Source organism: Sciurus vulgaris (assembly GCF_902686455.1).
Source record: "Sciurus vulgaris genome assembly, chromosome: 9".
Classification (NCBI taxonomy): Eukaryota; Metazoa; Chordata; class Mammalia; order Rodentia; family Sciuridae; genus Sciurus; species Sciurus vulgaris.
The window spans coordinates 145157200-145434478 of record NC_136469.1 but is presented as its reverse complement, the minus strand read 5'-3'; the positions used below and the strand labels follow the sequence as shown (position 1 = coordinate 145434478).

Genomic DNA, 277279 nt, shown 5'->3' with positions numbered 1-277279 from the left:
TCTCACCATTATGTACAACTATAAGGCACCAATTTAAAAAATGAGCAAAATTTGTGGGGCTGGGGTTGTGGCTCAGTTGTTATAGCACTAGCCTGGCATGTGCAAAGCCCTGGGTTCAATAGTCAGCATCACAGGTAAATAAGTAAAATAAAAAAATCCATTGACAACTAAAAAAAGGGCAATTTTTTTTTTAACATTTTAAAAATCTGAAAATAAAAAAGGGGCTTGGGACGACGTTCACTGGTAAAGCACTTGCCTAGTATGTGTGAGGCCTCAGGTTCAACAACCAACACCACAAAAAAAATTTAAAAAGCACACAGGTGAGCAAGAGGAGGATGGGAAGAGCAGTCCTGGGCTAAGTCCACAGGGTCCAGTTTTGTAGAAGCAGCAAAAAGACATCACCTTCCTCCTTGGGACTCAGTCCCTGGTGAACTGGGCTTACATCCTATTGGTGCAAAGAGAAAAGCTGCTCTTCACACTAAGAACAACAGCCAGGTCACACGGGGCACGTCCACAGCACAGGAAGCAGATCTGAACTGTGTGGCCCGTCCCTGGAGAGGAACAGACCCTGAGGCCCAGCTGCCGCATTTCATTAAGAAAGTAACTGAAGAAAACACAGCAATACACTCATCTTGAGGTGAGGACACAAAAGTCCATTTTTTGTATATTTTTGATAATCTGAGGTGCCTATTTTTTATTGTAATTGTGAAAGACGATAGGCAGGTCAGAGAGTAGAAGCCGACCATCATGCACTGTAGAGAAAGGACCTCCTGCGCCCCCCCTCGCCGTCCACACTGCCCTCTGCGTCTGCACTGGCTGAGAAAGTGCATTTGAACTCTGTCACGCACAAGGCTTGGGGACACATACCGGATGAGCACAGATGTGGAGCTTCCATGCCTATATTTTATCATAAGCAACTGCCACAGACGCCAGGGTCACCCTAAAACATCAGAACCTCCCAGCCTTCCACAACGAAAGCCCCGAGAGGTGTGCCAAGCACAGCCCACAAAGCCCGCACTGCCCCACCCTCCCCGCAAGCAGGGCAGCCCTGGGGCACCGCCACACGGCAGGCTCACCACAGTTCCAGTGCCCGCTGGGAAAGACGGAGACACCTGAAGAGGCCCGAGACAAGACCAGGAGCCACGTGAAGGGACAGAGCAGGCACTCAGCATCAGGGAGCCCTGGGGGCCCCAGCGTGGCCGAAGCTTGAAACCAGCCCCGTGGGGTCTCCCGCGGGGCCCACGGAAAGGCAGGTGCCAGGACCTGGCTCACTTGGGAGCAGAGGACTGATCGGCAAGCACTTGTTTCGGGTCAGAACTTCACAGCTGGGGGCTGAATGGAGGCTGCCCATGCCCGGCCGCCAAGCCAAGGAGGACAGGGCCTCAGGGAGAGAGGCTCCCGAGCAGAGGCAGAAGCTGCCATGGGGGAAAAGGGGTGGGCCAGAGGTCACAAGGGGACCCTCTGCCTGGGGCTCAGTGATGGGCAGGAGTGAGGCGGAGACCACAGGCCTCCAGGTGGGACCACATGGACACAAAGGTACCCATGGCCCCAATGCTCCCACTTACCCCAGGGGGTCACAGCACCAGCCCCACACAGCCCCTAGGTCCCCCAGAGAGAAACAGCCACACGCAGGGGACACTGAGAGCTGCCGAGCCCCCACAGGGTTCACATGCTCAACACAGCTCTGCCCCTCCCAGACCTCGCCTCCCCATACCCTCATACCTGGGCACCTGGCCAGTGAGCCTTTGGCTTTGGCCATGCCTTGCCCTGTGGGGGATTCCCGTGCCACAGTGAGCCCACCTCTGCCAGCACCCTGACCCAGCACTACCCCGGCCACGCCCACCTTCTCTGTCCCAAGGGGTCCAGAATGTCTGAAGTGTCTCCAGAGCATGACTGTCCCCAGGCCATCGACATGCCCGGCACGAGCGACTTCCAGCGCTGGAAGGCACCAGCCAACAGCTCCCCACTGCAGCCCCACTCCACTCCTGCCCTCCTGGTACCCACAGGCCATGCACACGGGCATCCCTGGCTTCGTGCCAGCTGTCCAGCAGGCACCATCACCCCTGCTCTCTGCAGAAGGAGGCACGACCTGTGAGTCTGGGCTTTTGGCCCCCCATAGCAAGCAGGAAGAATCTTCCAGAGAACCTGCCAGTCAGGAGAGGCAAAGCTGATGGTCACATGGCAGAGTCCAGAGCAGGCACACAGCAGGACCCCAAGGCTTCTCACACAGGCCCACCAGCCACCTGGTGGAGAGCCTGAGGCCACTGTCCTGTCTGTGCTCAGGACTCTGCACACTACACTACAGCAACTGCTTCCAGGACAGCCTGGGCACTGCTCACCATGTGCAGGCCCAGATTACACCCACAGCAACACCCTGCGGTGGAAGGGAGCAGTAGGCCTGAGGCCCTAGGATGGGGCAGGGCCTCCGGTCACTTAGTGAAAAGGCAGACACACCTGCCACCCCCCACTCTGGCCTCACCAGAGCAGCAGAAGGAAGCAGCAGGAGGCCACTACTGCCCATGTGCCCCAGGTTCCCCAACGCAGCCAACCGAGGCGTAAGCAGAGTCTGCACGGCTCCACCCAGGTCCACCCGAGGCACTGAGATGGCCGTGCCTCCCGGCACACACCAAGAGCCCACTCTCATCCTCCTCCTCTTCGCGACTACGCCACAGACAATGGCTGTGGGCATCGCCCAGGGCAGGTGTGCGGGCACCCGCTGTGAGGAGCTCCGGGCTGCTCCAGGTTTTCTTCCAGATCCTGACACAAAAAAGTCCCCCTCAAAACAGGCTTTCCCAAGAGGCACCGTGGATTTCCCGGGCACGCATGGGCACTACCCACCAGCTGCTGCTGCACTGAGTCACCTGCAGCCAAACCAGTGGCTCCAATGCCCACTGCCTCCCGCGGGCTGAGGGGCCCAGGGCTTGGAGCAGCTCCCGAGTGGTGGCTTCTCACCTCCCGGGCAACTGCTGCCCTGGAAGACGCAGCAGGGTCCCCAGCAGAGAGCCCACTGGGCTGGAGATCCTCCTGTGCTCCTCCCAGCTCCCTCTGCCCCCAGGGCCAGTGTGCAGGCTCTGCCCCGGAGTGACCACAGGTGCTCTGGAGCTGGGTACAGGGCCACCATCACTCACAGCTGGACTCCAATCCATGGGGCGGTGCTCCCGACCAGGCTCGCCCTGCGCAGCGCGACTCAGAAGGAGGCAGTGCGACCAGCCTGCACAGGCACCCTGCACCCTGCCCACCGGGGCTGGGCTCGCTGAGCACCGAGCTGACGGCGAGGCTCACCCGTGTCATTTTCAGTAAGTCCAAAGACGGGCGCGTCCACCTGGCATCTTCCTCACGCCTCCGCTTGCGCCGGCTCCTCCTCCCACTGAGCACACACGGCTGTGAGCGGCACCGCAGCAGGCCGTGGCGCCGGCCCAGCTCAGGCGTGGACGTGGGGGTGCTGCTGGCCGAGGGGAGGCGGGTGCCCACATCCGCAAGGTGCTCCTGCGAGAGGGACAGGCGGCGCCTTGAGGAGAGGGAGCAGGGCCCTGCCGGACACCATGGCAGGCCTGAACTGGAGCTGCCTTCGCTGCTGTCCACGAAGCCGCTGCTGGCCGAAGCTGGCCGGGGTGCCAGGGGCGAGGTGGGGTCGGCGGGCGACACGGGGCTCCTGGGCAGGCCTGCGCCCGGGCTTCGTGGCAGGGCGGAGCTCCCGGGGCCGCAGCGCTGCAGCGTGGCACTCCCACCACTGTTGCATCGCCTCTTGGAGACTGGCGTCCAGACCCGGGAGCCGCTGGGGCGCCATGGGGACCGGCAGCGCACCAGCTCCTCTGGCTCGGACAGGGACCGGCAGTGTCGCTTGGTCGGTGGTGCTGCGGGTGGCCCTGTGTTCTCAGAGAGGTCCAGAGCACTGCCCACACCCAGGCCTGCGCAGGGGCCTGGGGACTCCGGCCGCCACTGAAGACCCTCGGTGTGAGCCCCGCCTGGCAGGAAGGGGCAAACAGGCCCCACGGCCACCTGGCTCCCAACAGGCCGTCCTGCGTGGAAAGCTTTCCAGGGGCTCCTGTCCACTGAGGAGACACGAAGGGCAGGAGAGAAGGTAAGCAGGCAGGGTCCAAGCAACCCTAACACAAGCCAAGACCTGCCCTGCTGCCTGCCTGCCCCAGCTCTACCCTGAGGGATGCAGCCACAGCAGAGGGACAGGAGGTGGCACAAGGAGAGCACATGGTGGAGCAGATGCCACCAGCCATGCCGTCAGCACTGGCCCCACCTGTGCTAACCACAGGCTCCTGGACAGTCTCCGTCCCTGAAGGCCAGCTGTGGGGCTAACTCCACTTTAAGCGGGTAACCTGGTCTTAAGGAGGTGAGTTCACATTCCCCACAGAGCACCCTGAAAGGAAGCCCAGCTCTGTGCTCACTCTTGTTTCACTGAGACACCTGTGCCAGCAAAATGTTCTCCCTCTGTCCCCTGCCAGCCTCTCAGGCTGGGACTCCCCAGAGCCACTTCTCAGAAACAGACCCCCAGGCTTGGGCGTTGGCTCCCGTGGTTGAAAGGTACATGCGGGCAGCAAGGGCGAGCCCAAGGAAGACCCAGGCACTCCACAGCATGGCCGTCCCCAAGCACACGACCAAACAGAGTGCACCATGGCCGACAGCGGTGAAGGCCATGGGCAATGCCCACCCTTCCTCTAGGGGCCACAAGATGCCATGAGGGCCTGGTACCTCCCAGAAAGGGCCAGGCAGCCCCTTGACTCCCACCCACACTGCTGCCAGCAGAGAAGGCAGAGGCCTTGCTGAGCCCTGACCCTGGCCCATGCTCACAGACCACTTGGATCACTGGCCCAACAGCGACCTTCCCGCCCGTGCAGAGGACGTGAAGGCTCCCCTGGGCCTTGCTCCGAAACAGTCTCAGCTCCCAAGACCCCTCCTGGTCCCACCCTGCTCCCTGTCAGGGCTTCTACGACACTTACCACTGACCTCCAAAGGGAACAAATGGCCACTTTTGCTCAGTTTCTCGGCAGAATACTAAAAGTGATAAGAGAGAAGTTTCAGTGCTGAGACTTACATATGAAAATTCAGAAGAAAGAAACACTCCCAGCTGAGGCAGGAGGATCGCAAGTTCAAAAGTCAGCCTCAGTAACTCAGTGAGGCGCTAAGCAACTCCGTGAGACCGTCTAACTAAAATACACACGGTACTGGGGATGGAACCAGGGCCCCACGTATGTTAGGTAAGTGCTCTACCACTGAGATGCGCCCCAACACTTTTTTTTTTTATTTTGAGACAGGGTCTTGCTCAGTTGCTGAAGCTAGCCTCAAACTTTCTATCCTCCTAACCTCAGCCTCTGAGTAGCTGGAATTACAGGCGTATGCCACCACATCCAGCATTAATAGAGGTTTTTTCTAAGCCAGGCAAGGTGGCACATGCCTGAAGTCCTAGCAGCTTAGGAGGCTGAGGCAGGAGGATCACAGGTTCAAGGTGAGATTCAGCAACTTAGTGAGGCCTTCTCTCAAAAAGAGATATAAAAGGTTGGGATGTAGCTCAGTGACAGGGCACTCAGGGCTCAATCCCCAGTACCCAACCCTGCCAACCTGAGCTGCGTAAATGGATGACTTTTCTTCAAGCCAAGACACTTCCCGTCACTGCTCCTGAAGCCCTGGCCACCCTTCCTGTGCCAGCTTGAGCTGTGCCTGTCTTTCCAACCATACCAGCTTTCTCTCCAGCAAGAAGCACGAGTCAGGACCTCAGGAACCCTTGCCTGCCTGCCCCTTTCAGCACCGGGCCCAAGCCCCAGAGCCAGGCTGCAGAGGGTGCCTGGCCTTGGGCTGTCCAGGAAGCGGGGCCTCACACTCCCTCCACAGGGAGGCAGCGTGGGGGCTGGCAGGAAGGTGCCATGGCCAACGCCATGTGACCTTTCCCCTGACTGTCACTGCACCCGGGAGTATCAGGGACACAGGCATTATACACAAAGGGCTTAAGAGACTGGGTCTGAGACCCAGAAAAAGATGCCCATCCACAGCAGCCTGCCCACATGCCCCACTCCCACCAGCACAGCTGCGGGGGGCTGGCACAGGCACAGGCACTGGTGACCTGCAGGTTCAGATGCAGAGAAGCAGCAGCTCTGGCAGCACTAGCTGAAGGCTCCCAGGCCCTGGAGCAAGCCAGGAGAGCTGTGGCACCTCCCTCTGGCTACAGGGGCTCCCGGCCCCAGGGTAAGCTCCCCGGCCCCTTCACGAGGCTGCAACCTCTCCAGCAGCGGGCAGCACCTCAAGGCCAGTGGCCCTTCTCCCTGGCCCAGCACTCCCCTAGAACGTGCCCCAGGACTGTCCCCAGTGTGTGAGGAAGTGGCCTCCACCCCAGTGATGCAATCATCTAGCAGGACAGGGCTCCCTCAGCCAGCTAGGATGGCTCAGAGGGGCTCAGAGGACGGCAGGCCTGCTCCCCAAGGTGACCAGCACTCGTGCAGGGCAGCACATGCTTCCAGCAGGTCCTTCACACGTGCAGCTGCATGGGAGGTGGGCTGAGCTGGTGGCCACCACATCCACCCAGGCCAGGGGCACAATGGACCTCAGAGAGCCCATGTCATATCCCAGCACCAACCACACCCACCCACAGTCACTCCACGGCAGCCCCAGAGGTGGTCCAGGCCAGCAGCACTCTCCACTCCCATCTGGCCTCCCAGCCCTCCCCCGCCCAGGGCAGCTACCCTGACCTGAGTCCTGGTCACTCTCTGCCCTGAGCATCTGGCCCGAGAGTCAAATCCCAGGGCCCAGTCACACGGCCTCCTACTACCTCCAGTCATCAGCCAGCAAGGCTCTCCCCAGACCTCCCCGCAGCTCACCACCCACCACCTCCAGTCCCACCCAGAGGCCAGCGCCCTTGCCACCCTCCTGGGTGCCAACATTTCTCCAAACACACTGCGCAACTCCTTCTTGCCCCTGCCGCGGGTGAGCACCTACACCCAGCCCGGCATTGGAACAGGTCCAGGCACAGACAGGCCTGCTGAAGGACTTTAACATGTGGAGTTCAGCACCTGCTGCTGTCTCCAGCTCTCTGGACACCCACTCCCAGCACTATCCACTATTTCTCCTTCCCTGATGGAGGGCCCTGATGGCCCCTTCCTGCCACAGCAACAGAAGGACCCCTCCCACCTTCCAGTGCTCAGCCCCCACCACGTCCCCAGCACTGCTCCACAGTGCAAGTCAAGGCCCTGCCACAACTCTCCCGTGTTACCAGTTGTCACACCTGTGGTCACTGGCCACCTGTGGGCTTTGAGGTGGGTAGTGAGTGCCCCCTCTGGCCTGAAGCCATAGGCAAGCAAAGCAATTGGAACCCAAAGCTCCCTGGAGAGCAAGGAGAGGGGAGCATCCAGCCCAGACACGCTCCCACCATGACACTACCCCACTGCACAGAGCAGCAAACCAGAGGGGCGGCAGCAGACAGGCAGCTCTCAGAGAGCTGTGCAGACAAAAGCCAAGCCAAGAGGCCACACACTTGTGGCACTATTCATGAATCGCTGCTGACATGAAAACAGGCCGAGATGATGGAGGACCAGGGAAGGGGACACACCAAGGGGGTGGTGTGGCCTGCAGGGGCCACCTGAAAACCACCCTCAGCAGGACCAGAGCTCATGCTCGTCAGCACTGTTTGCCAAGGAAATGGCAGGAGAAGAGACACAAGTGACCCTCAAGCCACTTCCTATCCTCTACCAGGTCAAACGAAGGGTACCAGGGAGGCTGGAGTGGCCCATCCTCTCCCTAGATCACCATGCACAGCAGGACTAGCCTCCATCCCCAAGGTCAGAGGCAGAGCAGAACTGGGTGTGCCCGAGTCCTGGCTTTGTACACAGAGGCCTTGGGGACCAGGGGTGCAGGTCAGCCCCAGGAGACCCAACTAGAGGAGCGACGGGAGGAGCCCACCTCACTGTGTCCAGGTAGGACGGGGAGGACTAGGGCTGACGGGATGGACCAGAAGGTGCAGGCCAGCCTGGCAGGCCCCTGTCACAACAGACACAGTTGCCCTCTCTGCCAGAGCCTCCTGGGACTCGGTGAGGCCTCCCACTCCAACATGGCCAAGGCCAGGGCTGAGGGGCCTGGGCATCCCACACACACAGGTGCTCAGGCCTCACTGGACAAAGAGCCGCACCAACACCAAGGCCACAGCATGAGGCACTGCATGTTCATGACTTCTAATTGCATTTGAATCATTTCAGATTTCAGTTCTGAAACTCACTTCCACTTCACTTACTAGGAAACTTCTGTTCTGTTCTGTTCTGTTCTGCAGTACAGGGACTGAACGCAGGGCACCTACCAACTGGGCTACTTTAGCAGGGAGGGGTACTGAGGATTAAACCCAAGGCACTCTAAGCTACCTCCTAGCCACTCTGATTTTGAGAGAGGTTTTTCTAAGTTGCTGAGGCTGAGCTTGAACCTGCAATCATCCATCCGCAACCTCCCAGGTTGTGGGATGACAGGCATGCACCACCACACCCAGCTCTAAGTATATTTAAGGCAACCTGGGTACATGAATCTACTTTTTCAAGTGCAAGTTTTATGAAATCTAAATACACATCAAATATTTCTGTAACAAATATTTGTTTCTGGGTTTTTATTTTAATTTTTTTTTTTTTACAATGGGAATTTCAGTGTCTAAGTTGAGATCTGCTGTAGTATAAAATATACACCACATTTCAAAAGATTTGGCTTTAAAAAAATGTAGATTTTTGGCAGGTGTGGTGGCACATACCTGTCATCCCAGCACCTCAGGAAGCTGAGGCAGGAGGATGACAGGTGCAAGGCCAGCCTCAGCAACTCTGTGAGGCCCCGTGTCCAAATAAAAAGGGTTGAAGTCTAGCTCATGGGGAGAGCACCCATGTTCAACCCCAAGAACCAAACGAACAAAACAAAATAATTTCTGTGTCTTCAGAGATGCCATCAGGCAAGTGCAAAGCCAGCACCTGGATGAGAGGAAGTTCCGCGCCTGTCTGATAAGGGCCGGTACCGGGAGCCCAGGAGGAAGCGTAGGAAGGACAGCCAAGAAAGGAACAGCCAACCGCAAAGGGGACACGGCTCTAGGAGTGCTTCTCCAGAAGTCGCTCAAAGAGGAGCACAGGGCGGGACACTCGCCACGGTCAGCCCCACGGCCAGCCCCACGGCCAGGCGCCACCTTGCGTCCACGAGGGTGGCTGCGCTCTCCTGGGACAGGGCCAGGTGCTCCTGGAAGGGACAAGCGACTGCTGGGCGACGCCTGGCAGGCCCCCTGACGACCTCCTGAGCACACCCCACCACAAGGACAGCACTCACGAAGCCTGCAGGCCCAGCCCACATAGCACCAGCCGGCCAGCCACAGTGGACCAGCCCACGTCCACCGTAGAGGAACGACACATGGGGCCTGCCGAGCACGGGCCCAGTCACACTCCAGCAGGGCTGGAGTAACGGGAGGGAGACCCTCCGGGCAGGGCCACCTGCGCCATGCCACCCCCAGCTGGACGCTCAGTCTAACCAGGGCAGGGGTGTCCTGAGGGTGATATACAATGTCCACTTGCCACAGAAGGGCAAAAATTACTCTGCCTAAGCCAGGTTCAAGCCAGACAAAACTAGTCCACAGTGATAAATTGAGGCTCCGTCAGAGCACCTGACGTGCGCTGGTCACTGGGACGTGGGCAAGAGTGCACAGGCCTCAGGGACTCCCGACACACCGATGGGCCTGGGGCTGCCCAGCCCACCAGGCCCCTCAGCTCTCAGCCTGGGAGCCTCCCCCTCCAGTGCTACCGCCTCCCGTGACACCACGTGTGGACAGCACCCTGCCTCTGGTGCTGGAGCCAACTCACCGGGCCAGCCTCACAGGCCTTGCAGGTAAGGTCGTCCAGACTCTGGTTCTGCAGCTTCTCGGTGATAAGCGTGACCATGGTCAGTGCCCTCCTCTGCCCACCGCAGAGCACTGGAGTTCTGGGACATCAGACCTCAGGAAGCCCAGGCCATCACTGGGTCTGCACTAAACCTTGGGGTTATGTCTCTGCTTCACAGATGGAACGACCATTTCCCTGGGCTCTTCAGAGCTGTGTCTCTGTGAAGACAAATCACCACGTGACTGGAATGGAGCCATTCTGTCAAGGTTTCTGCTCCGGGTCGAGTCTCTCATGCACTCCTGACATCCCTGCCTGACACCTCCCCCCTCACTTTCTCAAAATCACTAGTCACGTGCTCCCTGCAGCCTCTAAGAACAGGGTCTTCTGGAAAAAGGACAAAGGGTCAGGCACACACAGCACCAGCCCCTCTGAAACCCTCTCTAAAGCAATAGGAAAGGCCGCCCCATCCTGCTCCAAGAAAGGAGAAGAGGATGGCAGCAACAGGGGAGCCAGGCCTCCGGTGGCTCACACGTTCCACACCAGGTGTGCCTCCCCAGCCCCGGCCCCTGAAGCTGGAGCCCCTCTGGGGAGAACAGGGAGGCACACCAGACCTACAAGAAGGGGATCCACAAGCCCTGAGCTCTCCGGCCCTGGGGTAGCCAGCTCAGACCATCTCACCCACAAGGAGAGATGTCCCCATCCAGCAAGAGGTCCAGTGTGCCCTCAGGACACCAGGTGCACATGGCCCCAGCCCACTCTGGGCCCAGTGGTGAGGGTGAGCTCCCACCAGGGGCCACCAGCCGAGGAAGCGAGAGGCCAACGCAGATGGAGAGAAGCAGGCGGCAAGCCTGCATGTGTGCTCAAGTGTACCCGGCATGAGGCGCCCTCTGAAAGGACAGTCAGAGGGAGGGAAAGAAGCCTTGGAAGCTCGAAGAGCAGCAGTGGAACCCCACAGGCCTCCAGAGCATGCGTCCCCAAGTGCCACAGGATAGGGCAGGGCAGTTGGACCCTGGAGCACCTGGGAGTGAGGGCTCCACCTCCCGCCAGCAAGCTGCCTGAGGGGTAAGCAGCTGGCCACACCATGGTGCGACTGCCACATCAAGTGGGGCCACACTGGAAAGTAGGAGCAAGCGACCTCAGGAATGCGAGGGCAAGACCAGCGAACAGCCAGGAAAAAGCACACCAGCACCTCCAAAGACGCTGCCAAGATCTCAACAAGGTCAACACCCACTTTTCACTCTTAGGAAACGGTGTCTAAATGGACTCCACCCACACTTCCTCTGCATCACTTTGAAAATGAGGCCCAAAGCTGGCACCTGCCTGGATGGGGCAGTCAGGGCACCTGGCAAGCACAGGAGCAGGGCCAAGCACCACCACCAACACTGCACCTGAGCACCCAGCAGATGCCACCTGCCTGGCCTGGAGACCAGGGGGCCTGGCCCAGGCAGGACTGAGTCCTCACCACAGGAAGGGGCTACTCCAGGTGGGGGTACCCAAAGAGTGGGAAGACTGCTCCCACTTAGCTCATCTGCTTTGGGATCACACCCCTGCTCCTTCAGCACCTGGTGTGCCTGACACCCACAGCCCTGGGCGGGGGGCTCTGGCCTACAGCAGGGGTCTGCACCAAGGCAGGTCTGTTTTTCACAGACAAGGTGCCGGAATCAGGGCCAGTCTTGCTGTGGGACCAGCACTGGTCTGACACCAGCTGGCCAGGGCCAGCAGGGACAGAGAAAGTCATGAGCAGCATGGCTGGCTGCTCACCTCCATCCCAGCTTCCAAGCCACACCCTTGCAGGACAGGGCTTCACAGGGTCCGCCCTCAGCACACCTTAATCCTACCAACCCCAATATGAACCAGTTCTCCTCTCCCTCAGCCCGGGTGCCAACCATCTGATCTCTGCTAAAACCTCCCGGGTGGACAAAACACACGTGCCCACCCTACAGGCCACAGCAGCAAAATTTGACTTGAAAAAAAAAAAAAAGAAAGAAATCATAAAATAACCAGTAGTTTATTTTAAAAATGGGCCAAAGCCAGGTGCGGTGGCTATATCTGTCATCTCAAAGACTCAGAGACTGAGACAAGAGGATCCCAAGTTCAAGGCCAACCTAGGCAACTCAGTGAGACCCTGTTTCAAAATAAAAATAAGTAGTGCTAGAAATGTAGCTCAGTGGTAGAGCACCTGCCTATCATGTGTAAGGCCCTGGGTTCCCAATACAAAGAGAGAGGAGCAACAGACCCCATGGTCCTGGTGCACTGGAGGAGGTGAGACTAGGCAGAAGGAAGGGTTTAGGTGGCAGCTGGCAGATGTGACAGCAGTGGGTCTACTCCAGAGTGGTGGGAATCCCCAAGCCCCAGTGACACCAGTAACTGTGAAAATCAAGAGCAAGAACTGTTCCTTACAGCAGACCACCAACTACAATCACAGGCAGAGAGCGTTTGAAATCCTGAAAACCCACCCTCTGACAAACACACCAACCAGTTTCAGGCAAGAACTATCCGTGGAGGGCCGGGGTGCAGCTCAGTGGTGGCATGCCTGCCCAACACGTGCAGGGCCCTGGGTTCAATCCCCAGCCCTGCAAAACATACAAAAAGGAAGGAATCATCACCAGCAAATGCCAAACTCCACAGGTGAGGCAAGATGAGGATCTGAACCTCACACATCTGCAACCATCTCCCCACAAGACACTCGTTAGTTACAAAGGAAAATAACCAGCAGAGGAACTCCCGAGCCACAGGACACACAGACACAGTGCCTCCTGAGGGGACACGGGAGGACACATTCCACAGCGGGGCTCCTGCTAAAGATGCAGAACCTGTTCAGTCAAACACAGCAAGCGAACTCGACAAAACTGGCCAGTGCCGTTCAGAAGCGTCCAGGTTGTTCAGAGCAAGGCCCGTGCAGCCTGGAGGGCACCCGAGGCAACGCCGTCCTGGCTCGGAAGAGGGGGTTGGGGGACAACTCCCAAAGTCTGAGTCAGCCCCGCTGGACCGCAGACTGCAACCGTCACCACCACTTTCCTGATGGACGTCATGCCCTCTGCCTTGTAGTGGTGGGAGACATGGACCAGCAGAAGGGCTCCATGCCCCTCCACAGGGGTGGCTAAACAGTTGTGCAACTGCATCCTGTCACCACACTGCCAGCTCAGGAAGGGGCCTGGACCACACCATGCTCTGCAGGCAGCGTCAAAGCAGAGCTGGTGGGAGGCCCTGTGGTGCAACTCCTGCCCTCACGGCAAAGCCACAGTCCCCCCGCACTGAAGAGAAAGCTACTCCTACACAGTAAGGGGGGACCAGCAGGTGCTACCCACCCTTCCCACCTGGAAGCCAGACAGGGGCTATGAGTGCCGGGACCCCAGTGCAGCATGTGGACTCCAATCAAGGAGGAGGAAGGCACATTACCCAGGCAGTTACCACCCAGGGGGGTTTCCAGAGCTGCCACCACAAACCATCATGATAAGAGGCTTCCACAACTGAGCTTTATTCTCTCACAGTTCTGGAGGCCACAAGTCCAAAGTCAGAGAGTCCTCCTTTGGAAGCACACAAGGAAAGCTAGTCCCTGCAGGCTGGGTCCTAGTGGCTCCCAGGAAGTCTTGAGCTTCTTGGCTGGTATCAGCATCTCTGTCTCTCCAGGGTCCTAACCTGCTTCTCCCAGGGCTCTGCATCTTCCTAGGACTTAGGAGACTGGATGATCCTACTTCATTGTGGCCTCCTCTTAGTCTACATCTTAGTTACATCTGCAAAGACCCTACTTCCAGAGGTACTGGGGGGAGGGGTTAGGAACTGAGTACAGCTGGGGGCATGATTCCACCCACAGTGCCAAGCCAGTCTCCCCGTCCCCCAACATGACGACAGAGCACACAGACACAAGGCTACAGCATGCCCTCCTCCAGGCGGCTCCACCCCTCTGCACAGAGGCCCTGGGTGGGGTCCTGGGATGAAGCTAGTCAGGATCAGAGGAAGTGCCAGAGCCAGGCAGGCAAGGCCAGAGAAGCATAGAATGATGAGATGGTAGTAAGGGGGAAGCAGGCAGCCTGACATCAAAGAAGAGAGGGCAGCGAGGAGAGCCACTGGCCTCCATCAGGGAAGAGAGGGCAGCGAGGAGAGCCACTGGCCTCCATCAGAGAAGAGAGGGCAGCGAGGACAGCCACTGGCCTCCATCAGAAGCAAGCAGCAGTCTTTAGGGGCAACCAGAGAAGCCCCTCAGAGAATGACATGAAGCGGAGACTATAAGCCAAGCCAGGGGTCCTGAGAGGGAGACAAAGGCTGGCCCTGGCAGTGAGATACCGTAGGTGCAGAGGTGGATGGAAAGCAGCTATGGCCAAGCAGGATACCTGGCTCAGGTGACACAACTGACCAGTCCTGCCCTGGTGGGGGCGGGACACTCTGAGGACATGCTTTAGCAGGAACTGAGAAAGGACATGTGCCAGACAAACACCTCAGGAGGTAAAGTCGGTCCTGTGGTCTGCCCCCTCCCAGGTGCCAAGGCCCACGTAGAGTGGACACAACTCAGAGGTTATGTGCTGCCTTCAAGGCCTGGCAAATGCTGGGCTATGCTGGTCCTCAGGTTCTCTCACCAGACCTTGACCGAAGGGGAGTCCCACACTCTGCCCCCAGAGCCACCCTCCCAGGCCTCTAGGACAGAGGACAATCTCCTGCCCTGGTCCTAAGCCCAGGCCCTTCCGACCCTCCTTCCCTCACCCTACATTGTGGCCACACAGCCCCCACCTTCTGCTTGGAGTGTCACAGGCAAGGCAGGCGCCCCATGAGAACAGCCCCCACCAGGCACCAACTCAGTCGCCCCTACCACACAATGACAGAGGCCCCAGCTAGGGCTCCGGCTCCCACTGCCTGGGACCTGCCCTCCACATCAGCACCCAAGTAGGCTCTTTTTTTTTTTTCTGAATTCCAGTCTACTAGCTGGAGTCAGAGCATTAGCCAAGCATGAGTCTGTGTCCTCATCAAGTCCCCAAGCACACCGCTCCAAAGGCTCCGGTGGCCCTGGGGCACGCTCGAGGCTAAGGCAGCACTGCTCCCACCCACAAGCGCCCCATCTGTGTCCTCCAGTCCTTTGAGATCAGGGCCACACCACTCCAGCACAACCTCACTGCTTCCACGTAGGGCCATGTGCCGAGAGCTCAGGGACGAGCCCTTGTCCTGTCCTGCAGCAGCCCCCATGCGTGCTCTCAGCTCCTCCCAGGGGCACATGCCTTCCCGCCACACTTCCTCCACCTCCCTGGGACAGCCACCAACTGACCGTGGGCACAGCTCTACACCAGCCCCTTGGCCACACCTCCCGGGGGGCTGTTCGAGTCATCCTCGACGCTCCCTCCCATAAAGAGCATCCCAGTCAGCCTTGCAGCAGGCTGTCCCCAAGTTAAAAATCCCCTCCCTTTTCTCATATGCAAAGTTTCTGTCTAGTACAATTTCCCCAAACTCCCCAACAGAATCATAAAGCTCCTAGGAACAAGTTCCGTTGGATCAAAGACATCAGGAAGGCTGTGGTGGTGGCTCAGTAGTAGAGCATGCCTAGCATGTGAGGCAATGGGTTCGATCCCGAGCATCACATTAAAAATAAATTAATAAATAAAGGTATCGTGTCCATCTACAACTAAAAAAATAAAAAATTAAAGAAAGACATAAAGACCCTGCAGCCTTGGGCTCAGACCGCAGGGCAGTGTTTGACCCACCTCTAACCTGGCCCCCACTTATCTTGCAGCTTCCTGGGAAAAAAGGCCGGTGAAGCCCATGATTCTTCTCTCCTCCCACTGGTGTGGGCAGCACACAGCTCCAACACCTGCCCAGCTCTCAGGGTCTTCTCTACCTAGTGTTGGAAAACAGACCACCTCCCGCAGGTCTCAGACTTGCTGGCTGCCAACCACGCCCCTCCCTCTCCAGTGCTCTATGGCTGCTCCTGGACATCCTTTCCAGACCTCTGGCCTCTCCTCCCAACCTCGCCCAATTTGCTGTTGCTGCTGATCTGCCTGCGAGGCCCGTCCTCAGCTCCGACTCCCAGCCCTCTGCCAGGCTGGCTCGCCCTCCGAGGCTCCTCCGAACAGTCCACTTTGCAGTCTGCCTTTGTTTCTGGTTCTGCACTGCCCACCTCGGTCCTCTGTTTTCAGGCTGGACTCCCACCGACATGTCACCCTGCTCTCCACTCATGCCACGGGGAGCCCTCACAGCTGCCTCACAGCACAGGGGCTCACAGGCACGACTCCCAGCACTCGGAGAGCTCAAGAGCTGCAACCAAACAGACTGACGTGGGCAACCAACTCCGGGGCGGACGAGCCCCAGAGGCGCGATGCCAGGAGAAACAGGCTGGCTCCCACAGGGACTGCAGACACGGCACACGGATGCTGCCAGCGAGGCGCCACCTGCCCCGCCAGCATGCCACTCCAGGGGCTGCCCAGAGGCGCTGCTCCAGAACCTCAGATCCCAGAAGCCACAGCCAGAGCGAGCGACTAGAAGTCTTGCAAGTCACCAGTTTTGGAGGTAATTCATGATGCTGCCATGGTAACCACAACAGGGACGCTTACTCCAGAGAAGGGCTGAATGCCACCCTCGCTGCTGGACCAGTCAGTCACCACACTGGCACCAGAACTGGGGAGAAGACGGCACTGGTGTCCCACTCTCAGCACAGCCAAGCAAGTGAAATTCCTGCGGACCACTGAAATCACTGACAATTGCTGTTTGATAGCCACTGACCAGCTCGGGGCTGCCTCTTCTTTAAAAGGGCATACAGATGCCACGCCCTGGGTCCCTAGAATCCTGGGACACATCCTTGTTCTGATGCCATACAGCTGGTGCTCCTAATAAACTGCACAAGAACTTGGAAGTCTTTCTGAGAAGCCCTTTCGAAACAGGACAGAACAAAATGAGAAAAGGGAATAAAATGCACCTGTCCTGACCAATCAATATCTTTTTGTTGCCACCAGAGATTAAACTGGAGCATTTAACCACTGAGCCACATCCCCAGCCCTTTTTATATTTTATTTTGAGACAGGGTCTCACTAAATTGCTTAGGGCCTCACTAAGTTGCCCAGGCTGGCTTTGAACTCACAATCCTGCCTCAGCCTCCCCAGGCCCTGGGATTACAGGTGTGCATCACCGCACCCAGTTCTTTCAACATCGTGCTAATAGTAAAACCCACAACTATTTGTTTTGGAAGCAGGTTCTTAGTTTAAAAGTACCTGGGAAGGGCTGGGCATGTGGCTCAGTGGTAGAGCACTTGGCTAGCATGTGCAAGGCCCTGGGTTCCATCCACAGTACCACAAAATAATAGTACCGTTAATATGGAGCAAAAGTGCATGAGAATGAAAGTCAATCACTGTAACCCATTAAATCAACTGGCTAACAAAGAAAATTCATACCATCACATCAGTAGATAATGGAAAAAACATTTGACAAAATCCACCAACACCCATTCGTGATAAAAACTTGGCAAATAGGAAGAAAGGGTACAATCTGAACGTGTCCCCTCCAAAACTCAGGTCTTGTCCAGGTAGCAGTTCTAAGAGTGGGGCCCATGGGAAGCGACCAGCCATGAGGGTCCCTCTCTCCCACCACATGGGCGCACCTCCCTCCTGGAGGGCACGGCCAGAGACTCGGAGCCTGCCAGCACCTTAGCCTTGGACTTCCCAGCCTCAAGAATTGAGAAAATAAACCTCTGTCCTTGCAAATCACCTAGTGTGACATCATTCCACCCAGGTTCCCAGGTCCAGCTCTGACTGGGCTAACACTGGGTACCACTGGCCTCAGGAGCAGGCTCGGTCTGTTCCTGAACTTCTCCCGACTTCTCTTCCCCTGCTAATTTCTTTTCCCCAGGCAAGTCACAGAAATCTCATCTTAAATCTCATCAAATGTCACCTGTCTGACACGACCCCCACTAAGAAGCCGTCCTGCCCCTGCCCTCGAGGAAGGCATGCCCAAGGACCTCGTCAGAGGCAGTCTGTCAGCCTCTGTGTCCAATCGCATCTCCACTCGGTCACACCATGTAATGACTCCGTAACCACCCTAAAGGCGGGGCTCAGGAAGCTTCTGGACAGTGGACCCAGGGAGGTTCCACAGGAGGGTGGACAGAAGTCACCCCTGCACTGGGAAGGTAGCAACCTCAGCTTCCCAGAGACCTACATCACACGTACACTCCTGTGCTCAGGGCCCCTCCAGGCTCCACACTCTGCGTCCTTCATCGAGCCACTCATCTTTGTTCTTTACAACATCCTCTACATGTAGGCACAGTGGTGCATACCTGTATCCCATCGACTCGGGAGGCTGAGGCAGGAGGGTCTCAAGTTCCAGGCAAGCCTCAGCAACTTAGTGAGGCCCTGTCTCAAAACAAAAAATAAAAGGCTGGGGATGTGGCTCAGTGGTTAAGCAATCCCCAGAACCCAAAACATACACACACACACACACACACACACACACACACACACACACACATACGTACATCTCTCCTCTACGTTAAACTTGCAAATGTAAGTATGGTGCTCCTGAGTTCTGGTTCTGTGAGCAGGTTAATCAAACCTAAGGAGGGGGCTGTGGGAGTGTCAATTTATAGCTGGTCGTCAGCAGTTCCAGAGGCCCAGAGCTGCAACTGGGGCTGAAGTGGTGTCTCCATGCAGATGGTGTCAGGACTGAACTGACCCCACTGCACCCTCTGCAGACTGATGGCTTGCCTGCCCATGAGCAGTAAGTTCACACCTCCTGAGGCCAAAAAAGCTTCAATGCTGGCTGTCGTGGTAAGAGAGCACAGAAGTTTGTTTCTCTAAAACACACCCAGCATCAAGTATCCTGTTCTACCAGCAAAAATGAAAAAAGAAAACTTTCTCAACTCGATAAAGAGTATCTACAAAAACCTAGAGCTAGCATCACATGTACTAGCAAGAAATGTGAAGCTCCCCACTACACGCAGGAATGAGGCAAGGATGCCCCTCACCACGGCTTGTCAACACGCAGCAAAGCCCAGCTGATGCAATGAGAAAGGAAAGGAAAGAAGGGTCCACAGCCCAGGACGAAAGCAGTAGAACTGCCTTTGTTCTCAGATGACATGGTCACCTCTGCAGAAGATGTAGAAGAACTGACTGACTCTGGAATAATGAGCCATTATGATGAGATTGTAGGACTGAACACACACAAGTCACCACTTTCCTCTACACCAGCAACGAACAAGTGGAATTCGAAATTAAAAACACAATACCATTTACATTAACACCCAAAAAAATGACTAAGGAATAAATCTAACAAAATATGTACAAGATCTATACAAAGAAAATTACAAGGCTCTGAAAGAAATCAAACCCTAAATAACGAGACAGAGTCCCCACCCGTGCAAAGGAAGGCTCAGTGTTGCCAAGAGCCATTTCCTCCCAACTTGGCATACACAGTCAGGACAATCTCAAACCTCTGAGCCCACTGAAGACACTATAACAAAATGCCACAGACCAGGTGGCTTGTGACCAGCAGAAATAGATTACTCACCGTTCCAGCTGGTGTGGTAACTAGTGAGGGCCTGCTTTCTGGTTCACAGATGACCATGTGTCCTCACATGGTACCCAGGGCAAGGAGGAACCATGGTGTTTTCTAAGGAACACTAATCCCACTCCAGGGACATCTGCCCTCACGCTCTAAGAACCTCCCAAAGGCTCCACCTCCAAATTCCACTGCATGTGGAGTAGCTGTCAGCACGATACTTCTGAGAGGACATAAACAGGCTATTTTTCCTCATCTGTGGAAGCTGGAACAAAATAGGGAAAGGAGATGGGGACTCAACTATCATGAAGATACAGGGAAGATCACAGGAGTAGGCAATGGAGGAAGGGAGGAGAGACCAGCAAGGTGAGGAAACACGGAGCGAATTTAACAAAATCATGTCATGTGCATGTGCATATACCCCACAAGAAATTCCACCGATTTGTATACATAGAAAGTACCAATCAAAAATACATAAATAGCCAGGCACAGTGACGCACACCTGTAATCCCAGCATCTTGAGAGGCTGAGGCAGGAGGGTGGCAAGTTCAAAGCAAGCCTCTGCAACTTAGCAAGGCCCTGAGCAATGTAGCCAAGCCCTGTCTCAAAATGAAAAACAGAAAGGGCTGGGGTGTAACTCAGAGGTAGAGCAGCCCGATTCAATCCCCAGCACAAAAGGAAAAAAAAGAAATGCCACACAACCCTGAGGTACCCCTGTACTCCCATTACATGGCCAAAATTCAGAACCCAGACGCCAAACGCTGAGGAGGACAGAGAGCAACTCCTGCTCACTGCTGGGGGATGAGAAATGGTGCAGCCACTCTGTGAAGCAGTCTGGCTCTTTCAAACACTCACCATGTGATCAGCTGTCATGTTCCTTGGCATATAACCAAAGTGAAAACTTCTGTCCACAGAAAACTTGCCCAGATGTCTACAGCAGCTTTATTCATATCGCCAAAACTTGGACACATCCCATGTGCCCTTCAGCACGTGAGTGGACAGATAAACTGTGCATCTGTACAAGGGGGTGCTATTCAGGGCTAAGAAGAAATGAGCTACCAAGAGACACATGAGCAGACACGGAAGAAACTTAACTGCATTAAGTGAAAGCAACCAATCTGAAAAGGTCACACGCTGCGTGACTCCAGCCACGAGGGTGCTGCCCAGGTGGGCAGGGGGATGAACAGGTTGGGAAGAGGGGGTCTTCAGGCAGTGACACCACCCGTGACACACTTGTCAAGTCCACAAAACAGTAACACCAAGCGTGAACCCCAGGTCAGCTCTGGACTTGGGTGACTAGGTGTTACGGTAGATTCTCAAGGGGAACCATGGTGCCACCCTGGTGGGACGCTGATAGTGAGGGAAGCTGCGCAGGAGCAGGCAAGGGGAAGATGGGGACTCCCTGTACCCTCTGCTCCATTTTGCTGTGAACCTAAAGTTGCTCTAAGAAATATAGCAAATTTTTTTAAATGTACAGAAACCAAGCTTCACATGGTACCTCTGAGAACCAACAAAGGAAAAGGAACTTGAGTCTTAAAGTACAAGTCCTCACTGTTATCTCTCTACCGGTCAGTGCACTCTGCACATCATATGGGAGAAAATAAATGCTTCCCAGTTATTCAATCTGAGAAAAGGGCACAAGGCCAGCTCTGGTCAGCTGGGTGGAAAAGCATGCATAGACCCCAGTGGGCCTGCACACTCCTGGGCTCCCTGAGCAGTGACTTCTCCTTTCTGGCCCTAAGTTTCCTGGAACTAAAATTAAGAAGGAACCACCCAGCGCACACCTGGAATCCCAGTGGCTTGGGAGGCAAAGGCATGAGGATCCCAATTCCAAGGCCATCCTCAGCAACTAAGCAAGACCCTGTCCCAAAATAAAAAATAAAAAGGGGATGTGGCTCAGCAGGTAAGTGTCCCTGGATTCAATCCCCAGGGCCATAAAAAATGGACCCCCATTTCATGAGACCTCAAGGAATCAAATTAACTACCATGGAAAGCACCCAAGTGCCTGAGACAAGGTTTAAATTATGACCTATGCTTACAGCAAATGCTTAGAAGATTTGTATCCAATTTCCCTTGGGTAAAATATCATTGCAGAAAATACTAAAAGGGTTTATATAAAAATTTTTAATTTGTTTTTTTAAAAAAATGTTTTTAGTAATTCCAGCACACCAGTAAAAAGTATCTAAGGGTTTTCTTGGTTCTTCTCTCTACCAGTAAAATCATATTCTCTCAGAAAGGAGGTTCCTCATATTTCTGTTCCCTATGCATACGAGTGACATGAGCCAATGTCTCACCACTAAAAAGCTCCCAGTGCATCTGCTTTAAAAACAATGACTGCTTTGGCATTCCATCTTACATACTTGAACAGAAACAAAAACTGCTCTTTCTGTGGCCCCCAAATCCAACCTAAGTCAAAAAAGAAGGATTCATACAAAGTCACAGAACAGTTACCAGGGCAGCTTTTGCTTTTTGGTTTGTTCTTTGCAGTGCGTGAATGAACCCTGCACCTTGGGCATCAAGGCAGCCCCTCACACCGCCACCCGCTGTGATATTCCGATGGAATCACAACTGTGCTAGAAAGCTCCAGAAACAAACTCCAAGTTCACAGGACAAGAAGGGGAACCATTTATCAAGCCACAGAAAGGGATGCAGCGCACCACGCCCAGCACACACTGAGGATTCAGGAGGGGGACAACAGCTCTAAAGGTAGGGAAGGAGAACTGTCTGAAAGAATGACCACCAGAACTTCTGCACTGGCTGACTCAGTTTCAGGAAAGGTCACTATTTCTAAACAATTTCCATTCGGATTTTGAAGTAATAGTTTCAGAACAAAACAAAACTGTTCCCCAGCCTTCTACCTTCAGAGCAAGAGGCCGGACTTTCCCTCTTGAACTGGCTTTCATGAGGGACAGAGTGACTGTGAGATGACAGCACAGCAATCTGCACCAGTGATGCTCTGTGAATGGCGTGCCACAGAAGCAGATTCCTGAAGCCAGATCAACCCTGGCGCACGACGTCCTCAGAGCTGAGAGGTCACCATCAACTCAATTAAGTCACAAAACTAGCTTGAGTTAGATAAATAAATACAGATGTTGGGGGTGAGGCTCATGGTAGAGCACTTGCCTAGCAAGTGTAATGCCCTGGGTGCAATGCCCTGGGTTTCATCCCAGAAAGGCCAAGAAAATAAAAGAGAGAGAGGGAGAGAAGAAAATAAAATTAACTTAAAGTTACGAGGGAAGCTTAGAATCAAAGAGGTACCCAAAGATGGACTACAAAGTCAAGAGTCAATGGAGGGGCTGGGGTTGTGGCTCAATAGTAGAACACTGGCACATGTGAGACACTAGGTTCATCCTCAGCGTCACAAATAAATAAATAAATAAATAAATAAATAAAGGGTACTGTGTCCATCTACAACTAAAAAAAATTTTAAAATAAAAAAAAATAAAAAATAAAAAGTGTCAATTGAGCACAGGCCTGAGGCTGAGGCAGAAGGATCACAAGTTCAAGGCCATCCTCAGCAACTGGGTGAGACCCTGTCTCAAAAAAAATAATAAAAAGGGCTGGGGTGTAGCTCAGTGGTGAAGCACCCCTGGGTTCAATCCCCAGTACAGACAAGAGCCAATGTCACACAGATGGAGTGATGAAACCTCAGATTCGTGATTGTACTTCAGATCAGACAAAATGAAATGCAAGCTCCACAGTAAGACAGGAGCCGCCATCTACACCTAGTGCTCCCTTCTCTGCTCAGCAAAGTCCTAAAGCCACTTACTGGGGCCTCGCCAGCCTACACAGGAAAAGCGGCTCCAGATTCCATTTGAGTCACCTTGTGCAGGTCGCTGGGGATGGTCCCCGTCTCGTCTGGGTCCACCTTTGGGGCTTCCTTAACGTGCCGCTGTTACCTCCTCAAATGTCCTCCTTCTCCTGGTCTACGATGGGAACGACAAACACGTGAGCCCCAGAAAAGGCTGTGGCCACCCAGCTCTGCAAGGCGACAGCAAAGTTGATTCAACAAGTCAAGCGCGTCCCTTGCAGTGCGTATAGGGGCTTGGATCGGCAAGATGGATCCGAAGGGCCCCGAAGTATCGGGGTCTTGGGCTGCGCCGGGGCCTGGGATGGTCAGAAGGGGTCGCCGGGTGCGGGGTAGTGTTGAGGTATTGGGGGGGTCCCAGGGCGCGCGAAGGTCCGAGGGTGCACCAGGGTCCCGGGGCTAACGCAGCGTGCGCCGGCAGGGGAGGGGGTCCAGGAGCGCGGGGCCAGGGCAGGTGGGACGGGGTCGCCGGGTGTGCGGTGAGTTTTGGGGTGCTGGGGGTCCCGGGGTGCGCGGGGCTCCGAGGGCGCGCCAAGGACCCAGGCGCGCGGGGCCCTGGGCTGGCGGGAGGGAGTCCAGGGCGCGCGCAGTGCTGGGGTGCCGGCTGCAGGGGGTCCCGGTGTGCGGCGGCGAGGGCGCGGGGCCGGCGCCGACAGCGGCGGAGCGCGGCACGGGCTGCCGGCCGAGCCGCTGGGTACCTGCGCGGCGAGCGGCGGGCGGCGGCCGAGGTGGGGCGGCGGGGGCCGGCCGCGCAGGCCGCGCTCCTCGCATGGGCTCGACGCGCCCCAGCCGCGGCGGAACAAAACCGCGGCGACGCCCCGCCCCCTCCGGCCGCCCTCATTGGCCGCCGCCGCCGCCGCCGCCGGAGCCGTCAGCCGTCGCCCGCCGCGCGCCGCCGCCGCTCCGTCCCCCCGGCCTCGCCGCCGGGCGGAGCGACGCCGACGCCGGCGCCGCGTGGGCGGAGCCCCAGCGCCCCGCCCCGGGCCCGCCCACCGCCCCCGGGAGCGCGGCGCGCGCAGGCATCGGCCACGCCCCAGGCCCGCCCCCGCCCCGGCTGCGGCCCCGCCCCGTGCGCCGGCGAGCGCGGGGGCCACGTCCTCCTTGCCGGCCGGGCGAAGGTAACCGCAGCGACCCGCGGCGGCGGGCGAGGGCGCTGGGCCGGGAGGGCCGGCGCATCCCAGCCTGAGGCCTCCCCGCCCGGGGTCCTCGGGACGTCGCTGGCCCTCTCGCGATCTGCAGCGTCAGCTGCTCTGCGAACTAGGCACTCGGGTGGTGCCAGGGCGGACAAAGCGCAGACGAGAGACGATCGGGCCGGTGCCGCCTGCGCCTAGTAGGCCCAGGGTGCCCGGACTTGCCCGGCCTGCCCAGGTGAAGCGCGCCACCCGCGGGTCCCGGGCTCCACGTCCAGCCTCCCAGCCCGGCCGGGTCCACTTTTCTCACTGTTAAGAAGTTCTAAGGACTGGGAAGGAAGCACTCAACTGCCTGTGTTTATAGTTAGAATGATTTTTCACATACAAACACCAAAAAAAAAAAAACAGAGATCAGTGTTTTAAAAGTCTAATATGCAGCCAGGGTGCAGGACACAAGACCAACACACGTCACAGACAACGACATGGAATTTTTTAGAAAGTCTCACTTTCAACTATCAGGTCCCCGTGAGTGAAATGATAAGGTTGAACCTTTCTGGGAAGGCTACAAAACACAGAGGGCTATTAAAGAACCTGAATGACAGTCATGCATGTTCATGGATAGCTGTGATTTGGATCTTAATGTCCCCCAAAGGCCCATGTGCTGAAGACGTGGTCCCCAGCTTGGGGCCCAGCTGGGAGCTGGTGGAACCTTCAGGAGTGGGGCCCAGCTGGAGGAGGTAGGACACTGGGGCATGCCCTCGAAGAGGGCATCGGACTGCTAGCTTCCACCATCATGTACCACAGGCCCAAAGCAACAGGGCCAAACCACCATGGGCTGAAACCTCTGAAACCATGGGCCAGGATGAACCTCTCTGTTAAGCTGACTTATCTTTATACATTTTGTCACAGGAATGCAGATAACACAGAGATGGCGGTTTTTCTCTAAATCACCTGTAAACACAAAGCTTTTGGTGATGCTTGCCAAGCTGATGCCAGCATTCATTAGGAAGAACAAATGGCCAAAAGTAATTCCACTCTAAAAACAGCAGGGCAGGAGGTTGCTTGCCTCCCAACTCAGAAGCCACAGTGAGCAGGCAGTGTGGCTCAGCACAGGGAAAGCCTTGAACCAAGCAAGGCGGAGTCCAGAAACAAGCTGCTTCTCTGTACTGCCAGGGAGGGTGTGGGCTGCGGCTGGTCCAGAGTACCATTGATTCTCTTTGTTTTTGTTTTGGTGATGGTGCTGGGGATTGGACTGAGGTCCAGGCATGCTATGTCAGCACTACACCACTGATTATCCACAGGGAAAGAGCATCAGATCACTACCTCTTGCCTTCTACAAAACCAATCCCAAAGCAATCAAAGCAAAACCTGGAAGAATATCCTTATCTAACTGGAAGCAGGAAGGAAGGAGAGGGAGAGAGTAAGCGTATGTGAGTGCGAGTGTGTGAGTGTGTGTGTGCGCGTGCGCACACATGGTACTAGGGGATAGAACCCAGGATCCCTTTACCACTGAGCTACATCCCCAGTCCTTTATATTCCTTTTTGGTTTTTGTTGTTTGGGGTTTTTGTTTTGTTTTGTTTTAGCTTAATAGGGCAGGATTTATTCAAGTGAGAAGAGGCAGAGTTCCCACAGGGCAAGAGGGGATCTGATAGGTTGCCCAGGATTTTAAAATAAGTCACAAAGAAGTGCAAACCAAACAGGAAGATTGATGTGTTTGACCAAATCACACCTGTTTTTCTTTGGTACTGAGGATCTGCTGCAGTAAGTCTAAGCACTCTGACACCAAACACTGCAGGCAACACACAGCCAGCGGGCGGGGTAACGGGAAGAGGATCGCCTGCTCAGAGGGCAGAGCACCAGGGTCTTGCTGCCAGATGAGGGAGAGGCCACTGTGGCCTCTCCAGCCACAGTGGTGGCAGCACTTAGAGGGTCATTTGGGCCCAGGAGTCTGAGCAGCCTGGATGACAAAACAAGACCCCACCTCAAAACAACAGTGCCTCTCAGAAGCACGTAAGGTGCTGGCAGGACACCACTAGAGGTGATGTGCCTTCTCTTCAGGATGAGTACAGGCAGCCACCTCCCCCTTCTTTTGACTATTTGTAATAGACAGTTTTTAATAAGAAAAGCACATACTTCCAGTAATGACAGCGCCCTGGGACAGGAGGAGATACTCAATGTGTGCCAACGTGCCTGTCCCACAGGGAAAGATGGAGGCCTGCTGGACAGCCAGGAAGGGCCCAAGTGAGTTGGATGTGAGACTGAGGGTGGACACCAACCCTGGAGACGGTGGCACAGGTAACCAGGAAACCCAGGGATCCACCCCTTAGCACTGGCCAGCAAAGCAGAGGTGTGTCTGTGCCCCAACGACCAGGTTCCACTGAATTCCCTGAAGAAGCTAGACCCACGAGCAGGACATGGCTGAGAGCATTTATGTCCCGGGGCACAGGGTGCAGCAGCCACCCACTGGCTCCCTTGCCCAGGAGGACACTGGGCAGCAAGGGCTCACCGTGGGGGCAGGGCAGGTGCCAGAAGGCAGAAGGGCCCTAGAAGCCTGAACTCTGCCAAAACAGCTTTTAATTACTGCTTTTAGAAAAGGGGAGAACACGCTGGGTGCAATGGCATACCACACCTGTAATGCCGGCAGCTCAGGAGGCTGAGGCAGGAGGATCACAAGCTCAAGGCTAGCCTCAGCAACTCAGTGAGACCCTAAGCAACTTAGCAAGGCCCTGTCTCAAAAAGAAAAATAAAACAGGTTGTGGATGTGGCTGAGTGGTAACATGCCCCTAGGTTTAATCTCCAGTACCCAAAAAAGAAGAAAATGATAATAACCACTCGTGGTTCATGAATCAAATAAAAACCCAGGATTCTGAGCCAATAAGAAGTTGAAAAATAGGTGAGGAGAGACCCAGTATGAGTACCCAGCCAGAAACCAAGTCCCCAGACAGGACGCCTGGCTCCATCCTCCTCCTCCTCCTGGGTCCCCCTCTGCAGGGGTTCCAGCTCAGGCACTCAAGCATGTCTGATGGGTTCGCCTTCTTCCTACTGAAGATCAAGCTGTGCCATCTCTGGCCATGACCCCCACAGCTTCCCCACAACGGGCAGAGACTGCTGCAACGTTGCCTGGCTGGCCCATGCCCTGGAGCAGGCCATTCTCCACACCAGCAGGAAACGGAACTTCCCAAGAGCACAAGCAAGAAACAGCCATCGTGACCACAGGGGCCACTGATTCCGCACTTCTCAACTGAGGCAGAGGGATACACACACAACCCAGCAACTGCTGTCTATTCTCCATCTCTGCAGTTTTGTCTTTTCAACAATGTTTAGAAAAGAAGTCACACAGAGCCAGGTGCATTGGCACCCACCTGTAATCCCAGTGACTTGGGAAGCTGAGAGCAAGAACTCCCACCTGGCCCCACCCTCTGAGGTCCCATGGCCCCCCCACAGTGCCACCTGGGGGGCACAGTTAGCCACGTCCACCCACGGCAGTGATGCGGATGCACCCCTCTGCCCACTCAGCCTGCCTGCCTGCGGCCTCGAGGCCTGCTAGGCTCCCCTGCAAGCCTGGCATGCCTGCTCTCCCCTGGCCTCCATCTCTCAGGGTGCTGTGCAGCAGCAAGTGTTGGATCCCACAGGTGCTTTGTGGGATGTGCACTGAGGACTCCGGCATGGAAAGCACACGCAGGTGGCGAAAGCTTTCAGAAGTTAACTTGCTTCCACATGCACAGGTTCCTGATGGTCAGCTGTAGGGCTGTTTGGGTGGCTTCTGTAGAACTGTACATGTGGACACGAGCTCTTTCTAGTCTGCAAGCTTCTGATTTCCAACCCTGCCCGTTTTTTCTTTTTTTTTTTCTTTTCTTTTCTTTTCTTTTCTTTTTTTTTTTTTTTTTTTGTGGTACTGGGCAGGAACCTGGGCCATGCACTTGCTGGGCAGGTGCTGCACCAGGGAGTCGCATGCCCAGCTCACTCCTGACTTGCACTGCAGCAGCTGACCACGTCCTGCTGCCTCCTCTGAGTTGCTCTCTGCTGTCTGCTGCTCTGCCATGGCTGCTATCCTTCTAATGGCTGGGCTCTCAAGTTCTGCCCTTTGGGGTTAGGGGTGGACACACTCACATAGCCTATATGCACAGGACCCTACTCCTTAAATCTGAGTGGGATTTGACTTTTTTTTTTTTTTTTTTTTTTTGGTACTGGGCACTGAACCCAGGGCTGCTCTACCACTGAGCTACAATTTTTTCTTTGGAACCAGAGATTGAACCCAGGGACACTTAACCACTGAGTTGCATTCCCAGCCCATTTTTATATTTTATTTAGAGGTAATCTCACTGAGTTGCTTAGGGCCTCACTTAGTTACTGAGGCTGGCTTTAAACCCATGATCCTCCAGCCTTAGCCTCTAGAGCTGCTGGGATATCAGGTGTGCACCATCACACCAAGTTTCAAGATTCTTAAACATAAAGATATGTTTATATGCCAAGTCAGGTTCAAAGCCAACAGGCCAATGCACCAGTCTGCACAGCGCTTGATGCAACTTGCCCATGCAGGGGAATGAAAGATCCTAAAACCCATCAGCTCATCAGAAGAGATGCCCACCAGGGTCCAGAAAGCCCCAGGTGGCTAATCAGTTCAGGCAAGTGACTCACCTGGGAGACTCAGTGGACATCTTCCTACCAAAGGGAGGGAGGAGTCAGCAACCTGGTGGCAGAATTGCTGAGACAGGATCCTGACAGCAGCCAGAAACAAAGAGCTGCACGATACATAAGGAGAAAGCAAGTCAAGGGACATGGGATGACAACCCTGATAAGCTGACCCCATCTACACATGGAGACAGGAAAATGACTCACCAATGGGATGAGATAGCAATCAGCCTGGGACTGTGAAGAATTAATCATGCTGGACTAACTTAATTTAGTTCTGACACTTCTTGGTTCAATGTACAAGAGTCAAGAATAAAGACGACTTGATCCTAGCCTATTGGTTATTTGTAACACTCATAGAGGAAATACTAGATTATGTTCACACAGTAAGAGGCTAGAGCTGAAGGCTGAAGATTGATTTCCTTGGCGCTCAAGAGCCTTCCAAGAATTTAAATGTGCAGCAAAAGCCAGGAGCTGGGAACTCTTCCTATTCCATGTCCCTGTCATGCACCAGGCTTCCTCAGCTGCCCAACCAACTCAGGAAAGCCCAAGTCACCCTGCAGCCCCACCCACAGCCCGGCCTCATCATTACCCAGCTGCCTTGCCCTGGTCTGAGACCACCCCTGCCAAAATGGAGGATATACACACCCACCAAACCGAGGCCTCCGAGTTCCATTTTGATCACAGCAACAGCAGTGCAGGGAATGGCAGCAGTCGCTACTCAGCATGGCGAGGCTTCCACCTACAGCACACCAGGCCGAGCTCCTTTTCTGCCCCACTGACACATGCTCTTGGGTCCCTGGTCCACAGCAACTATGCAATCCAGCCAGCAGGGGATGTGGGCGGTCGCCAGCTAGCTAGGCTTGGCACAGCGCATGAATACCCTCCAGGTTTCTGGCTCTGCCCTCTAGGTCCTGGCCCACCAAGGTCTGTGTGCAGCTGGGGTTTTCTCAGTCTGCTTCCTGCCAGGGGATCTTGAAGGTCAGAGGTCTTCTTTCATTCTCACTGCCACAGGAGTCCAGGGCTCCTGCCACACTACCTCCTCCAGGAATTTCTGAGACCTGACTCTTACTGGCGTTCCCTAGAGCCACATCCATCTCTCTTCCAGATGAGCCCTCTGGATCCTAGGCTTCCATAGGACAAGCTCATAAGCTTAGCAGACCGAGTTTGTGGGACTCTAAAGGATTTAACAGCCATGCCCTCAGCTTCAGCCTGGACCATCCTCTGGCTGATGTTTGCCACTCATTTAATTTCACCTTCTTTGTCATCAGGAGAGGCTGAAGACTACACTGAGTATATTCAACAGACCTTCAATTTATTAATGCCCACATTCTCGTCCGGGCAGCAGAAGTCAGGAGGTGGTCAGCAAGCAGCCTAGAGCTGTGATCAGGAGCAAGTGGAGCTCAGTGCCTCCAACCCTACCACTATCTGAGGTGGCAGTCTGCTGCTCCCAAGCCTCTCAGCTTCACCATCTTAGAATTTCACTGCAGTCTGCACACTACACTCCCATCTCAGAGCTCGGCACTTGCTGCTTTCTGAGGGGTGACAAGTTCCTCACAAACAACCCCCTGTGCTTTTATCCCAATCTGACCTGAATGCAGCCTCACTCCCATCAGGGCAGCCTCCCATGCCAGAACCAGGACTGCCAAGGTCCCCTCACCAGGTGGCACAGGCAGGTCAGCACTCACATAGCACTGGGTTGTTCTCTCAATACCACGCTGCCCTCCCTGTGCACCACAGCAGAATCTCAGGGACGAAGTCATCAGGGCAGTAAGCCCATCCAGCAGCATCTTAGATTGGTTACGAGGTTTTTTTCCTTTTTATTTTTGCAACATCATTCCATACAAAAGCAATGAAAACACAAGTTTTAACAAGTTTACAATTGAATATCATCTGTACACATTATCATTTACAGCAATTTTACACGGTCGATTAACTGATTGTAAAAAACACTCTTTCTAAATCTCTGTTGCCTTAACTGTTTCATCAGTTAAGACCCTACACCTAGTGCTATTTACAAGTACCAAATTAAGACTTTAACTTACATAAAACCCTTTTATTAATTTAACATCTTTGTTCAGAGCTCTGTATGGTAGGGAAGAAAAACTTATTGATAAAAGACCTGAAAATACATTTCCACAAAAATTATCGGCTGTCTCACCCTGAAAATACTTTGTCAGGTACCTTCAAAGAAAAAACACCCTAAATTGGTCCTGTGAACACATGGTTAAGCCCACAACCAGCCCACCTGACGAGCATGACTGAGAGTCTGAGGATGCTGGGGAAAACCAGTTCATCAGCACTGGTCCTTCTACTGGGGAGTGGTACCATCACGCACCCGAGTTTGCTCAAGACTGCTTCACCACCAATATTTCTTGGATTCAGTGCCATTTACAATTTAAAACATGCAAAACACTCACTATACACAAAATTAATGTTTCTAAGAAAGTAAGGCAAGAACAACAACTCATTCTAAGACCGTGAACTGCTGACAGACACCACCCAGCTACCAGTGCACATTGCAGGTCTGTTTGGCAGACCTCCAGCTGGCCAGGAGGTGGCACCTGCTTCTCCTGGTGGCCACCAGGTGGCAGTCAGCTCATAGCCGAGAAGTCTTTCAAGGGTTCAGTTAAGCAAGCTTCCAAATCAAATTCGTCTTCCACTTGGCAGTCCACGTGCCTGACTTTGGTGGGTGTGCCAGCATACATGTCCTAGAAGACACAAGCACACAAATCGTATCTGTCCATCAGAGAGGCAGGCTTGCTGGATTCCAGTGCACATCAGACCTTATTTTAGCCAGAAGCTTCAAATTCCTGCCCACCAACTATCCACCCACCCCTGGCCCAAGGAACACCTCTGAGCATGGCTGCCTCAGCTAACAGGAGTTGCTATGACCCAAGACATCACCCAACTGTGACCCGTGAGGGTATGACTCTTCAATTAAAATTTTTCTTCAAAAGTTTAACCAAAAAGGGAAAAATTTAAGCCAGCATAGTGGCACATGCCTGTGGTCCCAGCAACTTGGGAGGCTGAGACAGAAGGATTGCCAAGTTCAAGGTCAGCCTCAGCAATTCAGTGAGACCCTGTCTCAAAAATAATGAGTGGAGATGTGGTTCAGAGTGGTAAGGCATCCCGGGTTCAATCTTCAGTATTTAAAAAAAAAAACACCACCATGATTTGAGATGGGATGGTTCAGGTCTGAAATGTCCCCCAAAGGCTCACAGGTTGAAGGTGTGTTCCCCAGTGCAGCCATGTTCAAAGGCGGGATGAGGAGGCTCTCATCTCACAAACCCATCAATCCCCTGAAGACTTTTAACTTGATGGTATTATGGGAGGTGGATCCTGAATGGAGGAAGGTGACTTGGGGCATGCCCTGGAAGAGAGTATCTGGTTCTAGGGCCCTTCCTCTTCCCCCATTTTCTGCTTTCCTGATGCTATGAGCTAAGCAGTTTTCCTCCACCAAGTCTTTCCACCATGTTCTGCCTTTCCTCAGGCCCAAAGCAATGAAGCCAGCTGAACATGGACTGATACCTGTGAAATTATAAGTCAAATGAAATCTCAATTTCCTTCAGGATTTTGTCACGAGGACAAAGTCTAACAAGGTGTACTTCTTCAGAAGTAATCAGGGCTGGGGAGATAGCTCAGTCGGTAGTCACAAGGCCCTGGGGCTGGGGATGTAGCTCAGTAGCTCAGTAGTAGAGCACGTGCCTGACACATGTGAGGCCCTGGGCTCGATCCTCAGCACTGCATAAAAATAAATAAAATCAAGGTACCGTGTCCATCTACAACTAAAATAAATAAGGCCCATAGACAACTAAAAAATATTAAACATCATTTTGCTGTTCCTCTACTGGACATCTGTGTCACCTACTTATCACAACCAGATTGTGTGGTGTACAAAAGGTTATCTCACCAGGGAACAGGCAGGACAAGGCAACTCTGGGCTTGGTTTATATGTTCAAATATGGAACAGGGACTTATATAAAGCACAAACTGCTCAAGTGTTTATGTTTGAGCCTTTCACCTGTTTTTTACTTGCAACTCTGAATATTTCCATATGATAATATTGGGTAGTCTCCATTATAAAAAAAAATCTTTTTGGACTGGAGTTGTGGCTCAGTGGTAGAGAGTTTGCCTAGCATGTATGAGGACCTGGATTCGATTCTCAGCACCACATATAAATAAATAAAATCAAAGATCCATTGACAACTAAAAAAAATTTTTTTAAATAATTTCTTCATTATAAATTGCATTCATGCAGCAAAGTCTGAAAAAAAAAAAAAAGTTTCCAATCATTAACCACAGAACTGGAGACGAAGCAATCTGTGCACTACCTTTAAACAATTTCTCCCTTGAAAATTTAACTTTAAAAACCCCAGACAGCCAGGCGCAGTGGTGCACACCTGTATTCACAGTGGATCGGGAGGCTGAAGCAGGAAGATCTCAAGTTCAAAGCCAGCCTCAGCAACCTAGCAAGGCCCTAAGCAACTTAGCAAGACCCTGTCTCTAAAACACAAAAAAGGGCTGGGGATGTGGCTCAGTGGTTAAGTGCCCGAGTTCAATACCTGGTACACAGAACAAACAAAACAAAAACAAAGCCCCAGAGAACCATTTCCTTGTCTAGTAACATTCAGATGATTTCTATGCTACCAGTTCCCTAACATAAGAGAGACACTACCTGCAGCTCAATACTTGTGACAATGCTCACATAGATGCTGGATTCAGAAGGCAAAGGCCTTTTACTACAAATGGAAATGGCAGGACTCTTCAGCTGGATGATCCAAAAGCCTAACTTAAGGTTACTCTCTCAGAACTTAATCTTATGATCAATCTCACATTTCAACAAAGGGATCTACAGTAAAGAGTTCCTTGCTCTTATGCATTAGAACCAAACTTCAGCTCTAAATTCAGTTTATAAAGTGGTTATATCACCAACAATTCATCTGAAACATCCAGGCAAAAAGACGTAACTAAAGAAAGTACTTACAAAGTTATCCTGTGAGCTCGTCTGGGACTCAGAGCTGCTTTCAGTGGATTCAGTCTCCATTTCCCCAAGGTCTACAGGGTGTCTGTGAAATGAAATCCAACAAGGCTTGAAAGCCAGGACAGGACGGGGACAGTGGCACGTACCTATGATCCCAGCTATTTGGGAGGCCGATTATTAGGTTAGCCTCAGTAAGTGAGCAAGATCATGCCTGGAAATTTAAAAAGGAAGGAAGGAAAGAAAGAAAAGGGGGTGGGGCCTGAGGATGAAGCTCAGTGGTAGAGTGCTCCTGGGTTCAATTCCTAGTACCAAAACAGCAACAACAAAAAAACACCCCAATGGGGAAGATAACTAAACTAAACTTAAGAACTCTTCATAAGTGATTGACTTTTTTTTTTTGTTGGTACTATGGATTAAAGCCAGGGCCATGCATGTTAGGTCAGTGCTCAATTGCCAAACCATATCCCCAGCTCTCACTCAAATACTTCTGAGAATGTTATCTTTTAAGGCAATAGACAAAACCATCACACAGTCTTAAGACTTACTGAACACTATCTCTCCTAACTCCAGAAGGTAAATCCAATCCAATAGGCAAACTCCTCCCCACAATTTTCCCCACAGTCCCATGACTGGGGGATACCCAGCTAAGCCCTGAGAGTCAATCACTCTGCTCTGAGAACTTCCAGGAAAACCTGTCACCAGTGACACACAGCTCTCAGTCACTATGCCAATCAGAGAAACAGAACTAGCACGCAACGAAGACATACATTTCTTGCAAATCACACCCTTCTTCAGGTGGAGGATCCCAGAAGTGCAGAGCCACCTTCCAGAGCTTGATCTGCTGGTCCCATGACCGCCGGCTATACTTCTTAAATTTGTTGGGGGTCTTGGGATGAATGCCAGGTTGTCGAAGGTGTCTGTAGGAGAGCAAGGTCACCTCAGCACAGGCCTCTCACATTTCACATTAACTAGGTTAACCAGACTTTGAGACTAGCACTATTTGACAAAGTACAGATCAACTGAGTCTACAATGAGCCATGTATAAAGAAGCATGATTTCTTTAAATTTTACTACTCAAAATTTGCAATCTATTCCAGAAAAGTAAATGTTAATCTTGATGCTACAAAAAATTTCATGAAAATTCAGATGTTTCTGTATCCATCTGTATCTGTGCTTGGTAGAGGAGAGGCAAGGGCATGCTGCCTGAGAGAAAGGAGGATAAGACAATTTTTCTCTAGTTAGATCTTTACAATCTTTAGCAAACTCCCTTTCCCCACTGTATATTTTAATAACTACCTGTAAGACTGGTAGAATTGGTGAGAACGAATACTACCTGACATTTAAAAACACAAAAGTGACTACTATTATCATTTTGGGTACTTTTCAGATACCAATCTATTCACTTTGATTTGCACACAAGTTCCTATGAGTCACTGACGGGCAGTTCTCAGCAATGCCCAGGTCTGATTCAGGAAGTGCCAAGAAGACAAGACTACCTAGGGACCTCTTTAATATAGCGATCATAAGCAATAGTGTTCTTTCCGTAGTTGATCTGCTTCTGTCTTCGCATCAGGACACTTTCATCTGTCTCCACATCAGTTGGCACTGTAGACATTGACTCTTTTGAATCAGAACTGGGGGAAAAAAAAAAAAAAAGAAAAAAAAACAGAAGATTGAGAGAACAGCCTGGCATATAAGATCACCATGTAAGCTGTGCCAAGAAAGTGCTGGAATAGCAACCTCTGAGTTCCAAACCATATTAATCCCAGAACCTTTGTACATTTGGGGATTTAGTACATAATACACACTATTTCAAATCAGTGAGGAACAGACTAATCAATAAGTGCTATCAGGACAATCTGAAATTTAGTTATTATTTTCATTAACAAATTACAAAGAAATGTTTACACAACATGTACCTTCCTGATGATGATTTCCGCTCTCTTCCAAAGTCATTTATAAGGAGTTTTCTTTTATATCTGAGAGCAAAAAAAACAATGTTGTTTCTTTAAAGGTCTAAAATATAGCAATGCTTCTAGAGTTGAGAGCCACCAGGAATGAAGCCTCCTTCCTGGACAGTGAGAACACTGTTTTTTACACAAAACCAACCTCAGTTATGTCATCTTATAAAATAAAGGTAATCTGCCAAGATGGTGATTTAGAGCAACCAGGTGTTAAGAAAACCACCCTACAACACACGAAGGCTCTAGAGGCCAGAAGGAAAAACCTTGACAGCATCATCAGCCAGATCCCACTCTCGGCCAGACAGCCAATCCCACTCTTCCCTTGCAACCTCATCAGAGGTGGCTAACATATCTGTTCCCATCTACTTGTCACTTGTCAACTAAAACCCACTTGATTCAACATACTTCAACAAATCGAGTCACTCAGTCGTTTGGGTTTGGGTTGGATGGTATGTAGCAAAGGAGAGGAGGAACTAGAAACGCTGATAATATAATCAAGGGGATTTAAACAATGGTCCTATTATCTGAATGTAATCAGTCAAGGAAGGGGACAATCTTGTGCCTAACAGGCTGAAGACCAAGCCAAGGAAGGCATCCATCAAGAGCATAGTTCCTCACCTGGGCCTATCACGATGATGATAGTAAATGGCTATGGAGCTGGGACTGAGGGTGCAGCTCAGTGGCACCATATTCCCTACCCAGCATCACACAATGTGGGTCACCACTAAGGCACTGGAAAACAGTCCCAGGAGATGCTGATGCTGTCGTCTGGAAAACAGATTTTTGAGAACCACTGCTCTAAGGCACACCCTGAATTGAGTGCAGGATTCAAAATCCATAAAAACACATTAAAGTGGTCTAAAATGCATACCGTGCAATTTCTTTGTTAACTCTGGTCCTCATTTCATCTTCTTCAACTGCATTGGCCCAGTCTGAACACCGAGAACGGGGCTTAGGGCCTTCAGGAGTGGTAAAGCTGCAATGAAATAGAAATCTGCATTTGACCTCAAAGTACTTTCAGTTTCCTTTCACACTGTCAGGAAACATTCAGAGGCCATGCAGCAGAATGCCAACAAAACATGCTTCTGGAGTTGAATTAGATGCAAAAGAACCTCTACTCTGTAACTGACCAGTTCACTATTTGGACAATTCTCTAAAAGCCTTTCTGGGCTCCATTAGATGATTTCTGCCCACCAACCTTGTGCGAACACTGGTTAAACAATGGGGACACATCCACTGAGCGAAGAGGAAAAGTCAACAAGGCACTGTCTTGTTGTCTCACAGTAGTGAGAAGGACACCTACTATAGTTTATTCTTAAAACTGCAAAATGAGAAACCATTTTCTCATGGCTTTATAAAAAAAGATCTCAGATAACATGCTTAGTGCTATCCATGCAGTGACCAGCACACAGTAAGAATCAAGTGGAGTGGCTACTGTTTTCCTTTCAAGCACACGATTCAGAACCCATTACACACACAATTAAATCATGGATGTAAGCACAGTGGTCAGAGCCCTTGCTGCACTAGGGCCAACCACAGTTAAGTGCACACCTACAGTTGAGTCAAACTTAACCCAAGAGCTCAGTTCTATCAAAGTTTTGTGCCAAAAATCCTGGCAGTCAAAGCTTTTGACATGTCTTATTTATAGATTAGATGTAAACTTGTGTCTTTACTTTTCCTTCCCAACTTTTTATTTTTATTTTTTAAAGGAACCGGGGATTGAACTCAGGGGCACTCAAATCACTGAGCCACATTCCCAGCCCTATTCTGTATTTAATTAGAGACAGGGTCTCACTGAGTTGCTTAGCACCTCACTTTTGCTGAGGCCAGCTGGCTTCGAACTCCAATCCTTCTGACTCATCATCCAGAACCGCTGGGATTATAGGTGTACACCACTGTGCCCAGCTCCCCACCAACTTTCTAATAGCCCCTGTTGGTCTATCAAAACTGGACACTAAAAATTTCAACAACAAATAATGTCATGTGTTATAGTGGCAAACCAACTGGCATGCTTTGAAAAATATAACTGCAATAATAACTCGTTCATGTAACTATCTGCCCTCCTAAGTCACCCCTGAGAACCTTAAGGTGGATTTTAAAAATGGTTGGGAAAGTCTGAAAACAAATAGGTAATAAAGTGCAATTTAAACTGGCTCAATAGCTGTATTTATATAGAGTACAGCAAAGGGAGGCTTGTATACGGTTAGACAGCAAAGCCCCCAAATGGTGTAGCAAGAAGTCCAGGTCTGGGTCTCCAGACCCCCCAACAAGGACAGCTTAAAGGGTATGCACAAATGACCTTATGCAACCTCTCATATTTTGGTACCTTTTTTGATGCCAAAGCCCATTTCTTAGAAGAGGCAAATCATATGCCCAATCTACCCCATCGGGAAGGAAAGCCCACTGTGAACTACTTCTTCCCAAAGGGACTGCTTCTTGCCCTACCCCAACAAGACTAGCGTGGAGATGCAGCTAATTCTACGTGTCAGGTATCTCCAGGTATTCCCACATAGCACAAACATCAAGTGCAACGGCCCAGAGACAGAAGCTTTCCTTTTAAATTGGCAGAATAAGGCTGCACATCTGACCTATCTGCTAGACAGTTGCGGTTCATAACAGGCCATCTAGACATTGTAAGGATTAAAGAGGAAGGGTTTAGAGCTTGATCTCAGTAAGGTTTAGTTGCCTCCCGTGTCTACCTAGTCTAGGACTAGGTAGGATTCCTACTCACACCCTTCTCCCAAGTCTTTGAAGGTCATAAACATCAACTGTACGTACTACGCACCCTCTAGCCTAGTCCCTGATTCCCTCCCCACAGGAGGTCTGCGCACCCCCACCCTCTCTATCTGGGCAAATGACTCTACAATCAACACGGGAGCCTAGAGGCTCAAGCCACCGTGACTCCTCTTTCCTCTAGCCCCCAGGCCATCAACAAGTCCTCCGGGTCTGCCTTCCAAGGCCCACCCTATTCCAAGGGCTCCCCACCACCTTTGCCGCCCCATCTGGCCAAGGCACCCTGTCCTTCCATAGAGCTCAGTGGCATCCTTTCCTTGTCCTCTGGTCGGCTCTCAGGCCACACATCCCCACCTGAAAGCCTGGAATAAAATGTGGTACAGGGATCACCTCCCGTTTCATCCCAGGGTCCCTCGAGAAATCCTCCCCGAGCGACCCATCACCAGCTCCTCTTCTGAGACTCCTGGTCCCTCTGGGTTTCCCAGTTCCCCGGCCGTCCCACCCCAGGAGACACTGCCAGCGCACGTCTGGGCCACGTGGACACTCGGACCCCGCTCACCAAGTGGCAAGACCCCCGGCTGGGGTCGTGGCCGCGGCGTGACGCACCCTACCGAAGCCGCCGCGCGAGGCTCGGCCGAGCTGCCACCACGCCGCTTCCCCGCGGGGCCGCAGCACGAGGCCCCCGCGGCGCCGGCTCGGGCCGGAACCCGCTCCGCCGCCACCCCCGCACGCGCGCCCGGCCGGAAGTCCGCCGCCCCCCGCGCCGCCCGCCGGGGCGCAGGGCCCAGCCGCGGCGCCCACCTCTCGGGTCTGCGGTCTTCGGCCGGGCGCTGGTCCTCCTCCGCGTCCGCGGGCTTCCTGCGCCGCCCGTCCGCTCTGCGCTTCCGCCCGAGGCTCCATCTCGTAGGGGACGGCGGGCTATGGAGACAGAACGACGCCCGGGTCAGCGGCGAGACCCCGCCCCGCACGCGGGCAGGCCCCGGACACGCCGCCCCGCACACCCCGCCGTCGCACCGACCGCCCCGGACCCCGCCGCGGGTCGGCTCACCTGACGCCTCGGTCGCGGCGGCTCCCGTAGGCAGGCGGGCTTCGCGGCCGGCAGGCCATGGCGGCAGGGAGGGCAGCGGCGTGCTCGGCGCCGGCGCGACGGGCTGTGCGCGCGCCCCGCCCCCAACCGCCCTTTTGTGCGCCCCGCCCCGCCCCGCCCTCGGCGCTCCCGCGCGCGCGGGCCCGGAGAGACCACCAGGTCCGCGGAGGCGGGGGAGCCCGGCCCCGCTGCTTGGGCCTTGCGGGTAGACAAGGCTCGGGCCCAGGCCTAAAGGCCGGGCGGAGACGCGGGACCTCGCCCCCGGAGGCTGCCGCCCGGAAAGGTGAGCGACGCGGCCTACCTGGCTGAGGATAAGCGGAGGAACGGATTGCCCCCCTCTGGCCTCGAGACGGCCAGCTCTGCGGTAGCTCGGGCGCTGATTGGTCGCGCCTTCGCGGGCGGAAGGGTCTTGGCGGGAGATTCGACGCGCGCGCCGCGACCACACGGAATGGGCGGAGCGATCTGCACTTGGTTTGCCCGGAGGGCGCTTTAATGATTGGCTCGGACCAAGGGAGGAGCCTCTGATTGGCTTGGTGCAGGCGGGGCGCGCCTCCGCGCTCGCCGGAGCCCGGAAGCCGGCCCCGCTTCGGTCTGCATTCTGTTGACTTAAGCCACTGAAAGTTTGGAGGCTGAGGCAGGGAAGATGCCAAGCTCGAAGCCAAACTCAGCAACTTAGCGAGACCCTGTCGCAAAGTAAACAAGAACTGGGGATGTAGCTCAGTGGTCGCGCAGCCCTGGATTCTACCCCTGGTACTAGAGGGAAAAAAATAACAGCGTTAGCGTAGGCTCCGGCGCAGCGATGGGCGAGCCGTACTACGCGTCCTCAGGCGCACGCCTGCCACCGCCTGCCCGGCTTGCTTCACCGAGGCTTTGGGCTCCTGTTCTAGCGCCCACGGGCGTGGTGCTGGCGGCTTTCAGAATCCCGCCCACCCTGTGCCCAGCCCGCGGCCCCAGCAGACCGCACCCTGCTGCCCTCGCGCCCAGCCCCGAGGTGGAGCCGACCTCCGCAGATCGCGAGCGGGTTCCGCCCGGGGGCAGGGGGAGCAGAGGTCAAAGAGCCTGAGCCCAGGGCTGGGGTTGTGGCTCGGTGGTAGGTGCTTGCCTAGGATGTGTGAGGCACTGGTTCGATCCTCAGCGCCACATATAAACGAAATAAAGGTATTGTGTCCATCTACAAATTTAAAAATATATATACTAAAAAAATATATCTAAAGAGGCTGAGCCCAGTTCCAGAGCCCTTTCGCCACACTCTGGAAGAGCTAGGCTTTGGCATCTGCGGTCCAGGGACAGCCTTGGTGCCCCATGCCTGGGCCTTCCATTTCCAACTCAACAAGGTCATCCCCAGCCGAGGGCAGGTGAATCTCACCACCTGCCTCCCCTCAAGGTCCTAACCAGGAACACGTTTATTCCTTCTTGTTCTGAACAAAACATTGCACAAGGGATCAGTTTGAGGTGGTTTCCCAATATTCTCCAGCCACCTCTCCATCTGTGACAAAAGCTTGGTCTTTTTTGGCACTGAGGATTGAACTTGGGAGCACTTTACCACTGAGCTACATACTCATCCCTTTTTTTTTTTTCATTTTAAGATAGACCTTGCTAAATTGCTGAGTCTGGCCTGAAAGTTGTGATCCTCCTGCCTCCGCCTCCAGGATCACTGGGATTAGAGGGCATGGGCCACAGCACCTATATCGGAAGTTTGGCTTTAATATCAGGTAAAGCAAAATAAAGCACAGCAGTTCAAACTAATATTTTATTAAATACAGTATCATTTAGCTACACATCTTTATAAAACTAACTTCCTTTTTTGGTAAAAAATAACCCCAAACTGCTGGCCCTTCCTAGGCAGTCCTTGAAATTGTGGCTGGCTCTTGGCCTTGCCATCACCCCCATCCCCCAAAGCTAAACTGTTCTGCTGGAAAACCTCCTGGGATTAGGTGAAGCCTTGGATGAGTAGGGCTGGCTGGATCCGTCATGCCTGCTTGAAAACAGCAAGGTGCAGGGCAACAGATGGGAGGGCCTCCCTCCAGCAAGGAGGGGGGCGACTTCTTCCCCTCCCACCTGCACTATGAGGTCATCAGTTGGGCAGCATGTCCATCAGAAATTTGGCCACTGGGAGTGGCCTCTTCAGAACCAAGCCAACTTGGAATCAGTGACAGGCCCTGTCCTTTGTCCTTGGTGGGTTTGACTTCTGGATGTCCCTGTGCCACATCCTCCTCCCCATTGCCCTGGGGCCAGGAGTCTGAGGCCTCAGTTTTCTCTGGACCATTGGAGCCAAAGACACCAGGGCACAGTGAAGACCCTCCAGGTGCTAGGTGACCCCCACAAGTGGGTGGGGGCATCCTGGCCTGACCCCAGCTTGCTACTCCTGCCTCCTCATTCAGGAACAGCCTCTCCACAGGCAACCACCAAGAAGCCCCAGCTTGGCCTTCACACTAGAGTGGCACCCCAAATATCCCCTTCCACAATCAGGCTCCACCCCAGGTATCCCAAGCAGCATCCATGGCTGGAGAGGGCGTCAGAACACCAGAGCCAGCAGCCAGCTCCAGGACACCGGCCGGAGAATGGGCCTGGGTGAACAGATACGGGTCTGGCTCATAACTGAGGGGTAGGTGTGCTTGGTAAAGTTAAGGCAAAGTCGCCAGGTAAAGGTCATCAAGGCAGTCTTGGGTTCTGGGAATCTCCAAATGCTCTGAGTACTTGCCTTCACCTGGAGGAAGGTGGCCAGGAAGAGAAAGTGCTGAAGTCTCCAGAGACAGAGTATCTCTCATCAAAGTTTCTTTTAGACAAATATCCTCAACATATAGTAGGCTCAAGGCAGAGTGGCTTCAAGTCATGTGCTTTGAATAAAGCCTTTTGCCAAGGCTGGAGAGGTCTGGCCACTCCCTGGTAGGGGCACAGCGTCAGTTCCAGACCCCCAAGGTCCTACCCACACCCTCTGGGATGCTCAGCGCACAGTACACACGTCCAGGATGCAGAAGCGTGCTCGGCAGGTGGGGCAAGGCACACGGCTGGCCAGCCAGGTGTCGGGGCGCTGGGGGTCCTGACGGCTGGCAAACCACTTGCCCATGCAGGTGAGACACCACATGGGGCGGCAGTAGCACTGCTGGCACTCCCCTACGGCAGGCTCCTGGCACGTCTTCACCAGCTTCACACTGGCACGCGTCTGCATGCAGCCAATGCAGGCCTCCAGCTCCTGCAGGGGTTGTAGAGGGAGCTGCAGGAGCCTGGCAACATGGTTCTATGAGTCCACCCACTCCACCCCCTCGAGCTAGCACCTACCTGGCTGCTAGGCACAGAGTAGGCTGGGTTGACCTCCACCAGGGAGGCAAAGGTCTCCAAGAATAGGTCACCCAGACTCTGGTGGATGACCACATTGGCTGCGCTCCGGATGGGTGCCCGGAGCTTCTCACACAGCTCACCATATTCTGTTGAGTTCAGCCTGCAGGAGATGCAGCCTGCTGGGTTGGGCTCCTCTGCCTGAGAGGCCTCAACCTGGAGCCAGCCAGGACCCAGAGGCAGGCAGGGTCCAGGGACACCAGCTGCCTTGAGGGGTGCCCTGGGCAGCAGTCAACAATGATGGTCCTAAGGCCAGAGCCTATACTGCGATCACCCACCCCCAGGGCCGGGAAGGGAAGAGTTGAGAACCAAGGTGCCACCAACCCATGGGCCTGCGCTGTCCCACATGTGTTGCAAGAAACTGCAGAGGCTGAGAGAGAGAGCAGAAGGGGCAGCAGGGGCCCTAAAGGAGGGTGCTGCTGGAGGGTAGCTGACTGGTACCACACAGGCCCCAGGAGTGCTGCAGCAATCACCAGCAAACCATTGCCTCCTGAGGGGCTTGAAGGCCACACCCTGCAGCAGGCTACAGCCACCACATACTTACCGGATATCAAAGGGGCGCACAGCAGGGCTGGCACTGGCCACACAGATGGTGAGGAGCTGCACAGGCAGGTTTGAGTCTGGCGAGAGCTCATGCTGCCGAGACTCTGTCACTGTCAGGTGCACATCCTGCTGCTGGGCCACGTGCACACGGTATGTGGTCACCTTCATCACCCACGTGTCTGTCACAATCACACGGGCGCCTGGTGCACCTGTAGCAAATTTATCAATCCGCCGGAACTCGGTGTTGATGGAGGCGGCTACGGCCTGCCAGCCAGACTGTGGGAGGGCATAGAGGGCCAGGGTGCGGGCCAGTGGGTGGCAGGTCCACTGGTCCTGGGACCAGTAGTAAATCACGATGCTAGCAACAGAGGGGAGGGTCACAGCCACCAGGAGGAAGAGCTGCCAGGCCTCTGGGGCCTGGCTGGGGGAGTAGAGTCGCTTTTCTGAAGCCGCACAGCACATGCCCACATAGTAGCCTGCAAAGGAGAGGGTGCCTCAGGGAAACTGGAGTTGTCAGGTGCCATCCTCCTACTGCAGTGGCCATCTGAAGATCACAATGCTACCTTGTGCTGGCAGAAGGGAGTGACTATGTCCTCTCTTGACACTAGCTCTGGGCCTGACCAGCTCCCAGGTTAGGTGGGCCTTACCATACCCATAGCTCCACACCACACGTTATGGGGAAAGGTTTTCAATTTACTACTTTAGTTTTTACACGAGTATTAAAAAAAAGAGCACGACCTAGAAAACCAAAATAAACACAAAGACCTTGTCACAGGGCTGATCCCTGGACTACTAGGGGCAGCTATGAGGGTCAGATCTGGGCCTCTCAATTCCACCCTCTCTGAGAAAGTAGATCTGACTAGAGGCACTGTGTGCAAAAATGTAAACAAGCCAGGCAGAGTGTGCACACCTGTAATCCCAGCAACTCAGGAGGCTGAGGCAGGAGGGTCTCAAGTTCCAGGCCAGCTTCAGCAACTCAGCAGGGCCCTAAACAACCTAGAGAGACCCTGTCTCAAAATAAATAAAAAGGACTGGGTGGCGCAAGGACTGGGGATGTGGCTCACTGGTAAAGCACTGCTGAGTTCAATCCCCAGTACCAAAAACAAAAAGGTGAGCAAGTACAGAAACAATAAGGAAGTATGTTGCAAGGACACAGGAACTAGCTCCAGGGCCCTACTGGCCAGGTCAGCACAATGCAAACATCAGAATTAAAAAAGTAGATAGTAAGGGACTACACAATCAGGTTCCAGTTTGCAAAAAAAAAAAAACAAATAAAACAGTAAATATTCGTTCTGGCCAAATCTCTACATGTTAAGATAACTTGTTATGTAGCAGTAGATACTAACATCTGTGAAACTTGGAAGTTTTTTAAAAGTTGCAAACACAAGTTGGTGAGACAGCAGGCTGTAAGGCCAGCTCCACCGTCAACTGTAGGTATGTTCTCTCAGAATGACTTGTGTGCCTGGCTTTCCTTTGGTGCAAATGGGGTGCCCGTGGGGAGGGTGCAGATAGAAGGTCTCCAGAAACCCACCCCACAAGCCCTCAAGGAAGCAACCTGGTCAGGAAGACCTACCCCACTTTCCTCCTCTGCCTCACAGGACACAGGGCCCTCAGGGCAAGAGACAAGCTGGTTACAGCAGCCCCATTTCCTTCTCTCTAGCAGACTCCCCTCAGCCCACCTTCCCTTAGAGGCAGGCCTGGGTGCCTCCAGCTCTCCAGTACCCAACCTTACTGGTGTCCACAGGGCAGTAGACGTGGAACCCGCCATCTGTCCTCCCAGGCTCTTTCAGCCAGTGCCATCCAGAGGGCTTCGGCCTGTTTCCTAACGCGTCCCAACGCTGCCCCCAATTCATCCTCTAACCAACTGCCAGACCCACCTCCCAGAGGCCCCACGAGCACGTGGGTCACTGCTCAGCACTGTCCTGGACAGCTCCTGTGTCCCAGCGTGGCAGAGGGCTCTGCATCTACATAGCCCCAAACCTCGAACTGCCCATCCGCGCGGGCTCTCCCCACACCCACTTCCAGGGCACCTTACCCAGGCGCCCTCCCGCACGACGGGCACTGTGGCGTGATCCTGCACCCCAGCCACCAAGACGGTTCAGGTTTCCAGTCCGGCTGCGCCGGCCCCTTTCCCACCCGCACTGACGGTTTGCAGGGCCCGACCCGAGAGGGGCAGCTGGCCACCGCGCCCCGCCCACGCGCAGGGGGCTCACCGAGCGGCAGCAACGAGTGGCACAGCAGCGTGGCGGCCGTGCGGCGCAAATGGTAGGACACGAAGGCGGCGTCCTCGCTGCCCAGCCAGCTGGACAGCAGGTTCTGCACCGTGAGCCCGGCCGAGTGGAACTCGTTGGGCGTGAACACAAAGCACACGGCGAAGACCAGGTAGGCCAGCGTGAAAGTCATCTCGGGACTGTCCATCGCGCCGCCGCCCCCAGAGCGGGGAAGAGGCCCGAGCGTCGGGTCTTGGGTAGTGGTAGGGTGGCGACCCCCGTGGCCAGGCCGCCCGCGGGGCACTCTGGGAGACCGAGGCGCCGACGGGCCGCCCGCGGGGCACTCTGGGAGACCGAGGCGCCGACGGGCCGCCCGCGGGGCACTCTGGGAGGTTGTGTTCTTTGCCCGCAGCAGGGCGCCGGGTCGGAAGTAGCGAGCCGCCTGGGCGGTCCCCGCAAGGGTGTGGCCCCCTCACGAACAACCCTGGAGGAGGGCTGGAACTGGTCCCACTTCACAGGCGGGGAAACACACAAGCGAGCAGCTCTCTGACCCGGCAATGCCGCGCTGCACGCTCGCGTCCGCCGCAGAGCCCGAGACAACCAGCAATGCCTCACTGGCGAGCGCGAACCCCCAGCTTCGGGGTTCCTCGGTCCCGGAAGCGGAACTGCGGGCGCTCGAGGGTGGGGGTGGGGCCAGAATGCCCTCCCATTGGTTCCCGGCACCCTGTGAGCCCGCCCCGGGCTGCGATCAGCAGGCTGATTGGCCGAGAGGCGCCAACCGTCGCTATTTGAATCCGCGGACGCGGCGGGCTGCGATCGCGGGCTGGGAGGCGACTGCAACTAGGTTCTTTCGACGCGGCTTCTTGGCTCAACTGCGGGCGCGGAGCCGGCGCGGCGCTCTTTCTTCCGCGCGGCGGGCGCGGCGGCGGACAGGTAGGCGGCGACTGTGGGGCGCAGTCCCGGCCGCGAGGACCCCCGCCCCAACCTGCGCCGGCTCGGGTCCGCCTCCCGGCCCCGTCCCTGCGCGTGCCAGGCTCCTCCTGGGTGCCGCCCGCGGTCTTCCAGCTCGGCGACCTCTCTCGGCCCCCGCACGAGCTCTCTCCGCCCTCCGGACACTCGCCCCGCGCGGTCCCGTCCGGTCTGCGCAGCCTCGGATCTGGTGGTCGCTCCGGAAACGCTTTTGCCCGCCTCCCGAAGTGGCGGGCGGCCGTTCCTGTAGGGCGTCCTCCGGGAGCTGCCCGGGCACTCTTCTCCCTCAGCTCCAGCCCCCAGGTGACCTCATCTTGCCCGAGTGTCACCTGGAGGCCGACTCATGAATGCGTGCGGAATTCCAGCCTTGAGTACTTGATCTCCAACAGCTGCGGGATCGCGGGTCCTCTTCCCCACCCCAACCGCCCAGCTACTGCTGCCCTCCAGCAGTAGGAGCTGTTTTGCCATCTTCCAGGGTCAGCTTTCATGCTTTCTCCTGTTCCCCACCTGAGGGCCTTCACCAACTCCAGGTGTCCACCTGCCATGAACACCTGAATCCGGACCTGCCCTCCCCACAATGCTGATTCTTGCTAGGACTGGCGTAGCATCAAGACCCCAGTGTGCCTCATACCCCGTCCCCTGCCTAGCAGTTACTTCTGCACCACAGAGGGCATCAAAACACACTCATGGCTTGCCTCTCCTTTGCTCTAGAGCTCTTCTGTCCTCCATAGTCCCACCTGAGAAGGATGAGCCCACTGTTTATCCACTTTTCTCTTGAAAAGGTTTCCTCTAGGTCCACGTGTCCCAGAGTCCAGGCTTGCGTGTGCCGCAGCCATCCAGTGTCTCCTGTACTTGCCAACGAGTAACCCAGTTTTCAGATCAAAAACCTATTGCCCTTGACTTCTTTTTCCCATTTGCACCTGCTTTCGTGGTCTGCGGGAGATTCTGGTTTCAGCACTTTTCCTCTTGTCCTTCCCTGTCTACCCACTCACAGTACCACAGTGGACTTTTCAAGTTGAGACAGCAGGGACCCCTGGTACTGGTTGTGCTGACCTCCTTCTCTGCCTCCCTCCTTGCTCTTCAACCTAAACTTCCAGGGCTCCTAACAGAACCATGGGTAGGTGCCCCTTTGCACAGGTCGATACTTGGTTCTCTAGTGACACCTAGACTGGGAATGCAGTAAATGAAAAGGGTGATGAAATCTGTTTTGTGAGTGACCAACATGAGGACCTGGGAAATAGAAATGGAGCCATTTTAGAATCTTCTGGCCTGCCTGGAGGCCCTGATGTAGACCCTTCTCGGCACCTACTGAATAACTTTCTCCTAATGGCTTGCCTTCTCTTGGTTTACACCTTGCAAACATCTTGGTCCAGCCCTCCTCTCCTGCCTGGTAGAAGGGGTGCAGACCAATGCTGCTGTCCTGTTTTTTTCTGGACTTGGCTGCAGCTGCCATTTTTGCTTTATACCATATGCAGAGACCTATGCGTAACCTGAGGCTTCCTCAGGCTCTTTGATTTTTCTTAGACTAGGACTTTCTGTTCCCCAGCTTTTGCCCAACAGCGTGATGCAGCTAGGGCTATCTCTGAGCACTGGTTCTGTCAGCCTGAGCCCTGTCAGCTCCTGGCCCAGAAGGTGGCAGTGCTACTGAAGCAGGATGGGAAATCTAAGCCTCTCCTCCCCACCTCTGTGGGAGGGAGTACTTCATGTGGCACTATGGGGCAACTCTGTCCCTAGGATGTGTCTGTAAGGTGACATAGTGTCATTACCCTCACATTGACACAAAAACGTTTTCTTTTCCAGAATGAGTCTGCAGGTCTTAAGTGACGAAAATGCCATCAGTGAAAAAAGTGCAGAAAACTGTGACTTCCTGTTTTCACCACCAGGACTTACCGGAAGATCGTCTGTCCTTCGTCCATCACAGAAGGAAAATGTGCCACCTAGGAACCAGGCCAAAGCTGCAAAGGTAAGTGTGAACTCTAACCTGAGTGGGGACCCCTGAGCTGCATGGTACTGCCAGCGTGGTTGTGAAAAATTGAACATGGAACAGGAACTCTCTCCTCTTCGCCCTCCAACAGGTGACTTTTCAGACACCTCTGCGAGATCCACAGACACACAGGATCTTAAGTCCTAGTATGACTAGCACACTTGAGATTCCTTTTGCTCTGGATAATAGCACTGGATTAGGAAACTCCCACTACACCTGGCTGCAGAAAGAGAAGTAAGTGTTGGTGTTCTTGAACATCTACAACTCTGAGGGATGTGTTGTTGTTTTTAATTATTTTTACATATACTTTTCATTGTCGATGGACCTTTATTTTCATTTATTTATTTACATGTGGTGATGAGGATTGAACCCAGTGCCTCACATATAGCTAGACAAGCGCTCTACCACGGAGCCACAACCCCAGCCTCTCTGAGAGATGTCACAGGAGTGCTCTGTTCTGTCACATCTAGGCTGGCTTTCTCTTCATCTCTGCTCCAAATAGATACAGGGTGTGGCCTATTAGTAGAAAGTTAATTCTTAGATACATAGAATAAGTTTTAACTTCACTTCTTTGCTGTGCCCTTGCCAATCAGTTTTTGTTTCTGTGACTTGGTGAAATATCCTGACTTCATCTCCAGGGAAGATAATCAGCTGTTTATTTCCTCTTATATTTTGCTTATTCCCTTGTGCTTGAGAGTCAGCACTTCTAGAGAGCAGATGAGGCTTGTAGGCAGAGAAACTGTCCTATGATGCACTAGGCAGAGCACATGTGTAGCCAAAGCAATCAGGATAAAACACTTAACCACAACCAGAAGTGGCGCTAGGTACTAGGTATGGCAGACAGGCCCCCAACCTGTCATAATGACAGGTTGTCATTCTGGCACCAGGAATGAGTCTGTCCAGAGCAGGAAGGGACCTCACTGGCATAATTTTCTGCAGGTTTTTGCTGATTTAACGGTTCAAAACTTTTAAACAGATTTCAGATATATAGAGAAAAGTCTTAGAAACAAATATCACTTGTGCTTGTCACCTGATTTAAATAAAATGTGACTGATAAATGCAGATATTTCTCTGGGCCATGTGCTATCTCCACCCTGTGGAGGCACCTCCCAGCCTGAATCTACTGCTTTCCCATATGCCCTTGCTACTTTTCAGTTTGTTGTTTTTACACTTTTTGAAATTTGATCAGTAAGATCAATGTAAATCACATGATCTTTAACAATTTCGAGAAGGAATATAGAGCTGGCAGTTTCCACTTGGCTGCCATGAGTCTGGCCTGCTTTGAAGCCAGAGGTTCTTGCCCCCGCCCTGTGTTTCTGGAGCTGCCTAGCAGTTGGCCATAGAGCAGGAGGTGGAAAGGAGCTGGAGAGCAGCTGAAAGGCAAGAGCGACGAGCTTCATCTGCAAGCTTGTCCTCCAGGGCCCAGGCGTGGCGTTCCTGTCATATTTCCATTCATCTTCTTCCTGGTACTTTGCTGAGCTACATGCTAGGGACAGGAGGATGCTCAGGTGGTATCTCATGGACCTTGTATTTGTTGGGGAGACCAGGGAGTGGCTGACCAGGCATTGTCCTAGTGTGACTGACGTGGCAACTGGGAGGGAGGGGTGCAGCTGTAAGCATTCTGACTAGGTGAGAAGTTCCTTATCCCAATTTCTTAATTTTAATGCTTTCAAATATGTAGAAAAGTTATAAGAGTAGGGCTACAGGGCAGAGTCCCTTCTCCTGAGTTGCTGAAATGCTGAGGCTGGCCTCCTCTGAGTGATCCAAGGTCAAGTAACACTTATTCCACAATGGCCCTGTGCCTTCCAGTTCAGTCCGCAGCCCTACCCTCCATCCTTCCATTATCCCAACAGACCTTCCTGCCTATCAGCTGCTCTGGTTCCACCACCCTCCTCTCTGCCACTCCAGCACCTTAGGTGTGAGACACACAGGGACTACAGACTCCTCAGAAGATGCCCTCTGCACCCTTGTGCTTTCCACAGCAGGCCAACTGTCTGGAAGCAGCATCACTGACCTCAGTTCCCTTCCCTGTGCAGAGCTAGAACCACGAGTGCCTTGACCATCCTGGCCAAGTAGTTCTGGTCCCCAAGTTAGAGGGAGAGTAGGTCGGTGAGAAGGCTTTCCCTGGGACTCCTGGTTCATCCTTCTCTACTGTCAGAGCCAGCATGTCCCCTGGTGCACTGTCCTCTGAACATGAGGAAAAAGTTGACCAAACGTTCTTGTTCTGTCTTTGAGTAATGCTTTTCGTGTGGACTGAAATCTTGTCGAAAAGCTCCCAACCCTTGGTGTTAACCGGTCTGTTTCCGTGAAGCCAACAGGTTACCAAGGAAGTGGACACCAAAGCTGTCAATGGATTTCTCCAGACAGAAGCAGTGACGAATAGTGACCTTCCTCCAGCAGACATAGACTTTGAAGCCTTCGAAAATGATAGCTCCAGCAAGCCCAGCTTGGCTACACTGGCTGGCCCAAGCTCCCTAAGCTCTTCCCAGGGCCTAGAAAGTCCTAAGAAACAGATGTTATCTCTAAGTCAAGAGTCTGGCAATCCAGGTCAAGCCTTGAAGGAAAGTGTTAGCTCTCATTTCTTAGATGAAAGAATGCCATCCACCTCTAAGACCCTAGAAAACCCTCTGGGGACAGCACCCCAACCCAAGGTGGAGATCCCTCCCACAGCTCCTGCAGAAAGCTCACACAGCACTGCCCCAGCCATGGCTACTTCACCTGATACCAGCCCTGAGAGCCCGTGTGGAGGGGGCCCCCCCACAGACCTGATTGGTGAGACCCCAGGTTCCCCTGAGCCAGCAGCCAGCGCCCACCTCCCTCCCCACATGTGTTCATCTGGTCCTGAGAACTCAGTCCCAGCTGGCCCTCTGCAGACTGATGAAGCCACAAACCCAAGTCCTCTGAAGGAAGAGGCCATTGGCCAAATAACTGTCCTGCCAAAGTGTGAGCCCATAAGACTAGAATTTGACTTCTCTAATGAAACCACCAGCAAAAGGTTGGTTCCACCTGGAAGACGGGGAAAGAAACCTGCGGGCAGGCATGAGCAGGCCCCGCAGGAGGCAGCAGAGGGAGACCAGTGCCCCGAGCCTCTTCCCCAGGACTCCCACCGTGGCTGGAACAAGCTGGGTGATCCAAACTTCAGCCTGCTAGGAGATGGCTCCAAGCCTGATGGCAAAGAGGCATGGCCCCCAGAAAGCCCAGCAATCAGTACAACACTGCCTGTGTCTGAGCAGCCGAGTGCTGGGCCCGCGGCCCAAGAGAACTCGCCTTCGAGCCAGTGAGTATGGGGGAGGCATGTCAGGCAGCTGACCTATATGTGATCAAGGACCCAAGTCCAGAGGTGCCACTTGTCCCTTTGCAGCACCTTAAAAGAAAGGATCTCAGGGCTCAGGTAGACCCAAACTGAGGGAGCACAGCTGCTAGAGCCCCAGAAGTGCTTGGAAACGACCTCAGCTGATGTGCGATAGCATGTGTCCAGGTTAAAGAAGAATAAGATGAACACAGGCTACCATCAGGTGAAAACCATGTACCGGCACCATAGCACAGCACTGTCCCTGTGCATGTCCCTTCCGGGGGGCAGCTGTGACCTGAATTGAGTTCCATTATCCCAACACCCAGACACAGCCTGTTTCCTCTAGGGTAACTTCCTCAAGTCACTTTGATCCACCTCTAGCATGACTATCTTCTCAGGTGAACTAGCACAACAGTGCAGGAGACAGGCAGGTGGCAGCTCAGTGCCGGAGCAGGGAACATGGGGCACACCGGCCTCTGCTGACTCTCTCTCTCCAGGCAGCTGTGTTCAGTCCCAGCAAGTGATGTACCTGTGGTGCAGATGGCAGCTGAGACCTCGAGAGCAGAGGGCAAGGTACAGATGTGTGTGTATGCAGGTGCATGCCTATACTATGTGGCCATTTACGTATCCTGTAGAGAAGAGGGAGAAGAGACCAGTGAAGTCTGGCATCCGGCTGGATACACTGCTCCCTGCCCCCTGTCCTAAAGCCTCCTTTCCCTCTGATGTGTTTTGAGACCTGGTGAGGCAGAGTCCCACACAGGGTCCTCAGCTGTGTGAGATGACAGCGACCTTCCTTGTAGGAAGGAAACTTGGCTCCCAAGAGCTGTCTGGAAAGTGAGCTGGCAGCCCCTTCTGCTCAACTGACGTCTGCCCCTCCTCAGGGACTGGAGCCTACCTTGGAGCTGGAGGAGGAGTGCTTCAGGGACCCCGCTGAGGGTAGGCAGCCCTGGATATTGTTCTCAGCTTGCCCAAAAGATGTCCTGTGGACATTTGTGTTGTTATTTGGTTTAGCTATATCATTTACAAATATTCTGTTTCCTGACTTTGATTATCGCAGAAACTTCTGGTCCATCAAAAGATAGGCATTTTCAGTAGAACAAGGCAATACTTTTATTGTAGTGGACTCTAGACATGTAAATTGTGGATTCTTAAAGTAGGCAAAAGATGTGAATGAGGTAACGCACAGGTGAGACACAAACGAGTGATAAGCAGGTGGGCACCCACTGACAATCAGAAACAGCATTCGAGTGCAACCAGGGGGACTTGTAACTGAGTCAGCTTAAAGGATAGCAAGCAGTTGGTGAGATCTCCCTGTTGGCTACTGTGGTCTTGTGGAGAAGCCTGGGACCCTGGAGTCAGTCATGTGTGTCACGGTCTTTGTGTCTGGTGTCTTCACCAAGTGCGAGTGTTTGGGACTCATCTGTGCTATGGCAGATATGAGTGCTTCACGTTTGTTCATTCATTGATGAGCACTTAGCTGATTTCTACTATTTAGCTCTTATCAAAGTAACACTACTAGCGGGCACAGTGGCTGTACATCCATCTACTCAGAGTGCTGAAGCAGGAGGGTCACAAGTTTGAGGCCAGCCTGTGTGATTTAATGAGACCCTATCTCAAAATGTAAGAAGGTCTGGGGATATAGCTCAGTGGTACAGCGTCCTGGGGTTCAATCCCCAGCACTAGGAGAGGAAAGATGAGTAATGCTACTGTGCATGCTCATATACATGGGCACGTTAGGCAGGGTGTGTGTCATTTCTCCTGGGTGCGTACCTGGATGGAATTGCTGGATCATGGCAGCCGTACTTGGTTTTTTGAGGTGCTGCCAGATCGCTTTCCAACGTGGCTGCATCGTTTCACGCTCGTGCCTGTGACTGAGGAGGGCCTCGTTGCTCCACAGCCCTGCCAGTGCTTGTCATCTCTTATTGATTCTAGCCATCGTGGCAGCTGTGAAACAGGTTTTCATGATGGTTTCGGCTAGTGTTTCCTTGACAGCTAGCAAACGTCTTTTGAGCATCTTCCCATGTGCTTATTGTCACTTGTGTATCCATGGTCAGAATGTCTTTGCACGTCCTTTGCCCATTTTTTAGATTGAGTCACCATCTCTTACCACATAATTGTTGCCACCACATAATCTTCAATCCTATTTTTTCATCTGAACATTAGTTTATAGCCTTTCATTGAAAAATACACAATAACAGACAGGCTAGTTAAAAGGTAAACATGCTGGGGATGTGGTTCAGTATTGGTGCTTACCTCACACGAGTGAGCCATGCAGCGCGTACTCACCAGTGGCATGTGGGTGCGCACTGCAAGCCTGCGTCCCCGGCACCTGTGCGTCCTCCGGAGCTGTGCTGGCTTGTTCAGAGGCTGCTGCACCAATGGCATCTCGCAGGATGGTACTAGAGACGGAGCTGTAACAACCAAGTCCATGCTTTGCAACACTAGTAAATCTTCTCAAGTATGATATTTTGATTACAGTGCACACATTGGTAACGACTAATGTACTAATATTTTTTTTCCCCAGACCAGAAAAGTGTTTACTAAACTGTCAGGAAGAAATGATGGGCATTGATTTGGACTATTCAGTTTTATAATTTTACATTCACAAGCATTCCGTGTATCTTAACCTCGCACCAAAAACAGTTTGGTAATGAATGATTTTTCTTTTTTTTTTTCTGGACTGGGATTGAACCTAGGGGTGCTGTACCACATCCCCAGTTCGTTCTTTTTTGAGACAGGGTCTTGCTAAGTTGCTGAGGTTAAGCTCAAAGTTGTGCTCTTCCTGCCTCACCTCCTAAGGCACTGGGATTGCAGGTGTGCATCACTGTGCCTAGTTACTAGTAATGTTTTTTAGGGGGGTTTTTTGGGTTTTTCTGTTGGTGTGTGTGTGTTGAGGAAAAAGTAAAAAGATATTGCTTTGGTAGCAGAGGAGAAGCATAGGGGACTCCTGTCCCAGAGGCTGATTCCTAGTAATAAATGATTTTTAAATAATACCGGCATGATTTTTTTAGCTTCACAAAATGGTAGCACCCCTCTTTTGGCATAAAATCTGAGAAGAGTGCCTGGTGAAATATGGTATCTTTTTGTTGCTGAGGGGTCATTCTCTTGTTAAATATGACTTGAAGACACAGTTGGCCCTCTGTCCATGGGTTCCACATCCTTGGATTCAATCAGTGTTGAATAGGAAATTCTAAAATAAAAAGTACGTCAGCACTGGATATGTGGAGTGGAGCGGAAGGGTTGCTTACCATGCATGCAGATGGGTTCTTGTGGGGGTGCCTTCCATGACAGTGGAGAAGCCTCCCTGCATTTATTACCAAAGAACGGTGGTCCCTCCCTGGCAAGCACTTCAGGAAGCACTGTTGTGCAGCTGTCAGGGCCCCAGGTCTAGGGGAGGTGACAGCCACCGTGACTTCCTCAGTTCTAGGCACAGGTGCTGAGGTGGATTATCTGGAGCAGTTTGGAGCTTCCTCGGTAGGTGCCAGCCTCTGGCCGCCTCACAGGTCTGTATCCCAAGACCCACCCCTGCTGCTGTTACTGCTGAGCGATGGTGGTGCTCAGCCCTTGGGACGTTCCACAGCACCAGCATTGTGACTGGTTGTGTCTGAGTCTCTGCGGGGCCCCGTTCTACTGCTTCTTGTCTCAGTAGCATCCTGTGGCCCTGGCACCCGCACTGAGACCAGCTAAACACACCACAGTGCTGGGAAGGTGGGCCTCAGGCAGTGGTGTGGTCCTCTCCCTGGCCCTCTTTGTCAGTGAGTAGATGCCAAACTCCTGGGGCTGCATCTCTGGGACAGCAAGGGACCCTGCTGCCTTACCCTGTCCCTCCAGTTCAAGGAGTCAGCCTGGAGGAAACAGTCCTTGTACCTGAAATTCGACCCTCTACTGAAAGACAGCCCTCTGCGACCAGTGCCCATGGTCCCAGTGACAACAAGGTATGTCCCCCTCATCTGTGGCGCTTTTAGCATGGGCCAGGGAGGCAAGTGACTGTCACCGGGTACACTAATTGATCAGAGATCTCTAGACTAAGGGAGCTGATCTGAACTGGAAATAAGGCATGGTCACAGGTAAGTGGGCCGTGACCCTGAGGCCAGCCTCATGTGGTGGGGTCACTGAACCTGCAGGAGGAGCCCTTCTTCACCATACATACCACTGTCGGTTTTCGAAGACCCTGAATGTTAAAATTAAGAAAAGTATATCCTAGGCAGACATAGTGGCACATGCCTGTAATCTCAGCAGCTGGGGTGGCTAAGGCAGGAGGATCACTAGTTCAAAGCCAGCCTCAGCACTTAGTGAGGCACTAAGCAACTCAGTGAGAGCCCATCTCTAAATAAATTACAAAATAGGACTGGGGATGTGGCTCAGTGGTTGAGGACCCTGAGTTCAATCCCTGATACCAAAAAACTAAAAGTAGATCCTATAGAACAGAGGACAGCAAACTGGACCTCTGGGTACTATTTTATTTATTCATTCATTTGCACTGGGGACCAAACCCAGAGTTGCTCTACCACTGAACCACATTCCCAGCCCTTTTATTTTTTGAGAAGGGTTTCACTAAGTTGCCCAGTCTGATCTTGCCCTTCATGCTACAGGGGCAGAACTCGGTAGCTGTGACAGGCTGTGTGGCCTTCAAGTTCAGAAAGCATTTACTATCTGGCATTTGTGGAAAACCTAGGCTGACCCCTACTCTGGAAGAAAGTCATATTTATGTAAATTCAAGGAGAATGACTTACTCTGCATTACATGGAAACTTGAAGCCAGGGAAGAAAAAGGGCTATTGCCCCGAGCTGTAAGAATTTACCTGTGAGGACCCACAGACAAGGCCCTCCCAACTGGGCACATCTGCTGTGGACAATGTAGTCTTGGGCCTCGTACACCAGGAAGGAGAGCAGCTGCCGGTGATGGGCAGGCAAGAGAGGAAGGGGGCTCCAGTCAGATGTCCAGCCTGCCAGGTGCAATTCTGCATCCTCTACTATCAACCTGAACACCAAAAGACTGGTGGTTAAGACTGAACATGGCAAGGTGCAGTGGCATGCCTTTGGGCCCAACTGCTTGGGAGGCCAAGGCAGGAGGTTGGTGGATTCAAGGCCAGCCTGGGCAACTTGGTAAGATTCTGGCTCAGCAGAGCACTTGCCTAGCATGTCAAGGCCCTGTGTTCCATCCTTAACACTGCAAAAAAAAAAAAAAGAGATATCACCCCTCATGTTCTGCTCAGTGGAGAGGGTGTTGGTGACCCTGCTGCCTGTTTGGTCTCAGCACACAGGATGCAGATGAGCTTTCCTTGGGAAATCCGCTGGAAGCCAAGCTTGTGGAATTGGATTTCTTGGGCACGCTGGATGTTCCTGTAAGCATTGTGGTCTTTTGAGAGTAATCTTTTTGTGGTCTAAAGATATGTGGGTGGCTTGCAGGCCTGTGTTTTAGTTCCTAGGGTCCAAAGACTTTGCGTCTGATGGTGGACAAGGGCCTGCTGGCCTCCATAACAAACAAGGTTTCTGCTATGGGCCCCTCACTGAGCATCTCTGCCTGGTTGTGGCCCTGGTTTCTGGTCAGGCCAGATGGACTTTGCTCTTGAGGTGATATGTTAGAGGTAGTAAGTAGCAAGACAGCTCACATCAGCTTATCTGTTGCCCTCACAGGTACCAGGCCCACCCCCATGCCTCCTTGAGCCTGGAGGTCCCCTGCCCATTGGGCCTATTGTGGATGTTCTGCAGTACAGCCAGAGGGACCTGGATGCAGCGGTAAGGACCCAGGCCAGCAGTGCCTCTAAAGCTCACTGCCATCCTAGGGATTAGCCAAGAACTGGGCATAGACAGCTTTGAAAACAGGGCCTGGTTCCTGTGCTGGTCCAGTGACCTTAACCAGCTATCCTACCCTTGCTGCTTGAGGTGGAGCTATCTCTGCTGCAGAAAAGCTGTGCCTGGTTTGGCCCTGGCTGGTGTCAGTCACTCTGGCGCCTCAGCCTTCACTGCTGCCCAGATAGCTGAGGATTCCAAGTGTCCCTCTAGGTCCAAGCAGGCAGCTATCCCTATGCAGAGCTATCAGCTGGCTTGGATCAAATGAAACCTTAGTCACCTTAGCCTCCCAGGAGGGGTTCAGTCACGGGGGCAGTCTTGCTGCAGTTGTGCTGTGGCAAATGAACACCAATGTCTCAGAACTGAGGGTGTTTACTTTCTGCTGCAAACCTGGGTTACCCCTTTCCACTTTCCCCTGACCCCCATAGACATGGCTCTGGGTAGGTTAAAAGGCTTGTCTTCACTTTCTTGGTGTCTGAGGCCCCCGGCCCTACACTTCCCACATTTTCAGCCATCTCTCCTTGCTCTTCAGATATGCAGAAACCTCAGCCTGTGTTAACTCTGATTCTGGGTAGCCCAAGAGAACCCGTGTGCACGTTTAGGGTCCAGGTGCCTCCAGGCCCCACTTGAGCTGCCCATATGCTCGGTAGTCTACACAGAGAAGGGACCGGGTATCCCAGGAAGGATGGCTGACAGATTGGGCTCAGATGATACATTTGTTCCAGTGTGTCTTTTAGTGACCCCCCCACCACCAGGGCAGTGTCCTCTCAAGGGCCCATGATATGCACGTGAACCAGATAGGCCCAGGCTTCCTGTGGGGTGGGCATCCCCCATGGCCCCCTGCCTATCTCAGACAATACAAGTAACCCCAGAGCAGACTGTGGCATCAGATCTGGTTTTCACTGCCAGCCCCACCTTGTGGGCCTGGGGCTCCTACCTAACTTTGGCTCCTGGTACCCACCTGACCCACAGCCAGGTGGAATGAAGTCGGAGGAGCCCGCTGGGGCTCAGGCAGACAACCTGCTGCACGTGTTCACTGGGCGAGTACAGGTCCACCACAGCAGAGGGTCCACAGGAGCAGCCACGTGGAGCAGGTGGCCCACCCTGGCCAGGCTCCCAAGATGCTGGGCGCAGGGAAGCCCCTGTGGGGACACCTGTGGAGCTGTAAGGTGTGTCCACCTGCCAACTGTGTGTGGCTTGTGCAGGTGAATGCGACACAGGAAGAGAACCTGGAGCTGAAGAGCAGGTGTGAGGAGCTGCGCCTGAAGAACTTGGAGATGGGGTAAGGCTGTAGCCACATTCAGCTCCCACCCACCTCTGCCCACCGTGGCTGGCCACAGATGATCACATGCTCCCCCCACAGGAAGGTCATGGATGGGTTTGAAGGGCTCGTGTGCCAGGCAATGGGTGAGTGCCAGCTGCTTCCCCAACACTTCCCCGTGTGCCTCTCCATCTTGTCCCCTGAGCTTGCAGCCAGGGCCATGACTGCCAGGGTAGGGGACAGATGCTGCCCTGCCCTGCCCTGCCCTGCCCTCACTAGGGGGCTGAGGCAGGCTGTTTCCTCAGTCTGGCCTCTGGCGTGGGCCTCAAGCTGAGCACACCAGCACCAGCCTCCAGGTCTTCCCTGGGGGCATTCAAGCCCCGCCCTCACCTCCCTGCCAGGTGCTGGCGTGGCAGAAGCAGCTGTGTTTGGCCTGTGGCACCCAGTGCAGGGGTTGCCCCTGAGTCCTAGTGTTTGATTTTCTCAAGAGGAGGCTCAGAAACAGAAGGAGCTTGCCAAAGCCGAAATCCAGAAGGTTCTGAAAGAAAGAGACCAACTCACTGTGGACCTGAACTCCATGGAAAAGTCCTTCTCTGACCTCTTCAAACGGTTTGAGAAGCAGAAGGAGGTGATCGAAGGTTACCGTAAGGTGGGTGGCTCACGGTCCATGCCGATAGTGCCGTGAATGGGTTGTCTGCCTGGTCTTCTGCCCAACTCTCCCTGGCACCAGGGAGTGTGGCGTCCTGGGAACAGGACAGACTGCGTCTAGTAGATGCTGGTGGGAGTGGGAACAAGAGGTACACATGGCGCCATCTGTAGGCACAGGCTCAAGACGCAGCAGGGCCCTCAACGGAAGCCCTGGGTGGAGGAGCAGGGCAAGGGGCAGACCTCAGGACGGCTGCGGGGCTCCACTCTCAGCAGAGGGGCCTGTGAGCGGGGGGCACTCTGAAGGAGCGGGTGCTGGTGGTTGGGCCCTTCCCAAGTGGCAGGGATGCACTCAGATGCCACTGCAGGGGCTGGGAGCACGGGGTGCTAGGGTCATTGCTCCTGGCTGTGTCCGGGGAGCACCATGGAGAGCACAGTGCACGTCATATCTGCCTGCCAAGTGGGGTTGGGGCCTGCTTTCTTCATTAGGGCCTGGCAGCTGTGAGGACTTGAAGGCCAGACCTAGGTCCCAGAGGAGAAGATACTGGGCTGTCTGGCACCACACACAAGCTGGGAATGTGCCCAGAAGGAACCTCTGTTGCTAATGTCCCCAGAGCTCTAAGGGTCTCTAGTTCACACCTGACCCTGAGGGTTGCTGCACGCTTAGCCTGACAGATCAGATAAAATGACACGCTTTTAAGAGTTCTCATCCGCTTGGGCTGGGGTCGTGGCTCAGTGGTGGAGCACTTGCCTAACGTGTGAGGCACTGGGTTTGATTCTCAGCACCACATATAAACAAATGAATTAAATAAAGGTTCATCAATATCTGAAAAATACATTAAAAAAAAAAGTTCTCACCTGCTCATTCCTAAGAACGAAGAGTCGCTGAAGAAGTGCGTAGAGGATTACATAGTGAGGATCGAAAAGGAGGGCCAGAGGTACCAGACGCTGAAGGCCCACGCAGAGGAGAAGCTCAAGCTGTGAGAGCCGGGTGAGAACCAGGGGGGCGGGGGAGCTGGTTCTGGGCTGGACTCCAGCTCAGCCTCTGCCTCCCCTGCTCCAGGGCAAACGAGGAGATCACCCAGGTCCGGAGCAAGGCCCAAGCAGAGGCCTTGGCCTTCCAGGCGAGCCTGAGGAAGGCACAAATGCAGATCCACTCGCTGGAGAAGACTGTAGAGCAGAAGGTGGGGTGTCGAGAGGCCCAGACCCTGCTTAACGGTGCCTTCCAGGCGGCCACAGCCTGCCTCTCCCTTCCCAGCCTTGAGTGTCCTGTAAAAGCCGTTTTACAGGACACTCATTTTTACTCATTTTTCCCTTCAGACTAAAGAAAACGAGGAGCTGACCAGGATCTGTGATGACCTCATCTCCAAGATGGAAAAGATCTGACAAGGCCACGGCCACCCTGCCTTCTCCTGTCTGTCCGTCTGATTTGTCTTGTGTTTTTCTCTCTTAACCTCAACTTGTTTTCAAACTAGATTGATTGCTTTTAAAAAAGAAGACTAAATAAAGTTTCCCTTGAGCTCAAATTCTGAAGTCGCACTGGTCTCCACTAAAATGAGGGTGCCTGGGGTCTGGCCTGAGGCTGCCTGTCCGTTACTCTGGGGTGAGCCTGCACGAGCCCTGCCTCGAGCCTGGCATCTGGTCAGCCACTGGTCCTGTGCAGGAGGGACACTGCCTCTCCCCCCTCAGGACCACAGAGAGGAAGCACGTGAACCTGAGCATTCATGTAAGGTGGGCGAGGCCTGGGAGACTTGTGACCTTGGGGGCCCAGGCGGTGGGAGTCATGGGTTAACGCTGACATTCTGGTGCGGTGGGAGCACGGAGACCAAATAGGTTTTCCTAAGAAGAAATTCTGTCCTTCCTCCACCCTGACAGCCACACTGAAAATCCTGAACTCTCCCAGCCACAGAGGCAGAGCTGGGAAGAGGCTGCCAAGCACTGCTCTGGAGAGGCGGTCGTGAACGGCAGTCACTGGGACAGAGGCTGTGACTTTCCTTGTGTGATTTCCCTTCATTACTCAGGACTTACAAGATGTGGCCATTCATAATATTTCAATTGTCTGATATCCATCCTTACCCAGAGGTAGTCAATACAATGTCAAGAGTCTTAGGAAAATGCTTCAAAGCAAAAATCTTGTAATATCAAAAGGAAAAACTAAAATTCATGGCATACAGGTGAAACATGTACATACACCGATCTTTAAACACAAAAGGTTTTAAGAGGCAGTGATTGCCACTTAGCTACTTACATACTGTAGAGGGTAAAGGAATTCACAGTTTAAATAGTATTTTAAATATAAAAGGATACAAAAACAAGTAGAAAATCCCATTTGTTTCATTCAATTTATGATAATTCTTTAGTGCAGATTTCCAGAGCACATTAACTGGAACTTATTTGGTAAGTGCCAGGTCGCATATGCTCGTAGTTCCCACTACTCGGAGGGCTGAGGCAGGAGAATCCCTTGAGCTCAGGGTTTTGAGGCCAAACCAGGCAAGATAGCAAGACCCCCATCTTTTCGTTTATTTTCAAAGCTAATTCCAGAGGACCGTTAATGAGCACACGTATCTCTTCATGGGTGCCAGTCGTATTTACTTAAGCCCTGTAAATACCACAGCCACCAATTCCTGCTAGTTGAGAAAGGCTTTATAATAGTGCTCCTCAAGTTCACGAGATAATTGAAGGAGGAGAGAGAACGTCGAAATTCTTTCAATAAGCTAATGTGTTCCAACTCGAAACAAGCAACTAGACTCATGGGGTGCAGCTGGAATCACAGGCGTGCACCCAGCTACTCGGCGTCTTTAACGTGTCCCCTGCTCCTAGTGCCTGAAGCCCTTTCCTTCCCAACCACAGCAGGGCTCAGTCACAGACTGCCGGCCCATTGTAAGTCTTGACCAAAGCCCACTGTCCAAACATATGGGTAAGAATGTCTCTGGGTCAACAGACCCCACGGGTGCCAGGGTGCATCCTTAGGGCCCCAGAGCTGGCTCTGGTAAGGCTGGTTCCACAGAAGGGCCCATGCATGGTACAGGGGCTAAAGGGTGCAGGGAACCCCAGGGACAAGCTGAATGGAGCTCCACAGTCCCTAAAGCCCTTCTGAACAGGCCTGGAAACACTGGACACTGGACTGGAATTGTGACCCACCTTGGCCTCCGGAACCAGTCAGAACGCCCAGGGAATCTGGGCAGGGCTGAGAATCAGCACTGTGCTGCAGAGAGCTGGTACTGCAAGGCCTGGGCCACAGCCCTTGGAACTGGGCCATGGGAACCTGGAGCAGCAAATGAAAATCTAGGAGCCCACAGGAACAGACTCTGAAGTCTGAGGACAAACCCAAGCCAAAGCGGGCGTTCTCTCAATAAAGAGCAGGATCCTGGAGGGACCCGGGCCAAGTCTCTAGGATGTCACATGGCCCTGGCACGATCCCAGCCCCTCCAGTAATCCTGAACATACCTTAGCCAGAGCCATGGTCCCAGGACCTGCTGTGGAGACTCCCTTATGGCCTGGTCTGGGCCCTGGGGGCTGATAGCTCTTTAGGGGAGCCATGTGCCTGGCTGCCACCAGGGGTCGCTGCCGGCCATGGACCACAGTGCAGGGATGGGACCACAGAGGCTGGGCTGGGATGCCAGAAGCCCAGGGGACCTCCTAAGAGGTGCAAGAATGGAAGGAGGGCTTCGAAGGACAGTCTCAGGAGCCCCGCAGCCTGGGCAGACCCCTGGGGCTCTGGGAAGTGAGCGGTGCTTGTGTTCAGCCCATCTGGAGAAAAGTACCTGCTTGGCAACAAGCCTGTAGGACGTGCAGGCATTACTAGGTAGGAATCCCAGTCAGCTGCAAAAGGGGACTGGGGGACCACCATGCCCCAAGCCTCAGGCCTCTGTCCTCCCCAAGAGTCCCCCAGACCCCACCACCTTATTCCATCCCAGCTCCTCCCGATCCCAAGTTTCTCTGGCCTCCAGACCCTCCCACCCTCTTCCACAAATGTATCATCCCAGTTCTGCCTGGACAGACAGTGGGTGCTCCACCTCCGAGGGGCCTCCAAGAGCCTTCCCACTGCACAGAACAGGTGCCAAGGCCCGCAGGGGTCGGCGCCACTGGCAAGGGGCAGCTAGCCAAAAGGACACAGGGTATGGACAGCACCTCTCCTGCCTGAGTTGGGGTTGTGGGTGAGGGTCTGGGTGAGGCCTGAAGCCCTTGGAGCTCATCACCTGCTGGAAGGGTAGTGGGCTGGGCAGGGTTCACCCCTCTTTACAGGTCAGGGATGTTCTGAAGAGGCCTCTAGAGGCAGATGGGTGCAGCCAGGCCCCCTCCTCACCAGCCCTGCCTACCTGGCCACTCCTGTCCCTCTGCAAGCTGCTCAGAGTCCTGTCCCCCACTGGGGCCTCTCTGAGCCAAGCCCAGAGTCTGCCCAGAGAAGGCCCCCTGGGGCAACTAGACGTGTTGGGGCAGCCGGCCTGGCCTGGGGCCGCGCCGAGGACAGCGGCCACTGGGCAGTGTCCTGGGCCAGAGCCTCTCTCCAGGACAAAGGGGCCTTGTGTGTCTGAATGGATATTTATCCTGGAGCCTGAGTTAACTTGGGGCCACGAGGCCGGGTGGGGGCTCTGGAACTGGTCTTTGGTGGGTAAACATGACCCCAGCTGGGCACACAGCGGCGGGTCTGGACTTCCGCAGCCTGGTGTCCCTAACATCTACACAGTTGGTGCCCCAGAGGCCTCATGACAGGACAGGGAAACAGGGCTGCCCCAGCACACCTCCATGCCACGGTAGAGCAGGAGGGGAGGAAGTCTCAGGGCAGTGCATCCACAGCCGCCCTGCCCAGTCACAGACCCCTCCCTGCAGGTGCTGGGATTCACCATGGGACACAGAAAGCGGGAGTCCCCCTCAATTCATGTGCTGAAGTCCACACCCCCAGCGGGATGCATGTGGAGATTGGGCCTTTGGGAGGAAATTGGGGTCATATTAGGTAATGGGGTGGGGCCCTCTGATGGGATTAGTGTCCTAACAAGGAGAGGAGGAGACCAGAGCTCTTCTTGCCATGTTAGGACACAGCAAGAAGGTGGTGTCCACAGGCCAGGAAGCCCGCCCAGACCCTGGAGTGCTGCACCCTGGTCTCAGACTTCCAGCCTCCAGCAGGGAGATAATGCCTGCTGTGGAAGCCCCCAGTCAGTGGGAATTTGTCTTGGCAGCTCCACCATGTAAGAGCTCACCCTGGGAAGATGGACTGCCTGGCCCCTGGCCCACCACGGTGTGATCAGCCTCCTGTGGCTACCGCCATCCACAGCCTAGCTGGTGACCCATGAGAGCTTTAGTCCCACACGGAGAAGCTCAGGTCCACTCCAAGAGGCCATCAGCAACCATTTTGAAGGGGGTCCAAGCTGCCTTCCTGACTGGTTGGACTGAGCACAGGACCCTCATCCCTGCTGAGGAGGGTCCAGTAGGGCAGGGCCTGGCAGGTGGCCACCTAGCAAATGGGGACATGCTGAGGAGTTTAAAGTCCCGTCCACACAGCTGCTGGGCTGGGTAAAGCCAGAAGAGGAACTCTGAGCCCTTCCCTAAGGTGAGCTAGAGGGCAGGTTCCTCTGGGGCGCGCATGGGGTGAGGACATGCTGGAGGGAGTGCTGCACGTGGGGGTCCCGGCCTGCCCCGCCCCATGTGGGCCAGGCAGGCACAGCTGGCTAGGTAGCTGGGCCAGGCAGTCAGCAGGGGGCGCCGTTGGGCCAGGCTGAGCCTCTCCTGCCCATGTCAGTCATCCTGTCACTCGGCCCCTTCACCTGGGTCTCCAGAGACCTGCCTCCCATGGTGTTAAGAAGCTGCCTGACCACCAGGCCCTCCCATAAGACCCTGACCAACTAGCCGTGGCTTGGGTCCCAAAGTGCCCTTGCCCCCTGACACCTCCCCTCAGTCCTGAAGACCCGTGTACTCACCAGGCTCCCAGAAAGCTTGTGAGAGCAAGGTCAGGTGACAATGGGGACAGCTCAAGACCCACAAGGGTGGGTACTATGGAGCAGGGGTCCCAGGTAAGGCCCAGGAGACCACCCTGGTGGGTGGAGGGGAGTGCTATCTCTTGCACCCTGAACCACTAGGCTGCAGTACTTTGTCCCCCCTGCGGGGCGTGGGGGCTCAGCCCCTCATCTCCATGATTCTGCAGAATTGGGCCAGACTCCTTCAGGAACACCTCCAACCTGGCACCAAGGTGCACAGGTGTTTGTGGAAAGAATGCTCCAAGAGTGCCCACTCCCACAGTCTCACCTCCTCTCCCACTCAGGACCCCCTCCAGGCCACTAGGAGTGATAGCTTCATGTCCCTGCAGGCAGTGTAGGCTGAAATCCACCGTCCTGCAGGAGGCCCCCGGGGGCTCATACCTCCATGCTGCATCTGCTCTAGGGCCCTCCTGTCTTTGCACCCTGCATACTCCTGTACTGACAGCCCATCCGGGCTCACAGGGACTCCGGAGCGCCCCCTACAGGGAGACATTGGGGGGGTGGCGGGCACAACTGGGAATGACGGGGAGAGGACTCACTCATGCTTATTTCTGAGGGGAGAGAAAGCATGGAGACACAGGGGCTTCCAACCTATAAAGGAAGGGCTCCAGGACCGGGCATGGTGGTGTATGCCTATGATCTCTGCAACTCGAGAGGCCTGGGAAGGAGGATTACAAGTTTGAGGCCAGCCTCAGCAATTTAGGAAGGAAGGAAAGAAGGAAGGCAGAAAGGAAAGAACGGGCTTCTATGTGGGTGAATCAGACCAACTGTGGCTGCTGGTGGCCCTGCCTCCCAGACAGGCCAAGCATGAGGCCAATGGGTCTGCAAAGTTCCAAGCATGTCCACTCCCAAAGAACCAGGGGATTTGGGGGGAGGATCCTGTCTGGGGGGCTGTTGTCAGGGGTCACAGAGGGCCTGCAGGACTGGGGGGCCCTCCACACAGTGAGTCCAGGACTTCCTGGGGCCCTTCAGGAGAGCAGGAGGACTGGGCAGAGCTGGGGTGTGGTGAGCCTGTGGGGCCCGAGAGGGTGTTCTTCTTGACCCTCTCTGGTGTTTCCATCTGGCAGGGTGATTCCAGACTGCCTGTGAGGCCAGCAGCAGACAGTTCCTCAGGATGGACCAAGAGTGTCCCAAGAGCCTGCCAGCAGAGGTGCTTCAGGGAGCTGACAGGGCCCAGAGCTTTTGCCTGGGGTGTTTGGTAGCCTCAGAGCCACTGCCACTGTCCAGAACCCCCTAACCTCTGGCCCAGGCCCAGCTTCTAAGGCCCCTTCAAGACCCCACAGGTTGACTCCAAAAGGTAGAGGCCAGGGCTGGGGTGGGGCAGAGGCCAGGCCTAAGCTGTGCCTAGACTCCCACCTGGGGCCCCATGTCCCGATCAGTCAACAAGGGCAGGACCCTGAGACTCTAAGGCCGCTGCCCACATGGTCTTTCTCTGCGCCTCCTCTGTTCCAGGTCTGTTCCAGTCAGCGGGACTGAAGCTGCAGGTGAGATGGAATAAGGAAGCAGGTGCTGAATCTGCCCTCCGTGCCAGCCCATGGGGGACCCAGGGCCAGTTCTAGGTGTCCTCATGCCCACCAACGTCCTGCTGCTCTTCACAGTGCCCCTATTCTCAGCCCACATGCGCTCGTCTGGACTCACCTGCCTGCCCCCTGCTGGGGCGCAGGCTGCCCCCCCCCCCCCCCCCCCCCGTGCCAGCCTTTACAGGCTCCAGGTCCTGACAGGTCAAGGCCAGAGCAGCAGCAGGGTGTGAAAGGCCTCGCCCCACACAGACCAAGTGGCCTGGGCCTGTGGTAAGACCGAGCACTGCACAGCTGCAGGAGCCCTCACCCCAACTGGCCCAGCAGCTCAGCTGTCGAGCAGGTGGATGGGGGTGGGCCAGTGTGCACCTGGGAGGCCAGCACGGTTGGGCTGGGTCTGGCTCTGCACCCTGCCCTTGCACCCCAGGCTGGCCCTCATCTTTTCTGTCCTGTAGGAATGTCCTGGGTCCTGTGACCCTTAGGTTCCTTGGGACTTGGAAGGTAGCCACCCACTGAGACCCACTAGCAACCCCTACCCCAGATCAGCTGAGGCCATCAATGTCGTGTACAGGCCAGCCAACAAAGCACTCAGGCCTTGTGTGGCAGCGGGCAGGGCGTCTTGCACACGGACCTCGCTGGGGAGGCCTGAAGGAATCAGAAACACATGGTGACCCACTGTGCCCACACCCAGCCCTTAGGCAGCTCACCCACAGAGCTATGCTGGGGCAGGAGCTGATGGAGGGACTTGCCATCCAGTCTCAACTCCTCCACCATCCAGATAGTCTCCCTGGCCAGGAGGTTTGACCTCTCCCCTCAGCCTCCACTAGCCGGCCCTCCTGAGGCCCTCCCAGTCCCTGACCCAGCCACCCACATCTGGGGCATAGATGGTGGGGACACGGTCCTGCCCTTCACCCCCCATGGGATACTGCTGTGGGCCAGCCCACATGAGGAGCTGGGAGTCCCTGCACCACCACATGAAGGACTTGCGGGCAGAGGGCTCCTCAGAAGGCCCAGGAGAGTAGTAGCCCTGCCAGACTAGGACTCCACCCCCAGGGAGGGTCTCAGTGCCCCTTAGTGTCTAACCTGCCCAAGGAGTCAGAGGGGCTGCCAAGGGCTCCACCGTGTCCCTAGGAGGCCCCGCCTGGTCCTAGGGCCACCCCAAGCCAGGCGGGCTGGGGCCAGATCTGCGCCGCCCTGACGTGCCCAAGGTGCTGCTGCCCTCCTCCCCACCCCCCAGGGCTCCCCGCGCCAGGAGCTGGTTCCTCTGCCAGGAACATGAGCTCACTTCACCTCCTCGGGCAGGCGGGCTGAGGCAGTCCCCACCCCACGGGCTACGTGACTTGCCCGAGGTCACGAAGCCTTTCTGCAGTTCCCCACCCTGCCTCCTCCCTACCCCCATGGCTTCCCAGAACATCCCTGGGAGTCCTGAACCTGCTGGGTCCTCACATGGACGGAGACACCCCTGGCCAGCTCTGATCCCAGGAGCTGTGGACATCAGGGAGGGTCCTGCAGGACAGCCAGGTGGGCACCGTGAGAAGAGGCCAGGCACAGGCACAAGGCACCAAAGGATGTAGGGACAGGACTCTGCTGCCCAGACAGGGGATGCCAGGGGCTGTATCAGGATCTGAAGGATGGGCACCTCCTCAGCCAGCCCAGGCCCAGCATGGCCACCCTGGCCAGGGCAGAGAGCTCCAGCAGAGCTGGCCATGGGGCCTGTTGTTGCAGACGTGTTTTTGCTGAGTTCTGCCAGCCAAGCAGGAAGTGCCAGGGGCTCCCCGCGAGCCTCTGGCAACCCTCCTCCGTGTTCTGGGAATCCCCCTCCCCACAAGCCCAGAAAGTAGGAATGTGCCCTTGCCCCCAGCCCAGGCTTGTCTGGTCCCAGGTGCCAGGCCCAGGTGACATCCCCTCCTCTGGCTAGGGACAACTGGGTAGGGCCACAGCAGCAAGGCAGTATCAGAAAGTGCTTTCAACAGGAGGTGTCCGGACCTGGCAGGACCGGGGACCCAGGGGCAAGGGGCTGGAGGGGGAGGCCTCAGGGCAGGGCTCACCCAGGCGAAGGTGAGGAGGCATAGGAGCTGGGCCACGGGGCAGTGGCCCTGGCCGGCCTGGGTGCTCACCTCTCCAGCGGTACTCTCCTGGTGGCCAGGTTCCAGGCACCCTCTTCCTACCGAAGTCCCAAATCCGAGCCTCAGAACCTGGGCCCCGGAGGAGGTTCAGCTGCTGTAGGCCAGGGCCACTGCAGTGACCACTGTCCTGGAGCCAGCGCCCTGCAGCACAGTGAGAGCCCATGTCGCTGCCTGGTGAGCCCTGCGAGGACCCAGAGCCCGTGCCTGAACTGCAGAGTTGGGGAGAGGGGTGAGCATCCAGTTACAGCCCCTGGCACTGGGACCCAGCGGGGCACCCCAAGGACACACGTTCAGGGAGGTCCAGGTGTGGGGTGAGGGTGCTGGGCTGACCATGAACAGCAGTGCTAGCGTGGGGTCACTGTGCAGGATTAGGGCGACCCAGGTGCCAGAACCCCAGGCGTGATCACTGTCCCCGGAACCTGCAGACACTGGACTGAGCTCAGCTCCGGCCGCACTGAGCCGACATCTTGGCCTCTCAGGCTGGGCAGGCTAAGCCAAGCCTGCCTCCACGTGGAGGTGGGCATCTGGGGTCCTACTGGGTCCGTGCTGGGAGACCCAGCACTGTGCCACCCCAGGGTGTCTTCCTGCCAGGAAGATAGGACCAGGAGTCCTCCTGCTGCTGGGGGCAGGGAAGGGCAACCAGCAAGGGTCAGACACCAGTTTTGAGGCTGGACAGACAGCTGGGGAGGGGTGAGTTACTCATGCTGGGGGCCTTGCTGAAGGTCCCCAAGCCAGGCTGCTGGGGAAGAGGGCTGGGGCGGCAGTGCTCAGCAGGAGGCTGCCACAGTGCAAGGGAGCTGCGGGGTGGGGACATCTGTTATCCCAGACCAAAGGGAGGCCAACAGAACCAGAACAGGGGCTGGGGACAGCCTCTGCTCAAAGTTAGGAGGGGACGGGGCACCCCGGAATCCGAACTTAGTGTGTAATGGGCCGTGGGCTAAGGGAGAGATGGCGGGCTCCTGGAGGAGGCAGCCCTCCCCAGACAGGCCCTCAGGGCAGGTGTGGGCACCTATAGGCAGGGGAGGCCAGCAAGGCACCACCCGGGGGGAGAGATGGCTGCTGTGATGGTTCCCCGTTCTAGCCCAGTTCCCCCAAGGTACTGCCCTTGGGCTCCACCAGCGGGAGCCCCTAGTTCCCAAGGCTCCATGCATGAGTCCTCTCAGACCCTGGGAAAGAAGCAGGAAAGGAAACCGCCCGGGCCCAGGGGAAGGCAGGTCCAACCTCCAGGTCTCCCCGCCTGATGGTCAGGGGTGTCCTGGCTGGCCCAAAGACCCTCCACGTGGAGGGCAACCACAGCTACCTCTGTTACCACTCAGCAGGAATCCTTGGCCCCTTGCCCCTGCCCACATGCACAGGATCACTCGTAGGCAGGGGGCCTTGGGCATGGGAAAGCCCTGGGCTCAGTCCCCTCTCCTCCTCCCAGAGAGCTCAGGGGCCTCCTTGCTGTGAGCTCTAATGGAAGCCATCAAGGCAGTCTGCGTCCCATCGAGGCTTTCCAAATCTGCTCCCCTGCTCCCTGCTATGCCCTGCGTCAGCGTGACCTGATTTCATGGCCATCCTGGATTCTGCTTCAGCTGAGAAAGGAGCATACAACCCAGTATATTTTAATTATATCTTCGAGGACCACAAGTACAATTGTTTCCAGATGGGGGCCCTGGACAGGCGTCCTGCCAACCAGGACAGGGGTGGGGGAAGGGAGCAGACCACACGCCACTGCCCAGCTTCTCCAAGGACAGGAGAGGCTGCTGTTCAGTCATGCTTTCCATTTGACAGATGGGGAAACTGAGGCACAGGGAAACATACTTGAAGCATTCAACCTGTCTGGGCATCACAGGGGGATGCAGAGGTTGGTGCCTGACCCCAGCCCTTCCATGCTGCAGATCTCTTGGGGGAAGTGGGCAGGACTCCAGGGCAGGGGCCAACTGGAACCCAGGGCGTCAAGGACTTGGGTCACACATCAGAGGGAGTGAGGTCTGGCTATATTGCCCGGGAAATGCTGTATTCACAGGGAAGCCCAAGCCTGGGCCCTGGCAGTGCCCCTGGGACAGCCCTAGACACAGAGACCTTTGCCTATGGGAAACGCTCCATCATGGCTTCAGGCAAGTGGGGTCAGGCTCCGAAGCCTCCAGCTAGGCCACAGCGTGGGTAGGCGTCCCACAGTCCCAGGGCTCCCTTCAAGCAGGGACAGTACCCCAAGACCCAGGAGCCTTCTCAGTCAGGTAAGGGCCACCAGCTGAGGGCTCAGAAGTGGCAAGTGCCCTGAGGTACCCTGGCCCTCGGGGGTCCAGCCCTGCTGGACGGTGGGGAGGAAGGTCGCAGGCTCACAGGCAGTCTGCGTGGAGGACCTTGAATATCTGCTGGCTGATAAGATCTACCCACTCTGCTACCAGGTGCTGGTAGGGGCCACCTGGCCTCTGCCCAGAGCCCTGCCGTCCTTGATCTGGCTGCACCCCACCCCAGCTGGGAAGGCCTCAGATTGCTCGTAGATCCCGGGGAGGCAGGAGGGTGGCGGGCCCCAGCTCCCTGCATGGAAATCAAAAGTGGGTGGGCAGAAAGGGTCCAGAGGGGTTGAGACTTTCCCCCACCTCCATGTCAGCCTGGGGACCCCATCCTTACCATGCCTGATTGAGGTCAGCAGGCTCCAGAGGACCAGATGGCGTCAAGGAGGACAGAGGAAGAGCAGGGACGAGGCTTCAGAGGAGGGACTGGCTAGGATCCCAGGATACAGCCACAGTGGGCCAGGAACTGCACCTCTGGCCCTGACCTGGCCCCTGCTAGACGCCAACCTTGTTGGAGGGTGCCAACCTGCTGGCCAGTGCCACAGGTGGCCCCAGCCCTACTGCTGCCTGGCCTCGGTGCCCCTGTGAAGTGGTCCGGGGAAGGTGTAGGCAATCCCATGGTGGTGCCAGGCAGCAGCTAGGATCACTGCACTGGCATCCCGCAGTGGCTCTGTAGCCCGAAGCCCTTTTATTTTTGGTACCAGTGATTGAACCCAGGGGCACTTGACCACTGAGCCACATCCCAGCCCTTTTTCATGCTATTTAGAGACAGTCTCACTGAGTTGCTCAGGGTCTCACTAAGTTGCTGAGGCTGGCTTTGAACTTGCGATCCTCCTGCCTCAGCCTCCCGAATGGCTGGGATTACAAGCCGGAGCCACCATGCCTGGCTGCATGCCTTGAGGTGGCTCTCCCCACCCGTGCACCTTCAGCAAAGGCCAGCAACCCAAGGTGAGCACAGCCCCAGCCTGACTCCATGCAGGCCCCCACCAGGGGACCAAAGGGAAGATCTACTTGGCCCCAACAGTCCAGTGGCCTGCATGAACAGTACTGGTCTGCCTGGAGACCAGGCCAGAGTGTACACAAAGGGGCCTCTGACTGGGCTGGTGGACATCTGGGTGGACACCATTCTATCCCCTCATGGGGCCCTGTCTGCCTGATGACCCCAAGATGACCTGAGAGAGTGGGGGCTACGGGTGAGCTGGGAGCCTGAGGTGCCCTGGCTCTCTGCCCATGTGCCAGGCCTGGGGCACCCCCAGCAGACATGAGCTCATCCTCAGCCTGCTGGGAGCAGGAGGGGAGAGCTCGCTCCCTGGGCCCACCGAGGCAGGCGTGGGCGCTGGTTCACAGGGCTCCCCAAGGCAGGTGACTCACCTCTTCCCACACACTGATGGCCTCCAGCTCTCCCTTCCAGGCAAGGGGAAGCCCAGGCCAGACCCCCATGAACCTGCCCCTGGGTCTTCCCTGGGGCCCACCCCTTGATGCCAGTAGCACCAGATCCTTCTCGGGAGGATTGGCTGGGCCACTTTCCCCAGTGGGAGGCTCTGACGGCCGCACCCCATAGAACACCCACTCTCCTCCACCCTCCATCCTCCATGACTGCAGCCTCCCAGGCACCCACCACCCTCCACGCCTCCTCCCCCGCTCCTCCCCTCCCAGGGATAGGATCCCCCTTATCTGGTCTTCCCTTTACCCAGCAGTGCAGACCACACAGCCACAGAGACTTCAGCCCCTGGCCATCACAGCACCTCGCAGCCTGCAGCCCACCGTGACGCTCTCCACCCTTCCCACCGCGGTCACCTGGCCAGCCATGCCAACAGCACCTTCCCTCCACTGCTGGCTGCCGTCCACACCCGCCTGCTATTGTCCCCACTCATCCACCTCCCATACCCCACCCCCTCCTCCCACTTACCAACAAACGCTTGCTGGCCACGCATGTTGCCCAGCACTGCTGGGGACGAGCTGACCTCTTGGAGACTATCGATGCTGACGGCTAGTGGAGTGGCCCCAGCTGATGGTGACCAGTGTCCTGGAGACCATGCTTGAGAGTGGTGGGGGAGCCATGGAGACAGCAGGGGTCAGAGTGAGGACCCATGAGGGCAACACTGGGAAAGTCCCAAGGCAGACCTCACGAGTGCCTGCTGTATACAGACAGCCTAGAACTTGGGAAGGGAGCTGAGGGCATCTCTTCAGCTGCTGGGCCTGAGGGGCAGGAATAAGCCCAGGCAGCCCGGGGACCTACGCCAGGCCGGCAGGATCTGCTCAGCCAGGCCACACAGGCAAGGAAAGGCTGTGTTGGGCATTAGGGTCTCCAGACCATGGGTGAGTGCACCCCGCAGGCCACCCCCTGCCCTTGACTGAAGGTCTGGGTGGAGGGAGGGCACACAGCTCCGGGGCGTGGATGTGGATCCCTGACAGGCCACGTCCTGGTGCGGGGTCTTCTCACCCAGCTGTAGCATCCACCCAGTTCACGCTGAGAACACACCTTGCCCCCTTGTAATCTTGGGGAGCCAATGGCTCTGGCCCTCATCCACAGTCAGCTGCCGGGACGTGGAAAGGTCCCCAGAGTCAGTGTCCCGACCTGGGCTTGAAGGATGGGTAAGAGCTAGGACAGAGCTGCGGGGAGGTAACAGGGCACACCACCTGGCCTGGGGACGGGGCTGCAGTAGGGGAGTAGGCAGGGAGCTGGACACAGGGCACTGAGGGGACACTGGCTGAAGTGTGAGGTGGAGGTGGAGTGAGGGGGCTCTTCTTGGTCTTCTGTAACTCAAGGGTCTCCGGGTTCGGCTGAATGGAGCTGGGGAAAGAAGTTTAACCCAGTGTCCACTCAAGGGTGCCCCTCATCTTAGTCTCAGTAAGAACCAGGGTGGGAAGTGGGGTCCAGCTTCACCCCACGTCCTTCCCTCACCTGTGAGCAGGAGGGGTGGGAGCAGGAGGGCCCTCACCTGCACCCTCCCAGGTACTTCAGTCATGTCCGCCTGTCCCCTGGGCAACTGGGGACAGGCCAAGGGGGAGCCAGGTTCCACCCCACACCCTGGACTCCTGGGGACTGACCATGGGCTGGACCTCCAGGGCCTGCTGCCAGCGGGTTACTGCTGGGAGGGCCAAGGCCAAGGGAGGAAGGGCTGGCTCAGTCTCACACAGAGGCCCTGGAGACCCACTCATGCCCCTGTCCCAGCCAGGACGTCACGCCTGCCTGTCCCCCACTCCCAGAATGTTGGCCAGAGGACGAGCTGAGTGAGATAAGGTCTGAAGGAGAGAAAGAAAGAGAGGGAAGCCTTGGCCCGCCCCGTCCTGATTAGCAGCAAATCCCAGGAAGTTCCCGCCCCATCCTGAAACCCCATCTCCTCAGCACGTCCTCATAATGCACAGTCACCCTTCAGACCAGGCGGTGGTGGCCCCTGTGCCCAGCCTTCCCCACCAGGCGGCCATGCTCCCACTGCAGGAAAGGAGCAGATGTGCCCCTGTGTCCGCCGCCCAGCTGCTGGGGAGCCTGGGTGCCCAGCGAGGTGCTCGTGGGGTGGATGTGTCTCTCAAGAACCTGAGGGTCAGGACTCTTCCAAGTGGTATGGGGCCTGCAGGGGAAGTACCACAGGCTCTGCTGGGGAGACTGGAGAACGCCCAGTTCCTGGGAGGTGGAGAGGCAAGGACCAGCCCAGCCAGGAGGCCCTATGGGTGGGGAGTAACAGCTTGGGGACACCAGAAAGGCAGCGGGGCGGGGGGCAGAGACCGCCCTGCCCCTCCCATGATCAGGGTGGCCCACCAGGGATTCCTGCCCTGCTGCAGCCTCCAACACAGGAAAGGCAACAGGTCTGGGGCTGGTGCTGAAAGGGCTGTGGGACAGTCAGGTGCTCCCCAGTCCAGAGTCCCTGGGAGGAGTGGGTGCCCTGAGGCAGGGGTCCTTGCCAAAGGTCACTCGACTGCCAGGGGCAGAGCTAGGAGGAGCAGAGGACAACAGAGCCTGGGAGGGGTCATGGGTATCAGGGTAGTTGAGGTCACCTGAGTGAAGGGAAGCAGATGCCCTGACAAGGCTGGGGGACAGGGCAGGGGGTCTGGCCTGGGCAGGAGGCCACACTGGCTGTGAGGTGTGGGCAGGCTAGCCCTCAGCTAGCCAGGCAGTGTGCATGGCGCCGTCGGGCAGATGACTTAATCACAGGCGGGCTTTGTCCCTGGGCACCGCCCCCCTGCAGGATTCTCCGCCTGGCCGGCCCCTGGCCGCACGCCCCCACCCCCCAGCTCCTAGCAACCTGCAGTGGAGCATGGGCAAATGAGAGCAGGGCTGGGGGCTCCCACCCCGGGCATGGGAACAGCGCGGGGGTGGCCACGGGGTGCGGCCAGGGCGGATCCACCCCGTGCCGGGCTTAAGGGACGCCCGCCCAGCCTGGCCCGTGCCAGCCCCCAAGGAGGGCATCCTGGGAGTGGCTCCCGGCTGGCATCCTGGCAGAGGAGGCGCCAGGGCCACAGTTGAGGGGGGTGGGGGCTTTGTATACTGTTGCCCCCCCTCTTCCTGAGGCCCCCACCCGCCTGATCCTGTCAGAGCCTTAGAAAGAGAGACAAAGGCCCCAGGAGGCCCTGGGAGGGCTGGGACACAGGCAGGAGATGGGGTTTTAATGACCAAGCTACAGTGTGGGAGCAGAGGCAGCTCATTAACCCTGTCGGGCCCTCACGCTGGGCCCACCCAGCACTGGTCAGGCCCTCTCCCAGGCCTCCTGCCACCCTATCCCACAAGACCTGGGAAGAAAGTAGTCTTATCACCAAAGACACAGGGCCAAGTGTCCCAAAGCTTGCTCCCTGCTCCTTGCAGAGGTTCTGGGCAGGCTGGGGACTGGGTGAGGTGGCAGCTGGACACCAGCCTGGAACATCCTATCCACCCATCCACCATCACTTCCCTGTGGACCTGGTGACCTCCCCCCCAAGTTCTTCACAGATATCTGCCTCCAAAAAGCAGAGGGGACTTGAAGCCCTGTGGAGACATGAGGAGAGCTACATGCTGGCCACCACCTCATTCCCCAAGGGGTCACCCTGCTGCCTCAGTTTCTCCACCTTAAGAGGGGCATCTGGGTGAGGAGGAGGCTGGGCATGGGCAGGTGTCTCTGAGGACTCCTCCCATACTGGGATCAAATCTAGTGGTGTTCTACTACTGAGCTACACCACCATCCCTTAAAAAACAAATTTAGGGTAGGGTCTCTCTAAGTTGCTGAGCCAGGCCTTGAATTTGTGATCCTCCTGCCTCAGCCTCTAGATTGCTGGGATTATAGGCATGGCCACCACACCTGGCTTCTCTGTGGCTTCTTGACATAAGTGAGGAGAGTGGTTCACCCTAGATCCCAGGGTCGGAGGCACAGCATGCAGGGTGGAGGGTCTGGAGAGGACAGAACCCTGAGGGCAGCCCTGACGGTGCCTACTCAAGGCCCCAGCAGCCTACCTGAGGTTCTTACAGAAAGGGGTGCAGACAGAGGGTTGCTATCAGAGCCACACTGGGAACCCTCCAGACAGCACTCAAGGTTCAGGGCCAGAAACGAGCAGCCCCCTGCAAACAGGGCTCCCGGCAGGGCTGCTGGGGAGTGGGAGAGAAGGAGCCCTTCGAAGCGTCCAGCCCCATCTCAGCAGAGCCCCCAGCAGCCCCCAGGTGCTGGATCTCCGTTCAGGAAGGCCACGGCCTCTGCCTGTACGCCCTTTGCTGGGCAGGGGACAGACTCCAGGAAATGGGCAGTGCTGGTTCCTGCTCCTGTCGGAGGCCACAGTCTCTCCACATAGCTCAGGTTGGGAGGCCCAGCTTGACAGAGTTACCCTGGAGAGCCACTTCTCCCCTGGGGACCCCATCCCTGGCAGACAAGAGGTGCTGGGCAGGGGAAGGTGCACCCTATTAGGTCTGGTGGGAGACCAGACTGTGGGGAACCAGGGTGGACACAGGGACCAGTGAGGGTTCCTGTGATGGTCCCAGAGAGGAGAAGGTAGGCCAGAGAGGAGTCACAGCCTAGAGGGTGCCCCGGCAGGGTGGGCAGGCACAGAGGACTCCAGGAGGTCAGGCCTGGCCCACTGGAAGGACAGAGGAGGTACCGGCGGAGCTGGATGGAGAGGGGCTGGGAGACTCGCGCCTGCTCTGCGGGGTCAAGTCCCGTCGGCCGGACCCTGCACATGTGTCTGCACAGATGGGCAGGAGGCAGTGTGCATGTGGACCTGTGTGAAGACAGGGCCAGGCCTGTGCAGCAGTGCCGGCGGGTCATGGTGGTGGGTACCCATGTCAGGCCAGTGCTGCATGCTCCCGTGTCATGAGCAACAGCCACTCCAGAGCCTCGGTCACAGGCTCTCTAGAGACCACTGATCTCTGCCCACTCAAGGTCCTGAGTGTCAGCCCCCCTCCAGGACCCCCGTCCTCTTAGCTGTGCTCTCCCCCTCTAGAAAGAGGTCTGGCCCTAGGATGGGCACCTCACCCTTCCCCCTGGGTTGGTGGTCCTGGAATGGGGCACAGGCCCCTCCTGGACCCTGCCTGCATGGGCCACTCCAAGAGTATGTGACAAATCAGGAAAACTCTGGGCTTTGGCAGAGGCCTGAGCCTGGGAGCTTCCGGGGACCGCAATGCCGCTGGGCCTGACTGGAGTCCTCCCTACCCCTGGAGGGAACAGGCTGGCTGGGTCTCCTCACCTGCGGAACGGGGGTCAGGGGCCTCGAGGTCCTGGGGGCTGGGCCGGGGAGGGACAGCGGGCCTGGTGGGTTGGGGGCACGGCTGCCAGCAGCCCGGGCACAAACAGCCGGTTTGTTTTCACCCACGGGGTTCCGCGGGTTTCCAAACGCCTGGACAAGGAACGTGGCCGGGAGGCAGCGTGTGGCTGCCGTGAATGGGGCCTGTGAGCCGACCTCCAGGCCGGCGGGGGGCCGGGATAAAGGGCCCCAGTCATGCGCTGGGCTGGCCCAGCGCGAGTGTGCTAAGTTGAAGCTATAAATTACCCACAGCCATGGCCAGCGCCACCACAGGGCGGGCGGGGCGGCCGGGAGGGGGCGCGGGCTCTGTAAATCGGCCCTTTCACCACTGGAGGCCGGGCACGAAAGAAAAACTTTGTTTTATTAAAGCAACATCAGGGTTGTGGCTGCCCGGCCGCGAGGCGCCGGCAGAGGGGCTGGGCACCAGGCAGGCGGGGGCTCCTGCCACGCCCAGAGCCTCACAGAAAGGTCCCTTCAGGAATGGCTGGCTCCAGGCACAAGAGCCAGGTGGGGGGCTTGCTGCGCACCCCAAGCCTGCAGGCTCGTGGCCTCCGCCTGGCCCCGCAGCTGAGACTCAACTGGGCCCCCCTGAGCCCCAGCTAGCCTGCGCCCAGGCAGCAGGTCAGGGCCCAGAGCCCGGTGCCTGGGCAGCCACCTCACCCCTTTTGCCCAGTGCTCCCTCAGACAGGGCTGGGGGCCTAGGTGGCTGGGCAGAGGAGGAAGGGGCCAGGCGACGCAGGCCCTGCCTGGGGAAGTGGCTGTGGTGGCACAAACCCAGGACAGCCCCCACTGGGACAAAAAACTGTTCCTACAGCGAGAACCCTCCCCAGGGCCTGGGGGACCAGGGAGCTGGCAGGAGGAAAGAGGAGGGGGCTTTGGGAGCCTGTGGTAACAAATGATTTAGTGGGAAAGATGAAAATGGGGGTGGCCTGCAGACCTGATGGGCAGGCGGAAGGGACCAGGGCCTGAGTGTGGAGTCTTGCTCCTGCCGCACCTTGTCCTCCTGGGTGTCCCCCGTACCTAGTGCCTATGTCTCATTCCTGCATCAGCTCCCTTGAGTGGAGCCCCCTGCCACTGTGCTTATGCCCCATCCTCCTCAGAGCCTCCTCAGAGCCCCCTGGCCCCACAGTCACAGTGGGGGCTGCACCCAGGTTGGGCTCGCTGTGTGGTATTAGCCACACCATATCCCTTCTGTCTGCCCCACTGGAGGGCAGGCCTAGGCCCCTTTGCGACACACCAAGGGACTCGCTGTGTGGTATTAGCCACACCATATCCCTTCTGTCTGCCCCACTGGAGGGCAGGCCTAGGCCCCTTTGCGACACACCAAGGGACACAGCAGATTGGTACCTGGAACAAGCAGGACTCGAGTCCAGTGGAGGGGCTCAGCCTCTGAGATGGGCAGGGAAGACCTGTCTGGGGCCAGGGTCTCCTGATTCCTGCAGATGCAGGAGACTGTGCCTGTGCCCTCTGGGCTTCCAAGACCCTCGAGCTGAAGACAGGGCTGGTGCCAGAGCTGGCGTCCACGGGGCCTCACTGAGCTGAAGCCCATCTGCCCTGGGAGGCCCCCGCTTGCTTCCACCAGGCTATGTGCTCCTGCTTCCACCAGTGCCCACACACCAGGACCCAGGCCTGGCCTAGGATAGCCCTGTCCCTGGTCACCCCTGGCTTCTGGTCCCTGTGTTTTAGGGAGGGTCCTCCTGTGTGCCAGGCCTCACTCTCAGATGAGTGGAGGGACAAGGCTGGGCTTGGTGGAAGGAGGAGCCTGCCAGGAATTGAAATATGATATTCCCAGGCAGATTTCTATCCCCAGCGTCCCCGGGCTCGGCAAAACTCCTGAGACAACCTGGAGTCCTAGAGCCCAGGACTGGCTTCAGCTTGGTTCTATCCCACCCCTCTGGCCCTCTGTCCTTGTCTGTCTGTGTTCTATCTCTTCTTCCACCCTCCTGAGCGCCACTTATCCCTCGAGACCCAGCCCAGAGGAAGCTGCCAGATCTGACCCGGCCAGAACAGGGCACCATGGTTCATGCTGACCAGAGCTCTCCTCTGGGCTTAACCTGGGCTCTTTGCTCCTGGGAGGCGGCAGAGTGAGGTGCTCTGTAGGCAAGCCTCACAGGGTGACCCATGAAGCCCACCTCCTTACTGGAGCTACTGCTCACACCTCAGGTGGTGCTGAGCATTTATCAACAGCACATCTTTGTATCTCCTGGGATCCCCTGACCTGGTGCCTGCTGTGGGTGCCCTGTAGGGGTGTAGAGACAGGCCCAGAGGAGTGAAGAAAGGGGCACAGAGACAGGCCACACAGTCAGGGGGAGATGGCAACCCAGGAGGACACCAAGTCTCATCATCCTCCCGCTGGGTGGGGGGTCCTAGAACTGAGACACCCACAGTGTGTGAAGAAGGGCTGGTACCACATCCCGAGAGCAATGTCAGCGCAGAAGAGTCAGGAAGTGTGTGGCGTCCAGTGGGCTCCCAAGAGGAGCAGACTCCCTGACAAGACTGGGATGATAAGAAGCCAGACCTGAGTGGCCCATAGGTGCAAGGCTCCAGGGAGCACAGCCCCAGCAGGAGACAGGAGTGAAGATGTGGTGCTTAGCCTTAGCCCCTGGGGGCTAGGATTCTGACTCGTGGCCCAGAGTCCCTGCAGTAGGGTGATTTGGGGATGAAAGTGACCTTCTTCACACTGAGGCTATGCACAGTGAGGCCGAGGGTCAGGCACGGGAGGGGTAGAACTCCAGACTCTTGCAGGCCAGCCCTGGGCCAGGATGCCAGGCTCAGCACCCTGTTCCCACCCTGCAACCCCGCACTAGGGCCCCTCCCTCATGTGGAGGGCAGAACTCAGGCTGCCTTGGGGGGCTGGGTACAACCAGGGCACTGGGAGGGGGCAGGGCCTGGGAGGTACCCATGCCCCCAGGGATCATCCAGCCACCCAGGAGATGAAAAGCCCTGCCCCTCTTGGGCCCCGCGGTACCCTTTGAAGGCTGTGGGAATGCCCGCAGGGCAGGCGGGTGCCAGGCCCCAGGAGGGGGCTGCTGGTGCCAGGCCCTGTGTGAAATGCAGCAGGCAGTGGGGGCAGGAGGTACCACCCTCCCTTGACCCAGTCACTGAAAGCAAACCCTGTAACCCATGCCTCTGTCTTCCCAACTGGACAGTCACGGGTGCAGAAGGTACCCCTGCAAGTCTTGGGCTCTAATGAATTGGGGCAGTGCTTAGTCAAAAGCCTCAAGGCCCAGAAGATCAGCCCCAGAAGCCTCCACTCACAGATTCAAGTGCATGTACTCAATGGTCAGCAGAGAAGCTCTGGTCAGAAGTTGGGTGCCCAGTCTGGTCCCTGCTTCTTCAGGCCAGGCACTGTGTATGGGGGAATGCCCTGTCCCTCACTCTGCCCCTACCCTGGGCCCCCTGATGGCCTGACCTCTGGCTGCCACCAGAGATGGGGGGTGGGGGCAGGTTGCTCTCAAGGACCTGGGACAGGGGCAGGGCCTGCTGCTCCCCAGGACGTGGCAGGGCTGGGGCTGGAATGTTTGCGCTCACTATTTGCCCAGGGAGGTGCGTGGGGCCCCCCGAGTGCCCTCCCGCGCGCTGGGTCTACAACTTGGTGGACTGTGGAGGCGGAGGGACCCTCTGGTCCGGATGGGGAATTCCAAGGCTGGCCTAAACACGAAAGGGACCTTCCTGCCTCCTCCAGGCCATTTCTGGGCTCAGGCGGGGAGACCCGCGCCCACATGGACGTGCCCAGCCCGCGCCTCCCGCCCCCTCCCGGGGCTTCCCAGCCGGGCGCGGAGATTATGCAAATCCCGGGCGGCTTCTTAATTAAATCCCTAACGAGGCGCTGGGGCCGGGCCAGGGGCGGCGCTGAAAGCCGGGGTCACGCTCCGAAGGGGCCGTGCGTCTGCGCTGCAAGGGCCCCGCGCCCGCCCGGGCCTGGGAGCTGCGCGCGGAGGGGCGTCCCGGCCTCCCCGGCCTCCCGATCTGGTGGCCCCGCGCCCCGGGCCCCGCGTCGGAGTCCCCGGGACCGCGCGGAGGCCGGGTCGTGGCGGGGAGGCGGCGGGCGGGGCGGGCCGTCGGGGCAGAGCCCCCGCGCCCCGCGCTCCGCTTTCAGCCGCCTGTTGTTGGGCCAACAGCTCGGGCCGCGGCCGCCTGAAAGGCCGGGATTAGCGAACATTAGCGGCCTTTGAGCGGCTCCCGGGGCGCCCCTTCCCGGCCACGCCCCGCGGCCGAGCCCCGCGCCCTGCGCTGGCGCGCACTCCCGGCTCACTCTGCTGGGGTGGCAGGCGGCCTGGGCCAGCGGGGACCTGGACGTCCGGCCTCCCGGCGGCTGCGTGGGGCAAGCCCATGCCCACTTATCTTCGTGCCCCACGGCTGCAGGGGAGGTCTCCAGCCCCCTAGTCCAAAGTGGTCTCCAGGTCGGGGATCTGGGTACTGCCCATTAGGCCGCCCTCCCGCCCCCTTCCCACCCCCACCTCCAGGCCCTGTCCTCCACCCTTCCCGCAGCCACTGCTGCCTTGTCCTAGTGACCTGCCTCGATCTTCCCAAGCTCAGCTCTGGGCACTGTCCCTGAGCCCCTCTTCTCCTGGAACCCCTGTCCCAGGGGTACATGTGTAGGTTAGTACCCCTCCCTCAATTCCAATTCTGGCCCACCCTTTCTTTAAAATAAGTTCTGTGTCAAGGCCAGAGGGACACTCCACCACACACACACACACACACACACACAGGAGCCAGAGGAGAAACTGCTGACCAAAGGACACTGTCTCCAGAACTTGGAGGACTCACTCAGAATAAGCCACAGAAAGCAGTGTTATTACTCCCAGTTTACAGATGGGGAAATGGAGGTCCAGGGTGTGGAGCAACCTGGGATCATGCTTCAGGCAGGTGTGAAGCAGGGCCTGGATCTCCACTCCCATCCTCACCTGGCTCAGTAAACTCCAGCTGCCTGCTTGCTCAGGGGACTGCTGGCCCTGGAGCCTTAACCTCTGCCCAGCTTGACCCGGGACTAGGGTTGGGGTCTTGACTGAACCTCACTCATCATTGGTCTTGCTGCCTCCTGGCTGTGGCCTGGGCTTGGCCTCCCCTCCCTGAATTCTCATTCTGTTTCTGCTTAGTGCTGATCAGCAGTGCCAGAGGCCACCTGGGACCTGCCTTTGGTCACCCAGCCACATGGACGCATGTACGCATGCACACGCATGTCCTCACATGCACATGCTCCTCCGCAAGCGCCCCTGCCCCAGGAGAGTAAACATCTTAATCAGAAGAAGCAACAGACTCCAAGAAAAAATGTGGCCAAACCTGACCCAGGCGGGCGTGTGTTGAGCTGACCGCCCCAGGAGGCCCCTATTCTTGCTAACACCCCAGAGTCACGATGGCCTCTCAAGGGTGGTGGTAAAATATTGACAGGACCCTGCCTCCCGCCCATGACCCAGACACCACATGGAAGGTAGGGCTGGGCAGGAGGCACCCCAAGGTAGGGCCAGGCATTGGCACTTGTGTGTCCATGCTGTTGGGCACCTATGTGTCTTTGAGGGATGGCCCTCAGAGCCCAGATGGCCCCAGGTGTCTCCTTGACCTGCCTCATCAACCCTGCCATCCTGCCTGAGAGAAGACAGAGCTGTCCCTCATCCCCATATGCCACTGATACACATTGCAACCTGTTTTCTCAGACCTCCCACCCTGTGCCCCTGTGGGTCAGGATCAGCTGGGGGCAGGGGAGCTATCTGTGGGGCTTGAGGGGCACCCCAGCTATGGAGGCACATACAAAGCCTGCCCAAGCCCAAGGCAGAGGCTCCTGGGTCCTGCTGAGCCCCACTGGGATGCCTTGAGTCCAGGAGTCCTGCCTTTCCTGACCAGAGGCATCTTTGGCCAGCCCTTCTGCCTCTGGGAAGCTAGGAGAAAAGCAGCGTTGTGCCCTCTACAGGCCCCCACTCTCCTGACCAGGACAAGGACAGGCCCAGCTGGATCTCATGACTCTGGAGAAACCACAAGGAGCCTGGGGTTTGCCTTGGGAAACCCAATCGAGTAATGACTGGGTTGGTGTGGAGGCAACCCGCCAAGAGGAGTGGCCCCGCTGGCCCATCTCCAATCGAGGACCCCCAGGTGCCCCACTTCCCACTGAGAGGATGTCAGGACCAGGCCCCAGGTCTTCCTCCAGCCTCTCACCACAGCCTGGCCACCCTCCCTTCTTGGCCAGTCCAGCTTACCTCCAGAACTTTCTGGAGCTTCTGGGTCAGCTGGGACTGCTCTTCTGTCCAGCCTAAGGGAAGCTGGTGCCCCATGCACCATTAGCCTGGCCCTGCTGGGTCAATCTGGCCCCTTAGTCTTGGCCCAGGTGGGGACCAGGGAAGGTAGGTCAGGTGAAGGAAAGAGGAACAAGGGGCCCAAGGGTCCTTGCAGCTGTTGCCCAGCAGGGCTCAGTCAGGCCTCATGAAATTGCCCCCTGCTCACTTAAAGCTCCAGGATCTGGACCGAACCCTTCTGGGCCTAGTATCTACCACCCAGCCAGGCCTCCAGGCCATCCCAGGGAGCCCCAGTGCAGAGGCAGCCTGCAGGGGTGCCCAGAAGACCCTGGAGGGGCTGGCCACACCCTGGCACCCACAACAAGCCAGGATCTGTTTCTGTTCCTCATTTTACCACAGCCTTTGAACACCCTGCCTCAGGCAGGACCTGGTGGACCTAACGTCCAGCAAGGGAGACTGAGGAAGGCACCATTGTGCAGCAGCTAGCCTGGTCCCCTGGCAGGGGAGCTGGAGGGCTGTGGGGAGGGGCAGGTGTGGCCTCCAGGACTCGTGGGCGAAGGGCACATGCCACGCAGTTTGGCCAAGCAGGCTCTCGGGTGGGACTGGGGCCAGGGCCACAGCCTCCCTTGGCTGCCTCAGCCCAGGCGGGCAGTTTTAATTACCGCTTGCTGGGCCCATTGAGCCTCTCACTAATCTGGGGCCGCCGCCGCAGGCAGCTCAGGCGGGCGCCCCCTCCCCCTGCGGCCCGGGCACGGGGTCCCTGGGTTCTCACGTCCCGCCGGCCCCAATTAAAGTGAGCTCGGCGGGGCTGCTGCTGTGCTAATGAGCTCTGTGAGCTGCTGGGCTCAGCGCCAGGGGGCAGGGTGGGGGTGGGGGCGGAGTCAACTCAGGAAGGGTGACTTGGGTCCATTCCCAGGGAGAGGCCCAAGGAACCCCCCTTTGCCCACCTGCCAGGCTGAGCTCTGTGGCTGCCCCGAGGAGGAGTGCTGGACTCAGCGAAGAGCCCAGCTCAGGGCACAGCCTCTGTCAGGCTGTAGAATTCACGCTCGAAGTCCAGATGCCCACAGAAAGGGCAAGGGCCAGGCCCCCAAAGGCCATGCTGTGGAGTCAGGATCAGGTGCCTGAGGTTGTGGAGCTAGGCCACGGCCACAGCCCCAGATGGACTTCCTCTCACTTGGTCATTGTTCATTGGGCTGCCTGGTGGCAGTGGGATAGAAGCCAATGGGGGGCATGTTCTGGCTCCTTTTGGGGCTTAGATTTGGGGTGCCTCTTTGCACTCCACCCAGGCTGGGCTGGGGAGTAAAGGGCAGGCAAAGAGCTGAGTGTCCCAAGGCCCTGGTATTCCTGGCTGTGCAGACTCTGGGCAGCCATAGGGATGGGGGCAGGACCAAGAAAATTTGCCAGAGACTCTTCCTGGGTATACAGTCTAAGACTGGAAGGTTCCTGGGGCTCATGGGCTTTGAAAACCTCCCTCTAAGAGTCTTCAGGTCACTGGGTGGCTATGCAAGGTGCCCTGGTACAGCTCTCATGCATCACAATACTGGCAAGAGTGGACATTCCCTGGGAGGGTCCCTGGCCAGATCATCATGGACAGCTGTTGGGAGGGCCTGTGTGCATGGGGTTGGGGAGCTCTGCAAGGAGCACCCCCGTCTGCTTCCCAAGCCTGCTGTGCTGTGTGACTTGAAGGATTCACCCTATCTGGGCTTATCTGGCCTGGGTGTGGTGGTGTCCATGAGGGTCCAGCATTGTGGCCAGGGGCCTTTCCCTCCCTCCCGCAGCCTGCCCAGCTCTAGGGCCTCGTAGTTTTGCTGGGGTCTTCAGGTCTGGCTTACTGTACAGCCCCTATTCCCTCCAGTTATACACTGTGGCCTCAGGGGCCTGACTCTGAAAGGGGGTGAACAGGAGCTCTGGCAGGCAGATGCCCAGAGAGGAGAAACAGGCATGCCTTTGGGGGCTCTGGGCAGGCATGGGGGGCTGGGTGCAACCAATGGGTGCACCATGACCCGGACCCTGCTGGCTGACTGCATACATCTGATCTGCAGGGGCATTGCCAACGCCTCTGCCCTGGACCCCCCCATATCCCAGAAGTGCGGGCGCATATACAGTGGATGTGGGAACACACTCACCCACATGTGGCCCCTGGGTAAGCATAGGCCCTAGGGGTAAGGGGTTAAGTGCGGCCCCCTAGCAGGGTCAGAGCTCAGTAAATATTTGTGGTGTGCGGCAGTGCAGACCAAGTTTGTGTGTGCAGAGGGATCTGGAGGCCACAAGTTGACCCAGTTTACTGGGAGAATGAGCTGCAAAGGCCAAGGTGGAAAACTGACATGCCAGCTCTTGGCCACACAAAGCCATGGGCGCTGGACATGCACACCTAAAGACCCAGAGATGACTGGACCCCAGGGCCGGCCACTGAGCCACTCATTCCCTCCCAAACCCTCAAAGGGCAGACACCAAGACTAAGTGTGTCTCCGCTACCTAAAGATCCAATGGTCCCCCTCCCTGGGATGAAGACATCCCAGTCCAGCCTGGGAGTTGGCCTAGGACTCATCTCCCTCTGGTGACTTTGCTTGACAGGTTGAGAGGCCGGTGTGTCCAAGTGTGGCCAGGAGCACAGGGGAGGTGTGTGGGACCCTCTGTGGGACAAGAGCAACCTGAGCCCTGAGAGAAGCCGAAGGGAGGCCGGAGGGGCTTCTGGACTTCAGCCGCGCCTCCCGGAGTGGCCTCGTGCTTGTCTCTGCCCGGCAGGAGCTGCTGCCAGCGCTTGTTCCCTGGACAGCCGGTGAGCGTAGAGGTGTTATCTGTGATAGCAGCAGAATGGCCACGTCGCACCCAAAGCAGGTGTCGGCGCCTGGGAAGGGGCCAGCTGGAAACCTGAGCTGCCCACCACCCTCTGCCCGCTGTACACCAGGAGGGCCATCCCTGGAGACGCAGAGATTAGCACAACCCTTGTCCTGGCCCCTCCCCGGCTGATCTGCCCCAGATACGGGCAGGGGCCAGGCACTGGGACCTGGAGCTGCTTCCAGAGGGAGCTAGGACCTGGAGTGAGGAGGAAGGGTGGGGAGGGCTGGGGGCTCCCAGGTTGGGCGTCAGTGGGCCCACACCACAGCAACCCCGCCTGGGGGCCTTCCTGCTCAGATGGCAGCAGATCTGGGACAGGACTGGGACCGGGTGGCTCCGGTGTTGGCTTACCTGGCTATTCTCACACCACCTTCCTCTGGGCATCCTGGGCCCCGACTGTCCCCAGGGGGTGTCCAACAGCAGGCCCACTTACAGATGGGCTCCAGGTGCCCATGACTGGGACCCTCCAGCTGCACAGGTCAGCTCCTGCCCATGGGTGATGCTTTTTGCTGGCTGCGTGCCTCTCCTTTTTCAGACCCAACTCAGCCATAGCCTGGTCCAGAACACCCACTCTGAGCCCCCTCCTCAAGCCTTGTGCCTCCTTGCCCAGCATCCTAGTCCTCATCCCCTGGGATCCCCATCCCCAGAGAGGGCGGTCCAGTCTCAGATCTGTGTGTGGGAGTGTGGGCAGCTGTCTAGGTGGAGTGTCTATCTGCTCTGATCCCCATGGCTGATGCAGCGGTGGGATAGTGAGCCTGGGGACAGGGAAAGTGGACACGGGGCCTCTGCCTATGGCAGCTCAGCTTCCCAGCACCACAATATCCAACTGATTTTCATCTGAGGCGTGCAGAGTGGAGCCAGGTGCTACGGGATCTGGAGCTCTCCACTGGAACTTATTGTCCGTGCCTGGGTAGGCAGTCCCTGGTCCTTTGCTTGTCCCCTGGAATGTCCATCAGCTCACCCCTGAATCCACACCCTGCCACAGGTCCCAAGTCCTTTCCAGTCTTTAGAAGGCCACTCTGCCTTGCCTCAGCCTGCCACCTTCCTCTTCTTCTCCACCTGGCTGGCCCCTGACCCCACGGCTGATGATGACCAGTTTTTCTCTGGGTTCGTGTCCTGGCCTCTTCAGTGCGGTCTGTGTCCCAGCCCTGTGCTCTCCTCCCCCTCTTCAATCCTCCTGGGAACTCAGGGGAGCCCCCAAGCCACAGGCATGATGGGGGCTCCCCAAGTGCTGACTCAGTCATGGTGTCCCGCCCTGGGCCCAGTCCCACGTTGGTCTTTTCCATTTCCAGGGGAAACCTGGACCCCAGAATGAGGCCAGAGAAGGAGCAGGTGGGCCAGCATGCTGGGACCCCCACCCCAACTGGGCCTTCTCCAAATGCTGAAGCCACAGGGTTCTCCAAGGTGTCGGTGTGGCTCAGTGGTAGCATACTCGCACTGCATGCGCGAGGCCCTGGGTTGGGTCCCTAGCGCTGCAGAGGCAAAAGCAGACACACAGCAACCACTCACAGCTTTGGTTGTATGAAGGAGCCTCTTGGGCCAGGGAGTGGAGGCTACTGCTGACGGGCTGTGGGGCTGTGGTTGGGGCCTGTGGTGTCACCGTCGCCACGGACTGTGGGCCTTTGGGGTCTAGCTTGGCGGGGAGCTGTCAGAGCAGACCTCTGGCTGAGCAGTAGTGGATGCTGGGCATGGCCCAGCTGTGGGGCCATGAGGGTTGGATGTCCTGACAGCTGGGGTTGCCTGGGACCCCACACAGTTCACCCAAGTGCCCACCTCAGAGCCCCAGGCCTGCTGTGGGGGCTCTTTGGCAGTGCCGTGGTGAGCACCCCAAGGGCTGACTTGGACAGCAGTTACTGATCACAGAAATGCCACCAAGCAACTAACTATCGGTGGGAAGCAGAGCACCAACACCCCAGCTGAGAGGACACTGCTAGATAGGGTCGAGGAGCCCACACCCGGGGCTCACCCTCCCGAAGAGCTGGGTAGGCTGTCCTCCAGAGCCCTTAGTGTTAAGGGCAAGGTCTAGAGGGATCTGCCCTCGAGGCTTATTTGGGAGTATTTGGGCACCCACAGGCCAGTCCCTGGGGCCCCCATGTCTTGAGCTTCACCATGTGGAGTTCTGGGGTCCTCTGTTCTCTGCACCCATATCCTAGAAGGTGGGCTCTGACCCTGTCCTAGAACCTGTTCCATATGTGTGTCCAAGGCTTCTGGGCAGCTCATCCTGGCTTTGGAGACCAAGGTCAGTGCTGGCAGCTCTGGGCCACTGGTGTCTGGGCAAGCAGCAGAGTGCCTGGGGCAGGGCTGGGGATGGTGTGGCCAGCACTGTGTCAGCGGCTCTCCGCTTGGGTGGCAGGAGGCTTCTGCACCCCATCGCTGGGCCCAGGGTTAAACAGGATGCTGGCCTCACTGCTGCCTGCACTGCCAGCTCTTGGGCCTCTTCATCCACCCACACTCGCACACTTCCCTCCAGGAAGGAGTTGGCCTCTGAACCCAGCTCTGCTCAGCCAGACCCAGGGCTCCAGTGGGCCTAGGGCCCACTGCAGGGGGTCCTGTTGTGAGGGATTGCACTCTACAGGGTGGGAGGTCAGCTGGACTGACCCCACATACTTCTTCTTGAGAGCATGCCCCCACTTTCATCTGTTAGCAAATTCACCTGGCTCTACCTTCAGGACATACCTAGTTGGATTTAATCCCCAGCATTGCAAAAATATATATGAATAAATGAGAAAAGATGTATCTACAATCCAATCCACCAGCCCTCCCTGGCCACAATCTGGGTCAAGTTCCCTGCTCCTCTTGCTGGGACCCTGTGCTCACCCCCTCACTGGTCTTGAAGCCCCTACCCTCACCATGACTTTTTGAAAATCTTAGGCTATATTGCCCCTTGACCAACCCATCGGGGCCCCCACCTCACCCCAACCAAAGCCTAAATTGCAACTTATGGGGGGGCCTCCTCTCTTACCCCTCTATGTCCTTCAAATTTGCCTCAGGGTCTTTGCAGGGGCTGATCCCTGGACCTGGAGTTCTGTTTCCTGAACATCAGTGTGGTATGATCAGGGACCTAGCCACAGTACCTGTGTACTGGGTGTACCTTGACCCACCCTCCTCGTTGCGGTGAAGATGGAGTCTGCAAGCCTGGGGACCTCTGTGCTAGGGTTTCCCTCTCCAGAACAGGGACCCAGGAGGCAGGGGTTTGGGCCTCTGTCCCCACTCAAGGGTGCTGGTCACGCTCAGAGGCCTCACAGCTTGGGCTTGGGGTGACCTGGGCTGGGGTGGGTGAGTATGCTCAAGGACCCCCTTAGTGGGCTGCTCCCTGGCTCTGTGCCCCACCTCCGGCCTGGACCACTCTCCATCCCTCGAAAACACCAGACTTTTCCTCGAACTGGGCTCTATTTCAATTTGTGCCATTGTCTGCTCAGACAAAGCCCCTTTCAGGGCCTCAGAGGTTCAGCAAATAAATGAATGAATGAAGTTGTGGAGGAAGAGATGGGCGGGGCTGGGGAGAGGAAAATGTGGGTGGGACTGGAGGAGGAGGTGGGAGGGCTGGGGGGGAGGAGGGGATGGGCAGGTCTGGGTGGAGGAGGTGGGCGGGGCTACGATGGAGGAGGTGGGCGGGGTGGGGGGGGTAGGAAGAGGTGGGTGGGGCTGGGTGGAGGAGGAGGTGGGAGGGGCTGGGATGGAGGAGTAGGTGGATGTGGCTGCTGGGAGGAAGAGGTGGGGACAAAGGAGGAGGTGGGCGGGGTTAGGGTTAGGGTTAGGGGTGGGGCTGAGGTGGAGGTGGGCGGGGCTGGATGGAGTAGGAGGTGGATGGGGCTGGAAAGGAGGTAACCGGAACTGGGCAAGGAAGAGGTGGATGGGGCTGTGGGGAGAAAGAGGTGGGGCAGAGGAGGAGGTGGGCGGGACTGGGGAAGTGGTGAGCGTGGCTGGGTGGAGGTAGGCAGGACTGTGGAGGTGGGCGGGGCTGGGTGAGGTGGGCGGGGCGGGGTGTGCCAGCATCTCCATGAGCTGACCTGGCCCTCAGTGCCTTGGGTACCAGGTGATGTACCACCAGTCCTGGAAACTCAAGGTGTGCTCCGGATGGCTTGGGATGTGAGGCAAGGGAGTCAGGGGTCTCCCCCGCAAAGCTGACGGTTCCCTCAGGCTCAGATGCAGTGAGAGACAGGGCTGCATATGACTCCCTGTGTGCCCTTACAAACCAGGGGCACCCTTGGCGTGCAGCTTTCCCTGGCCCCTGTTTGGACCTGGAGACAGCCACTGGCCCAGGAGAGTCAACCTTCTGCTGGACCTGGGTTTCATGATGGGCCAGCAGGGGGACATGTGGCTCAGTATGAGAGGCCTGCCTGTTGGAACTTGGGCCCAGCCCAGTTCCACCTGGGTCAGGCCTCCTGTGAGCCCTGCCCTGCTGGGCCTCAGCACCAGGACACCTTGAGGTTGGGTTCTGTTTCTCCCAGCCTCTCCTGCCTTTGTGCAGAAGCTCCTGTGTGACTTTGAGCCCCTTCTCTCCGGCTGGCCTCCTGGTGCCCCAGCAATGGTAATTCAGGAAGGGTGAGGGCCTGGCCCAGCTGGCCTGCAGCACAGCAAGGGAAAGGGAAAGGGACTCCACCTTCGGCTGCCTGCCCTGGCAGGGACCTGTGGGGGCCCATATCCTGCCCTCGAGGACAGATAGAATCAGGGCTGGATCAGTCTAGGAGGGCTACCTGGAGGAGGGGGCAGGGCAAGTCCTGCAGGAGGGAAGTGAGTGGGCTTGCTGGATGCAAGCTGGCTAGCCACCCCAGTCCAGGCTCTGGCCAAGCCCCTAGGGCAGCACTGACTCCCGGCCATCCTGGGGACAACAATGGCCAGCATTTAAATTCCAATTGAGTCGGCCAGCGGAGTGGCCATGGGCGTGAGAACGGGAGCCCCCACCCCCAGCCCCAGCCCCGCCCGCTGCATTCCTGCCTCCCCGGAGATGGCCGTGGCCGGGCCGTCGCCAGGGGGCCCGGAATGCAGTGCTCAATGGAAGGGGACAAGGGCCCATTGAGCAGTGACGGGTTGGATTGAGCCGTCAGTGCCCCCCAACTCGGGACCCCTCCTCTGTCCCACCCCCTTCCCCAGCATTACCCATGTCAGCTGCTCATGGGCCCCTACTCCTGCCTTCCTGAGCTGGGCCCCCAGCAGGCTTGAGCATTGGTCCTGGCAGACTGGTCACTGGGCCTCTGTCCTCGCCCCTCCCCTGCCTGCAGCCAGAGGGCCTCTCAGAGCCTTGATCTTATCATGTCATGGTCTGGGCGGGGGCCATTAGGGGCTGCCCAGCATCTACAGGAATAGAAGGCCATGCTCTTGGGCCACAGGCCCAGCTGATCACCACCTCCTCTGCCTTGCCTGGTCTCCCACCTCACCCTGTCACCCCACAAAAGTGGAGACTCTCCCACTGCTCTCCAGTAGCTGTCCCAGGTCTGGCACTTGGGGGCCCCAGGTAACTGGTATTTGAGGAATCAAGGTTTGAATACAGCTTGACTGGGACCTGTTGCCCATTTCCCCCGCCCAAGGCAGGGCAAGATGCCCTCTAAGCAACCTGTTGGGGGAAAGACTAAGGTGGCAGGGCAGTAGCCCTCGTCCTGCCCACTGGAGCCCAGGGACAGAGGCCCAGGCTGCAAGCCAGCTGGAGGGGCTGTCTGCCTGCGTCTCACCTGGGCAAGCCCATGTGATCCTGACCCCACCTCTTGGTTGTACCTGCCCTCTGTCCTGTGCCCCACTGGGGCCTGCTGCAGACCCTGGCCCCAGTATCTCCTGACAGCACCCACCTCCCACCCAGGTAGGGCCTGCTGTCAGACCCGGGCCCAGCCAGCTGGTGGCTTGTCTGACATATCTGACGTGATCCCTTCCTTCCCCTGACCAGGGCCCAAGAGTACTGAAGGATGCTTGAGGACCTTATCCCTGGCTGGACAGTCCTAGGGACAGGTAGGACCAGGAGGCATAGGGCCTGCCTGGCTGCTGGGGCCTCTGCTAGGAGCTGGAGGGAGATTGGCACCACCCTGGGGGTAGGGCATTCAAGGAACCCTAGGGATGCCTCCCCCTGCCCTGCTGGAGAAGATGAGTCCACCCTGTCTCCTGAGGTCCTCAGCAAGGCGACCAGCCTGCTCATCTTGCATGGGCTTGGTGACCATCCCCCTGTGCGCCTCAGGTTGCCCCAGAATATGAGGGGGCAATGGGCCAAGTGCGGGGCCTGTGAACCAGGGGGTGCAGCTGAAGAGGAGATGGAAACCGCTGAGGAGCATGAGCTGGTCAGGAATCCAGCCCCGGCCACACACTGTGGTCCAGCCCCCAGGTCCAGGAGCAGCCCCAGGGCCCAGGAGGAGCTGAGGGTGGAGGAGCTGTGGATGAATCCATGGAGGAGTGAAGGGTCAAACCACCAGTCCTGCTTCACAAGAGGGAGCTCAGGGTCCAGGGTCCGGCCGGGCTGCAGGCCCACGGCGCAGCTGTCAGGGCACGCTCACTGTTGGCAGGTGAGGACTGTTACCTGTCGTGGCCTGCAGGGACCTGTTCCCAGAGTAGGCCTGAGTCCCTGGAGCCAGCCCGGCTCCCTGCTGGGAGCCCCTATGGGCCTGACCTCTGGGTCTCTCGCATGATGGCCACGTGTGGTCCACTTCACAGGACACCTCACCAGCTCCATTTCCGAGGAAAAGCCCTGAGCCAACTGGACCAGCAAATGGGGCGTGGAGCCTTGGGAGGCTGGGCCCCCAGGACCACCCGCCAGGCTCTTTGCTGGCTCTGCTGGTTTCTCTCCTCCACGCCTTGTCAGGCTGGTCTGCACCGGGCAGGAACAGGGCCTGTGGCCAGGCCTGACTATCCAGAATGTGCTGCAGGCAGCTGCTTTGGAAACCGCCTCCCCAAGAGTGCCCAGCCTTGCCTGGGGCTCCTGCGCCCTGGGCAGTCCATTCTCTTGGCTGAGCCAAACTCCTCAGGGCTGAACCCCAAGCCTTCCTCTCCAAACCCACCAGGTCATTTCATACCTCTGGGCCTTAGTACAGGCTGTGTGCTCTAGGTGGGACCAAGTCTGGGGGAAGGCAGTCACAAGGGGCCTTGAGCCCAAGGCCAAGAGTGAACAGGGTGCACAACCAAGGAAGGGCACTGGGAGGTGCAGGATGGAGCCCTGGGAGGGAGAAGCAGTCGTGCAAAGGCCCCGAGGTGGGGGCACACTTGGTGTTGTGGGGTGATGGGGAGTGAGGTGGTCCAAGAGCTTGTTCTGAAAGCTCTGGCCATGCCGAGGAGCTAGGAGCAACAGGGCCCTGAGCAGAGAGGAACGCAACCCCACAGGTTTAAAATGGACTGCCTGGAGAAGGGACGGAGGTATGTAGATGTCCCAACCTTGGATGGCAAGACCAGAATCCAGGGGGACTTTGGGAAGACACACAGCAAGCAGTGCTGGAGCTGGGTCCTAACCTGCCCAGGGCCTCCCCTGAAGTCCCAGATGTCCTGGGTCAGTGCCCCTCAGGCAGTCCTTTGGCTAGGGTGTCTTGCCAGCCTGGAATTGCTGTGACTGTACTGTGACTCTGTTCCCACTGTTGCCAGGTCACAGATGGTGCTCCACATTCTTCCAGGGCACAGCTTCAGGGCGGAGGCCTTTGTCCCAGTCTCACAAGACCCAGGTGGGCACAGAGTGCCAAGGGTGGTGTGGTGCCTCCAGCTGCAGCTGGGCCCTGCCGCTCTTCTCTTCAGGGAGTGTGGAGCATCCTCATGCTCTCTTTGCTGAGGCTGCCAGGGAGCTCAGGACAAAACCAAGGGCCCAAGGGCAGTAATTCCCCTACCTAAGTTCTGGAAAGTTTGTTTTTATTTTCTCGATCTGATGTGTAAAACTATGTATTTCATTTTATCTTTATTCTTTGTAGTACTGGGTATTGAACCCGGGCCCACACATCATGTGCTGGGCAACTGCTCTGCCACCAGCCCTTTTTATTTTAGTTGTCGAGGGACCTTTCTTCTGCTGCTGCTTTTAAATATACTTTTTAGTTGTAGGTGGATTCAATACCTTTATTTTATTTTTATGTGGTGCTGAGGACCAAACCCAGGGCTTCAAGCATGCTAGGTGAGCACACTACCACTGAGCCACAATCCAGCCCAATAGACCTTTGTTCTATTTATTTATTTACATGCAGTGCTGAGCCTCGAACCCAGGCCTCACTCGTGCCAGGCAAACCTCACCATTGTGCCCTGGTCCCAGCCCTTATTTACTTTAAGACAGGGTCTTGCTAGGGTGCCCAGGTGCAGCTGACCAGCCACCTCTGCCAGAGTGCAGGAGGAGCTTGCAACCCCCTGCCTCAGCCTGAGCTGCTGACCTGGGCTGCCCAGCTGTGCCCACAGCAGCTGTATTTTCTAAAGAAATAGAACTCACCCTCCCAGCACATTCCACCCTCCCAGGCCACAGCACAACTAAGCCTCACCCTGGCCACCTCTGCACAGCAGGCCAGGCCCTGGGCAGGGTTGGGGACAGTGCTAGCCTGCCTGTGCTGCTGCTGGAGAGCTCTCGCCCATGGTGTGTCCCCATGCACCAGCACACACCGTGGTCAGCCCCTTCACAGGTGCCCCTTCTCCAGGGGCCAGGCTTCCCTGAAACCAGGCTGCTCCCCAGGACAGGGTAGTGTCCACCTAAGTGCCCAAGGTGCCTTGCCTGCTGGCAGGTGGGAGGTGGGGGGCCCGGGCCTGGGCCTGGTACACATCCTGGGCCTTCCTGCAGCAGAGTGGGCCCTGTGCTCTGCTGTCCCTCTGCCTGGCCAGCTGTCCTCGAGGCACACTCACTGCTGGAGGGAGGGTAGTCTTGACTCTTGGGGGCTGGAGTCTTTCCCTCTCGGTTTGAAACCCCTCCCCAGAAATGGAGGCATCTCTGAGCTAATGGCCTCCCCTTGACTGGAGGCCCAGCAGTCAGGGCTGAGAGCAGAGTCCTGGGGAACTGCCCTAGAGGAGGCAGGGGCCGCTGAGACCCAACAGCACACCCTCTTCCTGGCTGACCATGGCGCCCTGAGGACAGACCACGTCAGGCACAGATGTGAGTCCCTGGGTGGGGCAGTCATGGAGAAGGATTCGGAGGCCAGGAAGGCAGCTGTGGCAGGGGCGCTGCTGTGTTGACAGGCCCTGTCTGCCAGAGTGCAGACTGGTATGCCACGGCACCTGCCACCCTGGATGGGTCCCGACACCCCAACCTTATCCCTTTGGGGTCACAAGTACATAGCACTCCTGAGACCTCCGAGGCCTCCCCAGGGACCCTGCCCGGGCCTCGTCCTATAGTTTCTAAGCCCAGCCCCTGGCACACCTGCCCTCTTCCGGGAGCTAGCCCAGGACTCAGGCAGCCCCCTCCAGTACAGGAGGCTCCGGTGGAGGAGGGACAGGGCTGACCTCCAGTGTGGGAGAGAATGAGGCTGAAGAAAGGTGGGTGCTGAGCCGTCCGAGGGACCCCTCTCCTGCATGTCCTGGGTGCAGACACCAACACAGGCCTTTGGTCAGGGGCCAGGCCTCCACCTAGCACAAAGCCCCGCCTTCCTGGCCATGACCACAGTGTCCCCAGGTGTTATCCTGAGCCTCCCATGTCTCCACCCACTACCGCTTCTCCTCCTCCCTGGGCCACGTCTTTGTGGTCTGCATTTCACAAATGACCCCACAGAGCAGGCACACCCAAGACCAATCACAAGTGAGGTCAGAGCCCGGACCCCAGGCCCAGTGCCTTCTGGGCTGTGACCACCCTCAAGATGGGAAGAGTGATCAGGAGGACAGCACTGGCTGGAGGGGTGAGGAGCTTGGAGAGGTCCTGGTGGGGTCAGAGCTGGCCTAGATGGGGCCTGGGCATGGAGAAGGGTAGGTGATGGCAGTGAGGCCCAGTGTAGAGCCCGTGGCTGCCACTGCAGAGGTTCAGGACAGAGGCCAGGAGGAGCAGAGGCAGAGTCCACAGCAGCGCAACAGGAGGCCAGTGACTCCCATAAAGCAGCCGTGAGGGGCGGGGTCATCAGCATGTTGGGGGAGCACAGCACAGCCTGGGAGAGAGGCTCTGGGGAGCCGCCGGCCTCCTCGAGTCTCCACCTGCCCAACCAGCTAGTTTCTGGCACTACCAGTTCTGTGAGCTCAACAGTAGCAAGCGGAGGAACACTTGACGCCATCCAGAAGCAGGACCAGGCGTCTGCACTCATGTGCAAGCATGAGTGTGCACACATGGGGCTTGGGACTGCTGGGGGTGCCACTCTAGGCCCCCAGGTCCTTCCAGGCAGGGAGTCAGGGACTGCAAAAGCACCAGAACTGGTGGTCTCCGGGGACTGCCTGAGGGTCTTCTAGCAGTGAGGGTGGATGGATGGGGTAGGAATGGTAGGGATCTCTCTGGAGTCCACCAGCTTACGATCTGGAGATCTGCTTCCCCACTGTGGGATGGATCCAATAAAGGGGACCATGTGGCCGCATACAGTGGGGTGTGCAGATGGGCAGGCCAGGCTTGCCCGCTCACTGTGGGAACAGAAAGTGGTCCATGGATGGCTTCAATGAGCAGAGAAGGAGGCGCATGGTGGGCCTCCTTGAAACCACGACGGATGGGGTGACTGCCATCCTTCCTCTGCACCGCCACCTGTGAGCCAGGGCCCACGTGCCAGGTGATGCACCTGAGGGTCTTGTATAACCAGGAGGATAAGGTTTGAACCAGAGGGGCTGGGGCTGGGGCTCAGTGGCAGAGTGCTTGCCCAGCATTTGTGAAGCACTGGGTTCGATCCTTTGCACCATAAAAATAAATAAATAAATAAATAAAATAAAATAAAGGCATGCTGTCCATATACAGTTGCGGCGAGATGGCAGTAGAGTGTGTGCCTAGGTCAGGAGGACATGCTTAACCCAAGGGAGGCCACTTAAGTGGACATTTCTGGGGTGTTCCAAGGAAAAGTGACTCTTTTTTGTTACTGTGTGCCCTGGGATAGGTTGCTGCTTTCTCTGAAACTCAGATTCTGCGTCATCTACCTGGTAGCATTCATCTCTCTGAGTCCCAAAGGTGTAAGAGTCTCAGGCAGGGAACCCTTTCCTGAGCTGACCAGAGTTGACCAGGGTACTTGGATTGCCCAGCTTTTGTGTCCTAGCCTGGGAACTGGGCTAGCCTGGGCATTGCATTGGCCACCGGTTGTCCTGAGCCAGGTTGGGGCACCTGGGCTGGAGGGCGGAGACCTGAGCCTTGAGCTGAGTGGTTGTGCCCCCAGGGTGGTGACCTGTAAGTGCACCCGTGGCCAGAGGGCACCCAGACAGGGTGTCCAGCCCCAGGCTATGGTGCTGCTGAAGACCCTGCCCTGTCCTCAGGCCTGGGCTCAGCTGGGTGTGGGCTCAGCAGGGTTGATGCAGGGAGCCTGCCCAGCCTTGCTCTGACCCAGTTTTCCAGGCCTGGCCCAGCCTCTGTGCCCAGGCAGAAGGCAGTGCTGGCAGCAGGAGCTTGTGCTGCTTCTCATGGGCAACACCAACGTCCGGGGCCCACACAGCTTGCTGAGGACTCCTGCTGTCTTTTTTTTTTTAATTTTATTTATTTTTATGTGGTGCTGAGGATCGAACCCAGTGCCTTATGCACACTAGGCAAGCGTTCCACCACTGAACGCAATCACAACCCTCTGACTTGATGTGCCAGGACTTGTCCCCTGCATGTGTACATCCTCTCCTAGGACTTAGGCTGCCCCAGGCCCCCACCAGCATCCTGCCCTTTGGACATTACTGCTATGCTGGAGGCTTCCAGATAATGGTGTGTTGTTCAGAGACCAAGCCCTGTGACTCTCCATTGCAGAGGGGGGCAGATGCTCCCCTGCCCTCTCCCCTGGAGGTCAGTCAAGGATCCTTGAGTAGCTAGTGGATTTGTTGATAAGCCACAGAACCCCAGGGGCTGGGAGGGCCAAGGAAAGCATCCCAGAGGAGGGAGGGCAGGAGGGTCCAGTGGGCAGAGGCTAAGGGAGCAAAGTTTGCTGGGAGGAGGGAAATGAGTGGGGGAGGGCAGTGGGGTGGCTGCAGGAAGCCAGCCCTGGGCTGGCCAGCCTGATGAGTCCCTCTCATCCTCACTGAGACCCTCATCCTGAGATAACCTGGGCCTGGGAATACTGGGCTCCGGCCTCAGCTGGCCTCGCCAGGACACCTGACCCCTGCCCACCCTGGGAAGGCAGCGGTTGATCTTTGGGCAGGTTTTGCCAGGAGCCTGAGATGGGGGGCCGCACAAAGACCTGGCAGGCTTCAGGGAGGGGAGGCCAGTGTGCCCACCCCAGGAAATGCCTTTCCTCACACAGCCTAGCCTCTCTATATCCAGCTCTCTGTCCCCTCTGGTTGGGAAGGACACCTCCCCTTCCTCCCCCTTTTACCCAAGCTGCAAGGTCCCTGGGTCTGTCACCCCTGGTTGGGGCCTATGAGAGCAGTTGCCATGTAGGCAGCCCTGTCTGGCTTGGGTCGGGACCATTGTGCACACGTGGGCAGTTACATGCCAGGCGGGTGCACACTGCCCAAGACCCTTTCCTAACACTCACCCTCTGCCCGGGTGGTGGTCAGCATCATCCACACCCCAGGGGGCTGCCTCTGCCACACCCTCGGTCCCTTGCCTTCCCAGGCTGGGGAAAAATAAAGTTGTCAGTAGTCAGAACCCCAGGGCGGCAGGTGTGGCAGGAGGAGGACTCATTGGTGATATCTCTATTAAGGCTGCGGACCCTGCCCTATCCATCCTCTCCAGCCCTGGGGTCTCCTGGAGCTGGGAGTATCCCTCGGGCACAGGACAGGCAGGGGCTCACTGCTTACCAGGTCTTCTATGCCCTGGGAACACAGGCCTGTGGGCAGAGGAGTCACCTGAGGCGCGAGTGTGGGGCAGGCCAGGGGTCGTGAGGGTGTGTGTGGTGGGAGCCGTGGGGATGGGCATCAGGGATGCTGCACCCCAGCCCTGCAGGTCTCCTAGGTGCCCAGGCCCACATCTCTCTGCAGGATGGGAGCTCCATTTTGCCCAGCCCCAGAGCAGAGCCCTCTGGAGATGCTTCAGGCACATTCCCCAGCTTCCTGGGACCTCCACAGACACCCCTCCCCAGTGTCTCCATGTGCCTACCTGGGGCTGCAGATGTCCCACTCTGCCCCAGGAGCAGGGCTGTGTCCTCTGGGAGTCTGGGCTGGAGCAGGCTTTCCAGAGGACCCGGCCATCCCACCTTACTGGGCCTCATGAACTGCAGCGAGGGCCTTCTCCCTGGCAAGAGGTGGCTTCCGTTTGGGGTGCTGTTGGGCCCTGGGTTGGCAGAGGCCAGCTGAGCCTTACCTCGCAAATTCCTGATGGCTGAAACCCCCAGAGCCCTTTCTCAGGGGTCCAGGTGCCTCCTCCCTGTGCCCCTCTGAGCACTGTGTCAGTCCCCCTCAGCAGCTTCCAGCAGGGCCCCACGTAGACGGAGACAGGCCTTGCGCCCCGGGACTGGCAGGTGGTGGGGGCAGGACTCTGCCTTAGACACCTAGCCTGCCCTCTGACTACCAAACCTCCCTGCACCCCAGTCCCAGGCCCAGTGCTGCTGGCTGCAGTCCCGAGATGCGGTGTCAGCAAGGGTGTGGGCCAAGTTCCCCGCCACCCGGGCTGACTGCTGGGCGGGCTGCGCCCTCGTTGAACTTGGCTGGCTGTGGCCGCAGAGTTGGGGGGCCTCTGCAGAACCAGCTCTTGGAGGGGTCACTGCCCTGTCTCAGAGAGTTCTCTGCAAATGGCTGCCTTCTCCAATCAGCTCCAGGTGACCTTGAGTGCCAGCTTGCAGAGGCTGCATCTGGGTGGGAGGACTCCTTGTGCTGCCAGGTGTGGGGCCTAGGGCTAGGACCTCACCTGTCCCCAGTGCTCTCTGAATGCTGCAAGCTCAGCCGAAACCTCCCAGCAGCATGGCAATCATGTGGTCACTGGGCTCCTCTGCAGGCCATGCCACAGGACGCTTCATGCCTCAGTTTCCCCATTTGCCAAATGGGGCTCACGTAAGGGCCTCCATCAGGAATCAGCAGCGGTGCTGACTTCACCCTCCTCCTTACCAGGCAAGACACAGGTTGCCCAACCCACATCATCCTGGGGACAGCTGGGGTCCCTCTGGCTGACCTGGAGAGCCGTCTGCAGCCTCAGTGGCCTAGACTGAGCCCTCCACTGCCCACAGAGTCAGCTGGCCAAACAGCTCTCGGGCTCTGGCTGGACACTGTGCTGAGACTTGTATGTGGTGGCTAGGCGCAGGGACAGCAGGGCCAAGGGTGGCTCTGAACAAGGGCGCTGGCTACGCTGGCACAAGGGATGCCCAGGAGGGCCAGCAGGGCCAAGAGGAAGGGGCATTCTGAGGGTGGAGGCTGGCTGGGCTGGAGGGAGGCTGGGAGCCAGGGTTGGTCGGGTGGCCTGAGGCTTGGAGGCCCAACTCCCTTGGAGCCTGCGAGTTGGGCTTGTTTATTTTTGGCAGGAATGCTGGTGCTGGGGGTGGGGGTGGGGAGGGCAGTGAGGCCTTTTCAAAAAATAATAATAATAAAAACGTTCATTTAGAAGGCTCCCAAGGCGTGCTAAACTCCAAAAGGGTCCTGGAAAAAGTGCTGAGCGGGTTTAAGTGTAAATGGACCCAAAACACCATAATTAAATTTCCCTTAAATTTACCAGAGTTTGGGGTCAAAGAAAAAATAAAACTTAGGGAAAATACACTTGAGGTTTCAGGCAAATGCCAAGTGCTTAGGAAAATAGATTCTGAGCTGCTCAGCGGCTACTGGCCTGGCCCTGAAGCTGTCTGTCGAGGCCTTAGCCCCTCCTGCTGGACTCCACTGCCCTCCCCTGCAGCTGCCTCCTGTCCTTCTACCTCAGCTGAGCAGCTCATCTGTGCCAGGCTTTGGGAGGGGAGTGGGGAGCCCCCAGCTTCAGATGACTGGAACCCAGGGGAGTCTGGGCTTCACCCGTCACTGCATCTCTCTCCTCTGCCTGCAGACAGCCCTGTCTCCCTTCTTTGCTCATCTGGGAGCAACCACATTTTCCAAACCAAAAGTCAAGACCTGAGGACTAGTAATATAAGTGAATGAAGGGGCGGAAGACCAGAAGGTTTGAACCGGACCATTGTGGCCCATCCAGACTCCCAATAGCACATGAGTCATGGTGTTGCCCTTTTTGCTCAGCCTGCCAGGAAGCTCAGAGCTAAAATTAAAGATCTCATATAGTAGCTAGTGTTCTTTGAGGGATTTTGGAGTATTTTCTCTTCTTATCCGTGTTCTTTAAAATTACATTTCTATAATGTGCTTTTACAATCTTTATCTTCCTCATTCTCTCAGAATGAATTAAAAAGGCAGAAATTGCCCATAAACTCCTGCAGCTCCAGTCCCACTCAAGCCTGCTCTCTCCTCTCTGGGGGAAGGGGATCAGCCATGCCCAGCTTAGGGGTCTACTGAGGTGCCCTTTTCCTCCCCCCATGGTGCCCACCCTGCTACTTGGGCTCCTGTCAGCATGCAAAGGTAGTAGCAGTTTCTAGAAAAGGTGGAGGTAAGGAGCTCCTGGGCAGGGGGTCAAGCAGACCCCTTGGGGTTCAAAAGCCTCCCAGAGGAGGAAGACTGGGTCGAAGGGATGTAGAGCCATTTGAGGCCTCAGTTTCACTGAGTCTCATGGCAGGGTGGAGAAAAGCCCCCACCAGCAGGTCTGTCCTGGGCCAGGCATCCACAGAGGGCTGGCTGGGCAGGGTGCTCCCTGGGAGTCCTCTGCCCTGGGTCCAGGCTGGCTCTGGCCTGCAGCATCCCCACCTACCAAGAGCCCTGGAGGCAGTAGGTGGGCTGTGGGTCCAGGTCCTCGCCAGAGCATCCCCCTTTGCCAGTGGCACCTTGTGACACCCCATTAGCCCAGGTCCAGCAGGGGCAGCCCAGGAGGGCAGATGCAAAGGCAGACACTGCCGGCCTCCTGGGGGTCCTGCAGCCGGGGCACAGGCTCTGACGTTCCTCTGTGGCACCCCTCTTTGCTGCTCACTGACACAGGCCCCAGCAAGCCAGGGCCACCTGGTTCTGAGTCACCGCCAGGGCTGGGCCAGGCTGGGCCAGGCTGGGCCCATCAACCTTCTGTGTGCCCTGGCCTCCACTCCCACACTGCTCTTCACCCTGGATCCTGAGGGTGTGGGCCTTGGGGTGGGAGGACCTGGGCAGGGAGGTGTGAGCACTAGAGGGGACACCGGCAGTCCCCCTGCCATCAAGGCCAGCCAGCCTGGACTCGTGCATCACTGACGGGCCCACAGGAGGCTCTCCAAGGAGGGATCCAGCAAGATGGTCGGGTAGTGCTGACAGGGCCAAGAAATTCAGTCAGGGGCGCTACGAGAAGGGCTGGTTCAGGGACACGGAATCCAGGCAGTGAGGCGCCAGGCCTGAGGGCAGCACCCGCCCCATCCCGAGTCCAGGGGACGCCCCACGCTGCGCTCTTCGGCAGAAGCTGCTGACTCGAAGTGCTCAAGTTGAACAACAAAGTCACGCTGACAATACCAGCCTGCCTTCTGGGAGACCGCCATGGAGCCAGTGGGGCTGCATTGCTTCTGGAGGCACCAGGCCACCCTGGAGGCAATGTTGCTGCTCTTTGCCCTGATGGCCATCAGACAATGGCCACAGTGCCTGGAGAGTCCCCACTGAAGGGGCGATGCCACAGGAACCAGGCATCCTTGGGTGTGTGCAGTGGGCAGAATGGTGTCCTGGCCCTGGGGCTGCAAATGGACTCACTGTGGAGAAGGGTCTTTATAGGGTCGTCAGGTTTGGAGCTTGAGATGAAATCACTGGATCGCCTGAGGGGCCCTACCTCCAGCAGGCGTCCTTACAGAAGACGGAGGAGGACACAAAGATGCGGAAAAGGGCCTAGGAAGAGGCAGGGGAGCTGGAAGAGGGGCTGGTGGGGCCAGGTTTGATGCACACCTGGGAGGAATAGGTCAGGGGCATGGGAGCATTATGCTAAGGAAAAAATCCTAGAAACAAGGTGAGACCGTGCCCAGGATGGAAAGGCAGATGCAGGGTGCCAAGGAAAGCCCTCTCCAGGGTGGAGCAGGCTGCTGGCACTATCCTGGGAGGGAGGCCTGGAGCTCCACTGAGCCCTCCCACTTGCAGGGGCCTTTGGAGGGTCTCACAGGAGACCCAGGTGCCCCTCCAGCAGCAGGCACCTCCCCATCTCACCTGCCATCTTCTTCCCACAAAGGAACCAGGAGGGTAAACACAATCCCAGTCACCAGATGAAGAGGGTCAAGGACACAAGGGCCCACACCCATTTTGGCACAGTAACGGACTCCATTAGGACTGGTGCAGGGCATCTGCCCCTGGGATGGCATCCTGGGAGGGGACCTGGGTGGCAGCTGCCTGGGGAGTGCACTGGAGGAATGCTGGACAGTTCTTTGGGGATTCAGTGGGCTTGGGCGCCCAGCCAGTCTGGAGGGACATATGCTTGGCCACACCAGGCAGCGCAGTGGCATAGGCAGAGGTGCTGAACTGCCAGGTGGGTACAGGGCACGAGGACTCCCTGAGGTCAGCCCAGAGACATCCCAGCCTCTGGAAGCACAGGCTGTGCCTGGAGCTCAGGGTGGGCACTGTGTGCTGGGTAGGGGGTGAGTAACCAGTGGATGAGGGGCTGAGCAAAACAGACCCCAAAGCCACAGGAAGGTGGGCCGAGCCCTGGTCCAGGGGCTCGCCTTGTCCCTTGCTGGCTCCCATTAGCTCCATCCTCTGAGGCCTAACCTGAAAGTGGGAGAAGATGCTTGTGAGTGGACACAGCAGCCAGGTACGTGGCATGAGAGGACCCAGAGCATCTGCAGGGCAGTACTGTCTGCTTGCTGGTCTGATGGGGAGGCCAGGCTGGGTCCTCCTAGGCTCTGATACCAGCAGCCTGGACCTTTACCAGCTGGAGCGTGTCCCCACCCTGAGGTGTCCCAGACTTCGGGCCAGTTAGGACTCTGCCCCCAACTCCCCTCATCGTCCTTTCTCAGAGCCCTGGGGGGTGGGGGGGGGCTCCCCACTCCTAGGGGTCCCAGCCTCAGCTTTCCACTTTGAGGCCTGGTGGGTACACAGCCTCCAAAACTGCCTCCTCCCTGGAAGGGAGGTCCTGTAGTAAGGCTCGGACTGGGCTACACTTGTGCTGTGGGGGCTTGCTTCCTAAATGCAGAGGCGTGTCCCCTGCATCTCGCCAGTCCTCACTGCTAGGCCTCTGCACACATCTGTCTCTGCCTGGAATGTGGTCCTGCTTCCTCCACCTGAGGAATTCCTGCTCACACCGCAGGGTTGGGCTCAGCGGCCGCTTCTCAATGAGGCCGCCCAGACATCCCGTTCCCCACCGAGGCCTCCTCTCTGAGTGGATGAGCACAGTTCCAGCGCGCCCTGACTGCGCTGCGCTAATAGAGGCCTGTGCTGGGCCTCGCGCGCCCCCGCGACTGGAAGCCCTCTGGGCCCCGCCCCGGCTCCCACGCCCTCCAGGACCGCCCGGCGCCCCCGCCCGGACCCGCCCCCGGGCCGCCCCCGAGGAGGGGCGTGTCTCTGCGCCCCAGCGAGCCGGCGCGGGCGTGTCTGGGGGCGTGTCCAGGGGCGTGACGGGCGCGGGCCGTCCCCCACTGGCTGCCGCGCGCCGGGCAGCCCCAGCTCAGTGCACGGTGGCGGCGGCGGCGGCGCGGGCAGCTGGCGCCGTTCGGTCCGGCTCCAGCGCACGGACGTACGGACGGGCGGACAGCCCGAGGGACCCGACGAGCGCCGTCCCGCAGGCTGCAGTCCGAAACGGAAGCCTCGGGCAGTGAGTTGGGCTCCTGTGGCCGCCAGGTCGGAGCGAGGGACCAGGCACGCTCTCGGAGGGGCCGGGCGGGCGCTTGGAGGGGCCCGGGCGAGCGGCGGGCTCGGATCTGGAGCGGTCCCTGCGACGGGGCCGGGCCAGGCGCGCGGGCTTCCCGCTCTGGAAAGTTTGCCGCCGCCGCCGCCCTGGGAGGGCTCTGCGGCAGCCAGGGAGAGGAGGAGGAGGAGGGAGGACCGCGGCGGGGAGGAGGCGGCCGGCGCCAGGCGGCCCGTGAGCCCTGGGCGGCGGCGGCGGCGGGAGGGGCGGTCGAGGGTCGGAGGGGTCGGGGCGCTGGACCCGTCCCCGGTAGCGAGTGTTTTCCTCCTCTTGCAGACGCCGGAGCGGCGCCCACCTCCTGCCGGGGCCCGAGCCGGGCCGTGGGGGCCAGCATGTCCGCGCGCGCCTCCTGAGGACTCCAGGGCCTCCGCCCCCGCCATGGGCGCCCTGGCCTGCGCCCTCGCACTGTGCGTGGCCGTGGCGGTTGTGGCCGGCGTCGCCTCGGAGCCCCCGGGCACAGAGCAGCGCGTTGTGCCGAGAGCGGCAGGTAAGGAAGCAAGCAGCGTGCACCAGGAGGGGATGGGCCGTGGCAGGCAGAGGCGTCGGGGACAGGGACAGGCGCCTGGATGGAGAGGAAGTCCGTGGTTGAGTGTCACCGTGGGACCAGTGCCGGGTTCTGCTGTCCCCTGAGCCGACGCAGCGGTTTATGGGGCTACTGGAGCCGCAGGGCCACCACCCAAGTGCGAGGCGCCGCGGCTTGCGTCTCCCGCGATTCCCCAGCCGAGGCGCGGTCAAGTGGGCGCGGTGGGGGGACAGCTGAGTTTCCAGGATTCCCATTGTTGCTCCTCCGGTGCTGCGCAGACGGAAAGTTCCTATTGTTGGAGCCCCCCGCTCCCGGGCCGCAGTGCATGGCCAGCTTCTGCCAAAGGGAGAGGTTGGACTTTGGAGGTGGTAGGAGTGCGTAAGCCGAAGCTCGGCTCCTGCCCTCCGGTGGCCCGCGTGATGAGGTGACAAGCCTCCGGGCCACCACTGCCCCCACCCTGCTCTTTTGCCCGGTGATCCAAAGCGTTTGACCCTGGGGGTGCGCACCCAACACAGGCAGGGCTGTGAGAGGTGAGGGCGCGGATCTCCCAAGAGTTGTGAGGCTGGCAACCAAGGTCCAGCGGGACGTCGGGGGTCAGCAAAGAGGGCTGGCAGAGTGACGGACCGGAGAGCAGGGTGCGCCAGGCCCGCCCAACACACGCATGGCGAACCCTAGGTGCGGCGCGCGCGGGAGAGCAAGGAGGTGCCGCCCGCGGCTGGGCAGAGGGTTGGCCTGGCGGGCGACCGCGCGGAGGGAGGCCTTCGCCCGGTGAGCCCTGCCCCACCCGGGCCGAGGCTCGAACAGCCGCTCCTTTGTACCCGGGCGGCCACAGACCGCGCATTGATGGCGGCGGCCTCGCGGGGAGGTGCGAGCTGCGCGGCGGGCGCGGCGGGACGAGGCAGATGGCGGCGCGCCCCTCCCCGCGCCCCCGCGTCCCCTTCTCCGGCGGCGGCTGCAGCCTCCCGGAACAATGTCATTTTTTTTTTTTTTTTTTTTTTTTTTTTATGAATGAAAGTGGGCCCGGCGCTTGAATGTGCGTGTCATTCAGCGGCGTGACAGAGGCCGTCGGGAGGTCAGCGCGCGCTTTTAGCGCCTGCTCCGACGGCCCAGCGTCCAGGGCGCCGAATGGGCGGCGGTGGGGGGCCGCATTAGCATGCGCATTCAGATGAAGATATTACTCCCTGCGCCCGAATGTCAGCGAGCCGCGGAGGGCAGCGAGGGGCGCCGGGCCCGCTGCCGGGCCCGCGGCTCGGACAGTGGCCTCCCCGCAGGCCCCCCCACCGGCTGCTGGAGCTGGGAGCGTCCGGGAGGCGGGCCTTGGGCGCCGGCAGTGTGCGCACGGATCCCCTGCTCCTTGCGCCCGCGCGCGGCCCTACCCCCGCCCTCGCACTAGAGCTGGTGAAACAGGTAGGGAGTTGATAGGTCAATAAAGTTAATCCGGTTCCTTAACGAGATGGGCCAGCAGTAAAAATACAAAGACCTCGTGAAATTTACAGACCCGTCCCGGCTGGCGCTTTCTCCGAGAACGTAAATTATGGAGAGGGAGCCAGGTGGGGTCAAGGGCGGTGGGGAGAGCTTTGGCCATTGGACTGCTCAGGCCACCCCAGGCCCAGCAAGGGCAACCTCCGTCCTGCTTCCTTGCTGGGCCACGTTCTCTGGGGAGGCCCTTAGGGAGCCGGGAGGTTGACCCCACCCCAGCTAGGAGGGGCCTCTAGGGAATGCAGGCCTTGCCTCAGAGGCTAGGTTACTGGCTCCAGCCTCCCCCTCCCTCCCGGGCAGGTCTGGACTTTGAGCTTTGTAGGCCTCTCGGTGGTTCATTAACCCAGCCTGATCCTCTGCCCTCGGAGCCCTTGTTTTGCGCCTCGGAGCCCCCTTGTCACCTTTATCCCCCTTCCCAGGCTTCAGGTCCCTCTTGGGCCTGGAACTGGGATTGTGGGTACTTCTTTTTATAGTTGAGCCTAGAAGGGAACCCAGGGGCTTGAGGTTTGTGGAAGAGGTGACCCAGGGTCTGTCCAAGGGTTAGGGGCTGTGCTGGGGTTTAGGGGAGAGCGTGGGTCCAGCAGGCCTGAATAATTTACAAGAAGGAGCTGTGAGCCAGCCACCTTTGGTTTGGGGGGTGTCTGCCTAGACCTCCAGGCTGCCAGCTGTGGGGCCAGGCTCAGGGTACCCTCCTGGAACCTCAGGCTTCTCACCTGTCCAAGAGGACAGCGATAATAGCAGGATTGTTTTGAGGATTAGGCTAGATAATCCCTATAAGCCCTCATTAGCCCACCCAGCCTCCGGATCCCCCCCACCCCCCCATTACGAAACTTTGTGGAATGTCTCGGGGTGGGATGGGAGACCTTTGCTTTCCCTTCAGGGTCTCTTGGGGCACTGCCCTTCTTTCAGGCTACTTTAGCCTCCTGCCTGGCCATGCCATGTCCCCGGGCTGCAGACAGTGTCCTGTGCAAACCAGAATGCTTAGCTCCCCGCTCAGTTTGGGGCTGCCAGCTTTAGAAGCGAGTATGTATTTGATGCTAGTTCTGCAGGGTGCACCGGGGGCCTCAGCTGTAGGGATTCAGCACTGGGAGCATGGTCTCTCTGGCAGGAGTCTTGGCCCTCCTCAGCAGGCTGGCTTGTCTGTGGCCTGGGGCAAGAGAAAGAGTCCCAGACAGAAGCTTCCCTTGCCACCACCTCTCTTCACCTGCTCCAGCATGTAAGCAGGTGAGGCGGCCTCTCCGGGCCCCCAGCCTATAGGGTGGTATTTCTACACTGTGTCACAGTGGTGGGAACTGAGGCTCAGAGACAGGAAAACCCCAGGTCCAGCATACCCCTCACCGGGACATGGCTGTCCTCTGGCTTCACCAGTGGGCTCTTCTTGGCCTGAGCCGCTCTGACTGGGCTCAGATTCATGGGACATGGGACACTAGGTACTGTGAAGCCCACATGGGGGACATCACCCCCACAGGCACAGCAGAAGCGCCAGGGATCAGGGCCAGGGTATAGGTGGCCCTTCATTGATGAAGAAAGGACCTTTCCTGTCTCCTGGGGGGAACGGGGGCCAGGGTGGGACATTGGGGCTCTGCTGCTGCCTCTCCAGGGGAGGCAGACCCCGGCCCTTGTAGTGTCCACTCAGGCCAGTCACACACTGTCTTTTCCTTGGCATCCCCCTGCCAGACTCTCCTAACCCAGCCCCTGCGTGTCAGGCTCAGGCCCCTGTGGGCCGTGGGATGGGATGGGATGGCAGGAGGTGGAGACTGCTGCCTGAGGCTGCTCTGCTGTCCCTGGACTCTCTTGGCACCTGACGGCAGGGTGGATGGGCAGGTCAAGGGTCGGAAGGCCGAGTGTGGGGCCCTTTTCCTTCCTGTCCCACACCAGCATCCATCTGCATGGCCAGCCTGGGGCTGTTCTGTGTCTCCTCCCAGTTCTTCACTGGACCAGGTTGAAGCAAATACTTGTGTGGATGGCTTGACCTGCTGTCCTTGCCCAGACCAAACCGGAATCAACTGGCTGTTGCCTTTGGCCAAGGCCTGAGGCTGAGGCTACTGACCAACCTGTCCTTGGCCTTCTGGGGGGCCTCAGCAACTGCAACGCTGGGTGGTCCCCACAGGACATGGCAGCCAGGGCTGCTAGAAGCCCCCTGACTGTGGGGCCCACCAGGGCTGGCCTTGAGCTGTGGGTCCCTGTGGGATGCAGGTTCCTATATTTCAGGGGCTGAGCAGGTCCTTTTGGCTGGCTGGATCCTGTGGGCCCTGGGATCAGGCAGAGTTGTGCCTTTCTGGGGAGTTGGGGACTGGTGTGGCCAGAGTGGGCAGCTGGACCTCGAATCTAGGCCACGCGTCAGCAGAATGACAAGTAATGGTGCAGTGGGTCCAGCTGGTCTGAGAAGGTCTGCCCAGCGGGACCACCCACCCGTCCTGGGCCCCAAGCCCAACAGCCCCCATGCCAGCATTGTACAGCCCTGGCAGGGAGGCCTGGTGGAGATGGTCAGCCCTGCTGGTGGTATGTCCCTGTCTCAGGCCTTGGGGCCCATCAGCAGCTGGGCAGTCCCTGGGCAGAAGGCCAGAGGCCATCTGCTCATACCTGCCTCGGACTCCACTCCCACCCTAGCCTTTTGCCTCTCAGGGTGGTCTGAGAGCCTCACCTGCCCTAGGCTTTAGCTCTGACCACTTACCTGGTGACTGTGACCGCTGCATCACTTCCAATGCAGGTGTCTAGACAGGTGTCCAGGCCCCATGCGGCAAGAGACCAAGGCCAGTCACTCTCAAGGGCCTGCTGGGGCTCCCTTGTACCTCAGGGGCTGCTCTCAGGGAGTCTTCAAGGCTGCGAGGAGCTTTGTGGAGCTGTGAGCCTGTGAGCGGCAGGCACTAGCCAGATCCACTGCAGAAACCCCGCCTGGCCACGCCTGGCCACCGGGGCAGGGCTTGCAAACACCCTGCTGTGTGCTCCACAGAGTAGGACCCGTCCACCTGACCTGCACTTGTTGCTGGGGCAAGAGCTGCTGCCTGGCTCTCCATCTGAACTGCTTTGGGTTTTTTTTGGGTGGGGGTAGGGAGGAGTACCAGGGATTGAACCCAGGGGCATTCGACCACTGAGCCACATCCCCAGCCCTATTTTGTATTTTATTTAGAGACAGGGTCTCACTGAGTTGCTTAGGGCCTCACTAAGTTGCTGGGGCTGGCTTTAAACTCCGAGCCTCCTGCCTCAGCCTCCTGAGCTGCAGGATTGCAGGCGTGGCCACTGCACCTGCCTGAACTGCTCTTGAGGCTTAGAGGAGGCTGAGGGTGAGGAGAGGGTCTCACTGGGGGTTGGCCCGTCCCGTCCTCTGAGCTTTATTTTAGCCAGAGGTTGGTGTCGTGTTGCTTGTCCTGCCTGCTTCTGTGCTGGTGAGCAGAGGATGGACTTTGCATTTCCAAATGGTAGAAAAACCAAAAGAATGACACTTAGCGACACTTCCTTTTCCCCTGGCTTTGGAATCAGACCCAAGGCCAAGGCGCACTAGACCAGTGCCGCATCACTGAGTCACACCCCAGCCCCCTTTGGAATTGGAATTTCCGGTGTCCACGGGAGATCTTATTGGAGTGCAGCTGTGCCCAGCCACTTGCAGATTGCCTTTGTACCCCAAGGCTGAGTCTAGTCCTTGGAATCGAGACTGGTTGGCAGACCGGAAAGTACTGATTCCTGTGGGGCGTGTAGGGGCGGTTCTGGCCCGTGTTTTGAGGGTCATCTGGCAGTTCGTTGGCTCTGGCGACAACCCTGCCCACTCAGGACTCGCGCTGTGGCTGTGGCAGTGCAGGCGCTGCGCCCTGGGCTGCCGGGCCTGGGTGCTCCCCTCACAGCTGCCTTTCCACCCACAGAGGCCCCCGGGTCTGAGCCCAGCCAGCAGGAGCAGGTGGTCTTTGGCAGTGGCGACACTATGGAGCTGAGCTGCTACCCACCTGGAGGTGGTTTTGTGGGTCCCACTGTCTGGGTCAAGGATGGCTCGGGACTGGTGTCCTCGGGCCGCGTCCTGGTGGGGTCCCGGCGGCTGCAGGTGCTGAACATTTCCCATGAAGATGCAGGGACCTACAGTTGCCGGCAGCGGCTCACGCAGCGTGTGCTGTGCCGCTTCAGTGTGCGCGTGACAGGTGAGCCCCTGTGGTGTGTAGGCCGGGTGGGGCCCTGAGAGGCCACCAGCTCCGCCAGTGTGGCTGCAGCAGCCCTGCCCCAAGGGTTTGGCTGGTCACTGGTTGGGAGGGGGCACCCAAGCAGGTGCTGTATGGAGGAGGGCCTGTGAAGGGCACCTGGCACGGGTGTCTGCAGCCAGGCCACTCACACCCCTGCACTGCAGATGCTCCGTCCTCGGGAGACGATGAAGACGGGGAGGACGTGGCTGAGGACACAGGTGAGACCAGAGTCTGGGCACTCAGGGCCTGCTTCCCATGCCCAGCCCTGCCCACCACTGGCAGGCAGGACACCTGGGGGATGGCCTTCGTGGGCCACCGGGGGGCTCTGGACGCTTGACTCTGAGCTCCAGCTGGCCGTGGGGAGGCCATGGCACCCATGCTGCGGATGGGGAGGCCCGGGCACAGTGTTCTGGAGTGATGAGGAGGCCAGGGCTGGCCTGTGGGGACTTGGGGGTGTCTCTGGGTGAGGGGCTGTCCCATGTGAAGGTGGCTGAGGTGCAGCTGTGCCCAGGGATCGAGAGCCCCAGGGGTGGCTGTCAGGCTGCAGCAGGAGCAGGTGGCTGTGCCCAGCAGAGCCACACACTGAAGGGGGTGCTGGCAGTGTGTCTGTGTGCAGCTGTGAGTGTGCAAGAGTGGCACTGAGGTCCTGCAAGGAAGGGTCCCCTCCCTCCTTTGTCCTGGACCCCTGTGCCTCCCTTGTGGGGGACAAGGCCCAGCATCCTGGTGAGTCTAGAGAAGAAGGCACACCAGTGTCCCCCAGCCCAGAGGAAGGAGGGTGGGGTGGTGCAGTGGCCCTGGGCACCTGGGCAGGGAGGAGGCAGAACCTGCCGGCTGCCAGGCACTGTCTGGGCCACAGCAGCAGGCACTGCCGAGGGCAACCTCAGGGTCCTGCTTCCCAGACTCTGCATCCTGCTGTTTCTTCCTCCTCGGGAACCATGTCCAGGGGCTCAAGCCTGCTGGGCTGCTCACTGGGTCTCAGTCTGCCCCCTGGGGAAGACTAAGTGTGCCACCCTCGTAGAGGGCTCCCCTGACACGCCTCAAGGCCTGCGGGGAGCACCCCAAGCCTCTCATGAGCAGCCTCTTGCGGGGAGCGGACATGGCCCAGTTCTGAGGGTGTCCAGTCTACACAGGGGATGCTGAAAGGTCAGCACACTCCAAAACAGGAGAGGAACAGGCGGGAGGGTCAGCAGGGACCAGCTTTGGAAGGGGCGAGATGGGCCTCTGTCCTCTGCCTCCATTATGGCTCTAACGTGCACCTCCGCTAATAGGGGCTCCCTACTGGACGCGGCCAGAGCGGATGGACAAGAAGCTGCTGGCGGTGCCAGCTGCCAACACCGTCCGCTTCCGCTGCCCGGCTGCTGGCAACCCCACTCCTTCCATCTCCTGGCTGAAGAACGGCAAGGAGTTCCGTGGGGAGCATCGCATCGGGGGTATCAAGGTGGGCTGGGGCAGCGCTAGGGCAGGGCTGGGGCAGCGCTGGGGCCCGAGGGGCAGGCCTGCTCACTGCCTGTCCCTGTCGCCTGCAGCTGCGGCACCAGCAGTGGAGCCTGGTCATGGAGAGCGTGGTGCCCTCGGACCGCGGCAACTACACCTGTGTGGTAGAGAACAAGTTTGGCAGCATCCAGCAGACGTACACGCTGGACGTACTGGGTACGGCCGGCCGGCCCGGGCCTGGCTGGTGGGAGCCAGCAAGGGCAGCGTGAGCCCCTGACCGGCTGCCTGACCCCTCTGCAGAGCGCTCCCCACACCGGCCCATCCTGCAGGCGGGGCTGCCAGCCAACCAGACGGCGGTGCTGGGCAGCGACGTGGAGTTCCACTGCAAGGTGTACAGCGACGCGCAGCCCCACATCCAGTGGCTGAAGCACGTGGAGGTGAACGGCAGCAGGGTGGGCCCTGACGGCACGCCCTACGTCACCGTGCTCAAGGTGGGCGCCGCCGGGGCTTGGGCGGGTGTGGGAGCCTAGGGAGGAAGGTGGGCCGGGGGCCGCAGCGGGACCTGCGTCCCCTCCGCTGAAGGGTGGCCTCGGCCCTCTGGAGACCCCAGCTTGGAGAGGGCCTGCAGGAGGCCTCCGGGTGGGCCTGAGCTCAGGCGACCATGATGGTGGCCCAGGGCAGGAGGCAGCTGCGGAGCTTCCCAGCACCCTCGTGGACCTCACACCTGGACAGCCACTGCCCAAGCTGGCCTGGAGTGGCCGCTGTCAGCGACGTGGCGAGGCGCCCGCTCACCGCCTGCGGCCTCCCTCTTCCCTAGCTTGGGTCCCATGCCGCCGGGTGGGGGCCGCCCGAGGGGATGGCGGCAGCACTGGACGCCCAGGAGAGACACCTGTTCAGAGGCGAGGCGGCCTATGGGGCGGGGCCGCGCTCGGAGCAGGACAGGAGCCAGTCCAGGGCACTGGGGCAGGGGCCAGGCCCCATCCCAGCGCTCCCCCTGTGGACGCTGGGGAGCATGCGCGCCCTGGGCCCAGGCCAAGGCAGGCGGCTGGCTGAGGGGTCTGGGCTCCGGGCTGTGGGCTGGACGTGGAGAAGGCACATCCTGTGTCACCACCACAGCCCACCGCCTGGAGCGCCCGGGCGCCTCCTCCAGGCAGCCCTGCGGGATGACGCATGCAGTCCCCTCCCTTCCTGGGGCTGTCCCCCGTCTTGCCTCCTGCCGGGCGCCCAGCTGGGCTGCCTCGGGGCGTGCCTGAGCTGGGTCTCTTGTCCCCGCAGTCCTGGATCAGTGAGAATGTGGAGGCGGACGCGCGCCTCCGCCTGGCCAATGTGTCGGAGCGGGACGGGGGCGAGTACCTCTGTCGAGCCACCAATTTCATAGGCGTGGCTGAGAAGGCCTTTTGGCTGCGTGTTCATGGGCCCCGAGCAGGTAACGACTCTGTCCCACGCCTGCCTGGCACGCCGAGCTCCAGCTCCAACGCCCTGGCCCTGTGCCTGCCCGCACGCCCCCGCACGTCCTGTCCTCCCTCCACCCTGCGGCCCGTGCTCCGCTTGTGGCCAGCCTGGCAACACTGGCAGCCTTGGCCCACCACTGCGAATGCTGGCTTTGGGCCCCCAGCCTGCGCTGACCCCCTCTGCACCCAGGTGCACCCCCAGAAGGTCCTCAGAGCCTGGCAGGGGCTGATCCCACACTGAACATACCCCTTGGCCTCTCCCTGGCCACCAACTCTGCCTGCTCGCCTCTGCTGTCCGTCCGTCCGTCTGCCTGTCCTCCACCTGCACTCTCCTCTCTGCACTAACCCCTGCATGCTGCCTCTGAGCGGTGCCACGCTGCCCGCCCGCCTGACGCTCAGCTGGGACAGAGGACTCGCCGGTGGAGGGACTGGCTTCGGGCTCCGTGCCGGTGCCAGAGCACGAGGCAGAGGGCCGTGGCCGTGGCCGTGGCGTGGCCGTGGTGGTGGCCGAGTGATGGTGGTGGCGTTTTCCTTGCAGCTGGCTGGACCGTCACTGTGTGGACTGCCGCAGTGCCCGTGGGTGGTGCTGGCGCTGGCCTATCGCTCTGTTCTCTCTTTGTAGACGGCGGGCGCTAACACCACCGACAAGGAGCTAGAGGTTCTGTCCTTGCGCAATGTCACCTTTGAGGACGCGGGGGAGTACACCTGCCTGGCGGGCAATTCTATCGGGTTTTCCCATCACTCTGCGTGGCTGGCGGTGCTGCCAGGTACCTGCTGCTGCTGCTGCTGGCTTCGCACCTGTCCACGGGCTGGCTCAGGATGCACCAGGACTGCCAGGGTGGGGCAAGGCTGTGGCCTGCGGCTGCCCACCACATGCAGCCCTCACGCCCGGCCTGGTGCCTGGCCTGGAAATATTGACCTGGCCCTGTTCTGGCCCCAGACAGGCCTCCCCTGAGACACCCAGGTCCTCCCTGCCCTGCTCTGGCTTCTCCAGTGCCTGGGTGGCGGTGTGGTGCTGAGGCTCTGCTGGGCTGCTTCTGTCCTGGGTCTGGGCCCTCTTGACTCAACAGACGTTTCTGACGGCAGCACCTGGGCCCGTGGGGCCATGGAGGCCTGGGCCCCCAGCCTGACCCCCCCGGGGGCTGAACCGCCCCCACTGGAGCTGAGGCTCTGAGCAGGGGCTCAGCGAGGCTGGCCAGCCCCAACGCCGGTGTCTTTGCAGCTGAGGAGGAGCTGGTGGAGGCGGATGAGGCTGGCAGCGTGTATGCAGGCGTCCTCAGCTACGGGGTGGGCTTCTTCCTCTTCATCCTGGTGGTGGCGGCTGTGACGCTGTGCCGCCTGCGCAGCCCTCCCAAGAAGGGCCTGGGCTCGCCCACCGTGCACACGGTCTCGCGCTTCCCGCTGAAGCGACAGGTAACAGAAAGTAGATACCAGGTTCTGAGCCGCTGCTGCCCCAGCTCCCTGAGCCGAGCCCTGCCTGGCTGTGCTGTCCTGGGAGCTGTGCGCTCCCACGCCTCTTGGCCCCGCCCCATCCTGCAGCACCAACCTGCCCCTGCCGACCCAGCAGGTGTCCTTGGAGTCCAGCTCGTCCATGAACTCCAACACACCGCTGGTCCGCATCGCCCGGCTGTCCTCGGGAGAGGGTCCCGCACTGGCCAACGTTTCTGAGCTCGAGTTACCTGCCGACCCCAAGTGGGAGCTGTCCCGGGCCCGGTCAGTGGTGGTGAGGGTCGGCATGTGTGGATGCCAGGGAGCTGGCAGGGCTTCCGTGGCGGGTGGTGGGACAGCGACCATACAGAGGCCTGATTGACTTTAGACTGGAACTGGGCCGGACACAGTGGCCATTGAAAACAGGGCAGTTGTTGATGCAGGTGGAGGTGCTGCCTAGGTGGGGTGCAGGTGAGGACCCAGACCTCTTAGGGCCTCAGGGGGCCTGTCTGCGGGGCAGGGCAGGGCAGGGCAAGGAGCCTGAGGGTGCTGCCCTCATCTCAGGCTGGTGGGCTTCCTGATGCAGCCAGGCCTCGAAGGCGGGGCCGGGCCAGGGTGCACACTCGGAGCCTGTCTGCTTCCAGGCTGACCCTGGGCAAGCCTCTTGGAGAGGGCTGCTTCGGCCAGGTGGTCATGGCGGAGGCCACTGGCATCGACAAGGACCGTGCCGCCAGGCCTGTCACAGTGGCTGTGAAGATGCTGAAAGGTGGGAAGGGAGACTGCAAGGGGCACCTGGGTGGGCTGCCGGGCACCACTGCCTGACACCCGCCCTCCCGGCCTAGACGACGCCTCTGACAAGGACCTGTCGGACCTGGTGTCAGAGATGGAGATGATGAAGATGATCGGGAAGCACAAGAACATCATCAACCTGCTGGGGGCCTGCACACAGGGCGGTAGGTGTCTGGGTTGGGCCGGGCGGCAGCCCTCTCTGGGCCTGGAGCCCCTCTGAGCCCTGTGCTTACAGGGCCTCTGTACGTGCTGGTGGAGTACGCAGCCAAGGGCAACTTGCGGGAGTACCTGCGGGCACGGAGGCCTCCGGGCATGGACTACTCCTTCCACACCTGCAGGCTGCCTGAGGAACAGCTCACCTTCAAGGACCTGGTGTCCTGTGCCTATCAGGTGGCACGGGGCATGGAATACCTGGCCTCCCAGAAGGTGAGGAGACAGGAGGCACAGGCTAAGGGCCCTTCTGAGGGCTGGTGGAGGGTGACAGACCTGCTGGGGTGAGGGCCCAGCCAGTGGGGAGAGGCGAGGAGTGATGGGAGGCTCGGCTCAGCCCTGGCCCCCGCTACAGTGCATCCACAGGGACCTTGCTGCCCGCAACGTGCTGGTGACCGAGGACAACGTGATGAAGATCGCAGACTTCGGCCTGGCCCGCGACGTGCACAACCTCGACTACTATAAGAAGACCACCAATGTGAGCTGGGCCCTGAGGTGGGCGGGGGCCGGAGCCAGAGGCGCCGGCAGCAACAGCTCCCCTTCCGCTCCCAGGGCCGGCTGCCCGTGAAGTGGATGGCTCCCGAGGCTCTGTTTGACCGAGTCTACACCCACCAGAGTGACGTGTATGTGCCGGGCGGGCCGGGGCAGGGACTGCCGGACTTGCTGTGCCCGGGGTGGGGGCAGGCAGGGACTGCCAGACTCGCTGCTGCCCACTCAGCCCTGGGGCAGTGCTCTGGCCTCCTGCACTCCAGCCCATCTGGTCCTTGGCAGCACGTGAGCTAGGGCCACGGCAGGGCTGGGCCCTGACTGCCTGGCAGACTGGCTTGTCTCCCTTCTGCAGCTGGTCCTTCGGGGTCCTGCTCTGGGAGATCTTCACGCTGGGGGGCTCACCCTACCCTGGCATCCCCGTGGAAGAGCTCTTCAAGCTGCTGAAGGAGGGCCACCGCATGGACAGGCCGGCCAACTGCACGCATGACCTGTGAGCACAGCATACCCTGTGGGGCCCCGGGTCCTGGGGGGCGGCCGGCAGCCAGGCCTGTGTCGGCAAGGTGGGCTGCGCTGCCGGCCGGGCCTGAGCAGCCTCACCCCCAGGTACATGATCATGCGTGAGTGCTGGCATGCCGTGCCTGCACAGAGGCCCACCTTCAAGCAGCTCGTGGAGGACCTGGACCGCGTCCTCACCGTGACGTCCACAGATGTGAGTGCTGGTCCTGCTCTTTCCTGACGTGGCCGCTCTGCCTCCCCCAGGGGGGTGTCCTTGGGGGCAGCCTGAGCACAAGTGAAGTGGGGCTCATGCAGGACACAGCACTGACCAGTCCCATCCCTGGCAGGAGTACCTGGACCTGTCGGTGCCCTTTGAGCAGTACTCGCCTGGTGGCCAGGACACCCCCAGCTCCAGCTCCTCCGGGGATGACTCTGTGTTTACCCATGACCTGCTGCCCCCGGCCCCACCTAGCAGCGTGGGCCCTCGGACGTGAAGGGCCACTGGGCCGTTAGGCTGAGCCCCACCAATGTGAGAGTGGACCCCAGCCTACCCTGCTGCTGCTAGTGTGCAGTGGACCCAGACCCAAACCCAGGATGGATGGGCCAATGGACACAGATCTTCGTGTGTGTGTGTGTGTGTGTGTGTGTGTGTGTGTGTGTGTGTGAGAGAGAGTGAGAAAGTGTCTGGTGGCTCCTGGGTACAGAGGTCCCCTGGGGCCTGCGCTGCTACACAGTGATCTCCTGACTGACCAGTGCCAGGAGCACCAAGGGACCCTTGTTCTGGGGGACCAAATGTAGAATGTAAGAGTGCCTGGTCCTTTACCGCTGCCCCACAAGCAGCATCAGGTGCCAGCTGGGCCCAGTGTCCACAGCGGGCCTTGGGCCCTCTAGTGCCCAGAGCTGAGCTGTGGGGTGTCCCATGTGCACCTTGTGCCTGGAGTGGGTGGCAGCTTCCCCACCTCCAGGCCTCCCCACTTCCCACATCACCCCTCAGAGACTGAAGTTACGGGTACCTGAAGGTGGGCGCCTCTGCCTTCTGTCCGAGAGTTCTACTCCGAAGCGAGTTACGTTGTGTAGACGCGGTACGTGTGGTCTGCATGCAGACAGACCTGTGAGCGAGTCTGGGGGAGGGCGCAGGGCGCGGTGCCTGACGGGCCATCCCTTGGGGCTGGCTTGTGAGGCAGGTGCGAACCACAGGGGAACAACAGGCTTTTCTAGCACCACAGTTTTGTTTTAGAAATTGTACCTGGACCTGTATATTTGTAAAGCTATTTATCGACCCCCAGAACCCTTGCACCCCCACCCATGTTCATAGTGTTTAGCCAGCCGCATGGCAGAGATTAAAGTTTTAACTTATTAACAGCCGAGGCTTATGCCAAGTTCCCTGGCCGCCCAGGAGCATGTGCAGCCGCACATGAGGCCGACTGGAGCTCAGAGCCTGGACGGCACTCGGCCAGAGGGTCTGCCTGAGCTCGTGTTTCCTCCGGCCTCCTTTGCAGGGGAACTAGCTTTCCATAGGCGCTTTCTTTAGGAGATTTATTTTTTGTACTTCAAAGCAAGCTGGTATTTTCATACAGATTCCAATTACTGTGTTTCAGGTGGGGGCTGCACCCAGGGAGGGGCTGGCCCTGCTTGCAGGTTCAGATGTTATTAGATGCTACAAGTTTATATATATATATATATATCTATATATATAATTTATTGAGTTTTTACAAGATGTATTTGCTGTAGACTTAACACTTCTTACGCAATGCTTTTAGACTTTTATAGCCTGGACTGCTACCTTTCAAAGCTTGGGAGAGAAAGCCGTGAATTCAGTTTTGTTATTTTTTGTACTGTTAATGGGCCCCAAGCTTGGGTGGCTGTCTCTTGCTGGTCACTGGTGGCTCAGGGCATCACTTCTCGAGGCCCAGCTGCAGTGGCCAGAGGTGTGGCTCACACTGGGGAGTGATTTTGTTAACCAGCAGGCATACTTTCCAAACAATAAAGAGAAAGACCTGGTTCTGGCCCCTGCCTGTGCCTCTTGCCTTCTGTTGGGATACTGGGCAGCTCTGTCCCACTTCCTATCAGGGACAGGTTGTTTTTTATTCCCAAGACAAGGGAGGGTCCGTGAAGGGAATGGTAGCCTGGGTGGTCCCCAGACAGAGGTGCTGGTCTCCCGAGGCTGAGGGGACTGGCCAGCCAGGCCATGCTTCCTGAGGGTTTTCAGTCCAGGTCTCTGGCTCCCACACCTGGAGAAATGAGTCCTGGGTGAAGCCAGGGTGGTATGCCCAGTGAACGGGACCTGATGCTGCCAGCAGAATCTCAGGCCGTGGGAGGTCTGGGGGCTCCACGAGTTCAGGCAAGTCGAAATCTGCAGGAGGGGCCTTGGTGGGGGTGAGGAGGCAGGCTCTGGCCCTGTGGAGCTCCCTGGCTGCCACACCTCATGGGGCCCTGAGGGTCAAGGGGTCACACCTTGGTACTTGCAGGTTCTCCTATGGCCTGTTCTGTATTCCCCTCCATGGGTTCCCACTTGAAGATGCAGAAAAACCCTGCAATTCAGACTGTATACATCAGTGGCCACATCCTTGCTCCTGACCACCTTCCGTCCCCACCCAGGCCTGGTACCTGGCCTCGGGACTCCACTGGTACCATGACCCTGTAGTGACTACTTTGGCTGATCCTGCTGTTCTGGTCTCAGCTGGTTGGGCAGTCCCCTGGCCACAGAAAACCTGGGCTACAGCTGAATCCCCAGGCGCCTGTAAGTCAGGACTCCTTGTTGCTGTGTTGTAGGCTCTGACAACTGGGGTGCACAGGGCTGCCCACGAGTGGGGAGTAAGCTGGGAAGCCTTCCTGGAGGAAACAGGAGAGGGCTGGCTGTCCCCTACCCTACCATCTCATTTTAGGGGGGCCAGATGGAGGCACCTGGAGCTGGGCTGAATGAACTCTCACTCTGGCTCTGCTTTCTGCTGCTCCAGGTGAGGAAGCTGCTGGCCCCCTCTTCTGGATAGGTGAGGCTGCTAGGGCCTTGGGTCTGACTCCTGGGCCTGATTCAGGAAAACAATGTGATCTGGGAACGAGGAGGCTGGCCTGGCCACTGGGACACCTTATGACTGACCAGGACTGGGGAAGACCTGGGTAGCACAGGTTGACTGGAGGACTGCTGAGGTTCCATCTTGGAGGGCAGTGATGGGGTGCCAGGTGGGCTTGGGCCAGAGGCACTGCTGTCCCACAGCTGGGCTTAGCATCTCTGCCTGGGCAGGCAGCGTGGCTGGAGCGCCCCCTGGTGCTGCACTGGTGTGAGCTGCACCCTGACGTTGGCCTGAGTTCCCTTTCCAGCCCCTTCCCTGGTGGAGTCCCCCTAGACTCTTGGGAAAGGGGGGTGTCCAGAGTTGGGGCAGGCCAGTAGCCTCCTCAGGTGACTCACACCACTGCTGGCTGCAGAGGGAGGGCACTGGACAGTCGTGGAGCTTCCCCACCAGGAGCTTCCTGTGGCCACCCCTGCCCAGTGAGGGGCCCCTCTTCGCTGCCTGGCTGGTCTGCTGGTCTCTAGTTTAGAATGGTTCCTTGATCTCTGCTGACGACGGCTACAGGCCAGTGCTGGGAGAGGAAGGCTCCGAGCACTGCAGACAGCTCCATGGTGTCCATTTGCCAGGGCTGGGGTGGATCCCAGGTTCCCAGGACCACCCGTAGAAGTCTTCACTAGTGAGCTTCCCCAGAAGGTGGGAAGGCCACTGTGCTCTGTGTGAATGTCCTGCTTTTAGTGAGGAGTGTCACCCCACCAGGCACATAAAGTTTTCTTTTTTTGAGAACCCCTGCCTGCCATTTCCACGGCTGGCACTCACCTTGTTTGGGGTCACTGTCTTTGTTGCAGCAGACGCCCTCTGCCCTGGCTGCTTACTCCTTGGGTTGCTGTCCACCAGCAAGCACAGCCCATCCTAGGACCCTGAGACAGCCCCCACCCACTCAGGAAACCAGGTTCTATGCAACACACACACATACACACACCTGCCCAGGCGTGGCTAGGAACCATCTGGGTGTAGGGTGTCTTGGCTCTCAGGACTCTGAGGTCGGCAGGTTAGGGAGAGCTCCATTAGGCATCAGGCTCACCAACCTGGACAAACCAGTCCATGGCAGACAATCATCAAGTGGCACTTTATTAAATCATCTCTTCATATTGAATGGTGTCTAGAAACATCACCACGTAACCTGTCAGCATCACAGGACAAGGGGACATGGGTCTCAAAGGTGTCACAAGGAAGAGGCCTGGAACCAGGGCTTGAACCCACAGAAGGTGACGTGTGAGGAAGGTGGGGCTCCTCTGGAATCTGAGTGTGGGGCCCACATTGCTGTCATGAAGGCAGACACTTCAGACCTCCGAGTTTCCAACTCCATCAAATGGTTCATAAATATTACTTTGAACTGTTATAGAAATGCAGTCTCGAGGTTTTAATAAAAATACCATTTCTACAAAAGGTGTTTACCCAGAGCTCAGGCTGTGGGCCCGTGAGACCCTGGAAGGCTGACAGAGAACTTGCTCCCCCATCACACTCCCAGGAGGCGCCACCCTGCTGGCTGTGGGCAGGAGAACTACCCCGGGCTGCTCACATGGTGCCCCTCATGTTTAAAATGCCAGACAGTGATATTGCCAGTGGTGTCTGGGTGCCACATGCTGTTCCCAGTGCCTGCGTGGGAAAGTGGGCATGTAGGGTGAGGAAGGCGCACTGGACTCCTATGCTGGGACCCCGTCCACATCGCAGGCATGGACACCACAGCTCCAGGAAACCCAGGAAGGTGGAGGCTCAGGCATGGGGCAGGCACAAATGGACAGCCAGACACAGCCACAGCACTTCTGGATCCACCACTGCTCACTCCCACACCAGACACCGACTTGGCCGAACCAAGTAGGAGTCAGTACGACAAAACAAATCCAGAATGGCTTCAGGGAGAAGGCCTGCGAAAACTGCAACGGGCACCCAACAGAACCACCTGTGCCACCTCCCATGACCCTGTGGCACCTGGAAGTGAGCCCACATTCCGAGGTGCTGCTGTGACCAGGGAGGGCAGACTCCAGAGCAGATGGGCCCAAAGTGCTGCACACAGGAGAGACGTCCCTCTTGGGGACACACTTGGCAACCAGAGCTTGTTCTCAAAAGTAAGTGCACTCTGAGCTCAGGCTGCTGGAGTGCAGGCAGGTGACTGGCAAAGTTCCCTCCAAGGCTGACACTCCCTTCTCCAGGCCTGAAGCAAAATGCTTCCTGACCCGGGTCTCCAGGTGAGAATGTACAATCGGACTCCCATTCTGCCAAGTTTCTTCTTTAATGGCCAAGGAAAAAAGTAAGCAACTGAGAAAGTGTCACTCCTGAGTGCTGTGACCCCTCCCTGGCTAACTTGGCTCTGTGGGTCCTGTATCTGGAGCACTCCCAGAGGACACTCTTGCTGGCAACCCATAAAGGACAAGTGTGGAGAGGTCACAGGACACCCAGCTCTGGTCTGCCCACACTGAGCTTCCCCCAACGGGGTCACCATGTATGAAGCCACCACTGGCCACCAGGGCCCTGGAGGCACACCAGCCCTAAGCACGTGGGGTGCACACTGAAAGCCCCTTGGGATGCCACTGCTTACTCATGCGACCCCTCTATAGACCCTGGTAGGGCCAGGAGTGGCCACTGGCCTGTTTGTTCTAGAGGAGGTCGAAGCACAGAGACCGTCTGTGGTACGCTGGCCCAGGAGGCCAGCTGCAGGTAATGGCCACTCTAGCCGTGTGTCCTCTATGCAGCTGGGTTTGGATTTTACGTGGAAGCCACAAGGGCCCCATAGGTGCTCCCAGAGAACCTGCTCTGGCCTGGCTGTGGTGGTGGCCTAGCTCTTGGACCCCAACACATGGCCAGCCACCCAACCAATGCTTCCTTCTCAAGGGCTGCACTAGGGTGTCTCCCCGACAGTCCCTTCTGGATGTTACTCACGCATCAGACTGTCAAGTGTGGAGGTCCTGTACTAGTCAACCAGTTGAGGACAGGGGAAGACCAAAAGTGAACCAAGAAAGAGCTCAGGAAACACCATAGGATCCACTTGAGACACGGGCACTGCTGTCAGGAAGTGCTATGTCCAGAGGCTACCGAGGTCACAGATGCTTGTCTCAAGAGTCACACAGATGACTTTGAAAATGCAGGAACCAACGACCTATTTACATGGATGTTTGGGAATCAAAGTCCACAGACTGGCTGGAGGATCTTCAGAGCTGAGAAGGGCTGTGCGCGTCTGATTCTTGTCCAGCACCTCTGAGAACACGAGGCTCACTGTCCAGTTCCACTTGGGCATTGGAAGTCCATGTGGTCCTCACTCTCCTCTCAGGGAACAGAGAGCACAGGTCAGGCCCTAGACAGCACAGGCACGTGCAGGGAGGCGCCCCCTGCTGCAAATGCACGTGGCCTCTTCGGGGCCACTGAGCACCACATAGGTGAGTCCAGACACGACTCCCTGGAGGCTCCCAGTCTCCAGGCTGACTGAATCTTCGTGGAATGATGAAAATTAAAAGTTACTTGATTACAGAAGTTTCTGATTTATTCCAGACAAAATATTAGATCTGCCACTAAGATCACCTCAAAGCAATCCCTCTCACATCATCCCCACTGCAGCATCGTAGGAGGAGGAGGACGCCCACAGGGGCCATGGGGGGCCAGGGCCGCCCTCAGTTCTTCACCTCTGCAGCCTCCTTCTCAGCCTTGCCCTTGGCCTTCTCTTTCTCCTCCACCTTCTCCTCCTTCTCCAGCACAGCCACAATCTCAGCCACCTGGCTAGTGGAGATGTGGACGTCTTCTTTGTCCACCAGCTCGATCACCTGTGTACATGAGAGGGCTCAGAGGGGCTGAGGCCCGAGTGCTGCCTGCTCTTGCACAGCACAGGGTGGGAGTGCCACCCCTACTCCCAGCCATCTTCTGGTTGGGTACCTACCTGCTGCACAGCATGCCATAGGTCTCAGAGCATCAGAGTCCCCAGGGAAGCCACAGACAGCAGAGCGAGGCTGCCAGCGTCAGGCCCCTGCTCTGGCCAGCGAGGCCCCACCACACTGCTGGGGGCCTGCCCTGCATGGGGCTTCACCAGGGAACAGAGTGGTGAACTGGGGCGCATGCCCTCTGCTGTGCAGACTGAGGAGGGAGGAAGCAATGGTGCTCAGCATGCGAGTCTGACAGCGCCTTGCTTTTAAATGGAAATAAAAGAAACTCGGCAATATCTATGGTTATGTTTGAAAAATCACTACCTTGACAGATGCGCTGGGGGCCATGAAGGCAGCCTTTTCTCAGAAGCAGGAATGATTAAGTCTTAACCTTCTGGTCAGAATCCAGACTTCCCAGGCAGGCGGGATCCTGTCCCAGGTCTCCAGGATTGACCTGGGGGCCTCGTGGCTGCACTCAGGAGCTCAGACCACCATCATTGCCTCTCAGGCCTTAGGCAGCCCCAGGAAGAGCCCCAGACAGGTGTACTCAGTCCCCCCGCCAATGCCTGACTGCTTGCTGTGGGTGCAAGCTCCACATTATGGCTGAAGCAAGAAAAGGTGGACACTGCCAGCCCAGAACGTGGCGGTGGTGCCCTCCCCTAGATCAGCTCCGGCTGCCCTGAGCACCAAGGCCTAACCAGGTCCAGGTCCCACAGGCACACAGGCAAGACAAGTGGCCTGCTCCGGGGGCCTTCTCACTCCCCTTAGCCACTGAGAAATGGTCACAACAGGCAACTTCAGGGCCTGCGAGAGGGGTTCATCTTCCTGTCTCACCAGCACTTTCTACCTCTAGTGACTTGCTTCCTATGCCAAGGTCCAAGGGACCCTACCTGTTGACAGCCTTCAACAGTAGCTCTTCCCCAACCCTGTGGACCCACCTTGACGAGATCATCAATGTTGACCTTGCCGTCCTTGTTGTCATCCAGTGCTGAGGCCAAGCTCACCAGCTTGCTTTCTGGAATGTGCTTGATTTGCTTCATGGCGCTGATGAGCTCAGTGACGCTGACAACATTCTCCCTGGAGAGCACAGTCTGCATGTGGCCACCACCATGTCCTGCCTTTGGAGCCTCACTGCCACATCCAGCTCCAACTGGTGGCCCTGACTCTGATGGCCCTGTGTGAACTGGCTGACAGGGCAGAGGGAGACTCCCCACACCCTGCCAAGAGCTCCCAGCCCTTTCCTTGGGGTGCACGGCCCCAGAGTGCATGCCTGGGACAGGACAGCCAGTGGTCCTTAGGCCCGTCTGCCGCAGGGACAAGAGATCAGTGAGAGTCTCCCGGTTCAGGGGTGTGGAGCAGGGACAGAGGCCGAGCTGCCGGCTTGCCTGTGTCGCGGGGTCTGTGGTCTGCGTGGTAGGAAGCCACACACATGGGTGTAGCTGTTGCTGCAGGAATGTGGGACACACCAGGGTACAAGGAAGGCGGACAGCCCCCATGATGGCATCCCTCAAGTGTGGGGGTCAGGGAAAGGGAGGAGGCAGGAGAGAGCCTGACTGAGGAAACAGAACAAATGGGGCTGAGGCTGGAGTGTGAGGGGGAGGCAGGGAAGGAAAGGAAGGGCAGTGCGGGGGCACAGGCAGGGAGGTAAGAGGTCCAGGAGTGAGTTACCCAGGTGAAACCAGCAACAGAATGTAAAACTCAGGTGTGAAAGAAAAAACTATGAGAAAGATGCCCCCAGGATAGACCTTAGCTATCAGGTGACGCCACGCAGAACCAAGATGTGCACTCTAGATCAGAAAGGACAGCGTAAATCGCAGCAGAGTGCCTGCTGATGCAGGCTGAGCCTCCCTGGGCCTCTTCAGTTCATGCCCACTCACCCCACAGCTGAGCCCTGGGCTGGACCCAGCCTGCCAGCTTGCTGACCCGTCTCCAGCTGTGCAATCAGGCCGTCAATCTGCCCAATCATCTGCTGCACGCGCTTAGTTAGTCTCTTGCTGGCTTTAGATTCTTCCACTAATTTTTCTTCACCAGTCTTGGAAAGCTCCTTCTTGATCTCTTGCAAGTCCTAATCAAATTATTTGTAGTTATAAAGTTTGTCTTTAAGGGGGTCGGGGGTGGGAGTTGGGCTGGTAGTGCATGCCTGTGTGATCCCAGCAACTTGGTAGGCCAAGGCAAGAGGGTTGGAAGTTGCAGGCAAGCTACAGCACCTTAGTGAGGCCCTATCTCAAAATAAAAAATACAAAGGGCTGGAATGTAGCTCAGTGGTAAAGCACCCCTGGGTTAAAATCAGTACAAAATAAATAAATAAAAAAGCGGGGATCCTATATTAAATTTAATTTGAAAGTTATTAAACCCATTCATTTGGGCTAGGGGTGTAGGTCCATGGTAGAGCACCTGCCTAGCAAGTGTGAGGCCGTGAATTTGATCCCTAGCAATGCAAAAACAAACAAAACTCCCCAAACAAACAAAATGCATTAATACCAACCACAGAAAGTTGCAAAATCTTATCCTACCCATCAAACATTTTTTTTTTCTTTCTGGTACTGCGCACTGAACTCAGAGGCACTTGACCACTAAGCCACATTCCCAGTCCTATTTTGTATTTTATTTAGAGACAGGGTCTTACTGAGTTGCTTAGCACCTCGCCTGCTTTTGCTGAGGCTGGCTTTGAACTCGAGATCCTCCTGCCTCAGCGTCCCCAGCCACTGGGATTACAGGTGTGCGCCACCTCGCCTGGCTGGTTCTTATTTTTTGAAAATCATCCTCTTTCGTATCTGCTGAAGAATAAAGAAATTAAGAATTGAGGAACCCTAAGTGTCTCCCCCTGAAATTCCAACTCAGTGTGCCCCCAGGAGCAAGAACCCCAGGGAAGGACAGGAGCAAGGAGTGCAGTGGGGACAAGACACAGTCTCAACCAGTGACAGATGTGTGGTTTCCCATGGAGAAGCCCCCAGAGAGGGCTGCCAGAGGGATGTACCTCGGGAATGGCGAACTGTTTTTACTAATTTCAAAACTTGTCACCTTTCCCAATGAAGCTGTGAAAATAGTTTTTACATCAGATTAGAAAGTAATATCTATAAATCAATTGCTGGTTGATGAAGGGATGTAGCTCAGTGGTACAGCACTTGGCTAGCCCTGAGTTTGATCCCTAGCACCATAAAAGGAGGAGGGAAAAGAACCATCTAAGAGGGCTGGAGTTGTGGCTCAGTGGTAGAGTGCTTGCCTACCATGCGTAAGGCCCCGAGTTCAATCTTCAGCACCACATAAAAATAAAATAAAGGTATTGTGTCTACCTACAACTTAAAAAAAAAGAAAAGAAAAAAAGAACCAGCTAAGAAAAGAAAATAGTCGACTGGGCTCCATGGCTCACACCTGTGATTGAAGTCACTCAGGAGGCTGACGTAGGAGGATTGCATGTTCAAGGCCAGTCTCAGTGACTTGGTGAGCTTCTGTCTCAAAATACAATAAAAAAAGGTGTGGAGATGTGGCTCAGTGGTAGAGCATCCTGGGTTCTATTCTCTTTTTGGGGAGTCATGAATGAAAGTAAGGTTTCACTTGTCGAGGGACCAAGCGGCCCACATGACACCTTTGTGTGTTCAGACTTGGCAAGGCTGTATATATTCACCCAGAAAGTGGCCCTGACAGCAGCTGTGGAAAAGTTCTGGAATAAAACTGATTTTCAGTTTGGTTTTCTCTCCAAATTCCCTTTGGAATTTCCCTTGTCACATCTTTGACGAATATCATTATGCCTTTTGGGGCTGATAAAGCTGTTATTTCAGTTTCAATCTCAGCAGCAAATCCCGCCCACCCCTGCTATCCCTGGGGAGCAGTTGTGGGATGAGCCAGCAAGGCTGCCCTGCCCCACCCGGCCCACCTGGCTGTAGTCCTGGACGTCCTCCTTCAGCAGCTCCAGCTCCTCCTTTTCCTTGGTCAGGGATGACTTCTGTTCCTGCAGCTTGGAGCAGGCGTCGCTGAGGACATCGATTTCCTCCTGAGTTATTTCCTCTTCCTGGGAAGAAACAAATAAGCCTAAGCAAAGGGACACAATGACTCCCTCCTATGGGTGTTCGCACCTTCTGGGCCAGTACTTGGGGGCAGTTCCAGGTGAGATGAAACTCAGGTGGGGCCTGGGTCTGGGCTACACTGGACAGGCACCAAGTTGTTTTCGCCACTCTGAGCCGCACCCGCCTGAGCGTGTCAACGGGCACACTCTGAGTGACCCCTATGTGCACCTGTGAAGCGCACACCAACAGTGAACATGCTGGTCTGCCCAAAACTGGTTGGCGTCCCAGGAACAGGATCCTCCTCCTGCACGGCAGGTCAACCTGCATCTCCAGGGCTTTACGTAAGAGAAGTCACCTGCACATCCTCCTCTCTGACTCCCCGTTGAGCCATCATGTGGAGTTAGTGTGCTTTTAACCCAAGCAGCTAGACCAAAGCTTGTTAGTCTCCTGCCATCCTGAGATGCCGCCTCGTTTCCATCACAAGTGAAGCTGCTCTGAATGTGTGGGCACAGGCCCCATGGGAAAGCACCAGGGGGTGGAGTGCTGGTGCAGGAGTGGCTCTTAGGAAACTATCAGAGGGTCTCCGCAGTGGTCCAGCTCCTCTATGTCCTCATCAACACATGGGGGACAGATTAGTTTTGTCTTGCTCACAGTGCTGGAGATGGAACCCAGGTCCTTCACCTTCTGGGCACATGGTCTCCCACTGAGCTACATCCCCAACCAGTCTGACTGCAGTTCTGGTCATGCTAACAGGGGTGTGGTGGCACTAAGAGTGCTTCTCATGTCACTGGTGGTGACCAGAACACTGCAGGGGCCTAAGTGGTTATCGGCATGTCTTCTCTGGTCAAGTGTCTGTTCAAATCTTTTGCCCACTTCTGAAATAAAATTGTCTTCCGATTTATTAAATTCTAAGAGTCTTTAATATATTCTAGAAACAAGTTCTTGTCAGGTAGATATTTTACATTTTCACCCTGTCCATGGCTTGCCTTTTCATTTTCCTGTTTCCTAAGGCATAAGTTTTCAATTTTGATAAAGACTAAAGTATTGATTTTTTTCTCTCATGGATATTTTTGTGTTGTATTTAAGAAATGTATTGGCAAATCTAATATCACTGTTTCCTTCTGGGAGTTTTTATAACCTTTTCTAGTTTTTATATACTGTGTGAGTTAAACAGGGGTCAAGGTTCAATTTTTTGCATATGGCTATTTAATTACTTCAGTACAATTTGCTGATAAGATTTCCACTCCCCCCACCCCCTTTTTTTTTTTGTGGTGCTGGGGATTGGACCCAGGGCCTGTGCTTGCAAGACAAGCACTCTACCAACTGAGCTATCTCCCCAGCCCACTCCCTTTCCCTTTTAAACCATCTTGGCACTTTGTAGAAAAACCACTGATCCTGTCTGTCTAGGTGCTTATTTCTGCACCTCTTTTCCATTGGGTATATCTGCTTACCTGCTTTATAGCAACATTACACTTTTTCGTGTGAGGCTTTGTGTATAGCAAAGTGGTAGCAAGTGCGCTACCACTGAGCCACCTGCTGGTCCCCCACACCTCTTGATAACTGAAGCTTGGTTAAGTCTTGGTGTTAAGGGACAGTTAGATGTGAGCAGTGGAAACACAAGGTTAAGAAAATAATTCTATAAAATGGGCCCACTGTGCTGACCCCCACATGCTTTCTTTTCCGTGAAACAATTTACCTGCAGCCCTGCCTGGCCTAAGTGGATAGGCTATGTCACATTCCTCAGCAAACTACCTGTTAACTACAGGAGAAATGCAGGCCCAAAATAATATTGACAAGAGGAACCCAAGTTATCCCAAAAGGGAAGACTTTTGTGACCAAATCCTGAAACTCTGGGAGATAAGAATAGTTCCTCCTAACCATAAAATCCGTAAGAACGTATGGTTAAGAATCCAATTTTAAGCAGGGTGTGGTGGTGCACAGCTGTAATCCCAATAGCTTAGGAGACTGAGGCAGGAGGATCGGGAGTTCAAAGCCAGACTCAGCAAAAGTGAGACCCTGTTTCTAAATAAAATATAATACAGGGCTGGGGATGTGGCTTAGTGACCCAGCACCCCTGAGTATAATCCCCACTACCCCCGCCCCACCAAAAACCAAAAGAATCCAATTAGAACCAGTCAGCATGGGCCAAGGTGACCTAGAGGTACCATGACAAAGGGTACCTGAAAGTCTGTCATCCCCCTGTCAGTCAAAAGTCAGAGGACCTGAGTGGGACTCTTTGGCAACTTCCCTGGGATCCCAATAAAGCTGGAGTACAGGAGAGGCACGTTGTCCCTCTCCTCTCTGAGATGACCCCCACTCTCTCGAGTGTCTCCTTGCCCTTTTCCTATCCCGTCAATAAACTCATTCCTGTTACTCTGAGTGACATGCCATGCCTGAAATCTTTCTGACTTGATAGTGAGAACTGGGGTTTGAAGGACAGGTCTTTGTGCTGCTTCAGTTTCTCAGAAGGTCCCAGCTCTATAACACTGGGGTCTGGTAGGGAGAAGTACCTCTTGCTTTTGAGATTTCACAAGGATGTCTTAGCTATTTTAGGTCCTTTGACTCTCTCCATAAACTTTAGAAAAGTTTGTCAATTTCAACCAAAGGTTCTGTTTGGGTTTTTTCTTTTTTAAAATATTTTTTTTTGTTGTCAATGCCATTCATTCATTCATTTCATTCATTCATTCATTCATTCATTCATTCTGCTGAGAATCAAACCCAGTGCCTAACACACGCTAGGCAAATGTTCTACCACTGAGCCACAACCCCAGCCCTCTTCATGGGTTTTGATGGTCTGAAGGAATCTCCAGAACAGCTGAAGGAGGATCTGCATCTCAGCAACAATGAGTCTTGCATGAAGGGGTCCAGTGTTGCATTTGTCTAGTTCTGTCCCAGCCCTTTCTATTTTATTTTGAGACAGGATTTCACTAAGTGGCCCAGGATGGCCCTGAACTTGCAACCCTCCTGCCGCAGGCTCAAGTAGCTGGGATCACAGGCTTGGCCACTACACCTGGTCCCACTATCTGTCTTGTTTTTTGTTTTCTCAGTTGTTGATAGACCTTTATTTTATTCATTTATTTATACGTGGTGCTAAGAATGGAACCCAGTGCCTCACACATGCTAGGCAAGTGCTCTACCACTGAGCCACAACCCCAGTACCCCTATTTGGTTTTCCCTAATCCCCTGGCTATAGTACTGAGGAGGAGTGTGGAGTGCAGCATCCCTGGCAAGACCCCAGTGCTGGAGAGCTGCTGGAGGCAGGGAGTCCTGGAGATGTGACAAGGCATCCCTCTGCTTGTGCTCAGCAATGTTTGTCAGGACAATGTGCATTCTGACATGCATGCTTTTGGAGGCCTGGGAGGATCATGATATGGTGGTTAAAGACTGCTTATTAAAGTGTTAAGACAATTTGTATTCCCTGGGCAGATCCCATGCAGCCGTGTTCCTTTCTTACATTTGATTTGCTAAACACTTTGTTAAGAATTGTACTTTAAGAATTTCTGCATCTATGTTCATAAAAGACAGCAATCTGTAATTTTCATACACGGATCTGATAATGGTATAAGGTGACACTTCATGGAATGAGCTGGGGAATGTTCCCTTTTCTGTCAAGAGTTCCTCAGCATTGGAACCATTTGTTTCTTTAGGTGTACCAGTGATCTCTGTGAAGCCATCTGGGCTTGGGGACTCCTTGGGGGAAAGATTTCCAGCTAAGAGTCATGTCCTCCTTGGTGGTAGAGCTGCTCAGGTCATCAGTCTCATGAGTAATGATGGGTACTTGGCAACCACAGGTTGGATGGCTCCATAGGGGCTGGGGATGATTCCATTTTATTAAAAGTCTGGAATTCTTTTTTAGTTGTAGATGGACATAATACCTTCTTTATTTTATGTATTTATTTTTATGCAGTTCTGAGGATTGAACTCAGTGCCTCACATGTGTTAAGCAAATGCTCTACCACTGAGCTATATCCTCAGCCCGGAAGTCCAGGCTTCTAAAACATCTTGATGATTCTTCATACATTAGTTCTCCTGTGATTTCCTTTTGAAAGCCATATCCCCAGCCCTATTTTGCATTTTATTTAAAGACAGGGTGTCACCGAGTTGCTTAGCACCTCACTTTTGCTGAGGCTGGCTTTGAACTTCTGATCCTCCTGCCTCAGCCTCCTGAGCCTCTGGGATTACAGGTGTGTATCACCACACCCAGATCTCCTGAGATTTTTAAACTTTCCTTATGGCCCAGTTGAATCTGTTGAAAACAGGATTCATCTGTTCCTGGGAAGTCAGATTTGTCCTGCCCTATTTGCCCATTGGCCAGGCCATGCCTGTTCTGCTAGGCCTAGCCCAGTCCCACATCCCTTAAAAATGAGATGGCTGTATTCCACCTTAACACTTTCTGCAGGAGTGCCTGAGGTCCACCTTTGTGGGGTCACCCTTGAGCCCAGGCTCCCTAGAACACCCGCCCCTGCAGTGACCTTTACCTTGATTTCAGGATCTCCTGGGTCATGCAGCAGGAGACACCTGCTTTCCCTAGGCCTCTGGCCCTAGAGTTTCATCTCCTGCTCACTTATTCCAAGCCAGGTCAGCATCCAAAAGGAGCCCAGCCCATCCAAGGCTCTGGTCAGCTCTGCCCCACGCAACCCTTCTCAGTACAGTGCCTGGGGCTCAGGGCCCATCACCGCACAAGTCCCAGCAGTGCAGCCAGTTTCAGACACTCTCCTCTTCTTGAAGGAATACAAAACTAGGCCGGTCCTATCTCATAGGCCTGGGTGTGGGGGCAGCCCTCCCTGGTCCTCCAAGGCCTCTGCCCACCAGAGGCAGCACTCAGGCCTCACCCTTTCTTCTGTTAAGGGGACAGACAGCCACACCTCCTGGGCACCTCACACTCAGACCTGAGCTCAGATCTACTACCCCATCCTCTCCAGACACATGTGCTTGAGGCTTCTTAAGAGCCTCAGGCTGAGACCTCCCTAGACGCAAACCCCCACCAGTGGCCAAATGCCCACACAAGGCACCCTAAAATCTGCTTCTTTCTGTGTGTGGGGGCCTCCAGGATCTCAGAACAGAAGACAATAGATGGCATCCCTGGACCACAGGGTCCCCTGGCATGAGTTCCTGGGGATATGTCTGTGTCCCAGTTGGTGGGCAGTCCCCAAGGAGGCCCACACCCAGGTCACCCAGGTGACAATATGTGGGCCTCTGAAGGAAGTCCTGCCTTGAAGGGCCAGCTTCCATACCCACTCCTGCTGCCAGGCAGGCTGACACACTCAAGGTCTCATCCTCACTCCCTGGTCTCCTCCCCTCCTGGGTTGAGTATACCCCTTACCTTCACACCCTCCAGCACAGGGGCAGTGTCCTTCAGGGCCTCTGAGGGCAGGATTATATCAGGCACCTCTGGCTTTGGCTCAACTACTGGCCTCCCAGCAGCAGCTTCCACTCCTTCCAGCTCAATGTCCTTCTGGAAGAATCACAGGAGGCACCATGCTGTCACACTACTAGTCTTACATGCATGTTCTACTAACAAAGGCCAAACTTGGAACAAGCCCATTAGGTGACAGTGGAGACCCAGGAGACATCATCCGGCAGCAGATTTGCTTGCTGCAGTCTGAGCAGGGACTCACAGAGTGGGCCAGAGTGCCTTGTTCTGTCTCTAGTCTTTCCTCACAACCCTGCCATGGTGTTCCAACACTGGCAGAGCAGGAGGCTGTCTGTGGGTGGGTGATGTACTACCTCGGAAGACCCCAAACCCATTTCACAGTGCAGTTTCCTGCAGCCTCTGAGCCCAGGGAAACAAGTTTGGCCCCTAACTAAAGGAGCCTGAGGCCCTGGGCCAGCAGCCTTCATGGCAATACCCCCGAGAAGGTGGGTCCCAGTGACCCCTCTGCCTGGGTGCTGAGCTGGTCTCCCTGCAGTTCCCTGACTATTCCAGAAGACAAGCAAGGATGTGAAGGAGTTTCTAGGGATGCTGGACCAGGACAACCCTAGCCCCCAGTGTTGGGTACTAGCCAGTGCTTACTGCTGCCTCTGCGGCCCTCTGCAGTTCCTTCTCCCGGTGCTCCTGCTGGATGGCGGCCTCCTCTTGCAGTGTGGCCTCCAGTTTTGCTTTGTTGTCCACCTGCTCACCCTCCACCTCTGCCACTTTCATCTGGGCCTCCTTTGCCTTCAGAGAGGAAGGGCACTTGTGAGTGAGTCCCAGGGCTGCAGCATGCATACTGCCCCTGGCTTCTGTCTGTGTCTCCCAGTGATGTCACCATCTGAACTCCACAAGTGGCAGAAGGCACACTGGGACACTGCTTCCAGTGCCAGGAATGTAAAAGGCTACCAAGTGTTACCTCTTGCACCTGTCAGAGGACCACTCCATAGTCAGAAAAAGATCAATGCAGGCACCATGACCAAGACTCAATGAAGCCTTTCGAACCTGTTGCCTGCCTCTGGTCAACTGTGGCAGGATCAGGATTGCTCAGTGTGCCCAAGACTGTGACATGGTCAGGGATGGATGGATGGGGGTGGGGACAGGTAGACAAGTGATGGGGAGAGGACAGGTGGATCTGCAGGCTCCTGGCTGGGACTTCCATGGCATAGGAGATGAGCACCCCTCCCCACAAAGTGAACTGACAAACAGGGTCTCCCAAGAGCACGTACCACAATCTCCGGGAGGGTCTGCAGTGTGGATTTGAGCTGGTCGGCAGGTGAGAGTGTATCTGGGAGGTACATGGCTCGAGACAGGATGAGCAGTGACGTGGGGATCTCATGGTGCAGGTGCAGGTCCAGCCACTGGGAGCAGAACAGCTCACTGATGCAGTCCCCATCCCACCTGAACCCTGGTCTTGTCCTGTTCTCTTGTGAGGGACCCAGATCTTTAGTCCCCATGCTTTCTTTGGCTGCTCTGGTCTAGCAGCAACAAGCAAATCGGGGCTTGAGTAGATGATTCATTAAATCACTGGAACAAAGGCTCCAAAGATGACATTTCAAGTTTCAAAAGTTCTATTTGTTGTGCTACCTTGGAATGTGACCACCCTGGTAAACTGAAGGCATAAGCCCCAGGGCCATCAATGCCCCTGCAGCTCAGCCACCAGGCCTTAAGAACAGTCAGCATGCTCTGCACTTGGAAACAACAGAGTGTGGGTAGCAGCAAAGATGGTATTACTAAGACCCTCTCCACTCAGGCAGGCGCACAGAGACCCTCCCCACTCATGTATGCATAGGCCTGCCACAGGCTGGGCACTATGTCAGGCTACTTCAGTGACTGACATATGGACACAAACTGAACACACAGAAAAAGATATGACAAAATGCTAAGAACATTGAAAACACTGAACAGAGGTAAGGAAGAGGAGCCCTAACCCCCAAATGTGTCACAGTTTCATGGATCATGCTGAGGGGCCTGGGCAGGGAGCACATGCACAGCACCCCATCAAAACGGTTCTAAGCAGCTATGTTGCAGAAGGCTAAAAACCACCAGGAGTGGCCAGCACCAGGCCAGATGCAGGGTGGGCTCACTACTGGAGAGGAGGTTCTGCTGGGGAGTCATGCATCTGGTGAGAAGGTACTACCTAGGAAATGCCATTTATGTCAAGAGGGGAGGTGGGTGTGCATGTATCATCATCTACACTGAAGGAGGAATGCCTGAAAACCAGAAGGTGGACAATGCCCAAGCAGGTGTTGTGGAGCAGAGCTGGGAGGGAGACTGGGTTCAAGTCTTGCACCCTAGGCTTTTGATGCAAAGGACAAATGTCCCCTACCCCCTGCACAGTCACTTGATCTAATGGCACTGAGCACCACAGACCTGCCACTGGGATTTCTATCTGAGGACCCCTTGAGCTGCTGCAGGAAGCAGAGTGCACTAAATCCAAACGGGTGGGAGCCCACTGTGTGCCAGACACCTGCTTGGAGGTGCCCAGCAAGGGCAGCAGAGAGAGTGGACTCCAGATCAGAGGGCATGTTGCCCAGACCTTTCCAGGCTCGGCTGAGCCACCACAAAATGTGAATATGCCCCAGAGATGTCCAAGGAGGCCACCCTGTGCTCACTGGCTTATAGGTGATGGAGAGGAGCAAGCTAGAATAATCAAAACCACACTCAACAGGCCATCCAAAGTGAGGACGTTCACACTGCATGACAGCAGGACCAGAAGGTCAGCAAGCAGTCCCGGACTGGCCTAAGCACCCCCATGGGTTACACTGTCACCTCACCAGCCCTGCTTGACTGTTCGGAGGGTGGCAAAGACTCAAGTGAGTCTTAGAGGGCCTTGCACATGCCAGGCAAGCGCTCTATCCCTGAGCCACACCCCAGCCTCAGCAGCTTTTCACTTTTGAAGCTTCCCACAATATGCTTGTCCTGGTCTGGGTGAAAAGCGAGTGCCTTATGGAGAGAAGCTGCATGCAGGCCCCTCAGGCTACGCACCTGCTTCAGCTGACCCCGCAGACGGTCTTCTGTGACGCCTAGGGCCCGCATGCCTCGTGCCCGACATGCTGCCTGCAGTTCCTTGACATTCAGGCTGTCCACCCCTTCCTCGGCAATCAGCTGTAAGAGAACACCAATCAGTTTCCACTTCGCAAGGTCTGTGGTGTTGTTGTTAACATGTCTAGGAAAGAATTGTCAAGTCAGAGGTCATTTTCCTAATGGTTTTTGACAAGCAAAAGACACAGCATCACACTAGAGCCTGGTTCTGGGTATGAGGTGACTAGGAGGGCCAGGGCCCCGGGAACACAGACTGGCCAAGATTAACCCAGAGACACAGGAAAATCTACCCCTGCCCAGGCCCACAAAGGGCACTCTCAGCATGTGGGCACCTCTTCCACATGATAGGCCAGCAAAACCTGTCCTGCCCTGGCCTGATTTGCAGGGCCCACCATCTGCAAAGTCATTCTCAGTGTTCACAGGATGAAGGGAGGAGAGACCCCAACACCCTGAAGATACCTGTGGCCTTGTACTCTTTCTCTGAGGCTGCACAGGTCACAGTGGCTCTAACACGGAAAAACAGGAGACCCCAAGACAGGTCACAGAGAAGTATATTAAGCAACAGGTGGGAAGACAGAAGAAATGAGGCCAGCTCTCAGGGGCCACCTTGTCTGTGTGAGGTAGACCCAGCCCTTTCTGAGCAATTGCCTCATAAATATTCTAGGTAGCAACATTAACTCCATTGCAAAAATTATATTTTTGTGATTATTGTAAATACGCATGCATCTCTAATAATGAATAATGATCCCATGCACCCTTCACTGGGTTTCCCAACAGTAAGTTTACAAAGCAGCACAACATCCTAGCTAGGATCCAACTCTGCTCCAGGCAGGATGAAGTCACTTCCATTCCACAAGAGCCCTCACTTAATGGCTATCACTTGTCAACTGAAGAAGGTCATGTTCACGGGGATCATAGGACAGAAGTCACCTCTGCCCCAAGAGGGCCCCCACGTGCATGGCTGTCATCTGAAGAATGTTATACATATGGTGATCATATGGTAGGCAGCTTCTAGGGTTCCCTCCAGACCCACCTGCTGTTGTAGGTATCCAAAACAGCTCCTCCTAATTGTGAGGAGCGTGGCACTGGACAGACAGAGAAGTCTGCTCGGACATCTGCATGCCTGGGCTGTTTCTACTTTGTCTACTGTGATTAAAGCTGGTTTTCACTTCTGTCTTTGTTCCTTGTCCTCCTGTGGGCTACCTGAATTGTCTCTGCAGCATTTTCAGCAGTCCTCTAAGGGATCACAGTGCTCTTACTGGTTCAAGCAAAGTGTAGAGACCTCATCTCCCTTTACTTCTCCCAGTCATGGCAGGGATGCTTGGAATGCTGCCTGTACTCAGCCTGAGAGCCACACCACGTGTTCCAGTCCTCCACCCACTTTAGATGGGCCCTTCATGAGCTGTGATTAGTGTTCAAGAAAGCAAAGCAAGCTAGGTGCAGCAGCCACACCTGTAATCCCAGTGACTCAGGATGCTGAGGAGAAGGATTACAAATTCAAGGCCAGCCTGGGCAACTTAGTGAGACTCTCTCAAAGCAACCAAAAAGGGTGGCAGAGCACCCTGGGTTCAATCCCTAGTACTGCAAAAAAGAATAAATTGGAAAAAAAAAACACACACACACACACACAACAACACAACAACCCACAGAATTCCTAGGGGTGAAATTTAGAGGTCATACAATGGGTATTAGAATGGTGCTGACCAAGAAAAGATCAGGGATCAGTGACCTGAAAGTAGAATCAAGCACAGTGGTGAGAGGCAAAGACGCCTGAGGCTAGAGTGCAGGGACACACAGGGAGCACACCCTGTGAAGGAAGCTGCCGGAGGACAGCTGCACCTCTGCAGAGTAACAGCAGGCCTGCTGGCTGCCCTGGGCCAGGCAGGAGAAGGGTATGGGGAGGGCTGGAAGCTACAGTGCAGCCGGGAGCAGGAGAGGCAGGCAACTTGGGTGAAGCAGAAGGATCTCAAGTTCAAGGCCAGTCTGGACAACCTGCCTCAAAATTAAAAAAAAAAAAAAAAAAAAAAAAAAAAAAAAAAAAAAAAAATTTAAAGGGTTGAGGACAAAATTCAGTGATTTAAGTACTTCCCTAGCATGTGTGAGGCCTTGGGTTCTATCCCAACAATGCAAAAAAAAAAACCAACAACAACAACAACAAAAATAAAACAAAACAAAACCCCACAACATATGGACATGCAGAATACTTATATATTGAACATCACATGGCACCCCACAAATACGTTAAACCTTCATGTTTACATATATCAGTTTTTTAAAAAAACTTAAAAATAAAAAAAGGAAAGCAGAGGCAAGAAACCAAAGGAGTGGACTGGTCATGCGGCCTGCCTGTGGATGGCTCACCTTGTCATCAGCCTTTATGGACCTCAGCCTCATGGTGAGCTGGAAGCGCAGGAAGTTGTTGGTGCCAATGGACTGGAGCTCCAGCAGCCTGCACAGTGCCACCAGTTGCGGCCGAGTGAGGTTATCCAGAGTCAGCTCATCCTCAAACAATTTGGAAAAGCGCATGATTTCCTCGTTACTGGGTCTTTCTCCTGTCTCCCGGATCTGCAGGAGCAACCGGAGGCTTACCCACTTGATAAGTGCTGTGAGCTCTCCTGTCCCCACCCCCCAGCCTCAGGACCCAGCAGAAGTGAAGAACCAAGATGGGGCCTGGGTACAGGGGCCCTATACCACCCACCTCGTACCATACTCCAATGTGGAGCCCCTCAAACCTCAGGAATTCAGTGTCAGCTGAGCCTGCCACGGGTTCTCCTACGCATTGCAACTACTGGCCTTGAACCTTTCCTGCCACTCTTCACTGGGAAAGGGACTCTAGTCACCAACTGCAGAAGCAGTGCCCTGGGTCCTCATGCTAGACTAGCTGCTCAGTGTGAGAAGAGGGCACAGATGTGTGTGCCTGTTTTTCCCTCCAAGAGGGTTCAAGTGCAGAGAGTGTGCTGCCACTTGAGCCCTGGACTGCTACTAGGAAGCAGAGCTCCTCAGTTCAGAACAGTGGGGCCTATACCACCTCCCACACAACAGGCTTAGTCTCTGCCAAGAGCCAAGCTGGGCTGGTCTCCAGCAAAGAACAAAGTGGGTAGAACCAGCCTGACCTGACCTGGCGCCCCCAGGAGCTTGACCCAGATCAAAAGGACCCAGACTGCACCACACAGAATATCACCCAGAAACAGTTGTAGGGGTTCTCCTGGGGGAAGACCAAATGCAATATCCCTCAACCTAGGCTGTCATGAGCAGCCTTCTCGGGAGTTGCAGCCCACCAGAAGCCCCACCTCCCTTCTAGCTCTCACTTGTTCCCATCTTCTCCCGGGCCCCTGAAGCCCAGCTGCTTGCATCTCCCTTGCAGGACCCACCATATGCACTCAGCACCTCCACAGCTATACCTGCCTCTTCCCCAGAGATGATATCTCTAAGGTTGTGCTGGGTTGAGCACACTTTTCTGTAAAGGCCACAGAGCAGGTATTTCTGCCTTTGCAGCTGCAGACTCTGCTCCTCTGTGTTGCAGTGCAAAGCACCAGACAACACACAAGTGAGTGCCAAAGCCCAGTGACGCTGCCTAGTGGAAGCTTTCTGAGAACTTTAGACAGTCTTCAGATTCCAAAAAGCAGCACAAATCTCTCAAGCTCTATGACCCTAGACTTGTCCCCAGCAACCCTGTCAATAGCACTCCCTCTCTCTTTTCAGCCCCCGCTGCTGTCACGCAGGCTCTGACAGGCCTCTCAGGAGTACCAGGCAGAGGGCTCACCCTGACCATGCACCACACCATAACCTCAGGTCTTGGGCTCCTTGTCAGTTATGGTCTCCCTTCCCTGAGCTGCTGCAAAGCCAGGACATAAGTCATTATGAAGGCCAGCAGAGTCTCATTGTTAAACTCCCTAAAGCACCAGCCAGCACCTGCCTGGCAGCTCCAGTGCAGCCAAGAAGTAAGAAAAGGGAGGAAGCAGCTGCCAAGGCTGGAGGTGCTCTGCAGCTCCACCCAGTCTTGGACTTGGGAGTTCACGGGTCTGAGGCACATAGCACCTTCTGGAAAAATGCAGAGAAGTCTTTAGTGGCGTTTCCCTTGGCTGCCTTGTTCTTCAGGGCCATCTCCTCAATAGTGTCCTGCAGGAACTTGGCCAGCTCCAGCTTGACCCGCAGCTCCTTCTTCAGCCTCTCCTCCTGCAAGGGCAGAGAAAGGGCTGGGCTTGCCTTGCCCCACTGCCCTCCCACACCCCACCAGCTCCTGTGCTGCAGGTGGCAGCTCCGGGAGCCTCCTCCAATCGCCATCGCCCTGGAAGACAAGCTTCTCACACCTCCACCTGGCCCCCCTGCTCTCCAATCGCCATTGCCCTGGAAGACAAGCGTCTCACACCTCCACCCGGCTCCCCTGCTCTCCAAGCTCAGACAAACATTTCACAAAACAATGCTTATTCTCATCCAAGTGCAATACATTCTGAAATTCTCTTTACAAAAAATATTTTGTGTGCCTTCCTAGAGTATAGGCTGGCAGACATGTTCCACAGGGGCCAGACAGTGAAGCTAACACAACCCCTTCATTCAGAGAGGCCTCACAGAAGCTCCCCAACACACGTGATGGGGGTGTGGAGGCCCCTGAGCCTTTGTGGATGACAAGACACCTCACCCCCATTGTCAGCCACAAGAAACACAGCTGTGATAAGGAACTTCAGACTCATTTTTAAACGTGCTCACAGTCACGATGTCCTCACCTTGATGGACTGGGTCTCAAAGGTGGATGGCAGCATGTTGGGAAAGAGCTTCACGGCTACAGGCAGCAGAAACTCCATGAAGGGCACCACCACGAAGACCAGGAAGGGGACCAGTCTGAAGAGGTCAGCACAGATCCGGAGAAACTGGAGAGAGGAGGTCTCTATCAGGGGGGCAGAGAAAGATGGGAGCAGGAGCAAGCAGTGGGAGCATTTCTGTCATCACTTACAAGGACAACCATGGCAGTGGCTCGGGAGCTCGAAGTTCCAAAACCACTTAGCAGATACCTCCTGAAACTCATGTCTTTCTTGAGTCAAAACCACATGCCAAGCTGGGCATGATGTGGCTACTTGGTGGGCTGAGTGGGAGGATCACAAGTTCCAGGCTACCTAAGCAAGACCCCATCTCAAAATAAAATAAAAAGGGCTGGGAGGCTGGGGTTGTGGCTCAGTGGTAGAGCACTTGCCTCACATGTGTGGGGCACTGGGTTTGATCTTTAGCACCACATAGATAAAATACAGGTAAAACAAAACAAAATAGCATACCCTCCACCCCTGCGAATCCACATGTTGATCATCTTCAGAAAGCAGTGTAGCTTACAGTCCAGGTGCACTGGGCATGTGTCACAGAGAGACCATGGAATGCTCTTCATTATACAAATGGACTTGTGGATTCCTGTATCTTTTCACTTGTTTTTACTCTCAAACGGCCCCAGACTGAACAGAGATAGGCCCTTCAAGATGACACCAGTTTCATCTTGATTTTGCTTTTTTTTTTGTATTCCCCATTAATTTTAAATAGTGGGGTTAAAGCAGTTCCACTGAGGTAAAATTTGCATGTCATAGCATTCATGAAGTATAAGGATACAAGTCAGTGGTTCGTGGTAAATTTTCTTAAAATTTAAAACAATTCCTTTTTTTTTGTAGTTGTAGAGGGACAGAATGCCTTTATTTGTTTATTTTTATGTGGTGCTGAGGACCAAACCCAGTGACTCCATGTACCAGACAAGTGCTCTGCCTCTGAGCTACAGCCTCAGTCCCTCTGGTAAATTCCATATTTTCATATGCCAGAAAGCTCTCAGCACTAGGCAAGCACAACTTCATTCTGCTCTATAAGCCTGTCTTCTCCAGATACTCCACGTCGGGCTTTTGGAATGAGGTGCGCCCTGTCTCACAGCTCCACTGCAGCTGCTCTGGAAGGTCTTGGTCTGGCCAGGGCTGGTCAGGGCACCTTCGCCATCTTGACTTCTTCCAGTCTGTCTGGGGTGTGCATTTTGAGGGAGCTCCTACAGCCTGCATGCACCCTGCTCAAGCTGAGCAGCTCCTTACGCTAAATCACAAAATCATCTGATTGTCCAAATAGATACAGAAAAGGCACCTAATGAAAACACTTCTTGGGCTGAGGCGATAGCTCAGCTGGTAGAGTGCTTGCCTCACAAGCACAAGGCCCCTGAGTTCAATCCCCAGTACCACCAAAAAAAAAAAAAGTATCGAGAAAACATGTCTTTTCCTTATCAAAATTGATGGAATTTACAAAAGCTGCCCCAAACTGCCAAAAACTAGTAACTGATAAGATACATCTGCAAAATAATCTCAGTGACTTGAGAGGCTGAAGCAGGAGGATTGCAAGTTTGAAGGTCTAAGCAACTTAGAGGGACGAAGTTGAAACTCACTAAGTTTTAGTCTAAGAATAAAAAATTAAAAGGGTTGGGAATGTGTCCCTGATTCAATCCCCTGTATTAAAACAAAAAACAAAAAACAAAAAAAAGGGGGGCGGGGGGGGGGGGGAGTCCTGACTCACACTTCAATACGGTCGCACTTGAAGGCATGATGCTAGGTGAGAGAAGCTAGACACAAAGACAATTTTTGTGTGATTCCCCTAATGAGAGGAACTAGAACTCAAAACCAGGAGCCAGGAAGCCCAGTAGTGGCTGCCAGGCCGTTGCTTGAACAGCACCTCATGCTCTGCTCTGGCATGGTCACTTGTGTCCTAGAGGCCCAGAAATCCACCTTCTCCTGCTGGTCTCTGCAAGGCCCTGGTGCTCAAAACCAGAGCCCCAAATAACTTCCTAAATGCAACTATTCTACACTGAACCTGCAGGTCTTATCTGTCATCCTCTATTCAATACTACGAGCAAGTACCCAACAGTGACATAAACATGAGTCACACACTTCAAATGTCTTCCACTTAAAACAATGTTCACACAAATATTATTTAAATTTTACATGGTCTTCCTTCACTTTTGTTGTACTCACAATTTTAAGAAGCACTTTCCTATGATTATCAGAACTGATAACACTTTGCTCAAATCCAAATTACCTATGAGATCCCAAGCTAAGGAAAACCCAGACAGGCTCCACAGACCCTCCTTAGTGCCAGTAACAGGGGACCTGACCCCAGCCCCATGTTCCTGTAGACACCTGTCTGGTCCTTACATGGCTGTTCCAAATGTGCCCCACCCTTTTTCCTTTAAGACTCATCTTTTTTAGTGAAATAGCAAAACTGTAACTCAGGCAGAATGGGAAGGTGGAGGAGCTGTAGGGGGCACAGTCACAAAGCAAGGCCTTCTGCATTAAGCACCCAACTGGTGCCAGAGGTTTGGCTCTGAAGTTCCAGTGCGAACCTCTCCTGTAAATGGTCCCTCTGCTCCCTTCCTCATCAGCACCCTGGGAAAATTCCAGTCGGGTAAACAAAACAAAACCAAACCCTCTGTTCTCAACGAAGAACAGAACTAGGCGCTAGAGTTACTCTTCTCAGAAGCAACTCCCAAGATCATCAGGTAAGCGCTCCTCTGCTCACTGTGGGAGACTTTGCTGGTCAACTCCGGGCAGTCTGTCCAAAGGATTTTGTGTCTTTCCTTTGGCTGCTCTAGTGCCACTGTCAGCACCTGGGAAAAGGCCACAAAGAAAAGGAACTGGAAGAAGGAAGGAAGGAGGACTTGCAATGTGACTTCACTTACTTCACAAACACCCAAAAGGCCTGTGGCATATCCATCAACTGTGAACACTCTCCTTTGGAAGAAGGGTTTCTATGAGAAGTCCACAGGAGAGGAGGGCAGCCCATCTGTCACAGCCTCCTGGCCTTGGTCCCTTCCTTTTGGTCATGGTTGCAGGGAAATGCCCAGGTGCTAAGTCAGGGCGGGAAAGCTCTCCTACCCCTGATGCTGCAGAAGCACTGTGCCGGCAGGCCCACACTGCAGACATCACAAACAGAACACTGAGATCATCCACCATTATTCCTGCCCAATGCTCGCCTAACACTAAATCCAGGGCCACAGCCTCTCTGAAACCCCATGCTTTCAGGCACATTTTAACACCAAGGCGCTTGATGTCCAGTTAGAACAGGCTGAATTTGTTTATCAATGAGAACATATATTTCGAAACAATGCTTGCATATTTTTGTAAAACAGAACTTTTTGTAAAACACAGGGCAATAAAAGAACTTCTTAAGCATTTATAAACACAAAAGCAGAATTGCAAGTACCCTCTGTATGGCACATGTAAGCACAATTATCTTGAAAAAGGCAGAGGATGGTTTAAACATTATACAATGTGTATATGTACTGAAACATCACATGATACCTCCCAAATATGCATCATTTGTTTTTATGTATCAATTTTAAAAATATATTTTTTCAGAAAAGTTTAAAGATACTGCTAAAACGGTAGAATTCAAACATGGGACCTGAAAGAATAAGCTATTTACCTATCACATGCGGAGAGAACAAACACTCCAAATCTATACATGGTCACACGCCCCCAACATGAGATGTGGAGGTGCCCCCCTTTCGTGCCCTCGCACCCTGCTGGAGGGCCAGGCAGGGCTACTGGCATCCAAAGGCTCACACCAGAATAGAGGCCTCAGGTTCATGGTGAATGAATCCATGTGCCTGAACTCCCATCCCACCAGGTTGAATCACCAAGTTTATGAGGACTGAGTGACAGAGCCTCTCCCCTCCTATAAGGACACACAGCTGACAAATACCCAAAACCCTTATCAGTTACCATTTTACAAATGCCCACCTAAGTTGTGGGCATAAACCATTTTCTATTTCTGCAAGCCCAATGCCCATTTGCAAGTGAGAGCTGGACGGGAAGGAACACGCAGGCACTTGGCTGCACACACCTGTCAGTGGAAGACGCTGAGACCCTGCATAACTGGAGTGGTCTCGTATTTTGCAGGAGAGGTGACAGAGTGGAGCCTGCTGGCACAAAGGCTCCAAGGCACACCCAGGATTAACTATGGGGCAGCAAGTCTACACAGGAAGAATACAGGAAGCGAGGTCAGGGTGAGCGTGGAGCATGTGGCAGGACAATTTCTGGGAAGACTCTGGCTACCACCAGGGAAAGGGACCCACAGAGCACTGAAGGCTGGCTGTGAACTAGCTATCCTCCTGCCTCAGTCTCGAGCTGCTAGGATTACAGGCATGCACCACCACACCCCTGCCCACTCCTGCTTTAAAAGGATTGTTGTTACAGAAGCGTGGAGACAGAGCACAGGGCACTCTGGTCACAGCCTTGGGCTGGATGGGTGGTGGGGTGGGGAGTACTCAGACTTGCGCATGATTCAAGGGTCCGTAGGGTTGTTATACAACATAGGAGAATGTGGGTATTGCAGGCTGCCAAGGTTTTGGCCTAAGTGCCAGTCAGGGTGGGCTGCCTTGTTGAACTGGGAGTAGCTAGAGGCCTTTAAGAGATGTCCAGGAATGAGCTGGGGGAAGACTGGGGTTTGTTTCAGGTATGTATGCTGAGTGGATGCCTGAGATCACACATGGGGAAAGAGCAATAGGGCAGTGGGACATAAGCAGGGTGGGGTCAGGGCCCAGGTTGGACACACCTGAAGCATCAGTCACAGGGGTAGAGCTGTGACTGGACCTGTTCTCCTTGGTCCTCAGGGCAGAGGTTGCTGCCCGTGGAGGCACCTGGCAGATGTCATCTGGGCCACACAACCGATGGACCCTACAGTGTCTCACTGACCCTGGTGGGTGGTGACAAGGGCACCTGCTGACCAGGAGACAGACACAAGACAACCCTGGGTCTGTGCTGCTGGGCACCAGCCAGTGTGCCCCAAAGCTGTAGAGGCCATCACAGACCAGAGGGGCCTCAGGAGGCAGCATGGGGTCCTGGACCAGAGAAGGACGTTGCCCGGAAAGTGGAAAAGAGAACCAAGTCTGGGTTAGGAGTGAGGAGCTTAGCTGTGACCAATCACCAAAGACAAGCGTTAGGCAAGCTGGGCAGAGTGTTTGGAATGCTGCAGTATCTCTGCAACGCCGAAAATCATTCCAAAAAAGAAAACTAATGGATGCATTAAAAGACTATTTTAGCTGAAAACATAATGAACAAGATAGAAAAGAAGTATTTAGGTGGCAGCCTTGAGAGACAAAAATATACAACAGGAACAGGGTGCAGTGGTGCACGCCTGTGATCCCAGTGATGTGGGAGGCTGAGGCAGGAGGATCCCGAGTCCCATATAAGCCTGGGCAACCTAGTAAAGCTCTAAGCAACTTAGTGAGACCTTGTCTCAAAGTAAAAATAAAAACAAAAAAGGCTGGGGATGTAGCTCAGCAGTAGAGCACCCCTGGGTTTAATCCCCAGTACAAAAAAAAAAAAAAAAAAGAGAGCGAGAGAGACAGACAGACAGACAGACAACAGTGAGTCCTCACTTTTTTTGAACTGGGGATTGAGCCCAGGGGTGCTCTACCACTGAGCCACATTTCCAATCTTTTATAAAATTTTTTTTTTGAAAAAGAGTCTTGCTAAGTTGCCCAGGTCAATCTCAGACTTACAAACTTCCTGCCTCCGCCTTTGGAGTTGATGAATTATAGGCTTGCACCACTATGCCCAGCTTGTTTTTTTGGAGATGGGGTCTCACTGTGTTGTCCAGGCAGGCCTCCAACTCCTGGGCCCAAGTGATCCTCCCCATCTCAGCCTTCCAAGCAGCTGGGACCACAGACATGCACCACCATGTCCTGCTTAGGAAAAACGCCCACGGAGCCAGGACTGAAGGAGTGGTGTAGATGCCAGCAGGAGCTTCAGACAGGCCAGAATTCCCCAGAGGGATGCCACAGCCCTGGGGGAGACAAGCCTGGGGGCCAGAGAGACACAGCCACACTGTGGACTTTTCAAGGGTCACACAGTCTGCAGCAGGGAACAGCAAGGAGGCAGTGGGATGGCAATGGGTGCTGATACTGCGGTCCTGTCACAATTCAGTGGTGGTGTCCTGGGGACGTTCCCACTTTTGTAGCTTTGACTGACATTTTCCTCATCAAAAGCAGTAGAAAGCAAGTCCCAACGAGGTTTTGAAAGCAACCTTTGGGTGAAGCCAAGAGCTCAGTACATCCCCTTTACCTGCCTGCGCTCCCGGCGGGTCAGGGTGTGGCCGTTGAGGATACGCCAGAGCATGCGTGCGGCGATCTTGGTATCGATCCAGAGCAGGCGGAAACCGTGATAGTAATGCTTCAGTTCATCCAACACCTTCTGCCCAAGGGACTTCTTCACCACCACCTCAGCTGGCGGGCTATACACAGGGCCACCCTCCTCCAGCTTTTTGTTCTTGTCCTTTAAGGATTTGAGGGACTTCTCCACCACAGAATCATCACTAAGCGGGGGAGATGAGTGCCAGCCTCGCATAGAAAGGTACTGAGGTCCCATGACAACCAAGCCTGCTGAGGTGGGGGTCCATGGCATTCTTACTACTGTGCGCAGGTGCTTTGGCCTCAAAGTCCAACCACGGAGGGGCTCATCTCTGAAGCAGAGGTACACGGGGTGGGCCGGAACATAGCAGCCAGATGAAACATTCCTTAAAAAAGGGAAAAATGGCAATAAGGAGCCAGCCCCAGCCTGTGGCTGCGCAGCGGCACATACCACAGAGAATCACAACCACACACGCAATTCCACAAGCTTCCTTCCTGAGACTTGAGACCCTTAGGAGCCCTTAGGAAGGCTCGGGTATGAGATCAGAATGATGTGTCCCAGGTGGGGGCCTGTTTCACATCCACCAGTAGCTAGGTTCGCAGGTCCCCAGAGAGATACACACAACAGCAGAACAGACATACACACAGTGGCACAGTAACCTCTAGAACTGACCCAACCTCCAGGCACAAATAACCTGAAGAGGTGTGATGCACTTGTTTGGGATTTGGGGAACAAAGTAATAAGTTTGTTTAGTTTAGAGGTCCTCTCCCCTAACAGGTGACTTTTGACTGACTAAAGGCACTAGAGCAAAGGCATAAACTAAAAGACAGTCAAAGGTCTATTGCCCCTGTTCACTGGGCTCTGGCACTGGTTGCCCTTGCCTGGCAACCCCCAGCTTATGCCTTGCCTGACTCACACCCCCACCCAACCTCCACTGTTGTCTCTTCACTGCTGTCTTCTAACATACACCCTGACCTACATCTGGGGGGCTGAGAGAGGTGAGACCTGCTCCTTCCCCACCCAACACAGGCTGCATGGGTCAGGGCTGATGAGGGTTAAATGTTAGCCAAAATCCTCAGACTTCTGTCTACACTGAGTCAGGCCCACAGGGTTGCCCACTCTGTGTCCATACACAAATCAGAAGGTCGGGAGGGCCACTGCAGCCTAGCTGCAATGACATCCGCCATTCAACGTGGGACAACTGGTCTGTACAGTTCTCTTTCAGGTTTATCATCTCCTACTTATCTCACCTACCAAACTAGAAGCTTCTCCTGTGGCTCATACACAGATCCAACCCTGGGTGGCCCCAAACTCCAACCTACCCTAGAGGGCTGCCATGAGTTTATACATACCCTAGTTTCTTCCCATTTCTCGTCATTTCTACACCTTCACAGAGTGAAGGCCTGAGGCCTGAAGCAGACTGTCCAGGTTCAAACTTGGGCTCCGCTACTTATCACTGTCTGATCCTGATCAAGTAACTTCAACTCTCTGCTTTGGGAGCTTCCTTTGCAAGTATATGTGAATATGTGCAAAGTACCCTGAACAGGAATGGCTGTGACAATGACTGTCCCATGGATCTAGTAGATGCAAGATGGAACCCTCTAGAACTGCTCGGCTTAGAGGATGGCTCTTGCAGGACAACAGGTGTCCACCTGCCTGCCTCAGCTTGCAGCATATGGAGGGCAGGTCCAGCTGTGCAATGCCAGCACAGACTACACTGGGCTCAGGCTCTGGCTATGGACCTCCCTAGGACCCCTCCAGGATCCCTGTCTTCCTTTAGCCAGAACTGCAAGCCTAGCACTGAGCTCACAGTAAGCTTCTGAAGATGGAGTGATGAGACATAAAAGCATGCAGGGGCCACACTGGGACACTCATGCGGTGGGCAAGGGTGAGGCATGTGTGTGCACACATGCACTCTCCTGAGCATATGAATGCATGTACCCAACCTCAGTGTGCATGCGCTCTCCTCATTGTCTCGCCCAGGTACCTAGGATCCATCCCTGAATTCACCCTGTCCTGAGCCAGTGTTGCTAAGGGCCAGGCCACACAGAACATGGCAGAGCCCACACAGGCTTAGAGCACCACTCGGCCACATTTCCCACCTTGATGAGTGGGTAACACCAGTGCCTACGTGTGGAATACATGTCACTCCTATTTTTGTCAAACTTAATTATGCAGCTTTCCAACACTTGGTTAGCAAGGCTTCCATAAGAAGACAAGATGTCAGCAGTTTTAAAGGGGCAGCCAACAGGCAAAGATGAAGATGTGTAAAAACAGACCAAGCAGAGAAGCTTACGACACATCTGGTGTGGGGACCCCCAGATCCAGCTGTGTTCAAGTTCAGAGAGCTATTACTAATAATCTATCCATGAAGGGTTAGCTATTTTCAAAAAGCATAAAATTATATCCTGTTTTCCTTTTTTTTTTTTTTTTTTGTTTCAGTACTAGGGATTAAGTTCAGGGGTGCTTTATCACTGAACTACATCTCTAGTCCTTTTAATTATTTTTCTGAGACAGGGTCTTGCTAAGTCACTGAGGTTGGCTTCCAAGTTATAATCCTACCGTCAGTCTCCTGAGCTACTGGGATTACAGGCATACACGGCTGTGCCTAGCTACATCACATTAAAACTTTTTTTTGATCAACACAGACCTAATCTCAGTTGGCAGCTAAGAGAGCACCATTCAGGAAGGCCAGTCCAGGAGGCCCAGTTTCTCACCACCCTGTCTCCTGACCTCCTTCCTACTTTTCCTTTCCTTTGTAAATCACCTGTAAAGTGGGGAAAGCCTGCTGAGCAAATGCAATATCTCAACAAGAAGCAGACAGCAGACAGCTAGCAGAAGGCCTGCTCAGACACAACACAATGCTCAAACACTGCTATGAAGCTGTCTGCTTACCTGAGGATGCTGACATCTACAGCCACAACCTGGAAGTCCTGCTGTCATCTCCAGAACCAAGTAGTGCCTTGCAAAGGAGCAGCATCTCTGAGCCTTACCATGTCAGCTGCACAGTCACTGGGTGAATAAGCATGGGGTCCCAGACCTACTCTCCTGTCACAGTGTGTCAAAATTGTGAAAATGCCACAAGTACAAAGGCCTGCAGGCTGCTCCCAAGGAGACAACTCCCAAAAGGCACTCCCAGAACCTCCTGCCATGGCTGCCCTCAGACAGGCACAAAGTGAGACAAGGAACCAAGGTCAAGTCAGGGAGGACATTAACCAGGACATGCTGCCCTGTTCTTCAAGGATGTAATGCTAACAGGGGCCAAGAAATACCCCAAAAGAAATAAGAACAAAGAAAGGAAGAATGACAGAGCAACAGCCACCACCACCAGAAGGAACTATTTCAGAAGCACAGGGCAACTCAGAGCCCTGGGCTTACAAAGACTCCACATTAAGATGGAGAAACCACTTACTACCCTCTGCTGGGGAACTGGAGAACATGCACAAACAAAGTAACCAGAAGGCCCAGTGCCTTGCCCCAGCAGGAGGCCTGAGATTGTGAGCCAGGAACACACCCTTGCTATGTGCTAAGGACACACACTGCAGAGACAACTGCCAGGGGCCTGAGTGCACCTGGCCATCAGCACAGTGCTATTTCCACAGCACATCTCACTGGCATTCATGCCACATGGAAATACAGGACAGAAAGGGCCTTGTGCCAGCTCAGATGTTCCCACTGAGGGGAACCCAGTTGGTTTGCAGGACTGCTTATTGCTCGCTACACAACTGCCCACTGCCTGTGCAAAGATGTCGTACTGCCTTGCTTCCCTCACTTCATTATCAAGGCCAAAAACGGCTCAGGAATGTCCCCGGTGCTGTGCTGGATGGAAAGTACTCCACGTACTACTCCCCATCAGGGCCTGGGCCATTTCAACCGAAAACGACCTGAGACTGTAAACCACTTCCAATGGGTACCACTCGCAATGACTTTTCTGTGTGTGATTCAAGATTTCTTATACTATGCAAATTGAAAAATAAAAGCTTTCTGCTGGGCTAGGGTCGTGGTTCAGTGGTAGATTGCTTGCCTAGCATGTGTGAGGCACTGGGTTCAATTCTCAGCACCACATATAAATTAATTAATTAAATAAAGGTCCATCAACAACTAAAAAGGATATAAAAAAAAAAAAAAAAAAAAAAAAGCTTTTAGATGCTCACCCATAAGTGCTGATTTGAAATGAGTTCATCAAAACAGTTTTACAGGGGCTGGGGAGATAGCCCAGTTGGTAGAGTGCTTGCCTTGCAAGCACAAGGCCCTGGGTTTGATCCCCAGCACCAAAAAAAAAAAAAAAAACCAAAAAAACCCCAAAATAAAGCAACAACAACAACAAAAAAAATAGTTTTACAGTTTTCATTAAGTAAATACCTTTAAAAAAATTTACTAATAAAGCATACATTTTATGTTCTAATATGAACCTTAAGTTAAAGGTACTCAACAAATTCAACATCCATTCCTAATAAAAATACTTGAAGAATAAAGAGTCATGGCAAAGAAAAGCAGCCTCAAACTTGCAAACCCAAAGCTTACCCTAAAGGCAATGAGCACTAGACCCTGTTCTGCTGCTATGATAGTACATGACTGGCTATAGCTGTCCTGAGACAGAACTGGATGTGGAGGTAAGAACTGAAACTCATGCACCAGAGCCACTGGAGTGAAAGAGGCATCACTGTCGTGTACCAGCAAGCTCATGACCCTATCTGAAGCCCGTTAGGGTAGCTGGCGCAAATATCCACGAGAGTCACAGCTCTGAGTTCAAGCAAAGGTTTATTGACAAAGAGAGTCTGCCAGACTGCCCCTCTGCAAGGCACGGCAGTCTGTAGGAAAAACTTCGTAACTATATAGTCATGTACAATAGAGTAGTTAAAAAATAACCTGTCTGGCCCTGTGATTGTTACTTGACATCTTTGCAGTGGTTTTGGTAGTTAGGGACTCTTTCAGGGTGGACCTACGAGGAAGGTCATGCCTGGGTGGGCAGGTGCTGATTTTCAAAATGGAGTTACTTTGGCCTAAGGACCTAACAAATTTGTGCTGCCATGTAAGCAAAACAGGAAGTGAACACAGTGGTGCCAAGCAGCCAGACCCAACATTACACAGAGCAATGCCACACGTGTCAGCAGCAACCACTTAGAAAGGTAATAAAAAGGAATGGCATGCCTTTTTCTGAAAGAGCGGGGAATGGTCTTAAGAAAGAAAACTAAGTAGAGGTTGGGCATGCAGTTCAGTAATAGGCCACTTGCCTAGTGTGAGTGAGACACTTGAACGTGGTCAAGACTCAGTACCAAAAAAAGGGTCCATTGAACCCAGTGGTCCTTAACCACTGAGCTACATCCCCATCCCTTTTAAATTTTTATTTCAAGACAGGGTCTGGCTAAGTTGTCCAAACTGGACTTGTGACTTCAGCCTGAGTAGCTGGGGTTATAGGTGTACATCTCCTGGCTGACAATCTGATATTTTAAAAGTTACTATTCCTGGTGGTTTAGTAAGTTTTATGATATTTCAGTCACAATCCCATAAAGACTATTTTAGAACTGAAACAGTTGGCAAGTTCATCTGGAGGGACACTCAAGAACTCAGAGGAAATCTAGAAATGAAAGTAGAAAACCTGGTATCCAGACAAGCATCCACTAGAGAACTCACTAAGGAAAATGACAGATGCTGGAACTGCAGATGTACCATCCTGGACCTACAATGGATGCCTGAGTAAGCTTTGGGGTTGTCAATCAGAGCATCTCTATCCCACACCTGGGTGGATTCATGTAGATAAGTTGAGTCCACATGAGAAGCACCTAATCAGCATTGGGGTCAGGACTTTAAAACCAGAAGCCCAGACTCCAGCTTCTCCTGAACCAAGAGCAGCCCCTTCAGAGTCACATTCTGCATGGTGCCCAAGAGTTCAACCCCAGGTCACCACCACATTCCCAGTCACCCACAAACCTTAGAGCTGGCTTCAGAATGAGATGAAGAAAAGCACACTTCAGCAGGAGTAAAGCTGCTCTGTGTGCTACATTAATGCTGCCATTCATCAGAAGACTGCATGTCATCAATCCTGAGACTGTCAAAGAGAAACCTAACTAACCTCACCTGCAGGGCTGAGCAGATGGTGGAAGGCACAGACTGGGCCATGCTCTTCTTCTTCTTCTTTTGTAAATGGTCTCAATACTTTTATTTATTTTATGTGGTGCTAAGGATCCAACCCAGTGCCTCACACGTGCTAGGCAAGTGCTCGACCACTGAGCTACAACCCTAGCCCAGGGCCATGCTCTTTTATGTTTGTTTGTTTTGTGGTAGTACAGATTGAATCTAGGGGTGCTCTACCCTTGTACTATACCCCCACCTTTTCTATTTTTAGACAAGGTCTCACCAAATCACCCAGGCCAGTCTTGAACTTGCAATCCTCCTGCCTCAGTCTCCTACCACTGTGTGTCATCTAACTAAGCTGTGGGTGCCACACAGAAAGGCTAAGTCTGAGGTGCATCCCCAGAGCCAGGTGCAGGGCCTGCTGGGGTTATTCCTGAGTCAGTATGCCCCTGAAAGACCGTGTTCAAGGGAGGGTCTGCTCTGCACCCATAGAAGGATCCCAACGCCCCAACTAATACTGCCAAACAGCTTAGGGTATGATGACATGGGAAGATGTGTGAAGCACGGAGACTACTACAAAGGGGCTGGGGTTGTGGCTCAGTGGTGTAGCGCTTGCCTAGGACATGTGAGGCACTGGGTTCGATCCTCAGCACCACATATAAATAAATAAAGGTACTGTGTACATCTACAACTAAAAATACTAAAAAAAAAAAAAAAAAAAAAAATTACAACACCAGATTGCCAGAACTGTAGCAGTCCACAGGTATGACTATGCTAACGCAGCTCATAAGAAAAAGGGCTGGGAAAGACACCAAAAAGCAAGTGGCGTACACAACTGTGTGCGGGATGTGAGTACTTATTTTTAAGATTACTAATGTATGTAGTTATAAAAACATCAAAACAAAAAGATAAAGATTTAAAAGAAATAAAAACAAAGAATAAAGCAGGCTCTACTATTTCTCTGATGAAGCAAGAATCACACATCACACACCATTCTCAAGCAGACAGGTGCACAGTAATAAATGTACTTACAGGCGGCTTATCAACCCCATGGTGCTGGCACGACTGAGACAAGCACGACGCTGATGCCCCAGACTACCTATGACAAAAACAAGGGAGAAGTGAGGGAACAGGTGCCAACCAGGCATCTATGAAAGTCTGAGAGTAGAAACGCATTAAGTTTCTGGAAACCTGTTTTAGATACAAAAAGGATTCAGACCATAGCTAAGTGAAATGTTTCCCCATTTAGGAAACAGGGTCTCAGGGCAGCCTTGGGGGGAAAGTCAAGCAGGCCAATCCCCAGAAAAGGGGCGCTGGGTTCCTAGCTTAGGACCTGTAGTTCCAGCTTGTTGGGACCCCCCCAGCCCCTGCTAGCCTTGGCTGGCTTTGATGGTCAGAGGCCAAAGCATACATGACTCCCAATGCACAGGCAGTCCTACAGATCAAGCAACAACCCCAGGGTGGCAAGGGCTGAGGATTACAGGAAAAACCAACACCAAGAGGAAGGTGTTTCTTGGATAACAGCTGTGATGAGCAAACAGGTTGTTCTTCAGGATTCAGATATAGTTCTGATGCTCTCCTTAACTGTTCTAGTTCCCATAAGCATGTCAGAGCTTATTCATGCCACCATGAGGATGATGCCATCAAACTGCATGCAGGGAACAAGACAGTTGTGGGTGCAGTGGGTCCATGGGCACCAACCCTAGGAGGGTCCAGCTCAGCCCGTGCAGAGGCTGGGTAAGCAAGGAGTCAACCTTTTGTCCATCTATAACTAATAAAAATATTAAAAAAAAAAAAACACTGGAAACAGTCTGGTTAGGAAGTTGGGGGCTGGGGATATATAGTTCAGTGGTAGAGTACTTGCCTAATAAGTTGGGGCTGGGCTCACCAGTGTTCAGTCAACACAATTCATAATGTAAAAACGTTAGCTACATTCTTACATGCATCAAGTGCTACAAGTTAAATTTAAAAGTACAGGGTCATGAGCACACCATTCCCATCCCTTCCTCTATGTTAAGGAAGTGGCCAGGTACTTCCTCCCTGCCTGGCCACTCTGGTCCCTCCAGGATTTTGCTCAGAACCCCCCCCCCCCCGCCCCCGCGCCCACCTAGCCCCAAGCAGACAGTCTGAGTGGATAATGCTTTAACAATTCCTGTCTCACTTCCTCTGCCCTATCCAAATCCACTCTCCATAGAAACCCCTCAGGAAAAGGTCACCCAGGTTGCCAGGGCTCAGGAGCCCATCTCCCACCAGAAAGGATGTCCAGGTTACCTACACATCTGCCCACTACAAATGTGGGTCCCACAGCCCCCTCAGTTCTTATAATTTGCACAGAACCCAGCTAAGTGCTTCAGTCACTATCACAGTGCATCATGAAAGAGCAGCCAGAGGAAGAGGCATAGAGGGCACCAGGAGGATCCTAAGCACAGCAGGTTCCTTCCACAGCCTCATCACGGGCACAACTAACTACACTAATCTAAATCCAATCTCCATATCCTCCCCTTCCTTGGAGGCTGGGGCTAAAATTCCAACCATTCAATCTGTCTGGCCAGCACCACCTGAACCTCCATAAACTTGGGTGCAAGAAGGGGCTTGTGAATAACAAAGCCAATATGGTCACACCCAGAATTCCTGACATTACAAGGGTTGTGAGAGTTCAGTAACAGGGACAGAAACCAAATTTATATTTTTACTATACCACACCATACTTCTGGCCTCCAAGAGAACAAACTCTCATGTCAGGATCCTGACCTCCCTCCTCTTCAGAGGTTTCCCAGGGTCTGCTGGGCCCTGCACTTTGAACTGCACCAAAAACTCCTGCCTGACCCCACAGCCTGCTCCTCCACAGTTCCCCTGGGTTTAGAAAATAGCTCTGTGGGCCTCAGGGCTGGATACTTCTCTCCCATTAATCACTCAGATGGACTCCAAACAGTAACTTCCCCCCAAAGAGGAAAGCATGGAAAGGGGAGGGAGAGTACCAGACAAGCACACCTAGGGATGAAGGTCACTGTCAACAGTGATGTGAACAGTGATAAAGCACCTTGGCAGCACTGAGGCTGCCAAGATAGACAGGATGCAACGAGACCTCCTGGGTCCTACCTTCTCCAAACCCATTATCCCCAGCTTCAATATGAAAAAACAGTTTTAAAAAATTCTGGGAGAAGTATCCTAGTATGTACTCCACAAAACTGTCAAGGTCATGGAGAACAAGGGAAAACTAAGAAAGTGTCATCACCTAAGGAGCTGTGACTAAATGAAACGTGTCCTGGATGGGTCCAGGAGCAGAGAGAATATCAAAATAAGTATGTACAGAATAAAGAAAAAGTACATAAAACCATGTACATGTAACAGAACAAAAGGAATCTGATTGTGGTATTGGCTTAGCTCCTTAGCTGTGAAGTGAACCACACCAACCGGGGACTTTGCTAATGGCTTCTGATATTCCAGGGGAATATCACTTCGGGGCATTCAGGAGCCGGCTCCCACAGCCCAGACTGGGTCCCACGGGCTCTGAATTTCCTGTTGGTTCTGCAGCAAACCATCTGTCTAACCCGCCAGCCAGGAGAGTCTCTGCACAAAGAACAGCAACCAAGAGCTACAGAAAACATTCGGCTCTGGGATAAGCGGGAGGAAACGGTCTCATTTCTAAGCCCTAACGCGCTGCAGCGCCCCGAACACACCGACGAACAGACGCCTCGCGGCAGCGGCGGCGCGAACCGGGCAGCTCCCGCCGCCCTCCTCTCCCGCCATCGCTGCTGAAGCGCCAGGAGCCTGCAGTCTCCGCCGCCGCAACCTCACGGACGGCACCAACGCGAAGGCGGCGGGAGAGCGGCGCCCGCCAGCCCGCGGCCCGCCCGCGCCCCACCCGGGCAATGGCGGGCGGGCGGTGCCCGGGCCGGCGGGCTCCGGTCTCCGGCCTGAGCCTGACCACAGGGCCGGTCCTCGGGGGCGGGCGCCGCGCTCCGCCGCACGCGGGGCGCGGGAACTTCCCCACCCCCTCCCTCGGCGGCAGTGACCTGGGGCAACCCGGGCGACTAAGGTCACGGCGCCGCCGGGCGCCCCGAGGGCCGGACGCGGCGGGGAGGCGCCGCGGCACCCGGGCCCAAGCGGGGCCCCGAGACCCTGCGCCCCGGCCCGGCCCGGCCCGCCTGCCTCTTACCCCGCGGGGCTGCGGCGCGGGGCGGCGAGAGGCGTGCAGGCCCCCGGCCGCGGTAGCTCCTCAGCAAGATGGACGCCATGCGCCGGCCGAGACGGCCTCCTGCGGCAGCCTCCTCTTCCTCCGCGGCGGCCGCGGCTCTTCGCCGTCCGGGCAGCGCCTGGGCCCGGCCCGCGCGGACGGCCGACGGCAGAGGTTGGCTGCTGACAGCGGGCTCTCAGCGCAAGGACCCGGCACCGGCGGCGGCCATGTCCCGGCACAGACGTCCGGCGGGGCGGGGCGGGGCGACCCACTGCCGCTCCCATTGGCCCCGCGGGCGCCCGCCGCCGGCCAGGTGCGGGGTGGCCCTGCGCCGCCGACTGGCGGCCCCGGCGTGCACCGCGCGGCCCGCCCTTCCCGCCCTGGGACTGCAGGCCCCGGCGTGCACCGCGCGGCCCGCCCTTCCCGCCCTGGGACTGCAGGCCCCGGCGTGCACCGCGCGGCCCGCCCTTCCCGCCCTCGGACTGCAGGCCCCGGCGTGCACCGCGCGGCGTCCCCGCGAGCGCACCGCATTCTGGTTCTCGTGGTTCCGCGGGGCTCCCGCGCACGCGCAGTGGCTGTTCTCCCACCGGACTCTTGGCTGCGAGTCGGCCGCGCGCGGTGTGTCGCGAACGGCTTCTGGGACATTGGGGAAGCGCTTTCCGGCGCCGTGCACCCTCCAGGGGCAGCGCGCAGGACCCAGGCCGCTCGTGTCTGTCTGTCCCAGCGCCCAGGTCCTGGTCCGGCTGCCGGCGCCCTGCCTGCGGTGGGCGGCGTTCCCCACACCCGGTACTGCTGGGTGTGCGGACACCGCCTCTGGACAGCGCTGGACCTCCTTTCCGCGGGAAGCGCATCAACACAGCCACTCTGCCCCGCGGGCCGGGGCCTCCATGGGGTGGCGACAGCGCCAGGTTCCCTGCCGGTCCCACCTCCCCGTCTGCAAAGGAAAAGTCGAGGGCCTGGCTCGGGCCTTCCAGGATCCCGCCGGAGCTGGTCCGGGCCGCCAACGGACAGCCACTCCCCACGCCCGGCTCACTGACCGCTCAAGCGCTGGCCGGCAAAAAGTTGCCTCCCGCCCACCCTGCAGCCGGCCTGCCAGCTCCAAAGGAGTGACTTCAGCCTCGCCGTCCCTCCCCGTCCTTCAGCGCGGAATGGATGGAGTGAGGCAGGCCGAGAAAAGGTGGGGACGCACGGGGTCTACGCCCGCGGCACCCCGGCCCTCCCCAGTACACCCCTGCTCACAGACCTCCACCCCAGTCCAGGGATAGCAGTCCCTTCCTTAGGGTTTCCCTCACTGCTGCGGCCTGGCCTTTGCTCCTCTCAGGCTCCCTGCAGAAGGCCTTATCCATCCTTTCCCTACCCTCTCTGCCTTGTTCGTGGGGGTGGGAGTGGGGTAAATTTAGGGCATGGGCCCTGCATCTCTGCTCTCTGGGTGCACAAGTGAGGAACTCCTGATCCCAGCCTGCTCCCTAGTGTTGAGAGGTAATTTGAGGCTCCCTCTCCATCCCCCCCAGCTCTCCCAGCACAGCTCACTGGGAAAAAGTAGCCAGCCTAGTGGTTTACCCCAAACCAAAACCATAGGAGATGGGCCTACGTGGGCCTGGAGGCCCCAGCTCCAGTGGGAGGAGGTGGTGCTATTTATTTCAGGGTACTTTGAAGATGGTCTGGAAGCTTTGTATCCATTGGGCAGATACAGTTAATACAGAATTAAGCTAAGCACAGGGATACCCAAAACCTGGGCCTCTGATGCCAACAAATTGTAATGGGGTCCCTTGTCCACCCCCCACAACCTAGCAAAGGGAGAATAAAGAAAAACATAGCCAAAGGTGGTGGCAGGAGCCTGTAATCCCAGCAATTGAGACTGAGGCAGGAGAGTCCCAAGTTTGAGGCCAGCCTCAGCAACTTAAGGAGGCCCTGAGCAGCTTAGTGAGACTTTGTCTCAGTAAAAAATTAAAAGGACTAGGGATGTGACTCAGTGGTAAAGCACCCCTGGGTTCAACCCCCAGTACCAAAAACAAAGAAGGAGAAGGAGAAAGAGAAGAAACCTTGTTCCCCTCACCCAGGGTTAGGCCTGGCCACAGCAGGCAGGTGCTCAGGGTCAGAAAGACTGGACTTTTTATGACCCTAGTGTAGGATATTGTCCTAGTTCTAGCAGGGACGTTAGCCCTGAGGTCTGCTTAGCCCTGCCCAGACTCTGAGAGACAGCAAGGAAACCCTGGGACTGGGTAAGAATCAGTAGATGCCCTGGTCAGCCTCCTCCACAGAAGTGCCTGTTTGCAGTCTTGGTAGAACACTGGACAAGGTGGAGAAACCACTTCACATCCTGCCGGCCCGGGATGCACAGAGGTGTAGGTAGGGATGCAGGGACATACCACTCATCTACTCTTGGGGTAGGAGCCAGGAGCCAATGGCGGGTGGACACAGCTGCCTCTGCACAGGGACAGCCTGGGCAGGGAAGGGGGATAGGAAAATTTGGGGTTTTCTTATTATCTAAGTGTAGCCATTTCAGGTTTATAAAAATAAGAATAAGGAAAGAAGAAGAAGTTGGGCATCCTGCCAGGTTACAATGTATACTCTTAAGACCTGGGAAGGACCACCCCTATGCAGCAGTCCAGGCTCGGAACCCTATTGCCCAGCTGTTTGTTTTACACCACAGACTGTGTGTGCGCATGTGTGGTGGCACTAGGGATTGAATGCAGGGGTGCTTTACCACTGAGCTACATCCTAGACCTTTTTTTTTTTTTTGAGACTGGGTGACTGGTCTTGCTGAGGGCTTCACTAATTGTTGAGGCTGACCTAGAATTTGACAATCCTTCTGCCTCAGCCTCCAGAGTTGCTGGGATCACAGGCTGAGCACCACCTCACCTGACTTGACACCAGCTACTCTCCCATGCTGTAGGTATCCTTCTACTGTTCCATGACTCTCACTAAGAAATCTGGTGGGATGTCCAGGTAGCACAGGCCCAGTTAAGAAGGCACTAGGGAAAGGGCTAAGCATATGGCTGGAGGAGATTTAGGATCAGGGTGCCAAAGGAAGATTCAGCAGGAAAGGGCTGTGCGTGCTATCTTCAAGCCACACTTGGCTTCTTTTGTGTGTGTTTTGTTGTTGTGATTGATTTTTGGTTTGTTAGTTTTTTTGGTGCTGCGGGTCCACATTCCAGGCAAGTACTGTACTCCTGGATCACATCTCCAGTCCCCACCCTTGGGTTCAGGACAGGCAGAGTTGGATTTGCCTCTATTGAGTTTGTTTTGTGGTACTAGGAGTGAACCCAGGGGTACTGACCTACACCCCCAGTCCTTTTTATATTTTATTTTTTTGGTATCAGGATTGAACCCAGGGGCACTTAAACACTGAGCAACATTCCCAGCCCTTTTTATTTTTTTATTTTGAGACAGGATCTCACTAATTTGCTTAGGGCCTTGCTAAATTACAGAGGCTGGATTTGTTTTTGTGGTTTTTTTTTTTTTTTTTTTTTCCAATTTTTCAATTTTTTTTTTTTTTTTTTTTTTTTGTGGTGCTGGGGATTGAACCCAGGGCTTTGTGCTTGCAAGGCAAGACCTCTACCAACTGAGCTATATCCCCAACCCAATATTTTTTTCTTTAGTTGCCAGGGACTTAAAATCAGCATACTACAGTGATGCAGCCACTTCAGTGTTCACAGCTGCTCAGTTCACAATAGCTAGGTTGTGGAACTAGATGCCCTTCAATTGATGAATGGATGAAGAAACTGTGGTATATATACACAATGGAATATTACTCAGCCATAAAGAAGAATAAAATTATGGTATTTGCCGGTAAATGGATGCAGTTGGAGAATATCGTGCTAAGTAAGATAAGCCAATCCCCCCAAACCAAAGGACAAGTGATCCCTCTGATAAGTGGATGATGATACGTAACAGGGGGTGGTAGGGAGGCAAGAATGGAGAAAAAAGAGGGGTGGGGATGGGATGGGGGGAAGGAAAAATAACAGAATGAGACAAACATCTTACCCTATGTACATGTATGATTACACAACCCAGTGCCTCACACATGCTTGGCAAGTACTCTACCACTGAGCCACAACCCCAGCCCAAGAGGCTGAATTTGAACTTACAATTCTTCTGCCTCAGACACCTCACTGCTGGGATTACAATCATGTGCCACCACACCCAATTTATTTGGGGTACCAGGGATTGAACTTGGGGCACTTGACCACTGAGCCACATCCTTAGCCCTATTTTGTGTTTTATTTGGAGACAGGGTCTCATTGAGTTGTTTAGTGCCTCACTTTTGCTGAGGCTGGCTTTGAATTCATCTTCCTCCTGCCTCAGCCTCCCAAGCTGTTGGGATTACAGGCATGAGCCATCTCTTCCAGCTAACTTATTTAAGACAAGGTCTCTCTAGATTACTGAGGGTCTCACTAAGTGGCCCAGGCTGGCCTTGAACTTGGAATTATTGTGCCTCAGCCTCCTGAGTAGCTGGGATTACAGGAATGCACCACCGTGGCTGGCTCCCTATTGGGGGTTTTCCCAGGAAGTGTGATAAAGGGAGAAAGGGACAGTGGAGTCAAGGGTGTATGCGAGAGAGAGGCTGTAAGGCTTGTCCGAGAGACTTCAACTGGGGACGGGAGAGACAAGAGGGGGCAGTGCAAGTGGCAGGATCAACTGGCCTGTGGGCTGAAAGGAAATTTGGAGCCAGATACCAAAGTGAGTGAGCTGAGGAAAGGGGTACTTACTGCAGGGTGGGGATGGCTCCAGCTTACTGGTACAGGCCTGTACCCCTGGCCCTCCAGGAGAAGAGCGCAAGGCACGTTGCAGAGCCGGGTTGCCCTCCTCCAGGTGCATGGACCTGAAGGAGCAGAAGGCTATCTGCCGTCCATCTTGTGCCACTGGACTGACGTCCATGCAGTGGTGCTGCAGGCTGGGTGTGCATGGGATGGAGGTCTCGCCTGCTAGCCCCCACAGCCACTCCCATTCTGTCCTTCCTCCTGAGTGACAAACCGGGATCGAAACAGTACAACTAAAACACTGTTCACCGGTCTCCTTTGCAGCTAAATCTAGGACTTGGGATGAAGATCTTTGAAGGGAGGAAGGTTCATCTGATGCCTCTGCTTCTTCCTGCTGTGTGCCCCTGTGAGAAGGGAGCCTTGGGCTTACTTGCACCTAAGAGTGAGAACACATCTCTTTTTTTCAGCCAGTTATCTGGGAGGTCTTTGCACATAAAGCTGGACTTATTCCTAACAAACTGAAGGACAGATTCCTAGAAGTTGGATTACTGGGTTACAGCAAATGTGAATATTTATTTTGTAAACCTTTAAAGTGTAACACACATGAAATGGCTAAGTCCCAGATAATTTTTTCCCACCACATACACACACAGGCCATCTGTGCTTGGATCCAGGTGGAGGAAGGCTGCCACTCTCCAGAAGCCTCATGCGCCCTCTGACCTCACATCCCCTCAAAAGTAAATTCTGATTGCTGCTACCACCAAACATCACTTTTGGCTTTTTACATTTTTTTCTTTATGTAAATGGAATTAGTGTATAGCTTTTTTGATATGGCTTGTTTTTTTTTTTTTTTTAATTGGGGATGGATGAACCCCATGGGCACTTAACCACTGAACCACATCCCCAGCCTATTTTTTTATTTTTTTGTTTTGAGACAGGATCTTGCTAAATTGCTGACACTGGCTTTGAACTCATGATCCTCCTGCCTCAGCCTCTCATGTTGCTGGGATTACAGGCATGTGCCACTGCATGCAGTGGCTCTTTTCATTTACTATTGTATCAGATTTATTAACTTTGTCAGTAATGGTAGCATGTTATTTTTCATTGTTTGTAGTATCCCATTGCATGAATTGAATGTACCATAATTTCTTTGCTAATACAATGGTTGATGGACCCTTGATTTTTGGCCATTATGAGTTAAGTCACTTTTTTTTTTTTTTTTTTTTTTTGGGCTTTTGCAGTACTGGGAAACCCAGGGGCACTCTACCACTGAGCTACACCCCATCCAGCCCTTTCTAAATTTTGAGACAGGTCTTGTTAAGTTGCTGAGGCTGGCCTCAAAACCTGCAATCCTCCTGCCGACTCAGGCTCCTGGGTTGCTCAAATTACAGGTGTGCACCACCACCCAACTAGTTGATATTAATATTCTTTTATATACATATATATACATATATATATGTATGTGTTGTATATGGTCACAATGCCCTTATTTTTATGTGGTTCTGAGGATCAAACCCAGGGCTTCACACGTGCTAGGCAAGCGTTCTACCACTGAGCTACAACCCCAGCCCCAACATTAATATTCTTGTACTGAGATTTTGCTGGCATGCATGGCTTTCTAGGGCAATAGGATTGCTGGGCAGAGGGCATGCTTCAGTTTTGCTTTAGGAGGTACTGACAGATGGTTTTCCAGAGGTGCGGCACCGTCCCTACCACAGACAGAGCAGGACTGATGCAGTCATTCCACCTTCCCACCCACACCTGGTTCTGAGATTATTGTGGGACATATTGTGGTTTCATGTTGTATTTCTTTCATGACTAAGTTGTTTTTCATCTGTTTTTGTTTTTAGCCATATGAAGTATTGAACTAGGGCCTTACACATGCTAGGCAAGTGCTCTACAATTGAGCTACAACTCCAGAACTCTCATTAACTTTATTTATTCATTCACTTATTTATTTATGGTGCTACTGGGAATTTGAACCCAGGAATACTCTACCCCTGAGCTATACCCCCAGACCTTTCTTATTTAATTTTGAGACATGGTGTTGCTAGGTTGCCCAAACTGACCTTGAACTTGCCATCCTCCTAACTCAGCCTCCCCAGTTGCTGGGATAACAGACAGCTTCTTCCCTTCTCTCTGTTTTCTGTCTCTCTGCCCCTCCCCTTTTAAAAATATTTTTTAGTTGTACAAGGTCTTTATTTTATTTATTTATTTTTATGTGGTGCTGGTGGTGAAGCCAGTGCCTCACACATACTAGGCAAGCGCTCCACCACTGATCCACAGCTGCAGCCTCTCCCTTCTCTCTTATTGGCAGTCTGTGCACACCACCCCACTCATGGTTGAGCCTGATCAGAGACACAGTCACCATAGATCTAACAAGTGTAAACTTCAAGGTCTTTCCTCTGTTGGGGACCTTTACAAATCAGTGCATTCACATGGACTATTTACTTTTTTTTCCACACACAATTTATTGTTTTTGGACTATTTACTTTTTGATAAAATTTCCAAAAGTAAAATATTTTAATTGTAATTGGTTAAGACTGCCAACTGAGGAGAGGTGCGATCTTTTCACTGCCTTCCCTGGTTTGATGGTGAGGAGCGTAGGTAGGCATACATCATGCTTAGGGTTTGTTGGGGTCCTTAAGCTTCATAGATTGTAAACATTCGTAAGAATGTTTTAACCTGGCACAGTGGCACATGCCTGTAAATCCCAGCAGCCTGGGAGACTCAGGGAGGAGGATCCTGAGTTTAAAGCCAGCTCAGCAATTTGGCAAGACCCTAAGCAACTCAGTGAGACCCTATCTCTAAATAAAATACAAAAAAGGGCTGGGGATATGGCTCAGTAGTTAAGTGCCCCTGGGTTCAGTCCCTAGTACAAAAAAACAAAAAAAGGTTTTTGTCAACTTTGGAAAATTTTTGGCCATTATTTTGGTAAATATTTTTTACTTCATTTGTAACCTTTTCTCTTTCTGTGGCTCCAATGCACATATACTAAATACCTTGATATTTTCCCTTGAGTGCTTGAAATTTTATTTTCTTCAGGTTGGGTAATTACTACTGATCTGTCTTCAGGGTCACTAACTTTTCTGTCGTCTTCCTTTCCCTGTCAAGACCATGAGTAATTTTGTCATTTTAATTATGTGCTTTTTCATTTCTAGAATTTTCATTTGGTTATTTTTAACAGCTTCCATTTTTGTTTAGATTCTTTTTCTCTTCATTTTTTAGACAATGTTTTCCTTGAGAATGTTTTAAAATCGCAGCTTTAAAGTCTATATCTGTCAAATCTAACAACTGGGCTCAGGACCGGTTTTCATTATTTGCTTTTTTCTGATTAGGGCCCCATTTTCTCTTTCCTTTGCATGCCTAGTGGTGTTTTTTTTTTTGTTTTGTTTTTGGGTTTGTTTTTTTTTGTTTTTTTTTGTTTTTTTTTTTTGTTTTTTTTTTTTTTTTTGTTTTGTTTTTGTTTTGTTTTGAATACAGATTCTGGCTAAGTTGCCCAGGCTGGCCAGAACTTGTGATCCTCCTGCATAAGCCTCCCAAGTGGCTGGGTTTACAGGCTTGTGCCACCATGCCTGGCTGCCTAGGGACTTTTTATGGTGTATTGGTGGTTGTGGATGTGATGTTATGGAGTCTTTAGATTCTATTCTCTTCCTCTGAAGAGAGCTGATTTTTCCCCCTAGCAGCCAGTTCAATTACTGTAGTAGGTCACCTTGAACTTGGACTGGCTTGGTTTTATGTTCTTCATAGCTGCAGAAAGTCCAATATATTTTCCAAACTCTTTAACTTTGGGAGCTGATTCCAGATGTCTCTGAGGATCTTGTCAGGACCTGACTTCAGGCTTTGTTTGGGTGTGTGACCAGGCTTCTTGCCTCTGGGTGGTGGTGCCCACATGAGGAGTGCTGCCATATGTAACCAATAGGATTTTGTGGAAGTGACAATGTGAGTTTCCAAGGCTAGACCACTGAGACCTTGCAGCATCTCTCTCTCCCTTTGGATCACCACTCTGAAGGAAGCCAAGCAGCATGTCATTGAGGATACTCAAGCACCTGTGGGGAGGATCATGTGGGGAGGAACTGAGGTCTCCTGCCATCAGGAGCACCACCAGGTAAGCTGTCCTGGCAGCGCATAGCCAAACCTTCAGAAGACTGCAGCCATGGGTAACGTTTTGTTAGTGACCGCATAGGACACCTTGAGCCAGAACCATCTGGCTCAGCCACTCCCAAATTCAAAGAAACCGTATGATGATCAATGTTTATACAGTGTTGAAACACCAAGTTTGGGGGTAATCTGATATGTACCAGTGCATAACTACCACAGGATTTGCCTAGAGAAGGGTTTATTCTAGGATGCTGTCCTAGTTCCCAGGAAATGGATTCTGCTGTCCTCGCTGCATGCCAGGGACATGGTGTTTGAATGAAGACTCTCCACTGTGGCCAGGCCAGAGCTGTCAGGGCAGTTCTCTTTGTTAAGTCCAGGTGGTCTACCTCTGTGCATGAATCACCCATTCCTCAGCCAAGGACTGTGGGACAGCACAGGCTCCCCTTCACACTGTCCCTCTGCTCCATTGCCCTCTCTACCATTCTGGCTGCCTTGCTGCCCTCAGCTCAGCAGGAGCACTCTACCCTGGCTGGACCTGGTCCCCTGTCCTCAGTTCAATGGTACCATGATGCCCTGGCAGGACTTGCCCCCCGCAATCCTCTGTTCAGCAGGACCACTGTGCCGGGGCTGGACTTGGACCCCTATCCTCAGCTCATTGGAAGCCTTATATCCTGGCTGGATTTGGTCTCCCGTGCCACTGCCCAGAAATAGAGCTGGGGAGGCCACAGGTTACCTCATGAATTTCCCTGCTCTGGGCATGGCAGCCCTGCACTTGCCACCTGAGAACAGGCACTTCACCCCGTTTGTCCCCCTTGTGGTTATATGGTGACAGCTGGTCTGGGGCTGGCTTCTATGACCGTAGGCAGTGGAAGCCTCCATCAGATCTACCTTACAGAACTAGTGTGGATCAATGGCAGGGCATTGCTAGGTCCTGGTTTCTGTCTCCAGCATGAGCCCTTCCACAGATTGCCTTCCAGATCTTTTTACCTTTGTGTGGAAACCGTAAGCTCAGAAACAAAGTCGGATTCAGTTAACAGTAATGCACCTGTATAGGACTTATTTTATCATTATTATTTTTGCGGTGCTGGGGATCGAACCCAGGGCCTTGTGCTTGCAAGACAAGCACTGTACCAACTGAGCTATATCTCCAGCCCCAGGACAGTTTTGATAAAGCCAATCTGGAAGAGTAGGGTGTTATCATTAGGGGAAAATGGGTGGGGGGGACTGTATTAGCTTTGCAACTTTTCAGTAAAAAATAATTTAAAAGACCCGCCTGGCTGGGGGTGGGTGTTCTGGGAGGATGCCCGCAGGCTGGCAGCTCTTACTATTCCCAATTCAGGCTTTAAAAACCCACCACCAGTTCAGAAAAGAAGTGGTCCAAAGCGCTCCCCAAAGATTTTGCCGCAGGCTCAGAGTTTAGGAAGAATTTTTCTTCTTTCTGCTGGTGTGGATTTGAATATCCTGTCATTTTCGTGACTAGAAAAAGAAACGGTACTTTAACCCACAGCCATGCTATTTTAGCCAAAGTCCAAGCCAGTGCCGAGGAGAGCGCTGCCGTGGCCCGTGGGGACTCCGACCCCGCCCTTGCCCTAGGAGCCCTGGCCCTCGGCGAGGAATCTGGAGTGGCAAAATCAAACCTCCGGCGGGCCCGGGGGTCGAGGGCTGCGGGGAACAGCGCGCAGCCCCGCTAGACCGGCGGAGCGCGCCCAGCACGAGCTAACCGCGAAGTCGGAGACCCGACAGCCCCGCGCGCCCGGACCCGTGGGCGGGGCCGAGCCGGAGACGAAGGCCCAGGGGCGGGGCCGGCGGCCCGTGCCTTTGCGGGCCCGACGTCCCTAACCCTGTTGGCGTCAGCTGAGAGGCGGACGCCCTCGGCGGCGCTCGCCTGCCAGGCCCTGCCCTGCCCCGGCCGCGGCCCAGCTCGGGTCCTGCAGCCCACGCGCTCCGCGAGCCTTCTGGAAGGATGCGCGCACGCCCGCTCCGCGGCCCGCCCTCTAGCGGAGGCGACTGGCGGGGAGAGCCCGCGCCCCTGGGCAGCCGCCCGGACCTGGCCGTCCGCTTCCTCCCACCGCCCCAGAAGCGGACGCTGCACTGTTACTGACAGCCTTTTACAGAGTTCCCGCAATCTGTTCATCAACCAAGGGGCTGAATTGTGTCTTCTTCCCAAAAGTTGGTTCAGGTTCTAACTCTGGTACCTGTGAATGTGACCTTATTTGGAAATAGGATCTTACCAGATGTCATCGAGTTGAGATGAGGTCATTAGGGTGGGCTGTGCGCCAGTGCGACCACAGTCCTCATAAGAAGAGAAATCGAACAGGCAGAAACAGGACAATGCGGTGGTGGTGAAGGAGACGAGGATGATGACACAAGCCAAGAAACGCGGGCAACGCCAGAAGCTGAGAAGAGGCAAGGATCTTCTGCCAGAGCCTCGTGGCCGACAACGCCTTGATTTGGGGCATTCAGCCTCTAGAACTCTGAAAGAGTGACTTTATTTGGTGGCCCTAAGACACCAGCCAGTACGAGGGGGAACCAGCTCTGGAAGTCTGGGAGGCATCAGGAGGGATTTGGAGAAAGTAATATCTCAGATAAGAGATACTCCTGCAGGCAGGAGAGAGAAACTGTTTGGTCCAAGCGATAACACCCTGTGGGGAGCTGGCTTCCCAAGCAAGGCCAGCTTCTCCAAGAAGCAGCCTTGGGGCTGGGGCTGGGGCTGACTCTTTCTTGCCTACTACATGTGAGGTACTGGGTTCCATTCTGGCACTGCATATAAACAAAAAATAAAGGTTCATTAACAACAACAACAACAAAAAGCAGCAGTCTTGGAGGACAGATGGGTCTGTAGCACCACCCCAGGACTGAACCCTGGTGACAGGCAGCTCAGGTCTCTCAGCTGGGACTTGGGCAGGATGGAAGAAGGATTTCTCAGCCAATTTCAGTTTCAAGGTCCCTCTCTTCTGCTCAGTGGGGATCCTGGTTTAGTGGAAGTTGGGTCCCTGGCCCAGGAGGGCCCTGCAGAGAAACCACTGGCTGCTGCAGCTGCTGTACCTGAGGGTGGTTCCAGGCCTGGGGAGAGGCATGCTTTTAACATGCAGAGAGGAGTGGTCAGGGTTGGGAAGGGGCTGGCAAGAAGGTGAGGGTGGGAGGCCCCTCTGGCCCTCCCTCCTGCAGCTTTCCTGGGTTCTGGGCTTCCCCTCCCCTCCTTGGAGGCAGGGCCACCTGGGGCACTGGAGGAGGGGCAGCCTGAGCTGCCAGTTTCCACTTGGAAGCCCTCTTTATTTGGCCTGGGATGTAGAAAGGCTGGGGTCAGAGTGCACACATCCCCATGGAAACAGCAATGAGCCTGGCCCCTAGGGGACCCCGGTCCTGGGGGAATGGAGAGGCCAAGGCGGGGGGGGGGGGGGGGGGGGGGGGGGGGGGGGCGGCGCTCAGGGGCTCTTTTGGCAGCAGCTCTCACAGGGAGGTGCAGAAAGATGCTAGGCATGAGACTTTGAGGAGCCCGGAGGTCAAGTGGCTTTTAGTGGGGCCCACATGGAGCAGTGGGAGAGCAGACTGTCCCTCCTGGAGTGCCCACTGGGTAGGAGGGTGCTGGGAGCAGGCAGCTGGACTTCAGAGTCTTCAAAGAAGTAACAAGTCAGGGTCAGTCCAGCTGCTGCTGTCCCTGTGTGCCCTGCCCCATCTGGGGCCTACCCAGGACCTGAGTTTCTTATTTACAAGTCCTGGCAGCCTGCTTGGGCCTTGCCCTCCACGAACAATTTTTTTGTGAGGCTGCAGGGTTGGGGATGCTGCTGAGGCTCTCGAGCTTCCAGCCTGTATGGTGCCCAAACAGGTGACTTGTGGGACAGAATTACTGGGAGCCTGGAATGTGGGCTCTGCAAGCCCTGCAGATGAGGGCCTCCTTCCCCCAGGACCTCACCTGTAGAGTCCTGTGTGGGCCTTTTTCTTCCTGCCCTCCAGTGTTACAACACATAGGCCAGGGATGGGTGGGTTTGGCCTGTCGGATTCACTGAAGCCGGCTCAGGGAGGATAATGTTTGGCAGGAAAAGACCAGCCTGCCCCAAATAACTTTCTTCAAGAAAATTCAAACACATACTTGCATGTTTTGAATAAATTTGCATGTTGATTTCCATATAGTAAATGTAGACTTTTTTTTTTTTTTTTTTTTTTTTTAAAGTGGCCTGCATTCCAAATCTGTGGAATCCAAAGAGCTCTGGTGGCATTTGACATGTGTTGCAGGAATGTAATAGATGCTGGTGAGGTAGGCAGTTTTTGGGCTTATGCCCCAGTGAGACAGGTGGTCCAGGGCTAGGGAAGGCACCATTCCCCTCCCCACAGCCAGAGGGGCTTGGCCACTGCCCAGCTGGATGCCTCCCAAGGGCTCCTGGTGTTCTGACAGTGAACATCATGGGGTAGGGCACCTCTTCTGGCCCCTGCTGGACTCCACACCTTGCACAGGACCAAACAGGCCTTGTCATGTGGTGTTTGGATGAAAGGTAACACATTTGGAAGCCTGGACAGCAGTCCCTGCTGCTGTGGGAAGCATGAAGCTTGTGGCTGATCACAGTGGTGACTGTACCAGCAGGACTTGCTGTCCACCTGCCTTGAAGGTACTTCCTGGACCTAGAGCTCTAGCCGCTCACCCATTCTTCATGCATTTCATGGATGCTGCCTGAACTTGGGAGCCTTTTCCTTACCTCTTTCAGACCAGGTGCACTTGACTAAAAGCACCCCTGAGGTTCTATGGAGATCTGGAGGCTGTGGAAACAGGCAGGGCCAGAGCTGAAGCAAGGGGCATGGATGAGTCCTATACCACAGCACCTGATCTCAACACCAGGGCACCGCTGAGGGCTCATGTGTAGCTGTGTGTGATGTGGTGGCTCAAGTCTAAGGATGCACAGGGGTGGAGTGCTGCCTCCTGCACAGAGGGTGTGTGTACCGGGGCGGGGGGGGGGGGGGGGGTTGGGGCTGCACAGCCTTATCCGGAGGCCCTGGAAATGGCAGACCAAAGAGCCCACGTCTCCTTTCTCAGACCCTTCTGCTACTCACAGCGGCACCAGGAGTCAGGGCCTGGGCAATAGTGGGCCTGCCAGGAAGTGAACGCAGGTTGACCGCTAATCACCACAGGCTCCCTCGGACAGTCCAGTCGGCCAAGGAAGGGGGTCTCTCCCGGTTCCGTTGTTCTGAGTGCCAGAGGATGTGCCCTTGTCCGGGAGGCGAGGGCGGTCCTCAGGGGCCTTGGGAAAGCGCAGAGCTTGCTCCAGCGGCTCCTGGAGATAGGGTCCCGTCTTTTTGCAGGAGGGTAGGGATCTAACTTCCAAAGAGCCAGTTAGCAAACCCATGGGCCTGCCGCCCTTCCCGCGTCTGTAACTTTTCACTTTCCCGACACAGCGCCGGGCTCTCCCCCGAAAGCACGCGAGTCGCTCTGCACGGCTGGGGCTGCGTCCAGTGCCACCGGACGCTCCTGCCGCTGCCCTAGCGTCCGGCTTCGTCGTCTCTCGGTGCTCGCCACACCCGACGCGCGGGCGCCCTCGCCAGCACCCTTCTGCGGTTCCCGGCCTGAGTCCCGCCCGCGCCCCGCGGACGCTCAGGGACATCCCGCAGCTCGCTCCGTGTCGCCGTTTCAAGCTACCCCCGCGCAGGACCGGCCGGCAGGACCCGACCCTGCCCGCGGCTCGCCCGGCGCGAGGAGGGCCACGTTTCCCCACACCCCGATGTTCTCCCGCGCCCAGCGCCACTGGCCCGCGCCGCGCGCCCGCAGTCCGCGCCCACGCAGGGCCCCGGGGCCGCGCGCGCGAGGGGCGGCGTGACGTCAGCGCGCCGGACTCGCCGCGGCCGCGGAGCAGGCACCGCCCGCGCGCCCGCAGGAGCAGGAGCGGCAGCGGGAGCCGGGCGGGGGCGGGCGCGCGCCCGGCGCCCCACCCGCTTGCGGCCCGCCGTCGGCCCCGCCGCGCGCCCCGCCCGCCGCCGCCCGCCGCGCGCGGCCCCGGCGCGGATTTGAAAAGCCCGGTCCGCGGGCGCCGCGAGGCGGCAGCCAATCAGCAGCGCGCACTTTTCCCGCGGCTTCTGGGGGCGGCGGCGGCCCGGCGGCGGCGGCGGCGGGCGGGAGGCGCGGGGGCGGGGTCGGCGCCGCGCGCGAGAGCCTCGGCCTGGCCGCGCTGCGCCCGCCGCCGCCCCCTCGGCCGCCGCTGCCCTCCGCGGCCCTCGCCCGCCGGACCGCGCCGCCGGACGCCGCCGAGGATGCGACGCAGCCAGGTCACTGGGCGGCCGCCAGCCGCCGGGCGGGCCGGGCGGCGGGCGGGCAGCGAGGCCGGAGGCCTGGGCGGCGGGCGGGCGGGCGGCCAGGGCCCGGCCGGGCGCAGGCCGAGGCCCGGCCGGGCGCAGGCCGCGGGCGCGGCGGCTAACGGGGCGGCGGGCGCGCGGCCATGTTGGGCCCGGCGGCCGTGCACCTGTGCCGGCCGGCGGCCGCCTTTGTTCCGCGGCGCGGCGGGCCCGCCGGCCTTTGTGCAGCGCGGGGCGCCGGCCGGGCAGCCGCGGTGGGAGGGGCGCGGGCGGCGGGGTCGCGCCGGGTGCTTTGTGCGCGGGAGGTCCGGCGGCGGCCGTTGGTCAGCGCGGCGCGCCCGGGCCGCGGCCGCCGGGCCGGCAGGTGGAGGCGCGGTGCCCGGACCCGCCCGGACCCCGGCGAGCGGCAGCTCCGCGGGCGCAGGGCGGCGGGCCGGGCCCGCGCGGCCGGCGGTTCAGAACCGGGCTCGTGGCTGCCGGCAGAGCGAGGCGCGGCGCGGGACCCGCCGCGGCGCCCAGCCTTCTGTCATCCCGCTGGAAACGGCTCCGAGGTGCGTCTGCCGCGACGCCCTCGGGCCGCTGGTGCGCGCGTCGCGGCCGCCCGGCGGCGACGGCCCGGTGCCGCAGTCCGCCCGCCGCCCGAGCCCGCGGCCTTGGCTTTTAAAGGAGTTAAATCCCAAGAGCGCGCCGCCCGCGTTCGCAGCGCGAGGCGTCTCCCAGGAGCGTGTCAGCGAGCGAGCGAGCCGCCCCCGGCCAGGCCGGGCCGCTTCTGCTCCGAGCCGCCGACCGGCGATGCGGGGGACTTAGCCTGACGGCGACTTTGAGTCATTTCCTCTCCTCTCCTCCATTTTCCGCTGCCCAGCCGCCGTCGGGGTGGTGCGATGGCTGGTGGCGTGGGGACCTAGCGCCTGCTTGGGAGTCTGCAGCGCGAGGTCCTCCCCGCCGACTTCCGCGGGTGAACACCCGTGCTGACCGCGCCGGGTGAGAGCCGGGGTTCTCGTGCGGTGCGGCGTGCGGCGGGTGCGTGTGCAGCACGCACATCGCGAGGCGCCGGGCAGGAAGAGGGTGGACGGGCTTTAGCGTGACCGCCGGTCATATCTTTATGCGACCAGTTTATACAGGGCTGTTAAACCAGTGCCGGTTGAAACGTGAGGACCCGATGAATTGCAAGTGAGTCAGGAATTGGAGATGCCGTGTTAGCCAGGAGCGAGCCTGGCCCTCCGTCCATTTGATGTCCGCTCCCTCCAGCAGCAGTCAGATTGAAAAGGTTTACTTACACGGCAGAATGTGAGCTAATTAGTTACTTCCTTTTTTTTTTTTTTTTTTTTTTTTTTTTAACAGTTTTGGCGATTCAGTGTAAAACATGTGAAAGTAGGTGGAGTTAGACTGACTGAGAAGTGCTGGTGAGAGGACAGAAAACAGTAATAAAATGTGGGCCGTGTGAGCTGTGTGGTTCTCCCCGCCAAGCAAGCGTGTGTGTAGACTGATGTGCTGAGGTGGACTTCAGGTGCATAGTTCAAACTTATTTTGCCCTGCTCTTTTCAATCCAGTAAAATAACCTAAGTAAGTGCTTTAATTAGTCAGATTGGAAGAGAAGTATCCTCCACCTTTTTTGGGGTGCTGGTAATAGAAGCCAGGGCCTGGAACATGCCAGCCCTGGAGGTAGAAGTGTTTATGTCCACATATTCTGGTCTAGTGTTTTTTTCAAGAACTGATCATGTCTATAGAATGTGTACAACTTTGGATGATCATCTTGGTTTCCTGACCTCACTGTCCTCTTTTGCCCCAGATACGTGGTGTCCTGTCCTGACTCCAGCCCTTTGTATGGGCTGTTGCTGGGCATGGACCACTGCTTATCCTCCCTTCTGAGCACAGTATATGGCCGGTCAAGAGCCACACGTGACCTTTCTCCCCTTTTGGATGAGCTCTCAGAGGTAGGACTCTGTCATAACCTTGGGCAGCCTGCCTCTGCTGGTGTGTTCCTGTGGCAGGTGCTCCATAAGAGCAGAGTAAATGGGCATATGACATAAAGTCAAAGAAAATCAATACCAGTATCAGACCTGTTTTGTAAGTCACGTTGGAGCAGAAAGGGAAGAAGCTGAGTATGGAAAGGAGAGGGTTGGGCTAAGGTCACTGCTTTAAGCAAGGTGTGTTTGCCAGGCAGAGTGGCTTCATTGGCTCACCAAGGGCTTACTCAAATGCACATGAAAATTAGCTATGGCATGTTGCAAGCAGTACCTATACCAACCTGGAGCAAGCTTTCTGCTGAACCTCCTGCTGTGTTCTCTGTATCACTGGACAAGGTAAAAAGAAAGTATACAAAGTACAAAAGGAAGAAGGGACATGGAAGCCCTGGAGGACTGGGCTCTGAACTTAAATTTACAAACTGTCTCTGTGGCTTGTTAGTTTCTCTTTTGGAGAATGTTTTTTACATTGAGCCCAATTGGGGGAGACTTCTTGTTGGCCACCTAGACTTTATATCTGTCTGTTGGTTTCAGTATAGCTTTGAGGCCAATTTATTTATTTTTATCTTTTGGTACTATGGATTGAACTGGTGCACTCAACCCCTGAGCCACATCCCTGGCTCTTTTTATTTTTTATTTTGAGACAGGGTATTGTAAGTTGCTTAGAGCCTTGCTAAGTAGCTGAAGCTGGTCTTGAACTTGTGATCCTCCTGCCTCAGGCTCCTGAGCCACTGGGCTTATAGGTATGCACTACTGCATCCTGTTCAGTATTTTTTTTTTTTTTTTTTTTTTTGGTGCTGGGGATTGAACCCACAGCCTTGTGCATGTAAGGCAAGCACTCTACCGGCTGAGCTATATCCCCAGCCCTCAGTATAGTTTTTGAAAGAGTTGATTGATATGATGAAATTTAGTTTGCTAGTTAAAGAGATCAAGACAAAACTCAGATTAGTTTTGTGTTTTATTTAGCCTTCCTAAAACCAAGTAGCCACTGATGAGTTTTCAGAGCATCTTAATTGCTGTAATGGTATCAACAAAACATAAGGATAGACATTGTAGTGTTGCTCAATCTGAGTGATGGCCCACAGCTCAAAACCCCAGCAGTGAGATTTCCTAGTGAGTATTTATAAAAAAAATTTTTTTTTTTTTTTTTCTTTTTCCTTTCTGGAGAGAGCTGGGACCTCACTTTTTAAGTTGACTTAAGTTGAAAGAGTTGATGCAAATGAAATTTGTCATGTTGTTAGGAGGTCTGTGCATTTCAGTAAGGGTTTCGTGTTTTGATGACTTCTGTTAGAGATGCCAACACACCAGGAAGCATGGACCTGACCCCTTTTTATTGTCTCAGTCAGTTCTCAACATCCTTCCTGGTCTTCCTAAAACAGGTGTGGTCCTGTGAGTCCCACTCTTCAAGGATCTCTTTGCTCTTTGCGGTTCAAGACCTGTCTCTTGCTGGGCTTTTTGGCTTTTGTTGCATTTATTCCACCCTGGCCTTCTGTAGTGCTTTTCCCCAAGCCTTGCATGATTGGTTTTAGTGTTTTCATCCCATATGTGTACCCTTCCCCACAATGTGTGCTTGGGCTGGGTTTGCTTTTCCTGTTAATTCCTTCAGCCAGTTTTAGCTTGGGACACACACTAGAAGGCTGCCCCTACTTCCATGCCTCTTTGGCAGACTTTTTTTGTATGTATACTCTAGCACTTGGGGCTGTGCCCATCCTTGCCCAGTCTCCATTTTTGTCTGTCCCAGACATACTGGCCCCAAGCCCCAGTCCCTGCTCTGTCTCAGGCTACTACATGTGCTGGTCTTTCTGCTTGATGTTCCTCAGATGCCTTTGTGACTTGTTCCTCTTCCCTTGAGGTCTTTGCTCAGGGTCCTCTTGAGGCACCATCCCTGACCAGGAATGTGAATGCTCTGCTGCTGCCTGGCACTCTTCTCTGCTGGAGTGTCATCTGCGTAGCACTTATCTTCTGGCATTCCACATGTTGCCTGTTTTTTCTGACTATGTGGAGATATCTGTGAGGGTGGGGACATTCTTCTTTGACTACTTTGTACCCCAGTGCCTAGAGTGGTACCTGAGTGACTGGCAGGTATTCAGCAACACTTTGAATGAAGGATTTCTCAGTCTTTTGTGTGATACCAGGGATATGAGATGTCTTAGACATGAGTGCATGAAGTGATTGATGGGAGCATGTTTGTCCTGGAGTGAGCCTGGAAATGGGAGGGCCATGTACTGGAAATAGAATCCAGTGAGGAGGCCTGTGCACCAGAACCCCGGAGTGGAGGACTGTGGCTTACCAAGATACAGGAGGTGGGAGTGGGAAGAGTGGACAGCTGCAAGAGGGAGTTGATGCTGCTTTGGTGGGCTGGGTCAGGGCAGCATGGAGGGATAAAGAGGAACAGTGGTACTCTGGGGATTCCAGTATCTACAGTTTGAAAATTGGGTTGTGTTGGCCTCTTTTTTTGCCTCACAGTAAAGCAGTGAAAGGGAAGGTGGCCCTAGTTTCTGATCTACTTCTTTTCTTTCCAAAAGGAGGCTCTGATCTCACCTGCCTGCCTAAGATGCATCCTGTTGCTTCACTCTGCTTAGAAGAGGAAGCCCTGGATCTGGAGCATGCCACGTGGTCTCTGCCTATCTTTCTGGAGTCTTCTCTGGCCAGCCCCTGTGATTGCCCTAAGCTTTCACTGTCAGGCTGCCAGGTGGTCTTGGATGAGCTCTGCTCTGTCCTGTGGAACTTTGCATGTGTTGTCACTTCTTCATGAGTAATCTTGTTTTGAGTGGTGTGGTTTTCTGATGGCTCATCCCTCATCTCTGGGAAGCCTTTCCACTAGTGTTGCAGACCTGGATCCCTGACACTGAGTGTTTTGTCTTGTGCCCGATTTGTTGTGCCTTTGTGAATGCCAGGCACTGTTACACGGCCCAGGCTCCCACCCACCTTCTTCTCCAGGCCGAGTTTTTCAAGGGATGACCCTCTGAGTTACCTTCAGTGCTTGGATGTAGAAGGCACGCAGTGGACAAGTGGAGATGACTTTTGGGCATTATTCTGTTTTTCTAAGGATTTTTTTAATTTCATAAGAATGGGAATCGCTAGGTTTTTAAAAAATTAAGGTTGTTAGAAATAGGCTTATATTGCTTTTCCCCAAAGATGATGGTGATGATGATGATTCGGAGATTGAACCCAGGGGTACTCTACCACTGAGCTACATCCCAGCCTTTTTTTTTGGAGACAGGGTCTCACTAAGTTGCTGAGGCTGGATTCAAACTTGTGACCCTCCTGTGCCAGCCTCCCCAGTTGTTGGGATTATAGATGTGTACCAGTGTGCTTGGCCACCCCCCAAAGATTAGAAGTCAGTGCCTCTATGTAGAGTTTTGCTGTATGCAACTTTGAACAGTGAATATTCTTTACTTCATCTCACTGGATCCTCACAGCAAGAACCTAAGTCCCGAAGTTGTTAAGAAACTGACCCAGAGTCACCAGGCACCATGTAATGGAGAGAAGATTTCTGCAGAGCCGACTTCTGGTTCTGTACCCTGGGACTTATTGCTCCAACATTGTGGTCTATCCCCAGGTGGAAGGGTGGGCCTTTATGGTTTTGTACTCGTTTTATTTATTTTTGATTTGAAGGTGCTTTTTGTTTCCACATTTTTTTATTGGTACACTACAGGTGTTCATAGTGACAGGATTTGTTGTTACATATTCACACATGCACACAGTGTAACAATATAATTTTGGCCAACCACTCCCCAGCACTTAAGATTTTGTACTTCTCTTGACATTTTTTTTATTCATTGAACAGAAGGGTGAGCATCAGCTGTGCAGTTATAAGCCAGGACCTGTGTCCTAGGTCCCCCAGAGTATAGAGACCTGTGAAGGGGGGAAACAGGAGAGCGTGGGCAAAAATCTTTAAAAAAAAAACCTGTAAAACAGTCTTGCCAAAACAAAACAACAAAAACATATTAAGCCTGCATTTGATCAAGCTTCTGTGAGCAAGTACGGGGGCAGAGGAGCATGCTAACCTACACCACTGGGCTGCCATCAGCAGAGCTCTGACCAGCAACCCGTCCCCTTACACAAGGAGGCCGGAGTTGATGAGGGCACCAGCTGATTCAGCATTTCTGGATTATGTGCATCCACGTCTGGCCAGTTAGTTAGAGACATGCTGATGATACCAATGATGCTGAGGGCATGTGGGTTTTACCTCTTCTGTCCACCTCCATGTACATTCAGAATTCCTCCTGTGTCATAAAAGAGCAGGGAAGACTTCCTGTGGGATTGAGGCTGGGGCAGAAAGGGAGAGGGCTTGGGTGTTGGTTCAGATAGAGGGAAGAGCCTGTGCAAAGACCCTATGATAGGAGAAGAAGGAAGTGGGTATAGCTGGAGCAGAGAGTGAGGCTGCAGAGGTGCCAGCTGCTGTCTGGGGGACTGTCAGGCAAGTTCTTTTAGATTGTTTTTTCATGCAAAGAGCAATGTGAGGGCTTTGACAGGTTTTTAGGGGACTGGATCATGTGACACAAGTCCATGAGAGCATATTCCTCAGCATTCTCTTGACTAGTTGTAGGATTTAGGCAGAAAGTAGTTAACTCTCTCAGGATCTTTCCATTGTTCTTGCTTTGGGTGCCTGATATGGCTGAACAGCCCTGTCCCTTTGAAAATTTGTGTGGCCATATGATTTGCTTTGGTTGATGGAAAGTATATCACTTCAGAATGGAAGGTCTTAGAGATATGTGACTTATCATTTATCATTTCCCGTTTTCCTTTTTCTAATTGTGGAAACAAGTGAATGGGTACCATGAGTAAGAAGGAATTCTTGGGGATGAGCCAGGCAGCACGTGGTTTTGGGCTTGGTATTGTATCATAGCCTAGTCCCAGGTTTCTCAAAGTCTGGTCCCCAGTCTGGCAGTGTTGATCACCTGGGAACTTGTTAGAAATGCAGATTCTCTGGTTCTGCCCTAGTCTCACTGAGTCATAGGCCCTGGAGAGGGCCCAGCAATCAGGGTTCTAGCAAGCCCTTGTGGTTCTGACATCCTCAGGTTGAGAACACTGTGGGGTCAGACCTGGTGGTAGCCCTTGGTGGTTGGCTAGCACTGGAACTGTGGCACGGTGAGAAGTGGATGGGCTTAGCTGAAGTGGATTCTGGAGTGAATCGGCAGCATGTTGTTTGGGGTCCTGAGACATGCAGGGAAGAACTGTCAAGTAGTGGCTTCTGAGCTTTTGTCTGACAGAGTCAGATAGATGGAGATGTCTTTTCTTGTCCAGATAAAGTATCTTTTTTGTAAACATTTGCATCTATTTCATTTTTGAGCTCAGAAACAAGAAAGAGGCCATTATGAAAGAAAAATAATTTGTTCACTTGATTTGTTCAAATATAAGTTTCTCAGTAAAGCCACACTGATCTCCCCATTTAAAATCGTACCCCTCTGCTCATCCAGGCCCCGTTGGCTAATTAATTTTTTCTGGTGTGGTGATGACCCATTTGTTGTCCGCACCTGCCCTTGAGTGGAAACTCCTTGTAGGTGGGACACTTGTCTCTTCACATTGTTTGCATCCCCAGGCCTGCATGGCACCCCCATCCCACCCCGATCCCTGCCTGAGTGTGTGGGCTCAGGAGCCCTGTGATGGATGGATGGTGGCTGGGAGAACCTTCAGGTTCTGATGGAGGTGTGACTGGGACATTGCTGAGTGCTGGATGGTGCCTGGGTGACATTCCTCCCAGGCTTAGCTTTTGCTTCTGGTGTTCAGATTCATTCACATAGTACCCTGGAGTGGAGGCACAAACTGGCATGGTGGCGTGGGGAAACTGACTAATTCTAGGAGCTCACTCTTCCTCACGTGGGAGAGAGAAGGACATTTCAGTGGTAGCACCACCCAAAGTGAACACTTATGAGACTAGTGAGAATGGTACTTGTGGGGAAATTGGGTTTGCCTCCTTTTTGTTTTATCTGAAATAATTTGTGAACTTTATTTGTAGAAGATGAGCTGGGATTGTGTATAATGTTAATAGTTTATTAGGTTATTTTTGGTTGAGCTCTGAAATCTGACGAAATAAGTTTCTTTAAAATGTAGCTTCTTACAACTCCTTTGAAACAATTAAGAGTGATTCTTGTTCATTCATTGTCTGCCTGGGAAGCTAAACTTGAATGTATTTCTCAAGATGCCAGGGTGTTCTTGACTGTTGTGGAAACCTCAGTCAATTAGTGGACTAAATCAGTGAAGAGCAGTAGCCAGGTGTCCGGTGCCGTGCTCTCAGGCCCCTACCCTGGGTCTGTAGAGTGTTTTTGAAGGCTGTCTGCTGGTTCACAAGATATAGCAACAAACAAGCTGTGGGTCATGACCTTCTCCATTTCCTTAGTAGAAGTTCAGAACTTCTGAGGTGGGGAAATCTGTGTCTTGATAGCCCTTGCAAGTGAAAATGCACGTCAACAGGTACCTTTCCGCTTCTGGAGGAGTCCCAAGTAGCGCCCAAGCCTGAGCGGGATGTTGGAGCATGGAGGCCTACACAGGGTTCAGGGGAGCTATTGGCTTCTTCAGCCTGGCCCTGTTCTTGCAGTACCTTCCTCATGGTTGTCCTTGTCTCGCAGGTGTGGCCTTTGATATTTCTTCTGGTATCTTGGGAAAGCAACCTTGCCTTCTGTGCTGCTTTTCACACTGCTTCTTTTCTCTGCTATTGTCCGAGAGATTCCTGAGCTGCCACCTCAGAGCTCCTGATCCTAGTGCTTCCTCATCTGTGAGCCCCAGCACAGGAACTAAATTGTGAGCTCTCACCTAGAGCCTATAGAAGTCTTATTTTAAAGAATGTGCAATTTCCAGACATACTATTATGGCAAAATAGAAAGCATAGTTTTTTTTTTTTTATATATCTATAATCAAAATAAGTCTTAGGAAAATTTTATTTTATGTAGCAAAGTGGAGGGGAAGTTGGAACTAACCAACCAAAAACTTTACACACATTTCTAATTTATCTTTTCTTTTATTAAACCAAGACACATACACTGAAGGCCAGCTGCCCTGGGAGGTACATGGTTGAAGGTATGTTCTCTGCCTCCTTGTTTTACCAAGGCAATTTCTCTGCTCTTTCAGTGGCTGTTTCTGGTATTTATCTACACTTAAAACAACCCCAAAACCCAAAACCCAGTCACAAACTTGCTTATTTGCTGATTTTGGAACTTTCAGATTTATATATTAAGTTCTTTCTGTAGAAGATGATGTGACTTTTTAGCTTTCTTACCCCTCCCCCGCCCGCACCTGCCTTCTACTTCATTCCAATATTCCCAGGATTGTGTTTGGTTCTGAACTTAGTGCTAAAAAACATAGTAATATTTGTTTATGGTTTTGTGTTTGTACATGATTTGCCAGGGTTAATGTGTTCACTCTGTTCTGTGTGGTGTCAGCCTGCTTCCTGTGTGTGTCTGGCTTCTTGATGCTGGTCAATGGCTGGGACTGCCTCTTGGCCATGACCTTGTGCTCTCCAGTGTGGGCCATCCTATGAACCTGCTTGGACTTCTCATAGCATGGTGGCTGGCTCTAAGAAGGAGGAAGTGAAACCTTCAGTTTATATCGTTTGTTAATTTTTTGCAGTGCTGAGGATGAAACCCAGGGCCTCAAGTGTGCTAGATAAGCGGTCTTCCAGGGAGCTACATACCAGCCCTGCAGTCCTTTTAAAAGGCAAGGATGAGACCTGCCATGGCTTTACTCTCGCCATACATGTTTTGTTGAAGGCAGAGACTCAGGGGGCCAGGCCATACTCAGGGGTGTATGTGTAAGTCAGCTTTGTTGCTATGTCCAAAAGACCTGACAGGAACAATGTAGAGGAGGAAAAGTTTATTTTGGCTCACAGTTTCAGAGGTTCAGTTCATGGTCAGCTGACTCCATAGCTCTGGGCTCAAGGTGAGGCAGAACATCATGGTGGAAGGGCATGGCAGAGGAAAACCACTCAGGACATGGCAACTGAGAAATAGCGAGAGCTCTGCTCACCAAGGACAAAATATAAATCCCAAAGGCACAACTCCAGTGACATACTTCCTCCATCTACACCCTGTTTGCCTATAGTTACCACCCAGTTAGTCCCTATCAGTGGATTAATCCATAGATTACACCTCTCATAATCTAATCATTCACCTCTGAAAATTCATATGCCTCACATATGAGCTTTTGGGGGGGGATACCTCATATCTAAACCATCACATTTCACCCCTGCCTTTTAAAAGCTCATGCCCATCGCATAATATGTAATACATTTAGTCTGTTTTCACTAGTCTTAACAGTTCTAGCATTACCTAAAATCCCAAGTCCAAAAACTCATCTGAGACTTAAGGCAAAGTATTAACTGCGAGAGTAAAGATCAAAAGCAAGTTACAAGGCTGGGGTTGTGGCTCAGTGGTAGAGCACTCATGTAGTGCGTATGAGGCCCTGGGTTCAATTCTCAGCACCACATTAAAATAAAATGGTATTGTGTCCACCTGCAACTATTTATTTAAAAAAAAAAAAAAAAAAGCAAGTTACTTATATCCAATATGTAAAGGCACAGAGTAAACATTTCTATTCCCCAGAGGAGAAATAGGGGAATAGAAAGAAGAGATGGACCGAAGCAAGACTGAAATCCAGATGGGTAGATAAGTCCTACAGCTCTATGATAACCCAGCATCTGGGGCACATGGCATTGTGATGTTCTCTCCAAAGGGCTGTAGCTCCACTCCATGCCCTTAGTGGTTACAGCCCATGTGACCTCACTTGGCTTTTCTCTCCCCTCAGTAGATGTCACACAGTACTGGCATTTTTAAATCTCAGGGGTCTCTGTTGCAGCTTCAGCTCCCTTCTCACATCTTCATGCATCACCCTCTCACGGCAACCTGTAGGGACTATCTGACCTGGCCCCTTAGCCCTTCTTTTGAAATCTTGATGGAAGCCCCCATGATTCCCTAACTCCAGCATCCTGCATTCTTGCAGAACCAGCACCATGTGGTTGACACCAAGGTCTGCCACCATCTCAAGCAGTTACCAAACCTCTTGGGACCCTGGCTGTGCCAGCCTCTGAGTGCCTGGGCAGTTGAGCATGGTAAAACAATTTCCTTGGCCACCCTGTGCAAACAGTGTGCCCCCATGGTCTCTTCTCAAGGGAATTTTTACTTTTTGTACCTTTGAACCTTGGATGGGTGAGGTCTTGCCACACCTGAGATGCCCTCAAGCCATCTTTCCTATTGTTTCTGGGTAAAGTCTTTAGCATCTCATTAGTGACTATGATCTCTAACAATAACACCTTCCTTAGCCCCAGTTTTCCTTGCCTTTTTCTGGGCAAATGTCAAGTTTTTCAAATCCTTCTGTCTTGCTTTCTGCTCCTAGTACCACAGTAAACTTGGCTAAAAGCTGCCAGCAGTATCCATGCCACTACCTGAATGCTATGCTGCCTTGAAATTTCCTCTGCTAGATTAATTAGTTCATCGCCTTTAAATTCAGCCTTGCAGAAAGTCTCAGGACATGGGCAAAAGTAGAGAACTTCTTTGCCAGAAGGTAACATGAGTGACCTCTAGTTAATTTCCAGCAGAGTCCTCATGAACCCAGTCTTCACTATCCACAGTCCTGTTGGCTTTCTGGTGTTCTGAACTCTACCATGTGTTAGTGAGCCCATTAATCTCCACTAACAACACTCTAAAGCTTTTCCAGGTTGCATCTTTTAATGTTTCAGAATTCCACCCCCAGAAAACCAGCTCTAAAGGTCTCTGAACCACACAGCCTGGCCAATCACAGCACTGACCCCACTTTCTGTGTACCAATTTCTATTTTAGTCAGCTTTGGGTCTCTGTGATCAGAAGACCTGACAAAACAATCAGAAGGAAAAGTTTATTTGGCTCACAGTTTCTGGAGGTTCGGTCCATGGTTGGCCAATTCCATAGCTCTGGGTCAGAGGTGAGGCAGAAAGAACATCATGGTGGAAGGGCATGGTGAAGGAAAGCAGCTCAGAACATGGCAACCAGGAAGCAGAGAGACAGCTCCACTCACCAGGGACAAACTATAAACCCCAAGAGCACACCCTTGGTGACCTGCTTCCTCCATCTACATCCTACCTGCCTTTAGTTACCAGTTAATCTATATCAGTGGATTAATCTGCTGATTGGGTTCTAACTCTCATAATCTCATCATTTTGCCTCTGACTGTTCCTGCATTGCACACACATGAGCTTTTAAGGCACATCATATCCAAACTGAAATGGTGGGAAATGGGTTTTCTCTTGTACTGGATAGAGTGGCAAAGCTTACCAGTCATCTTTAGTTCACCACACTTTGTGATTACTGGTTTAAATGAATGTTTATAAGTTGTCATATTGTTCAGCTAAACCCTGTGTTGTGATTGGTAATATTTACTTGTATGACTTTTTGTTTTCCCAGTGGTAATAATTTTGCTGTTTGCTTAGTTTTCATGTATCTATTATTAATTGAGCCCCCAATTTTCCAACTGAACTGGTATGGTCAGCTATACTAGCTCTGTCAGTTCCATCCTTTCTCTCAATGACCTTTCTCCAGGCCTGCACTGGCCTGTACACAGCTGTCTGGGTCACCTTCTGGGGCAGAACCTCTGTTCTGGTGTCTTGTGCCTGGTGTGGTTCACCTTCATATCTTGGTGACATACTGTCTGGTAGTTATCTTCACGTGTGTAGGAGGTGACATTTTTGAGACCTTATGTGCCAAAATTAACTGTTCTGTGCTTATGCTTGATGGATAGCTTGGCTGGGTATGTGATTTAGGTTGGAAATAATTTTTTTTTTTCTCAAAATTTGTAGGCATTTCTTCATTATCTCTCAACTCCCCCAATGCATTTCCTCTTTGAGATGTCTGGTGCTCTTCCCATTTCTGGTTTTGCTTGTGGCCTGTTTGAAACCCCCCTGGAAGCCTCGTGGCCTCTTCTGCATCCGTCTGCTGCCACTTACTGGCTATTTCTGACTTTTTGATTATGGAACATCTGAAGTTATTGCTGTCTTAAGTTTTCTTTATCTTTCTGGAACTCCTGGTATATGGCTGGTCCATTGGCATGATCTTCACCTTTTCTTTTTCTCCTGTCTTTCCCTTCCTACCTCTCACCTTCGTTTTCATCCTTACCCTCTTCCCTCCTTTCCTTTCTACCTTCCCTCCTTTCTTCTCCCTCTCTGCTTTCCTTGCCTGTTCCTTTCCTATCTCCCTTCTTCCTGCCTTTCTCTTCCTCTTTGGGCAGGATTATAGGAGGCGCGTATCTGACTTTTTGTCCCCTTAGCCTTTACAAATGTTACGTTATAGAGAGTGCTATGATTTTTAATTATTTTGGAAATATTTTTACATTTTCACCATATTTCTTTCATTCTTTCTTTTTTTGTTTCCCTATATGGTGCTGGGGATTGAACCCAGGGCCTTGTGCTTACAAGGCAAGCACTCTACAAACTGAGCTATATTCCCAGCTCCTCATCATATTTCTTTAAAAGTTGAAATAAAAACTTTGATATGTTCACATGTGTTGGTGTAAAAGTGTGATGCACAACGCCCTGGGTTCAAAGCACCACCAAAAACAAAAAAAACAAAAGAATGGACTTTAGACTCCAACACATGTGGTTTCAAGTCCCAGTACTGACACTGACTATCTGGGAAACCGCTCCCTGGGAGCCTCAGTTTGATCTGTAAAATGGGGGTCTTGTAATAATTAAATGAGATAGTGTGATGTAAAATTCTCCCTGCGAGCTGGGGTGTAGCTCAGTGCTAGAGTATGGGCTTATCATGCCCTAGCCCCAGCACTGCAAAACAAAAACAAGCATACAGCTCCCCACGACATTGCTCCTCAGCCACCCAGTTTACCTCCTTGGAGGCACTGCTGTAGCCAGAGGGTAACTGAATGAAACTGTATATTAGTGACAAATGGAATATATTTCACAAGGCTCTCCCTTTCCCTGTACTGTTCATATTTCTAAGATCCCACTTTGCAGGGCTGGGGAGACAGCTCAGTTGGTAGAGTGCTTGCCTTGCAAACACAAGGCCCTGGGTCCAATCCCCCAGCACAGCAAAAAAAAAAAAAAAAAAAAAAAAAAAAAAAAATCCCACTTTTTGCTTTTACTTTCAAGCTCTTGTCTCTTGTGGTGAGTTCCCCTCAGATGCCTGGCAGCCCTTTACTGAGGGCCCTTGTGTAGTGAAGGCTGAGCCACGTGTCTTGCTGGGAGCCTGTATTCCCAACTGAGGCTGTGGCAGTTTGAGGCCAGCCTGAGCAACTTAGACCCTGCCTCAAAAATAAGCAAGCAGGGGCCGGGGTTGCAGCTCAGTGGTGGAATGCTCACCTCACACATGTGAGGCACTGGGTTTGATCCTCACCACCACATAAAAGTAAATAAATAAAATAAAGGTATTAAAAAAATGAGCAAGCAAACAAGGTCTGGGGTTGCAGCTTATTGGGAGTGCCCCTGGGTTCAGTTCCCAGCACTGCAAATAAAACAAGGTGAAGGCTCAGGAGCTCCTGGGAGGTCTCTGCTGGGGCAGGACTGTCTCTCAGCACCTGGAGACACTTCACCTGGTCCTGACAGTGTGCTCTGGTTGCTGTGTGCAAGGGGCTGAGACTCTGGACTTTTTGGTGTTCTTAATGGGGGGTTGACTTTTTTGAGATAAAATTCATATGACATGTTCACAAACTATTTTATGATGTGCAGTTCAGTGGTTTTAGTATATTCAGTGCGCATCTGTTAGCACTACCTAATCCTAAACATTTTCATCATCCCTGTGCCTTTGAGCAGCCTCTGTCCCTCCTCCCCATCCCTCAGCCTGGCAGCCTTTCTACTTCTGTGGATGTGACTCTCTTGGACATTTCAGATGCATGAAATACTGCTTGTGGTCTTTCGTGTCTGGCCTCTTTCACTTAGGTAAACATTTTCAGGAACTTCATTCTCTTCATGGCTGAATTCTGCCCATTGTATGGGTAGACCCCACCTTGCTTATCCATTTATCAGGTGAGGACTTTTGGGTTATTTTTTACTGTTAGGAATAATGCTGCTTGTCAACTTTCCTGTGCAACTTTGTGTATGAACATGTTTTTGACTATCTCAAGTAGATACTTAGGAGTAGAATTTCTGGGTCAGATAGCAACTCCGTTTAACTTTTAAAATTTTAAGCTAAAAATAAAATCTTTATTATAGTATTGGAGATGACACATGTTAAGCAAGTGCCCTAGTACTGAGCTACATACATCCCTAACCCTTTTTAAAATTTTATTTTGAGATACTCTCACTAAGGCCTTGCACAGGGGCTGGGGATATAGCTCAGTTGGTAGAGTGCCTGCCTCGCAAGCACAAGGTCCTGGGTTCAATCCCCAGCACCGCAAAAAAAAAAAAAAAAAAAAAAAAAAAAGGTGTTGTAGAGGCTGGCCTTGAACTTGCAATCCTCTTGCCTCAGCCTCCTGAGTCTTTGGGATCACAGGCATGCACCACTGGAACTCAGGTGTGTTTAGCTCTTTGAGGAACCACTAGACTGTTTTTCATAGCAACTGCACCATTTTGCATTCACCAGCAGTGCAGAAGGAATAGGAGCAGTTGACCTTTTGCACTAAAAATGTATGAAACGGGGAAGAAGCAGTGTTCGGGACTAGGGAGTGCTCTAGCCTTGTGCCCTAAGTCAAGATTAGGTCTGAAGCAGGGAAGAATGGTGTGTGTGAACCTCCTGAGCTTCTCTGCTGCTGAATCAGAAAGGGAACCAGGTCAGAGTCCTTACTGTCCTGGTGCTTCTCCGTAGAAGCAGAGCTAGCTTGGTAGATCCTGGCTGATGTAGATTAATCACAGGAGGGGGCTTCCAAGCGGAGCAGGGAGCAGGGACCCAGTTCTGCAGCATGCATGTGCAGAACCATGTACCCTGATGAAGACGTGTCTGATGGAGAGACTCTGCCCTCACTCAGTCACAGAGGGACCAGAATACACACCAGGTGGACCCATATGAAGTGGTAGAGACTGAGGAGTCCAGATCCCGCTCATGGCCTGACTCTGGGGAATGTCCCAGGCCTGCCTCACTGCTCTCTGTGTTGAGACCTTCCCAAGGGGGCTCTGCTTGGTTGGGTTCACGGAACCAGAGTGGGTTGACTGACACCCTGGCAGAGGGAAGGTGGGGGCAGTGAGGCCGGGCACACCCAAGGCATTAAAGTCCAGTAGAAGGGATAGTTTTCCTGCCTCCCTCCTGCCCTCCACCCATCACTCTTCCTAATATGTCATATCGCCTCTATTTATTTCTCTTTCTCTTTTTTGTGGTGTTGGGATAGATCTTAGGACCTCATGCATGCTAGATGGGTGCTTTTCCACTGAGCCACACAACACCTCTCCTGTATGTCTTCATTTCTGTCTCTCCTGTCTAGGACACCAGCTCCACAAAACAGGACTGGTTTTAATGGCTGCTGCCTGCCCTCCTTTCCGCTGAGGCAGTGTCGTAGAACCCCCCTACTCCAGGTGGCCCCGTGGGGCTGCCCAACTGCCCGTTGCTTAGCATGTAGGTTCACATTGTGTGAATTCTGTGAACCTAAGTGGTTAGTTGGGTGATTCCTGTAGAGCAGCAGCTGTGTGCCTTCCCATTACCATCCCTGTACCCCATGACTGCTCATTTGTTTTAACTCCATGCTTTCTTTTTCACTCTGAGTTTGTCAATATTTTTTTCTCTTTTTGCAGTGATCATTTGTCATATTTGCACTTTTAAAGCAAATTAAAAGTGCTTTTTTTTTTTTTTTTTTTTGCCGTGCTGGGGATCGAACCCAGGGCTTTGTGCTTGCAAGGCAAGCACTCTACCAACTGAGCTATTTACCCAGCCCTAAAAGTGCATTTTTAAAAGAATAAAATATTTATGAACAAGGGAAATTCTTAGTTGTTCCCCTTGCCCTGCATAAGCATATCTTTAACTTGACTTCAGTGAATTGAAATCAGTATCCCCAGGTTGGATATCTCTAATTCTTTTTTTTTTTTTTAATTCCTTTACTGTCATTAAAATTGGGACTTGTTGAAGGAATTTGGAGAAGAATCCTCTCATTCTTTTTAAATATAAACGTTATTTTAGGATTACCAGCCTCCTTACTTTTTGCAGCCTGCCCAGGTCCCTCTCAGTATTTCTTTGGAAGAGGGCTGTCTTTAGCTCCCTTAGCTTCTTGTTTGAGAGATATCAGCTGGCCTACAGCTCTGGGTGGAGAGTTACTTTCTCTTCACGCTTAAGGGATCCTCATCATCTATTTCTTCCTACCTGTTGAGGCTCAACAGAGGTCTATAGTTACAGTTGGCGTGCTCTACCACTGAGCCACACCCCAGCCTTTTTAATTTTTCACTCTAAGACAGGGGCTTGCTAAGTTGCTCAGGTTGGTCTTGAACTTGCAGTCCTCCTGCTTCAGCCTGCCAGGTTGCTGGGATCACAGGCCTGTGCCACTGTGCCTGGCTGTTTCTCTTTTAGACTTGCTGAAATCTGGGCATTTATTCTGTAGGTTTTAAGGTGTATTTATTCTTCATGTTAATAGTTCTATTACGCTGTGTCTAGGTATTGGTTTGCTGTTATTTATCTTGCTTGGAGCATCGAAGCTCTTTTCATCCAAATATCATTTCCTTACCTTTGAAAATCGCCTTTGCCATTCTCCCTGGTCTTGTCTCCTAGAACTCTCTTGGTGTGTAAGCTCCTTGAAGGTGGAGTTTGTTTTATTTCTTTGGTTTGGGATGTGGTAACATATACATAAATATAAAAATTACCATTTGGACTGTTTTAAAGTATATGTGTGGATCTGGGATGGAGTGCAGCCTAGCATGTGTGAGACCTGGGGTTCATCTCCAGTATTGCAGCACACCAACCAAAAAGCCCAAACCCAAAGGCAAGCAAGAGCAGCAGCCCACTGTGGCATCACGCACATCGTGTTGTGCCACCTCTGCCCCTCTTTCTGGCAGCCTGCCCCACTCTCAGCGGTTTCTGTGGGTGGGCTGTTCCAGGCCCTCCTATGAGGATCTGCAGTGCCTGCCCTTCCAGTCCAGCTTCCCTCAGTGCCATGTGCTGCTCAGGACGGTGAGAGCGAGCCTGCTGGGCCACTCTGTGGCTGCCCTGATGCCGCTGCTGTGAGCACAGATGTATAGACCCCCTTTGAGCGTTGTGTTTTCTGGGTGGCACAGTGTGTTCACTCTTTGGTTCAGTGCTGTAACCCAGCTTCCAAAATGTAGTGTCTGGCACACTGGGCATTCCAGACGCTTGGAAGAGAGAACTGTGGATGCTGTGTCTTGTATTTCCTCTCAATATTGTTTACTTTTTTCAGCTTTCTTTCTAGGTAATTTATACAGATATATCTTCTGTTATATTTCAGGGCCCATCCCCCCATGTCCCCCCACCCCCCACTTTGCAGGTTGTGGAAGATTTTTGAAGGCACACCCCAGGACTTTGCCTGGCTCCTGGGCACCCCGTTGATAAGGTCTGTGCACTGTGGCCTGATTTCCTCAGTCTCCTGAGCTCTCTGGCTGTGGAAGCTGCCAACGAGCCATCTCTTGGATGCCCTTCCAGGATGCCTGTGCTGGGCCTGCTTTGGTATAAGTGTCTTATCTCAGGCTTTGGGATACCACAGTCTTGAGGCAGAGACTTGGGGTTCATATGCACCAGGGTGGTCCCACCTCCCAGTTGCTTTGGTGGGTGTTTACTGGGGGCCAGCCCTGGGCCCAGGTGATATCAGGTGCGTCACTGATAGTACACTGCCCAGGGACCAGTGAGGCCTCTGTCTCATGTCACCTTTTCTTGTTTCTAAGAGTTCTGTGAGGTTGGCCCTCTATCCCAAGGACAGTGAGAGGTGGTCACTTGCTCAGGGTGCCACAGCTTAGTGAGTGGCAGTGCCTGGAGGCCCAGGCTGTGGCCTCTACATTCAGCACCTTAACCACTGCCTCTGAAGTGTTACTGGACCTGTGTGTTCTGTGCAGGTGCCCAGCAGGCCCTGCCCTGCCCTGCCCTGTGCCCAAGCCCTAGTCCTTAAAACCTGGGGTCTTGCCATGGGCAGCCTGTGCCCTATGAGACTCTTTCTAGACTTGGGATTTTCCTTTTTTGCTTTGAATTGGGCAGTGATAATGCTTTTCTTTAAAATAGCATTTTAGTTACCTTACCAGAAATCCCTCTTGTGATCTTTCAGCACAGTGAGAACATTGATGAACGTTCCTGGCATTGAATTGTCTGTATGTTTCTAAATAAACCCTCTTAGACCATGATATCTGTTTTTTTCCCCCCATGATGATGGGAATTGAACCCAGGGCCTTGTGCATGGTAGGTGGTACTGCTCCACTGTGCCATACCCCCAGGCTGGCTGGGTTTGATTTACTTTGCTTTTGCATTGTGTATACAGTGACTTGACTGATCTTGATGTATCTATTTTTCTACTTTTTTACCCCTGGATTTCTTATGAGGATTATGTCAGCCTTGCATAGTGTTTTGGGAATCTTTCCGTCATTTCCTATGTTCCATTTTTATCATCTGTGAATAACCTAAACAATAGGAATGATTTATTTGTGTGATGACGAGCTCAGCAGTTGAAAAGATGGAGCTGATTGTGTACACACACACGGAGAAATGACCACATTGTGGAGCAGATGTATTATGTGGTGGCAGTTTTAGACATGGAGGCTGCACATGACACTGGACTGGGAAGGTGTAAATGAATTCATGGTGGAGATGGGCCTAGGGTCATAGGTGGATTTTCTTTTGGGGGACTAGGGTGGACCTCATCCCTTTGCACATCACTCTTTTTCTCCTTCCAGTGGCCTATGGGAGGTGGCGCCTGGAGTAGGTGCCTCAGCTCCCAGCTGCACGCCCGGGGGCCTTGTGTGTGGAGGTCGCCCTGACTAGAAGCTCCTAGCTTGGAGTCTGCAGGGGCTGGCTGCTGCTCTCTTCTCTCTTGGGTCTCAGGTCTGGACCTGGGAACGGGAACACCACAGAGGAACCTGGAGCATGTATGCGTTGTTGTTACTCTCCAGTTTGTTTTTCTTTCCTATAAAAAAGACTTGTAGCAAATGTGGCAAAATGCTGAAAGTGATCTTTCAGGATGGTCAGGATGTTGTTTGTCCTGAAACTCTTGGCTCTTTCCTGCATTTAAGAGCTTACCACACCTGGCCTTCCCCCTTGTGAGGAAGACCACTCCTGGGGCTGGTGAGACTGGCCAGTGAGGTTCCCTGGACTTGGCCCTTTATTCAGCTTTCTTCATTAGTTACTGACTATTCAGGCTTTTGATTTGTTGTGTTAGTTCTGATCAGCTTTTTTCTTGACATACTAGAAAGAGTAGACTATATTTTAACTTATTGGCATACTTTGGACATAAAATAAAACCTTTCAGAAAGGTACCTTCAGTGGTCAGTGACAAGCAGTGCTGTGAAGGAAGCAAAGGTGGCCACGTAAAATGCAGGGAAGTGAGTAGTCCACAGTGGATTTGGAGGAAGAAAGGACAGAGCACAAAGAAAGAGGCAGCATAAGTGAGAAGAGCAGCACCAGTGGAAACAGACCTGCAGCGGGGCCTCTTCATGACAGGCCTGAGTGGAGTCCTGGTCCCTTGTCTTCTTGGCGATGTGACCTATGCACATTTCACAAGAAATGTATAAAACATCGCAAATGTAAACTTTTGGCGACTAATGGTGGTTGCTGTTGGCTGTTAGTTTCTGTGGCCATGGCAGCTGGAAGTGCAGTCTGCTCCCTAGCTTGCTTCTGGCCCCGCAGCGCTCACATGGCAGTGCCCCCTGCTGCATTGTCACAGGCGCCACACCTGGTGGGTGGGACTCCCAGTGCACAGACTGGGCTGGTGGCGTGTGCTTCCAGAGGCACTCGCAGCAGCCATCTCGTACATGGAACCATACGCTTGCTGGGCTAGTTTCTGCGATTCATTTCTGATTTCTTGAGTTTCAGCCTGGTTTGTTTTACCTTCAACTCGAAGAACTTCTTTTGGCATTGTTTTGTAATGCGGGTTTGCTGGTGACAATTTCTTGGTTTGTATTTATCTCAAAATTCATTTAGCTTTCATTCTGGGAGGATCTTTTTTCTGGATACAAAACTTCTCCATACCTTTCTCTTTCAGAACTTAAAATATTATTCCACTGTTTTTTAATAATTAAATGGTCATCCATATTATTGTTCTGTATTTAATGGGCCTTTTTCGTTCAGACTTCTTGTTTTTTAATTGTTTTTTAGTTGTAGATGAACGCAGTACCTTTATTTTGTATATTTATTTTTTATGAGGTGTTGAGAATCGAACCCAGTGCTTCACATGTGCTAGGCAAGCACTCTGCACTGAGCCACAATCCCAGCCCTCAGACTTATTTTGAAATTTTTCTTTTTGTCTGTGTGTGTGTATGTGTTAGGATTGAAACCAGGGGGCACTCTACCCACTGAACTACATCCCTAGCTCTTTTATTTTTTATTCTTCTATTTTCTTTTGAGATAGGGTCTAAGTTGCTGAGGATGGTTTTGGACTTGTGAACCTCCAACTTCAGCCTCCCAAGTTGCTGGGATTACTGGTGTGTGCCATGGTTCCCCATTGAACTTCTAGAATCTATAAACTGATGTCACCAGAAATTTTTTTGACTTTTTTTTCTCAAAATATTTTTTCTGCTTTGTTCTTTGTCTCCCCTTCTTGGTGGACTCTTTTGATTTCGTTGCACAGAATGGTGAGGTTCTATTCCTTTTTTAATTCTTATTAATTTGTTTTTTAGTCTACATAGTTTTTATTGTTATGTTTTCAAATTTCCTGACTTGTTATTTCATATGCTATTAAAGTTCATCCATTGATATTTTAATTTCAGACACAGTATTTCTCATTTATAGAATTTCCATTTGGTATGTTTTCATAGTTTCTTTTTCTCTGTTGCAATTTTTATTTTTTAATTTAATTTTAAAAACAGTTTTAGTTGCAGATGGACACAATACCTTTTATTTATTTATTTATTTATTTATTTATTTATTTATTTATTTATTTATTGAATGTGGTGCTGAGAATCTAACCCAGTGCTCACACATGCTTGGCAAGCACTCTACCACTGAGCTGAAGCCCCAGCCCCGCAATTTTTATTTTTTCACTAGTGTATTTTTCATTATGTTTGAGTAGAGTTATAATGTTTTGAAATCTGTGTCTATTATATTTTAATATTTGGACCATTTTGTGTTAGTTTTTGTTGTTCCCGTTTCTTCAACTGTATGGTAATTTTGGAGTATATCCCGAATGATATATTGTGGACACTATGGATGCCATCATATTTCTCTTAAAATTGATTTTTGCTTTACTTTTGTCTAGCAGCTGGTGTCCCATTTCATTTCTCTTGGACATGGCTATTTGGAACCTGCCCTACAGGTGTTGGCCTGGAGCTTGCGCAGAACTTGAGGTTTCCCTCTTTCATTTATAGCAGTCAGAACTGCTTCGGGCTCACCTTAGGCACAAAAGTGAAAGTTGAGAGTTTCTCCCCATCCTCTTTCTTTCAAGATTCGACCTGCATCTTTTTCCTTCCAGCTTTGGTGGTTTTCAGGGATGCAGAGTGGCTTTTTTGTTCTGCCTAGGACTGTGCCCGCAGGATAGTTGATCTGACTGGTGTGCTGGAGAGGAGCCTGCTCTGATGGTACCTTTGTGAAGCAGGCATGTGTGTGTCGGTGTTTCGAGGTTGTCCAGTGCACATGCAGCTGAACTGGAGCCTGGGTGTTCCTTCCTGCGTTCTTCAGAGATAGCAGCACATTGGGCTCTCTCTGCCTTGGCACCATTGACATTCTGGGCAGGTGATTCTGTGTTGGGTGCCATCCTTTGCCTTGTAGGATGTCCAGCAGCACCCTTGACCTCTGCCCAGTATTGTCATTAGCAGGCCTCCGTGGTGACAATTCAGAATGTTCCCTATCAGGGCTAAATGTCCCTGGGGAGCACAACCGTCCCTGCTGAGAACCCCTGCTCTACATACATGGGTGTCTTTGGTCCTTGTGTCTTCAGCTTTCCCCAGTGCCTATTCCTGGTCGCTGCTTTCCTGAGGGATCTCTCTGGAGTCTGATGGTGTAGTCCTGGTTGCTGCCTTCCCGGCTGGGGTGGGTGCCTGCCTGTTTCTTTTTCCTAGCACCTTTGCTGGCTGTCTCTTCGACTGTAGCTTCCCAGTGAAGACCCCACTTTGGTGGGTCCAGGAAGCCTGTGGGCCTTCCTAAAACTGCCTCCCTCTGCGCGTTGGCCTCTTGTGGCTGGCTTCCTCTGCACGGGGTTCTCAGGTGGACCCCCAGGTATTAGAGTGGAGTACGGTGCTGCAGTAGTCCTTGCTGTAGGCATTCGGTGGGGCCTAGGGGCCCGTCACAGCATCCTGCTCAGCCCTGGCCAGAGCTGACTTGGAGTGTGTGCGTGCTCTTTTGCCCTTTCCCCCCACATTTTTTCTTTCATGGCTCTGGAGCTAATACTGTGTTTTTAGCGCTATTGTCTAGGTCACCTGGGGATGCTTCAGGTCCTCACTGACAGGAAGGACTGGGAGGAGCTCTGCCTGTCAGTTTGCTTTGCTCTTCAGTGCTTCCTGGGTGTCCTGTCTGGGCCCAGTGTTTTGCTCCCCTGCGGCACACAGGACTGTGTTGAGGGTGTGTGCTGGGGTAGGTGTCAGCTGTGTCTGCCTCCCATCACGCTGGTTGGTGGTCCTGGCAGCCTGGAGTGTGCTCTCCCGACAGCCTGTGCTGTGCTTTTTGGGAAGGACTCCTGACATATTTCCTTTCAGTGTTCACATTTTGTGATTTTGTGTCATTTTAGTGATATTAAAATTACCTCCTGCAACTTGTTATTATATAAGACATGAAGTGCCTCAAAAATCCCCCAAACAAAAAACCCCAGCCCCCACAAAGCTGTAGAGCTGTTAGCATGCTTGTCCTAGGTTTCAAATATAATGTTGCTTTTTCTCTTCTCTTTTTAAAATATTATAGTAGTCTAAGAACCGAAGCATCTAGGCTGGATGGAATTTAGCATCAAAAAAAGTCCTCTGTCTGTTCAGAAAGTTGTAAAGTGCATAAAGATGAAGCAGGCACCAGAAATCCTTGGCAATACAAACGGGAAGACCCAGAACTGTGAAGTGAACCGCGACTGTTCTGTATTCCTCAGCAAAGCTCAGCTTTCTAACAGCCTGCAGGAGGGAGTCATGCCGAAATTTAATGGCCATGATGCGCTTCCCTTCATTCCAGCTGAGAAGTTGAAAGATCTTACTTCCCGTGTGTTTAATGGAGAGCCTGGTGCACATGATGCCAAATTGTGTTTTGAGTCCCAGGAAGTAAAAGGAATGGGGACGCCACCCAACACTACCCCTGTCAAAAATGGGTCTCCTGAAATTAAGCTGAAAATCACTAAGACATACATGAATGGGAAGCCTCTCTTTGAATCTTCCATTTGTGGTGACAGTGCTGCTGATGTGTCCCAGTCAGAAGAAAATGGACAAAAATCTGAGAACAAGGCGAGGAGGAACAGGAAAAGGAGCATAAAATATGACTCCTTGCTGGAGCAGGGCCTTGTGGAAGCAGCTCTGGTGTCCAAGATCTCAAGTCCTGCAGAGAAAAAGGTATTTGTGAGGGATTCCATCGGGGCATGTGTCACGGCAGGCAGAGGCGGTGGGGGATGGGCCTGGTGTGGCAGATGCTGTCTGTCTTCTCACCCTGGCCACATGCAGCTGATGCCCATTGGGCTTTTGGCTCTGGACTCCGGTGTAGCTCCAAGTTGCCACTGGAGGTCCACAGGCAGCTGCTGTACCGGTGGAGAGGCCTGGAAAACTTAGGTATTCAGGAGCAGAGAGGCTACAAAGGCCAAGGCAGTTCTGATCCAGGTTTGCTAGTCCCGGCACTCTGGGCCGACTGCTTAGTAGAGGGTAGCCCTGGTCTGCAGCACCAGATGAGTGGGAGCAGCACTGGACCAGGCTGGGATGCTCCGATTAGCCTTCCCACATGCCCCACTGTCCACGTGGTGGGTCTCAGCCAGAGTCCAGCCGGTGGAGGGGCTGTTCTTGATTTCTGGTGCCCTGCCCAGCTCTTTGGACATGAGTGAGTGGGGTTCATTCACCAGAGGTTGGGGGGAGAACCTGGCTTTAGGTGGAAGGACTCGTGGCTCTGTTGTATTCTTCCAGGTGGCTTGTCACCATGTCCTAGAGTGACAAATACAGGGTGGCCTGGACACTTCAGGGAGGATGGGCCATTAAAACAGCCAAGGGCTGTGGCCTTGGCAGAAGGAAGTGAGTGCCAGGCAGCCTGCTCTCTGGGGCTGGCGGCCAGGAGGGCCTGGGGGCTTGTGGGCCTTCAGGTGTGGCTCCAGGTCCATGGGGGACTGACTGGTGTGAGCTGGTGTTATCACCAAGCCTGGGGTGTTTTGTTTAAAATTACAGTTGTGGAATTTTGTTTAGGATTTCCACAGATTGGAGGAGGAATGATTGAACTTTCCTGGGAATTATTTAAACTCAACGAAGACCTTCAAGGGTTTAAAAACAGTGGCTTTTGAGTGCTTAGGAACATTTTTGGCTTGGGCTAATATCAATGGCAGGTTTTTTTTTTTTTTTTTTTTTTTTTGTAGTAGCACTGGGGCTCTAACTTGGAACCTCACACATGCAAATTAAGCCCTCTGCTACTGAGCCACATCCCTAACCCCAAACACAACTTTTAGAGAGTTCCTTTTGTAACTGATAGGATGAGTTTTGGAAGTGCTCACTGCTGTGGTAAAACTTAAGCTTTCCAGGGCAGGAAGCCTGTGAAAGTTGTTAGATCTGGCTTCGCCACTTGATTCTGTTGAAACTCAGGGGAATGCCTTGAAATTTGACTGTCTGCAGGATGGGGTGAGCCTGGTTGCTGGAACCTCTGAGTGTTCTCATCTTTTGTAAGTGTATGTTGTGGCAACACTGTGCTAGAGCTCACTGCCAGGCTCACAAGATTTCATAGCTGTTATCTTCCATTCACAGATGAGGAAACAGACCCCAAACCGATCATCCCTTTGCCTGAGCATGTAGTGTTCTTAAGAGGGAATTGGGCTGGTCATGGGAGGCTGGGCTACACTGGCTGTGCTTGCTCCCGCTGGGGAGCAGAGCCCAAAGTGACTTGGGGCAGAGTTGCCTTGCAGAGGAGGATGACAAGTTGAACCTCAGAACACAACCATGTGCCAGACACATTGGCACAAGCCTGTGATCCCAGTGACTTGAGAGTCTCAGGCAGGAGATTGCAAGTTGGAGGCCAGCCTCTGCAACTTAGTGAGACCCTGTCTTAAAGTAGAAAATAAAAACTTAGGGCTGTAGCTCAGTGGTAAAGTATCCCTGGGCTCAATTCCCAGTACTGCCCAAACCCAGAAAATAAAAGCAGGAACAAAAAAAGTCCTTGCCTGTGTTCCAGAGATGGGGAAACTGAGACTCAGGGAGCTCTGAGCACTGGGAGCAAGAGTGGTGGGCTGGGGCCTGGGTCTCCATACTGTGTGCTTTTGAGGACTGACCATCTTTAGACACATGGATTTGAAATTCTGTGACTAAAGCCCTGCTGAGGACCACCCCCTGGCCAGGGAAATAGATCTTCATGCTGTTGAGTGCCCACTGTGCACCAGACACTGTGCCACCCTTCAGATGAGGGGAGAGTCATACAATTGCCATGGCCTGAAACAGCAAGGCCCCCCTCCTCTGGGGGCCATGTGTGTATGATCTTCATTTTTTGCAGTGCCGGGATGAAACCCAGCCTGGTACATAGCAGGCCAAGTCTATACTGCTGAGCGGTCCCTGGCCCTCCACGTGTGTTTTAAACCTACAATCGGATTAATCCTTGGTTTTCCACAGTTACAAGGCTGGATGGAGGGGTGGTAATTGGGTGTGTTAATATTTTTCTTTTGTTATTCACCTTCAGATTCCAGTTAAGAAAGAACCCTGTCCAACCACAGGCAGAGACAAAGACCAGCTGTTGAAGTATAATGTGGGTGACTTGGTGTGGTCCAAAGTGTCGGGCTACCCCTGGTGGCCCTGCATGGTTTCTGCCGACCCACTCCTACACCACTACACCAAGCTCAAAGGTACGGCACTCCCTCCTATACCCTTTTCCTTCTCTCTAGTTCTTGCCTGCGCGTCCTTCAACAGGTCTACCGGAGTTGGTTTTTACAGCATTTGCTGAGATTAGAAATGGATACAGGTGTGATGTGCTGCAGCTCTTTCCTGTACCCTTCATTCGACCAATTAAGGTCAAAGGAGGAGGGTCTTTGCTTTGAATGACTTTCAAGCTTTTTAACAAATTTATTACATAGAGTGATTATTTTTTTTCCAGCATGATTTGCAAAATTGTTTTTTATACTAAATTTGAGTTCTTTGAAAGCACCCAGGTTAATCAGGCCTGTGGGAAGAGGGAAAACTGCTAGAAATAATCACTTTATATAAATCGGTGCAAGGGGCAGCTGAGGAACATTTATAGAGTATAATATGTTATCAGTACACAGCAAATACCTAAATAATTGGATTGCCCATAAATATGTTTTGGAGGAAATATAAACAAAAAGTCATGTGGAGCTGGGGTTGTAGCTCAGTGCTTGAGTGCTTGCTTAGCACATGTGAGGCAGTGGGTTCGAACCTCAACACCACATAAAAATAAATAAATGAATGAAATAAAGGTATTGTGTCCATCTACAACTAAAAAAAAATGTGTGGGGGTGCTAGGGATGTAACTCAGTGGTAGCATGTCTGCCTACCATGTGTGAGGCCCTGAGTTCAATCCCCAGGACCATATAAAGATAAAAAATAAAGGTATTGTGTCCATCTATAACTGGGAAAACAAACAAACAAACAAACAAAAAAAAGGTTAGATGGTGGTTAGATTCTTCTAGATAGTTCTTCTAGAGGGAAATTTTAGTTTGGTTTGAAGAAGGTGAGATGTGCTGAGTACAGAAAGTCGGGCTGAGCATGCTGGTGTCCCTTGACCTCTGCATCCTTCAGAATGTGGGCAGCCAGAGCATGGCTGGGCCAGGCCCGTCAGCCAGCCTGCACGGGGCCTCAGTGGCACATTGAATGTGCCCCTGCTCTCTCAGAGACCTGAGCTCTCCAGCCCCCTGCTCTCTCAGAGGCCTGAGCTCTCCAGCAGTGGTGATGCTGCTCCCACTTGGGTCTGGGTCCTCATGCTGCTACCAGCACAGCCATCTGGAAGGTCAGCTGGCCCTGGGAACAGGTGGCTCTTGGGGAGTGAGATATGATGGTGCCTCCTGGCAAGGGTAGCCAGGAAGGGGTTGGGTTCAGGATGGAGAGGACCTGAGTGTGCCACCTGTGCCCCACTCTGGCCTCCTGTCCTGTGGGACTCTGGTGCAGATATGCTCCATAGGACATGGGCAGGAGGAGTCTCTAACCTGACTTCATCTCCTGGGGGGTCTTTGGAATCCTGGCTTTGCTGGAATGAAAGGAATCCTCCCCACGGGGCTACAAGAATCCCAGGGTGTACCTCAGGGCGCACCTCAGGGCGCCTGGACCTCGGGTGTTAGAGGACCAGCTGGTCGGTGGGATCTAGACCTTTGTGCAGTGTGTCCAGCCCTGGTGCAGGCATATGTGCATGCGTGAGGGCTTGTCCCTTCTCTGCTCTCTAAAACTGAGTGTGGACCCTACACAGAAATCTGCTGACTTCCATATCATTTGTCTGCATAGCACCAGTGTCTGGGAATTTTTGCTTGTTCATACAAAGCTGTTTAAATGAAATCTCTCACTGGGACAGTGAGTGGATATGCCATTTTCTGTGGGTAGTTCTGTCAGTGTCTTGTTATATGCTTTGGGGTTGAACTGGGAAACTCAGGCATGGAGTTCTGGTCTCTTGTGACTTTTTGTGGGCCATTCTTGATGTTGTAGACATCAGTCTTTATCAGCATCTTCAAGGCTTCTCTTCGTCCTCGAGACAGCTTTGTCCCTTGTGGGGTCCTGTCTGTGTGCAGGAATGGCTGTTGTCAGTTCCACAGGCTCCTCGGAATCTGGAGAGAGAGAACTGTCTCAGCCATGGGGCCATCTGCAGTTTAATGGGCTGTGATGGGGACATAGGAGCACAGTGCATAGTCAGGCACCAGGACCATTCAAGGAGCCAGAGAGGGGGTCAGTGGCAACCACTCTCTTGTAGACTGGGATCTGTGGATACCAGAGATTGGCAACAAAGGAAGGGTTACTAACCTGTGTCCCTGGGACAACTGGTGAATTTTGTGATAAAATAGAACAATAAGATAATCATCTCTCAACTTGAACCAAAATGAAATTCAGGTAGATTAAAGATATTCAAAAAAAGAGGAGAAAATTGGGTGATGTTATCAAATTTCTATATAGGAAAGAACTTTAAAAAATGTTTCATTTCTTTATTTTACACCTTAGGGCCAGATTGTGGTGATCTTCTGCTTTTGCCCACAACATGTCAGGATCATTTTTCTGGGTCATTAACTATTTATAAAATGATTTAAATCCGTGTTATTTTATTGTATGTACTATAAAAGATTATCATATGACTGCCACACATATCTCATGTCTGTCTATATTCATTTTCATTAATAGGGAAAATATTTTTAAAGTATTAAAGTAATGGAAGAAGTCCCAATTTTCTTGATATTCTTGAATTTTAGGCATTTTCAAATTACTTTGCACACTTAGAAACAAATCAAATGATACTGAAAGCGGTAGAATACTTGCTTAGCATGCATTTTGATCCTTATCTCTCTCTCTCACACACACACACACACACACACCCTCTTGATATTAAAATACTGTAAGTAAAAACTAAAGGTAGCCAGATGTGGTAATGCACACCTGTGATCCTAGTGGCTTGGAAGGCCGAGGCAGGAAGATTGTGAGTTCAAAGCCAGCCTCAGCAACTTAGCGAGGACCTTTCTCAAAATAAAAACATGAAAAAGACTGATGTGGCTTAGTGCTTAAGCACCCCTGGGTTTAATCCCTGGTACCCCAAAACCTAAAAGGTATCCTAAAAAATTGTGCTGAGATTAATAGTGAAAAATCATCCCTGACTTTTCCCTTCTCTTTCTCCTTTTCCCCAAAGGTAATTATTTTTAACTCATTAAACTCTCTTTTCTTATGGTTTCAACTGCTAGTTTTTATTACTTAGATATTTTCTGTTGACTTTTTATCATGAAAAATTAAGATTGATTCTTCACCCATTTTCTATTTTTCCCCTTTTTCTCCATATGACTCAGGTGCTTTTTTATTTCATTAAAAGAATTGTTTAAAAAAAAAAAGAATTGTTTACATAACTTGGATTATATAAATGCCATTTGATGAAAAGTTGTGTTCTGTAGTTGCATTCTCTTTCTTGGACAACATTTTGTTTTTCCTGGACTTAGTTATTGCCTTCTTAAAAAGCCATGTACTTTTGCTGTCCAGGTAGCCATAATTTTTTCAAATATTTATCTCTATGTCTTTAAGACTCATACTTATTATAAGGGTAGTTTCTCCTATTTATGTATTTATGTAGTTATTTTCCTTCTCAAATGAACAGCAGTGAGAATTTGTGTCTGAGCCCCTCTTTTCTGTCTTGGGCTTGTCTTTGAACCCTTGTACTTGGACCCAGACTCTGTGTGGAGGTGTCCTTGTCTTTCTTCCATGGGCTCTGAGAACCCCGTTCTTGCCTGCTGTGCTCTTGCCTTTCTGCAAGGGCCTGCCTTTCTGCAAGGACCTCCCTTTCCTGAATGGCGTGCAGTGCTGTTGCTCCTCCGTGCTCTTCCTTGGTTGAGTCCTCTTGCTTGTCTGTTCTGTGGTGCTGGGATCCAGCCAGCATGTGCTTTGGGCATGCCAGGCAAGCACTCACCCTCACTGAGGCACAACCCCAGCCCCCTGGAGTACATTCTTGGCATCCTCCAAATGTATGGTTGGTACATTTGAGTCCCTGCAGTTCAGAGGAAGCCGATTTTCTGTCCTCACTCTTCATTATGGTTTAGCTAGATATGGAATTTTACATTAAGAATAATTCCCTGGGGCTGGGGAGATAGCTCAGTTGGTAGAGTGCTTGCCTTGCAAGCACAAGGCCCTGGGTTCAATCTCCAGCACTGCAAAAAAAAAAAAAAAAAAAAAAAAAAAAAAAAAAGAATAATTCCCCTCAGAATGTTGAAGGTTTTACTCCATTTTCTTTTAGAATGCAGAGTTTTGGGCCAACACCCCTCCCCCCTGAGTATTAGGGATTGAATCCAGGGTGCTCTACCACTGAGCTCTATCTCAGCCCTTTTTATTTTGAGACAAGGTCTTGCTGTTGCTGAGGCTGGCCTCAAACTTGTGATCCTCCTGCTTCAGCCTCCTTAATTAATAGGATGACTGGCTTTTCTGGGAGATGGCTTGTAGACAAGCCTTCTTGATGGATTATATTTTTGTAGTTGGCTGTTTCCCTTTCTGTGTCTCATTTTGTAGCAAACCAGGGCATTTCTCTGGGTGTGTTTTCTGTATTGCCCTGTGTCTGAGGCCCTATGGAAGCTGCCCAGGACTTCTGTGTGTTGGACTTCCTTGATGTGGAGGTGTCACTGGTCCCGAGTGCTCTTGGTGGGGCCTGTGTCAGAATATAGTATGTTGAGCATTGCCTGCAGCCCTGAGTGGGAGGCTGTGGTTTCTGGCCTGGCAACAGTTACTCAGTGGGAGTGTCTAAGGAATCATGCAGAGATGTTCCTGGGTGCTTTTGTTCCCCAGAAACTCTTTGGTTTCCTGTGGCCAACACAGTGCACAAGGGGATGGGGATGGGAGACCATCTTCCCTCCCTCCATCAGCCCAGAGACCTGCCCTTCTGCTGGCTTAACTGCTCTAGCTCTCTCTCCACCTCAGCAGCATCTGGCCCCCCTGCTCACCCTGGCTCCCGGCTGTGTTGTGGCTTCTTTCTGTAGATGAGCACGACCACCTGGATGTCCGAGAGTGCAGCTTTGCTGTGGTTGCAGTGTTCTCAGAGGCTGTGTGCCTTCCTCACGCACTGAGAGCAAGGGTTGGCCAGCTGGCAGGAGGAGTGGATCTGGACCCAGCCTTAGGCGCCAGGCCACTGCCCCTGCTGTGCCCTGCCCTCTGAGGCTTCATCTGCCTGGCATCTCCTTAAGGCCTTGAGAGGAGTGGATGCACTTCTGCGCCTTCTTTCCCAGTAGCACTATGCTCCCTTGGTCCTTGTTGGAGCATGGTGGGCATGGGAGGCCAGGGCTCACTCTGCAGCCAGTGGGCTGTAGTGAACAGCTTCAGAGTGACATTATGCTTGCTTGGTTTCATCCCAAGTTTTAACATTCATGTTCTAATGTGTCATTTTAAAAATCAGGTCAGAAAAAGAGTGCACGCCAGTATCACGTACAGTTCTTTGGTGATGCCCCAGAGAGAGCTTGGATATTTGAGAAGAGCCTTGTAGCTTTTGAAGGAGAAGGACAGTTTGAAAAATTATGCCAGGAAAGTGCCAAGCTGGCACCTACGAAGGCTGAGAAAACCAAGGTGATAGATGTTTCTTTCATGTACTTTTAGTCCACATTTTGTCATCTGAGGTGTTTGTTTTGAACTTAAATTGCTTCTTAAGTTGTCATCACTCATTCTGCCCACATATGCTGTAAAATTTGGCAGGTGCAAAATTTTGAGACAACTTATTTTTCCTTTACCCATTTGATAATTCCCAGAAATAATTTGTTTTATACTTTTTATTACCCTTTATGTATATATAGATTACATTAGTTAATGCAATCGGATTTGATTTCTAGTTTAAAGCAACAATAGTTATGTGCTCAGTTCTGTCTAAAAACCCTCTAAGTTAATTGTTAACCTAAGTTTAGTTATAGTTTCTGATTTCTAAATATCTGAATTGTAAGTGTCTTTTAAAGTAAGTTAACTTTTATGTTTCTGTAAAAAACTTTTGACACCTTCTGCTTCTCTTTCTAGCTCTTGAAGCCTATTTCAGGGAAATTGAGGGCCCAGTGGGAAATGGGCATCGTCCAAGCAGAAGAAGCTGCAGGCATGTCAGTAGAAGAGCGGAAAGCCAAATTCACCTTCCTCTACGTGGGGGACCAGCTTCACCTCAACCCTCAGGTGGCTAAGGAGGCTGGCCTTGCTGTGCAGACCTCTGGAGAAATGGCAGAGTCCACAGGGGGTGGTGAGGAAGCTGCTGCAGACCCCGGGCCCATGAAGGAAGAGGGTGGGCCCATGAAGAGAAGGCGGAGAGTCAAACGGCCCAGCTCTCTGGAGCACCACGAGAGTGGCCTTGGCACAGAGAGGAGTTCTCCTCAAAAGATGGCAGAGGTGGACCCCAAAAGAGGAATGGGCTCTCCTCCTGGGAGAAAGAAAACCACACCCTCCACTCCAAGGAGCAGGAAGGGAGATGCAGCTGCCCAGTTTTTGGTCTTCTGTCAAAAGCACAGGGATGAGGTCAGTACTCAGATGGGTTCTGAGTTGTACTTCAGACCAGAGTGTCCAAATTGAGGGACACTTCTAAGCGTGGTTGCCGTTTCTTGGCTATTGGGGAGCAGCCGTTTTGACCCCTTGGTGGCCAGGACCCTGCCTTTGCCCCTGGGTTGCTGCCTGTGTTCCACTCAGGGAGTGGGCTTCCCTGGGCCACCCTCTGCCTCAGCATTCAGCTCCAGGTGAGCCTGTGCTGTGGACGGCTGTTCTGAGACTCTGGCATGGCCCTGCTCATCTGTGATGCGCACATCTCCTCAGGCATCAGCATGTTGAGGATTCATCCCATGATATTTAAAGGACAGCAGTGGGTCATGAGTGGAGCATCTACCAACGTGCTTGGTTGTTCTAGTAAGACACAGGACCTTTGACTCCTCAGCTGAAGAACTGAGGCTCCCAGTCTGGTGGTGCGGTCATGTGGAGTGAGTGGGCTCTAGTCTGGAACTGAATGCCTGTTACTGTAGTGCTCTTTGTGACTTCACTTTCTTGGGGGCTTTCCGTTCTGCTCTCCACACCCACCTGGTGCCTGAGATGACAGCGAGAGGCAGGTTCTCTCTCAGGCACTGACCCTGGGCATGTGGTCCGTGCCTGCTCCATATCAGGTGGCTCGGCACAGAGCGGGGTCACGAGTAGCTTAAGGAACATGTAAGTGACATCTTGTGTCCTGCCCGGTGTGGGCTCTCCAGTGGAAGCCCCCAGCAGTGCCCCTCCGGAGGGGCTGGGCTCTTCTCGGGAGCGAAAGCCTGGCTCAGCAAGGTCAGGGAATCCGTCGCTGTGGTTCTCTGCTGCAGGTCCATCGACCATCTCCCCAGCGGCGAAGAGGCATTCGATGGAAGTCAGCTTTTTGACTAAAAAGGAGGGGAGGGCACACTCTGTCTGTTGGAGGGTCAGACGCCCTCTGCTGGGTCCTCCTGCTAGCACTTCAGGAGCCCCTCTAACAGTGCCCAGTGGAGCTGCTCGCTCTTCCCCATACTAGGAGCTGCACCGTGTCAGTGCACCAGGCAGGAGGGTGGCAGAAGGCAGGCTGTGAGGGAAGGAGCGCAGTCCTGGCCTCTGGGTTCCCCGTGGGAGGGGCAGGAAGTCCTTAAGGTTGGTAGGAGTCCACGGAGGCTGTGGCTGTGTGGTCACTGCCCGAGTGCAGCGACAGAGGAAATGTGTTTAAAAAGAGGGGACAGGCTGTGAATCCCGAGGAACAGGTGTGGAGTGGCTGTGTGGCTTGGAGAAACTGCTGGGCAGCTCAGGACTCTGCAGTTGTCGGCTCCTTCAAGATCTACAGATCCAATACTGCACAGTGAATGTACAGTGTGAGCGGAGGCTGACGTGGCCAGAGGGCTTGCTGACTAGGTGGGCAGTTCTGTTGTGAAGATGGTGACACTGATGCTGGGGACACCACGCAGAACAGGGCCCAAGAAAAGACTCCTGAGTGGTGGAAATGCATGGGAAAGAGCTGCAGGCCAGCAGGGTGGGATGGCCACTCTAGACACAGCTCTGGGACCCTGGGCAACTTAAGAAATCCAGCCGACCTGGGGAGAAGGGAGGGAGCTCTTGAGTAGATTGGCCAGTGCTGACAAGTTGGGGTGTGAACATCAGCAGGTGGCCTTTGGGGTGGGGTGGGGTGGGGGCGGGGGCTGCAGGAGGCATGTGCTGTGGGAAGAACAGCTGTCCTCTGGTACGAGTGAGAGCGAGCGTCTTCAGTCACCTATGGCCTGGGGGCCTTTGGTTCTCCATGCTTTTGTAGCATGTCTGCATCAGTCTAGTCGTGAAGCAGAGGTAGCCGCTGCTGCATGCTTGCCACCTGTCACTGTGCAGACTTGCACCCAGTGCTTAGGGTCACCTCCATGGTTTACCTCATCCTGTCTTGTGGCTGACTGCTCTGAGCCCACAGGTGAAAGCCAGTCTCCTTCAATAATGGCAGTGCAGGCAGGAAGCAAAATTGGGCCTGGCTCTGACTGCACACATGCATGTGTGAGCTTGAACCACAGGGTCGCCTTGATTTATCATGGGTCTTGGCCTGATGAACCATGCCCAGTTGAAAATACCATACGTGGAGATGTGCTGAGTGCTCCTGACCTGCCCAGCAGGCCGCTCTGCCTCAGGGTGGTGGTGTTGGTGTTGGGTTTTCGTCATCGCAGTACTGGCCAGCATGGTGAGAAAGGGCTGTGTGGCATGTTGCCAGCATGGAAATCATTAAAATCCGAAATTCACGGCATGATTTCTGCTGAACGTGTATTACCTTGACACCATGGAAACTGGAAAGATCCTGCTCCCAGTCTGTCTAGGTGCGGCCTTGTTACGTGGACTTGAACGCATGGCCATTGCTTTATCATCCCAGGCTGCTGACAAAGACGCTTTCCATGCCCCCCTGCAGCATCTCATCTGGAGAAAGGTGAAGAGCAAAGAGCTAGTGAGTGCCTTGGTACAGGGAAGGTGCTGTTGCCATTTTCCTGTGGTCCCTGGCACAGAGCTCTGTAAACACCTCTACAATCTCGTGTGGGTGCAGGGGAGCCCAGCGGAGAGGGCTGGAGGGATCAAGGAGCCTGCAGGAGGTTAGGTGAGAGATGAAAGTGTAAGAGAAGCAGCATGGAGTCTTGCTGGACTTTGAAGTCCTGGTGGAGCTGTGGGGGCTTTACCCTGGGAGTGGATGGGGGCTCTGGCCTCTTTGGGTCGGGAGTGTCAGGAGTGGATGGACAGAATTGAGAACTGGGAGGCTGGTTGCTGAAATTAAGATCTGCACACAAGGTGGTCTGGATGGAACTGGATGGAAAAAGAATGTTGAGGAGGGGTGCAGGATGAGAAGCAGGAGGAAGCTGGCCTGTGGGGAAGGCCAGGGTCTTGTTTAGTGAGGCTGCAGGGAGCACTGTCATGATCCATACTTTCACCCATGCCCAGACGGGGTGAGTGGCCGAGGAGGGGGCACCGTTGACCACACGGACTGAACCACTGCACAGAAGCCTTCGCTGGAGGAAGGGCCGAGATCTTGGTGCCTGCAGAGCTGGGAGGGGTGAGCTCGTGCAGCGGGCGAGGCTGCAGGCAGAGGGACAAAGAGCTTGCCTGGCCAAGGGGAAGGCACCCAAGTCAAGCAGCAGATTGGTGTGAGTGGGACTGGGAATGCCAGGCAGGGGTAGGAAGAGAACCCTTGTGGCTCTTTGGAGCCAGAACCAGACTTGAAACTGCAGAAAGTGTCCTTGAGGTGGGAGGTTGCAAGCTGTCAGGCTGGGTGTGTCTGCAGGTTGCTACTCACCTCCATTTTAAAGGTGATATGGGGAGGTGGTGGGGCTGTCCCTGTCCAGCCAGCAGGATGCAGCAGGGCAGAGGTAGAGGGGGAATGAGCACATGACCTACCCAGGAAGCAGGAGGGCCAAAGGTGGAGGGCACTGGTTTGGGTTCGGAGACAGATACTGGTGTTGACTGGCAGGTGGTAGATCCAGGTGGTAATGGCAGCCAGCTGGCATTCATGCTCTGAATGCACATGCCACCCGCATTCCGTATGGTGGACATGAGCACCACACCTTCACTTGCCTATGTTCAGAAAAGCCCAGTGCAGCAGTCAGCATTGGATCCCTGTCTGGTTCCAGAAGTGCTGGTAGGGCTCTGCTGGTCGAAAAGTGTCTTGCCTGGGCCCTGTCTCTGTCTCTGTCTCGATGGTGTTGCCATGTGCAAACAGCCCTGGGCAGGACAGCAGCGCTAGCTTGTGGCCAGGTACCCTGAAGCTTTGTTTGTGGACATTGATCTTTGAGTTTTCTGTAATTTTTGCATGTCATGAAATACTCTTCTGACTTTTTTTCAACTTCTAAGAAGTAAAAACAATGATTCTTAGCTCCTGGGTCTTTCCGAAACAGGCAGTGAGCCAGAGTGGGCTGCAGCTCTGAGTGTGCTGGCCCTTGGACCCTGCCCTCTGTTTGTGCTTCTCTATCTTGGTACCCATCAGAAACAATGCAGACACCAGCCCACTGGGCTGCACTGGTATGGTGGGACCAGAATACCATCGATGTTAAACTCCTGAGGCTGTTGCCATGTGTGCAGCCAGAATTACTGTGCACACCAAACACCTGGAGACCTTGTAAAAACACAGACTCCTGGCCAGTAGGTCTGGGACGAGCCTGGGAGTCTGCATTGCTAGCCAGCTCCTGGGGTGCTGATGCTGAGTGGCTGGAGAGACAAGGAGGTCCCATCATGGTCTTGAAGCACTGGAGCAGGAACCGGGACTCCCTCCTTGCCGGACCGCTTTTCCTACTCTGGGGCAAGTACTGGAAGATGGAGTGTGGGTGCTCTGGCCCCTGAGTAAGCCTGGCCAGGGCCTCACTGTAGGCGTGGGGGCAGCGCTTCCATGAACCTTGCTCAACTACTGACTTCAGGGGGCACCTAGAAAACTGACTTAAAATCATTTATTGATTTTGGAAAAATAATGTTTTCTCTTTTTACCATTTATCAGTATTTTCATTTTTCAGTTTTCAGTGAATCCCTGTATTATCAGTTAAGTGTTATTTTTCTTTGAGGTTTTTCTGAGAATTAGCTCCATGATGTGGGAATAACAATGCCACATGCTAAGTTGGAAAGAACCATGTATTTGATTAGTGCAGAGCATGAATGAGTTTGGTGTTCAGGCTTCTTCTGCTTCCTCTGCATGTTCACAGGTTGTTGCCGAGCATCCGGATGCCTCATGCGAGGAGATTGAAGAACTGCTAGGCTCCCAGTGGAACATGCTCAATGAAAAACAGAAAGCACGCTATAACACCAAGTTTGCCCTGGTGACCTCCACCCAGGCTGAAGATGACTCTGGTAAATGTTCAGCTCGTCTGTGAGGCCAGCTGCCTGAGCCCCATTCTTGGGATGCAGGCAGCGTGTGTGTGCTGTGACAAGGCAGCCTCTGATGTCTGCACTTCCTTCCTTGTCACTGGAGCTGTTCCCTCTCATCCTCTGCCGGCCTGCAGGTCCCTTGCCTTTTTTTCATGGGGAGCAGGTGTTCTGGCCACTGTAGTCATGAGAGGTTTATTTGGGAGAGGACAGAAGGAAGGGAACCAGGCCATTTCTGGGACTTCAGGCTTGATGGTGTAGGGTCCGGAACTCAGGCCTGCAGCCTTGCATTGGAGCCACCCAAGCAGCCTGTCCAGTGCTGGCTCTTGCTCTGCTCCTCTCAGGCCTGCTTTTGTAGGTCAGGCATCTGGGCCTAGAGAGGGTCAGTATTTGGCTTGTTTGCTTGAGAGCTTGCATTTAAGGAGGATGACTAGATTGACCTTGAGTTTGTGTGTCCTTTGGTTCCTTCTGGGCTTTCAGTTTAAGAAATAGAAAGTGTTACTTTACTTGGGGCAGTGGCAAGGTAAGGGAGATAGCCTTGTAAGACGGGGAAGACATGCAACAGTGTCAGGTTTGAGGTCTGTGTGTTCTCAGACTCACAAGTGGTGGAAAACCACCTTTTTAAAAAATGTTTTCCTGTGCTGGGGCTGGGGCTGGGGCTGGGGCTGGAACAGGAACATGGGGCCTGCCACATGCAAGGCAGCTGCTCTACCACGGAGCCACATCCCTAGAGCTTTCCATTTTATTTTGAGACAGGGTCTTGCTGAGGTGCTTAGGGCCTCACTAAGTTGCTGAGGCTGGCCTAGAACTTGAATCCTCCTGTCTCAGCCTCCTAAGCTGCTGGGATTACAGGTGTGCAGCACTACGTCTGACTGAAAACTGCCATTTTAATGTAAAAATAAGTGTGATATATTTGGGTATCAAGAAAAGATACAAGAGGCCTGGGGTTGTGGTTCAGTGGGAGAGCGCTTACCTAGCATCCGTGAGGCACTGGGTTTGATCCTCAGCACCACATTAAATAAATAAATAAAGTAGAAAAAAATTGTTAGATCAAAAAAAAAAAGAGGGCACTGGGGAGATAGCTCAGTTGGTAGAGTGCTTGCCTCCCAAGCACAAGGCCCTGGGTTCGATCCCCAGCACCGCAAAAAAAAAAAAAAAAAAAAAAAGAAAAGAAAAGAAAATATAGAGAAAATGTGCCTCTGTCAAGGTTCACTGTTGAGTTCTGGAGAGACTAGATGTACTGCTGCAAGTCTCACCTGGCAGTGGTGCAGGCTGTGTGAGTTGTCCTCTCCAGGAGTGGCACCTGTGTGCTGGGCAGTGATCACAGGCACGGTGGCACCTCTTTCCCTCACAGATGTTATTTTGGGGCTTTTTAGATCTCCACATTGATTAATTGTGTTGCTCTTGAATTTTGTTCAGACTGCTCGGTGTTTGCTGCAAGGGCTGTAGCTTAAATCAGCGAGACATGCAGGACTTGTGTGTTTGTCCTAAGGGCAAACTGGCCACCTGCCTGTGTGGCAGCATGCCACGTGAGAGAAGTGCTTTTCTGCAGAGGTACCTGATTAAAAAGGAGCTGGGCTTTCCTGAAGCGGGAGGTGTTCATCCTTGAAGAGGGGGTAAATTTGTTTGTGTGTCACCTTCTGCCATTTGGGCTGTCCCCGAGCACTCGGTAGACAGTGAGGGTGATAGTGGGTTTCCATCACAGTGTGAGCCAGGTGCATGCTGTCCTTGGATGTTCTTGAACCCTGGCTTCCATGGGAACCTGGTGCCACCCACAGTGTGTTGTGCCTTCTCTGTGTGCCAGCCGTCCCACTCTTTCATTCATGGGCCTCATGTGGGTGCCACGTTGTTAACCTCCACCAATAGCTGCTGCTGCCTCATCCCAGTGGAGGGACGGTGCTCAGCAGACGCTCATGGACAGGTCCAGGAGCTTGCATCATGCCAATGTGAAGACAGACAGGAAGATGCGGCTGCTGCATGTGCACGTGGCTTAGTGGCAGGCCTGCTGGAGGTTCTGGCAAGTGAGGCAGGCTGGGCTTTGTTGTGCTTGTGCTCAAGCTGTGGCTGTGAGACCCTGCTGTCCTCTGCTCTGCAGGCCTCTTCCCATACAGACTTTGTGGTCAGTCCATAGTGGCCAGTTGCCCAGTGTGCTGAGGGCCAGGTCTGGGCCCTGTTGCACAGCCTGTAGCTGGAGGTGGGCAACATGTGTGCTGGCTGCTTGACACCGTAGCCTCACCTGCCACTTTGTCAGCATGTGAGGCCTCTCTGGTGCCTCCTCCAGAGGCCTGCTGTTCACCAGGGGGCTGAGCACTCTGTGCTGGTATTGTGTTCCAAAGGACAGTGAGTTTGAGGGTGGTGGTGTCTGTCTGAAAGAAGTCAATGAGAGTCTGTTAACAAGAAATCCTGAACCTCTGAAAATAAACACTGGCACGTTCAAGCTGGTTGTCTCTAGGTTCACGCTTGTGCCATTCACCTGATCTTTCTAGGCCAGGGCTGTTTCCACATCTTGTTGGGGATTAGTGATATCCTGGGACACCAAGTGTGTGAACAGTGAAGTACACACGTAGAAAAGCCCTTAAGTGCCAGGCACCGGATGCAGACCTGTAATCCCGATTGCTCCGGAGACTGAGGTAGGAGATGGCAAGTTCAAGGCCAGACTCATCAACCTTGTGAGATTTTGTCTCAAAATAAATCTTTGAGGCCTGGGGATCTAGCTCAGTTGGTAGAGTGCTTGTTGCCTCGTAAGCATAAAACCCTGGGTTCAATCCCCAGTACCGCAAAAAAAAAAAAAAAAAAAAAAAAAAGAACTTTGTAAAAAGGGCTGGATGTGCCAGATGTGGTGCATATCTGTAATCCCAGTGGTTAGGGAGGCTGAGTTAGGAGGATCATAAGTTCAAACCCAGCCTCAGCTAACTTATCGAAGCCCTAAGCAATTTAACAAGACCCTGTCTCTAAATAAAAATAAAGTGTTGTGGCTCAGTGGTAGAGCGCTTGCCTAGCACTTGCAAGGGACTGCGTTTGATCCTTACCACCCCATAAAAACAAATAAATAGGGGCTGGGGTTGTGGCTCAGTGGTGGAGCACTGGGTTCAATCCTCAGCACCACATATAAATAAATGAATAAAATAAAGGTCTATTGACATCTAAAAAATAAATAAATAAATAAAGATAATGTGTCCATCTACAACTAAAAAAGAAATATTTAAAAAAATATATAAAGGTTTAGGGATGTGGCTCAATGGTTAAGTGCCCCTGGGTTCAATCCCTAGTACCGAAAAAAAAAAAGGAGGGAGGGAGAGAGAGAGAGAGAGAGAGAGAGAGAGAGAAGCCTTTCACTTGTGGATAAAAATGCAGTATTGCTACTTAAATGGTTCTTTCAGGGAATGCATAAATAGTAGCAAATTGTTTTAAAGTTCACCTTATCCCACCAATCTTTGAATGTTAGTAAATACTGGGTTATTTTTAAATTTAATGCTCTAGTATGTTAAAATAAAATGATAATGAATACTAATATAATCTCTAAGGTATTTTCAGTCCCCAGTGTTTCACTGTAAGGAGATTCAGTGTGTGAAACATAGGACCTGGAAACTCCAGGATTGCTGGAAACCTCCCCTAGGCTGGCTTGCATGTCCACTGCCCTGGCCAGGGTCTTGTGCTTTGGAGGGGAGCACAGAGAGTTTCTCACGTGCGTTTCCACATCCCCTATTCCAAGGTAACATTAATGGGAAAAAAAGAATCCACACAAAGAGGACAGAGGACCCTCCAGAAGATGGTGACGTTGAGGATATACCCAGGAAAAGACTAAGGACAGACAAGCATAGTCTTCGGAAGGTAAGTATGTTCCAGGTTTGTTTGTCCCTGAGAACGTGTGGTTCCTGGGACTCAGGAGGCAGGCAGAGGCTCTCTGGGCTCCTGGTGCTGCTCAGTGGCAAAGCCTGCTCTTCTTCCTTGGTCCCTGGGAGAGCACTGCTGAAGAAGGCAGTGCTCACCCTAAGGGTGACAGAGGTGCTGTCACTTGGCTGTGTGCAACAGCACCCAAGCACTTGGGAGTGACATACAGCTTTTAGATTAGATAAAATGGCATATTAAAAATTACTCTTGGGCTGGGGATGTAGCTCCGTTGTTGTGCACTTGCCTGGCACAGATGAGGGCCTGGTTTCTATCCTCAGCACCACATGCCCACAGACTCTTGTCTGTAGGGCTTGTTGTTCAGTGTTCAGTTATCATTGAGCTGATATGAAATCCATTAGAGATGTATGTTATGTTCAGTAAAAACTAAGAGAATCTAGCTCTGTGCAGTGGTTACACCTGTCATCCCAGCAATTCAGGAGGCTGAGGCAGGAGGATTGCAGGTTCAGAGCCAGCCTTAGCAACTTACTGAGGCCCTAAACAACTTAGCAAGACCCTGTCTCAAAATAGAAAGGCCTGGGGTGTAATTCAGTGGAAGAGCACCCCTCGGTTCAACCTTGGTGCCAAAAAAATAAAAGTCAAAAGACTCCATGGCAGGCATTGAAATCATATTTCATGAACTGTTAGTCTGTTTACTCACTGGGAGTCCTAGGCAGTGTGGGCAGTACTTATGCCACCAAATGCGGGCAATATCGACACACGGGCAGCCCCAGGCCCTGCATTGCACATGTGTTCCCAGCATCTGTCGGGGCAGAGCTTCCCGTAACCCTGGCAGGGAGTCGAGCCACAGTGGCTGGCTGTGCCCTCAGCCTGGGAGCAGATGTGAGCCCTTTGCTAGCACTGTCTACCTCAGTCATCTCAGATGTCCAGTTGACTTCTTCTCTAAGCTGAGTTTAAACAGACTTTGTACTTTATATTTGAACTTAAATTTATTTGATAATAGTTCTGACAGTTATATATTTATGATTTTGAGTACAGCTTGATACTATATTAAACTGCCCTTTTTGTTTTGTATTACTTGGAAGAATGGAAAACATCTCAGGTATTAGATTGCTGAAGTATGACTTTATGGACCATATTGTGTCTTAATTCTTAAGGTGTGTGTGCAGTCCAGGCCCTGCCTTATCTGCCTGGCCAACAGTATTCTCAGTGCCCAGCATCAGTTGGGACTGTTTAGCGATCAGGTGTCCAGCTTTAGCTGAGTCACATTCTCTATGAGTCACTGAGGTTACTAGGAAGCACATACGTAATATCTCCTCTGGTCGCCAGCTCTAAAGCAGGCCTTTACTGGTGATCATACTGAAATAAGTTGCTTTGAAATATTTATGTAAATAATATATCTAAAAAATGTATGGCCCTGGACATGTGAAATATCAAGGTTCACATCAAGTAACCAGGTGGAATGTTTCTGTTAATTATAGCTTAGGAAATTGTACATGGTATAAGACAAAGTAGTGGTGTGTCTTCTGTCTGGTTTTCATGAACCTGAGCACATTCACATGGTTCCTAAGAGGCGCTGATTGTTTCCTGTGGCAGGTACTGGGCACAAGTGCAGGCTGAGCCTCCTGACGAGATGGCAGCAGCAGGAAGTCCTTCCTTGGGCTGCCTGCCCCCCTCAGGATCAGCACTCAGCAAAGCATTCATGACCCTTTTTTTTTTTTTTTTGTTTGCTATCTCAGTTGTGAAATGTGTTTCATTGATGCTTTTATTTGCTGGAGTTTGCTGGATCTTTAGAGTTTATCTCAAAATTGGAGGTCCTCATTGTAGTGTGTTAGACTAGCACTATTGGCACACAGTGAGCCAGAAAGGGTTGCTTGACATGATTGGACCTCTGGGGTAGAAGGCTGGGTTTCTCCAGTGAACACCCTGCTTGGGTTCAGTGGGAAGAGCAGGCAGCATGTGAAGTGCACCTCACGGGGGGCATCTGAACAGTGCAGCTACAGCAGGATGACTCTCAGAGTGGGTGGTACAGGAAGAGCAAGTCCAGAGAGGAGAAGGCAGAGACGGGGCAGCCTTGGTCCACTTAGGTGTGGACACACTCCCAGTGGAAGAAGTTTCCATTGCACAGATTTTCAGCAACCTGTGTTCATTCACATTAGGAGACTTTTTTCCTTTCTTTTCCTTTCTTGTCCTTTTTCTTTTCTAAATGACAGAGAGAGATGACCACTGACAAAATGGCCAGAGCCAGCTCTTACAGGGCTTCAGAGACAGCCTCCTCGCTCAGGAGCCAGGCAGGTAATGTGCTCAGGGCCCTCTGGTACCCCTGTAGGTGGGTGAGCAGAGGTCCTCAGAGGGGGTGGGGGCGAAGGAGAGCAGGGCTGGGCAGGAGAATCCCAGGAGCCTCAGAGGGACTGGGCGAGAAGGGAGGGCCTGGTGCTGCTGACAGGAGCCCCGTGACAGGTGCTTTAAGGCCTTACTTGGGGTTCACTGAAGCTACTTTTCTATTGATTTTTACTCGACTTTATTGTTTGTGATTTGAAATTTTACTAAAGGAGTGATTCAAGCCAGAAGTTTTCAGATTTCTTATTTGATGGCACCAGTTGTTGCCAAAAGCCATCCCTAGAGGACCCTGATGGTCTGCCTACCTTAGCTAAGAGTAAAAGTAGCTTCTGTCTCACAAGTTAAAGAAATCAGCTGAGTGCTGGGTGTGGTGGGCACACTTGTGATCCCAGCCACTCCAGAGACTGAGGCAGGAGTCTCAGAAGTCAAGGCCAGCCCAGGCAACTTAACGAGGTCCTGACTCAAAATCAAATTTGAAAGGGCTGGGATGCAGCTCAGTGGCATGTCCCCTGGGTTGGATCCCCAGTACCAAAAAAGAAAACTGCTATCAAACAAATTTTGAAAGGAGTAATCAACATCCCCTTTACCTTTTTATTAATTATCTTGTTGAAATATATGCCTGACAGTTTATCAGAGGTGGTTAACTGTCTTCAGCTCATGGGAGAATAAGCCCTTGGGGGTGAAGACTGGCAAAGCCGCTTTTACTGAATCGTGTGAGGTGCTTGACTGGTTTTTGAAAATGAGTCGAACAGACTGTCTCTTTAAAAAACGTGTGAACAGTTGGAATTTCAGTGCCGACTGGACCCTGGGTGATAGAAAGGGGTCGTTACTCTTAAGAATTGCTAGTGGAATTGTTATGTTTAAAACTTTGATTTAGAGGTGTGCCCTGAGCTTTTGATGGATAAGATGACATGCCTGGATTTTTCTCCAGAGTAATCTGCCAGGGGACATGGAGCAAGGTGTGGGTGGAGCTGCTGTAGCCCTGGGCTGATGGTTTGGGGACCAGGCCTGGGGACCTGGTGTTCACTGTACAGTTTCCAGCTTTTATTTATATTTGGATTTTTCCATGGTAAACAGTTAAGCCCTTAGTATGACCAAGGGACCCAGAAGAGTCTGTAGGACTGCACGTATTCAAGGTGTGATTCATAGCAGCAAGAGGCTGAGGGTTTAAGATCTCAAACATTACTTCATAAACAAAACTATTTTACAGCAACAAAAAATCTGTCTGATGCTTGCAAACCACTGAAGAAGCGAAACCGGGCTTCCGCAGCAGCGTCTGCAGCTCTGGGGTTTAGCAAAAGCTCATCTCCTTCTGCGTCCTTGACCGAGAACGAGGTAAAAGGATGATGCCGTGGTTACAGGTTGGGTGTGAGTGAAGGCCCGGCTCAGGAGCACCCGGTGCTCTCCATGGGTGGGCCATTCAGGTCTCAGGTGTGGAACGTGCACAGGAGGGAAGAGGTGGTGCCGCTGAGCCACGTGCGTGTGGGCGTGTGGTGCTCCTCTCCTGAGCTGTCTCCTATCCTTGCAGTCTGCTTCCACCATGCCTGTTCTGTAGGCCTCATGCTGTCCCTCCTCACACTTGGGGTCCACCTTGGCTCCCGCAGGGCCACTGTGTCCATCGAGCTGCCCTTGGCCATGGTGAGCCCTGTGGGTGGTGAGGGCTCACAGGGGCCTGGGGAAGCCAGCAGTCTCTTGGTCCTCAGGCACTCTACGTCTGGCACACTGGTCCTTGAGTGTGGAGGCTAGTAAGAGCTGCCACTGTGCCACTGCCTTTTCCTGGGCTGGCAGAGCAGTAGCCGTTGTAGGCTGTTGCTGCTGTCGTTGTGGTGTGACATCTAGAAGGCACCACCAAGTCTGGGACTTTGCTGTTGCCAAGCTAATGAAAAGGAGCAGCCACAATCGCAGGCCTAGCCTTGTGCTGTAGGGGTAGGTGTGGCCCAGCGCTCCTGGTGACTCCCTTCATGGGGCTTCCTTTCCAGTTTGATTTCTTCCCCTTGGTCCCTGGGGTTCTGCTTTTCTCCTTGTGGACATGAGTCCTGTTCTTGTATTTGTGAGGAGGTGGTGACTTTGGCCATTATTGGAAGAGGGTAGTGAGGGGGAACAGGATGGTTTTTCCCTCCTGTCAGGTCAGGGGCAGCACTGTGGGCCCCTCTGCCCCTGCTGGGCAGGGGTTGTGGCCAGGCACTCACCTATGGCTTGCTGTGTAGACAAACATGCCTTTCTTCTGGAAGCTCAGTTCTTCAGCAAGTTTCTGTTTAGGAGCTTGCGAGAACCCGGAAAGGCAGATTTTATACAAACCATTTTCCCTTTTCTTTCTTGCCCAAGTTCAGGTCAGTAGCCTAGAATTAAATGAAGGGTGGTCTACAGTTCCAAATAAGAATATTAAAAACAGAAAGTTTCAGTTCCGTAGGCCCTTTGACTTAAGTTGGTGGCTTTGTTCATAAAGCACTTCTGATGCGTTTTTCTTACTCTGGTCCACGTTTCTGGTTCAGTTTTTGCTGATGCCGTTGTCCGAGGTGAGAGGGAAAAGCACTGAGGCCACGGGAATCCCTTCTGGCTCTTGGGTGCCTGTCTCATGCAGGCCAGGCTGGGGCGGGAGGGAGCAGTTGAGATGGAGGGCGGCTGGCTGACGTGGCCTCCGCTCCACGCTCCAGAAGCTTAGCTGACGTTTTTGTGGTCAGGAGACTGAGTCTGTGTGTGACTGAGGCGCTCTAGAGGTTGGTCACACAGAGCACATTTACATCCCAGCGGACACGCTAGCATCACACACCTCCTGCCCTTCAGGCGGCCTGGGCCCACAGTGTGCATCGGCACTCACTCGAGCTGCGGCCTTCTCCAGGAGGCCGCTCCCGTTTGCTGTGTGAACCTCCCGCTGGAGTTGGTGCTTACAGAGTCACGCTGTTGGTTGGCCGCTGGGTGATCAAGAGGCTGTCCACTGTGGGCCAGCTCTGGTGTGGCAGCCACGCTGGGTACACCCACAGCCCTCATGAGGTTCACGTCCCGTTTGCATGTCTATCTTTCCTTCCTTTATATTTTAGTCACACTCGATTGGAAAAAGCAAGGTGTTTTCCTAAGATTGGTGTCTCAAGACATTTTAGGTCATGTTGTGGTTTAAATTCTTGACAAATGTGTGTGTGGTAAATAAATTTTTATTGGAGTAATTATTACATGACCCTGCATCACCCCAATGAAGAGAATAGATTAAATTACACACTTGCATGACAACGGCCTGTGAAGGAATTAATGTGATTTGTCTTGTAACTTCATTTCTTATTCCCTTAGTAGAGCAAATTCTTACTTTTTCGCCTTCACTGGTGACAGCTTTTGTGGGAGCCCACATCAGTCAAGCTGGACTTGAACCAGATGCCCTGTACCGCACTTAGAGTGATGTAATGGCCCGAGATGTCTGCCGCGCACACTCAGTGACATGCTTGCTCTCACAGTCATTGTGTGGAAGACATGTGGTACTCGGTTTTTACTGGTACTAATAAACACATACAGTGAAGAGAACAGATAACACATTGTAAGACCAAGGTAAGAACCTGTCAAGGCCATTGGCTCAGTCACGTCCATCTCATGCTAGAGACACCCATACTCCCAAGAGCAACGTAGCGTTAAGTTGGGAGGAGGCCCTCGGCGGCGCCCCAGAGCTACAGCAGTGACACAGCCTCGGGGGTGATCCTGTTAGACGTCATTTCCCCCAGGTCATAACTCCCTGCATCTTTGTGAACAAATGTCAGCACCCGTTGCTCCAGAGACAGAGCAAACAGCACATGGAAGGGTCCTCGCCAGCTGTTTTCGTTGCCAGTGAAATGCAGTCAGTGCTGTAGACACGAGCGCAGTCTCCAGCATAGCAGGCAGGAGGCATTTGAATCTGTGCTTTTCTACTGAACAGTTTTACTCTGACACTAGACACAGTAAGTTTTGGGCCAAGGTCCATTTACAGTGCCATTGTGAACCATCCAACTCTTGACTCGGTGACGGGCACCCATGTTGGGCTACTTCTGCCAGCCACCTCGCCAGTCACTTCCTTGGGGCATCAGCAGCACGTCGTGTCGTGGCCCTGGGTGCCAGCCGTGCCATGCCCAGTGTCCGCACGTTTGCATGGGGAAGCGGCACGGGCCCCGGCTCCCACAGCAGCTGCGCTGCTCACAGCCAGAGGAAGGGGCCCAGCTGTTCCCGGCCACTCCTCAGATGTGTCTGACCTGTCATGAAAGTTCCTGAGTGATGCTTTTGTTCCGAACACTAAGTACTGTAACGCATGTGAGCTCTGGGGTGCCTGGCACCTGGCAAGCACGCAGTGGCTCGCTCTTGTGACAGTAATGGTTATGACAATAAAAAGATGAAATCACCCTCATTCCATTTTTATCTGGAAGCATAACATTTGCCTTGGCATGAACAGTGATCCTCACAACTACATTATGCATGTGGGGCAGCAGTGTGACCTGGCAGAAGCCAGGTCTGTGTGGCACAGAGGGTGCTGGACTGGGGCTGGGGGCTGCTTCATGGCCCTGCTCAGAGTAGTGGCAGATGTGACCTCAGACAGCCTAGGAGCAGTCTGAGTCGTGCTACCCCTAGAGGACACAAGGAGCTCAGGTAAACTTGAGATCGTCAAAACACCAGTCTCTAGGTTTTAAAATAAGAACAACACAATGGTCTCCCACAGTGAAGATGCTAACCTCAGAGGCTTTGGGCACCAATGAAGGAATTATATTTGAAATTGGAGCATGGTGGGTTTTGTCTGGGTGACCAAGGAGAGGTGCTGTCCTCTGGCAGGGAGGAGAAGGCCATCTCAGGGACAGAGCAGCACTCACAGGGCCACACGGAGCGAGGGTGCAGTGACAGTGGTCCTCAGCGAGGGAGAACGCGTGCCCCAGGAACATTCGGAGTCAGTTGGCAGGCAGGGTATCGGCATCTGCCCTGTGGGGGACAGTCCCACGTGTGGCAGAAGTGCCTTGCTTTGAAGGCCAGGATGGTTTTGTGGCAGAGAAGCAGTTTCTTCTGGGTCGGAGATGGAGTTGTTTGAAAGCTCATGAAGGAGCAACGACTTGGACAAGCTGCCAAGAGTACAAAATTCATTATGCTGCGAATTGAACATGGAATCCCTTCCTTTCCGACAGCTGCCAGAACAGCAGTGGTACCTGTCTGGCCTTAGGACATTTGAGCTGTCCTTTGTTGAGACGCGCTGTCTGGCTTGCCTCAGACCACCCACAGGTACATGCTTGCCTGGCCAGGGAGGTGGCTCTCTTGTGGAAGACGGCACTGGGAAGAGGTGCCCCAGCCAAGCACCTCGAGTGGTGCTGTGGAGCATCCCCTGCCCAGCTGGCCTTCCCGCAGAGTGCTGGAAGTTGAGGGTGGTCCTGGCACTCACTATACCTGTGGTAGCCATGTTTCCCCATGAAGGTGGTAATGCCAGGGATTTTAAGAGGATGTTCCTGGAAAGCAGGGGGAAGCCTAGGCCCAGCTTTACCCCAAGGAGGCATCTCCGGGTCGAGGCAGAGGGGCCCAGCAGTGCAGGGGGAGCAGGACAGCCTGCTTCTGGTGGCTTGAGGCCCAGGGAGACCCAAGTGGAATTCTTAGCGGTTGGAAGATGATGAGTGAGGAAAGGCAGGAGAAGGCAGCGGGACCACGCCACGGTGACGATTGTGGCTCCCACTATCCCAGGGCCCAAGCTATGACCAGACAGTGTGTGTGACTCTGGGACCTGCTTATGGGTCTGTCACATGAACACTCCGAGCAGAAAATTGAGATCATAGCTCCCCAAACAGAAGAAGTTGCCCCCATACACGTGTCATGCATTGGTCAGGAGGACTGAAAGTACCCTGAGATGGGTCTGGTGGCAGCTTTGCGTGGCATAGGATGGAGCCAGGGTCCTGCTGACTCCCAATGCAGCAGAAGACATAGCAAGCTTTCTTCATTTCTGAGTCGCTGATTCTAGTGCAGCCTTCTGAGATGGCTGAGCCGAGCCACTGCATGCTCCTTTCCAGGCAGATGCCTGCGCTGGATCAGGCCAACCCTTTGGACTCAGTGCAGAGCAGAGCATGGAGCATTCTATGTTTTAAAACTCGGTTTTGTTACCTAAGTTTAGCACATCTAGAAGCAGACACCGAAGCTGCTGAGGACCGGGCTGCTGTCTTTCAGGCTGTCATTGTGCATGCCCAGCCTCCTGCTCCTCACTGGCATTTCAAATTTTGTTTTTGTTTTAAAGAAATATGCCTGTTCCTGGAGCTGTAGTGTGGCTCAGTGGTGGAGTGCTGTGTGGCATAGAGCTAGAGGACCAGTACCACACACACACACACACACACACACACACACACACACACACACAGAGGACGCTGACTTCTGTGTGTTTTAGGACTTGGGTAAATGAAGTAAGTTTTGATCCCTTTGGATATTGTTTTCATTAGAAATGACCCCCAGTTGACCTGCTTGTGATGGAGGTGGACTGTCCTTAGCCAGCGGGAGAGCCTGTGCCCTTGCCCAGAAAGCATGGGGCTGGAGCTCTGGGTGTCTTGGCTGCCTGGGTGTCCCTCTGGCCGCCTGGCAGCCCTGTCCTGGCAGGTGCCGTGTACCTGAGTAGTTCTGTGCTGGACCCACACTGGTGACTTTGCTAGATGACATGTCTGGGTTGGGTGTGTCATATAGAGCTCTGGCAATGTTTGAAGCATGCTAATCATGTTGGGGATATTGCTTGCAAGAAATGATTGGTGTGGAATGGGTCCTGGTCTGGCTGCAGGGGTGCTGTTCAGCTGCATGAGCCAAGGCAGGAGGCAGACGTCGTGTTCTTGTCTGCTCTCAAGCCCTCCAGACCAGACTTAGGCCGCCAGCCCAGGCTTCCCCAGCCTGCTCCCCAGCTCGGCATGGCCGTTGCTGAGGCACAGCTGGGACCTTTAGAGAGACTCCCTGTGCCTTGGACAAGGCAGGTCTTGAACTGGGAGCAGCAGCCACATGGCCAGCTATGGCCACAAGTCCCCTGGGTCCTTGCTACTCATTCTCACAGAAGCTGGTGTAGATTAGAAGCTGATGGAGAAGCATGTGACAGCTCTGTGGACTAGAGATCTTTATGTCCTCTGTGACTCACACTTGGCCCTTACCCTGGCATTTAGGAACAGCTGGGAAGGTTCCAGTCTGTGTATTCCAGAAGGGTCATTTCAACGAAAATTATTTTGAATATCAAATTTTAGATAATGAGTAATTTATTTTAAAATCATTTTAATTCTGCTCTAATATTTCACTGTGATGTTAACTTGGAAGATCTGTTTTGAGATTAGTCTTTTGATTTAAAACTCATTAAATCTGCTGAGCACAGGATTCCTTATCATTTGTAAATCTAAAACCCTCTGTGAAAATACTTAGTAATCAGTTTCTTTTACAAAAGCATAACTTAAACATGAAAGTAATGTTGGTTTATAGAAATATTTATTGTTCAAGGTCTGTGATTGTATTTCAAAAATGATGTAGTCTTCAATTTGTGAAGGGATTTGTTTTGTCAAAAAATTAAAAACTCACTGTGTGACAGCACCGGAAGGGGCGGGGCCGTGCTGAGTGGCCCTCTGGCTGTGCTTGCTGGCAGCTGGCAGAAGGCATTCGTGGGGTCCCGTCCTGTTGGGTAGTGCCACATTGAAGGTCCTGTGCTAGATGAAGGAGCCCGCGTTCCCTGCCCCACAGGATGTATTTCTAAGGCAAACAGGCAGCTTGGTACCATCATGTACTGAGAGTAGAGATGGAGAAAGGTTTTTCAGACTGAAGAAAAATTTGGAAAGTCAGGAACTAAGCTGCTTGGGAATGGGTGCTACCCATGCGGCCTGGGTGGACGCAGGAGACGACAGGAAGGCTCCATTTGTTGGGGCTGCTGACTTTTCCTTTCCCATACTTCCTGTCGATGTGGGATGGATGGTAGGGGTCTTAGAAGAGCCCTGGGACTTGGGACCCATGCAGGTGATGCTCACCTCCACAAATGGAGTCTCCGAGTAAGGCTGTCACCTGGCGTGGAGGCGGAGCCTGCAGCTGGAGTGAGGGCGCACTGAGCAGAGAGCCAGGGACCCTTCCTGACTGGCTGGTGGGGAGGCGGGGTGAGGGCGGGCCTGCCACCTGCCATGGACTGTGACATTGTAAGGTCTTTATTCTGTATGTGGGACCTGGGCCCCAGTCAGGAATTGAGCCTCATGTGTGTCATGAACATTTATTTATATTGCCATTCAAATATGTATTTCCTGTTTATTTCCTCAAAACAGACTTTGTTAATTTAGGAGATATCTCCAAGTGGAAACGTGCTAACTTTCTGTAAATCTTAAATAAAAGGTGCTGTTCCTTCCTCTGACCCAGGACTGGTTTGTGTTTTCTGTCTTTCTCTCCATGTATTTTCTCCTTTTTTAGCTTTTACATTCGTTCTGGCCACACTTGGGGAGGAACCGGGTTGGCGGGTCAAGTGCTGGCTCTCCTCCCTAGGGCTTGTGTTAGGCCCTTTCTTTGGGCTTTGGTTCCCCCACCAGATGGGTTAGCAGCATCTGGCAGCCATGGGGCTGCTTCCTGATATCCCGGGCTCCCCCAGTACCCACTCCAGTCTCACCTCTGAAGTGCTCAGACCCCCACCTGTGACCTCTGTCTGATGGACCTGTTGAATTTGGGGTTTGAACTCAGCATTTCAGGTTGCCTCTTTCTGGATTTGATGTTAAAGAAGTGGGGTGAGCTGATGGGCAAGGGATGGGCAGTGGGCCCTGCAGTTCCAGCTAGTCGGCCCTCGGTGACAGAACCTTAAGACGCGACACCGCTCTGAGCTAGTGTTGGTTCATGCTATTCCCATCTTCCTGCAAAAGGTGAGAGAATCGAGTTTCCCGTTGGATTGTGGTCACGAGATGTGTCTAGTGAGGCTCCAACGGTGGCCCGCAGGGCCCTGTCTGCTCCATGAGCGTCAGAGCAACGGAGGCCCTCAACAGTCAGCCCACCACTGCTTGCCAGTCAACCCGCAAAAGCTTTTCTTTCTTTTCTTCTAACCAGTCCTGTAATTTCAGTGAGCTAAATTTGGAAGAAGCTCTTAATAAGGGTATTGAATCAGTCAGATTCCCTGGTGGAGTTGGCGGTTTTGTTTTTAATGTGGCCCCATTTTAATACCTAGCTTGGTGCTCATTGACAAGCAGCAATACTGTAACATCTTTATTGTGATTATTGAGGTGTGCAGGAAGTGTAGCTTACATTTTGTTCCAGCTCCAAATTTCAGTTTTCAATGCTTATTTATCTAACATCAAATAAAAAGTGAAAAGCTTTTAAACACCCAAATTTGATAGACAAAGGTCTTTTGTCTTCTCAAGCACTTATTGCTGCGGCTGGTCCAGTGAGGGCAAGGTGCTCTGTGAAGAGCGAGGTTGTTGCTGGTCCTGATGACCGGTGTGGAGTGGAGGGCATTCGGGCAGTAGGACCACCACCCCCTGCTCCAGGTGCTCTGGGGTTCTGGGACTCCCTGGCCCTGCCTTCAGACTCTGTGTCCCAGAGAAGGCCCACTGTACACTCCTTCTGGGGGGAAGGGGAAGAGAGTCAGGATGACCACTGACCTTGGGGCAGCACACCAGGAAGTGTAGGAAGAGTGGGGCCCACGGGAGCGGGCCGCACGGCCGCTGCACACAGCCTTGGTTCCTTTCAAGATCCGTTTGGTGTTTGGACCTGAGCAGACTGGGTAAGGAAGGGAGGGTTCTGGTCCCAAAGCTGTGTTGGCTCACCCAGAAGAACAAGCTGGGTTTCTGTGTGTCTCTTATTTTCAAGGAACGGGCCTCTGTGTACATGAGTATTCTCAGCGTTGAGTAGAGTATGTCTACCTCTGGACACTGCGCAGCTCTCTTGATGGTGGCCCCACTGCAGAGGCCAGAGGCCGGGGCATGTCAAGCAGAGATGGGTGGAGCGGGCCGAGCCTGAGGCGCACAGTGAGCCCCTGTATTCTGTGACTTGTGAACTGTCCTCCGCCTCCTTCATCTCCAGGTCTCAGACAGCCTTGTGGATGAGCCCTCAGAGTCCCCTTATGAGAGCGCAGACGAAACACAGACCGAGGTGTCCGTCTCCTCTAAGAGGTCGGAAAGAGGAATTACTGCCAAAAAGGAGCACGTGTGTCAGGTGAGAAGCAGGCGGCGCCCCACCCTCTGCGAGGGTGTCCCATGCAGGCGCTCGGGTGGGCTGCCTTGTGGGGGTGTGGTGTACGTGCCGCTAGGCCAGATCTGGCTGCCTTGGCTGTTGCCCTGCTGACAGTGCCCTGTGGACCCCTGGGTCCCTGGAGTGGCAGTGCCTGGCAATGGCAGGCTGGCTGCGCTGAGCTTCTGCCCTGCCCTCTGCGAGGTGGTGGTGAAGGCAGTGACTATGAAAGGCGCCCCTCGGCTTGGAGCCTGTCACCTCTGGCAGGACAACAGCTTTCTGAAAAAAGTGTGTCCCGGGGTCTCTCGATCCTCATGTCCCAGCTGAAGTGTCGTGAGTGTGTCTTTGGGGTCTGGCTCCCGTTGTTTCATCGGCCCTGCTGAGGGACCGGCCACCGAGTCACCTGGCTCTGACCTGACCCTGCAGGTGCTTCTCAGGCCAGGCTTTCGTTGTGGCGGGTGTCGTGTTCCTGCTGTGTGTGGCTCAGGCTGCCTGTTCTGTCCCCACAGCTGTGTGAGAAGACGGGCAGTCTCCTGCTGTGTGAAGGGCCCTGCTGTGGGGCTTTCCACCTCACCTGCCTGGGCCTCTCCCGGAGACCTGAAGGGAGGTTCACCTGCAGCGAGTGTGCCTCAGGCAAGTCGTGACATCCTGCTGCCAAGAGCAGTGCTGTTGCCGCCCCGCCCCGCCCCACTCCCGCGTCCCTGCAGCAGCCCAGCCCAGACACCAGCAGAGAAGGCAGGCCTCCCGCCCACAGCTGCTCTGCCGCGACTCCCAGGTCCCTGGGCACCCCGCGGCAGGTGGGGGCTCTGCGTGTGGCTGCCACCCACTTGCCTCGCAAGTAGTTCAGTGCACAGTGACTGAAGGTGTGCGTGGTGGCTGGGCCCTGCACGCCCTCCTGTGGGCCTGAGCCCCACTCCACCTGTGGACAGCTGGTCTTCTTAGCCAGGTAACCTGGTTGGTCACAGAACACCAGCGTTGGTAGGGAGGCAGAGCATCAGTGTGAGCTTCCCTTGGAACAGCAGGGACAGGCCAGCTTGCCTGAGTGGTCAGTGCCTTTGCCATGGCAGGACGGCTGCGCAGCAGGCCTGAGGCATCCCTGGCTGTAGTCAGAGCAGCTCGGGTGGGAACACACGCCGCTCTGCACTTGGGGTGTTGCCTGCTTGCGGCTGTGAGTGGCCCTTCACCACACTTGGGGTGGCTCCGTGGAGGGTGAAGCTTGCTGGTTCGTGTGGTTCAGGTGAAGCTGGAGCTCGGGTAGCCACAGGGTAACCCTTGACGGCTGGCATTTTCCTGAAGCGTGCTTGTGCTCATCAGCAAGGCTGGAGAGAGCGAGCCCGGGGCCTCCGTGGGCAGGTGGCCTGGGACCACGGTTGAACTCTCCCTCTTGGCACCCTCCTCCCTCCTTTCTTGACCTGCTGTTAGGGGTTCACTCGTGCTTCGTGTGCAAAGAGAGCAAGACAGAGGTGAGGCGCTGCGTGGTGACTCAGTGTGGGAAGTTCTACCACGAAGCCTGTGTGAGGAAGTTCCCGCTGACGGTGTTTGAGAGCCGGGGCTTTCGCTGCCCCCTGCACAGCTGTGTGAGCTGCCATGCCTCCAACCCCTCACATCCAAGGCCAGCGAAAGGTAGGCTGTGCCTGGTTCCCTCCCATGGGCATGCCTGGCGCCCGCTGGCATGCCCATGCCTTGAGCAGATGCCTTGCCTTGAGCAGCTGCTTCTCTTGCTACTGGACACAGAACTGGTTGCAGGGTTTTTCTTCGTTGCTGGACCTTCCCTGCTTCTACCCCCCTTTCATCCCAGCAGTGTCTTCAGGAGTCTTAGTTTTAAGAGACAGGTACCCCTTGGGCCACCTGATGGACTCTTGGCTGCCGGGGAATGTTCTTGGACGAGAGTGCATCTGGGTTAGCATTCTGGGGCAGCTGCGTGGGCCAGAGAGCACTAGGGCTTCCCCCTGGGGTGGTGCTGCCTGGGGCTGCGCTGGGGATGTGCTCCCAGGGCGCAGGCCGGCCCTCCCCAGCGCCTGCTGTGCTCTGGCTCCGTCCTCGCGAGCTGTCCTGAGCACCTTCTGTCACCTGGAGGCAGGGCCTTCACCGGCCTTCTGTTGGGTCCGGCTGCAGCAGGGGCGGCAGCCGAACCTGGGGTCCTCAGGGGTGTTCCTTGCCCTCAGGGAAGATGATGCGCTGCGTGCGCTGCCCTGTTGCCTACCATGGAGGGGACGCCTGTCTGGCAGCAGGGTGCACGGTGATCGCGTCCAACAGCATCATCTGCACCGGCCACTTCACCGCTCGGAAGGGGAAGCGGCACCACAGCCATGTCAATGTCAGCTGGTGCTTCGTGTGCTCCAAAGGTGAGGGCGCCTCCACCCAGCGGGCCTTGCTCCACACTCAGCGGCGTGCTGTCATGTTCTGGACTCGCTGCCGCCTGCCCCAGGCGCCCCTCAGGGAGCGCATGCTGGGTCTGTGCTGGTGGGGTGCTGCCTGGCCCAGTGCGGCAGGCCCAGGAGGAGCCACCGCCCCGGCGCAGGCTCACCCCGCCCGCTCTTGCAGGGGGCAGCCTGCTGTGCTGCGAGGCCTGCCCAGCAGCCTTCCACCCCGACTGCCTCAGCATCGAGATGCCCGACGGCAGCTGGTTCTGCAATGACTGCAGGGCTGGCAAGAGGCTTCACTTCCAGGACATCGTCTGGGTCAAACTGGGGAACTACAGGTGTGCCGACCGTCTGTGCTTTTGTCTCTATTCACGTGTCTGTTTGACTTTACAGAACTTAAAAGCATTGAAATGATTGTCGCTCTCTCTGAAGAGTCTGTGAATCCTGTTTTTAATATTTATAATAGATGGTGGCCGGCAGAAGTTTGCCATCCCAAAAATGTTCCCCCAAATATTCAGAAAATGAAGCACGAGATTGGAGAATTCCCTGTGTTTTTCTTTGGGTCTAAAGATTATTACTGGACGCATCAGGCGCGAGTGTTCCCGTACATGGAGGGGGACCGGGGCAGCCGCTACCATGGGGTCAGAGGGATCGGAAGAGTCTTCAAAAACGGTACGGAAGTCTCCTGCAGGGAGCAGGAGCGCTCTCTGTGTGCCTTTTGCTAATCATCCTTTCTGTTTTTTTGAAATTTGATCTTTGAACTGAGCATTGTCTTAGTACTTTTAAGTTAGAAGAAAGTGGGCTTATGCCGGGTTTGTCTGCTGAAGCGTGGAGTGAGTTGTGCTGCTCAGCTCACGGTCGATGCTTTGTGAGTGGTGCCCCGATGGGGCAGCAGAGCTCCCCTGAGTACCTCGTCCTCGGTCCTGATGGCGGACACCTTCCCCCACTGGCCTCTGCAGAGGCAGATGTGGAGGAGTCTCCGCTGTCTGGACCAGGTGCCTGGGTGCTCAGCAGCCACCCTGCCCTTCAGCAAACCTCGAAGTGCTGAGTGGACAGGGCTGGTCCTCCGGTGGTATTGGGTGGGTGGGGCACTGTCTGGTCCTGCAGTCAGGCTGGGAGTGGGAGCAGCAGTCGTCGAGGCCACCATGAACCAGGCAGGACGGAGGCAGGGCAGAGAGGCTGTTGGATGGCAGGGGTTGGTGCCTAGGTCGGTGGAGCATGCTAGGGTGCAGGGAAAGCGTGCCTGCGGCTCATGCAGAGCTGCTGGAGCTGCAGGGCTGGTGTGTGCGGCAGGCAGGTGTCTGGGCCTCAAAAGCTGCTGAGAGTTCGTGGGCATGGGTGACCAGTGGCAGCCTGTAATTCCTCCTTTGGGACCTCAGCACATGGGGCTTCTGGAGTTCTGAATGAGAACAGGCATCCCAAGACTCTTGAAGGTCTGAGAGGGAGAGAAGCTCATGGTGTGGTGTGGCTGTGGCTGTGGCTGTGGCTGGTGGGAGGCTGGCTCCTGACTCAGGCCTGGCGTCCTGCAGAGCCAGTGCCAGGGCAGCCGCACGACAACTGGCTTCACAGTCTGCGTGTCTCTGCGGCAGCCTGGGCTGCTCTTCACTTGGCCTTTCTCTTTGAGAGGAGCAAAGGCATTTTTGTTTTGTCTCAGGATAGTGAGCCCCGAGCTCTGAGGCTGGCACTTTGTCCTCAGACCCCAGCGCAGGGTGGGGAGCTGGCAGAACCTCATGCTGGGCCCTCTTGGCACTGTGCGCAAGCAGCCCTGCCCTTCAGTTGCTGATGGTCTTTGAGCACTGTTCTTATTATTTTAAAAATCTTTCTTTTTAGTCGTAGATGGACACGATGCCTTTTATTTTGTTCGTTCATTATTTTTGTGTGGTGCTGCGGGTCTCACACCCAGAGCCTCTCACATCTGAGGCAAGTGCTCCGCCACTGACCACAGCCGCAGCCCTCGGGCACTATTTTGCAGTTGCAGTTTTTTTTTTTTTTTTTTTTGGTTCCAGGGATTGAACCCAGGATTGCTTAACCACTGAGCCACATCCCCGGCCCTCCTCTTTAGATTTTTTTTGAGACATGGTCTTGTTAAGTTGCTGAGGCTGGCTTTGAACTTGAGGTCCTCCTTCCTCAGCCTCCTGAGCCACCAGGATCACAGGGGTGCAGCACTCTTCTGCACTTTGGGCCATGTCTTATCAACCTCCCCTTTCACAGCTTTCTGTAACCTTTAGATTCATGGAAACCAGAAACCAAATTTACCTGTGGCAGTTTAGAGTAAGCCATTAAAATGTAGAGCTTGAAGGTAGAAATCTTTACATACTAATACATCTTCTTCGTATTTCATTGATTCTTCAGCATTGCAAGAAGCTGAAGCTCGTTTTCGTGAAATCAAACTTCAGCGGGAAGCCCGAGAAACGCAGGAAAGCGAGCGCAAGCCCCCTCCGTACAAGCACATCAAGGTGCGTGTCAGGGTTGCGTAAGCAGCGCCTCCACAAGCAGCTCAGGGCAGGCTCTGAGGCTGCAGACTGTCACACCTGGGCTGCCGCTGGTGAAAGCGCCATTGTGAGCTGCCCAGGGCCGTGGGCAGAGAGCAGGTACAGTCGCTACTGAGCACAGGCCCTTTCTGCCCAGGATGAGTGTGTGCAGGCCCTGGAGGCTGCTTAGGCCCAACCTGTAAGCAGAGGAGGGATGGAATGCCGCAGTGGGTGGTCCTCAACGGGGCCAGCTTGAGGGGAGTGAGCTGGAGGACAGGCCTTGCTGTGGCAAGCAGGTGCCTGCGGGAGAGGGGGCACGGGTGTGGGTCTTGCCCTTCCTCCGTGCCAGGCCTGTCTGGACAGAAGGGTGCCGCCCCCTTGTGGCTGGCTCCAGTTTCCGTCTTTGCTTCTGAACTCTGGGGTGCAGTCAGTGTGTATGTGAAGAGTGTTCTCTGTGTTCGTCTGTACTCAGTGTTGTCTGTGGGGTGATTTCAGAAACAGAACCAGAGGGTGAGGTGTATGAAACTCAGATTCTGGGCACCTTTCCAGGTTGATCACAGGTGCCCTTTGTCCTACAGCAGTGACTGGGGTGTCGGCCACCACTACGCTGAGCCGGAGCCTCTGATTACTGCCCCAGTTCTTTTCATTGCTCTGCTACCTCTCCTGCTTGGGCACCCCTTCCATTAGTGATGAACTCAGGTCAGGACAGAGACTCTGTCCTCCGCCGACAGCTTCCTGGGTGCCCTCTGCCTGGCTGCCATGGCGCCTCGCTGAGGGCACATCAGATGGGCAGGGAGGGAGGCTGCTGCCAGGGCTCTCGCCAGGCGCTGACTGGATCCCTACTGAGCAGTCTTAATACGCCCACAGCCGCCTGCGTAACTAAGATGGCGAAACGGGGATGGGGTCTGCAGGAGCATGTCCTGTTGGGGACAGAGGCTCAGAGGCTCTGTGCACGTGAGGCCCAGACCCACCGCTTTGTCCTGCAGGTGAACAAGCCCTACGGGAAAGTCCAGATCTATACCGCTGATATTTCCGAAATCCCAAAGTGCAACTGTAAGCCCACGGACGAAAACCCCTGCGGCTTTGACTCCGAGTGTCTGAACAGGATGCTGATGTTCGAGTGCCACCCGCAGGTGTGTCCCGCGGGCGAGCACTGCCAGAACCAGTGCTTCACCAAGCGCCAGTACCCCGAGACCAAGATCATCAGGACCGATGGCAAGGGCTGGGGCCTGGTGGCCAAGAGGGACATCAGGAAGGTGTGTGTTGGGCCCCTCTCCCTGCCTCCAAGGAGTCAGGGTTCACTGGTCACACAGATTCACTTGTTGTATGTTGGCACTCATGCGAGAACGTTATCTAAAGACATTTGTTTTGAGTTGAGGTATAAGTGGATTTCGAAAGATGCTGCTTGGGAGATACTACCAAAACTAGTACTCGGGTGTGGCTGCAGACCACGACCAGAGTGCTCGCCTGGCACGTGTGAGGCACTGGGCTCGATCCCTAGCAACACATAAAAATAAACAGCTGTTTGTCTAGAACTGTAAAAGACAAAGAAGAAACCCCCAAAACAAAGAAAGACTGACGCTCCCTTGAAGGATGCCTCAGTCAGAATCTGTAGAGTCGCTGCTATAATGAGCAATGTCTGAGGCGACCTGCAGCCAGGCTGAGGGGCCGCCAGCAGCAGCGTGAGGGGACGAGAGCCTCTGCTGGGTGGTCCCGGCGTAGCCGAGGGCAGGGCCGTTGTCACACGCCAGAGGCTTCCTGACGGCCGCCCTTCTCACAGAGGCACCAGCTGCACCCAGGATGTGCAGGTGCAGTGGGATGGCTTGTCTTGTTGCCGCCTGGCCTGGCCTGCTTTGGCATGGCCCCGGTGGGTGGTCCCAGACCCCAGGTCCACGTGCAGGACCTCCTGCAACCTCGCTCCTCTCCTGCCTCTGTTTGCTGAGGAGCCTGGCAAGTCGAACCACTTCTGTTGTGGGAATCTGCATGTATAGTGACGTAGGTGGACGCCGGGCTAACAGACTGCTCCTAGAGGAGGACGCAGGCATGGAGTGTTGTGCTCAGAAGCACTCCAGTCTGTCGCGGACAGCCTTCACTTATAAAATGCGTTTGGACTTTTGAACCCATGAGCGCTCTGCGGGTCACCCCAGGGCCGCCATGCCTGTGGCTCCCTGTCTGATGGAGTGACTGGGCAGGCCAGCCTGATGCTGGGCATGGCCGGGGCTCCTTCTCACCACATCTTTCTGATTTCCAGGGAGAATTCGTTAACGAGTACGTTGGTGAGCTGATTGATGAGGAGGAGTGCATGGCGAGGATCAGGCATGCGCAGGAGAACGACATCACCCACTTCTACATGCTCACCATAGACAAGGTGACTGCGGCGGAGGGCTTGCCATGCCGGGCCTGTGGGCTCTGCTCCTGCTGCCCGGTTCACTGGGAGAGGAAGGCTCGCAGAGCACACGTTTATGGCTCTGGTTGCCAGTAAGCTCATGGCCTATTAGAAAAGCATGACTGTTTTTAAAAGACTAGTTTAATAGTAGTGCTTAAAAACCAGCTTGAGAATGATCAGAAATCAGGGGCTGGGGATACAGCTCAGTTGGCAAAGTGCTTGCCTCTCAAGCATAAGGCCCTGGGTTCAATCCCCAGCACCCTAAAAAAAAAAAAAAAAAAAAAAATCAAAATTCCTGAATGATTCATGGAAGACAGAAGATGTGGTGAGACCTGGAGAAAAGTGGCTACCGTGGACATGAGGAGAGCCCCAGGGGCCCTTCGGGCGGCCCTGGGCGCCATATCATGTGCACAGGTCAAGGCCCTAGACCTTGAGCACAGTCAGTGTCATGAGGGACAGAGGCTCTGGGTCAGAAGAGGCTGGCCACCCCGAGCAGGAGTGTGCTTCTTGATCAGAGCTTGAAGCTTGGCGGGGCGTTAGGAACTCTTAAATGACATTTTGGGGATGGTCAGGGAGCCTGTGTTTGGACACGAAACTGTTCTTGATGTTACATTTCTCAGGTGCAGAAGGTGCCGAGGCCCCGCAAGAGAGTGAGCACAGTGGGGCAGGGTGGGCAGGTCGTCTGCTGGGTGCTGGCCATGCACCTTCAAAGACCCAGGGAGAAAATGGGTGTGCGGCTCGGTGTGGTGCACATGCCTGTGACCCAGGTGCTCAGGAGGCTTAGGCAGGAGGATCCCAGGTACAAGGTCAGCCTGGACAACCTAGTCAGAATCTGACTCAAAATAAAAATTAAAAGAGCTGGGGTGTGGCTCAGGGGTAGAGCCCCCCAGGTTCAGTGCCCCCCGCAAAAAACAGCAAGCACGTGAGAAACATGTGTGCATACGTAGATGCACACGTGTGTTTATGTCTGCACATGCGCAAGAGTGGCAGAAAAGCCCGCGGGGCAGAGCATCAGCAGTGTGTGAGTGTGGGTGCCTGGCGGGCACTGTGCTATTGGTGTTTCCTGAAGGGTTAAAATGTTTTAAACAAAAGAACTGGTTGAGCCAGGTGCAGTGGTGCATCTTGTAATCCCAGCAGCTCAAGAGTCTGAGGCAGGAGGATCATGAGTTCAAAAACAGCCTCAGCAAAAGTGAGGCACTGAACAACTCGGTGAGACCCTGTCTCTAAATTTATTTTTATTTATTTTATTTTTTGCTCATTATAATTTTTTTTTTTTTTTTACACAATGTAGATTCACACCATTCATGTAATCATGTACATAGGGTAACACTGTTTCATTTTACTGTCTTTCTGTCCTCCACCTCCTTCCACCCCATTTTCCTCTACACCATCCAAAGTTCCTTCATTATTCTCTTCCCCACATCACCCCTCTATATATGGTCATCCATTTATCAGAGAAACCATTTGGCCTTTGGTTTTTTGGGCTTGGCCTATTTCACTTAGCATGATATTTTCCAGCTTCATCCATTTACCAGCAAATGCCATAATTTTATTCTTCTTTATGGCTGAATAATATTCCATTATATATATATATATATATATATATATATATATATATATATATATATATATATATCTCACAGTTTCTTTATCCATTCATCAATTGAAGGGCATCTAGGTTGGTTCCACAATCTAGCTATTGTGAATTGAGCTGCTGTGAACATTGATGTGGCTGCATCACTGTACTGTGCTGATTTTAAGTCCTTCGGGTATAAACCGAGGAGTGGGATAGCTGGGTCAAATGGTGGGTCCATTCCAAGATTTCTGAAGAATCTCCATACTGCTTTCCAGAATGGCTGCCCCAATTTTCAGCTCTACCAGCAATGTACAAATGTGCCTTTTTCCCCACATCCACGCCAACACTTATTATTGCTTGTGTTCTTGATAATAGTCATTCTAATTGGAGTTAGATGAAATCTTAGGGTGGTTTTAATTTGCATTTCTCTAATTACTAGGGATGATGAGCACTTTTCCCTATATTTGTTGATCACCTGTATATCTTCTGTGAAGTGTCTGCCCAGTTCCTTAGCCCATTTATTGATTGGGTTCTTTGTATTTTTGGTGTAAAGTTTTTTAAGTTCTTTATAAACTTTGGAGATGAGTGCTGTCTGAAGTGTGTGTGGAAAAGATTTTCTCCACTCTGTGGGCTCTCTTTTCACATTATTGATTGTTTCCTGTGCTGAGAAAAAACTTTTTAGTTTGAATCCATCCCATTTATTGATTCTTGCTTTTATTTCTTGTGCTATGGGGGTTTTGTTAAGAAAGTCTGGTTCTAAGGCCAACGTGATGGAGATTCAGGCCTACTTTTTCTTCTATTTGGTGAAGGGTCTTAGGTCTAATTCCTAGATCCTTGATCCATTTTGAGCTGAGTTTTGAACAGGGTGAGAGATAGGGATTTAGTTTCATTCTGTTGCATGTGGATTTCCAGTTTTCCCAGCACCATTTGTTGAAGAGACTATCTTTTTTCCAGTGTAAGTTTTTGGCCCCCTTGTCTAGTATGAGGTAACTGTACTTATGTGGGTATGTCTCCGTGTCCTCTATCCTGTCTATTTTGGTGCCAATACCATGCCGTTTTTGTTACTACTGCTTTGTAGTATAGTTGAAGTTCTGGTATTGTGATACCCCCTGCTTCATTCTTCCTGCTAAGGATTGCTTTAGCTATTCTGGGTTTCTTATTCTTCCAGATGAATTTCAAGATTGCTTGCTCTATTTCTGTAAGGTACATCATTGGGATTTTAATTGGAATTGCATTGAATCTGTATAGCACTTTTGGTAGTATGGCCATTTTGACAATATTAATTCTGCCTACCCAAGAACATGGGAGATCTTTCCATCTTCTAAGGTCTTCCTCAATATCTTTCTTCAATGTTTTGTAGTTTTCATTGTAGAGATCTTTCACCTCTTTGGTTAGATTGATTCCCAAGTATTTTATTTATTTATTTTTTTTTTGAGGCTATTGCAAATGGAGTTGTTTTCCTCATTTCCCTTTCAGATGTTTTGTCGCTTGCGTATAAAAATGCTTTAGATTTATGCGTGTTGATTTTATAGCCTGCTATTTTGCTGAATTCATTGATGAGGTCTAGAAGTTTTCTGGAGTTTTTTGGATCCTCTAAATATAGAATCATGTCATCAGCAAATAGTGACAGCTTAAGTTCCTCTTTTCCTATTTGTATCCCTTTAATTTCTTTAGTCTGCCTAATTGCTCTGGCTGGTATTTCAAGTACGATGTTGAGTAGAAGTGGTGAAAGAGGACATCCCTGATCTTGTTCCAGTTTTTAAAGGGAATGCTTTCAGTTCTTCTCTATTAAGAATTTTGTTCCGGCTGAGGTTGTAACTCAGTGGTAGAGTGCTTGCCTCGCACGTGTGAGGCACTGGGTTCAATTCTCAGCACTGCGTACAAATGAATAAATAAAGGTTCATCAATAACTAATAAAAATATTTTAAAAAATGATGTTGGCCATGGGCTTAGCATAAATAGCCTTTACAATGTTGAAGTGTGTTCCTACTATCCCTGGTTTTTCTAGTGTTTTGAGCATGAAGGGGTGTTGTATTTTGTCGAATGCTTTTTCTGCGTCAATTGAAATAACCATATGATTCTTATCCTTAAGTCTATTGATATGATGGATTACATTTATTGATTTCCAGATGTTGAACCAACCTTGCATTCCAGGGATGAACCCCACTTGATCATGGTGCACTATCTTCTTAATATAGTTTTGGATGCAGTTTGCCAGGATTTTTGCATCTATATTCATCAAGGATATTGGTCTAAAGTTTTTTCTTTCCTTGATGCGTCTTTGTCTGGTTTGGGTATGAGGGTGATATTAGCTTCATAGAATGAGTTTGGTATGGTTTCCTCCTTTTCTATTTCCTGAAATACTTTGAGAAGTATTGGAATGAGTTCTTCTTTGAAGGTCTTGTAGAACTTGGCTGAGAATCTGTCTGGTCCTGGGCTTTTCTTGGTTGGTAGACTTTTGATGGCTTCTTCTATTTCATTGCTTGATATTGATCTGTTTAAATTATGTATGTCCTCTTGGTTCAGTTTGGGAGGATCATATATCTCTAGAAATTTGTCAATGTCCTCAGTATTTTCTATTTTGTTGGAATACAGATTGTCAAAGTAGCTTCTCATTATGCTATGCATTTCAGTGGTGTCTGTCGTGCTATTTCCTTTTTCATCACAAATTTTAGTAATTTGAGTTTTCTCTCTCCTCTTTGTTAGTGTGGCTAAGGGTTTGTCTATTTACTTTTTCAAAGAACCAACTTTTTGTTTTGTCAATTTTTTGAATTGTTTCTTTTGTTTTGATTTCATTGATTTCAGCTCTGATTTTAATTATTTCCTGTATTCTTGGTGTTGTTCTTTTTTTTTTTTTTTTTTTTTTTTGTGGTACTGGGTATTGAACCCACGGCCTTGTGCTTGCAAGGCAAGCACTCTGCCAACTGAGCTATCTCCGCAGCCCTTGTTCTGTTTGTTTGTTTGTTTGTTTGTTTTTTTCTAGGACTTTGAGCTGTAATGTTAGGTCATTTAGTTGTTGACTTTTTATTCTTTTTTTGAATGTGCCCCATGCAATTAATTTTCCTCTTAGTACTGCTTTCATAGTGTCCCAGAGATTTTGATATGTTGTATCATCATTCTCATTGACTTCTAAGAATTTTTTATCTCTTCCCTCATGTTTTCTATTATCCATGTTTCATTTAGTAGCATATTATTTAGTCTCCAGGTGTTGGAAGAATTCCTGTTTTTTATTATGTCATTGATTTTTACTCTTAGTCCATTATGATCTGATAGAACACAAGGCAGTATCTCTCTTTTTTTGCATTTCCTAAGGGCTGCTTTGTGGCATAACATATGGTCTGTTTTCAAGAAGGTTCCATGTGCTGGTGAGAAGAAAGTGAATCTGCTCGTTGATGGATGGAATATTCTATATATGTCTATTAAGTCTAGGTTATTGATTGTGTTATTGAGTTCTATGGTTTCTTTGTTAGGGTTTGTTTATAAGATCTATCTAGTGGTGTCAGCAGTGTGTTAAAGTCACCCAGAATTATTGTGTTGTGGTCTATTTGGTTCCTGGAATTGAGAAGGATTTGTTGGATGTACAGGGATGCACTGTTGTTTGGGGCATAAATATTTACGATTGTTATATCTTCCTGACTTATGGTTCCCTTAAGCCGTATGAAATGTCCTTTATCTGACTAACCTTGGCTTGAAGTCCACTTTATCTGATATAAGGATGGAAACCCCCGCTTTTTTACTGAGTCCATGTGCATGGTAGGTTTTTCCCCATCCTTTCACCTTTGGTCTGTGGATGTCTTTTTCTATGAGATGAGTCTCTTGAAGGCAGCATATTGTTGGGTCTTTCTTTTTCATCCATTCTGCCAGTCTGTGTCTTTTGATTGATGAGTTTAGGCCATTAACATTCAGGGTTATTATTGAGATATGACTTGTATTCCCAGTCATTTGGCTTATTTTTGGTTTGTAACTTGGCTTGGTTTCTCCTTTGAGTGGTTTTTCTCTAAGGTAGTTCCTCCCTTTGCTGACCTACATTGTTTTTTTCATTTCCTCTTCATGGAATATTTTGCTGAGAATGTTCTGTAGCACAGGCTTTCTATTTGTAAATTCTTTTAACTTTTGTTAAAAGAACTTGAAATATGTTGTTCCAGGCCCTTCTAGCTTTTAGAGTCTGGGTTGAGAAGTCGGCTGCTATCTGTATTGGTCTCCCCTATATGTAATCTGATGCTTTTCTCTCACAGCCTTCAAAATCCTATCTTTATTTTGAATGTTAGGCATTTTCATTATCATGTGCCTTGGTGTGGATCTGTTGTGATTCTGTGCATTTGGTGTTCTGTAAGCCTCTTGTATTTGATTTTCCATTTCATTCTTCAGGTTTGGAAATTTTTCTGCCATTATTTCATTGAATAGGTTGTTCATTCCTTTGGTTTGTATCTCTGTGCCTTCCTCAATCCCGATAATTCTTAAATTTGGTCTTTTCATGATGTCCCATAGTTCTTGGAGATTCTGTTCATGATTTCTTACCATCTTCTCTGTTTGGGCAACTTTATTTTCAAGATTAAATAATTTGTCTTCATTGTCTGAGGTTCTGTCTTCCAAGTGGTCTAGTCTGTTGGCAATACTTTCCATTGAGTTTTTTATTTTGGTTTATTGTTTCCTTCATTTCAAGAATTTCCATTTTGTTTTCTTTTTTGAGAATCTTTACCTCTTTGTTGAAATGATGTTTTGCTTCCTGCAGTTGCTCTTTCTACTGCTTATTGGTATGATCATTCATTGCCTGCATTACTCTGTTATCATTTGCTTCATGAATCATCTTAATCATGTATAATCTGAAGTCCTTTTCTGACATTTCTTCTACCATGCTATTACTGGATTCTATTAATATAGACTCTAGGTTTGTTTGGATCATTTTCTTCCCTTGTTTTTTCATGTTGTCCATGTATCTTCCCCTCTAGCAGTGCAGATCTGGGGTATTGCAGTCCCCCCCCCCCCCATAGGCTTATAGTGGCCCTATACGTTTCCAAAACCTCTCTTTAAGGGGGAGATCAATATTACCAGCACCAGTGCTGACAATATGTAACCCTAAACCAAATATCCCCTATGAGGATGTAAACAATATTGTCATAATAAACAGAATGAGTTCAAGTATTATCTACAGTATAACAAATAGATTTGCAAGTTTCTAATGGAGGACAAAGAGAATGGGGCAGGGTGTAGGATGTAGCTGTTAATGGAATAAGAAAAGAATATATAGAAGTTCTAGATCACAGAAGGAGTGAGAGTATAAGCAAAAGAAGTTGGGTGTTAGTATGTGAAAAGGGAGAAAGAGACTCTGAGGGGACAGGTAAACAAAAGGAAAAGAGAGCAAGAAAAGTAAAGGAATAAAAACTTAAAAATTTTCAAAAAGGAAAAGAAAAAGAAAAGAAAATCTACCCTCTAACAGTCATATAGTATTCAAACCTCCCAGTCTTCAGGAGCCTGATGCATGAGAGGTACCTGACAATGAGCGGCCAGTCTCCAGCAGGCATCTCAGGATGGGATTTGCCCCACCTAAAGATGGGAGCTACGGCTTCCAGGATTATCCAAGATGGCTGCTCTGGCTTCCAAAAGTGTTGGCAAATGGGGAGCTGCAGCTCGGGGTGTGGACATGGTTGGCTGGAGGTCCTGGAGGCGGGTTGTGGTTGGTTGGGCAGGGGTCCTGGAGGTGGGGTGTTGTTGCTCTGGTTGCTGGATCCTGGAGGTGGGGCACAGTCTGAGGTCCCCAGAGGCAGGGAGTGGTCGGTCGGGCTGATGGGTCCTGGAGATGGGCTCAGTCAGTCCAGCCAGAGGTCCTACAGCCAGAGGTCCTACAGGTCCTGGGTGTTTTCTCAAAACAGCGGCAACCACCTGTAACCAAACCTGCAGGTTCTGTGACTGTGAACTTCCAGGCAGCAGCAGGCAGCTGGTGCTCCACTGGTGGTCTGCGGTCGGTCTGCTGGCTGCTGTCAGACATTGGGCAGGGGAACCTCGGGCGGTGGGTGATGGGTAGGTGAAAGCAGGCAGTGGACAGGCAAAAGGCAGGTAAATGGCGGAAGGTAGGTGCCAGAGAGTGAGCAATCTGCACTGAAAAAGATGTCGATATGCTGGCAGACTGCAGGTGATCGCAGTGGACAGATGGGGTAAACAGCAGGGGATCAATAAGCAGCAAAAACTGCCTCACCAAGAAACAGATGTCCTCTGCTTGAAACCCGAGTTATAGGAGCGATAAGGAACACAGCCTCCCTCTAGTCCGCCAAGTCACACATTGAAAACAGCTGACATCATTGAAGGTGGAACTTGACCTAGGGCCGGAGCAAAGATGCAGCCACAACATGGGAGACGTTCTGAACAACCAGGCTCGCGCATTTTCTGTGAAAACCAAGTGGAAGAAAACAGCTGACATGTTTGCAGGTCCTTCACTGAGGAGCTGCCTGGTGTGGCCACTGTGGACTCCGGAGTCTCTCAAGGGCCTACAGCTTCTAGGGCAGGGCCTGGGTTGAATTCGTGTTAATTTTGGTTAATTTTGACTCTCGGCAGAGTAAGCAGCTGCCTAGTGCTCAGTTCCAGCCTGTGGTCCCTGGAGCAGCCAGTTTGGGCAAGAAGGACCCTGTCCTGGATACCCTGCAGAGGAGTGATGCCTGCTCACTTTGCTCCTCTGCTCAAGTCCTTCCTCCTCTGCCTGGTGACTTCAAGGGCTTTAAAGAGCTGGTGTCCATCCCCTACTCTTCCTTTTCCCCTTTTCCCCTTAGGGAACTGGACATCAAACACTAGGACATTCAAAGCAACTGCCTATAAGGGAGAGAATCAGAAAGTTACCATGTCTGCCAGGGAGAGGTACTGGCTCAGAAATGACCTGCGAAGACCTGGGGTTTGTATCCCAGGCCGATCCTTGACACAGAGACAGCCCACAACAAATGGAATAAAACAACAACCAATAACAATGGCCAACCTTGGGGAAGGAGGAGAATCTGATTTCCAGAGTTACTATGTTATTAGACTCAAATGTCTACTTTCCATCTAGAAAACCGTAAGGCCTACCAAGAACCAAGGAACTATGACCCATTTGAAGGAAAAAAACAACAGGAACTCTCTAAAAAAGACCTGTTGACAGGTCTCTGGGCAAGGTGTTTAGAATGACTGCTTAGAACTCTCTAGAGCCGGGCATGGTGGTGCATGCCTGTAATCCTAGCAACTTGAGAGGCTGAGACAAGAGGATTCCAAGTTTGAGACCAGCCTCAGCAACTTAGTGAGACCCTGTCTCAAAAAATAAAAAGGGCTGGGGATGTGGCTCAGTGGTTTTGTACCCTTGGGTTCAATCCCTGGTGCCAAAAAAAAAAAAAAAAAGTCAAGAGACATGAAAAATAGAGATGTTCAGTAGCTGTCCTGGGGTGGAGGGGTGGCGTGAGGAGAGGTATGTAAAACATACATCATTTTCATGATGAAACTCCCCAGGTGGAAAAAAAAAAAAAACCCAGACCGAGGTCCCTTGTAAACAAAAGCAGAACTGTGTAGGATACTGACCATCATGTTTACGCCTTGTGCATGTGCAAACCTGTGACAGCAGGGCCACCATTGTGTGCACCTGTGGTGCAACAAAGCAACAAAGCCTGCAGGATGCAGAGACTACAGAAGCTAAAACAGGAGCACGTCGAGAGCACCACAGTCAAGGGTCGGTGCCTGGCACGGGCAGCACGAGGCCCTGAGTGCCCAGGGACAGCTCTTGCCTGGCATTCGATGCCCTGCACTTCTTCACTCAGACACAGAGCTGACCATGAACAGGATTTGCCCAAGTAATGAAGGAAGAAGAAAACTGAACTTGAGAAGTTAGTTGGCTGTTACAGGGTTTGTTTCAGGGGAAGTCACAGAACGGTCAACAGAGAGCTTAACCATGGGGTTTCACAGAGAGCCCTTTGGATAGCTAGACATGAAGTCCAGCTGCTGCTGAGGCCTTCCGGAGCTTTCTCAAAACGGCCTGTGTCCAGGGATGGGACACAGCACCCCCAGAGGTGTCCACAGAGAAGCCGGGACATGATTCAGCCTGGGGGGTCCTTAGGCGTCAGAGCTGCAGAGCTCGGTTGAGCTTGCAGGCTCCAGCCCTTCCTCCAGTAGCCACTGAAGGGCGAGTGTCCAGCAGCCTGGAGGACCAGGGCTGCCCTCCCAGAATGGCTCTGCCTGGAGCAGAGGCCGGGGCACCGTGTCTGCGAGAGGCGTGGCTGCAGCTGCACACAGGATACCTCAGCACCAGAGAACCAGGTCTGCGAGCACGGGAGACCCCAGGACCTGTGAGACTGGCACAGCAGCACTGGCAGGGCTCCCCCTCCCAGCAGGCCCCCGCGTGCAGCATCAGGGTCCCAGGGGGCTGCCGTGCAGACCCTTCCTCAACAGCAGTGACTGTCTTAGCCCTACACCTGACCCCGCAGTGTCTCTTGCCCTCCGCCCTTGGTGCTGCCTCTTGAGATCCTGGGGCCTCCTTGGCTCAGCCTCTCTGTGGCCTGTCATTAGGCAGCGTGCCGTGTGGTTTGAGTGCGTGGAGCTTTTATGACCAGAGTGGAATCAAGAGCTTACAGTTGCCACAGCTGTGCAAGCGCTGGGGGAGTCAAAGCTGATGAAACTGATGTACTGGTGAGTTTACTGTTGTCCACTGCGTCCTGACGAGAGACGCAGGCACACGGGTCTCAAAGTGCTGCCCTCATGGGTCAGAGGGAGAGCTGGCACCCTACCTCCCAGATCAGGGCTACTCAGTCAGGACAGCAGTCCCCCTGGTCCACTTCCTGCAGTCTGGTCTCACTTTCTGCAGTGAGGTAACTGAAAACAGTCCAGGAGTACTACATAGAAAATTCCAGAAATGGCCCACACAGGTTATGTCACAGGCCATTCTGTGCAGCATGCTGGACTCTTGGGCTCTCCCACTCTGACCTGTCCCTCTGCCCAGCATGTCCACATTGCAGCACCACTGCAGCGTGGCCATGACTCCCCCAGGCAGGGTATACAGGAAGCGCGTGCTCACGGGGGCTCAGAACTGACTGGGGGACGTGCTGCAGTAGTGCTCCAAGCACGGTCCAGGCGAGAGGAACTTTGGGGAAGTGCTGCTGACAGTTGTGTGGGGCAGGGTGGGGGGCAGAAGCTGGGCCACTCTCCCTTCCCTCATGGTGGCTCAGGGTCGCCAAACGGGGCCCCTGCCCTGCCCTTGTGGCTGCAGAGCTGCAGGGTCTCAGGGGCTCACTGGGGTGTCGGAGCTTCTGTGGGCGAAGCAGGACAAGGGTGCAGGACAGGGTGCAGGTCGGCCTCATGTCACAAAGGTGTCTCCACTGGGGCTTCCTCATGATCTCAGTGAAACGGCGACTGAGACTCTGGTTGGATCTCTCAGTCCTGGATCCTGGCCTTCCAGCCTGCAGGCTGCGGTGTCCTTGGAGGACTGAGCTCTCGGTTGCCTTCCAGCAGAGTGTGGCCCAAGCCCAGGACAGACGGCAGGGTAGCCAGCAGGAGACCAGGCCCTGGCCCAGGGCAGGCCATCAGCAAGCACAGGTGTCTCCTGTCATGCCACTTGTAAATGTCAGGTGGACTGGGGCAGGGAAAGCCGCGTCAGGCTACTCGGCAGACCCTACATGCATAAAGCAAAAGCCTGGTAGACCTGAGGGAGTTTGTGGAAGAGGGTACTATGCAGTGGACGGCGAGGCTACCGTGGTGAGGGTCCAACGTTTAGAACAGACAGCGTCTGCAGATGAGGATAGCAGAGCAGAGACCTGGCTGACCGTGCACAGGTGGGAAGACACATGCCTCAGGGAAGGAGGCAGTGCTGAGCCCAAGCTGGGCTGTGATGTGCATGGCCAGAGCGTGGGGGCGGAGCCTGAGTGCCCGAAGTGTAGGTGACAGGTGAGCCCAGGGACTGCAGCCTCGGCATAGCGAGAGCCTCACAGTTCACCACTGGTGGGTGGCTGAGGTCCACACCTGCCTGTGAGGGACGTCCTGGAATATCTCGTGGCTGTGGGAAGGACATAGACTCTGCTGGAGTTTTACTGTACAGGGTCGTTACATCTTGTGCAGTAAAAGGCACACTGCAGTGCAGCTATGTTCTGATCTTATTTCTTATTTTTGTTTTTATTTTGAGACAGGGGCTTGCTAAGTTGCTTAGGGCCTCACTCAGTTGCTGAGGCTGGCCTGGAACTTGAGATCCTCCTGCCTCAGCCTCCCAAGTCACTGGGATTGCAGGTGTGCACCACTGTGCCTGGCTTTCTATTTTTAAGGGAATAGCCAGTGTGGGATAGATCATTAGGGATGAGAGCAACAGGGTCCCCTGGAGAGGCACTCTGCCTCCTGGAGCTGCCTTCTCTGCACAGAGGTCTGGGGCCCTCAGTGTGGCTCATAATTGTGCCTTTTAAGTTTTCCTCATGGAGCAGGGACTCATCAGTTGTGCAGTTGGTCTGGAGGCTGCCACAGTAGGCAGCTGGAGGCTGGGTGGCCATCTGACCTCCCTGCTGCTGGGCAGAGGTGTCTCTCCAGCATGGGCCACCATAGGTAGATGCCATTTTCCTCTTGCCACGAGTACCTGGGTTTCAATGAGCCAATTCCCAGGCCACGGTGTGCTTGCATTTCTGACTTTCAGGGCTTCTGCCAGGTTGCTTTCTCAAAGCCATTCCTGCTGTCCCTCCCTTCCCAGCCAGCGTGTAGCTGTTGTGGACACAGTCAGGCCCTGGCCTCCTGCCTCAGTGTGCACTGCTTCAGCTGCGCAGTTGCCGGGCTTGTCCTTGGCCAGTGCGTGGTTGGGCAGTCTGGCTCTGCTTGCCATGGTGCTCATGCCCCTGCAGCACCTCGTGTGTCCTTGCATGGGGCAGTGCAGCACAGGCTGACCTCCCCTTGCCTCGTGCTCACCTGGCTCAGTCCTCTGTGTCATTCCAACCCATCCTCTGCGAGCGGGAGAATCAGGATGCCACGATCCCAGCCCCGGGGACCTAGTCCAGCCTTACAGGGGACAGTGATGATACCCTTTAAGAAGATAACAGTTGCTCAGTGGAGCAATTAACTCAGCTTGATTTTTTTTTTTCCCAACCCTGCAGGATCGTATAATTGATGCTGGCCCCAAAGGGAACTATTCTCGATTCATGAACCACAGCTGCCAGCCCAACTGTGAGACCCTCAAGTGGACAGTGAACGGTGACACGCGAGTGGGCCTGTTTGCTGTGTGCGACATCCCTGCGGGTACTTGGGGAAGGCGTGGGTGCTCCTGGCTGTGCGGGCAGGCAGAGGTGCTGGCTGGACGCTTGTGTGTGACTGGGCTGGTGGGCGGTGGCAGGTGGTGGTAGACCACGATGGTGCGGTGTAGACGTGGAGGTGAGCGGGATCCTTTAGACCTGTGCTCCAGCGTGCTGTTTCCTCACAGGGACAGAGCTGACTTTTAATTACAACCTCGACTGTCTGGGCAACGAGAAGACGGTCTGTCGGTGTGGAGCCTCCAATTGCAGTGGGTTCCTCGGGGACAGACCAAAGGTGAGGTCTTTGCGACTTCCTTCCACGAAGCCCAGCTGCTTCCTAGCTGCTGCTGGCCTTGTGGTCACGGGTGTGCCTTCAGGGGCTTTTGCTGTGGGCTGAGGGTTTGTGGCTGCTGCAGCCAAGCACCACACTGGTGGTGAGGGCCAGATGATGGGGACGAGACCTGGGTAGGGCCCCCCCACCTCAGAGCCTCCCCAGCTCCTGGTGGTGGCCTGCAGCCCTGGGTGCCCCTCGGCCTGGGTCCTATGTGGCCTTCTCCCCAACGCATGGCTGCGTTCAGATCTCCCGCCTTGATTGTGGTGTTGGAATAGAACCTGGGACTTCAGGCGTGATGCCCGGCAAAGGCTGGGCACAGAGCCACACCCCACCTTGCCCCCTTCACCCTGTGCCCAGTCACACTGCAGTCAGGGCCCACCCTGCCCCCATAAGACCCCACCCTAGCTACACCTGCAGCCACCCTGTGTCCAAAAGAGGGCACTTTCCAAGGCCGCAGAAGGACACAGGTTGGGGTGGTCCCTCCTTCCCAGCTGTGCAGAACCTGGCCTGAGCCCAGCGTCATGGCCACCCTGGGGGCCCCAGGGGTGATGCTTTCGAGTTGCTGCTGCGCTCGCCTGTTTCCTTATTGTGAAGTCTCAGGGCAGGGGCAGTTGCAGGTTCTGGGTTCTCCCTCTTCTCCCGTGGGGGTGCCCGGTGCCCTGCATGCTGGCAGCTGGTCCTGCTGGTGCTGACGGGCCTGCCGGGTGGGGAGCCATCCTGTGGCGGGGCCACTGCCTGCCCGGGTGCTGCGTGTCTTCAGAGCTGTAGGGCTCTGTCTAGGCTCTGCCCCCGTCTCTCTGTCCATGGCTTCAGTCCCTGGTCCTGGGTTCTCACGTTCTTGGCCGGGCCTCGCGCACTCCAGGCAACGTTCCACCCTGAGCGCCTGGCTCTTCTAAGTGAACTGTGCTCAACTCTTGACTCTAGACCTCAGCATCCCTTTCTTCAGAGGAAAAGGGCAAGAAGACCAAGAAGAAAACCAGGAGGCGCAGAGCCAAGGGGGAAGGGAAGAGGCGGTCGGAGGACGAGTGCTTCCGCTGTGGCGACGGCGGCCAGCTGGTGCTGTGTGACCGCAAGCTGTGCACCAAGGCCTACCACCTGGGCTGCCTGGGCCTGGGCAAGCGGCCCTTCGGTAGGTGCAGGGCCTGGGCTGCTGTTCTCACTGGCCTCGTCTCGGCTGAACAGGTCTTGTCTGTCCACTGATTTGTTGGTCATGTGGGTGGCGACTGTCTCCGTCCAGTGGTCCTGCTGGAGCCCCACAGGGCAGCTCCCGGAGCCTGGGCCAAGGCGTGAAGTGAGACTGGCCTGGCTTTGGGGGGCGGGAGAAGACGCCTCCTGGATGGGGGTGTCCACCGCAGCTGCCTCCACATCTCTGGTCTCCTGGAGCTGTCCAGCCGTCGTTGGTCTGGCTACTCCACACCTGAGGCCCTGCCAAGATGTGCAGGCACCCTCCCCCGAGAGGACCCGGTGCGCCAGGAGGAGCTCCTGGAGGGTGACGGGACCCCAGAGCTGACTGGAGGAAAATGGAGTGGGCTCTGTCTCCTACCACCCTGCTGTTTCAGAGCGAGTGCCAGCTTAGGGTGAGAGCACGACCGATTTCAGAAGTAAATTCAGGGACCCTCATCCAAAGACAAAAAGGCTGAAAAGCGATAGAGCGGCACCATGTAGAGACAATGGAGAAAAGTACCTGCAGTGGATGTGATAGTTGGCCTGACCTAAAAAAGGCCTTTCTGGTGAACACTGGCCAGTGCCTGCGCAGGCTGCAGAGTGGGGAGGGCCCAGCAGCAGCGAGCTGCCTCCCGGCCCCACTCATGGCCCCCACCCACCGGGCCCTGTGCACCGAGCGTGGCCTCTGCTGGCTGAAGGAAAAGCAGCATCTTGCGCTGATCTGCATGCCTCTGACACAGTTTTAAAGCCGTGTTCAGCGAGGTGTGATGGTGCACAGGAGCCCACTGCTTGAGAGGCTGCGCGGGGGGACCGTCTGGGCAGTGAGGGGTCAGTGGTAGAGCCCGTGCTCCAGGCGCTGGCCGTGCTGCCCGCTTGCCCACTGACGCTGTGCTGCCCGCTGACGCTATGCTCTGTTGCAGGGAAGTGGGAGTGCCCGTGGCACCACTGTGACGTGTGTGGCAAGCCTTCTGCCTCCTTCTGCCACCTCTGCCCCAACTCCTTCTGTAAGGAGCACCAGGACGGGACAGCCTTCCGCTCCACCCAGGACGGGCGGCCCTACTGCTGCGAGCATGACTTGGGGGCAGAGTCGGGCCGGAGTGCCGAGACTGAGAGACCCTTCCCGGAACCCGTCAAGTCCAAGGGGAAGAGGAGGAAAAGGCGGTGTTGGCGCAGGGTCACGGAAGGCAAATAGCGCCAGGGGGCCGCGTGGTCAGATCCAGGGGTGGCGCGGGGCGGCCAGCCCCGCCTGCAGGGAGGGCAAGCGCGGCAGTGCCCCGGGACCCAGCTGGCAGCCGCCGCGACAGACGTGGGGGCCTCCTGGGGAGGGAACGCCTCCCTCACTGAGCCATCGGCAGCTGTGCTGTCTGCACTGACGACCTCCCAGCCGTGAGCTGGGCGGCCCGGACAAACAAGCCTGGCCCAGAGCGCCAAGCCATTCCAGGCCCTCCACGGCTCTGTACCCTCCCGCGCTGTTGTGTAGGTTGAAGTTGCTATTGAAGATGAATGGGTGTATGAAATGTCTTTCTCTCACCGCAAGTGTGTAGAGTAGTGTTTTCTGCAGGGCCACTGCTCCGCCCAACTCGCTCTGCTTCTGTACAGTGCTTGCCACCACTCAGGAGATGGGACTCGGGCCCTGGGTGCCCACAGACCATGGTTCTGATCATTTTGCTCTTTTGAAACAGCTCTGTTTTTTGTGCTAATGTGAATTTTTTCCCTTGAAATGCTTCCTTCCCATCCTGGCGACAGGCTGGCCCCACGAGCGTGGAAGTGGTGGTGTGCTGCAAGCTCTCCTGCGGGCGTCTCTGTGGGTTTGAACCCAGTGCTGGTGACATGCCTGCTGTGGACATGTGGGCCCCAAGGAGCAGCCTGTTTAGTGGGCTGCTTCTCCTTTGGGTTGCCTTCCGAACACACGAGGTTCTATAGGTTCTAACCCACATTTGAGGGGAAACCTTGTATATTTTTTTCATGTGACTTTTCTTCTTCTTCTTTTTTTTTTTAATCTGGCTTTTATTCTCAGTATATTCTTGCTAAACCTGTTTCACAAATCACCAACTAAAACATGCTCACTGATGCGACCTGAGTTCTCTTTCAGAGGCAGTGAACTCAGGGCACATGCCAGACTGCTGAGGGCATGGGCTGCAGCGAGGACTCCTTGGCTTCACCCCGCGGTCCAGCCGAGCCTGCTTCTCGCACGCTCTCCAAGGGCACCACGAGAAGCAGCACCTAGTCTCGGTGGCCAGGCCTGGAGATAAAATTCTCTCTTACTTATTCCAAGACCCACAGAGAGATCTGAGGAGAACTAAGCTTTCTTTGGAAGACCTGACCCCTCCCTCCTGGGGGTTCCTCTCGCCCCAGGGAGTACGGAGCTCTGTGAGGGGAGGGGGCACAGGCCTCCTGCAGCAGGGGGAATGCGGAGGCGGCAGGCACTGCTTTCTGCAGAGAGAAGCGCACCACCTGCCCTCCAGAACCTGAGGTCTCATCTGCTGTCCTGCTGCCCCGTGGACCCAGGACTGGCTGCTCTCATGGCTGCGCCCACACTCAGGCACCAGGTGTGTGGGAGGAAGCTGCTGACTGGCAGGCCTCCCTGTGCTTTTCTTCAGTCATGGTCCCCCAAAAGTAACTTACCAAGGACCAAAAGGAACAAAACAGCCCTGCAGCGAGCCGACACCTCCACACGAGCCTGCTCAGACAGGCCTCTGGGGAGTATTTTTCACTTAGAGCCTAACTCCACTCAGTCCTCAGAAAATATTGGATTGGTTCACAGACTTTTCTGTTCCTTATGCCCTGAACTTGGAAGGCAGTTCTGGCGACAGGCCAAGTAGCATCCCCATGTGCACACGGCCCCACCTTTGGAGCCCAAGGCCCTAGGCTCCTCAGACGGGTGCTCGGTGCTCGCCAGTATTGTTACTTGTCCAAAAGACCCCTTCCTACCAGCTGAGCGAACATGGTTTTGTAGTGCACCTTGGGGAACAGACTAACTTATTTCTGTATTGGCAGTAGTAAAGTTTTATGATTTTGAAGTCACTTCAATGTTATCTCCAAATTAACCTAGAGCTTCCTGAAGGAAATATTGCAAAAATCTTAAGTAATTCCCATTTTCAAGAACAATGAGCGAATAACACTAACTTTGAGAGTCTCTATTAGACCCGTTCATAAATTTGAGTGAAACGGGGCCTTGGCGTGGTGGCCAGGCATGCAGTCATGAGGTGGTCTGCCCTGCCCGAGTTCCTTCCGAGTCTGGGGGAAGATCTGGTTTTGAGGGTCTGAAGGCTTCCCGAACATCAACTTCATCCCGTGTCATTAATGTGAAGTACAACATGGGAACCAGCTGACTGCCTCAGGGCTCAGCAGCAGGACCCAACCTGTACCTGCCCTGCGCACACCCCCCACAGGCAGCTCGTGTGTGCAAGCCTGGTGTCTGTCCATGCCAGCACTGGCTTGTGAGGATACAGGTGCCCCACCATTGTGTGGTCACTGAGATAGGTCCAGTTGGACAGTTATAAAATAGTCACTTGTGGGGAAGCATGTCTTGAAAGAAAGTAGCGAGGACTTGGGAACAGCCCTCCTTTCCCTAGTGATGCCTCCTGGGACTCTCTGGGCCTGGGGCACACTCAGGTTGGTGCTCATGACGCCTCTGAAATATTTATCTTGACATCTGAACCATGATGTGTACAGTGCCCATATTCCAGAACTACCTTATTTTCAAAGATTAAAGAAACTTGTTTTAATTAAAGTTGACACAAACAATTGTCAGTTGCAAGTATCTTCATCTGAAGTGTAGCTGGTGACTTGGTGGAGTAAAGCGCTGTGTCTGTTGGCGTCATGGTGCTGTGGTGGCTGTTGAGATGTGAGATGCCTCCTCAGAATCAACCCTAAGCTGAAGTGTGCCTGTCGGTGTCTAAGTTTCATGCAGGTGCAGGTTCCTTCTAGGAACACTGGGTGCTATCACCAGGCTTGATAGTTAGACTTTAAAACTTGAAATTTTTTTTTTGGGGGGGGGGGGTGGGTATACTGAAATATAGATTTGAGAATTGCCAGTTGGGGGGAAAATAGCATTTAAAGTGGAAAGTTGTGTTTGGAAAATTGTGTATGAGTATTTTTGTATTAAAAAGTTTCAAAGGCCCTCTCCTTCCCTCATTTGATATGGGACTGGGTTGCCTTTCCATCTCCCTGCGGCCGCCCTGCACTCCTGCCCCGGGGGGCTCCCGCCTCTGCCTGGTGGGGAGGAAGCTAGGGAAGCCCTGGGAAACAGGGAATGCTGGACGTCGGAGGGGGATTCTGATTTTGGAAAATACATTTTCTTCCTTCAAAAATAATTTGGTTCCCAAGTTCCCATTCAAGGTGAAAAGATGTGGAGGCAGGCGCGCTCCTCTCCCAGCCCTGCAGCTGGCCAGCGGGCAGCCCCAGGGCCCAGGGCCCTGGGCCCTCTACTTTCCTCAGTAGGGCCTATGGCCACAGCCCGTGCCACTGGAGCGACCCTCATGCTGACACCCACCCCAGGTCCAGGTGTCCTTGGGTTCTCCCAGCCCTGGCCCCCGAGCAGGGAGCTCAGGCCTGAAACACAGCTCTGTGGGCCTTCTTTAGAAAAGCTGGACTTTAATCACTCAGTATCACAATGAAAATAGGTACCCAAAGGCCAGTCTCTTATATCCACAGCTGTACAAAAGACATACAAAACTCCCAGGTAGGCACTGACGGAGGGCAAGGCCCGCCGTCCCTCCCTGGCATTGCCGGGGCAGTCCCCCCACCTCCCAGCATCTCCAGGTACCACCTTTGGTCCCCTCAACCTTGTGGGGCAGGTCGTGCACTAGCAGGGGGAAAGCCCTCACACTCGGTCAGTAGAATTTAAGAAAAAATAAAAAAGGTAAAAGTCTAACAGGCACTAAAACTGGGAAGTTATAACTTTCTTGGTTAACTTTAACATTCAAAAAACTCTTAATATTGAATCCAAAAAAGTATCTTAAATCACACAAAAAGTAACCCATATTGATATAAAAAATAAGCCCAAAACACCCCAGAGAAAAGATCTAAAACTTAAATAACCTGGGGCTCCACAGCACTGTGGGTGGCTGGACACAGGCATGTACCCCCTGGCTGCTCAGCCAAGCTGGAAAGCCCTTGTCCCTCGGAGCCCTACGCAGTCAGCGCCGGTGGCAGGGGCAGGTGGCCCTCAGGACACATTGGTCATGGGCTTGTACTTCTTGAAGCGTGTCCACTGGCCTGTGGCGTAGTTCATCTCAAACACGGTGTCCACCAGCATGGTGGTGCTGCCCTGGCCGTCAGCCTTGGGCAGGTCCTCTGTGTGCTCGCTCAGCTTGATCTGGATCACGTCCCCTTGCTCCTGGCATGGGTTCTCTGTGGAGGGCGGAGGCTCCTGGACAGGTGCCTGAGGCCAAAGAGCCCACCCCCACCCCAGCCGGGACACCACCCAGTCCCAGACACACACCCACCCACCCACCCACCCACCCACCCACCCACCTCGGGAACCAGCCATGAAGCCCAGGATGAGGGCTTTCTCCGGCCGTGTGACCTTGTTGGCGGTCTTGAACATTTCCTGGGCAGCAAACATCTGCTCTCTCTGTGGGCAGGAGGGCAATTTGGGTACCCCGGCCCCCCGAGGTTCATCTCCCACCCCACCTGCAGGTGGGCAAGGCTGTACCACCTACCTGGCAGCCCATAGGCCCTCCCAGGACCCACCTACCGTGAGGGACAACTTCTTAGGCTGCTGCTGGGCAGGGGGCTGGGCCTGTGGGACCACCATGGCCACCGGGGGCGTCTGAGCGGCTGGGGCGAGAGCTGGGGGCGTGGTGGGCGTCAGGGGCGACGTGGGCGCAGCAGGACCCGGGCCACTGTTGTACATGGGTGCCCTCTGCTTGAACTGTGCTGGCAGCGTGGGGCTCGGGGTGCTGGGCTCCTCAGGCGGCCGGGTGGCCTGCAGGCTGGTTTCCCGGGAAGATGGTGCTGTGGTGGAGCAGGGCTGGTGAGGCTGGGCTGGCACCCCACCCACACCCTGGGCCTGTGCCCAGCCCCCACTCCCACCTGCCCCCGACCCTGCCCTCTGAGCTGACAGCTCAGCTCTGGTTGCCAGGCCCTGACCAACGGCCACCCCCAACCCACCTGCTCTGTCCTGCTCCTGCACGACAAGCAGGCCTCCCTGGCATGAGCCCTGCGGGCCCCACCCAAAGGGGCAGAGCCTGCAGTCCACAGCATTCTTGGTCCTCACAAGGGGTGGGACTCTGCTGGGGTCAGGAGGTATCAGTGACAAGACAGGCTGCCTCACCTGCAGCCTTTCTGTCAGTCCTGGTGGAGCCAAAGCCTAAGACCAGGTGACCAGGTGAATGGTCCATTTCCACCTTCCTATGAATCTCCTAAAACTCTGGGGCTGAGGGTGCTATTGCTGGGCCGTGTCCATCTGGGAAGAGTCCTCAGTCCCTCCTGCCCCTAAAGCACAGCCAGGGAATAGCGCACAGCAGCTGCCTGCCTGCCTGGGATTTATTTCTTGACCAGGAGGGGCTCCCACCTCTAACCAGCAGAAGCTAAAGGATGATGACAAGACAGATGTCCTGATAAAGAAGAAACAGGACGTTGGGCCCCAGTAACACCATGTGGGCAAGGCTGCCTCCCAGGTGGACAGAAGAGCCCTTGAAGCCCCAGGGCCAGAGCCGCAGAGGAAGTCCACTCACCTGTGGGAGCCTCGGAGCTGGGGACGTAGGAGGAGGCTGGGACCACACTGGGGGTGGAGGGCAGGTAACTTGTGGAGGGCAGTGCAGGCTCGCTGTTCAGAGACCCAAGTTTCTGGAAGACAGTGACCGTCCCTCCCAGCAGAGGCCTGGGTTCCAGGTGCCATTCTTGGGCCTGGCCCAGACCTGCACTGCCCGTCACCCACCTGGCACAGTGGGCAGAGCTGCTCCAGGCTGCAAGCCCCAGCCCCGCCACCCTCCTTGGGCCCTGAAGCCCCCTTGGCAGAGGAAGGGCCGAGCAGCTCCCACTCAAGGAGGCCCCCAAACCACCATCTCTGGAGGACAGCAACGCTGCCCTGCTACGCGTGAGTACCACAGGGAAAGGCACTCGTCTGAAGCTGGTCCACAAGATCAGCTTGCCCTCTTCCGAGAACGCCACCCGTCAGCCTTCCCAGCCTTGCACCTCTCTGGCCACATCATTCCGGACTCTGGGTGATGTACCCCACTCACTCCTGGCAGGACCCCTACTCCAGGACGCTGAGACAGCAGTGAGCAGGTCCCCGGCAGTCCCTCCAGGAGTGTGGCAGGTGCTCACTCAACTGGAGCTGAGGGCTGAATCAGGGCCCGAGCCCACGCTGCCTCTCGCCCGCACACACGTCCTCCGACAACACGGGTGGCTAACCTTCAGAACGAGAGCCTGCCAGGTGGCTGTGTGCAGGCGGGGAGGGCGGAGCCTACCTGCGTGGACACCAGGCCGGCGGCGTAGTCTGGGGTGGCGCTCTCCGCCACCGTCTCCTCCTTGGCTGCCCTTTCCACCACTTCTGCATCTGTGGAGGAGCCACAGTCCTTGCGAGGAGCCCTGGAGGCCTCCACTGGCTCAGGGTTCAAGCAACCTCCATGCAGGTGACCCTGCTGCTGGAGGGGACTGCAGCACAGAGCTGCCCAAAGAGGTCCTGGAGACTCCCTCCAGCCCCAGTGGTCGCCCCATACACACCCAGAGTCTTCCTCCTCCTCTTCGCCTCTCGGCCAGCACCGACCATATCCAGCTCAGAGATGTCAAGCAGCTGCCAAGACAAACACAGCTCCAGGCTTGCTTATAGCACAGGGGAGGAGGGAGGCTGCACACAGCGGCACCAGGGTACAGGCCTACCTTCACACCCCTCTCTTTCCGCAGTGGGGTCCTCGAAGGTGGGATGGGGGTCCGGTTTCCAGCAGGGCTGAAGACACTCGGCGTGGTAGGGCTTCTGAAGGGTGCCTGCTTCGGGATGCCTTTGAGCGGGGCTGGGGAGAGGATGGTGTCTGTCAGTAGCCAGCAGGGATGCCCACAGGAGCCCGACACCTTCTGACCACAAGAGGGTGGGCAGGGGCTGCCTTGGGAGGACCACAGGGAGGAGTGGGTCTCCTGCTGCTCTTCCCATGTTCCGCCAAGGCTGTTCCTGCCAGCACCGCAGTGGGGGACAGGTACTCAGCTCAGACCCTGCTGGACCAATGACACCCCTACAGTGGTGAGCCCGGGAGGGCTGAAGTGAGGGGAGAGGACAGCTGGCCAGATGAGTTGGAACCCCAGTCCTGCAGGGCAAGGGCCACCTGGGGACACTGAGCTATCCTGGAAAAACAGGAGCACCTTGACCTCTGTCACATTTGCCAAGAACGCTGAGCACAGACACCCCACTTGGCCAGGGACACTGAGCCTCCTGTCAGCAGAGATGGAGTGCTGGTCTCTGCTTCCTTCTCCTGCGCTTCAGTGCAGAGGTTCACACTCCACGAGAACTGCTCTCTCCCACTCCTGACCAGGCGCTGCACTGCTGAGCCCCGGCAGCTGTCCACATTCCCTGCTAGGCAGGCTGCCCTCCAGCACATAATCCAGGCTTGGGGCCAAGAAGCACCCAGTGAGTTGCATGGTTGGAACCCTGGAAGGGTGGACATGACTGATGGACAGCCATGTTATCCGTCCCCCCAAACAGGGGCAGTCCTGCCCTCAAGGGACTTGCTAAGGGGAGTGGAAGCTGGGATCTGTTCAGCAAGGTGGAGCCCCGGTCATCATGGGCAGGGGGCCACCCCTGCAGGGAAGGTCGTCAGCCATCACCAAAGCTGCTCCCGTCAGGTCCTGGGTGGAAGTTTTGGAATTGTGGACACTTGGTAGGACAAAATCCCAAACAAACTGAACAGGGCAGCAGAGGCCCTGGGAAGGTGCCAGCAAGACCCTTTCGTCGGGCGGGCGTGTTCCCTGGCAGCTCCCCACGCAGTGCAGGGACTAGTAATCCCTCCGGTCAGGCTCTCGCCCGACCTGCAAGTGAGTGCAGAGGTCAGTAGGATGCAGGGCCGCAGCACCCCGGGGCTGCCACGTGCCTGCCAGGCCACTCACCCCAGGGTCTGTGCCCCGTCCTACCCACCACAGGGAACCTGCAGCAGGACAGCGCTGGCAAGCAGCAACACTGCACTGGACACCACCACAGAGCAGAAGAGCCAGGCAGGGCAGCCCCCTCAGCAGTCAGGACAGGAGTCTGCGCCCTCCTTTCCTGCCACGCGGCGAACGAGGAAAGTCACTTCTTTCAGGTCGCCCCCTCCCACGGGGAAGCAACAGGGCTGACCGGTGGGCATCTGGCTTACTTGTGGTGTCCATCTTGCGGAGCAGTCCCCGGCCCTTGGCATGGAACGGCACCCCCGCACTCCTCTTCAGCTGCTGTGCCGTCTCGGTGGCTGTGTGGAGAGGGCCATGTCAGTCCTCCTCACAACGACAGGGCCTCTCGCTCCATGTAAATCACACCTCGGAAAGTGCGAGCTGCGAGAAGGCCGCGCGCAAACACCAAGCCAGGCCTTCTGTCAGGAACGCCCGGGACGTGCTCCTAGGACATGCCCAGCCCCCAGCCTCCGCAAGGGAGGAGCAGGGCTCTGGGGGCGAGACCCTCCCACAGGCCACGAGGCCCTCCCAGCATGCCTCTCTACACTCCCCTGAGCAGTGCCTAAACTTAACAAAGAACAGGGGCTTCCCCGCTCGGCTAAGTCACGCTGCAGGGTGAGGAGGGAGAGTGCCTCAGCTGCCCCTGGCCAGAGCCAGGTTCTGCTGCTGACTCCTGGAAGGTGGGACCCAAGAGACAGGCAGACTCTAAGAGCTGCCCAGTGGCCAGAGGCTCTGCAGAGTCCCCACAACTGGGCTGACCCCAGGACACTGCCTCCTCCAAGCAGGAGTCACAGCTGAGGCAGTGAGAAAACAGGGCACTCAGGTCTGTTACTATGACGATTCCAGGACCACTCAAAAGCTTACTGAAATCTGTGGTTGTGGCTGTTTTTTGTACTGAGGACTGAACCCACGTGTACCCTACCACTGAGCTTACATCCCCAGTCCTTTCGTAAAAAAAATTTTTAGATGTCGAGAGATCTTTATTTTATTCATTTATTTATATGTGGTGCTGAGAATCGAACCCAGTGCCTCACACATGCTAGGCAAGCGCTCCACCACTGAGCCACAACCCCTTTCTTAGAGCTTTTATTTTGAGACAGGGTCTAAATTGCTGAGGCTGGCCTTGAACTTGCACTCCTCCTACCCCAGCCTCCCAAGCTGCTGATAAAGGTGTGTCCCATGACTGGCTCAGGTGGCTCTGTTCTGTTTCTGAGCCAGCACCTGGCTGTGCTGCTCAGGGGCCTTCTGCTTCAGTCTCCCAGGTGTGAGGACTGCCATGTGTTCCCTGTGCCTGGTGTGAAATCCATGCTTTGCAACTGGACTGAAGTGATCACTCCCCACTCTGCCCAGCGGGCACCTTGCGCATACTTCCACCAGCTGAGACAGCCAGCCGTCTTCACAGCTGCACGCTGTGGCGTCGCAGCGGGCACAGGTCTCACTCCTGCCAGGTCGGACACCAGACCTGGAAACGCTCACGTTTCTGACACGTGCTTTCAGAAGCTTCTCTTTGAACAGACAGCCTAGGACCCACGGAGGTCAGTGAGGCCTGGAAAGCAGGGACGCAAGCAGGCACCAGGCCATGGGGTAGACTCACACTTCTGCAGCAGCTCCGCCCGCAATGTGGCACTCTTGGGCTTCCGCTTTAACTGAAAATGCTTCACAGGCGGGGTGAGGGGTCCGGCAAGTGTGGTCAGGGCGTTTTTATTCAGGTACTGGCATTCCAGGGGCAGCATGGCGGATGCCTCACACTCGCCCACTGTGGAGAGCCCCAGCCCGGTTAGAGGCCCTTTCTCAGGGTGTTGCGCCCCCACAGGCCCGCTTCCACCCTTCAGCCATGCTGCCTCTGCCCTGGTTTTAATTCCCCTGTGCCCACGAGATCCCCCTGGATCCAACTCCACCACCCCAGAACCAAGGTCATCAATGTGGGCCAGGCAGCAAGGCCAGGCCTCCCACCCAAGGGAGGGCCTCACCAGAATCTCAGGCAACACTTTATAAACAAAAGCCCCTGGAACAGAGGAAAGGGCCTGCGGGCTGCTCTGCTGCAAGCCCCGGACCTAACAGCACACCAAGGGCTGGCTGCAGACCCTCGGACCACCGATCCCTGCAACGTGTGCCTGTGCAGCAAGAGCAGGTGGGGTGCGGCTTCTCGGGATTCCCCAGGAGCCCCATCAGTGGTCTCTCCTGGAGACTGCTGAACCCAGAGACTGAGAAAACTGCCCACTCACTGCCTGAGTCTATGTGGTCACCACGGGGTCCAAACTCAAGGAAAAAACTTGCGTGTTGGGGACAGGAGCACCTGCTGCCCAGCTAGTTACATAACCACCCTGAGGAAAGCACAGGCAGCCCCTGGAGTTTGCTGCCCTGGGCTCCTCCAGCTCCCTCCACCCCCAGGGCACCCAGCAGGGCGTGTGTGCACCTGGGTAGCCCATGTGCTCAGTGTCTGTGGTGTGTGCAATTACAGGTCAAGTGAAAACCTAAAATGCCAGAGGCTTCCCAGCACAGGTGGCCGCACAAGTGGCTGCTGCAGAGCCATGCCTGGGCCAGGTAACCAGGGCACCCATGTCTCCAGCCACAGCCCTGCCTGCTGGCACAGGCAGGGCCCCCACGGAGCACAGGACATGGGTTTGCTTCTCAGGGGCTGCAGTTCCCATTTTTCAAAGGAGGGAGGATTCTGAAGGGATGGATGTTCCTTCATTGCATGCTCCTTATAACTACCTGTTTGTTTTTTTCTTTTGGTACTGGGGATTGAACTCAGGGATGAGCTACCACTGAGCTACACCCCCAAACCTATTTATTTTTTATTTTGTGACATGATCTTTCTAAGTTGGCCAGGCTGGCCTGGAATTTGGGACCCTCCTGCCTCAGCTCCCAGGTCACTGGGATCACAGGCGTGCGCCATGGACAGCCACAGTACAGTGCAGAGGCTGTGGTCCACTGCTGCAAGGCCAGGCACAAGCCAGGCACAAGCCAGGCAGCAGCACGTGGTGTGAGGTGCACACAGGTAGTGTTCTGGGAAGTACCATGTACACACAAGCACACTACTGCCTAACAATCCAGTTCCTTCCACAAAATGTTTCTCTCCTCCCAACACAACGTAAGGCCACACTTCATACCCTTTTCTCTAAGTTCTCCTAAAATATCTTGAACGTTGGGGTTCTGTTCCTCAAGATCAAGGTTAAGAGACCCCGTGTCAGGAAAGGACTTCAGAATGTCAGCAACCATGAGGACCCAGGGGTCAGAGTCCAAGGTGGCGAGCTGGATGATCTCCATCAGGGCATCCTTCATCTGTGGAGAAGAGAAAATGATGAAGCACAAGCCAGCTGAGCCCACCTGCTGGATCCAGGAAGGTGGTCTCTACCTGCGCACTTCACTTTCCCCTGAGGCCTCTGGGTGAGATGGGGCAGCCAGCCTGGACGGCATTCACCCCGCAGGCCCACGCTTCCTCCTGGGGCCCCCTTGCCCCAGCCCTCACCCCACCCGCTTCCCTGGGCTGCCACAGCTTCTCCCAGGCAGCAGTGGCCCAGCTTGTGAAGCCTCCCCACAGCACCCCAGCAACTTCTCTGGGCCCGCCTCCCGCCTCGGGGCTACCATCTCTGCCACTTAGGAAGTCTGCAGGAACATCTCAGGTATGAAGAGCTGGGCCCAGGCCAGCAATGGGTGCCAAGGTGGGCGGGCAGCCCCATCACTCCTGCAGGGCCCGCGTGGATGATGAGCTGCCACCTGTTATCCCCACCAGCCCCACCCAACTGACCCTGCCCAAGAACATGGACACAGAGACAGATGGCCACATGACTTAAGTGGCTAGTGCACATGCAGGCCAAAGACCTCCACGGTTGCCAGGAGAGAGGATGGCCTGTGGCCTGCGACAGTGGGGCACCTGCACTAAACTGCTGTGGTTCTAAGCCACATTTTTAGAGCAGCCTCTGGAAACCAACATCTACTGAGAGAGAAGACTGAACGATGTTTACTGAAAACGGGGGGAATAAAAGAAAGAAAAAAGGAGATTAAAAACAAAAGACCACTTCCTCGACTGAATTCCATACCTGCAGACTCTCCTGGTAAATTCTGTCTTAGGGGTGGTCCGAGAACAGCCTCCCACAGCTCTGGAGCCAGAGCTGCACACGCCAGGCATCAGTCACCTCGGAGTCTGCCAAGGGCCACTTCCTGGTTCAGTGGTTCCTTCACTGTGTCCTCCCATGGTAAGGGGTGAATGCTCCCTCAGTCTATCTCCAAAGGGGACTCAATGAGGGCTCCACCTCCCAGCACCCCACCTCGGGGCAGGCATGCAGCATGAGGCTATGGAGGACGGAGGACATTGTGGACAGCAATCCACGATGACAGCACCTGGAGGTGGTGCTGCTGCAAGGAGGCAGCCGGAGGGCGTGAGAGACATCAGATCCAGCCACCTGCAAGCAGGCACCTGGATCTCGACTTCCAGGCTCCAGAGTGTGAGAAATAAATGTCTGCTGTTTAAGCCTCTGAGTCTACGGAAGGGCTGGCTCTCCTCACTTGCAGGTTGTGCATCCAGGGATTGTCAACCACAGATCAAAAACATTCTTTTTGTTTTGTTTTTTTTGCGGTGCTGGGGATTGAACCCAGGGCCTTGTGCTTGCAAGGCAGGCACTAAAAACATTCTTAAAAATAAGTGTGTGGGGCTGTGGCTGTGGCTCAGTGGTAGAGCCACTGGCATGTGTGAAGCCCTGGGTTCGATCCTCAGTATCCCATATAAATAAATAAATTAAAGATCCACTGACATCTAAAATAAAAAAAAAAAAAAAAAAAACAAAACCTTTAAAAGAAAAGAAAAGAAAGTGAACAGGCCTTTTTTTCAGCATCAGGCCTTTTATTCAGCATCATTATTCCCTGAACAACGAGAGCACAGCATAACCCTATTGGGAAGTGGGAGTCTCCTGGAGACGACGCGGGACACGCAGGAGGACCACAGCCCGAGTTCAGGCACTACCCCACTGCAAAGTACGACCCTGTGTGTCCACCACCAAAGGGCAACTGCTTGTTTTGGCTGCCACTTTCGGAAGGACGACTCTCAACAGAACCCTGCTGCGGAGCACGCGCCCCCTATGCCAGGGGCTCAGGAAGAGTGGGCCAACAGCATCGCGAGTGTGGGCTGCAGCCCCTGCCATGAGGGGCCTGAGGCAAGTGGGACTGGCATATTTCACAGGTGTGTGAGCGGGCGTGTGGGCACATGCACTGGCACACACACCAGTAAGGAAAGGACAGCAGCTTCATCAGGTTCCTGGCTGGGGACCCTGGATTCGCAGCACAGAAAAGAGGAGACATCCAGTCTAACAGCAAAGGGACAGTGGATTCTGACTCACCAGAGACCCCGACTCCAGCAGAGCTACCGGAGACTGGAAGGAGAGGAGCACACGAAAGCAGGCCTGAGGCTCTGGGCCTGCTTCCAGTGCCCCCAGTGGCAGAGCAGTGCTTCATGAACAAATCAAGATATGTGTCTGTTCCCCCCAAAATGTGAAGAGGTGCTTTACCAAAAAAAGGCCTGAAACAGGTTTCTCAGTGGATGAGACAATCACAGCTGGTGCGTCCTTCCAGGTACACTGCTTCCTGCTCACTCCGCAGGCACCCTGACCTCCGTGCTACCTCGGCTAGCTCAGCCACCAGCTGCAGGAATGGCTCTGCCTTCCACGGACTCTCACGCGCTGGTAATCTCACATACTGAGCAGCCAGGGCACAGGCACGGCGGTTCCCTCTGCAGCCTGCTCTGGTGCCCACACTGAGGAGCAGCTGGACTGCTGTCACCCAGTGCTAGCACCCATTTCCTCTGAGCCCTTCAGATGCAGCCCACGCTTCACCCAGGCAGTGCCTGGCCACCTGCAGGAACCACCTGCCTCACTTGGCAAGACTGTGTTATCATCCCAGGACATAACAGAGCCCTAGACAGCAGGACCCCAGCCCACTGTGGTGCCCCTCACTGCTCTCCACTGGCTGAAAGCTGCTGCTCACTTGGCTCTTAAGAATACGGATAGGGGCAGAGCACTTGCCTGGGTTCCAACCCTGGCCATGCAAGAAAGCAAATGAAACAAAAAACCCCCCATAGATACATCACAAAATAACTGGTTCTGGGATTTCACCCAGAAACAATCATAGTAGGTCCTACTTATAATGGTTAATCTTTTCTTCTGTAGTACTGAGGAGTGAACTCAGGGGCACTTTACCACTTAGCTACACCCTCAACACCTTTTTTTTTTTTTTTTTTTTTTTTAATTTTGAGACAGGGCCTCACTAAGATGCTGAGGTTGGTCTCTAGTGTGTGATCCTCCTGACTCAGTCTCCCACGTCATTACGAGTACAGCCATGTGCCAGATATTCAGGTCAAACATTATTCTGGGTGTGTGCGGGAGGGTGTTTATGGATGAGACTAACATTTGGACTAGTACTGAACAAAGTGGGCTGCTATCCTGAATGCGGGTGGACCTCATCCAATCAGTTGAAGACCTGAATAAAAAAGCAAGGGACGGCTGGGCACAGTGGTGCACACCCGTGATTCCAGGGGCTTGGGAGGCTGAGACAGGAGGACTCAAGTTCAAAGCCAGCCTCAGCAAAAGCAAGGCACTAAGCAACTCAGTGAGACCTGTCTCTAAATAAAATACAAAATAGGGCTGAGGACGTGCTCAGTGGTTGAGTGCCCCTGGGTTCAGTCCCCATATCCACCCCCAGAGTGAGGGGGGTGCCAGGTAAAGTGGTGCACACCTTCAGCCCCAGCTACTTGGGAGTCTAAGGCAAGAAGAGTGCTTCACTTCAGTAATTCAGGCCAGACTAGGTGACCAAGAGAAACCCCATCTCAAAAAAGGGGGAAAGAAAAAAAGCTAGGCAAGGTGAGAGAGTGGCCCTCCTTCTTGACTGCTGGAGGTGGGCTTCCCCAGCCTTTAGGCCTGGGCCTTCCTGGGTCTCAAGTCCCTGGCACTCCTGGTTTATACTGTGCATCTACACACCCTGCTCTCTCTGCATCTTGGAAGAATCCTATCACACTGTGGAATACATCCGGACAAGTCACCTCATCAGCTGGATCTATGGTCCCTTGCAGAGAAGATTAATTCTCAGGGTGATATTCCTAATGTGCTAGACCCTTATATAACTGAAAAAAGAAAGGATAGACAATGGAACGAAGATGTTTTAGAAAGATTATTTTAATGCAAAAAAAAAAAATGGTTTTCAGAAAAGTGCATTGTTCAGAATAGCTAGTTCTTTCACAATCTAAGTAAATGAGGTCTTTGTTGTCACTTCTTACATATTGGCAAGGTCCAAAAAAGGAGGAAAGAAATGTATGTGCATATATACATACATAGAAAGCAAGCCAATATGCCTATCCTAATGCTAGACGAAACAGACTTAAGGATAAAACAAATTTCTGCACATAAATCCATGGCTCACTTCACCAAGCAACTCTAACAACTCTAAACTTGCATGCACCTAATAACATAGCCCCCAAATACATAAAGCAATGGTTGATAAAGAGGAATAGACAAATCCATAATCCTCATAAGGGAGAGATAAATATATCCTCTCTGAATAAAAAAAAAAAATCATTAATAGGGCATGATTAAGCAAATTTGATCTAATGAACATGTATACTAAGCAAAGGATCTAAATGAGAGAATAAATGTGTTTCTGAAGCTCATCCACAAACATTCACAAAAACTAACCATATATTTTGTCATTAAGCAAATCTCAAGTTTCAGGCAACTGAAATAATTTGAACTCTACTTTCTGACAAGAGCTCAATACAGTTAGAAATCACTAATAAAAACATAAGTAAAACCTGTTGCCCTTGAATGTATAGAAATTGAGAAACATTTCTAATTTATACAGGAGTCAGTGAAGAAATTATCATAAAAATTAGAAAATACTGTAGCTTGACAACAAAAAGTATTATATATCAAAGCTTGTCAAATGCAGCTGGACACATGCCTGTTATTCCAGCAGTGCAGGAGGATCACAAGTTCAAACCAGCCTTAGCAACTTCCCAAGATCCTGTCTCAAAAAAAAAAAAAAAAAAAGTAGTGTTGGGGATGTTGCTCAGTGGTTAAGTTCTCCTGGGTTCACTCCCCAGCACCAAACAAAACAGAATAAAATTTGGATGTAGCTAATGTAATATGAAGAAAATTTATGGCCTTACATGCATTTATTAGAAAATAAAGAAGGTGCTGGGTATGGTTGTCCACCTGTGATCCCAGCTACCTGGGAGGTCAGTCTCAGCAAGTTAGACCCTGTTTCAAATTAAAAAAAAAAAAAGAAAGAAAAAGAAAAAAGGCTGGGGATATGGTTCAGTGGTAGAGCACTGAGCATTACTGGGTTTGATTCCTAGTACCAAAAATAAATAAATAAATAAATAAATACATACGTACACACATACATACAAATAAAGAATGTGCCAGGCCCAGAAGACATAATCACCAAGCTTCACCAAACATTTAAGAAGAAATAATTCTATTATTAACACTTACAAAGAAAAGGAAAACAGCAAGGCACATGCCTGTAATCCCAGTAGCTTGACAGGCTGAGGCAGGAGGATTGCGAGTTCAAATTCAGCATCAGCAATTTAAGCAACTTGGTGAGACCCTGTCTCTAAATAAAATATAAAAGGGGCTTTGAGATGTGGCTTGGTGGTTGAGCGCGCAGGGGTTCAAACCCCAGTACCAAAATAAATAAAGAGAGGAAAGCAGAGAATGCATTATTAATCATTTTATGCAGGCAGCATTCCCTCAACACAAAAACCTGACAAAGACCGTCTGGGTCTGGCGTGTTACACTATAGGTCAATTCTACTCAGAACGTAGATACAAAATTCCTACACATAATAGCAGGACAATGTAACCCAGTAACAGAAAATGACTAACTTCAGTTTACCTCAGGAACACAAGGTTGGTTTACAATTAAAGCTATCTGTCAATGTGATCAATTACGTATAAGTATTTTAAATTTGATAAAATTAAAAATTCACTTATAACCATTAGGATGGTTATACAGTAAGTGTTGGCAAGGGTGGTGTGGGAAATGGAGTACTCAAAACCCTCGGGGATGCGGTGGTGGTGCTACCGTGGAGGACAATGTGGCAATTCCCTAAAACACGAGGCAGACTGACCGTGTGACGCACAGTCCCACCCCCAGGCACACAACAAGGAAACAAAACCCTGCACGTGAGTGCTCACAGCAGCAGCCACAGTGCCAGGAGGTGGACCAGCCCCCAAGCCCATCTGCTGCGCATGGTCCATCATGACACGGAACACCATCCAGTACAAGAGGAGCGCAGCACCAACACCTGCCGTGACAGGAACCAACCCTGGAGGCACTGTGCTCAGTGAAAGGAGTCAGATAAAGACCATGAACTGCTGCCCTCCCAGCACTGGAGCTGAGCCTGGAGGAGGCATGTTCCAGGTCAGCCTGGTGACTGAGAAACTGAGTGCAGAACAGAAAGACAGGGATGCTGAGGCAGGAAGGTCACAAGAGCGTAGCGGGGTTCAGTCCCCGTACCACAAAAACCCAAAGGGGTGCTATGTGTTGTATGATTCCATTTATGTGAAATGTACAGGAGAGGCAGGGCTCGTTTGGGACTAGAGAGGAAGAGGACTGTGGGGAAGTGCAACAAGGACAGGGTGCGTCATGGAAATGCTGGTTAGAATGATCAACTCTGAATCACTAAAAATCACTGCATTCAACATCTTCAAGGCTGAACTGCATGGCATGTGAATTGTATCTCAATAAAGTGGCAAAAAAAAAAAAGCTGATAGCTCAGCATGGGGGTTCAAGACTGTAATCCCATAGGCTCAGGAGGCTGAGGCAGGAGGATTGTGAGTTCAAAGTCAGCTTCAGCAACTTAGGGAGGCACTGAGCAACTCAGTGAGACCCTGTCTCTAAATAAAATACAAAAAAGGGCTGGGGGTGTGGCTCAGTGGTTAGGTGCCCCACTTCAATCCCTGGTAACAAACAAAAACTAATTCAAGCTGGGTGTGGCTGAGCATGACTGAGGTCCCAGTGCTCAGAAGGCTGAGGCAGTAAGCCTCACTTGAATGAGTTGGAGACCAACCTGGGTGTCATAGTTTAGATGTGAGGTATTCCCCAAAACTCAAGTGTGAGACAATGCAAGAAAGTTTAACAAGCTGGGGAGATAGCTCAGCTGGTAGAGTGCTTGCCTCGCAAGCACAAGGCCCTGAGTTCAATCCCCAGTACCACAAAAAAGAAAGTTTAGAGGTGAAATGATCAGATTAGAGCAGCTTTAACCTAATAGGTTCCTTAATCCCCTTGAATGGACTAACCGGGTGGCCCCTACAGGCAGGTGGGGTGTGGTTGCAGGAGGCAGGTCACTGGGGGCATGCCTTTGGGGTACACATATGTCCTGTTGAGCAGAGCTCTCTCTTTCTGCTTCATGGTGCCATGTCCTGAGCTTTCCTCTTCCACATCTTTGATGTTCTGAGTCATGATGCTCTACCTCACCTCAGGCCCAGAGCAATAAAAGTCAGTGGTCTACAGAATGAACCCCTGAATCCATGAGTCCCACAAAACAAACACCTCATTTACAACTAAGAGAATTTAAAAAAAAGAAAAAATCCCTAGTGATAGATAAGAATTTCCTTGGGCTGGGGATGCGCCTCAGTGTTAGAGCACTTAACCTACAACAACAACAAAAAAGAATTTCCTTGATCAGATATAGGGTTATTTCCATAAGAAAACATGAAACAAATAAACAAAAATCTTAATGGCAAACCATTCAAAATTCTCACTGTGTGATCAGAAATAAGAACGTACAAAAGGTTTCTGGTGACTAGGGAAGAAAAGATAACCATATTAAGTTCAAAGAAAAATCAAGGTTCTACAGAAAAGTATTGCAATTAATGATACTTCCAACATGTGTGTGATTCAAACTCATTATTTAAAAGCCAACAGCAGTTCTATATATCAATAATAGAAAATAAAATTGTTATTAGTAGATAGCTACAGGATTTCGTGTTAATAAACTTTCACTTCAGACGGAACCAGGTGTTCATAAAATTGGTCTTAAGATCCCAACAGGCTGTTATGTACGCAACCTGAGAAGCGAAGGTACAGCCTGCAAAGAAGTGCAAAGGCCAAGAAAAGGCAAGACATTCCCAAGGAACAAAGTGGGAGGGTTTGCCCTGCTTGTTAGCTGCCCAGAATGACTGGGCATTGACTTAGTGAAGAAGCACAGCAACACACAAATGCTCAACACAAAGGCTCAAGAGCAAGGCTGAGAAACAGACCCACAGCAGAAGTGACCGTGAGGACTGACTGAAAAGGACGGTCACTGCAATCAGTGGTGCTGGACTAAGCCCAGTCTGTGTGAAAATGGTGAAACCACGCCCAGCTTCACCAGCAGCTCAAGAAGGGCACAGTGGCACAGCTCTGCAAGAGAAAGGGCTGACGGGGTGACCTTCCCAACAGGGTCAGATCAGCACCCCGAGGGGACAACTACAAGAGCTTCTGTCCATCCACAGATGCAAGTGAAGCCCCAGCTGGGAGGTGCAGGACTCTAAGCAGCTGGACAAGGATGGTACCCAGCATTTATTAAAACCTCCATCTGCTACAAAGCAATGAAGAAAAAGACAATCAGGGAAAAAAGTTTTGATGTTCAACCAAATCAGTAATAAGGCATATACAAAATAAACAATCTAGTAATACACACCAACAGAAGGGACACGTTTTGGGGAGGCGTACAATTTGATACGACCACTCTGAAAACAACCTGGATAACTCTAACTCCCCCACAAGCCCACTCCTGAATACTGTACCTAAAGAAATGCCCCGGACCAAAAGTCATGTTGGCGACAGCACCACTCCCAAGAGCAGGGAAGCTAGGCAGGGCCTAAGCGCCTTCCCGAGGTGGAAGGGACAGCATGCTGGGTGCCAGGAAGGCGCAGCACGCACGAGTCCGCCAGGCGCCACCGGGACACACGCACACTAGGTTCCAATTAGGCGAACCAACTCGACGGTTTCGAAATGCGTACTGACAACCCACCGCCCACCCGGGGTAGGAGGAAAGTTCCCGGCGAAGGACGGGCTTCTGTTCACCTGCTGGGGGTTACAGGAGCTGGTCCTGCTGCCATCAGGGTTCGCTAGACGGAATGAAGCACCGACGTGCCCTACAGCTCAATAAGGGCTGCAAAACGGCAGCAGCTTGGAGCGTTCGCGCCAGCGCGGCGCTTCCACGCCGCACCCAGCCCTGCTCCCCAGCGCCGAGGAGAACCAGAGCCCGGCCTCCAGGACGCACGCCTGGAAGGACGCCTCCGCCACCGATCGGCCTCCGCGACCCCGACGGCAGCGGCGACGCCCACCCCACCCCACCCCCACCGCGGACGCTGGCGGCCGAGGGTCGGGGAGGGAGAAGCCGGGGTGCGGCGGAGGGTCGGTGGGGGGGAAGCCGGGGTGCGGCGGAGGGTCGGTGGGGGGGAAGCCGGGGTGCGGCGGGCCGAGGCGAGGAACGGGTGGGGGCGGCGGATGAGCAGGCAGAAGGGGCGAGCGCGGCGGGCCGCCTCACCTCGTCCACTGTGCGGCGCGGGAGGTGCAGCGTCCCGAGCAGCAGCTTGAGCTTCACGGCCGACGAGAGGCGGTGGAAGCAGAGGCGGATGTTGTCTATGACGGCGGCCGTGAGCAGGGACGCGATGCTGGGCGGCGCCCACAGCTCGTCCGTGGCGCCCAGCTTGTTGTGCAGCCACAGGCCCGTGTCGCTCTCCCGCATGGACGCCATCTTGGGGGCTGCCGCGCGCCCGGGCCGGCATCTTATGAGGACGCCTACGCGCCCCCGGCGAGGACCCCCAACATGGCGGCGCCCGCGGGCGCGGGGCGGGGCCTCGGGCGGGCGAGCGAGCGCTACTGGTGTACTCCGCGCCTTCGGGCGGCTTCGTGGCGAAGCCCGAAAGCTGGAGCGACGGGGCGCCGCGGGGCGGCTCGTCGGCTTCCGTACCGCATCATGGCGGCGCCCGCCCCTGCGCCGGCAGATGACGTTTGCCGAGATGCCGTCGCGCCGCGTGACGCCTGGGGGCGCTGGCCGTTGCCTGGCGCTGAGAAGACGTCGCGCGGCCAGCTGAGGCTCAGCTCCGTTGTCTTCCAGAGCACCCCGCATTCGCCCAGCCGCCCCACGTGACGTGACGGCGTCAGGTGTTCAGGAACTCTGCGAGCCTGTCACAAAATGTAGACATGCCAAGTTCATCCCAGCGATTTGGGAGAGCGAGGCCGGAGGATGGCAGGTTCGAGGCCAGCCTGAGCAACTTAGCAAGCCCCTGTTTTGAAATAAAAAATACAAAGGCCTGGGGCGTAGCTCAGAGGTAGAGCGCCCCTGGGTTAGATCTCTAGTACCATTAAAAAAAAGTCAGACTTCATTTTACTGCTTTGGGGAGTGATGCTGGGCATCAAAGCCGGGGCCTGGAGCACGTTAGGTAAGCGCGGAGCCAGCCCTGTTTTGTCTTCTAAAAAGCGCTTCATCCAGACCTGCTGACACGTACCCGTGGTCCCTGCTAATCGGGGCTGATACTCGAGACCAGGAGCTCAAGGCCTGCCTGCCTGCGCAGCCCGACTGTAAGGGGCTTTTTTTTTAAGTATTTACTTAATTCTGTATATCTACGAACTTGATGTGGTCTATATCTATGGTGACAGGTGAAAATACAAATAGATGCTGCTGCGCATCTCTAGGCTGCTCCACTTTTGGTGATGTCAAATTGGTAGTTTGAACTTGGCAATGGTGGAAGAATTTACACCTTGAAAATTGGGCAAATGCTACAAAATCAGGGCTGGACTGATCCTTTTTTTTTTTTTTGGACTGATACTTTTGTTGATTGTTTAGACTTCGGAAAGTGACAGATGAAACTTAAGCGTATTTGTCTATATAATACCTTATGAATAGCACAAAAGATAGTTGAGAAAATATTTCTTCCATTGAAAAGACTCAGCAAGGGAATTTTTCTCATCCTTGATTAATGTGAAGTTCTGACATAAGTGGGGCTGGTGCTGAAAGAATTTCAAAAATTGTAATTTGGAGGTGAGAAATAGTTTAGCAGTTGATTACATCAAATTTGGTGGCCCTGATTGGAAAAAGTGGTTTGGGAGATGACTCCACTTGTCAAATCATGATTGAATTGTAACCATCAGTTGACTGAAATGGAAATCATTGTTCACACAGAAACCTGTGTAGGACATTTATGGCAGCTTTATTTTTATTTGTAGCCCCAAACTTCATGTACTCACAGTGTTTCTGGCTATAATCATTTTTCAGGCTTTTCCAGAATATGCGTACTCAATGTGTCTGAGTCTTTTGTTTTAGATCTTGATGCCAGTTCTGGGGCATTAGGAAAAGTTGTTCTAAACATCTGGCTTATCAAAGATGAGACAGGCCACTAGGAGGTAGTATTTGCGATATCAAGAAACAACAGCATATTAATATTTAGGATAGAGAAAAGGAATGCCTGTAAACAATGACCAAAAAACAGGAGAGGGCTAGGACTGTGGCTCAGTGGTGGAGTGCTTGCCTAGCATATGTGAAGCACTGGGTTCAACCCTCAGCACCACATACAAAACTAAATAAAATAAAGTTATTAAAAAATTACTTAAAAAAAACAGGAGACTCAATAGACAAATGGAAAAAAGATAAGGCAATGCACAGATGCATGCAAGATGCTAAATTCAGTAACCTGAAGAATCTGAATTAGAATAAGATGTCTGGCTGGGGATGTGGCTCAGTGGTGGAGCAGTTGCCTAGCATGTACAAGTCCCTGTGTTCAATTCCCAGCACTGCAAAAAGAGAAAGAAGATGCCTCATTATACCTGTCAGATTATAAAATTAAAAAGTCAAAAGTCTTGAATAAGCCTCAAAGATGGTGGACTAGAGGGAGGCTGCATTCCTTGTCGCTCCCATAAATCGGGTTTCAAGCAGAGGATATCTGTTTCTTGGTATATTGACTACTTTTTGAGTGCAGATTGTTCACTGACTGTCTCCTGTCATCCGCCATTTGCCTGCCTCTCGCCTGTCCATCACCTTTCACCTACCCATCACCCACCGCCCAAGGATTACCTGCTGATGGTCCAACAGCACCCAGCAGACTGAGGGACCACAGACTGCCAGTGGAGTGCCAGCTGCCTGCTATTGCCTGGAAGTCCACTGTCCCAGAACCTGCAGGTTTGGTTACATGTGACTGCTGCCATTTTGAGACAACAGCCAGGACATGTAGGACCCCTGGCTGGACTGATTGAGCCCCATCTCCAGGACCCCTCAACCAGGCTGACCACACCCTGCCTCCAGGACCCCTGCCCAACCAACCACACTCCACCTCCAGAACGCTGGCTGACCACGCCCACACCCGAGCTGCAGCTCCCCATTTGCCAACACATTTGGAAGCCAGAGCAGCCATCTTGGATAATCCTGGAAGCCGTAGCTCCCATCTTTAGGTGGGGCAAATCCCATCCTGAGACGCCTGCTGGAGACTGGCAGCTCATTGTCAGGTACCTCTCATGCATCAGGCTACTGAAGACTGGGAGGTTTGAATACTATATGACTGTTAGAGGGTAGATTTTTTTTTTCTTTTCCTTTTTTGAAAATTTTTAAGATTTTTATCTTTACTTTTCTTGCTCTATTTTTCTTTTGTTTTCCTGCATCCTCAGAGTCTCTTTCTCCCTTTTCTCATGCTAACAACCAACTTCTATTGATTACACTTTCACTCTTTCTGTGATCTAGAACTTCTATATACTCTTTTCCTATCCCACTGATAGTTACATCCTACACCCCTCCTCATCCTCTTTGTCCTTCGTTAGAAACTGCAGACCTTATTGCAAATCTATTTGTTATACTGCAGATAATAATTGAACTCATGTTTATGACAATATTGTTCATGTCTTCATAGGGGCTATTTGGTTTGGGGTTGCATATTGTCTATACTGAGCACTGCTAATATTGATCACCCCTTAAAGAAGAGGTTTGGAAACCTATAGGGTCACTATAAGCCTATAGGGGGGAAACTGCAATACCCCAGATCTGCACTGCTAGAGGGAAAGATACATGAACAACATGAAAAAACAAGGGAAGAAAATGATCCAAACAAACCTAGATTCTATATTAATAGAATCCAGTAACAGCATGGTAGAAGAAATGTCAAAAAAGGAGTTCAGAATATACATAATTAAAATGATTGTGAAGCAAAGGATGAGATAATAGAGCAAATGCAGGCAATGAATGATCATACCAATAAGTAGTTGAAAGAGCAACTGCAGGAAGCAAAACATCACTTCAACAAAGAGATTCTCAAAAAAAAAAAAAAAAAAAAGTCAAAGGTCTTTTAAAAAATACTTGAATGTCCAATTGTTCCAGTACCATTTGTTGAAAAGATAATCTCCACTGGAATTGTTTTTGAACCCTTAGCAATCTATTGTCCATGCATACATGGGTTCATTCTGGAGCTTTCTCTCCTGATATATTCATCTAGCTTTGTGCCAATACCACACTGTCTTAATTATGAAAACTTCAGAATAAGTCTTGAAATTAGGCAGTGTTACTTCTCCAATGCTGTTCTTTAACAAAGTTGTTTTAGCTATTTTAGATCCTCTGCATTTCCATGTAAATTTAGAATTTTCTACCAAATACAACAAAAGCTCTTCTGGCATTTTGACTGAATTGTGTTGAGTCTGTGGATCAATGTAGGGAGAATCAACATAAGTGTTGTGAACATGGTATATATATATTTATTTGGATTTCTTTAAAATCTCTCAGCACCATTTTATAGTATTTAATATACCAATCTTGCAGTCTTTTGTTTCTAAGCATCTCACTTGCTTTGATGTTCTTGCATAGGATGTTTTAAGCTACAGCCTCTGAGAGTCTGTTGCGGACACAGATGTGATTGGTCTTGCATGTGGGATTTGGTGCACTGCGTCCTTGCTGGCCTCACTTGTTCTAGTAGTGTTTCTAGAGTCTAGGCCAGAGGCCTGACTAGAATCTCACAGATCCTGTCTGGCCACTCACCCCAACCAAGCAGAAAGATAATGGTGGCAGACATAAAGGAGCTTTCATCAGTACAGCTCCCTTGGAAGACAGGGGACCCACGTCCTTTGCCAGGTCTTCCAGGATTGACACTGAGGTGTTTTTGTTTGGTTTAGTTTGGTTTGGCAGTACTGGGGATCAAAACCAGGCTGCTCTGCTTTTGTGCTGCATTCCCAGGCTTTTTTATTTTGAGATAGGGCTTTGTGAGTTGCTGAGGCTGTTCCCAAAGTTGCCATTCTCCTGCCTTCATTTCTGGAGTCACTGGAATTATAGGTGTATACCACCTTGCCTGGTAACTTTGGGGTTTTATGGAAAGGGGAATGAGGGCATGGGTGGGGCTCCACATGCTGGGGGCTTTTCACAGCTGCCACAGAAGGGGATCTTAATCAGGTGAAGTCTGTCCATCTCAGGATTGGTCAGGAAGGGTTTGTCTAAGATTAGAAAGTTGCTATTTCTGATGGGGGTAGTCTTGATTCATAAGATGTTTATCCATCAGACCTGGTTCCTGGAATCCCAGGTAGCTCAGAGCAAAGGAGACTGATGCAAAATGTAGGTGAAGATGCTAAGCCCTCTTTTTGTGTGTGTGTGCCACTGGGAATCAGATCTAGGGACATGCTACCATCAAGCTACGTTTCCACCCCCCCCCCTTTTTTTTTTTAATTTTCAGCAGAGGCTCATTAAGTTGCCTAGGCTGGCCTTGAATTTGCTATTCTGATGCCTCAGCTACCTGAGTAGCTGGGATTTCAAGTGTAGCCACCAGACCTGCTGCTTTTAGCCACCAATCAGACACTTGCAGATCAAAGTGAAGAGTTGGAGTCCTTGTTACAGTCCCTTTTTTGGTAGAGTCTATTAGTTTCCTGCAAAGACAATCATATCACCTGTGAATATGTTCTTGAGGCCT

General features: G+C 53.7%; 8 protein-coding genes and 2 long non-coding RNA genes across 30 annotated transcripts in view; 4 read left to right on the top strand and 6 right to left on the bottom strand.

Moving 5' to 3' along the window:
- FAM53A (family with sequence similarity 53 member A) overlaps positions 1-24032 on the bottom strand; it is a 30606-nt gene extending 6574 nt beyond the window's left edge. The window contains exons 1-4 of one of the 2 annotated variants that reach the window (XM_079154574.1): positions 23062-24032; positions 9810-10045; positions 4953-5007; positions 3283-4052 (exon numbers count right to left, since the gene is read on the bottom strand). In XM_079154574.1, coding sequence (XP_079010700.1) covers positions 3283-4052; positions 4953-5007; positions 9810-9887 — 903 coding nt within the window. In that variant the 5' untranslated portion in view covers positions 9888-10045; positions 23062-24032. The remainder of the gene's footprint in view (positions 1-3282; positions 4053-4952; positions 5008-9809; positions 10046-23061) is intronic. The other variant, XM_079154575.1, reaches the window with a different exon arrangement.
- Positions 24033-30659: 6627 nt separating this feature from the next.
- SLBP (stem-loop histone mRNA binding protein) lies at positions 30660-40312 on the bottom strand. The gene is made up of 8 exons (XM_079154867.1): positions 39593-40312; positions 39346-39462; positions 36683-36787; positions 35767-35826; positions 35344-35481; positions 34615-34764; positions 33851-33932; positions 30660-31574 (listed from the first exon to the last, which is right to left on the bottom strand). Exons 1-8 carry the CDS (start codon positions 39649-39651, stop codon positions 31458-31460), a joined length of 828 nt encoding a protein of 275 aa, XP_079010993.1. The 5' UTR covers positions 39652-40312; the 3' UTR covers positions 30660-31457.
- Positions 40313-41367: 1055 nt separating this feature from the next.
- TMEM129 (transmembrane protein 129, E3 ubiquitin ligase) lies at positions 41368-45937 on the bottom strand. 2 transcript variants are annotated; one of them, XM_079154865.1, is made up of 4 exons: positions 45724-45937; positions 43512-43986; positions 42911-43070; positions 41368-42824 (listed from the first exon to the last, which is right to left on the bottom strand). In XM_079154865.1, exons 1-4 carry the CDS (start codon positions 45926-45928, stop codon positions 42576-42578), a joined length of 1089 nt encoding a protein of 362 aa, XP_079010991.1. In that variant the 5' UTR covers positions 45929-45937; the 3' UTR covers positions 41368-42575. The 2 variants fall into 2 exon arrangements, with proteins under 2 accessions (XP_079010991.1, XP_079010992.1); XM_079154866.1 differs by having other exon boundaries at positions 43512-43719.
- Positions 45752-61215, top strand: TACC3 (transforming acidic coiled-coil containing protein 3). Of its 5 annotated transcripts, none has more exons than XM_079154861.1 (16): positions 45752-45892; positions 48490-48652; positions 48765-48907; positions 50985-51950; positions 52463-52538; positions 52766-52901; positions 55387-55439; positions 55797-55900; positions 57222-57309; positions 57602-57703; positions 58963-59039; positions 59121-59164; positions 59507-59667; positions 60537-60643; positions 60727-60847; positions 60984-61215. In XM_079154861.1, exons 2-16 carry the CDS (start codon positions 48491-48493, stop codon positions 61047-61049), a joined length of 2406 nt encoding a protein of 801 aa, XP_079010987.1. In that variant the 5' UTR covers positions 45752-45892; position 48490; the 3' UTR covers positions 61050-61215. The 5 variants fall into 5 exon arrangements, with proteins under 5 accessions (XP_079010987.1, XP_079010990.1, XP_079010989.1 ...); XM_079154862.1 differs by lacking the exon at positions 45752-45892 and adding an exon at positions 46504-46653 and having other exon boundaries at positions 52847-52901; XM_079154860.1 differs by lacking the exon at positions 45752-45892 and adding an exon at positions 46504-46653.
- Positions 61216-70129: 8914 nt separating this feature from the next.
- On the bottom strand, positions 70130-74262 carry LOC306669617. Of its 2 annotated transcripts, none has more exons than XR_013766174.1 (3): positions 73467-74262; positions 71895-72052; positions 70130-71801 (listed from the first exon to the last, which is right to left on the bottom strand). It is a non-coding gene; the product is annotated as an uncharacterized lncRNA (long non-coding RNA). The 2 variants fall into 2 exon arrangements; XR_013766175.1 differs by lacking the exon at positions 73467-74262 and adding an exon at positions 73248-73305.
- Positions 74263-105876: 31614 nt separating this feature from the next.
- FGFR3 (fibroblast growth factor receptor 3) lies at positions 105877-119638 on the top strand. Of its 8 annotated transcripts, none has more exons than XM_079154103.1 (18): positions 105877-106074; positions 106400-106610; positions 111983-112252; positions 112456-112509; positions 113560-113729; positions 113818-113941; positions 114026-114216; positions 115001-115151; positions 116399-116589; positions 116741-116889; positions 117249-117370; positions 117447-117557; positions 117629-117819; positions 117959-118081; positions 118156-118226; positions 118445-118582; positions 118696-118801; positions 118935-119638. In XM_079154103.1, exons 2-18 carry the CDS (start codon positions 106502-106504, stop codon positions 119079-119081), a joined length of 2418 nt encoding a protein of 805 aa, XP_079010229.1. In that variant the 5' UTR covers positions 105877-106074; positions 106400-106501; the 3' UTR covers positions 119082-119638. The 8 variants fall into 8 exon arrangements, with proteins under 8 accessions (XP_079010229.1, XP_079010230.1, XP_079010227.1 ...); XM_079154104.1 differs by having other exon boundaries at positions 105882-106030; XM_079154101.1 differs by lacking the exon at positions 115001-115151 and adding an exon at positions 115799-115943 and having other exon boundaries at positions 105920-106056; positions 116744-116889.
- Positions 119639-124025: 4387 nt separating this feature from the next.
- On the bottom strand, positions 124026-159672 carry LETM1 (leucine zipper and EF-hand containing transmembrane protein 1). 3 transcript variants are annotated; one of them, XM_079153933.1, is made up of 14 exons: positions 159332-159672; positions 156205-156267; positions 149032-149482; positions 142687-142830; positions 142001-142138; positions 140324-140527; positions 137906-138025; positions 136147-136278; positions 135521-135664; positions 134831-134962; positions 129378-129512; positions 127381-127568; positions 126442-126580; positions 124026-125407 (listed from the first exon to the last, which is right to left on the bottom strand). In XM_079153933.1, exons 1-14 carry the CDS (start codon positions 159631-159633, stop codon positions 125258-125260), a joined length of 2442 nt encoding a protein of 813 aa, XP_079010059.1. In that variant the 5' UTR covers positions 159634-159672; the 3' UTR covers positions 124026-125257. The 3 variants fall into 3 exon arrangements, with proteins under 3 accessions (XP_079010059.1, XP_079010061.1, XP_079010060.1); XM_079153935.1 differs by having other exon boundaries at positions 156205-156271; positions 159332-159546; XM_079153934.1 differs by lacking the exon at positions 156205-156267.
- A 198-nt stretch (positions 159673-159870) lies between these two features.
- Positions 159871-165232, top strand: LOC306669687. The gene is made up of 2 exons (XR_013766202.1): positions 159871-160526; positions 164165-165232. It is a non-coding gene; the product is annotated as an uncharacterized lncRNA (long non-coding RNA).
- Positions 165233-174246: 9014 nt separating this feature from the next.
- Positions 174247-252141, top strand: NSD2 (nuclear receptor binding SET domain protein 2). 5 transcript variants are annotated; one of them, XM_079154445.1, is made up of 21 exons: positions 198263-198888; positions 201191-201353; positions 206576-206742; positions 207181-207663; positions 212328-212472; positions 216200-216318; positions 218550-218631; positions 219887-220011; positions 228646-228777; positions 229302-229425; positions 230215-230415; positions 230958-231137; positions 231337-231493; positions 231622-231827; positions 233508-233611; positions 234613-234882; positions 235878-235994; positions 248655-248796; positions 248978-249084; positions 250048-250252; positions 251208-252141. In XM_079154445.1, exons 1-21 carry the CDS (start codon positions 198292-198294, stop codon positions 251477-251479), a joined length of 4098 nt encoding a protein of 1365 aa, XP_079010571.1. In that variant the 5' UTR covers positions 198263-198291; the 3' UTR covers positions 251480-252141. The 5 variants fall into 5 exon arrangements, with proteins under 5 accessions (XP_079010567.1, XP_079010568.1, XP_079010569.1 ...); XM_079154441.1 differs by lacking the exons at positions 230215-230415; positions 230958-231137; positions 231337-231493; ... (6 more) ...; positions 250048-250252; positions 251208-252141 and adding an exon at positions 174247-174402 and having other exon boundaries at positions 229302-229847; XM_079154442.1 differs by lacking the exons at positions 228646-228777; positions 229302-229425; positions 230215-230415; ... (8 more) ...; positions 250048-250252; positions 251208-252141 and adding exons at positions 174247-174402; positions 221998-226996.
- Positions 252142-252274: 133 nt separating this feature from the next.
- On the bottom strand, positions 252275-272237 carry NELFA (negative elongation factor complex member A). Its single transcript, XM_079154498.1, has 11 exons — positions 271894-272237; positions 262482-262653; positions 260963-261124; positions 259578-259667; positions 258118-258248; positions 257962-258031; positions 257706-257794; positions 256971-257082; positions 255989-256248; positions 255766-255865; positions 252275-255642 (listed from the first exon to the last, which is right to left on the bottom strand). The coding sequence occupies exons 1-11, from the start codon at positions 272101-272103 to the stop codon at positions 255458-255460; spliced, it is 1581 nt and encodes a 526-aa protein (XP_079010624.1). The 5' UTR covers positions 272104-272237; the 3' UTR covers positions 252275-255457.
- Positions 272238-277279: the final 5042 nt, after the last annotated feature.

Excerpts from the sequence above, each read along its gene's own strand:
- SLBP (XM_079154867.1), bottom strand. The coding sequence starts at position 39,651 with ATGGCCTGCCGGCCGCGAAGCCCGCCTGCCTACGGGAGCCGCCGCGAC. Across the intron at positions 34,765-35,343 it reads TATATTAAAGAGGTCCCTAG|ACACCTTCGACAACCTGGCA; the intron begins GTAGTCTTGTCT and ends GCTCTCCTACAG. Across the intron at positions 33,933-34,614 it reads GGGTGTGATTTGCAAGAAAT|ACACCCTGTAGACCTTGGGG; the intron begins GTATGTCTTCGT and ends TTCATTTCACAG.
- TMEM129 (XM_079154865.1), bottom strand. The coding sequence starts at position 45,928 with ATGGACAGTCCCGAGATGACTTTCACGCTGGCCTACCTGGTCTTCGCC. Across the intron at positions 43,071-43,511 it reads GTGCGCCCCTTTGATATCCG|GCTGAACTCAACAGAATATG; the intron begins GTAAGTATGTGG and ends CATCTCCTGCAG. Across the intron at positions 42,825-42,910 it reads ACTCTGTGCCTAGCAGCCAG|GAGCTGGAGGCCTGCATTGG; the intron begins GTAGGTGCTAGC and ends CAACCCCTGCAG.
- TACC3 (XM_079154861.1), top strand. The coding sequence starts at position 48,491 with ATGAGTCTGCAGGTCTTAAGTGACGAAAATGCCATCAGTGAAAAAAGT. Across the intron at positions 52,539-52,765 it reads CCTCGAGAGCAGAGGGCAAG|GAAGGAAACTTGGCTCCCAA; the intron begins GTACAGATGTGT and ends CCTTCCTTGTAG. Across the intron at positions 52,902-55,386 it reads CTTCAGGGACCCCGCTGAGG|TTCTAGGCACAGGTGCTGAG; the intron begins GTAGGCAGCCCT and ends TGACTTCCTCAG.
- FGFR3 (XM_079154103.1), top strand. The coding sequence starts at position 106,502 with ATGGGCGCCCTGGCCTGCGCCCTCGCACTGTGCGTGGCCGTGGCGGTT. Across the intron at positions 112,253-112,455 it reads CTTCAGTGTGCGCGTGACAG|ATGCTCCGTCCTCGGGAGAC; the intron begins GTGAGCCCCTGT and ends CCTGCACTGCAG. Across the intron at positions 118,583-118,695 it reads GCCAACTGCACGCATGACCT|GTACATGATCATGCGTGAGT; the intron begins GTGAGCACAGCA and ends CCTCACCCCCAG.
- LETM1 (XM_079153933.1), bottom strand. The coding sequence starts at position 159,633 with ATGGGAGCGGCAGTGGGTCGCCCCGCCCCGCCCCGCCGGACGTCTGTG. Across the intron at positions 140,528-142,000 it reads TCTCTGCATTTTTCCAGAAG|ATCCGGGAGACAGGAGAAAG; the intron begins GTGCTATGTGCC and ends TTGCTCCTGCAG. Across the intron at positions 127,569-129,377 it reads ACGTCCAGGACTACAGCCAG|GACTTGCAAGAGATCAAGAA; the intron begins GTGGGCCGGGTG and ends TAATTTGATTAG.
- NSD2 (XM_079154445.1), top strand. The coding sequence starts at position 198,292 with ATGGAATTTAGCATCAAAAAAAGTCCTCTGTCTGTTCAGAAAGTTGTA. Across the intron at positions 231,494-231,621 it reads GTCAAACTGGGGAACTACAG|ATGGTGGCCGGCAGAAGTTT; the intron begins GTGTGCCGACCG and ends TATTTATAATAG. Across the intron at positions 249,085-250,047 it reads TCCTCGGGGACAGACCAAAG|ACCTCAGCATCCCTTTCTTC; the intron begins GTGAGGTCTTTG and ends TCTTGACTCTAG.
- NELFA (XM_079154498.1), bottom strand. The coding sequence starts at position 272,103 with ATGGCGTCCATGCGGGAGAGCGACACGGGCCTGTGGCTGCACAACAAG. Across the intron at positions 259,668-260,962 it reads GGCGGAGCTGCTGCAGAAGT|CCACCGAGACGGCACAGCAG; the intron begins GTGAGTCTACCC and ends CTCTCCACACAG. Across the intron at positions 258,032-258,117 it reads GGAAAGAGAGGGGTGTGAAG|CTGCTTGACATCTCTGAGCT; the intron begins GTAGGCCTGTAC and ends TTGTCTTGGCAG.